The 237,242-nt window shown below is 44.2% G+C and overlaps 1 protein-coding gene and 1 non-coding gene across 2 annotated transcripts; one reads left to right on the top strand and one right to left on the bottom strand.

Annotated features, from left to right (window-relative positions):
- Positions 1–92,835: 92,835 nt before the first annotated feature.
- LOC121293307 (thyrotropin-releasing hormone-degrading ectoenzyme-like) lies at positions 92,836–228,086 on the bottom strand. Its single transcript, XM_041216220.1, has 20 exons — positions 228,069–228,086; positions 224,554–225,242; positions 194,086–194,359; positions 186,674–186,800; positions 152,995–153,149; positions 152,749–152,862; positions 149,712–149,849; positions 148,323–148,388; positions 142,013–142,078; positions 138,729–138,916; positions 136,401–136,489; positions 132,827–132,960; positions 132,671–132,726; positions 118,171–118,318; positions 115,657–115,754; positions 113,107–113,214; positions 107,899–108,066; positions 107,662–107,802; positions 107,448–107,529; positions 92,836–93,191 (listed from the first exon to the last, which is right to left on the bottom strand). Exons 2-20 carry the CDS (start codon positions 225,240–225,242, stop codon positions 93,048–93,050), a joined length of 2,985 nt encoding a protein of 994 aa, XP_041072154.1. The 5' UTR covers positions 228,069–228,086; the 3' UTR covers positions 92,836–93,047.
- On the top strand, positions 171,215–171,357 carry LOC121293450. Its single transcript, XR_005946529.1, has one exon. It is a non-coding gene; the product is annotated as a U4 spliceosomal RNA (small nuclear RNA).
- Positions 228,087–237,242: the final 9,156 nt, after the last annotated feature.

Raw genomic sequence — 237,242 nt, forward strand, 5'->3', positions numbered from 1 at the left:
CAGTGGGGGGAGGAGGAGCAATATGGCAAGATGGCCAAAAATTGGTTTCACGCCATCGTGAGAACAGTTTGTGGTCATCCATTCCACCCGTCAATAGCAGGCCACATTTCCCAACGTTGCACATTGGAAACCTAATTTCAATACTTTAGCATCTCATTATAAGCCCAGCTCGCTGGAATCAATCCCCCACTCTGGATCATCTGGGCACACCAATGTGATTGCACGCTAACGTCTTTCATAACTGTACATAAGTGACATGCACCTGGTAAGTGTCACTTTGCTCGGGACTTCGAGGTTTGTTTGCCCACTCTGTTTTGGGCAGACTCTCGTTCATCAGTGCCAGGTTTCACAGGCAGCACCACATCATTTTTAGTGGGAGGCTCACAGGCAGGTCTCTACCAACCAGACCCGCCATAAGGCAGGCAAGGCTTTTCAATGGCCGCAGGACAAGGGCTTGCTTGGTGAAGGGGTAGAAGTGGCCTCGGTCAAGGGAAGAGAATACAGGGCTTGAGCTGCACTGGGGAAGGGGGATATCCCAGGGTGTGTGTGGGGCACATGTTGATCTGTGCAAGTGGTCTCAAGATGGTGAGGGCTGAGGAGGCAATCTCCAGAGGAGATGAGGCCAGATGGAGATGTGAGGGTGTGTGTGGGAGAGTGAGTGGCGATGTCCCTTGAGCTGGCAGTGAGTGAGATTCCAGTGAATGTGTGATGGCCTTGTGAGTGTGTGAGCTTAGAGTGATGAGATGGTTGCCTTACCCTGGTGGCACAGATGAGATTATCCATCCTTTTTCTGCACTGGATGGCTGACCTCTTGTGTGCAGCATTGGCACTGACCACCACTGCCCCTGCCTCCCAAGCCACAGTGCTGAGGCTGATGGGCCTCCTGTGGCCAGGGGTAGAGGACATCACGGCGGGTCTCCAAGATGTGCAGGGATGGGTCACTGAGTCAGTGGGCTGCACTCTTTTTGGCTTTGGGGGCCATGTCTTCACTGGTGCCCTCCTGGGCTGCAAGCATTGAGAAGTGTGCATGTAGCTGCAGTTTAAATATGGCGCCCTGCGTGAGAAAGTGATGAGGTAATGGCGTGGTGGGCCACCCGCCAGTGAGACGGTGAGTTTCCTGTGGCTGCTTAATTAATGAGGCGGGAATGGGACGATACGGCACAAAAACCCACCGTTGCGTCCGGTGGGAGAAATTACGCTTTTCCCGCCTGCTACCGTACTTTGTGTAAATCTGAGATGATTCCTCTCAAAGTGCTGCTTACCTAATAGAGTTAGGAATCCATTTTCACAATTTTTTTTTTTAAGATGTGAGCACTAATGAAGTAGCTGGCGATAAATTATTCATTATACTCGCCTCACAAACCATCATCACCTGCACTGAACTTGTGCTTGTTAACGTTAATTATTCAGCTGGAATATTTCTTTTCTCGGGCATACATATATCCTACCTGAAATTGGGCAAGGTTACAGCAGAGAATGAAGGGAAATGTGAACTATGTTTCACTGTCCGGCCTGCATTTCCTCCCACCCACACAACAACCGTCTCCTCAAGGACATCCAGCGGCCTCCCATTCCACTCATATAAATGGCAGTGTTGTTGGGGGGAGGGCTAGGTATGATGGAGAGTGAGACCTGGCACCCAGAGAGCTTTTCGAACATCCAGCTATGTTACCACCATTTCCTGGAGCTGCACAGGGAAAGTCCAGGGGAAAGTAATTAAAGTTCTGAGGGAGAAAGCCTTAGAGGGCCGTCTCCTTCCTCAAGACTGTCCTCCATTTCTAGTTTAGGCTTCATTCCCTGTCGAGGCCTAGGAAACAGAGCTGAATCTTCCAACATTGGAAATGGAGGCATACAGGGGCAGGGCCTGAAAATTGGGAGGCTGGCCAATGTGCCACCTTCCCAACCCTGTTCCTGACATGAACCATTGTCACCAAGATGGGTGCAAGGTAACTGGGAAAGCTGTTCATTCCACATGGCAGGCAGTCAATTATAATTGTTATGGGCTAATTAAGCATGGATTAAGGGAGCTGAGTGGGATTTTTCAGTCTGCCTGCAGTTTCCTAATGTGATGGGGGGGTTGGGTGGGGATCAGATACCTGGAGTGGGCACTCAGCAGGAGACCAGCACTCCAGCTAGGCAGGCCCACAGATTTTTTAAATTATTCATCCATGGGATGAGGGTGTCGCTGGTTGGGCCAGCATTTATTGCCCATCCCATATTGCCTTTGAGAAGGTGGTAGTGAGCTGCCTTCTTGAATCACAGCAGTCCATGTGGTGTAGGTACACCCACAGTGCTGTTAGAGAGGGAGTTCCAGGATTTTGACCCAGCGACAGTGAAGGAACGGTTATATATTTCCAGATCAGGATGGTGAGTGACTTGGAGGAGAACTTCCAGGTGGCGGTGTTCCCATGTGTTTGCTGCCCTTGTCCTTCTAGATGGTAGTGGTCATGAGTTTGAAAGGTGCTTTCTAGGGAGCCTTGGTGAAGTCCTGCAGTGAATCTAGTAGATGGTACACACTGCTGCCACTGTGCATCGGTGGTGGAGCGAGTGAATATTTATGGAAGAGATGCCAATCAAGCGGGTTGCTTTGTCCTGGATGGTGTCAAGCTTCTTGAGTGTTGTTGGAGCTGCACTCATTCAGGCAAGCAGGGAGTATTCCATCACACTCCTGACCTGTGCCTTGTAGATGGTGGACAGTCTTTGGGGAGTCAGGAGGTGAGTTACTCACCGCAGGATTCCTAGCCTCTGACCTGCTCTTGTAGCCACAGTGCTTATGTGGCTAGTCTAGTTCAGTTTCTGGTCAGTGGCAACTCCCAGGATGTTTGTAATGGGGGATTCAGCGATGCTAATGCCATTGAATGTCAAGGGGTGATGGTTAGGTTCTCTCTTGTTGGAGATGGTTATTGCCTGGCACTTGTGTGGCACGAATGTTACTTGACAATTGTCAGCCCAAGCCTGGATATTGTCCAGGTCTTGCTGCATTTGGACATGGACTGCTTCAGTATCTGAGGAGTCGCGAAAGGTGCTGAACATTGTGCAATCATCAGTGAACATCCCCACTTCTGACCTTATGATGGAAGGAAGGTCACTGATGAAGCAGATGAAGATGGTTGTGCTTCGGACACTACCCTGAGGAACTCCTGCAGTGATATCCTGGAACTGAGATCATTGACCTCCAGCAACCACAACCATCTTCCTTTGTGCTAGGTATGACTCCAACCAGCAGATTCCTTTTGACTCCAGTTTTGCTAAGGCTCCTTGATGCCGCATTTGGTTAAATGCTGCCTTGATATCAAGGATAGTTCCTCTCATCTCACCTCTGTAGTTCAGCTCTTTTGTCCATGTTTGAACCAAGGCTGAAATGAGGTCAGGAGCTGGGTGGAACTGGCAGAACCCAAACTGTCCATCAGTGACCAGGTTATTGCCCAGCAAGTGTTGCTTGATAGCACTGTCAATGACCCCTTTCATCATTTTACTGATGATCGAGAGCAGAGTGATGGGGCAGTAATTGGCCAGGTTGGATTTTTCCTGCTTTTGTGTACAGGACATCCCTGGGCAATTTTCCACATATCCAGGTAGATGCCAGTGTTGAAGCTGTACTGGAACAGCTTGTCTAGGGGCGCAGCCAGTTCTGGAACACAAGTCTTCAGTACTATTGCTGAGATATTGTCAGGGTCAATAACCTTTGCTGTATCCAGTGCCTTCAGCAGTTTCTTGATATCACATGGAGTGAATCAAATTGTCTGAAGAGTGGCATCTGTGATGGTAGGGACCTCTGGATCATCCACTTGGCACTTCTGGCTGAAGATGGTTGCAAATGCTTCAGCCTTAACTTTTGCACTGATGTGCTGGACTCCCCATCATTGAGGATGGGGATATTTGTGGGGCCTGCTCTCCAGTAAGTTGTTTAAGCGCCCACTACCATTCACAACTGGATGTGGCAGGACTGCAGAGCTTAGATCTGATCCATTGGCTGTGGAATTGCTTAGTTCTGTCTATCGTTTGCTGCTTATGCTGTTTGGCATGCAAGTAGTCCTGTGTTGTAGCTTCACCAGGTTGACACCTCATTTTTAGGTATGCCTGGTGCTGCTCCTGGCATGCCCTCCTGCATTCTTCATTGAACTGTGGTTGATTCCTTGGTTTGATGGTAATGGTAGAGTGGTGGATATGCTGGGCTGTGAGGTTACAGTTTATAGTTGATGGTGCAATTCTTTGCCTGTCTGGGTGGGGAGCAACCAAAGGCAACCCTCTGAGGACACACTGGTGGCCTGGGTGCTTTTTGTGCTTTGTAATTAAGGTTTTGAAAAAGTGGCTGAGAGGGCACCTGCTGGTGAGGTGCCCTCCCAGTTACATACCTTGCCCTGCAGCCAGATGCTTCACTGAAATTACTGATTGGCACTTCGGATTCAAGACCCCACCAGCCACCCCTATAATTAGACAGGGAGCCTGTCTCCATGCCAATTAGAGGTGTTTGCCAGTGAAAATTCCAGGTCAGTGACTATTTCCCCCTCTTGGGGCGGGTTCAGGCCCCAGAAACAGTTTCAGCCCCTGTTTCCTGTGCCAGTGGTGAAAATTCAGTTCCTAATCTTCAGATCTTCAAGCGGGTGCTTCAGGACCCCTTTTACTGGCCGGTCATCTCTTCTGCTGCTACATCAATGCTTCTGCGGAGACACCATGGCAACTTCACAGCCAGACTATTTACGGACTGTTGGTCCGCTCCGCTGGAACACCTAACTAGGAAGATCTTATAAATCTTCAAAGTTCAGGTGGAGACCTTTCGGCTCATTGAGCAGTGCGAGCTCCTTAATTGGAGTCATCCACGCTAAACAACTCTTACTGCTGAGTACGGAAATATCACCAACAAGAGGAATTGAGTTTTTTGATCCACAAATGAGGTAGGAATCCAACAGGCTTCAGAAATGAAGAAGGGAAAGGAATTAAATTATATTTTAAATTACGTGATAGCTTTACTTGAGCTATTCACTAGCTATTCTTATAATAACTTCAGTCAAATCTGTTTATAATCGGGGTTGTGTGAAAGGAAATAACTCTGCTAAAATGATAGTGATTCATTAGTGGCAAATACCTTTGAAATCTGGAATTGATTGGGAAGATAATGACCTGGAGGTACAATAAAAAATGATCGAATAAAACGCGTTGATGTGTGAGTTAACACCGCAAAGATTTGTAGGTAATGAACTGTGCTCTACCTTGCTCGATCATCTGCACAAAACAATTACTTGATGGTAGACAAGTGAATAATGAATGTAAAAATTGAGAGAGATTTAATATGGGGTGCGAACTCTCATTAGTGCTTGTTTTACATTGGCCTGAATCTTTGGAGCAGCAGTCACTGTCAGATTGCTACTCCGCTCCTACTTCTCTGCACCACGCCAGAACTCCGCATTTCTGGCCGGAACTTCCAGTCCCGGCTTCTTCAGGAATGCGGAGCTTATCTGAAATAGAACTGCTTCTTTGTAGCCCTGGATCGTCAGGGGAAGACAAACCAGGCCCACTTTTTACAGCACTAGCTGCCGTATTCTGGTAAGTAAAGAGTTTAAACGTCCCAAAAGCTAACAGAGGGAAGGTAAGTGTGGAAGGGGAGGGGAGGGGGGGGGCGGGGGGTGGTGGAGGGGGGTAGAGTGGCAGGGTGGCAAGTGGGTAGGGTGAAGGTGAGTAGGATGGTGAGTGGATAGCCGAGTCAGGTAGAGTTGTCAGGTCGGGTCGGTGTTTGGTGGGCAGTTGGGGGGGGTGGGGGGTGGTGGTGTCGAGTGATGGGGTCATTTCAGGTTGGGTTGGGGGGGGAGCTGTCCGTTGGTGGAGTCTAGTCAGGTCAGGTCAGGGGGGTGGGGAGGTGAGGTCAAGGAATGAGTCAGATGGTGAGCCAGGTTGAGTTGGGCTGGAAGCCAGGTGGTGGGGGCTAGTCAGATCTGGTTGGGGGCGAGTTGGGGGTTCAGCAGCGGAGTTGCGTGATGGGAGGCTAGTCAAGTCTGGTCAGGGGAAAGCTAGTGGGTCATGGGTGTGGTTGGGGGTGTCAGGGGGGAGTCAGATGAGCCAATTCTATTGTTACCCAGGAGATAGACTAGGATTTTTCTGTCTAACATTTCTTGGCCAACTATTCAGGTTCATCAATCAGAACTGTCCAAAGCCTCCGACTCTAACAATTCCCACCGAGTCAGGGTGTTGTGACTTCTAAGGGATCTCGTAGCTCATCATCCAGGGTACGAGCTGTCTCGGACTATCCAGAGACTGGAAGATCTGGGCTAGAATTGCAGAAAGTTGGGGTTTACCCCAAATTCTGAAATCCTTACAATTCTTTTAAGGAAGTTCCTCGGTGCCCCTATTTGATATGAAAAACATACACTTTGAAGATTTTACCTTAACTCACCAAACCATGTACTATTGATCCAGGAAATGATTCTCAACTCTAGGATTTTCAGATCTTCCTAGTTTCTTGGCTCCTGACAAAAATTGGAAAACACAGCTCTGCATTTTTAATCCATATGTATTGGCATTTCAAATAAGCTGTTCTAGCCATCAAATAGCAACATGATTGGATTCTGAAAACAAGCATCTGCCTCACTGCCATAAATAGATCATCTATTTTGAAATTTTGTGAGGAGGAACAGCTTCCATTTTAAATCATTATCTTTGATGGGCTGAAAATAAAAGCAGAAATTTAGGTTTCCGTCACAATCACATCTTAATTAGATTTAACTGTTGCCAACAGAATGTGATTCAGTTGCATTAATTTGTTTGAGTGGAAAGACAATAAAGGTTTTTAACCAAGAGCGAAAGAAAGATTTGCATTTATATAGCACCCCTCACAATCTCAGAACACTCCAAAGCACTTTACAGCCAATTAAACACTTTTGAAATGTAGTTACTGTTGTAATGTAGGAAATGTGCAGCAAGATTCCACAAACAGCATTGTGATAATATCCAGATAAACTATTTTTAATAATGTTGGTTGAGAGATAAAAATTCGTCAGGATATCAGGGGAAGCTCCCTGCTCTTAGTAATAGTGCCATAGATACTTTTTATACCCACCCTGAGAGGGCAAAAAAGGCCTTGGTTTAATGTCTCATCTGAAAAACAGCACATCTAACAGTGAAGCACTCCCTCAGTACTGCACAGGGTTGTCAGCCAAGATTATGTGCTCACGTCTCTGAAGTGGAACTTGAACCCACAACCATCTGACTCAGAGGTGACACTGAGTCACAGCTGACACAAGCGATCTTTATACCAAGCATAAATACAGCTTGCAAACAGGAGATCTGAGTGTGGGAATGTACAGGATGGGGAATGATGTTCCGCTGCCTGGACCTAAGACTTGAAAATCATTATACAGTATTCTATCACATACCTCTCAATCTCTTGGCCTACCAACTTCAAGCTGGTTTTCCCATGTGTTTTCCATGCCATGCTACCTAACTTCCCAGGTTGCCTGATCACCCCTTTGTAAAATAATGAAATCTGTGGAGCAAAGGAGAATATAACATCCTCAAATGTAAAAGATGCACTTACAATTACATACATAGAGCCACATGGAAGTTACAGCAAAGAAACAGCCCAAGTTTATGTCTATACTGGTAGAAAATCTCCACTCAAGCCTCCTCCATGCTAATTACCTCTTTCCTCCCTACTCTTGTATCCTCCTATTCACATATCCTCAAATGTACATCAAACCTCTCCTTAACAATGGATCAATTCTATCTGCTTCGACCATTCCAGGTAGCAGCGAGTTCCACATCCCAACACTCCCTCAAGATTTTCATTTGATCTTTTAATAACTGTCTTATATTTATGCCTCCCTTGTTCTAGGAGGGGAATATGTAGAAACCATTTCCCCACACTCAATCTGTTGACCCCTTCATGATTTTAAACTCCTCCATCAGGATGCCTCTTAGACTTTTCCTTCCCAGAGAGGAAAGAGCCTCAGCCTTCTCAATCTTTCTAGTTAGTCTCACCTCTTAATTTTGACAACATATTTGCAAATCTTTTCAGAATCGCAGAATTTTAACGGCCCATTGAGTCTGTGCCGACTGTACATTCTCCAGTGCTTCAATGGCCTAGATCTTTCTGCCAAAATAATGATGAGGCTAACGGTACCTTTAATTATTTATACGCAAATGGTTCAGCAACATCAGCAAAGGGGTAAATGAGTGGTTAACCACAAAGGATCAGAAGTTGCTGTTCAGCCAGTAGCTTTAAAAAAGGCATGTCACTAGATTACCACTGAGTTAGTTGAATGGTGTGAAGTAACGGTATTTACACACTATATATCCCTACAGGATATCACCTTGTGCCAGTCCAAGAAACATCCCTTGATTTCTACCCTGTGTTTTCTGTTTCTTAACCAGTTTTCAATCTATTCTACTACCAGTACTCTGATACCATTCACACGCTCACCTTTATCACAAAACTCTTATGTGGCACCTGATTGAAGGTCTTCTGAAAGCCGTGTAAGCATAATCACTGTATTGCATTGTCTACTCTTTCTGTTTAAAGAATTCAACCACAGAATCACAGAATTGTTACAGCGCAGAAGGCCATTTGGCCCATCATGTCTACATCAGGTTAACTAATCAGGTTAGCTAAACATGAAACAAAAACAGAAAATGCTGGAAAAACTCAGCAATTCTAACAGCATCCATGGAGAGAAAGACAGAGTTAACATTTCAAGTCCATATGACTCTTCTTCAGAGTTTAGTTAAACATGACCTTTTCAGAAAACAATGTTATTTCTTGGTTGCATTTTTTTTAATCTTTAAAAAAAAAAGATTTGAGTATCTTTCCTATGATTGTAGTTAAGCTACACCTATCCTTGCTGCTGAAGGTAATTCTGAATTGAGCTCATATAATGGGGACAGAGCCTTAGCAGACACCATTTTACAACAATTAATGGAGTAGAAAATAGAAGTAGGCTCTGAAAGTGGGTGTAGTGTAACCTTAACAACTTAAAACAGGAATTTAATAAGGTGCCTCTATTTTCAAGACAGATAAGATAGCAGTCTAGCATCTGTATGAACATATATTCTTACATTATTTTGTTAAATTGGAAGCTACTGGGGTACAGTCAGATCTACAAGAATCTCACCTCAAGCTACTCTAAGACAGATCAAATTATTTTACCAACGCAGAAATAAGGCTAGCTTGGTACTGTACACCATGTGAACATAAGAGTGGCCTCTCAGGACTTGTTATCTTGGCATCTCATTTGAAGTAAATGTTACATTTTCATGGGTCTTAACTTAAACACCCATCTCAACAGAAGGATCATGATGTTGAGGACATTAATGGTCAACTGAAGGTCATGCCAGGTTCTAACTGAAACCATAAATGGAAATTGCAAGTATAATGAAGCATGGCCCTTGTGAGTTGCTGAAATTTACAGACGGGGAAAGTCCCAGATTTTATTTCTTGCTCTTTGCTGAATGAGGAGCAAGCTGATCTCAGCTAGGACAGTGTTTGACTTCTTACAACTCCTATGTATAATCACCTTATAAAATGATAAGAAATGTATTGAATATTGTAGACTTCTTATGTAGAAAGCTTCCATAGCATCTTGTTAGCTGAAAAACACAGCTCAGACCTCTTATCCCTAGCAGCAAAGACATATCACAGACATTCCTGATAAGGTTGGATCTCATGACCCATAAGTAAACCAGCTGTCTGAGAAAAAGGTTAAAAACAGGCTCTCAAGAGGGGAAATAAAATCACTTTGGGCAGGAATAAAGTTTTTCGAACTGATCCCTGCTGGTCAGTCTTCTTCAGATGAGGGAAGACTGGGAGAGGGAGCTTCCTAGCATCTCGGTTAGCTCAAGAGGAAAGAGAACAAAAGAGAAGATGGCCACGAACAGAGAAGACAAGAGGCTGCCAACCCACTCCCAGCTACAAAAATCAGCTTCATCCGTCTGCTCGCCCTACAGGACCAGTAAACCGTCTTCATTGGTTGCATGCTTTTCCTATCTATTTAGCTTATGCATCAACTGTTGCTCCATAATAAACTATTGAATGAACTCGGTGGAGATGGTGAGCTACCCTAAAGTCACTTAAGAGCTTGACCTTTTTTGGGTTATCTGTAACTCCCGACTGTAAATCTTACTGGTACTACCCACTACAATGCAAACATACTACATTGATGGACAGGAAGGGACAGGCTGGTTAATCAAGCCCGCCCCCAGCATGATGGCGGAACACTTCTTCCCTCCCCATCTCTTCCCATTCCAATGCGCCACACCAACAAATTGGATTCAGTGTCCCTGGGTCAGTGATAGGGAAATACACCAATGCTCCTGCTCCTGATCATTATCCAGCAAGTAGTGCTAGAAACGCATGAGTGTGGACGTTAGGTGAAACTGAAAGTGCAGTCATTTAAAATATATTATAACATTATGTTATGACTCAACTTCAAAGTTTAAACAATGGACAGTATTCATTTGATTGATTGGGGTCAGAGGAATCATACCTCAATGAGATTACCAATGAAGTGACAAAGAGAGACAAAAATATCCGTGGAAAAAGAAAATTGATAAAGGTCAGGATAATTGGGATGTACTGATTTACAAATCTCAAGATTCAACAACTGAGTTTGCCTTTATTCCCATATACCAAGATGCACGGTGGGGTTTTCCAGTCCTGCCAGCAGTACGCATCGTTGCGGGCGGAACGGGAAAATTTGGAGAGCGGCCAAATGTGACTTCCTAAAGATTGTTGCCAACGCTTAATTCCTTTCTTTTCCTCTGGTTCCATCATCATTGAAGGTGATGTTGTTCATGGACCCTCCTTTTCCTGGTAGCTTCTTTAATTGCCCACAGCCATTCACGACGACATGCGGCGGAGTTGGAGAGCTTGGACCTGGTGCGGCAGTTGTGGGGTCTTTAGCAGTTGTTGCAATGTAGAAATACTACAAACCTCAAGCAGATTACATCAAACTCTCATTAGTCTAGTGGATTCCTCCATAGTATTATCGTTCACGTCTACTGCACAACTAGATCCACCTCGTTGCTGCAACTTGTCTAAGAGCAACTCCTCAATAAACCAGGCCTTCTTCCAGGACGAGAAGTTTAAAAGCATTTCATTTGGTGGGATTCTTTTCAAGGTATTTGTCTGAGTATACTCGTGACATTTAACAATTTGGTCACATTTTGTCATGCATCAGAGACTTTGAACTAGACATTTTTTTACGATTTCAGAAACATGCTTGCATTGCAACAACAATGGAAGTTGCAAACAAACGAATATAATTAAGTTAATATAAAATACTGCTAATGATGAGAGACTAAAGAGAGACTTGGATTGATAGACTGCTTTTCACAACCATCGGATGTCTCAAAACACTTTACAGCCAATGAAGTGCTTTTGAAATGTAGCGTAAGAAATGCGCCTGTAAATATACGCAGAGCAATCCCACCAGCAGCAATGTGATAATGACAAGATAATATGCTTTTATGGTATTGATTGAGGAATAAATATTGGCCAGAAAATCAAAGATAACTCCCCTGCTCGTCTTTGAAATGACTCAGAAGGATCTCCAGCCAAACAGGCAATGGACCTCGGTTTAAGAACATAAGAGCATAAGAAATAGGAACTGGAGCAGACCATTCAGCCCCTCGAGCCTGTTCCACCATTTAATAAGATCATGATGGGTCTTCTTATGTTTCGATTTCCACGTTCCCATCTAACCCCGATAACCTTTGATTCCCTTGCCTAACAAGAATCTATCTTCAACACCTCTTTGTCCTTTTGTCTATGACATCTTTTGGCTATCTCCACCTATCACTGGCCCTCTATCCAGCTCTACCTGTCCCACCCCCACCCCCTCCAAACCAGCTTATATTTCACCTCTTTTCTATTTTTACTGAGTTCTGTTGAAGAGTCATATGAACTCAAAATGGTAACTGTGTTCCTCTCCACAGATGCTGCCAGACCTGCTGAGTTTTTCCAGGTATTTTTATTTTTGTTAAGAATCTATCTACCTCTGCCTTAAAAATATCCAATGACCCTGCTTCCACGACGTTCTAAGGCAAAGAGTTCCAAAGTCTCACAACCCTCTGAGAGAGAAAATTTCTCCTCATCTCTGTCCTAAAAGGGCGACCCCTAATTTGAAAACTGTGCCCCCTAGTTCTGGACTCACCCACAAGAGGAAACATCCTTTCGACATCCACCTTGTCAAGGCCATTCAGGATCTTATATACTTCAATCAAGTCACCCCTTACTATTCTAAACTCCAGTGGAAACAAGCCCAGTCTGTCCAACCTTTCCTCATAAGACAACCCACTCATTCCGGGTATCAATCTAGTAAACCTCCTTTGAACCGCCTCCAATGCATTTACATCCTTCCTTTACATAAGGAGGCCAAAACTGCACACAGTATTCGAGGTTTATCATCTCATCTGAAAGATGGCACCTCCAACAGTGCAGTACTCACTCGGTACTGAACTGTGGTGTCAGCTTTGATTTTTGTACTATCAAGCCCAGAAATGGAATCTTTAGACCCAGAGGTGAGGCTGCCAACTCACCCACAATTGACACTGCATAAATCAATGTAAAAGGTGTTGCATTCAGGTAACAGATCCATAAATAAATAATAGTTTCACTGATAAGAATCACTGGAACATAAAGAGTAATGTAAACACACAGGGAACCTTTGGGAGCCTTCATGCCCTGAGCTGTGACTTACTGAAAGTAATGAAAACAGCCTGCAGACGATTTTGGAGATTGAATTAAAATCAAAAATATGAAATTTTTTAAAACCGTTCATTCCACCCTGCAACCCATTACCCTGTCAGATGAAAACAATTTCTTCTTGTCGGCAAATCAATGATGAGCAGTCATCAATTGTTGCTAAATCAATTGAGAGAGATTAGGAGAGATTCCTTCACACAGGGCATGGACTACTTAGCCCAGGAAACTCTTACCGCAGAGACCATTCGACTTAAAGGAAAAACCAGATAAATATTTGAAGCAGATGAACAAATAGAATTATGTGGAGAAAGGTAGTTGGACAAATTTTCTATTGGCCTAGGAAAGCCACAGTCAGACAATGGGGGTCATTCTATGGTGTTAAGTGCCACAATTTGAAAGAAAGTGGATTCTTAAAAATGATTGGCTTAAACCAGTCATGAAAGTTATTAAACTATTGTTGAGATATCCAAAACACATCCTCAATGTCCCAAAGCACTCTAAAACCAAGCAAGTGCATCGCTGCTGTAGAAAATATGGTAGCCTATTTGAGCACAGTAAGATCCCAGAGAACAACAATGTGAATGATAACCAGGTCATCTGCTTCAATAATACTAGTTGAGGGGTAATAGCCAGGGCACCTGGAGAACATTAATTCTCTCCTTCGAAATAATGCCATGGGATCTATTACTTCCACCTGAGAGGGTAGATAGGATCTTGATTTTGCATCTCATCTGAAAGATGACAGTGCAGCAATCCTTGAGTGCTGCACTGGAGTGCCAGCCTAGATTTTGTGCGCAAACATCGGGAGAGAGACATGAAACCACAACTTCTCACTGAGAGGAAAGAGATGTGCACTCAGACACACCAACTAACAACAAAAAATTTTAAATTTTAAATCTAAATTTGCGTAAAATGTTTAAGTAAAGATAAGATGTTTTTCACCTTGTGTGTTGTTATTTTAGATTGAGGCGATTCTGCCTGCAGTGTAGGTTTATACCAGTTTCTAACAGGATTTATGAATATTACAGTTTTTGATTTATCAGAAGTCTTAATGTGATTGAAGGAGCGAGTTTGAAAAGCTAGCCAAACTTATTCTGTTCAATCAGGCTCTTTCATATAATCGCAGCATAGTATAGCACAGAAGGAGGCCATTTCATCGAGCCTGCACCGTTTCATTCATATTCTCTTGCAATGTATTTCTATGTTCTGTGATTATGGTTGGTACAGTAACTAGAATTTTGAAATAATGAAGAAGGGGCCTTTAAATTAAATTTGTAGCAGTGAGGATTGAGAGCAGTGCCTTCGAATGTCTATTTTAAAGGAATCAGGAATGATTCAATGTTGTTATTTTTCAGGGGTTTTTTTGTTTCCATTAATTTAACTTTATGATTTTGATGTAGTCGTACTTTATCTCTCCATTTAGAGTTTTCATTATGTATTTGTAGGCTGTCGAGTGTGAAATCCTGCAAATATCCCCAGCAGAGCCCTGGATAGATTCAGAGGCAAAAGAATCGAGGCAGAGGTTGCTTTGACACCACAGGCAAAGCATGGCCACCAGCTCCAGTTGGCAGTAGGTCTAGTCCTTGCAGGTTATAAATGTCTGCCACCAGCTGACGTGACAGGCTGAACCTCCTCAGGCACTGCTGTTCCAACATGTCAATGAAGCTCGTTCCGCCCTTGTAGACCCTGTGTGCCTCCCGGCTGATCCCCTCTGTCTCATGGAATTGCACTTTTTGCTGCTCTTAGAACATAAGAAACAGAAGCAGGAATAGACCATTCGGTCCATCAAGTCTTCTCCAGCATTCCGTGAGATAATGGCTGATCTGCTGATTGTGGCCTTAACTTCACTTCACTTTCCTGCCTGCCAATAGCCCTTAATTTGCTTTCCAAATAAGGCAACCCCTTCATCACAGGGATCAACTTAGTGAACCTTCTCTAACCTGCTTCCAATACAAGTGTATCACTCTATAACTAAGGATACCAAAACAGTATACAGTGCTCCAGGTGTGGTCTCAACAATGCCCTGTGCAGTTGTAGAAAGACCTCCCTGCATTTATACTGCATCCCCCTTGTTTCTCCTGGCGCTACTAGTCAACTTGGTCTTTACCTGAGGTCCAAAGTCATACAGCATAAGCAGAACCCATCTGACCTGAATTTTCTAGTGGGTATCTGGACCCCAACACTGGGACCATATGCAGGTCCCGACCCTGATGGTGTCCAAGTCCTGCGTGATCTTCCCGGAGACAACCAATCAACAGACCGCCTCCCAGAGGGGAAGGGCAGTTGGAGCACCTGTTGGCCAACAGCCTCAGCAGGCATTGACGATGTGGGTACAAGACTGCAAGGGTATCTCAAGATGGAGGTGCCCTCTGAAGACTTCTAAAATTGTTCAAACTAAGTGTGGCTCCAGCTGCCAGACCATCACTGTGGAGGAGAACTCCCTTGCTGCTCATAATGAGTTGGGGGTCAAGGGCCTCAATAAACCTTTCTAAGGAGTCAAGCCTGGAACAGCGGCAAGGCAGGAGGAAGGCCGAGGAGTACTCAAAGATTGGGGTAGGGAATGGCAAGGGCAGAGCACCTGTGAGTGGAGAATTGAAAGGAGACATGACAATAGAAGACAGGAATCTAGGAGGTGTAAATAGAAAGGAAGTTTAAAAAAAAAGCCAAGGTGCACATAGAGTGATGGGCTTGGGTTTGCAGCCAGCAGCAGCCAAAATGTACAAGCGAATGGACTCGGGGAAAATTCAATTACAGGCGCCTGGTTACATAGAAATTTCCATGAAGAAAAACCTGACCGTAAACAAGAAATGTAAAATAGATAGGAGATGGTAGGAAGGAGTCCCGAGACAAGAGGCAGAATCGTCTGTGCCCGCTGGTGTTGGGCATGCTCGGTGGCGTGAGTGGACAATATGGTGAGAAGGCCCGAATTCGGCTCCACGACATCATGAAGCCAGCTTGCGATCATCCACTCAGCTCGCCGATGGTGGGCTGTGTTCCCTGCCATCAGTGTAATACATCTGCATGTCAGCCGCCGCTGCCAGACACCAGACACCAGAATTACCCCGCCCCCCACTGGATTGTCCGCCCGCATCGGCTTGGAACATGTCTTGACAAGTGTGATGTGCAGAGGTCGGGGCTTACCACCAGGGCCTTGTTCACATCGTGGACATCTGAGGAGCAGAAGATGCTGGAGCCCAACACCAACACCAACACCAACAGAGGAACATCCATGGCATGCTGGGTGGATTCTCATGGACATGGCTCCAAAACGAAGCAGCGCACGGAAGTTGGATAGTCACCGTTCATGATCACAATGAGTGATTGTCGAGGGGATGGGGAGGAAGGTCCAGCTGTGTTTGGGAGAGGAAGATGTACCAGGGGGTGGGAGAGGAAGGTCTAGGGTCAATTGGGAGAGGAGGAGGAGGTGTCAGGGTGGGGTGAGGTTGGGATGGGGGTAATGAAGGTATCGGTGGGGAGGTTGGGAGGGGGTAAGGAGTACAGGAGAGGAGGGGGTAATGGGGAGAAGACAGCAATTGGGGGGCTAGGTGTACGAGGGGTCGAAGGTGTAAGGAAAGGAGTTCAGAGAGGGAAAGGAATGTGGAGATGGGAGGGAGTCCGTGGGCAGGGAGGGGTGGGGAGAGGGGAGGGAGTAAAGCTGGAGGAAGAAGGAAGGTGGAGGAAAGGGGAAGGACTAAGGGTGGAGGAAGAAGAAAGGCTGGAGGGAAAATGTCGGGGCGGGGAGAAGGACTAAGGGTGGCACAATTAGTAAGGAGTCCAGAAGGGGAAAGGACTAAATGGGGGTGGAGTCCGGGGAGGTGGGGGGTGGCAGGTGTGTGTGTTGGGCTGGGGGGGTGGGGGTGGGGGTGGTGGCGGGAGGACCAAGTGGTGGGGAGTCCAGCGAGGGGAAGTGTTTCCAGGGGGTGAAGGGGTTCCAAGGGGAGAAGGGGTCCAGAGAGGAGAAGAGATCCAAAGGGGAGGATATCCAGGTGAACTTGCAAGGGAGGGCTCTGATGGGTCCATGACTGCCTCCTGGGGAGTAAGCTGACGTTGGGCGTGCTATGAGGGAATGGTGAGAATGACCGAGAGCAGAGTGAGGCTAGGGTGGGAGAGTGAGGGTTCAACAGTAGCAGTAGAAAGGATGACGAAGGTGGTTGGTGGGGATTCAGAGACATACACGGACCCTGGGGATGGGAAGGAGGGTGTCGGGGAGGTGAATGTGGATGAGGGTGGGATTTTCAGGAAGGAAGGGTATGTACACATTCACCTGGACATTCCCGAAGGAAAAGGGTTAGTAGGTCATGGCGGGGAGGTGGAAGGTGATGCCGGGGGGGGTGGGGGTGAACAGTGATGGGGGAAAGGCAATGGATGACTGGAGAGGGGAAAAGATGGGGGAGGGCACAAGAAAGTGAAAAAAGACCATGGGCCCAAATCGAAAGTGAAGTGACAGTCGTGGTGAGCGAGATCAGGTGCTGCATGGGAGTGTGATCATTGGGCGGGTGGAGATACAGGTCAGCTCAGACAACTGAAAGCAAACCCCAGCAGCCAGCATTCAAATGCTCAGAGCATTGAGGTGAGTATGATACATGAAGGATCCACTTGTGTGCGAGAGTGCTCGGCATGAGGCTCTGAAAGGCCCTGCCACATACACACTTCTCCCTTCAGAATCACTCATTGGCCAGCTGCTCCATCTGCGATGACAGAGGATGAGGTTGAGGGGCTCACAGACAAAAGGGACTCGGAGGGAGAGGACAGCCGTTGAGATTCCTGAGTGAATGACCCAGCGGTGTCCAGATGCCGCTCCTCCTCCCTTCGGGTGCCCCAGCCTGACTCCTTGAGGGGAAGGAACACCTGGAGGGACGTTGAGGTGCCAGGTTTCCCTCTCACGTTCCCACTGCAGGAACTCACCCCTGGCTCCCACGATGGACTGCAGGCCGACACACATCTCAGCATTCTGCTGGACTGGCGTCTCCATGCCATTCTCCCCTTACACGTACATGTGGGCACCACTTCATCAGAGAGCAGGTGGACGCACCCCTCCGACTCACGTGCCACTCTGCTGAGGGCTTCCAACAGTTCTGCGTGATGTTTCCCCGCCTTCTGCCGACTCTCCACGATGAGTTGGAAGGCCAAGTCCAGAGGTTCATCATCTGACTTGGACCTCACAGATGCCTGTCCTCCAGCAGTCCTCCAAGTGCCAGGGAGCTCCGCTGACACTGCCTCCTCCAGCTGCGGACTTGTATCCACGCGGTGACCTCCAGATTGTGAGCCTGAGCCTGCTCTGGATCTAGGTTCGCCCAAGGTGTGTGTCTCTGCACTGGTGCAGGGTGTGGGTAAGTGCTGCGCTGAGCCTTCCAGGCTGCTCAATTCCAGATCTTCAGTGGAGGAGGTGACCCCTTGGCAGGAGGTGAGGACCTGGAAGGAGCTGAGGGATTGGCTGGCTGAGGGTGTCGGTCACTTGGCAGAGCTCCCCGTGAACCAAAGTAGAGATAATTAGTGTGTAACAGCAGGGTCAAAAGCAGGAGAGAGAGCACCCACGGTTGCCTTGAGAGAGGGATGATGTGGTGCAGGATCTTCATGAGGGTGTTCATCCCGACCTCAGCGTCACCGCAGGCACAGTCCACGTCCTCACCAGTCAGCACGATGGCATACTCACCAAAGTGAGTGAGGGGCCTACTATGGGACACTCCATCCCTGGTCTGGGACCTCTTCCTGCTGATGTGAGCCAGCTTCTCCAGTGTGGAAACAGATGGAGAGAGTGTGAGCAGGACACATGGCACTGCGTGGAATGTTTGTGTGGTGAGCGGAGCGATGGACAGGATGAGGACACGAGCTCAAGAGGTTATGAGCCCGATCGAAATATGATGGTGAGTGTGATATTTAGTGGTGATGTCCCTTGAGGTGTGAGATCCCTTTGGATGTGTGATGCATTTGTGAGTGTGTGATTTGAGAGTGATGAGAAGAGTGAGTTACCCTGGTGGAACGGATGGGAACCATTCATCCTATAGCGGCTGTCGTCTTTTGCAGGGCATTGGCGCTGACCACGACTGCCATCGCAGGGTGATGCAGCTGCCCATCCTGCAGCCATGGCCAGCGTAGAGGACATCACGGTGGACCTCCACGGCATTCAAAAGGTACTCGAGACAAGCGTCACTGAGGCGGGGGGGGCTACAGCATTTTTGCCTCTCGGGGCCATCCTGCCTTACGTGCGGCAGTCGTGGGCTGGAAGCACTGGGAGATGCGTGCATGCGCTACACTTTAAATGTCGCGCCCAGTGTGATGAATTGGCGAGGTGATGGCATGGCAGGCGAATAAGAGCACTCACTCCGCCCTGGAAGCTGCGTGTTTCCCGGGAATGCATAATTAAAGCAGCAGGTTTGGAACAATGCTGCGTGAGAAGCAGTCATTGTGGCCAGCCACCCGCTACTGTACTTAGTGCAAATCTAGAACGATTCTCCCCCCCAAGTTCAGAGGAGCCATGCTGGGATAACAATGACTTAGGTCATTTTTATAACGTCATATAACTCACAACTTTATAAATGTTGAGGATAAGGATAAGAGGAACTTGTTATGCCCCGGGGGGGGGGAGAACTGAGGATCCACATTATCTACACAGTACATTCCCAGAATTGAAAAAACCTTCCACGAAGTCTGTCCACTTGGATTCTAAAATATCTTAGCCTTTTATCCAATAAAGTCCCAGTGGTGATATCAGAATAATTAGGAAAGATGTAAATTTGTTCGCTCAGTGTCTTTGTGAGTGTTTATGCAGGATGAAATTATGAAAGATGTGATCGAGTACGCTTCGTGCTTTAAATATTTGATAAATGTTTTGTTATCACAATGGAAATAAGACGAGAATTTCTTTCTCTCTTGCAATTCGTTGCAATGCATGTAATTTCTAATCATTGCATTCAACAATATAAGGAGATTAAATCTTATAATTTTGACCATTTTGGCATAGCTCTCGTGACCTGTGTTTGAAAAATGAGTTTCTATACTCTGTGGCTGAATTTGCAATGGATTACAATCCTGGCAAAATGTAAATATATCAATCCAAATATTCTGAATTCATTCTTATTCTGGCCTATCGATTAACGTAGCCCACTGAAGTAACAGCCTCTTTATATAACATGTATTTTTTAAGTTTCTACAGCGACATGAAAGAAGATTGGTGATGCGGTCAAAATCCATGTGATTGTAGGGATTATTTCTGCATTGTTGCCATTTTTACTGCTCATTTAATGCTGATCAGAAAATAGCACTTTAGTTGGTAAGGTACCTTTAGCAGTACAGTCACATTCTGTTTTTTCCAAATGAGTTCAATAATGTGGTGAATCCTAAAACAAGCAAGCTAAAAGCACCAAAAACAGAATTACCTGGAAAAACTCAGCAGGTCTGGCAGCATCGGCGGAGAAGAAAATAGTTGACGTTTCGAGTCCTCATGACCCTTCAACAGAACTTGAGTTCGAGTCCAAGAAAGATGTGAAATATAAGCTGGTTTATGATTTAAGCTTAAACCAGCTTATATTTCAACTCTTTCTTGGACTCGAACTCAAGTTCTGTTGAAGGGTCATGAGGACTCGAAACGTCAACTCTTTTCTTCTCTGCCGATGCTGCCAGACCTGCTGAGTTTTTCCAGGTAATTCTGTTTTTGTTTTTGTTTTGGATTTCCAGCATCCGCAGTTTTTTTGTTTTTAAGCTAAAAGCACCAACTATTTACAAGATAGATCACGTTTATTTTAGTTACTCCGATATTTTAAATCCGTTTAATCCTTTAAACCATCAGCCCTGTAGATGAGGCCACACCATTAGGAGCAGAAGAAATGCTTTAGCCAAATGAAAAGTAAATTCAAATCATGTATTGGAATAAACAGATTTGCTCAATGGTGATAATTATTTCTAAAAATATAGAATATGTATAACATATCAGGATATAGATTCAAATTAAATGGAGGCATTAAAGAAAATCAATCGGGTGCATGCCTTGGGGAGGTGAGTGTGAGAGGAATGAGTTTCAATGGACCGCATGGTCTTTTATCATTGTTTCACCTTTTCATGTTTTCTGATATTTATTATGTAGTTACAAATATGTGTGATGTCAGCAGCAACTTAATGTACCCAATTTGCATTTGGGGATGCCGCGTCCATGCTCAAGCTGGGCTGTAGCTCAGCATCCCTATTGACGTGATTACTCTGAACGTTTTGCAGGACAATTTCAACAACCAGAAGAAAACAAACATCCCTACAGCAACAGAATGAAAAATGGCTGTTGCAAACCAACTTTAGCCCACATTAATAACTCAAACAACAAGCATAGAACAGATTTAAATCCCGTCAAAGGGGTGGAGCGGAACGCAGCTAGTTAAGATTGCAAGTTGGAGTTGCATTGATTTTTCATTGGCCATGAACATATGAAAAGAATTCTTTCGGCTACTCATGCATGAGAATGTTTCAGGGAATGTGGGAAAAGACATATTTATAGAATAGTTAGTGTTCTTACAGGTAGGGACTTCCTGCGGTCCCAGAAGGTGTTGATATAATTGTGAGGAGTGAGATTGATCTCCACGAAACAGACTTGTAGTGAATAGGTAGTCAACCTTTTATTGCACCTGATCATCTTTTGACTGAAGTCACTGATCGAGAGTTCAAACTTTTTGGACATTCATTTCCTAGTTTCATTGTAACTCTTACTTTGTTTGCAATTAAAAATCTTGGCAATATTTCCAAGTCAATGGAAGGTAAAACCTGGCATAGTGAAAAATCACCTGCCAATTTGTTACAGGCCCATCTCACGCTGCTGGTGTGGGCCAATTTCACTCAACAAGTCTTTCTTTTTTCTTCTGATGCTGGGGGGAATCGTGCACTGAATCTATGATTCATCAGATCCAGATATTGCCGCAGAGTAATATGTACAGCAAATATCTCAGTCCTCTGCAGAGAGGACACAAAACTAATAAAGCTTATTGCCAATGGATTATGAAGCGGAATATAATGAATGCATAGAAAAAATTCATTTCATCGAGCTGTCTGCCAGTTTTGTGATGGATTGGAATTTTACAGCTGTAGTTTTCTTCAGCAATTTGGTTTTTGTCTCACAAGGTGTAAAATGTAATAAAATATCCCACAAAATTTCCAAAGCAAAGCTCTGATGATTGCAAATTTAATAATAGGGCTCCTTGAGCCTTATATTTTATCATTCCCACCACAACCTGCAGTATCAATGTAGAAGTTAGTAACAATGAATAAAGTCATTCACAGTTCCAATATCAGCCCCAACTGCATTGTCACCTTTCTCCCTGCTCCTCTGCGGTACCTTCCTTTAAGCACAATTCCTTCTTCAGGTTTATATATTCAGGACTTGCTACCTGTAAATATGAATTGAAACAACTAACCAACCAACCTAATATTTTGCATATAACTCGAAATCAAACTACCTTAAATATCTTAACATGTTGGTTTTAGAGCGGGCGTTTGTGGGGTAAAGAATAATTCTTCATTAATAACAATGCAGCCCATCATATCACTAAGTGCATGGGGTAGTTCTTGACTTTGAGTGCTTGTGTGAAGTGGACGATAGCGAATTGGGTGCCATTTTACGCCTCATCTGATTATTATTTCCTTTACCAAAATGGGTTTCTGAGTCACCTGTTTAATACTATCCTGAAGTCCAGACCTATTCTTTTGGTTTTTTTTAATGGTAAAGCTTTGAAAACCAAGATGTGTATTAGAAATCTGTTATATATTTGATCATAAAGTATGATTGGAGGAGCCATGGCCTGCCCCTTTAACAACTAAGTTGTCACTGATCAGTTGGTCTTATTTTTTTTCAAACTGCAATTAGCGTTGTTTCTGTCAAACTAGCGCGACTTTGTTTAATTTCTAGCCTCCCAGTATCCACGATGCAGTAAAAATAACAACCATATAATTTATTTCACTAAAATTGCTAGTAATTTGGAGAAAATTGCTTATTAGTTGCAGTGTGTTGATTGACAGGTTATTCAGTTCATGATTTGCAAATTTAGTATCATTGTTTATTCAGACTGCCCAAGTAATGTCACAATTAAAAAGTACATTTATCTAGTAATAATGCAGTTCAACTCAAAATTATCTCACTTAGAAGTCTGAACAGTAATCATACGAGACCACGTTGTACACAAATCCCAGGAGGGATAAATCATAGTGTAATATTTTAACAGGCATAGTATGAAACTTTTAGCATAATTGAAAGCAAAGTTCTCCAAATGTAGCTTAAAATGTAATTATCATTCATTGAATTTCCTTATAGAGAAGTTTGAGATTTCTCACTTCCTGCTGTGAGTTTCAATTTTAACTGCCATTTCTCGCCACTATTTTTAACAGATTCCTACAAATGTGCAAAACACCGATTGTAAAATTAACAAGTACAATGTAGCCTCTCAAGTGCTTGTAATAATTATGCAGCAAGTTAGAATTTCTATTGCGGTTCATTCCATCTGCTGCCGGAGCTTCAGTAGGTAAATGGGATGGGGGATGCCCCAGGAAAAGTTAGGCCAGAAAATCAGGGGCGCTCACGTGGAAGATCTACCCCAGATCATGGCAGGGGTGTTCAAACAAATGCCTGTGAACCTCTATTGGCTCACAAGCTCAGGGAACTTACCTTCAAGTTCAGAATATTTCCTTTTTCATTACCAGTCACTAATGTGTGCTGTTTGAATTTGATAGGCTAGCACTTGGCATCCCCATATTTTGGGCAAGAGGACCACAATTCACGGCATTCCTGCACCAGTTTAGAGTGTCGTGGGCAGCACACAAGGTTAGTGCACCCACCTCATTTCCACAATTAGGTAAGAACACATGGGTAAAGTTTTTAGCTCGGCGGGCGGGTGTGCGCCCGACCCAGCCAAGCGTAAAATGACGTGCAATGATATCGGGCGTGCATACTGACATCATCGCGCACTCACGCAATATTTCAGTCAGCAGGCGCGCGCCAGAGTCAGCAGTGCGCCTGCTGCCAATTCAAAGGCCCATCATCGAAGCCTTTAAAAAGCTAAATAAAATATATTTTTCGTTGCCTGTCCAACCTTATGGGTTGGGATGAGGTTTCCAAAAGGAAACAAAAATCAAATAAAAAACAGAGTCACATGAGCGGGGACATGTTCCACAACATATATAAAATCTTCAAATTTTTTTTAAATCAGTTCATCTCCCTAAGGCAAACTCTCTGCCTCTGGGAGATTATGTAGCGTGCACTCTCGTGCATATGCGAAGGTTGTGCTCACCCAGCTCGCCGCCCTCCGCCCACCCACTCAGACAGCGCTCAGCGCCGCCGCTGGCGTTTCACGCTGGGCAGGCCTGAATTGGTTCACCAGCGTGAAATTGCCTTCCCGGTCTGATCACGGGTGGCAGTCGGCTTCCTGATCCCATGCAACCACCCTGCCACCCCCCTCCCCGCCCCAGCCAAGCCAGCACGCCAAGGATTCTGCCCCGTGAACAGGAATCAGATTAGGTATTTGGCCCTTCGAGTAGGCTCTGCCATTCAATAAGGTCATGGTTGATCTTCCACCTTAACTCCACCTTATTCATTATCTGCACACCCCTTAGCACCCCAAAAATCTGTCAACCTCTGACTTGAATGTACTTAGCGTGAGCATCCACAGCACTCTGGGGTAGAGAACTACAACAATTCACAACCTAAATTTCTCTTCACCTCAGACTTCTTTTGTGAATTGTAGCTTCCTCGGGAACTTCTCTTGGCTGGTGACTAGTAGGTGTGGTGCTCCCATAACACCTTTATTGGGTAGGGCCTTCAGTGGAGATCTCTCTTTTTCCCCTCCTCCTTATGTTGCGGAGAAAATGGTACAGCCCCATATCTATGAAAGACAATGTCATTTCCTCCCTTCCTGTGCTCAGCAAAACCACCAAATTACTCCAGCGACTTCATCACAGTGCTTCACAAAATTTCCCTGAGTGCAGGTAAGCCAAAAGTACCTTAGCATCAAAATTTGCTGAGTGGCTTTTTAATTAGCCCCAGAACAGGGCATCTTGCTTCATAATGCTCGTTTTTATTTTTGGAGTGATTAACCAGGAGGTTGCCTGCACATATTAGCAAAATTCGGTGTCCTGCCTTTGCATTCAGGTCACGTTCATGATATCATACATGCAATGTCTTCAGGCCCAGGCAGGAGGTGCAGCTGTGTGCACCATTGTACTTTATAAACACTAGAAGGGTCAAGCTGGAAGCAACCAGTGCCACATCACACACATAGGGCAGAAATTTCCCCACCCAGTCGGGGAGGAGGTTTAGGAGCAGGCGTGTGGAGGCACCCCCGAATGGTGGCACGCCGCCATTGAATGTGAGCGGGCCAATTAAGGCCCACCCAGTGTGACACCCACAAGGAAGCGCTATGCGCTCCCTGTGCAGGTAGGGGGGGGTGGAATCCCTAAGCCAAGAGTGCACTCTTTTGCGCCCGCGCCGAAACAGGCTAAGTGCTGCCTCAGGGAGATTGGAGGCAAATTTTAAAATGTTAACAATAGAAAAAAAAATTCCCCTCACATGTCCTCTCATATGACACTGTCACATGAGTTGCGACATGTCCATCGCTTTCATTAACACTTTTATTAAGAATTTTAAAACCTACATGAAAACTCATCCTGCCCTTGGATGGGGTTTCATGCTTTTTCCAATGGGCTCCCAGCCTGCCCGCCAACCTTAAGGCTGGATGGGCAGGTCCATTAAGTGCTTTAATTGCTTTGTCAATGGCCTCAATCCATCCTAATCCAAAGGCAATAAGCTTTATTAGTTTTGTGTCCTCTCTGCAGAGGACTGAGATATTTGCTGTACATATTACTCTGCAGCAATATCTGGGTCTGATGAATCATAGATTCGGTGCACGATTCCCTCCAGCATCAGAAGAAAAAAGAAAGACTTGTTGGGTGAAATTGGCCCACACCAGCAGCGTGAGATGGGCCTGTAACAAATTGGCAGGTGATTTTTTCACTATGCCAGGTTTTACCTTCCATTGACTTGGAAATATTGCCAAGATTTTTAATTGCAAACAAAGTAAAAGTTACAATGAAACTAGGAAACGAATGTTCAAAAAGTTTGAACTCTCAATCAGTGACTTCAGTCAAAAGATGATCAGGTGCAATAAAAGGTTAACTACCTATTCACTACAAGTCTGTTTCACGGAGATCAATCCCACCCCCTCAAACTTATATCAACACCTTCCGGGACCGCAGGAAGTCTCTACCTGTGAGAACACTAACTATTCTACAAATATGTCTTTTCCCACATTCCCTGAAACATTCTCATGCATGAGTAGCCGAGAGAATTCTTTTCATATGTTCGTGGCCAATGAAAAATCAATGCAACTTCAACTTGCAATCTTAACTAGCTGCAGTCCATTCCACCCCTTTCACAGGGACTTAAATCCGTTCCATGCTTCTTGTTTGAGTTATTAATGTGGGGTAAAGTTGGTTCGCAAAAGACATTTTTCATTCTGTTGCTGTAGGGATGTTTGTTTTCTTCTGCTTGTTGAAATTGTCCTGCAAAACGTTCAGATTAATCACATCAATAGGGATGCTGAGCTATAGCCCAGCTTGAGCATGGACACGGTATCCCCAAATGCAAATTGGGCACATTAAGTTGCTGCTGACATCACACATACTTGTGACTACATAATAAATATCAGAAAACATGAAAAGGTGAAATGATGATAAAAGACCATGCGGTCCATTGAAACTCATTCCTCTAGTACTCACTTCCCCAAGGCATGCACCCGATTGATTTTCTTTAATGCCGCCATTTAATTTGAATCTATATCCTGATATATTATACATATTCTATATTTTTAGAAATAATTATCACCATTGAGCAAAAATGTTTATTTCCAATACCTGATTTGAATTTACTTTTCATTTGGCTAAAGCATTTCTTCTCCTCCTAATGGTGTGGCCTCATCTACAGGGCTGATGGTTTAAAGGATTTAAAGGATTTAAAATATCAGAGTAACTAAAATAAACATGATCTATCTTGTAAATAGTTGGTGCTTTTAGCTTGCTTGTTTTAGGATTTACCACATTATTAAACTCATTTGGAAAAAACAGAATGTGACTGTACTGCTAAAGGTACCTTCCCAACTAAAGTGCTATTTTCTGATCAGCATTAAATGAGCAGTAAAAATGGCAACAATGCAGAAATAATCCCCATAATCACATGATTTTGACCCCATCACCAATCGTCTTTCATGTCGCTGCAGAAACTTAAAAAATACATGTTATATAAAGAGGCTGTTACTTCAGTGGGTTACGTTAATCGATAGGGCAGAATAAGAATAAAGTCAGAATATTTGGATAGATATATTTACATTTTGCCAGGATTGTAATCCATTGCAAATTCAGCCACAGGTCACTAGAGCTATACCAAAATGGTCAAAATTATAAGATTTAATTTCCTTTCTTGTTGAATGCAATGATTAGAAATTACATGCATTGCCACGAATTGCAAGAGAGAAAGAAATTCTCTTCTTATTTCCATTGTGATAACAAAACATTTATCAAATATTTAAAGCACAAAGTGTACTCGATCACATTGTTCATAATTTCATCCTGCATAAGCGTTCATAAAGAGTCTGAGTGAGCGAATTTACATCTTTCCTAATTATTCTGATATCACCATTGGGAATTTATTGGTTAAAAGGCTAAGATATTTTAGAATCCAAGTGGACAGACTTCATGGAAGGTTTTTCCATATTCTGGGAATGTACTGTATAGATAATGTGGATCCTCAGTTCTCCCCCCGCCCCCCGGGCATAACAAGTTCCTCTTATCCATGTCCTCAACATTTATAAAGTTGTGAGTTGTATGATGTTATAAAAATGACCTAAGTCATTGTTATCTCAGCACAGTGCCTCTGATTTTGGGGGGGGAAATCGTTCTAGATTTGCACTAAGTACGGTAGCAGGTGGGTAAAACGACGTTTTACCCTCTGGCCGCAATGACGGCTTCTCACGCAGCATCATCCCAAATCTGCTGCTTTAAATATGCATTCCCGGGAAACCCTTGTGGGAAGGGTGCTCTCATTCACCTGCCATGCCATCACCTCGCCACTTCATCACACTGGCGCGACATTTAAAGTGCAGTGCAAGCGTGAAAGAGCGAACTCTGACAGTTGGGGAACCCTCCCGTCCCTCCCCTGTTCCCCCCCCCCCCCCACCACCACCCCTGCACAGGAAGCACATAGCATTTCCCATCGGGCAGCCCGTTGGGCGAGTCTTAATTGGCCCGCCCACTTAAAATGGCGGCGAGGCCCGTTTCGGCGGCGGTGATCAGCTGCCCGCTCGAGCAATGGATGGGGCCCGCCTGCCCATCAAGGGCAAAATTCTGCCCTAAGTGTTCCAAGTTGGCCTGAGCATTAACATAAAAGCAAAATACTGTGGATGCTCGAAATCTGAAACAAAGACAGAAAGTGCCAGAAATACTCAGCAGGCCTTACATCATCTGTGGAGGGAAAAGGACCAGAGTTAACATTTCGAGTCCATATGACTCCTCTTCAGAGCTCTGAGGAAGAGTAATACAGAGTCGAAATGTTAACTCTGTTTTTTTTCTTCCACCGATGCTATTAGACCTTCTGAGCTTTTCCAGCATTTTCTGTTTTGTTTGGCCCGAGTATTACTTGCAAATGGAAACTTAAATGCATATACTCTTTGTTAGATTTGTTAAATGTTTCTTTCCCAAATAAGGGTATCTCAAAGCAGCAAAACATCAACCGGTCAATTTTCAGCAATTGGCAGCATTTGCAACACATGGGGTTGAATGTTCGGCTCGGTGAGCAGGGCCAGGGTCCACTCACCGAGGTGTAAAATGACGCGGGGCGATGTCGGGCATTTGTCCTGACGTCACCACCCGTCAATGAGATTTTCAGTCGGTGGGCAGGCAGCCCAGTCACCCCACCGCTGTTAAGGCCAATAATGAACTAATTAAGGGCGGGATGAGGTTTCATGAGGGGTTTATAAATTAAATAAATTTTTTCATTAATGTTCATTGACACGTCCCAGCTGATGTGACGCTGTCACATGAGGGGACATGCCTTAAATTTTTTTTCCTTATTAAATTTTTTGGAACTTAACTAATCCTTCTGAGGCAGCTCTGCGCTACAGGCCCCAACTCAGGGAATGCCTCCCCCCACCCCCCCACCCCACCACCAGCCCACATAGGCTTCCAGGCACGCGTCACGCTGGGTGGGCCTGCCCACGTAAAACGGGGGAAAAATTCTACCCCTACGTCCTGCTGTACATTTTGGTTCCATCCAGATTACCCACATTGCAAATTGAAGCACACACACATAATACCTGAACCCTTTCTGCAAATGATCTCAGCAACAAGTGATCAATAAATGGGTTTGAATCACTCACACAGTCGTAATTCCTCTCTTTTAGCATTGGGCCATCAAGGTACACAGAATATATTTGCATTTGCTGCAGGATTCCCTTGTGGCGCATTTTTAATTTCACAGGAGTTAATAAATCTGGCTGTCGGCTCCTAGAACAGGGTTTCGGCAAGAGTGAGCCAAGGGTGAAACTTGTAAGTGAAATAGTAACCTGAGGAAAAACTGGGCATTTTAATCATCTTATTGCTATAACCAAAGATGTCTGTTCATAATTGCGCTTCAGTAAACATACATATAATTGGCACGTAATTAATATTAGCCTGCGGATCCCACTACTTGGAATGAAAGTTGATTTTTTCACATGGCTGCAAGTCAGGTTCTTCTACCCTTGGTGCATGTGAATCAGGAGAAACTATTATTTCTCTTGACTGTTCTTTTGCTCTCTTACATTTAAATTCCCTCCTCATAATCCACCTCATATTGACCCTGATTCCTATTATGTGGGTATGGGAACAGCAGCTTCATTCAAGTGAACAACATGTGTGTAAACACCAGCAGATTTCTCCTTGTAATTGTTTTTTTGGCAATGTTGGTAATGCACTCCCATGACATTGTTGCTCTTGTCCTTTTCAATGTCGCATACTTACAAAGTAAGAAATAGGAGCAAGATTAGGCCACATGGCCTCTTGAGCCTGCTGCACCATTCCATAAGATCATGGCACATCTTCTGCCTCAGCTCCATTTTCCCACCACAATCACCATATACTTTTATTCCCTTATGGTCCAAAAATCTATTGATCTCTGGCTTGAATATATTCAAATATATACAGCGCTCTGGGTAGAGGTTTCAATGAAGAAATTTCTCCTCATCCCAGTCCTAAATGGCCAACCCCTTACCTTGAAACTGTGATCCTTAGTTCAAGACACTCTACTTCTGGTATTTCCAGTGCCTGTACCAGTTTAGAACAAGGTGGGCAGCACACACCTCGAGCAGAATTTTGCCCTTGGCGGGTGGGCTCAGCAGGGGGCGGGTGGAGGCGGTCGGTAAGCAGACTGCCCCCCCCACAACAGGCACTGGGCTGCGATTTCACACTGATGGGCCAATTAAGGCCCCGCCCAGCGTGAAAAGCGAGCGGTAGCGCTGAGCGCTGCCTGCGCAGGGGGGAGGGGGAGGAGAACAAGCGGGCCGAGCACGAATTTTATGCACAGAGCTGCCTCAGGAAGATGAAGCACTATCAAAGAAAGAAAATGAAGAAAATAAAAATGTAATGAAACAAGTCCCCTCATGTAACTCTGTCAAATGAGCAGGGACATGTTATTAAATCAATTTTAAAAGTTTTATTTTATAATATTTGCTTTTGGAAACCTCATTCCACCCATGGATGAGGTTTCCAAAAAAAATGCAAAGACCGCTTGGCCTTTGCGCCTGCCCGACAACTGTTTGGTTGGACGGGCAGCGAAAAATTTAAGTTAACTGATTACTTAATGGCCTTAACAGGCCTTTTAATTGTCGGCGGGCAGGCTGCCGAATCTGGCAAGCACCCACCAACCGAACTATCGCCCGACTGCGCATTGACGTCGGCATGCTCGGCTGACGTCAATGAACATCATTTCACGCTCGAGCGGGTCAGGCGCATGCCCGCCTGCTGAGTGAAAATTTCTGCCCCTCATTTCCATAATTACATGAGAACACCATACAAAGGAATTGGAATAGGCCATTTGGCTCTTCAAGCTTGCTCTGCCATTCAATAAGATCTTCAACTCCACTTTCCTCCATTATCCCCTTAGTCCCTAATTCCCTTGGTATCTAAAAACCTGTCAAGCACTTTCCCCTGGATATGCTCAATGCAAACATCCACAGCTTCCTGGGATAGAGAATTCCAAAGATTCACCACCCTTTCAGTGAAGAAATTTCTCTTCATCTAAGTCCTAAATGGCCAGTGTCTTACCTTAAAACTGTGACCCCCCTAGTTCTAGACTCTCTACTTCTCGTCTGCCCAGTGTACACTGGTGGTGGATATTGAGGTTACGGTAGGGTCTGGAATCCTATGTGGTGTCAAATCTCTTGATCATTGTTCTGGTTGCATCCATCAAGGCAAGAGGTGAATATACCATCACACTCTTGACTTAAGCCTTGTTGATGATTTTGATGGGGATCAAGAGATTCATTGCAGAATAGTGACTCTCTTGCCTGCTCTTGTAGCCACAATGTTAATATAACTGGTCAAATTCAGATGCTGGTCAATGGTGACCCTAAAGGTGTTAGTTATGCAGGATTCAATGATTGTGGGGCTACTAAAGATCAGGAAGAACTGTCTACACTTTCACTTGCTTAAGTTGATCACCTGACATTATTATGTGGCACAAATGTTGCATGTCATTTATAAGCTGCAGTCTGGATATTGCCCAAGTCCTGCTGTAAGCTGGTATGGGATGCTTCAATGTCAGACGATTTGTGAATGAAACTGAAAGGCATACAATGAACAGCCTCAGTCCTGAAATGGAGGTAAGCACTTTGATGAAGCATGCAGTTTAAGATGGCTGGCCAAAGATACTACCCTGGGGAATGCCTGCCGCAATGACCTGCAGCTATGATGATTGGTCTCTAACAACCACAACTGTTTTACTTTGTATGGTCAATGATTCCAGCCACTCAAAGCCCCTTGATCCCCATTGACCTCAATTTTACTCAAACATTAATGCAGCGGTTATATGATCCATGACCAGCGACTCTCCTCTCCACAAGTATTCCATGTTGGCACCCAGGTATGAATAAAAGCTGTATGTGGGTTTGTAGCTGAGCGGCTTTGATAAGATTCAGGCTCAGCATCAGTCAGCAGATTATTGGTAAGTAGGTGTTGCTGGTTGGAACTAAGGATGAGTCCTTCCATCACCTTCCTAATTATTAGGAAAAAAAGAGATAAATCAGTAATTGGCTGGGTTAAACAAATGTTGACAGCTTACCTGAGCAATCTTCCACATTATCAGAGAGCCTGGCTAGGAGAATGGCTAGCTCTGGTACATTGTTGTCCAATACTACAGTCAGGATGTTTTCAATGCCTGTAATGCTTTTGCTGTGCCTGGTGCACTCAGCTGCTTCTTAGTATCAGGTGAACTGAACTTGGCTGGACAGAAGCCTCAGGAGGAAGCCAATTAGGATCATCGCTTTGTAGTTTTGGCTGAGGCTTAAAAACGCTCCAGGCTCGGATGGCACCATCAGAGACCATTGCAGAACCTGAGGCTTGAGCAGTGGTGGCTTCCTCATTAGGCCACAGTTGTTGGGAAGTGGATCATGGATCAGCAGAGGCACAGAAAGATAAGTTTTCTTATTATATTAAGTTTCATTATGGGCTAAGCAGAGCATGTGTGTTCCTCCATGCCCCATAGGGAATTCCCCTAGTCGCCCGGAATGAAAAAAACAGTAAAAACTGGGAAATAAGAATACTGGTCCAACTGGTCTTGTATACTTTAAAATGGAACACTAGCTAAAACTGCGAAATAAAAGGGTACTGGTCTGAACTGTTTTTGCCTTCTGGACCAGGTTTCTTTCCCATTCCCCCCCACCACCCCTGCTGCAATTCCTGTCATAAACCCTTCCTCAAGACATATTTTAATAATAGGGAACTTAACATCCAGTGTTCTGTGGTGGCCACCTGCTTCCTGTCAATTCTTCCAGTCCATTTGGTCAAGAAGTCAGCCAGTGGCATTTGCTTTGCTGTTGCTGTTTGGATTGGCTGGGGCCTCTTGGTGCCACGCCCAGACAGGCTGACTGCTCGCTAGGCCACATTCCCTCCAAGGACTTAAAATTCACCACATTGACCTCCTACTCATCGTTTACAGCGTAAACTGGAATGCATGTATTACCTTCATAGAGTTTATGAAATGGCTATAGGGACATAAGGAGATGTAACTGAAATGCAGGAAAGTCAGGTTGCTGAAAGACTGTTTTTAAACTTGCATTCAGGAGGCAGGCAACACTGACAGGACTTCATTTAATGCAACTGCCTGGTCATTCCGATACGATGATTGTGGGCTGTCTTCTTGAACATGTGCCCTTCAGTCAATTCTGCTCCCATCGTTGTGTTATGTAGAGAATTCCAGGAGTACGACTAAGCTACAATGAAGAAATTGTGATACATGTCCAAGTCAGGACATGTGACTCAGAGCAGAAAATAGTCTCATGAAAAGTGGATCTTTTGAAACACAATGTCCCTAATTAACAACTTGTAGACTAAAGTATCAAAAATTTCATGACACTTTACATTTAGTGGATGCCAAATTACTTCATTGTGAGTTTTGTTACCAACTTATAATTTTGGGTCACTCAAGTGACTCAAAGGAAAGCCAGCAAGAAATGAAAATTGCTTTCGGAAGTCAGAGCCGTAATAAAAAGCAGCATAGTAGTTATGTTATTGGACCTGTAATCCAGAGGCCTAGTCTAATGAGCTAGTGACAAGGGTTCAAATCCCACCATGGCAACTTAATTAATAAAGTTAGTTAATTAAATAAATCTGGAGTAAATATTTAGTCTCTGTAATGATGACCACAAAACTATTGGACTGTTGCAAAAACCAATCTTGTTCACTAATGTCCTTTGGGAAAGAAAATCTGCTGTCCTTACCTACTCTGGCTTACATGTGACTCCAGACCTGCAGCAATGTGTTTGACTCTTTACCCTCTGAAATGGCCTAGCAAGCCACTCAGTTGCATTCAAGAAGGCGGCGCACTAATTCATTCTCAAGGGTAATTAAGGATGGGAAGAAATGCCAGCCTTGTCAGCAATGTTCACATCCGAAGAATGAATTTTTAAAAAATCAGGAGTTAGTCCATGCCCCAAATCTATTCTCATCCCTGCTACCGAGATAAAATAATGGCTTGCACACTGATCCAATTAACAATGTTGGGATGTTACTAATCCATTCACGACCAAGATAAAATTTGATTCTCTTTTCAATGCTGCACAGTTTCAGCTGAGAATTCTAAAAGCACATTATGAGCTGAAAAATGTAATCTACCAGCTCTCGTGAAGGAACAGTCAACAGGTAACAATTATCAACCCATTTATGAATACTGAATGGATCTTACCAGCATAACAACTCATGTCAAGTACAGCTGTGTATATGATACTCTATCATATGAATGTATGGCTTAGTAAAAAGAGGTTTCTGGTCAGTCAGCTGCCATTCATGGGAAAATCTGTCAGAGTAGCTGCGCTGAATAAAAATGTTGGCAAAAGGGTATTCACTTAAGTGGGCTCCACTGTACTGACAGATCAGGCCAACTATGTTTGGTTCATTGCCCTTGAATTCAGTTAAGTTCCTTTGAGTTAGTGCCAAAACCCATGCTGGTGACACTGGCTCACAAAGCTTGGGTCTAAACACAGAAATGTGCAGCTTGAAAGTAAATCTATTGACATCACTGGCATGGTGCAATAACAATTCACCCATAAAGTACTTGGCTGGGAAAGACCAGGCTGGTTTCACACCTCGTATTTTCTCAGCTGTGGTCCTCTCACCTATGATCATCCATGGTCTGGCACATGGTACAGTTTTACAGTAAAATCCAATTTCAGTGCTTAACATTTGCAGCAATCATGTGATCTCCAAAACCCACTTACATTGAAACTAATTGACACAAGTGAGTTATGCTACTCAGTTTACACAATTCACAGGTTGCACCTTGTTACCTCAATTCTTCTGTCATTAGCCGCACCTAATCGGTACAATATTCACACCATGAAAGAAAGGAGACATGTTCAATGTTGTCAAATTGCAAGATGTGCAGATTTGAATAGCTGAGAATGAATACCCCGAAGGAGTCACAGGGACCTATGCTTAAAATAAAAAGCTGAGTCAGCCACCAACAGTAAAGAATTTAGGGAGAACTCTTTAAACACAGGCGAGGTGGGAATGTGGAACTTGCTGCCATGTGGATTGTTGGTTGAAGTAGAAGGCTGGAGGTATATACGAGTTGGAATAAGGAAATTGAGAAATATGGGGATTAGGTAGGAAGAAATAATTTGAGTTGGAGGAGTGTTGTAAAGAGTGTAAACAGTGTTTTTTTATTCTTTCATGGGATGTCACCATCACTGGCAAGGCCAGCATTTGTTGTCCATCTCTAATTACCCCTCAGAAGCCACCTTCTTGAAGCTCTGCAGTCCATCTGGTGTGTGTACTCCCATAGTGCTGTTAGGAAGGGAGTTCTAGGATTTTGACCCAGTGAAGAAATAGCAATATAATTCCAAGTGTTAGCCATAACTGTCAAATGACCCCTTTCTGTGCTGCAAACTCTATGTAGCTCCTTCAGTCGCCATGAGCAAGTCTAGCCCTATAGCTCAGTAACAAAAACCCAAACAGAAAAGGGGACAACATGGTAAAGATTCAAATGTGTTCTGACTGCTGCACTGAGCAGTGTATGGGTTGGTACCCTTTACTTGGACCAAAAAAGGCAGCTTATCTCACATCTGCAATGAGAAAATCAGAATTTACAACAATGGATTCCTGGGCTAGTCACTGGAAAAGCGAGGAGTAACATGCTTTTCAAAATGGTTCATGATAAGCCAACTATCCTGAAGCATTGGAAAAGCTGCTACAGGATTTATCCCAATGGCAGACCTGTAAATGTAATGAAATGGGTCAGTTTTAGAAGGTATTTGAAAATGACACAGCAGAAATAGGTATGTATTTCGGCCTTTTCATGGATCTGAAACGCACACCAAAAGAATCATACTTCGCAACAAGTTATCCCATGCCAGAATGGTCCAAGAAATGAAAACGAAGCCAGATTTATTAAAGTTTTTTTTTAAGAAATGGCAGCTGTCTGATATCTTGCTGCTGGCTGCGAGCAGAATCTGTCCCTCTTCCTGCCAACCTCCTCCACCAATACCTCGGGGGAGGTAGGGGGCGGTGGTATTTGCAGTTTCTTCTCTGTGTGCAATTATTAGCAAGATCAAGCACAGCTATCTTCAGCAAAAGTGCACCACCCCTTCAAGAGATGCAGGCTGCCTTTAACTGGCACTAGTAACATCCATGTCAAGATGGTGTGTGGCTTGGAGCTGAATTTGCAGGTGATGGTGTTCCCATGAAGGCCAAGATGGATCATCCACTTGCACTTCTGCCTGAAGATGGTTGCAAATGCTTCAGCCTTATCTTTTGCACTGATGTGCTGGGTTCCCCCATCATTGAGGATGGGGATATTTGTAGAGCCTGCTCCTCAGTAAGTTGTTTAATTGTCCACCACCATTCTGGATGTGGCAGGGCTGCAGAGCTTAGATCTGATCCATTGGTGGCTTTGTTAATGAATGATGGTACTAATGCTTAAGAGAGGGATGACCTAAGTTCAGGAAGCCAGGATGTAGAAACGGTTTGGGTTGAGATGAAGAATGATAAAGGTAAAAAGTCACTTGTGGGAGAGGTGTACAGGCCCTCTAATTGTAACTATATGGTAGGACAGAGCGTAAAAGAAGATATAATGGAAGTTGATGGGAATCATGATGCTAGCCTTAGAACTAAGGACATCCAGATTGCCTTCCAGGTTGCTATAATTTTGAGTGTGGTTCCCAAAGGTGATAAAATAATGCTCATCTGGATGAAACCCCTCTAGTGTATGTAGGAACATAGGATCAAGAGTAGGCCATTTAGCCCTTTGAGCCTATTCTACTAGTCAGTGAGATCATAGCCGATCAGCAACCTAACTTCATATACCCACCTTTATCTGATATCCATTATTACATCTGGTTAAGAAAAATCTATCAATCTCAGTTTTAAAATTTACAATTGCTAGTATCAACTGACATTTAAAGAAGAGAGTTCTAAACTTCCTTTCCGTGTAAAACTGTTTTCTAATTTCATTCCCAAAAGTCTGGCTTTAAATTTCAGACTGTAGAACCTAATCTTTGTCTCTCTAACCAGAAGAAATAGTTTCTTTCCATCCCCTTTGTCTGTTCCCTTTAATATCTTGAAAACTTTGATCAGATCATCCCTTAACTTTCTAAATTCCAGGGAGTACAATCCTAGTTTGTATATTATCTCCTCGTAACTGAACCCTTGTAGTTCAAATATCATTCTGCAAAATCTACACTGCACTCCCTCCAGTATATCCTTCCAAAGGTGTGGTGCCCAGAAATGCTCATAGTAACCCCAGGTGTGATCTAACCAGGGTTTTATATAGCTGAAACATGACTTCAAACCACTTGCATCATCAGTCTTGGAAGGGTGAAACTTGTTTGGCTCTGAGCAACTATTGTTCTCATGCATGTCTTCCACTCTTTCATTTTCTAAACCATCATATTTTATTCTCATTGGTTTAAATTTAGAAACAACACTTCAACCATTGTTTTAATTCAGCCAAGCAGAGAGTAGGGGTAAATGGGTCTATTTCGGGTTGACAAGCTGTAACAAGTGAAGTGCCACAGGGATCAGTCAGTACTGGAGACTCAACTACTTACAATCTACATCAATGATTTGGTTGAAGGGACTGAAAGTATGGTAGTTAAATTTCCCGATGACACCAAGATAGGTAGGAAATTAAGTTGCCAAGAGGAGATAGAGAGTCTGTAAAGAGATATAGAGTTAAGTGAGTGGGCAAAAATTTGGCAGATAGAGTATAATGTGGGAAAATGTGAACTTGTTCACTTTGGTAGGAAGAATAGAAAAGCAGCATACTATTTAAATGGAGAGAAATTGCAGAATCCGGTGGTAGAAAGGGATTTGGGTGTTCTGGTATATGAATCATAAAAACTTAGTCTGCAGGTACAGCAAGTGATCAGGAAGGTAAATGTAATGTTGGCATTTATTGCAAGGGAAATGGAATATAAAAGTAGGGAAGTTTTACAGCAGCTGTATAGGCATTGATGAAACCACATCTGGAATACTGTGTACAGTTTTGGTCTCCTTATTTGAAAAAAATATATAAAATAGAAGCAGTTCAGAGATGATTCACTCAACTCATTCCTGGGGTGAGGGGCTTATCTTATGAAGAAAGGTTGAACAGGTTGGGTCTACGTCTATTGGAGTTTAGAAAAATGAGAGGTAATCTTATCGAAACTATAAGACCCAGAGAGGATTTGATAGGAAAGGTACTGGGAGGATATTTCTACTTGTGGGAAAGACCAGAACCAGGGGGCACAGTTTAAGAATAAGAGGAGTACCATTTAAGGTAGAAATGAGGAGAAGTGTTTTCTCTTAAAGGGTCATTAGTATGTGGAATTCTCTTAGCCAGACAGCAGTGGAGGCTGGGTCTTTGAATATATGCAAGGCAGAATTAGACAGATTTTTGATAGACAAGGGAGTTGAGGGCTATGGGGGGCAGACGGCAAAGCGGACACAACCAGATAAGCCATGACCTTATTGAATGGTGGAGCAGGCTTAAAGAGCTGAATGGTCTATCCCCGCTCCTTAGTCCTATGTTCCTATGTTGTTCCTAGCTCTTTCTTGCACAAAGTCAAAATGTATACATCCCACATTTCCTTATAAACTCATCAAATGAGTCAACAATTGCACATGGTGCAACATTATCATTCTAAAAGTCATATTCCTTATTCAGATCTCTTCACAGCTTCTGCTTCATAAAGATGAGAACGTCTCCCACTCGTCCTCCTTCGCAGAAACATCATGACTCAACTGCAACATGGCAAATATCAATCCCTGTTTAGGTCTTTTTACCATCCTTTTTATATCTTATGTTCAAACTCAATAGGATGGTGATGCCATTTTTGTTCGGCTATATGTGCTGATGTATTGAAAATGTTTGAGGTAGTTTCTGTGACAACCACTTGCATTTATATAGCATCTTTAATGTAGTAAACATCCTAAGCTGCTGCAAAATAAAAATAATCATACAAAATTTGATATTTAGCCACATAAGGACCTAACTCTTACACCAAGCTCCTTATGTGGCTCAGTTTGTTTGGTAAGGTCTCTGTGGTGAGCCTTTTACTGCTTTAATGATGCTTTACATATGGAAGTTGTTGTTTTTGACCTAGCTTCCAGATAATGCTATAATGAGGGCAGTGATTGGGAGGAGGTTTCATCATGGACTTGGAAGGAACAGAAGTGCTTACATGCAGTAAGTTACTTACCTCTTTTCTTCAGATGAATCAAGGCCTGGTTTCCCTGAGTGCAGAGAAATGATGGCCATTTGCAAAGGGCCTCGCACCCTATTCAGGCGTGGGTATAGGATGCCTCATGTTTGTCCTTACAAAAAAAAGGTGATGCACTGCCCACCATCTGGGGGACAGCGTAAAATGCTTAGCCTCTGAAAAGGGGTACAAAGTAGCCCAGTTTCTAGGCCACTGTGGTTTACATGGTGTTCACCAGATGATTTCACAAAAATACAATTACAAAAAATTCAAACTTCCACCCTGTGGACAAAAGTTGGGATATTCCTAAAGATAAAAGAAGCAGCACATGCACAAAACAACTGAGAACTCCCAAGCATGGAGTAAAGGATAACTCTAACACTATAACCATCGCTACTGAGCATGTGCATAAGGAGTCATGAAATAGTGATGTCACATAGAAGAGAATGAGGGGAATCTGAGAGAGGAGCAGTGGCTTTGTCCAAGTGCTTTATAACCCTGAACATAGTTGCTTATGTAAATAAAGGTTACTTTGAAAAAGGATCTTTGCCTGTAGCCAGGTCTCCTAAGAGTAAGATACCCAACATCTTCCAAGATGACCCAATTACAAGAACAGTTTGTGGGCAACTTTGGCTCAAATAACAACAGCAACAGATCAAATGTGAAAAGGCTAGACACTCCATTCAAAAATAAAATACAAAAATATAACCAGCTCCCCACTTCCTTCTAATTAGGAGACTGCCGCCATGGCTGCCATCCCTATTAGAGGATTGGGCCCGTCCCCCTCAAGAGCTGTCAGCCAATCAGGGGATGCACTTGGAGGACAAGGATGCATCAAAGCCCTTCAAGACAGGTATGTGGGGTCTGGGGACGCCAGGTCAGTCAGGCAAGCGCCAGTGAGGGGGTGGGAGGAGCAGATGCTCCATTGTCACGAGGGTCGCCATTTCTGCTGGGCGTGCCTTCTCTTGGCCATGGCTTGCCCAGAAAGGGGTCCTTCCCCTGTCTCCTGCTTGAAGGCTGCCAGGGAGACCTGCTGGTTTCCCCACTTGGAGGCAGGTTCCCTGGGTCTGGAGGTGAAAAGTGGCCCTCAATTAGTCATCTGGCAGTTGGCACATCTGCCTCTGCTTTCCCTCCATTGACAAAATAGCAAGGGGGGAAGACATCAGACACCACTCGTGCCTTCCCGTGCTATTTTGCCAGCCTTTTCACCTCCCAGCTATTGCCAATGGGCCTAGAAATTTCCAGCCCAGAATTCTGAATTCGCAATTTGCCAATCATTTTATCAGGGACAGGCCAGGTTTCTAACAATAATTATTATTAAACTGCAATAAAGCCAGCACCCAGTATGAATTGTTGAATCAATTTCAAAGCACCAAGTTTCAAAGAGATGATTTGAAACTACCAAATTGTTCAAAATGGTTTTTCCCAGTGTCATCACTCAGGAGATAATGGAGATGCCCTGGAAATAAAGTAGATACGTAGAACCTCCCTTGCAGGAGGTTGAATCTTCCTTAATAAATGTGTTACAATTCCCCAAATTACACACCTAAAAGAAATTGATAATTGGGAGTACTCATTGATCATGAACCAGGAATATAAAATTGCGCAAACCACTTGGTACTGCACTTCAATGGTATTTAAAATTTGCAGAGACTTCACAACATTAGATTTCATACAAAAGTGAGTCACAAATGACCTTGAAACAACACTAATGATTTTAAAAAATGGCTCTATATTCCACACCAACAACCTCACAAGAGTGATAGCTCACTGCGTTAGTGGTGACATTTAGATTTGCCCACACCTCCCACCTTTATGCCCTCACAAAGTGAACCAATCCATTTATAACCAGCTTTGTGTTGCCAGTTGGGCAGCTGTTCAGTAAGTGCATTGAAACAGTCCATACGTTCCTTACCTGAAGATGTTGAACAGAGGATAAAAGCATTTTCTCCAATATTAGGGCAAAGATGATGTGCTTATCCCACTGATTTATCCAATTCCTTAATTTAACCCCTTTACAGTCACACAGCATTGCAGTATACAACAGCATTTAACTCAGAGATAAAAAACAAAAAAACTGCGGATGCTGGAAATCCAAAACAAAAACAGAATTACCTGGAAAAACTCAGCAGGTCTGGCAGCATCGGCGGAGAAGAAAAGAGTTGATGTTTCGAGTCCTCATGACCCTTCAACAGAACTAGATGAATCCAAGGAAGGGGTGAAATATAAGCTGGTTTAAGGTGTGTGGTGGGGGGGGGGGGGGGGGCGGGGTTTAGGTGGGGGGAGAGAAGTGGAGGGGGGTGGTGTGGTTGTAGGGACAAACAAGCAGTGATAGAAGCAGATCATCAAAAGATGTCACAGACAACTGAACAAAAGAACACATAGGTGTTGAAGTTGGTGATATTATCTAAACGAATGTGCTAATTAAGAATGGATGCTAGGGCACTCAAGGTATAGCTCTAGTGGGGGTGGGGGGAGCATAAAAGATTTAAAAATATTATAAAATAATGGAAATAGGTGGGAAAAGAAAAATCTATATAATTTATTGGAAAAAACAAAAGGAAGGGGAAAGAAACAGAAAGGGGGTAGGGATGGAGGAGGGAGCTCAAGACCTAAAGTTGTTGAATTCAATATTGAGTCTGGAAGGCTGTAAAGTGCCTAGTCGGAAGATGAGGTGTTGTTCCTCCAATTTGCATTGGGCTTCACTGGAACAATGCAGCAAGCCAAGGACAGACATGTGGGCAAGAAAGCAGGGTGGAGTGTTAAGCTGCCAGACCTGCTGAGTTTTTCCAGGTAATTCTGTTTTTGTTTTGGATTTCCAGCATCCACAGTTTCTTTGTTTTTATCTCTGTGTTTAATTGACTGCCACTGCTCTTCAAGAAATGCCTTCCTTGAAGAAGTTCTGTTCGTCTCTGTGACAAGATTTCCTTATCTCTCTTTTGCCTTGCTCACCTTCATTGCTTTCCATTTCTCTCCTGGTGCTTGACAAGGTGTTTTCTAAAACCCGCTTTCACAGCCATATCTCCTTTCTCAGTGACTGTCTCCGTCTCCGACTTACCCCACGTGGATTTCAACTGAAATTCCACCCCTCATGTTTCGAACCCACCCAGGATTACAGGTATCTCCGGGACATAAAATGTTTCTCGGACTGCTGTTCCCATCACATTCTGAGATCCACACTCAGTGCCATGCGCCACCATATGAACACACTCGACCTCTCCCTCCAGCAGCACCACCGTACCCTTTTTCAAAGCTGCGCGTGCCCCCAGTTTCATTTTATTCTTCGTCTCATCCGACGCTTCAAAAAGAAACTTTACCTCTTTCTCTCAAGTGCTAAGAAACGCAAGCTCCAACAACTCATCGACGCCAACACCCATCTAGGACCCTCCACCCCTGCCTGTCCCTCCGTCCCCACCCCATCTTCCAATCCCAGCCACAGCTGTGTATTCACTATACCCCCTGACCTTCCCCTCTCTGATGCTGAACATTCAGTGCTCAGCAAAGGACTTAGTTTCATACCATTACGCCCTCACCTCAATGAATGTCGGGCTCGGCACGATGCTGAACTCTTCTTCCGCCGTCTTCGTCTCCAGGCTCACTACTTTGGGCAGGAGTCCTCTCCCCGTTCAATGGATCCTTTCACCCACCTCCAATATTCTCCCTCCACCTGGACCCCTCCCTCTGGATTCTTACCTTCTCTTGATCTTTTCATTGAGAACTGTCGGCGCGACATTAGTCGTCTCAATTTCTCTGCTCCTCTCACCCATTCTAATCTCTCTCTCTCTGAACTTACTGCATTCCATTCTCTCAGGTCCAACCCTGACATTGTCATCAAACTCGCTGACAAGGATGGTGCTGTTGTCTGGCGCACTGACCTCTACCTCGCGGAGGCTGAGCGTCAAATCGCAGACACTTCCTCCTACCTCTCCCTGGACCATGACCCCACCACTGAACATCAAGCCATTGTTTCCAGGACTGTCATTGACTTCATCTCCTCTGGGGATCTTCCTCCCACAGCTTCCAACCTGATAGTCACCCAACCTCAGACGGCCCGCTTCTACCTCCTACCCAAAATCCACAAACAGAACTGTCCCGGTAGACCGATCAGCTTGCTCCTGCCCCACAGAACTCATTTCTCGTTATCTTGACTCCCTTCTCTCTCCCCTTGTCCAGTCCCTTCCCACCTACATCTGTGATTCCTCTGACACCTTACATCACATCAACAATTTCCAGTTCCCTAGCCCTAACTGCTTCCTCTTCACCATGGACATCCAATCCCTCTACACCTCCATCCCCACCAGGATGGTCTGAGGGCCCTTAGCTTCTTCCTCGAACAGAGGCCCGAACAATCCCCATCCACCACTACTCTCCTCCGTCTGGCTGAACTTGTTCTCACACTGAACAATTTCTCCTTCAACTCCTCTCACTTCCTCCAAATAAAAGGTGTGGCTATGGGTACCCGCATGGGCCCCAGCTATGCCTGTCTCTTTATGGGGTATGTGGAACATTCCTTGTTCCAGTCCTACTCCAGCCCCCTTCCACAACTCTTTCTCCAGTACATCGATGATTACTTCGGTGCTGCTTCATGCTCTCATCGGGACTTGGAAAAATTTATTAATTTTGCTTCCAATCTCCACCCCTCCATCATTTTCACGTGGTCCTTCTCTGACACTTCCCTTCCCTTCCTTGACCTCTCTGTCTCAATCTCTGGTGATAGACTGTCCACCAATATCCATTACAAACCCACCGACTCCCACAGCTACCTCGACTACAGCTCCTCACACCCCACTTCCTGTAAGGACTCCATCCCATTCTCTCAGTTCCTTCGCCTCCGTCGCATCTGTTCCGATGATGCTACCTTCAAAAACAGTTCCTCTGACATGTCCTCCTTCTTCCTTAACCGAGGTTTTCCACCCACGGTCATTGACAGGGCCCTCAACCGTGTCCGGCCCATCTCCCGCGCATCCGCCCTCACGCATTCTCCTCCCTCCCAGAAACATGATAGGGTCCCCCTTGTCCTCACTTATCACCCCACCAGCCTCCGCATTCAAAGGATCATCCTCCGCCATTTCCGCCAACTCCAGCATGATGCCACCACCAAACACATCTTCCCTTCAACCACCCTGTCGGCATTCCATAGGGATCGTTCCCTCCGGGACACCCTGGTCCACTCCTCCATCACCCCCTACTCCTCAACCCCCTCCTATGGCACCACCCCATGCCCACCCAAAAGATGTAACACCTGCCCTTCACTTCCTCTCTCCTCACCATCCAAGGGCCCAAACACTTCTTTCAAGTGAAGCAACATTTCACTTGCATTTCCCCCAACTTAGTCTACTGCATTCGTTGCTCCCGATGCGGTCTCTTCTACATTGGAGAGACCAAACGTAAACTGGGCGACCGCTTTGCAGAACACCTGCGGTCTGTCCGCAAGAATGACCCAAACCTCCCTTGCCATTTCAACACTCCACCCTGCTCTCTTGCCCACATGTCTGTCCTTGGCTTGCTGCATTGTTCCAGTGAAGCCCAACGCAAACTGGAGGAACAACACCTCATCTTCCGACTAGACACTTTACAGCCTTCCAGACTCAATATTGAATTCAACAACTTTAGGTCTTGAGCTCCCTCCTCCATCCCACCCCCTTTTTGTTTCTTCCCCCTTCCTTTTGTTTTTTCCAATAAATTATATAGATTTTTCTTTTTCCCACCTATTTCCATTATTTTAAAATATTTTTAAATCTCTTATGCTCCCCCCACCCCCACTAGAGCTATACCTTGAGTGCCCTACCATCCATTCTTAATTAGCACATTCGTTTAGATAATATCACCAACTTCAGCACCTATGTGTTCTTCTTTTGTTCAGTTGTCTGTGACATCTTTTGATGATCTGCTTCTATCACTGCTTGTTTGTCCCTACAACCACACCACCCCCCTCCACTTCTCTCCCCCCACCCAAACCCCCCCCAACCCCAAACCCACTCCTCTCCTCCCCACCACCCCCCCCCCACCCCCACTACACACCTTAAACCAGCTTATATTTCACCCCTTCCTTGGATTCACCTAGTTCTGTTGAAGGGTCATGAGGACTCGAAACATCAAGTCTTTTCTTCTCTGCCGATGCTGCCAGACCTGCTGAGTTTTTCCAGGTAATTCTGTTTTTGTTTAGCATTTAACTCAGACTCTACACAGGTTCACAATCTTGCATAATTCTGCCATTGCATGAATAACATACAGTTACAAAAAAACCTAGACCGGAACACTCTCGTATTTTTGTTTTCAAAAGGATTCCATATTAACGTTACGGCAAGTAAAACTATTTTCTTCCGTTTCATGTACTTTAGCTTCTTCCCTTTTCCAAAAAATACAGGATCAACTTGGGTACTGTGTCTTCAATTGAGGTTCCTGCTCTCCAGGTTCCCCGCCTCTGGTGGACTGTGCCTGTGGCAATGGTGAGGTTGGCGGTGAGCATCCTCATGAGAATCCTGCACCGCATGATCCCTCTCTCAACACAACTCTCAGTGCTCTCTCTCCTGCTTCTGACTCTGCTGCCATGCACTCATTATCTCTACTTTGGTTCACAGGGAGCTCTACCAAGCAACTTGACACCCTCAGCCAGCCAGTCCCTCAGCTCCATCTAGGTCCTCACCTCCGGCCAAGAGGACACCTCCTCCATTGAAAAGCTGGAAATAAGCAGCCTGGAAGACCTGTCACAGTACTTGCCACCAGCTTTGGTGGGACCTAGATCAAGAGCAGGCTCGGGTTCACAATCTGGTAGTCACCATACGGACACATGCCTGCAGCAGGAGGAGGTAGGTTCAGCCGAGCTCCACAGCACTCGGAGGACTATTGGGGAAGAGGCACCTGTGATGTCTGAGTCAGATGACAAGACTTTGGATTTGGCCTTCCAACCCATCGTGGAAAGTCAGCAGAAGGCATGGGGACATCACGCAGAGCTGTTGGAAGCCCTCAACATAAGTTGGAAGAGTGCGTCCACCTGCTCTCTGATGAAGCAGTGCTCATGTATACGAGTATGAAGGTCTCCATAGGGAGGATGGCAGACGCCATGGAGACCATGGTCCAGCAGAACGTGGCAATGCGCGCAGACCTGCACTCCATTGCAGTAGCCATGGGTGAGGTCCTGCAGTGGCAATGCAAGGGGGTAACGGAACACCTCCACGTCCATCCAGATATTCCTTCCCCTTAAGGAGTCAGGATGGGGCCCTCGGGCACTCGAAGGGAGAAATAGCGGCAGCTGGACACCCCTGGGTCATCCACTCAGGAATCTTAGATGCTGTCCACTCCCTCCAAGTCCCCTCTGCCTGTGATCCTCTCAACCTCATCCTCTGTCACCGCAGAGGGAGCAGCTGACCCACTGGAAGATAGCCAAAGCAAGCCAGGGCCCCCAAGGCCTCGGCCCTGCAGAAGATATACACCAAAGTCATCAGAGGCAACAGGGCCAGCCATTGCCTAGGCTACCTCCACCCCTGCTGCGGTTGTCAGGGCAGCACCTGGAAGTGTTAGGCTTAGTCTTAATTAAGAAATTCTGATCATAGTGGTTGCAAGGGTGAACACATTTTGCCATGTTATAATCTGAAAATGTATTCACTTTCACTAAATGATGTGTAATGTTGTCTTTGAGCTTCATTTACAGGCTTTGTGAGTCCTCCCACTGTATCCCCCCACCCCACCCCACTAGCAGTTCAGCTGCATGCAGTCGGCCCATAAGTGATTCTGGAGGGAAATGTGTGTGTGTTGTGTGTTTGTGTTGGGGCGGGGGGGTGGGGGGGGTGGGGTGGCAGGGCCTTTGGGAGCCATGTGCAAGCACTCTCCCACACATGCAAATCCTTCCTCCATCACATTCATCTCAATGTCCCGAGTATTTTCAATGCTGCCTGCTGGGGTTCACTTTCAGTTGTCCATCTGAGCAGACCTGCACCTCTACCCACCCACTGATCACACTCCCAGGCAGCACCTGTTCCCACCCATCATAAGTCTCCTTTCACTTCCGAATTTAGAAGCATAGTGCGTGTATCGTTCATCTTTAGCTCACCTTTCCTTTCCCTTACCCTAGTCACCCATGTCCTTTGTCCCATCACTGTCGACCCTCCAGCATCACCTTCCACCTCCCCACCATCGGCAACCAAACACAACCCTTTTCTTTCAGGGATGTCCAGGTGAATGTGCACGTTCCCTATCTTCCCGAAAATCCCACCCCCATTCACATTAACATTCACGACCTCCTTCTTCCCATCCCCAGGGTCCGTGTATGCCTCTGAGTCCCCACCAACCTCTTTCTACCAATATCATCACAGCCTCAGCCTCCCACCCTACTGGCTCACTCTGTCCTCTCATTCTCACCATTCCTTCCTACCATGCCCACCCTCATTTCACCCCCACAGGAGGCAGTCATTGACTCCACAGACACCTTCACCTGGGCATCCTCCCCCTTACGTTTTCCCCCTCTGGACTCCTTCCTCCCCTCCAGACTCCTTCCTCCTCTCCAGGCTCCTTCCTCCCCCCTTACTCCTTGCCCCTTCCTTGCTCCTTCGTCCACCCCTACTCCTTCCCTCGCCCTTACTCCTTCCCGTATCCTTACTTCTTTCTCTACCCTTAGTCATTTCTCATCCCGGACTTCTTCCATCCCCCCGGAGTACATCCCCCCTCCAAACACTTTCCTCTACCTGGAGTCCTTCCTCCCGGTGGACTCCGTCCCCTCTCTGGTCTCCTTCTTCCCCCCTTACTCCTTCCCCCATTCTTACTCCTTCCTCCATGCTTTCATCTGCCTGGACTCCTTCCTCCCCCAGATTCCTTCCTCCCTTGGACTCCTTCCTCCAGTGGACTCATTCCTGCCCCCTTAATCCTTCCCCCTTCCTTACTCTCTCCTCCACCCTTATTCATTCCCCTTCCCGGACTCCTTTCCCCCTCAGGGCTCATTCCTCCCCCTGACTCCTTCTTCCCCTCCAGACTCCTTCCTCCCCCCGGACTCCTTCCTCCACCTCTACTCCTTCATTCCCTCTGGGCTCCCTCCACCCCCTGGGCTCCTTCCTCGACCCACACCCCTTCCTCCACCCTCACCCCTTCCCCCATCCTGACTCTTTGCTCCACCCTTAGCCATTCCTACCCCCGGGCTCCTTCCTCCATCCGGACTCTTTCCTCCAGCCAGACACTTTCCTCCCTCCGGACTCCTTCCCCACTCTGGGGCAGAATTTTTCGCTCAGCCTGCGGCTGCGTGCCTGACATGCTCGAGCGTGGAATAGTGCGTGATGAGGTCAGGCGAGTGTCCCAGCATCATCACGCGCTCCCACGATATTTCAATCGGCAGGCGTACGCAAGAGTCGGCAGCACACCCACCGACAATTAAGGCCATTAACATTGCAATTACCAGGGACTTTTCATTGCCCATCCAACGTTATGGTTGGCAGGAGGGTGATCGGCCAGGCAGCCTTTGCCTTTCTGATGAAACCTCATCCAAGGGCGGGATGAGGTTTCCGAGAGTAATTAAAAGAAAATGCGCAGAATTTTCAGCATCCATATGTTTAGATGACTCATTCTGATGCCTGCACATATTTTTCAGCATTTTAAAATTTTATTTATGGCTTTTTGATTCTTCAGCTGCCTGAGGCAGCTCTCTGACTTCAGGCAGCTTTCTGTGTGTGCTCCCCCGCACCCAAGCTGCCTTCAGCGCCCACCCTCCTCTCACTCCCACCCCAGCAGCGCTGAGCCTTTCAGCACACGCTTCATGCTGGCTGACCGTTAATAGGCCAGCCAGCGTGAAACCACGTCGGGTATGATCGGAGGCAGTGGCCTGTTTCCCAGCCACTCCCGAGCCCACCAACCGTGTCCGCACACCAAACTCAAAATCCTACCCCTGCACCCCTTCCTCCACCCTTACTCCTTCCTCCCACCGGACACCTTCTCCCTTCCTTATTTCTTTCTCCCCTCCTTACTCCTTTCCCCTTCCTTACTCTTTCCTCCCACGGACACCTTCTCCCTTCCTTATTTCTTTCTCCCCCCCCACTTACTCCTTCCCCCTTCCTTACTCTTTCCTCCACCCTTATTACCCCTGGACTCCTGCCCTCTCAGAGCTCCTTCCACCCCCCCCCCAAACTCCTTCTTCCCTTTAGAACTCCTTCCTCCCAAGTCCTGTCTTCCTTGGAACTCCTTCCTCCTCTAAACTCCTTCCCCCCTCCAAACTCTTGCCCTTACACCTTCCTCCCCCCTTACACTTACCTCCCCCGTTGCTGTATTCTACCCCATTACCCCGTCCTCCCCTGTACTCGCACCACTCCCAACCTCAGCCCCTCCCTCGACACCTTTGTTCTGCCCCGTCCAACCTCACCCCCCGCCGATAACTTTGTTCCCCCTCCTAACTGAACACCCAGATTCCTTCATTTCCTCTCAATATCACATGCCCAAACCCTTCATTCCCCCACCCCCAACCTCACTCTCCCCAACACCTTCATTCCCCCCTCCCAATCTCAAACCCCCGACACCTTTGTTTCCCCAATCCCAACCTCACCCCATCCGACATCTTTATTCCCTCTGTCCCAACCTCACCGCCCAACTCCCCAACACACCTTCCTCTCAGAGTCAAAACTAGACTTTCCTCTCCCTCCAGTCCAATGCACCTTCCTCTCCCATCAAACCTACACCTTCCTCTCCACCGCCTCGACCATCATCCATTGCATACCATGGCCAAGACAATGAAGTCCCAAAGCAGACGCTCAATGGTGACCTTCCACCTTCTGTGAGCTACGTCACAGCGGAGCTATGTCCATGAGAATCTGCCCAGCATGCGATGAATGTTCCTCCAGGGTCCCAGCATCCTCTGCTCCTTGGACGTCTACGATGTGAGCAAGGCCTTGACGGCAAATCCCAACTTCTGCACGTCACACTTGTCAAGACAGTTTCTGCACCGGATTGTTTTCCCGCAGACCTGGGTGGTAAATTTGACATGGGGGACGGGGGGTTGGGGGGCGTGATTCCGGCGAGCTGGGCTTATAATGATGTATTACAATGAAGTTCCTGATGTGTGGCTGTGGGAAACGCAGCCCGCCAATGTCATGGAAAATTCCGCCTTCTGCTTCTGTCCATGGATCCAAACCTGCTCCTGCTCACTTGTGATGGGTGGCTCACCATGTGAAAATGTGGCTTTCCATGGAGTCTCTATCATTACACTTGTCCTGTGTCCTGACAATCCTACAATGGATCCACTCTGATACCTACTGTGGTCCATTTAAATAGAAAGCCTCTAACCATCAGGTGTGAGTCGTCATCATGCCCGCCCACTCCAATTGGTCTGGAAACCTGGAAGCAAGACGTTAATGGCATAGCTGAGTTCCAAAGCCACAGCAAAACCAGCTCCACCAACATTCAGGCTCCAGACCCACTGCCAGCCTCACCCATTGTGAGCAAGTATAAAATGTCAACATTCTTTCCATACTTTCTCTCTCTCTCTCGGTACTTTATTCCCAAAATTATTTTATATTTATCTACATTGAATTGCCACCTTTGGAATATATAAAGAATGAGAGAGAAACGTGAAAACAGAGACAGAGCCAGAGTGTGCCAGACTGAAAATGGCAGTCTAAATACCAATTCCTTCCTTAATTCCAGCTTTAAAAATTCCCATTCATGGCTGCATTCAGTTTCCTGCTTATAAGTCAATTATCTATTGAGCAACATATTTTAACCCCCACTGTGGCTTTTCAACTTAGCCTTTAAACAACTAATGTGTTAATTTATCAATAGCTTTCTGAAGATCCATTTCAGTAAAATATTCATAAAACGCTAGAAGGTTAGTTTTACATGATGTACCCTTCTCGAATCCACAAGAAGTTGAAGTTATTTTTCAGATGCATGAGACATTTTATTGCAAACATAATTTTCTGGATAACCAATAAATAAAGTTGTAAGTTTCTTCTAAGGGGCCAAATCAGTTGTTTCCTGCAATGCTTGATCAGTAACTCCACGAAAGTCAGTAAGACTCTATCAGTACCATGGAGCTTGCATCAGAGAATAAGTCTTTTTGCTATTTATGTGGACAGACAAATGTGGTGGATGTCTATTTCCATGGAAACAGGGCCACAGTAATGATTTTCTTTGCCTCCAAGCAAGCACAGCAGGTGAAATAGACAGAACAGTGTGAGAGTCATCAGAATAATGTCGTCTTTCCAACGTATGGAGACCATTGCCAACAGTGAAAACCATTTACGTCTCGCTTTTATGTGGTGTACATACATCGACTACATTGCTTTACCAATGCATTCGATGAAATGATTATTTGAGTATAAGATTTTTTTCCACTTCTGAAGGTGTTGTGCCTAAGCTAACTTGGTGGATAATTCCAAATAGTTACCATGGAATTTTTGACCAAATCGATCATAATAATCCCAATAGATGAAATTAACATCAATCTTTTTCATAATTTGTTGCTGTTTAATATCATAAACCATTAGCCCTCAACTTAGACTTTAAAAAATGAGTAAGCCATCATACTTCTATACACTGACAGAATTTCTAAGTATCTCAGGTTTTAATACGCGACCACGAGACAAAGGGCCCTAACTTAACGATCAGTAATAGAAACATTTTTGTCTAAGATTCTGAAGAATTTGTTTGTTATGAACAAGTCACAAATCAGATAGCTGTGTTCACTATAAAATATTTAAAATATTTTGTCTCTCAGCCAAGAATCATTATCCTAAAGGCATTAGTCTCACTGCTAAATTCATGAGCTCTTAAGCATCCCAGCTAGACCTTTAGCAGATGTTGGGCCCCTTCAATATAGGAATTAGGATGCAGAAGTTAGTTGATGATGATTGGGACAGAATTTGAGCCTGTTCCACTCAGGATTACTTAGCACCACCACCCTAACCCTAACCACCCGACCATCACCACCCCCCAGCCCCAACCCCACAAACCCCATGGCCATTAACAAAAGGCGTTCTTTTAAAACTGTTCCAATAGAGCTGGACTCCTCCAACTGTACAGAAGCCACAACCATTGCCTAATATTGTACTCACTCCATCCCTCCACTTCAATCCTCCCTCGTGGGGCTTACCCAATGCCCTGCTGCTTGCAAGGCAGGTGACTGGATATTGCTATCTTTGTAAGTATCTTGATGAGTTTCAATTCCGATTTCCTCTCAGTGTAGGCATGGTCATGCAGCACCTGGTGTGGGTGTCAACACAGTCCTGGGTCAATACCTACCCCCCAACATATTGCAATAATAATGCTCACCAACATGTCTGCCCATCCCAGAGATGGAATGACTCAAACATTGGTCCAGAGCCGTGGGTGCAAATCAACAAGAAAGCATTTTAAGAGCTATTGACAACCTCTTCATTAGCATTGTTTGCCATCACCCATTTTGTGTTACCCCCAAAATGAATTTTGTCCCCTCAATTCTATTCATCACTTTTCAACAAAGGAGCCTTCTCTATCAGCAAAACAAATCTCTATATGCACTTTGACTATAAATGTGGAGCGTTTAAAAGATATTAAAAAGTTAGAAAGATTAATAACTTTGTAATAAATATCTTAGGAAATTCTACAATTTTATTAAAAGTTTTAATATATTTAGATACAATGACATTATTTATGTCAGCCTGTAAATGTGATAAAAGTGACTGGGAATTCATAAAATGATTCAGAGCTAGCAGAGTTTAACCACAGACTTTAGAATATTGAGTAGTCTTGTCATTCAAAGAATTCAGAATGAAGTAATAATGATGGCCAGGAAAGAGCAGTGGAAAAAGCAATCTGGTTCACGTGGTTCTTTTACCCAATTAGAATATGTTGGATAAAAATCATATTAAGGGTTCTCACCATCATTACGGATGTGACACCGAGTGAAATTTTAATAGTGCTTAGTTGTCCACAAAAATTGCCTTACATATGTAATCGTTTCTGGCAAAAGATAAATTATGGTAATCATCCTTGCTACCCAGCAAGCTCAATACTTTCTCAGGTTAACCCAGGGGATATTGAATAGACACCCTGCCGTCACTTATACACGCATTAAAATTTAAAAGCTTGAGAAGTGCTTAACAAATCGAAGCAATATTAGCTTGTCTTTGGAAGCAATATATTGCATCTGCGGTTACTATAGAGACAGACTGCAGAGTAACATAAATAAAATTACACTTTCATAGTTAAAGCTCTCTCAGTAATATATTTGTTTTTTGCTTTAAAAAACGTATTTTGTGCTTTGAAATTTTATATATATATTAATAATATATATGGACTGAGTGGCCTCTTTCAGTGCCGTAACTTTTCTATGGTTCCATTTCCTATTCCCTCCTATAATTAACTGGGAGATAGTGCGGAATCGCCTGTGGCTGGTGGGGCTGGGCTTGTTTGGTGGCGTGAGCAGACATTATGGGGAGAAAGCCAAAAATCGGTTTTACGACATTGTGAAATCAGTTTGCAATCGTCTGCTCAGCCTGTCAATGGCAGGTTGCACTTCCTGCCATTGGACATCGGGAACCTCATTGTAATACATCAGCATATCATTATAAGGCTAGCCCGTTGGACTCAGCCTGCTCCTCCCCGCTGGATTGTCCACCCATGTGTTTCACAACGGCATATAAAAGGAGTGCACTTGGTGGACTGCACTTTGAGGGGAACTCGGAGGTGAGTGAACAGTAACATTGCACAGCGCTGGTGAGGGACCCTTGTTGAACTTCAAGGTTGAGGCGCAGTGGGATGGGGGTGGCAAAGGCTTCTCAGCAGTTGAGGTGACTTGGGGGGTGGGGGGGTAGCAAAGGCTGCCCTGCAGTTGAGGTGACTTGGGGGTGGGGGGAAAGGCTGCCCTGCATTGAATGTGCACACAAGCACATGTTGGGTGGGGCAGGCGAGGGAAGCAGCCACGCATTAAGGGCACCTTGTATAAATGACCATTCCTCTGCATCTGAGACAGTTCATATGATTGGAGTCAGGTCTCTAGCTTATCTGCCCACTCAAGCAACGCAGGGACATCAAAGTGCCTCCAAGTGCTCCAGAGAATTTCACCCCTGAGGCACGGACTGCAAAAGTATGAGCATTTTAGTGGACTGCAGAACAGTTGGGTGACTGGTTAAGATGTATAATCCCTTTGCTAAAGCTGGCCATGGAGCAGTCACTGGTGGAGGCGCTCACAGCCCCTTGCAACGTCATCACCCTGGTTTGGACCAGTCTCCCCAATGGTACAAGCTAACAGTGCAGCTTTGCAGCGCGGGTTAGGAGAATGCCTGCACCTGAGCTGAGAGCACAGCAGGCAGTCCAGTGGGCAAAGCTGGGTGGAGTAGGATGGAGGAAGGTGGGATTTTGGGCAGCCATGCAGCGCACTGATCACTGGCAATCCAAGTGGTGGCCAGCACTCTCCGGGATGAATTAAGGTGCCATCAGACTTAACCAAGAGAGGTTAGTTGTAAACCCATGCTAACCTTCACGCCTCTCTCTTTCGTCCTGCAGGAGAAGTACATCAGGATCATGGAGCCTGGTGAACTGGCTGTATGCCTCGTGGCTTACAGAGAGTGAAGACAATAGAGAAGAGAGTGATTAAGGCACCTGGTTACGCAGAGGGAGGGGCAGCACCCTCTGGAAGAAGGGCACACGCCACTGAAGAGCCACAGCGAGCCATCGCTGGTCGGCGCCAAGCTAGACCCAGGGTCTTTGACGCTGCCTTTCATTCCTGAAGATGACCGAGAGCCAGTATCACCAAAGACTACGCGTGTCTAGGGAACTGGTTGGTCACATCTGCCAGCTACTGCAGGATTTGGCGCCACATGGACATGGAGCGCATCCACTGACAGTGGCTGTGAAGGTGACAGTAGCAATCAATCTCTACACCAGTGGCTCCTTTCAGGGCTCCACAGGTGACCACTGTGAGATATCACAAGCCTCCACCCACAAGTGCATCCATGAGGTCACGGATGCCACCTTCGCAAGGGTACAGAACTTTGTACATTTTGCCCAGGACCAGGACAACCAGGATGCAAGAGTGATTGTGTTTGCCCAGATCTCGTGTTTCCCACAGGTGCAGGAAGCCATTGACTGCATTCACGTGGTGCTCAGGTCTCTGTCGCAACAAGCGGTCAACGATGTCAACCGCAATGGATTCCATTCGCTGAATGTGCAGCTGGTGTGCAATCACCACAAATGCATCCTGCAGGTCTGTGCATGGTTTCCAGGGAGTGTCCATGACTCCTACGTTCTCAGTCAGCCACAGACCCCTGACATTTTTCAGGGTCCACAGAAGCTGCAGGGATGGCTCCTCGGGGACAAGAGCTACCCGCAGAGGCAGCGGCTGATGACACCCGTGTGGCAGCCTCAGACTGCAGCAGAGCGACGCTATAATGAGACTCATGCAGCAGCTCGCAACTTGATGGAGCAGTCCGTCGGGATGTTGAAAATGAAGTTCCAATGCCTTGTCTGGTCTGGTGGAGCCCCGCAATATAGTCCACAGAGGGTATCACGCATCGTTGTCACCCTTTACAAACTGGCACTACAACAGGGAGAGGAGTTGATTGAGGAGGAGATGGAGGAGCCGGAGGACTCCTCCGATGAGGAGAACATCGATGATGATGAGGGTGAGGAGATCTTTGAAGGCGCCAATGATGGCTATAAGGCCCTCGCACTAGCCAGGCATGCTCAAGAGGCCCTCATAGCTACTAGATTTATGCAGGCATCACTCATATGTCCAGGAAGTCTGAGTCCGGACCATCACTTTGGTCTGAAGAAGCCTTGTACTGACACACCTATCTTAATCTTGTGCAGAAAAGTTTCACATCTGACTGACAAAATCACTGCTCATCAGAACAAGGAGCCAGAGGCAAGGAGACATTCTTGGAAGTTTATTGACAATAGTGAACAGTATGTACAAGTGATTAACACCCTTGCCCAAGCTGTGCAATTAAATCTTCTTAATCTTTCTAACCCTGCCGTTATGTCTTGGTGCAGACATGCACAGCAGAGGTGGAGGCAGCCATCCGACTGCTACACCCTGTCTGTGATGACCTCCAAGGACGCCCTCTTGAGGGCCCTGGCCTGCTTTAGGTAAACTACTGTGTGGCAGTTCCGCCCTCCTCGAGCTGTGGAGCTGGAGCTGCTGGGGTTACAGGAAGAGGGAATTCGGATGGGCAGGATACCCCCAGAGTTACCTGAGTGGATTGCCCCGGGTGCGCACCTCCTCCCTATGGGTCCCCAAGAGTCCCTGGCTGACTCCTTGAGGAGAAGGGGTAATTAGAGTGAGGTCGAGCTGGTCCACACCCCTCCCGATGATGGAGTTGAGCCTGCGCAACAGTGCAGGAACAAAGTCCTGGACCAAGGTCTCCATGGCGACCACCATCCTACCAATGTTAGCCTCAGTGCATTGGCTGCCAGTGCAATCACTTCAGCCTGAAGGCAGACAGACTCCTCCATCATGCCTTGCAATCTAAGGAGTGCAGCGGACATCCCTTCCTGATGTTCCGTGCTTGCCTTTGCAGCTCTAGTAAATGTGACATGACCGAACCCAGAGGCTCGTCATCTGACTCGGACTCAGCAAATTTCTGGCCTCCAGCAGTCCTCTGGATGCCGGAAACCTGAGAGGTCCCTGCTGCCACCTGCTGTGGATCAGAAAGTGTGATGTGCTCACCAGATTGTGATTCCCAAGGCTACACTAAAGCAAGGTCCCACCGAGGTGTGTGTCTCTGAGCTGGTAGAGGGTGTGGGTGAGCACTGTGATGGGACTTCAGGGACGGTGCCTTCAGATTCCTCTTCAGAGGTTTCTTCAAGGTTTGATCAGAGACCCTTGGCTTTGGCCTCTGTTGGCTGTTTGGCAGATGTGCCTGCAAAAGCAAGGAGAGATAATTAGAGTATGGCAATGGTCTGTGAAACAGGGCACATCACTCACAGCATGGTTGTCTCATGGATATAAGCAAAACCCTGCGGATGCTGGAAATCTGAAATCAAAACAAAAAATGCTGGAAAAACTCATTAGGTCTGGCAGCATCTGTGGAGAGAGAAACAGAGGTACCGTTTTGAGTCCGTTTAACTCTTCTTCAGAGTCTGATGGATGTTACACTGCTGGAAACTCACTTGGTAGAGCACTGCTGACCTCACCGTCAGCACAAAAATGATCTCAATCTTCGCCGGCCAGCTGGATGTCTCTGTTTTCAAAGTCCATGGCGTCCTTGATTTCAGACTTTCCTCCACTGATAAGCAACCTCTCCCTCTTGTTGTGTGCCAACATATCCTGCATAAATACAGATGGAGAGAGTGCAAGCAGGATGCCTGCCATTCCAGCTGATAAGTATGCCTGGCATGTGTGGGTGGTGAGTGGTCATACAGACAGGATGAGGACAATGAAGGTGTGTGTGAGAGAGTGAATGGTGATGTAACTTGAACTGGCAGTGAATGAAGACCCTGTGGATAATGTGATGGTGTGGTAAAGTGGAGTGCTATGTACCTTAAGAGAATGTAGTTAGTTGACGATGTAACTGAATTGACCAACCGCTACACAGCAGGGGCTTCTTGGGTAACTGTAAGTCCAGAGCAAGAGGTGATTAAAGAAGCACACATGGTGTTAGTGCTCTGTTCTTAGTTCCAATAAACCACCAGTGTTTGTTCCGTTAATCAGTCTCTCTCTGCCTATATTGTTTCAAGCACCAACTAATGTGTTAATATCAAGGGCACAGCTAGCGTTCACCAGACAAAGCGAACCTGATAACCGAAAAGATAAAAGATGGGTTTGTGAGTGTGTGAGTTGAGAGTGATGAGAAGAGTGAATTACTTCGGCAGAATGGGAGATCATTCATCCTCTTGCGGCTCTGGGTGGCTGTCCACTTTTGCAGGGCTTTGGCGCTGACCACTACTGCCACCACCTCCCAAGCTGGGTTAGTGAGGTTGCTGCCCATCCTGCGGCCAGAGCAGGGATGGAGGACAAGACAGCGAAACTCCACTGTGTTTGAGACACTTGAGGGGCATGTCATTGAACCTGGGAGCTGCAGTCTTTTTGCCTTTCGGGGCCATATCCTCTTTGCAGCAGTCGTGGGCTGGAAGCACCAAGAGGTGGGTGCGCGGCTGGACTTTAAATATGGCAGCCAGCATGTTGAAGCTGTGAGATGATGGCATGGTGGGTGAATGAGACCCCGCCCACCATGGAAATGGCTTGTTTCCCAGGAATGCATAATTAATGTAGCGGGTTTGGAATGGTACGATGTGAAAAGCCAACGGTTTTAATGTTGTATTACCCGCCCACTACTGCACTTAGTGCAAATCTGGGACGATTCTGCCCATAATTTAATGTGTGTAAATCCATATCATCGATAAGCAAGCAAGTAACAAAATTAAATCTGGCAACTAAAAAATTGTTTGCAACCACTGTTGGCCCAGTCCCAACTCTATCGCACTTAGCAAACAACCTGTACATTATAGTGTCAATTTCAGCTACCAATTTGCACACAACTTCATCCGAATCCCAGCTTGTGGATTTGGGATAAATTCCAAGGTCAACACCCTAGTGTAGACGTAGTGTAGCTTCTAAGAAGAGACAATGCTGGTTTGTGAGAACGGGACTGGTGGGAAACAGCAAAGTCATTTCCAATTGCTTCTCCATCCTCAGAGTAGGGAGACAAAAAAAAATCAAGACAAGCACATGCAAAAAATTATTTATTTAAATTACTTTAAAATATGACAGAAATAAACATGTGCTTTTTAATTTTGTCAAAGGCGTCATAAATCCTGCTTAATAGTAAGACCAATTGAACACTTTAGAATTAAGCACTATACTGGTAATTAGTCATAGTCGTAGAGTCATAGAGGTCTACAGCACAGAAAAAGGCCCTTCGGCCCATCGAGTCTGCATTAGTCAAACAAGTACCTAACTATTCTAATCCCATTTTCCAGCACTAGGCCCATAGCCTCATATGCCATGGCATCACAAGTGCACATCCAAATATTTCCTAAATGTTATGAGGGTTTCTGTCTCTACCACCCTTTTAGGTAGCGAGTTCCAGATTCCCACCAGCCTCTGGGTGAACAAACTCTTCCTCACATCCCCTCTAAACCTCCTGCCCTTTACCTTAAATCTATGCCTCCTGGTTATTAATCCCTCCACCAACAGGAAAAGTTCCTTTCTTTCTACCCTTCTATGCCCCTCATAATTTTATACACCTCAATCATGTCACCCCTCAATCTCCTCTGCTCCAGGGAAAATAACCCCAGTCTATCCAATCTCCCCTTATAACTAAAACTCTCCAGCCCAGGCAACATCCTGGTAAATCTCCTCTGCATTCTCTCTCTCTAGTGCAATCACATTCTTCCTATAATGCGGATTCCAGCAAGCTGTGGCAAGCAGCGGCATGTTCAAACTGTAAGTGCCATCCATGTGTGTTAATTGCCCCGTTCCAGAAAGTGGAAATTAATAAAGCCTCTCTTATACATGGAAACACCTACTCAAGGAAGTTTAGAGATTGTTAAACAGTGGTTCCATAACTGGAAGTGTTGGAGGCCAATTATTTGTTATGAGACTCAGCAGGTTCTTGAAAATGCCATCCCTGGATTGTGATGTTCTCTAACCTTAGCAACTGACCTTTTCCTCCTGGGTAGGACATGTTGTCCAAGTATAAATGTTTCCAGCACACATAATTATTGAGTATTGGTTTTTCTATTGTTAGCTGGTACTTGAAGTGGGGGTGCTGGTGATGGGTGAGCATGGAGGGAAGGGGGGCATGAGGATTGCATAATACCATGCGGGCATATTTGGAAATGTTGTTTGGTCCCTGTTAGGATAGTTTAACATTGAGGTTTGTTTTTATTGTATGTATATTGCAGGTTGAGGGAAGAAAGAAAAAAAGATTTGCACTTATATAGTGCCTTTCACAACCTCAGAATATCCTAAAGTGCTTAATGCCAATGAATCAATGGTGTTGCTCTCCAAACATATGTCGAGGCAACAAATAGGGAGAGATCCTTCCCCTGCTCTATTTTTATTTTTTTTTTTAGTGATCAAACTGCAGATTAAGCTTTAACCCTTATAATTACAGGCATTTTAACAGCCAACTCCAAACATTTTACTTTTATAAGAACAATTTCCTCACTGCTAGTCCCAAATACTTTGAAAATACACCGCTCAATTTTAGCATGTGAAAGCTTGTGTTCTTTTATCTGTCAGCCTTAAATTGAATAGTTAAACATTCGCTCACTGATACTTTCAGTGCAATTTCAAATCAACACCCTATAACTTTGTTTTTATTTGATGGAATAGCTCCCCACTTGGCTACAAGAGTAATGTCTCCAAATGGCTATGTTCTTTCTGCAACAGCTCTCCAAGAATGCATTTACACTACATGTATTGATACAAAACAAAAACAAAAATACCCGGAAAAACTCAGCAGGTCTGGCAGCATCTGTGGAGAGGAACACAGTTAACGTTTCGAGTCCGACAAGCCTGTTTTGCTTCATATAAACGTTCCAGATTCCCACCAGCCTCTGGGTGAAAAAACTCTTCCTCACTTAAATCTGACAACTAAAAAATTGTTTGCAACCACTGTTGGCCCAGTCCCACCTCTATCGCACTTAGCTAACAACCTGTACATTATAGTGTCAACTTCAGCTACCAATTTGCACACAACTTCATCCGAATGCCAGCTTGTGGATTTGGGATAAATTCCAAGGTCAACATCAGGGGAGTACACCAAGGGTGTACCTTGGAGGATGATTGAAGCCTGAATCCAGAGTCAAGGCTCAATTTAACATCAGAAATTCTTTCACCCCATTTCACACCTGCTCCTGGCTCCACATTTAGATAATTGTTTTTAAAATAAACATGCTTACCTTTTTGGTGGCAGAGTCAACAAATATCCAGGCTTTTTAACATTGAAACTTTGATCTATGTGTAGTAAACTGCTCAGAATTTGGCATGTATAAATTAAGAGACTTTGAACAATTGTATTAGTCTACATAGATTACCATGTGGGCACTTCACAGAGGGTTAAAAGCAAAGTCTGGAGAAAAGGGTGTCTTAGAGAATAATGTGTTAAATAACTTTGATAGGATTCACCTTGTTCTGTCAAAGGGTCATGAGGACTCGAAACGTCAACTCTTTTCTTCTCCGCCGATGCTGCCAGACCTGCTGAGTTTTTCCAGGTAATTCTGTTTTTGGTTTGGATTTCCAGCATCCGCAGTTTTTTGTTTTTATCTCTGTGTTTAATTGACTGCCACTGCTCTTCAAGAAATGCCTACCTCCTTGAAGAAGTTCTGTTCGTCTCTGCAACAAGATTTCCTTATCTCTCTTTTGCCTTGTTCACCTTCATTGCTTTCCATTTCTCTCCTGGTGCTTGACAAGGTGTTTACTAAAACCCGCTTTCACAGCCATATCTCCCTTCTCAGTGACTGTCTCCGTCTCCGAATTACCCCACGTGGATTTCAACCGAAATTCCACCCCTCATGTTTCGAACCCACCCAGGATTACAGGTATTTCCGGGACATAAAACGTTTCTTGGACTGCTGTTCCCGTCACATTCTGAAATCCACACTCAGTGCCATGCGCTGCCATATGAACACACTCGACCTCTCCCTCCAGCAGCACCGCCGTACCCTTTTTCAAAGCTGCGCGTGCCCCCAGTTTCATTTTATTCTTCGTCTCATCCGACGCCTCAACAAGGAACTTTTTCTCTTTCTCTCAAGTGCTAAGGAACGCAAGCTCCAACAACTCATCAACACCAACACCGATCTAGGACCCTCCACCCCTGCCTGTCCCTCCGTCCCCACCCCATCTTCCAATCCCAGCCCTAGCCGTGTATTCGCTATACCCCCTGACCTTACCATCTCCGATGCTGAATGTTCAGTGCTCAGCAAAGGACTTAGTTTCATACCCCTACACCCTCACCTTAATGAATTTCGGGCTCAGCATGATGCTGAACTCTTCTTCCACCATCTTCGTCCCCGGGCTCACTTCTTTGGGCAGGAGTCCTCTCCCCGTTCAACGGATCCTTTCACCCACCTCCAATATTCTCCCTCCACCTGGACCCCTCCCTCTGGATTCTTACCTTCTCTTGATCTTTTCATTGAGAACTGTCGGCGCGACATTAGTCGTCTCAATTTCTCTGCTCCTCTCACCCATTCCAATCTCTCTCTCGCTGAACTTACTGCATTCCATTCTCTCAGGTCCAACCCTGACATCGTCATCAAACCTGCTGACAAGGATGGTGCTGCTGTTGTCTGACGCACTGACCTCTACCTCGTGGAGGCTGAGCGTCAACTCACAGACACTTCCTCCTACCTCTCCCTGGACCATGACCCCACCACTGAACATCAAGCCATTGTTTCCAGGACTGTCACTGACCTCATCTCCTCTGGGGATCTTCCTCCCACAGCTTCCAACCTGATAGTCGCCAACCTCGGACGGCCCGCTTCTACCTCCTACCCAAAATCCACAAACAGAACTGTCCCCGTAGACCGATCGTGTCAGCTTGCTCCTGCCCCACAGAACTCCTTTCTCGTTATCTTGACTCCCTTCTCTCTCCCCTTGTCTAGTCCCTTCCCACCTACATCCGTGATTCCTCTGACACCTTACGTCACATCAACAATTTCCAGTTCCCTGGCCCCAACCGCTTCCTCTTCACCATGGACGTCCAATCCCTCTACACCTCCATCCCCCACCAGGATGGTCTGAGGGCCCTTAGCTTCTTCCTCGAACAGAGGCCCGAACAATCCCCATCCACCACTACTCTCCTCCGTCTGGCTGAACTTGTTCTCACACTGAACAATTTCTCCTTCAACTCCTCTCACTTCCTCCAAATAAAAGGTGTGGCTATGGGTACCCGCATGGGCCCCAGCTATGCCTGTCTCTTTATGGGGTATGTGGAACATTCCTTGTTCCTGTCCTACTCCAGCCCCCTTCCACAACTCTTTCTCCAGGTCATCGATGATTACTTCGGTGCTGCTTCATGCTCTCGTCGGGACTTGGAAAAATTTATTAATTTTGCTTCCAATCTCCACACCTCCATCATTTTCACGTGGTCCATCTCTGACACTTCCCTTCCCTTCCTTGACCTCCCTGTCTCAATCTCTGGTGATAGACTGTCCACCAATATCCATTACAAGCCTACCGACTCCCACAGCTACCTTGACTACAGCTCCTCACACCCCGCTTCCTGTAAGGACTCCATCCCATTCTCTCAGTTCCTTTGCCTCCGTCGCATCTGTTCCAATGATGCTACCTTCAAAAACAGTTCCTCTGACATGTCCTCCTTCTTCCTTAACCGAGGTTTTCCACCCACAGTCGTTGACAGGGCCCTCAACCGTGTCCGGCCCATCTCCCGTGCATCCGCCCTCATGCCTTCTCCTCCCTCCCAGAAACATGATAGGGTCCCCCTTGTCCTCACTTATCACCCCACCAGCCTCCGCATTCAAAGGATCATCCTCTGCCATTTCCGCCAACTCCAGCATGATGCCACTACCAAACACATCTTCCATTCACCCCCACTGTCGGCGTTCCGTAGGGATCGTTCCCTCCGGGACACCCTGGTCCACTCCTCCATCACCCCCTACTCCCCAATCCCCACCTATGGCACCACCCCATGCCCACGCAAAAGATGTAACACCTGCCCCTTCACTTCCTCTCTCCTCACCGTCCAAGGGCCCAAACACTCCTTTCAAGTGAAGCAACATTTCACTTGCATTTCCTCCAACTTAGTCTACTGCATTCGTTGCTCCCAATGCGGTCTCCTCTGCATTGGAGAGACCAAACGTAAACTGGGCGACCGCTTTGCAGAACATCTGCGGTCTGTCCGCAAGAATGACCCAAACCTCCCTGTCGCTTGCCATTTCAACACTCCACCCTGCTCTCTTGCCCATATGTCTGTCCTTGGCTTGCTGCATTGTTCCAGTGAAGCCCAACGCAAACTGAAGGAACAACACCTCATCTTCCGACTAGGCACTTTACAGCCTTCCGGACTGAATATTGAATTCAACAACTTTAGGTCTTGAGCTCCCTCTTCCATCCCCACCCCCTTTCTGTTTCTTCCCCCTTCCTTTTGTTTTTTTCCAATAAATTATATAGATTTTTCTTTTTCCCACCTATTTCCATTATTTTTAAATATTTTAAATCTTTTATGCTCCCCCCACCCCCACTAGAGCTATACCTTGAGTGCCCTACCATCCATTCTTAATTAGCACATTCATTTAGATAATATCACCAACTTCAACACCTATGTGTTCTTTTGTTCTGCTGTCTGTGACATCTTTTGATGATCTGCTTCCATCACTGCTTTTGCCTACAACCACACCACCCCCCTGCACTTCTCTCCCCCCACCCAACACCAGCAACAACCGCACCAACCCCCCCCCCCCCAACCCCCACCCCACCACCTTAAACCAGCTTATATTTCACCCCTTCCTGGCATTCACCTAGTTCTGTCGAAGGGTCATGAGGACTCGAAACGTCAACTCTTTTCTTCTCCACCGATGCTGCCAGACCTACTGAGTTTTTCCAGGTAATTCTGTTTTTGTCCTGAAAACTATGGCTGGTTGAGTTTGTCAAAAGGCAGAGATGGTAAGGTAAAATTGTGGCCACACAACAGATATATGGAAGAGGCAAATATCATGGAGTCAGTCCAATGAAAATTGATCAACAGACTTCAGCACAGCTTAATGAGCAAAAGCCATGTGTAACTGCAGATGTAATTTTAAAACAATACTTTCTTTTTGCTACATACTCACCTATGGTGTCTCTTCTGTCTGTGTAAGAATGGGTGAGGAAAAGCAAGAACTGGTTTGTGGTATACAAGAAAATACTATTGATTTTGTTATGTAAGAAGTTACAGTCCTTTACATTGACATATTTAATTATTGATGTATTTCAAAGAAAAGAAATGTCAGTTTAAGCATAAGCTAACCAATTTATGAATAGGACATAAAAGCAAAAAACTGCAGATGCTGGAAATCCTGGTGAAGAGTCATACGGACTCAAAATGTTAACTCTGTCTTCCTCTCCACAGATGCTGTCAGACCTGTTGAGTTTTTCCAGCTATTTTTGTTGTTGTTATGAATAGGAGAGGTGTGCATTTTAGTAAATGACAAAATATATCAAAAAATCAAATCCGTACAAAAATTAGATCTCAAGGAGGTTGAAACATCATGGCCAGAATTTTAAGTCACGCGGCCAACCCAAACGGATGTGAAATAGCTCGAGATGACATCGGGCGAGCGTCCCGACATCATCCTGCACGCGAGCAATCTCCAGGTCAGCGGGCGTGCGCAGGTGTCGGATCTGCGCCAGCCGACAATTATAGTGCCACTTAAGGCCATTAAAAAGCCAATTGTACTCGATTTTACGTTGCCCTCGTGATTTCACACTCGTCACACAGGCAGGCGGGCAGCCCACTTTTAACGAAACCTCATCCTAGGGCAAGATAAAATGCGCCTGCAGCATTGCCATTGTGAGTAGTGAGGAGTTTAGGAGATAGCTTGCTGCTGGTTGCATATTTGACATCTTCATCTCTGTTCTGAGCTTCAGTCTTAGCATCTCCAGGCTTTTGACCGTGTGGACCCTTCCAGGTATCAGACAGCCTCCTGTGACCCTGGTAATGGGGATTGTGCTCTCCACTGGTGGCACCTCCTCCAAAGAGGAAGAGAGGGCCCAGAAGGGAGAGGAGGCCAGGTGATCCAATGCAGCTTCCAGGGGACCAAACTGTGGGAGGAGAGGTGCAGACACAAGGTGCGCAGGGCCAGCAGTTAGTTCAAGGTGGAAGGGGTCTCGGAAGATGCCACTATCCTGCTGCCAGGGTTTATAGGCAGCAATGCAGCTACCTCAGCATGTCCAAGGTGTAATGCCGAAGGAGGATCCGCCTCTTCAGGGAGACTGTGGCCTCCATTTGTTAGATGATTGGGCCTGAGATCAACTGTGTGGGTGGACACCCCATGCCAGTGGTTCTGAAGGTCACAATGGCCCTCAACTTCTATGCCTCTGGCTCTTTCCAGGGCTCAGTGGAGGGCCTTTGTGGAGTGTCCCGATCAGCTGTCCACAATTCTGGCAAGCTGGTGACAGAAGCTTTGTTTAGGTGGGTAATGACATTTATTCATTTCCACATGGATGAGGCCAGCCAGGCTAAGCAAGCCAGAGGCTTTGCAGTGATAGCTGGGTTCCTCCACATCCAGGGTGATATCGGCTGCACAAGTGTAACCATCAAGGCACAGGCAGGTCAGCTAGGTGCCTTCATCAACAGGAAGATGGACATCTAGACCCAGATTCTGCAAGTCTGTACAAAGTACCCTGCGGCTCCCATGATGCTTACATCCTCAGACACTCACAGGTGCCAAGGCTGTTCACTGCTCCAGCTCAACTGGATGGATGTCTGCTGGGTGACAAGGGCACGCCCTTGAAATTGTGGCTTCTGACAACTCTCCACTACCCAAGAACAAAGACAGAGCAGCATTATAATAGGAATCATGCCTCCACAGGTCTTCTGAAGATGCACTTCCAATGCCTGGACTGTTTAGGGGAGCACCACAATACCCTCCAGAGCCCTGATAGTGGTTGCATGCTGAGCTCTCCATAATCTGGTTCTGGCAAGGGGGGAACCCACTGGAGGAAGAAGGTCTTGAGGCAGCTCCACAAGCCACAGATTATGAATCCAGTCGTGAGGCAGAAGACGAGCACGGTGAGGAGCACGGTGAGGACATGGAGGCAGACCTCGGGATCCTTCATTGGGGCAGGGACACCAGGGACACTTTGGTCCAATGGTCCTTCAGCTAGGCTGTCAAAGATCTGCTTCCACCTCATGCCAGGGGTGCTGCCTCCAATCTGAAATGACCCTTTCCTTTGAACCAAAAGTCCATTCAGTGCCTGTGCAATAAAATTTAGAGTGAATAACATCCAGCATTAGATACTGGCATGCCCTACACTTACCAAACAAGTGAAGCATACTCAGGCAATTAGAAGAAAAGCAAAATTTCTATCATGTTGGCACTCACATCAAATGAACATCACAAATTATGGTTTTAATGGTCACACCACTAAACAGATTAACAAAACATGGCAGAACAGAAGCCTCCATGCATAACATAAACAGGTGGAACCAAACTGTATATTTTATTCATCCTTAAATTTCATGGAAAAAATACCTTGAGAGTAAAGGCACTTTGGTTAGCTTTGCTTCATTAGCAAACGGCTGTATGATTAGATCAAAGATTGAATTTCACCAGAGCTTTACTACAATAAGTTAACTGAGAAATTATTCAAATTTTCTGTTCTAACAAATAGAAGCACGACTGTTCAAAAGTGATTTGTGAGGGGCATGGACAGGGTGGATAGGGAGCAGCTGTTTCCCTTAGTTGAAGGGTCAGTCACAAGGGGGCATAAGTTCAAGGTGAGGGGCAGGAGGTTTAGGGGGGATGTGAGGAAAAACTTTTTTACCCAGAGGGTGGTGACGGTCTGGAATGTGCTGCCTGGGAGGGTGGTGGAGTCGGGTTGCCTCACATCCTTTAAAAAGTATCTGGATGAGCACTTGGCACGTCATAACATTCAAGGCTATGGGCCAAGTGCTGGTAAATGGGATTAGGTAGGTAGGTCAGGTGTTTCTCACGTGTCAGTGCAGACTCGATGGGCTGAAGGGCCTCTTCTGCACTGTAATTCTGTAATGTTTTGGTGGTAAAATGGAGAACATGGCAACTAAAGAAAAGACATGAAGGAGGAGTTATTCAAAGAGAAGTAGAATTTCTGTCACATTTCCAGCAAGGGGCATAGCAGCAGAGTGAGAGCCGGGCTGAGAAACTTCTTGACCTTTGGGATTCACTGAGGGTACAGTGGCGTTTTGCTATGTTAATTGAGTAGTTATCCAGAGAAGATCAATTGACATTTCCAACCGCTGGTAAGGCCGTTGATCCAGTCTCCTGAACAGAATCCGAAGATCCTCCCCGGCAGCCTTCAGGGAGCTGTCTCTGCTGGTTTTAAAGCACCCAACAGGTCGCCATTGGACCCAGCGCCCGACAGGCTCCCACCCCGCCCGGTCCTTCCCAACCATTGAGAGTTTCATGCCGGGTGGACCTTAATCGTCCATCCAGCGTGAAATTGTGTTTGTAACACGGCCACGGCCGGGAGCAGGTCCCACGCCCGCTTCCGCCATCAAGCGTGAAACTCAGGCTCAGGTTTTGTTACATTTTAACTTTGCTATATATTTTTTTCTAAGGATTTATAATAAAGTAGTAAGTGCATCAATTTTAGTAAAATACATGTTGTTATTTATGCATTTTGCTTATGTAAATAATCAGCATATCCATCCTTCATGATTTTGAGCTGAATCGAACAATCAGAAGTCTGCATTTTGTTTGATTCTGACAGGCTTTTATAGATGTCAGGATGATTTAGAGATTTCTGGAGATTTGTGCACGTAGGATGCGGCTGTCTGTTTTACTTGGGACCTAATTTTAGATGAACTGCCATAGGCAAGTATTGAATGAAATGTGCAAACAAGCAAGTAGCAGCGAAAAAATCCTTTGCATTCGTGATCAGGGTCTCTTTCCTCGATAATATCTGGAACTGAAGAGTCTTTATTAATGACAGATATAAAATGTGCTTCATTATTTTAATCTTCGCCGTAGGCATTTTGTGTATTTTTTTAACACGAGGAAGCATTATTTTATAAACGTATGATACAAGAAAGGTCGTTGGTTACAAACTTGTCCTCCCAAAAGCTGATCAGTTTCTACCACTGAATTTTAAACATGCCGCCATGTCTTCTATCAGGACACATTTCTGATTGATTTTTTAAACAATCTCAGGGGATATACATTCACTTGTCCCGCTTAATTTAATTCGCCAAATGTCATGTTACTGCCCATATTTTTTTTTAAAAAAAGCAAGGTTAAAGGGAATATTCAGGAGGAATAGATAACTCAAAGATTGCATATTCCCATATATGGATGTTGGGAAATTCAGGGAATTGGAAATGCTCATTGTCAGTTTGTGACCATTTTCACAACCCATCTAACAAGAACATTGAACAGTTTCTGGAGGGGAGCATTTTTCGAGCACATGGAGGGTACAACAAGAGTCAAAATCATCTGAAGTCACCAGAGTGAAGCCCAGTCAATTTTAACTCCGGTGCTTTGTAAGATTTTGATACAACTACTAATTTTTAGTTTGTTGTTGGTCTGTAACATCTATGTATTTTATTCTTTAACCAGTGAAGCCCAACGCAAACTGGAGGAACAACACCTCATCTTCCGACTAGGCACTTTACAGCCATCCGGACTGAATATTGAATTCAACAACTTTAGGTCGTGAGCTCCCTCCCCCATCCCCACCCCCTTTCTGTTTCCCCCTTCCTTTTCTTTTTTTTCCAATAAATTATATAGATTTTCCTTTTCCCACCTATTTCCATTATAAAGGGGAAAAAAAAAATTTTTTTTTACATCTTTTATGCTCTCCCCACCCCCACTAGAGCTATACCTTGAGTGCCCTACCATCCATTCTTAATTAGCACATTCGTTTAGATAATATCACCAACTTTAACACCTATGTGTTCTTTTGTACTATTGTTGTTGACATCTTTTGATGATCTGCTTCTATCACTGCTTGTTTGTCCCTACAACCACACCCCCACTCCACCTCTCTCTCTCTCTCTCTCTGCCCCCCACACACACACCTTAAACCAGCTTATATTTCAACTCTTTCTTGGACTCGAACTCAAGTTCTGTCGAAGGGTCATGAGGACTCAAAACGTCAACTCTTTTCTTCTCCGCCGATGCTGCCAGACCTGCTGAGTTTTTCCAGGTAATTCTGTTTTTGTTTTTGTTTTGGATTTCCAGCATCCGCAGTTTTTTTGTTTTTATATATATTTATTTTAAATGAAATAGTTCAGTTTGAGTTTCTGTTAGTGAGACAAGGCAGCTGGGATACTTTCCAGGATGGCAGCTGTTGTTTGTGAAAAACTACACTTAATGGTTTTATGACTTTGAGAGCCAGGAATCAGCAGTTCATATGTTTGAAGAAATGACTAAAAAGTGACTTGAACTTTGAATGACGCCTACCTTCAAACAAAACCCATGCATTGATTTAATTGATTAACCACATCTGTAGGGTAGAACATTTGTATTAGAGGGAAACTTTTCTTTCTTTTCTGACATTATGATAGGCAGTGTTTTTAACATTTATTCTTAAAGGTTTTCGTATTTGTGGGAATGGATTAGAGTATGTTGATGTGAATGTTTACGATAGGTACATTATTGACAAAAAGATGTGACTTTGTGACTGCTCTGGAGCTAAGGGAAATGTATCATTTGTTCACAATGGAATGTAAAGAAGGGATGGACATTTGTCTTTAGCCTACATGGTTCTACTTGCAGAAGTGGGGTGACACCAAATGATACTCTAAGCCAATGGCAGAAGTGAATCTGGACTATTTCCAAATAAGGGAGGAGGAATAATGAGAAGTGGGGATAAAAGTTGGAAAATCGGAGTCTTTGTTGGCACAGTGTTACCATGGTATCTGGGTATGATTCTTCTGGAGACAGTTCAACATCACTTCAGACATAGAAGGGAAAGACATTGCCTGTGCTGGCAATGCTCAAGGAATCCTAGGAACTTGAGAGATAAGGAACTTCCATGTTATCATCACTATTTTTTGATAAGTATATGTAAAATCTAGCTTAATACATTCTACTTGATTCATAAATACTAGTTATTTGTACCTTGTTAGTTAGACACAACTGAGGACCCTAGTGTTAGAAATTAAGAATCCGGAACTTTGAGATTTTAATTAGAAGAGCTTTAAACCTCGAAACATTACAATCTTACAACCTTATTTGCATGCGTTTGCTGAGGAATTGTCTCTAGAATGGGCAGTACACTCATTTTCAAGGTGAGATTCCAACCAGGCCTCCAGGGGTGCATTTAAAGCATTACTGCGCCTCTTAAAAGAGAGGTTGCATCATTTCTAGCAAATTGGTCTCTAACATGGCTGCAAGGAAGGATTGAACTGCAAGACAGACCCCAGTTTTCTCTAATGCCTCCCCAGAGGTACTTTTGGATAAATTTTTTCTTTTCCATGAAAGGGAAGAAGGATCCAAAAATCAATGTACGATAGGGTCACAGAATTGTTACAGCGCAGAAGGAGGCCATTCAGCCCATCGAGTCTGCACCAGCTCTCCGAATGAGCAATTCACTGAGTGCCATTCTCTCGCCTTCTCCCCGTAACCCTGCATATTCTTGCTTTTCAGATAACAATCCAACTCTCTTTTGAATGCTTTGATTGAACCCAGCTCCACCACACTCTCAGGTAGTGCATTCTAGACTCTAACCATTCGATGTGTGAAAAAGTTTCCCTCATACCGCTTTTGCTTCTTTTGCCAATTATTTTAAATCTCTGCCCTCTCATTCTCGATCCTTTCATGAGTGGGAATAGTTTCTCCTTATCTACTCTGTCCAGACCCCTCATGATTTTGAATACCTCTACCAAATCTCCTCTTAGTCCCTTTTCTCCAAGGAAAGCAGTTCTAACCTCTCCAATCTAACTGCATAACTAAAGTTTCTCATTCCTGGTACTATCTCCAATGTATTTACATCCTTCCCAAAGTGCGGCGCCCAGAACTGGACACAGCTGAGGCTGAACTAGTGTCTTCATAAAAGCTGAACATAACTTCCTTGCTTTTGTACTCTATGCCCTAATTAATAAAACCTAGGATACTATATGCTTTATTAACCACTCACTCAACCTGCCCTGCCACCTTGTGTGACTTATGCACATATACACCAAAGTCCCCCTGCTCCTTCACCGCTTTAGAATTGTACCCTTTATTTTATATTGTCTCAGGCCTGGAGGGAGTTGCCAAATGTGATTAGTTTCAGGAGCATCAGATCCAGGACCTGGGTTTAATCCAGGAAATAGCTTAATGATCTGAATGGAAGCATGAAAACAGCTCTTCATGTCTCCATTTCTCTGCTTAACATCAGGAAAGTGTCCTTGTTTTATCCCCCAGGAGTCTGAATACTTCCCTCTCCTTCTCCACCAATCACAAGGCCACATTACATCATTCCTCATTCCTACCCTAAGAACACACTCACCTCTTGCTTGTTGCCTTCAGAGCAGGCATGAGTAATATTCTGCTCTCATAAGGTAACAATTATGAAGCGAGAAACTCCTTTGATGACTCCTTCCTCAGTTTGTACTCCAGCCACATTCTTTCCATCGAACACCTCTCATCCTGGTTGCAACTTGCTTCTTCTCACTCTCAAGCTTTTGCATTTCATGAAGGCAGGGCTGCACAATCTGTCTCAATAGTCACTTACTAATTCTTTCTCTCACTTTCTGTCTGCAAGAGAAAACAGCTCATGACACTTAACAACATCCAGATCCTGAACAAAATGGAGTAAGCAAGCCTGGATTTCATTCATTTAGCGACTGTGCAATGTTTCATGAAAGGTGTGGCTGGGGGTTTGGTTGAGCAGGGTGTCTGCCTAATGCTCATCCCACTTCACTTACCTCAAACAATTGTACATACAACCAGATTGACAATGTTGTGTAGCATTGTGAAGTCTAAAACAGGCGGAATGTTCCATGCCCACATGCTTGGCGACATGAACAGGCAATATGGTGAGAAGGCCAGAAATTGGTTTCACAACCTCTTGAAACCAGATTGTGATCATCCGCTCAGCCTGTTGATGGCGGTCCATGTTTCCCACCATCAGACGTCAGGAACCTCATTGTAATACATCTACATATCATTATAAGCCAGCCTGCTGGAATCATTCCCCCACCACTGCACACCCACCACCCCCCCCACCCCCACCCCGCTCACTGGATTGTCTGTCCACATTGGCACGATTGCATGCCAACGTGTTTCACAACAGCATATATAAGGCGTGCACTTGGTGGGCTACACTTTGAGGGGAACACAGGGGTGAGTACACAGTAACATTGTGCAGCACCCGCCCAGATGGCCTTCTGTTAGACTTAAAGCTCAAGGCGCGTTGGAGGGGTGGGGGCAAAGGCTGCCCTGCAGTTGAAGGCAGTGCACAAGCACTTGTGGGGTAAGGGGGAGGGAAGTGGCCATGCATTAGAGAAACCTTGTAAAACGTGACCCTTCCTCTGCAGCTGAGACAGTTCAGACACAGCCACATTGACATGCGTAGAGTCGGATCTCTAGCTTATCTGCCCACTCAAGCAATGCAGAGGCATGAAAGTGCTACCAAATGCTCCAAAGCTTTTCACCCCATAAGCACAGATTACAAACTAATGAACATTTTAGTGGCTTGCTGAACACTTGGATGACTGGGCACATTGTACAATCCCCTTGCTAAAGCTGGTCATGGAGCGTCATTGGTGGAGGCGCTCATAGCCCTTTGCAATGTCATCACCTTGGTTTGGACCAGTCTCCCCCATGGTTCAAGCTAACAGTGCAGCCTTGCAGTGCAGGTTAGGAGAATGTCTGCGCCTGAGCTGAGAGCACAGCATGCAGTCCAATGGGCAAGGCTGCCACCAATCGGTCAGGTGAAGTGGCATGGAGGAAGTTGGGGTTTCAGTTAGCCAAGCAGTGCACTAATCTCCGGCCATCCAAGTGGTGGATGCATTAAGGGGCCTACAGACTTAACCAAGAGAGGTTCTTAGTGTACCAAGCTAACTCCTGCATCTCTCTCTTTCTTCCTGCAGGAGGAGTACATCAGGAGCATGGAGCCTAGTGAACTAGCTGTATGCATCGTGGCTACAGAGAATGGAAGCAATGGAGAAGAGAGCGACGGATGTGCCTGGCTGCATAGAGGGAGGAACAGCACCCAGGAAGAAGGGACAGCGGGATCTCCGACACACACACTGCTGGAGAGCCACAGCGAACCATCACTGGTCGGCACCTAGGTGGACTCAGGCGCTATAGATGCCACCTTTCATTCCTGCTGATGACCGCTAACCATTGTCACCGAAGACTGTGCATGCCTAGGGAATTGGTCAGCCACACCTGCCAGCTACTGCAGGATTTGGTGCCTCATGGACATGGAAGGTATCCACTGCCAGTGGCCGTCAAAGCGACTGCGGTGCTCAATTTTTATGCCAGTGGTTCTTTACAGGACTCCAGAGGTGACGTCTGTGGGGTATCACAAGCCTCCACCTACAAATGCATCCATGAGGTCACAGATGCCATCTTCGTGAAGGCACACAACTATATGCATTTTGACCAGGACCAAGAAAGCCAAGATGTAAAGCAATTGGATTTGCCCAGATCTCGGGTTTCCCACAGGTGCAGGGTGCCATCGACTACACTGACATGGCGCTCAGATCTCTGTTGCAACAAGGGGTCAACTATGTCAAGCCCACAAGGGCTACCATTCACTGAATGAGCAGCTGCTGTACAACCACCACAAACATAACCTGCAGGTCTGCGCACGGTTTCCAGGGAGTGTCCATGAGTCCTAAATTCCCAGTCGGTCACAGATCCCTGGCATCTTCCAGGGTCCACAAAGGCTGCGGGGTTGGCTCCTTGAGGACAAGGGCTACCCACATAGGACATGGCTGATGACACCATGCAGCAGCCTCAGACTGCAGCAGAGCTAAGGTATAACAAGTCTCGTGCTGCAACTTGCAACTTGGTGGAACAGACCATCAGTTTACTGAAAATGAGGTTCCAGTGCCTGGACTGGTCTGGTGGAGCCCTGCAATATAGTCCACAGAAGGTTTCACACATTATCGTCACCGGCTGCACCTTTTACAACCTGGTGCCACAACAGGGAGAGGAGCTGGCTGAGGAGGAGTTGCAGGAGCTGGAGGTCTCCTCCGATGAGGAGGACTTCGATGGTGATGAGGGTGAGGAGGTCCAGAAGGTGAAGATGAGGGCCTCGCATTGTCCAGGTGAAGCAGGTGCACTTGGGATGCCCTCATAGCTGCTAGATTTATGGAGGATGATTACAACATGCAGTGAGGAAACATCATGGATCCTCACACTACATCTACGAACGTTTGATTCCTGTCTTGCTTATGGCAGTGCGAATACCCTCTGTGAGAATGCTCCCATCATGGAGGTGGAGTGGAGGCCCTAATAGTCGCTTGATTGTAGGAGGATGGTGATGACATGCAGTGAGGACACTGCATAAATCTTCACATAACCTCTGAGAATGTCTGACTCTTGTCTGTCCAAGGGCAGCTCGCTTGTGCTCTGTGATCAGGGTCATATCATGAAGATGCAGCCATGAAACTTTAGAGGCATCTGATCCTTTGTCCGCCTTCAGCACCTGACTCCTTCAGGAACACAGCATCACTGGTCACAGGTGCTGAAGTGATGGGGACCAGCCCCACCTTAAAGGTGCTGAGAGCACACAGAGAGAATGATGGAACTCTGTGAGGACCTTGATGTCAGGCATTCCTCTACTGATAAGTGACCTCTCCTGGTTGTTGTGCACCAACCTGTCCTGCATGAATAGAGATGGAGAGAGTGTAAGTGGGACACCTGCCAGGCCAGATGATAATTGTGCCTGGCATATGTGGGTGGTGACTGGTCCCAGGGATGGGATGAGGATAAAGAAGGTGTGTGTGAGAGAGTGAATGGTGATGCCCCTGGAACTGCAGTGGTTGAGGGCTCTGGGGATGTGTGATGGGTTTGTGAGCTGAGAGTGATGAGAAGAGTGAGTTATCCTGGTGGCCAGAGGACATCACGGGGTGCAAAAGGTGCTCAAGAGACACATCACAAAATCAGAGGGCTATGGTCTTTTTGCCTTTCGGGGCCAACCTGTCTCCATGCAGCAATCCTGGGCTGGAAGCACTGAGAGGTGTGAACGTGGCTACACTTCAATTGTGCCACCCGGGGAAGTGATGGCATGGCAGGTGAATGAGACCCCACCCACCATGGAAACGCCACCTTTCCCAGGAATGCATAATTAATGCGGCGGGTTTGGTACGATATGGCTTGAGAAGCTGCCATTGCGGCCAGTATGTAAAATGCATTTTTCCCACCTGCTACCAGACTTAGTGCAAACCTGGGACGCCGTCTACTATTGTCTGGCATGCTTGTGTCACGCTAACAGTTTTACATTTCTCTGGATTCTGCTCAGCACCTAGACCATGAGGAGGACGATTTGGAGGAAGACCATCCTCTGAAAGGTGTATAGTCATCTATTCCATCCCTGCCATGCACCAGCAGAGATTAGCACCCCAGGTGGGTTAGGCAGAGAGTTAGAAAAGTCTGCACATGGTGAACCACCATACATATGAGCACGAGCTAGTGGAAAGGACAGCATAGGCAACAGCTCACCAGAGAGAAGGTTCATCTCCAAATTCTGCCTGAGAAAGACAAAGATGATGACATCAGGGGCCCAGCCTTTAAAAGAAATCACCTTTCAACAACACTTATGGTGTGTTAGAAAGCCTGCCAAGGAGTTGCTGTACCACATCTGAAAGTTTGATGGAATCAGCCTTTGGCTTGTGTGACATATTTCCTGAAAGCATCAACACACATAGGATTTCTAAATCGGAAAAGGACTAATTTTAATGCAATGGGAAGGGATGTAGCCAGAGACTGACCGGAAAACCTGTAATGGAACAATGGGTGATCTTAAAGGAAGAGATGCTTCAGGTACAGGCTAGGTACATTCCAACATTATTATAGTATTTGGGTCTGGGCTACTCCTCAGTGTACTCCCCCAGCATTAAATAATTTTTAAGGGTTAATTTTTTATAAGGACAAATGCAGTTCACAATGCCTAACTATACATCCTGGCAAGTATTGACTCTTTCACAGCAATGAGAATCTCTGATAAGAAAGACACACACCTAAACACGGCGTACCAGCACATTTTGTTGCACACTGTCAGGAAGGACAACAAATGTAGGATCTAATAAAATGAGCTCATACTGAGAATCCTAGATCACATTCAACTGGGAAGTTCTACAACCTAGAACCATGTTGTAACTTTAAAACAGATTCCTGACTAATGAAAAAATTGACCATCAAGATGAACAAAAATTGACCAATGACTTCAATTGGCAAATCAAGAATGGCCTTGGTTATTAAATCTACAATATGTTGGAACAAATTATCACAAAGGCATTGTAGCTGTTTTGAGTACAAACACGTTTCCATCTGTTCCTATTCAGATGAAGTTATATTGTTTCATAGTTTGCCATTGTGAGATTTGAATTCTTGATACCTCGTTCAAGTACAAACCCGTTTCCATCTGTTTCAGATGAAGTTACATTGTTTCATAGTTTGCCATTGTGAGATTTGAACTCTTGATCTTGGGGTTATAAGCCCAGTACCATAACCACTTGGCTATTTAGGCCAAGCCCCAAAGACAATTTTAATCTAAGTTGCAGTATACCCAAGTGAATTAGGTACGATAGAGTGGCCAAAACTGTTTACTGGTATTGAGTTCTAGCCATTGTTTTATACATGTTTATCATTACTTTCTTGTGTGTGTACTCAATTTTCTTATTCACAAAACCCCAAATGCTGATGGCTTTTTATGGCTTTATCTACCAACACTCACATTTTCAATTCAATATGTTGTTGAAGCCCCTTTGCCCCTCTTTCTATCCATAAACTTTAGTGTTTTTCCACTGAATGTATACTTTCTTCTCATTTGAATGATGTGTTAATTCAACCCACTTAAAATAGAGAAGTGTCATTGTGCATACTTGAAGCCTTAATCTGCTTTTCACCAACACTAATTGCAGCCTATAATGCTCAATTGGCTGTCAGACATGTTTCAATCATTACATACTACAATCATTAAAACAAAAATAAAATGTTTTCCAGAAAGAAACGCGAGAGCTGAATTTTGTGTTCTCACAAAATTGCTTCTAGGCTGAGATTGATGCCCTATTATACTCCTACAGGTTAATGTCAGTCTTCAAATTTCCCCAACAGATTTCTCTAAAATAAACAGTGTGGCTCTTTCTAATTACTTCAGAGCACATCCCTTGAGTAGAGATCTAATTGAGGCATTTAAGAGAACTAAAATAATTAATTGTTTCTCTCTATCTACCCTATTTCCTATGTTGGGGTGGGGGGTCCAGAACAAGGGGGAATTAGCCTTAAAATTAGAGCAAGATCATTCAGGAGCGATGTCACATAAAGAGGAGCAGACAACTGGATCTCTCTTCTCTCAAAAAGCTCTTGAGACTAAGTCAATTGAAAATTTCATAACTGTAATTGATAGATCTTGGTTAGGCAAGGGCTATGGCACCATAGTGGACAGATTAAGTTGAGATGCATATCAGCAATGACCCTCTTGAATGATAGAACAGGCTGGAGGGGTGGAAGACCTACTCCTATCCCCTGATGCCTACTAACAAAGAGGCATAGACTCACAAACAAACTGAAAACCACATTCAGAGTTACTGAGCATAACCTTACAAAATCAATGAGTAGTCCACAGATCTGATAACAGATATGCTGCATTAAATATGGAAATCTCAACGTCAGTTTTAGCATTAAGTCAAACTCTGCAACATTCCAGCTCCACTCCCCTGGTTTAGTTCCCAAACCCTGATACTTACAAAAAAAATGCAGTGACAAGAATGCTCAAATAAAACTGGTTAATATATATAAATATATATATATATTCAAAAAAGGCTGCAACCAACCTCGAAGAGAACAAACATTCACATAGGACAACATCTGGGCATCTCCCCAAAAGTTCCTTGGCAGAAAATAAGATATATTTTTAAAGTAACATTTCAGCAGTTTATTTATTGTTTCCAACTTCTTGGAAAACAAACAAGAAGTAAAAGTACCAATTGTCACAAACTATCAGCTCACCTTCTAACTTTTCTGTATTATATTTATGTGTTAGTAACAGTTGGAGAAAGTAATATCTGATGGATTGGTTCTGACAGCCTCAAGTGCCACGTCCAACCAACCTAATTAACTGATAGCCTTCAATCACAGTGAAAAAGTTGACTTTTCTTTTAAAATACTAAGATATTGGCACCAGTTGAAAGGCTGCTTGCTTAAAAATGTTGATGCTCAACGTACACGTGACTGCTGTCAGCAATCTCCTGGGGGATTCTCCCAATTGATTGCCATAACTTCAGAGGATGATCAATGCTAACACCCAGATAAACTATGTAAACAGGAATTTCCACCAACTGTCTGCTGATTGGAAGAACTACCTCCCAGATCCCAAGCCAATTCATTCCCTGGAGCTCGTTTTTCCTGACAGTAGATTTGCCAACCCTCACGCTTTTGGCAGGAGTCCCCTGAAATTTACTTGTCCTCCCCCAAGCACATCGGCTAGCAACTCAAGCAAAAGGTTTGTTGTATCACCAGTCAATGCTGCAGTCTGTCCCTTCACAGGGTGAATGCACTGTGAGGCATGGCTCCAGCTCCCCTTCAGTTTGCACTCACGCGTCAGTTGCATTAGGCTCCACTGTATGGTGCTATTTCCCACCTCTAGCCCCAGTCGTGTCATCTCACCATTGTGGGGTGAGTGGGGGCAGGGGGGTGTTGTGGGGCTGGGGTGTTGGGGGGCTGGGGTGATGGTGGTGGTGGTGCGTGATGTCCAAGAAGGGAACAGTTCTCAGTTCAGAGCTGTCACCTTCCCATAGGCCTGAACCTTGCGCTCGTCAGGCATACGCCATCAGTGGACCCAGAACCAGGCGTGAAATGTGCTTCCGGCTGCGATTGGCTCCCCAACACAATTTCACGCTGGCTGGCCAATTAACAGGCAGCCAGTGTGAAGCGCGCGCTGAGAAAGGCTCGGCAATGCTGGGGGCGGGGTTGGTGGGAAGAGGGCGGGCACCAAGAAAAGTGAGGGTGCGGGTGGGCGCGTCTAGCGAGCTCCCTGAAGGCAGACAGCTGCTGTGGAGCTGCCTCAGGGAACTGCAGACCCGGGCAGATTAGATCAGAAGAAAATAATGCAGCAAACTGTGTCGATGCAGCACATTCAGGCACCTGACAGCAGGATTCAAAATACCTCAGTCACCAGGCATCGTGTTTTAATATATTTCACCCCGGACATTTCATCTCGCCCGGGATCGAAGTGGAAACAGAAAGGTGAAGCCCACCAGACCATCCGCCAACCATAAAAGTGGATGGGTAATGTAAAATCGCGGTCAATAGGCTTTTTGATGATCTTAAATGTCAGCAGGCGCAGCTCCAACTCCCGAGCATGCCCGCCGACCTCAACATTGGACACGTTTGCGATGACAGCGGAACGCACGCCCAACGTCATTTCGCGCAATTTTACATGTGTTCGGCCGACCTCAGAACACAAAATTCAGGCCATAAAACTCAAATCCAAACCTGAGACGATAAGGAGAGAGATGAGGGTTTGTTAAACGGGACATCGATTGGGGAGCCAGGACTCAGGTTGTGCAGCAAAGGGACACCCTTTCTGAAGTTTCAGGGCGAGAATCAGCCAGTTATAGGATCACTAGTAGTACGAATTAGGATATTGGGGTGTTACATTTATTACTGCCAGTTACCTATAGATTATCAATGAGTTATTGGTTTACTGTTGATTGTGAGGGAAATCTGAGCATTAACCTCAATATTACTAGCAGTCTCGGTGCAATTTCAGTGATAGGTGGAAACAAGGTTTCTGCCCATCCCTGGTTTCCCATTGCAAGTCACTTCCACCACTCTTGGTTGCCCCTCTTTCCCTGTTCACAGATGGCCTCCTGTCTCTTGGAATTTCTCATACAGTATGAAACCACGAGCTAAGATGCTCAGCTACAAGGGGTTTATTAAGTTTTATTAGCCAATGCAGTAATATTTGAAGATCTCAGTGAATCAGATGGCATGTAATCAGACCCCAGAAGGGAAAAACAGTAAAAATTGGGAAGTAAGAATACTGGTCCAAACTGGTTTTGTATACCTTAAAATGGAACACCATTAAAACTGGTCTGAATTGTTTTTACCTTCTGGGATGTCACATGTGGCTATGCAGAATATCTCCAGCAAGGCCTCAAAACTAGGCAGCCCTACCTGATAGTTAATAGTCAATTACGTTTATAGTTACAGTTGATCATTTCTTTTATTGAAATACCTCATTTTATTGTCTCTTCTATTTTACAGGGCTGCACTGATTGATTTACTGATTATTGTCTCTTCTATTTTACAGGGCTGTGCTGATTGATTTACTGATTATTGTCTCTTCTATTTTACAGGGCTGCGCTTATTGATTTACTGATTATTGTCTCTTCTATTTTACAGGGCTGTGCTGATTGATTTACTGATTATTGTCTCTTCTATTTTACAGGGCTGCGCTGAATGATTTATTGATTATTGTCTCTTCTATTTTACAGGACTGTGCTGATTGATTTATTGATTATTGTCTCTTCTATTTTACAGGGCTGCGCTGAATGATTTATTGATTATTGTCTCTTCTATTTTACAGGACTGCGCTGAATGATTTATTGATCATTGTCTCTTCTATTTTACAGGGCTGCGCTGATTGATTTATTGATTATTGTCTCTTCTATTTTACAGGGCTGCGCTGATTGATTTATTGATTATTGTCTCTTCTATTTTACAGGGCTGCGCTGATTGATTTATTGATTATTGTCTCTTCTATTTTGCAGGGCTGCGCTGATTGATTTATTGATTATTGTCTCTTCTATTTTGCAGGGCTGTGCTGATTGATTTATTGATTATTGTCTCTTCTATTTTGCAGGACTGAGCTGATTGATTTATTGATTATTGTCTTCTATTTTGCAGGGCTGTGCTGATTGATTTATTGATTATTGTCTCTTCTATTTTACAGGGCTGTGCTGATTGATTTATTGATTATTGTCTCTTCTATTTTGCAGGACTGAGCTGATTGATTTATTGATAATTGTCTCTTCTATTTTACAGGACTTGCTGGTTGATTTATTGATTATTGTCTCTTCTATTTTACAGGGCTGTGCTGATTGATTTATTGATTATTGTCTCTTCTATTTTACAGGGCTGTGCTGATTGATTTATCTATGCTGAAGTGCCAAGTACAAGACCCGCTTTGCCAAGGTACTGGTTAAAAATATAAAATAAAGTCTGCCTCTGCAAACTCCTTCCAACATGAAACAGATGGAATTCAGTTGGTGTAGCATCCCCTCTCGGGTGGTATTTTGGCATTTTCTGTTCAATTTGGAATTGTCCCAATTGTATTAGATGGACAATGTGCAGCAAGATTTATTTTATTTGCAAATAGATATGGCATTGCTGTCAAACTCAGATCCATGTTCCAGTACAAAACTGTATCTCAGCTCAAAATACGTGCACTTCAGTTCTTGAAGGGATTGGATGGTGCATTGGTTCTCCCCTGGTGTCTGAGTTTGAATCCTATCCAGAATGATGACATAAAAGCAAATGTGCTTGTTGGCTGTCAGGAAGCTATGTAACATTAATTCTGTCACAAAACATCACCTACAAAGCCCACCGCACAAAACTGCCACAAATGCAATTCTAACTGGCATCCTCAGTCAAAGAGGCTGCAAATTGGCCATTGTGGAAAGATAAATGCTGGACTAGGAGGGTTACTCCTCTTGGTTTTATACTTCACTTTCTGATTGTAAATTTTCTGATCATAAATATAAACGCTTAATGCGCACTTGTGTTATGTTTCTCTGTGTTATTTTCAGGATGGCATTTTGTTAAAATAGTTAATGCTTATCTAAAAATAGAATGCAGTGGAAGGTAGAATGAGGAAACATCATTGTGCATTGGTGACTCAAGAACAGCTTAATGCTGGCATTTGGGGCTGAGTTTTCAGGTCCCAGCAAAGGGGGGAAAGGAGACACTTCTCGAACCGAAGCAGGGATTGTTTAACTGCCTGGAGGCCGGCATCCAGCAGCAGGCCAGTGGGGCCAAAGCACCGGGCAGCCAGGAGGCTATCCCTGCCTGCCTGGGTGTTAGTGCAGTCAAAGGCCACCCTGTAGAGGGATTCCTATTACCCGACTGTTGAGACAAATAAGAAGGGACACTTGGACCACACATGAGAGTTGGTGAAGGTGGGGTGAGAGATGTTGGAGTGGGGCAGAGGGGATGAGGGAACAGGGTAGGGATGGTTAGGGGGGATATGGGAGTGGGGAAGGGTTACTTACCCTCCTACCATCTGCTGGTCCTCTGAAGCTGGAAGGCCTCTGACTGGTCCTCCAGCTTTGAGAACCCGCACACTTCCCTTAACAGGACATGGAACTGGCTCGATGCCAGTTAAGGGAGTGCCTTCTTTTTTGTCCATTCACGGGATGTGGACTTCGCAGGTTGGCCAGCATTTATTTCCCATCCCTAATTGCCCTTGAGAAGGTGGTGGTGAGCTGCCTTCTTGAGCTGCTGCAGTTCATGTGCTGTAGGTACACCCACAGTGCTGTTTGGAAGGGAGTTCCAGGATTTTGACCCAGCGACTGTGAAGGAACGGCAATATATTTCCAAGTCAGGATGGTGTGACTTGGAGGGGAACTTCCAGGTGGTGGTGTTCCCATCTATCTGCTGCCTTTGTCCTTCTAGATGGTAATGGTCGTGGGTTTGGAAGATGCTGTCTAAGGCACCTTGGTGAATTCCTGCAGTGAATCCACACTGCTGCTACTGTGCGTTGGTGGTGGAGGTAGTGAATGTTTGTGGAGATGGTGCCAATAAAGCGGACTGCTTTGTCCTGGATGGTATCAGGCTTCTTGAGTGTTGTGGGAGCTGCACTCATCCAGGCAAGTGGGGAGTATTCCATCACATTCCTGACTTGTGCCTTGTAGATGGTGGACAGGCTTTGGGGAGTCAGGAAGTGCATTACTTGCCGCAGGATTCCTAGCCTTTGACCTGCTCTTGTAGCCACAGTATTTATATGGCTAGTCCAGTTCAGTTTCTGATCAATGGTAACCCCCAGGATGTTGATAGTGGAGGATTCAGTGATGGTACTGCCATTGAACATCAAGGAGCGATGGTTGGATTCTCTCTTTTTTGGGTTGGTTATTGCCTGGGATCTGTGTGGCATGAATATTAGTTGCCCCTTGTCAGCCCAGGCCTGGATATTGTCCAGGTCTTGCAGCATTTGGACATGAAACTCGCAAAGAATGACAATTTCCCACAGAAGCGCAAAACAAGCCAAACTTCTGCTTCACAAACCCAACACTAAAATCCAGCCCTTGGTGTTTGAAACAGGAAAGTCCCAATGCTATTGGATATCATAGAAACAAAGTTCCCCATTTTTTAAAGCATATACAAGCTATAATTAATATTGGAAAACCATCTGGGAACAAATTAGAATTTTGAACACACTGCTTATAGTAATAAGAGTGGATTTAACATGTAGTTCCAAAAGTTGAAGCATTTCAACTGGGAACATTTTTTTAAAGGAATTTATTTCTCCAGATCTTCCCCAAATGAGAAGACCGAAAGTATAGTAGAAGACCAAATATTGAATGATTCAGAGCCAAATATTAATGGAGGAGCTATATGACTGAAATTCACTTGTCACATTCATCTTTCAAACTCCTGTAGAAATTATCTTTATAGTGTATAATTAAAGCTGCATTGATGCCTTGGATTGCTTTGGTATCTTTACATAAGATACACAGAACAGCTAAATTTTGTGAGGCTCAATTTTGCTGTGCAACCTCATTTAAAGGGAACACAGATCAGAGTCAGCCCTGGGGCTGCATATTATGGGGATGTGGATGGCTCACCCCTCCACTGCTCCCAAGCTCAACTGACCCTTGATTATTTATATAAATATGGTGGGTGGGATGCCGATTTCAGCACCCATCCACCTACCATGTTTGGGGGTGAGTTCTGAGGTGGGTGGAAAGGGCTAGGCCACTGCCCTATTTTTACATGCGCTGCACCAGTGAAAACACACCCGGTGACGGCACGTAAAATCAGCCCCTGTCACTATCACCTCTGCCCTCCAATTCCTTGCTCCAATTGAGCGAGGGTCCCCACCATTTCTCTCTTACTGAGAGCAAGGAGTAAAAGTTACCATCAGAGGCAGCCCAATAAACTTTATTTTCTTTTGGCAGCTTGTAAGGCTGAAAGGCATTTTCTTATGTTCCTCGATCTGAGGGTTGGGGAAAAGGGCTTAAGGAAGGAAAGACACCATTCTACATCAAATATCTTCTGTTGGATGGTTGCGAGATTATTGCTTTGTTGGGTTGGAGTAATTTCAATAAATTTTCAAAGACTACTGGCTGCAAAACACTAACTTTATTGTAATGTATGTACAGTCATTATGGTAATGTCATTGGACTGGTAATCCTGAAGCCCAAGCTAATGTTCTGGGGACATGGGTTCAAATCCAACCACGGTAGCTGGTGGAATTTGAACTGAGTTAATAAAGCTGGAATATAGAGCCAGCCTCAGTTATGGTGGCCATGGAAATATCATCGATTGTCATAAAGACCCATCTGGTTCACTGATGTAGGGAAGGAACCTGCCATCCTGACCCTTGTCTTACAGACTCACAGCAATGTGATTCTTAACTGTCCTCTGAAATGTTCAGTTCAAGGACATGTAGTAAGGGCACCAAATGCTGGCTTTGCCAGTGATGCCCACATCCCTTGAAAGAATAAAAAATAGAGCACCCTAGACTTGCTTCTGCCCATGCTTACTCTCCTCAAGTCCCACATCACGTAAGTCTATGTCATTTCCTCCCATGATATCACAGACTGTTACAGCTAACCCTTAATGGGATTTAGTCTCACATACTCCATTATACTACAGTTGCAATCAAAAGTAAATCATGATAGCTTGCAAGAAATAGCATTTTGAAAAAAATGTATCACTGTAAACGAATGATGTCAGCCATAGTTCCGCTGGTATGCTCTAGAGTCTGAGTCAGAAGTTAGTGGACTCAAGATCCACTCCAGCAACTTGAGCACAAAATCTGGGGTGACACTCCAGTGCAGTGCCAAGAGAGTGCTGTACTGTCAGAGGTGCAATCTTTCAAATGAAAAGTTAAATCAAGGCACCAGCTGAACTCTCAGGTAGATGTAAAGTTTACATTGTAAAAGATCCCAATTGCTCTATTTTGAAGAGAAGGGGAGTTCTCCCCCATGCCCCGGCCAGTGTTTATCCCTCAACCAATATCAATGTTGCAGATTTAACTGGTCAGCATCACATTGCTGTTTGTGGGGTATTGCTCTGCACATTGCTGCCACAAATTGGTTACTGCCTTTCCTACATTTACAACAATGACTACACTTCAGCAGTGCTTCCTGGGTTGTAAAACCCTTCACGAAAGCCATTATAAAGATGTCTTTTTTTTTAAAAATGGAAGTCATGGAACATTTGTACAACAAAACAAAGGGCAGGATTTTCCCTTCGTTGGGTGGGCGCAGGCAGCGGGCCCGGAAGCGGCTGCGAAACGGACTGCCAGCCACAATCAGACCCCGAGCGCGGCTTCACGCCGGCTGGCCAATTAACGGGCAGCCAGCATGAAAGGTGCGCTGAAATGCCCAGCGCTGCCGGGGAGAGGGCGGGACGAGAGTGAGCACGGAAGTCTGCACCTGCGCGTGGGAGCGCGCGTCATTCGCTCCCCAAGGGCACAGAGCTGCCTCAGGGAGCTGAGGAATTGGACAAAGGAAAATAAAGCTTCAGTAAATGATATAAACCTGTCCCCACATGTGACTCTGTCACATGAAGAGGGACGTATGTAAAGTTAAGTGGAATTTTTTTTTTTAACGTTTTTTCTAACTTACCGTTGGAAACTGCATCCCTTCCGTGAATGAGGCTTCGTAAAAAATGCAAAGGTCGCCTGGCTTGTTCGCCCACCTGCCAACTGAACGGTTGAGCGAGCAGTGAAAAATGCAACTTCATTGATCATTAAGGTCTTTAACAAGCCTCTAAACGGTCGGCGGGCGCGCTGCTGACTCTGGCGCACGCCTGCCGACCGAAAGATCGTGAGAGTGCACTCTCCAGGGCGCTCGTCCGATATCATCGCGTGTGATTTTACACTCGATCGGGTCAGGCGCACACGACAAACATCAAATCCTGCCCACAGAGATGCTTTCGAGCAAAATAAATTTGCATGAACACCACACATTTTATGTACATTCAATAGAAGTAAATGCAAAACAAGGAAGGATCTGTACAGAGTATGACATTTAATTTGGAGTTTGAAGTCAGAAAACCTTGCAAGCTTAATATTAATATCGTTGTCTGCTCAATTTGTGGTTTCCTTGAATACACATTCAAACTTGTTTTCTTGCAGAGCAGAAATGTCTCACGTTTAACATAAAGGAAATCTTTCAATATCAGATGAATCCTGGATTTGTTACCTATAGACAGGTCTGACATCTGACGGGGAAGAGAAACGGGGTTAAGGAAAGGATTTTTAAAAAATCATCCTGAGCTATGTTGTTCCAAGCATTGTTATGGCCTCAATGGCTAGGATTTTTCACTGAGTGGGTTGGCGCACACCCAATACACTCAAGCGCAAAATGATGCGCGATGATGTCAGGTGAGCAATGTCATCACGCACTCGAGCGATATTTCAGTCGGAGGGCGCGCCTGGGAGTTGGCAGCGTGCCCGCCGACAATTAAAAGGCCTATTAAGGCCATTAACAATCAAATTGATTAAAACTTTTCATTGCCCGTCCAACCTTACGGATGGCAGGCAGGTGAAAAAGCCAGACGGCCCTTGCATTTTTTGCGAAACCTCATCCACGGGTGGGATGAGGTTTTGATCCGTCATTAAAAAATTTTTTTAAAATTAAAATTTCATCCTAATTTACGACATGTCTCTGCTCCCGTGACAGAGGCAGCTCTGTGCCTCGGAGAGCTTTTCTAGTGCGCACCCACGCGCACACGTGAACTTGTGGTCTCGTCCTCCTCCCCCCATCACACAGGCAGCGCTGCAGCGCGCGTTTCACACTGGGCGGGCTTCAACTGACCCGCCAGCGTGAAACCGCGGTCCGACCCCAATTGTGGCCACTGACCACCCCCACCTGGCCCCGCTGAGCTCTACTGACGAAGGAAAAATCCTCCCCAATGCTTATCATAGTGATAAAGTTATTGCGATCACAACAAGTGAAATCCTATGTTGAACTCTCTCATTTTTTTTTGCTAGAATTAGTGAAGACAGGATTTGCACCCTTTTAAAGCATACTTGGAAATATTTAATCAAGCAGGCCCATAAACGAAACAGATCAACCTGGAGGCATTAGCTGTTATTCAAGGTGGGAAGTTAAAAGCAAGCAACATATTACTGCTCACGTCCCAGCCATTTCTGACTGTGATGCTAACTACAGGATTTTGCAGGCTGATGGAGTGCCACCTAAAACAGATGGGAGCCTTCTGATTTTATAGAAATCAGGGTCCTATTTTGTGGTGGGACCCTGTTGCAGTTTTAACCAAAGCCTGATTAGGGAGGCTGTAGCTTTCCCTCTGGGTAGAAGCAGGTCTGCAGCCGGCCTAACGGCAGAAGAGGCCTTTCCTCCAAGTCTGAAACGTTCCCCTATAAGGCCAGGATCAGCAGGAGTGTTCGTCCAATCCCCATAAGGAAAGTCACAGCTTCACAAACTCCACCTCTTCCCTCCCGCAAGACCCTCCTGAAACATCTGGAAAAACCAGTTCAAAATTTTCAAATCCCAGTAAAAATCAGTAATACTGAAGCTCCATTTTAAGGTGTACAAGACCAGTTCAGACAAGCTTTACTGATGCCCTTCATTTCCCAGTTTTACTGGTTTTTCCCTTTGGGTGAGGGGTGTATGATCTTTATCTGTCGGCAACAGCTCCTAACCCTGGTCAGGCCCATTCGAGGTGGGAGGTGGGATCTAAATGAGACCTGGCTGTTACACTCATTTTAGTCAAGTGAGAAATCAACTTAGAGCGATTTCCCACCAGAAACCAATTCTGAATTAAAACCTGTTGCTTGGTCTTGACTCTCCATGTGCCACAGAACATTACCCAGTAATATATTAAAAATCCGATGTCTGTCTGCACCTCTGTGGCAACTTTTCCCATTATAAATTGCAATGCATACATTTAAAATGGGCATTCATCTTACTGTAATTAGGCCTCAATTTGTGTCTCCAACTGCATCGGTTCTACAGCAGTTCTGCTTCTTAAACTGCTACAAGTTTTAATATTTTGTAATAAACTAAACTGTTTCTTATCTTTCAAGTCAATTCAAGATCAAAATGTTCCATCAAAACGTATGATTTAAGAATGGGGACTAAATTACATCTACCTTGGTCTGATTATTCCTCTTCCCCCAACTCCGCTTCATATGGAGACTAAATCTGTCTAAGCTCCAACCCCACCCCCACCGCTTCCCTAGCACCCCCTTCCACCCACACCCCCTCCCCACCCAATGTAACGCCACAGAAGATTATACATACCTTTCTCAGGATTCAGGTGTATGCGGTGCTCAGAACAATTAAGCTGGAATTAAATTGAATATCCTCAAACTTGTTTCCTCACCTTGATCTTCAAGGTTGAAATTGGGATTCAAACTGGACAGGAAAACATTGGCTGCCTGTTATACACCCACCACACTACCCCAACAATTGTAGTCAAAATATGTTTAATTTAAAATGCAAATTTTTATGTCTTTTTATCATCTCCTTCAAGGCAACTTTGAAGGCCACCTAAGGTCAATGTTCCTCCTAAGATATTTGCTTTTCAACTGTTTTTGTGCATTTGTAACTGATTAGGATACCCTTTAGTCCATAATATTGACCATGGCATAATAGATAGAGAGCAATACAATGCTGGGAATTCACAGCAACATAGCAATTAAAATGTTCATTTGCTCTTTATTTCACAGCTCCCAGGTCACCAGTTGTTTAGCTTATTAATCAACAGATTGTTTACATTCTTTGTGCAATATTGATCTAGATTTAAACTATATGATGGTAAGTATGGCTTTACCAGTACCTTCAAATACCAAGTGGCATCAGAACCTAGCGAATGATTGCTGCTGAAGTTAAATTCAATCTTAAGTTTATTTAATTTATTTGATTTATTTATTATCCCTATAAATGAATAAAGCACAGGAAGTTTCATACTGTCTTGTGTGTTGAGAAAACAATCAAAAGATATTGGGTTGAATTTCCCAGCGGGTGTCAGGACCTTGACGTCGGGACATACTGGAGGTTTCGACTCCAGTAATGTCCGAGTCCCACCCACCTGCACCATTTTCCCGGAGATGGTCAATTAACAGGCTGGCTCCCAGGGCCCTGTCCAACTGGGGGCCGTGGACAGGCTGTATGGACAAAAAGACCAGTTAGAGCTCCCAAGACCCTGGGAGGCTGGTACACCCACCGGGAAAGATTGGCGATGCCTCAAGATGGAGATTTGTTTTTATTAATTTACGGGATGTGGGCAACACGGGCAAGGCACATCCCTAATTGCCCTTGAGAAGGTGGTGATGAGTTGCCTTCTTGAACCGCTGCAGTGCCTGTGGTGTAGGTACACCCACAGTGCTGTTAGGGAGAGAGTTCCAGGATTCTGACCCAGCGACAGTGAAGGAACGGCGATATATTTCCAAGTCAGGGTGGTGAGTGGTTTTGAGGGGAGCTTCCAGGTGGCGTTCCCATGTATCTGCTGCCCTTGTCCTTAAAGAGATGCCCTCTTTAAGCGTCTAAAATTGTTTAAAGTAAATATGACCACAGCGGCCAGGCTATCACTGTGGAGGTGGGAACCCAGTCCACATGATGGGCTGCCGCCATGGTGGTGGTTCAATAATCACCGTGGTTCCAGGAGAGGGGGATTTAAAGGAAAATCAATGGCCTCCCCTCCATCCTGCTGCCAGGATGCTGCCACCAATGACCTATCAGCCTCCACATACAGAGGTTTGGGGTGGGGGGGTAACGAGGTAGTGGGGGTGGGGGCGTCGCTGCTCTGGTGTTGGCAAAACACCAGAGCTGGATTGCAAAATGGTTCCAAGTGAATTGCCCCTAATTGGCCATGTGCCTCTGTGGAGTAGGCAGCGAAGCGTGCATGGCCCTAGACCACTCCAGGGAAAGACCGCTCCCGGAGGTGGGAATTTGTCCAGAAGCCATCCCACACAGTAACCACCACCCCCCATCTCCAATCTTGTCTTAATGGGGCAGAAAAATTCAGCCCATTATTTCTGTTTTTCAAAAGAAATAACCGAGAAAAATGTCAAAATGAATTGACAACTCATTTTCTCCGTATTAAATTATCTAGGGGGTTCTCAATTGTTTTTCCTCTTCACATTCAAAGTGGTGCATGAAGTTGAATAATATCAATCGTTACAAAAGAAACACAATTTGCTCGTTTTCCACTGCTCTCTGCTGCCAGAAAATGAATCTAATTCGACAATATTACATTGCTCTTGCCACACATTCATCTTTCATCAAAATGTCACTTTAGTTCGGTCAGTATAATATGTAACCAAAGCTTCAGCAAATTTATTCAGTGAGTTTCACAGGCCAGAATGGCTCAATAGTTTGGGGTGGTAATTTGCTTGGGCCTGTTTTCAGGTCCGTTCTTGGTGCTGCACAGGCCTGAGGCAGGTTTGAAGTTAGGCCAGGGGCCTGATTAGCATGCTCTGCATGAGCTGTCACTGCCTTGTGCATCCACAGGGAGCTCATGGATTGAAGATGCCAATCGTCGGGCCACTTGCCTCGCTGGCAGTTAAGCCCCAGGAGAGAAGCTGGAGCAGGCGATAGTGAGCGATGGGGTAGGGGGTAAGATGAGCTTGATGACTGTAGAGCCATTTGTTTCCCCTAGCTACACAGGAAGGTTTAAAAAAAAAACCTATCTTACTGAGTGGGTCGTGTTGCCTGACAAAACATAGCAACTGCAAACACATGCACAGATCTGGAGAGAGCTGGCTCACTCTTAAATTTGTTAGCATTGCACACACATCACACCCAATAAATGAGCAGTATCTACCTGTTGGTAGTAGCTGAGCTAACTGATATTAAGCCTGGTGAATTATTTCAGCATCCCTTGCTTCAGCAAGACAACTGGCAAGGAACTTCACTGTCTGTGTTTTAATGAAAGGTTTACACCCAAAATGTTATGTTAGCTTGTCCTTTCTCTCTCTAGATGCTGACAGACTTGCTGTATTTTTCTAACACTTTGCTTTCCCCCCTTCAGATTTGCAGCATTTTTAGCTATTTTTTTTATTCCCACCCCAGCTTACATTCCAATAATTCTATCTAGGAGTTTACAGGTACAAACATTGAGCAAAAACATGATTGGCCTGAGGCTAGAATGGGGTCAATAATATGTTTATGCTCATTGTCAGTGTTTACACATAAGTAATGGTGAATTGCGAGAAGCCGTGAAGGCAGGCATTATTGTGTGGAAACTTAAACCAGCATGAAGGGCGATGCAGTGGGAAAAAGCATCTTAAATAAACTTAAAACCGTCATGTGTTAGGTTACTGTACAAAATTTTATTTGACTCAAAATGCCGTAGTTTTATTTAAAATACATATGCTATAGGTTTTCATTTAGAAAATCTACAATATTAATAACATGAAATGGGCTAAATTAAAATTATTTCTGTTTGTCAGCGTTCTGTGGAATGCTTCTCGAATTGTACTTATGTTTGAAAGAAAAATTGGGTTGAACTTCCAATTATCATGGTCTTAAGCACGTGTGTATTTCTGTAGGTTGAAAAAATTGATTCCAGTGTCCAATTTTCCACATTGATTGTCCATAACAGTCATTGTGCTTTAAAACATTTGCATAAGATTACCATTTGTCGGTACAAGAGCATTTGCAAATACACAAAATTTAAAATTTTGAAAGCTAGCATGCTGGAATACAGAAGGGATAAAATAACCATGCATAGAATACATCTCAATTCATATCTTTTTTCACTGACTGTTAATAACATGCACTAGTTGTAAAAACATTCTTTGTCCCATGAAGCCATGTCTAATTTTTAAAGCAGATTTTTTTTTCCAATCTTTCCCCCGCCACTAGGAAGGAATGGTATAATCTGCAGAAAAAGAACCAGTACAAAATCTGCAGTGCGGGTCTTCTTCCCCTTTCTCGCAAAAGTAGAGAATTTTTAAATAATACAAATGCATCAAAGTACTTCATGCTTTCAATATTTAGAAGTGTTACAAACTAACTGTTCAGGGATTTCCTGAGCCATTGAAACAGCTCGTCTTCAAGGAGACCGTGCCATCGAACATTTGCTTCCACAATTTCAATGGCTTGTGCGAACGAGGCATCTGTTCCCTCTCCGACTTTCTTTATAAACGCCTTCAGCTGTAAAATAGAAAGTGTTTTATAAGTAGATTGAAATTGGAAAATGCTTGCTGTGCAGTAGAATAGCCCAGCTTGCGATGATGTCTTTTATGGATTGGCACATTAAACAAAATGTACCTGTCATCTTACCTGCCACTTTGTTTGTATCTTGCAAAGTTATTTTGAGCTGGATTTATCCGAGTTATGGGCTGGGGTTTTTAGATTAGCGCGGGTTCCAGGTTGGAGGCAGGTGGACGGGCAGCTTTGCACCGCTGGCCCCCTGTGCTCATTCGCCACCATGATTCCTACCCCCAGCCAATTTCAATGAGGGCGATAGGGGGTCAGATCAGCTGCCCGCCATTCCCCAGTGGGAATTCTGGCCAATTACTGCTCCCACTGGGATTTGGAGTTGGCAACGCGAGCGGCACACATCGGCCTAGATCATTTTAGGTCAACATGATGGGAAGTAAGGTTGGGGGAGAGGAGGCCCCATGAATCACACAAGAGAACACCCCTCATGTACCCCAAAACAGCTGCTGGGTCACTGGCCATCCCTGGAAAGGCTGCCTCTCGAGATTCATGGTCAGGCAGCTGTGGCCATTTTAAAACATTGAATCACCTGGCCTTCTCCCTCTCGCCATCTTCAGATCGGTAGCTCCCACCTTGGCTGGTGGGGCTGCCAATCTTTTGAGTGCCAGAGGGCCTTCCATTGCCTTGGCAGCATCAGGAGCCTGCCTGCTGAGCCTGATTGGACAGCTAGCCCACTCGCCCGCCTTTAATTGACTGCAAATTGAAGGTCCCAGGGGGCATGTCTGAAACACACCAAACAGGGTTGGGACCCAGAACCAGGCCCCATTTTCAGTTCCCAATGCCTGATTGAAAATCCAGCCTGTGAATAACTGTAAAACAAAACAGAAGTGGGGGGGGGGTGGGGGGGGGGGAGGAGGTTTAAACCTCTACCTGAAATGGGCACAGAGCTGGCAGGAGTGGCTGTGCTGTTTGCCCAAAGCTAGCATTGGGCACCTCGCACCACTTTCAGGTTCGGGACTCATTTGTATGCAGGTTGCGAATGGGTGGTCCCTCTGCAGCCTTTGCTTAAGCAATCCTTTTAAGGGCTATGGTTAGTCTGCTCACCACCTGGTACAAATAACATGGCACACTCTGTCCATCTGTATCTGAAAACTGCAAATGCTGTCTTGCAACTTATGTAGGACCTCAATATGTATTTGTAGACAGTACTGCCCCCACCCCCCCCACCACCCCCAGGGCATGTGGGCTTGCTGGCTACCTATTTCCAGGCTTGCTTCAGAACTGTACCAAAGAGGCAGGTGAGATGCCCTGATTATCAACTACAGATGAGGCAGTTAGCTGGTGGCAACTGAAAATGACCCCCCTTTGGTGTTTCTGGAGTTGGGGCTGAAGCATTGCAATAAACGGTTGCTTTCTGTTGTAATGCCAATTAAGAATAGTTTTTATGTCATGCATATTAGAAGCAAGTCCTATCCATAACTTTTAAGACATGAACTGTAGTCAATTTGGAATCTTCTGGAACTAACTTTTCTTTTAAAAATGGACATAAGAATGCTGCAAAAGATGTCCGCTGACAGACACCGGACTTGGTCTGTGGATTTAAACGACACACTGTCTCAAAAGGACAAATGGACACCCTTCCAGAGTAATAAGTGTCAATACCCATATCCTGAGTTCATCCGGAAGAGGTTTCCTGACCTGAAAGGGTCTTTTTCAGACCCCAGGGTGAAAGCCTGCACACTGTCAAGAGACTTATCAGCACCGGGAACTCCAAGTCCCATCAGGCCTCGAGAGCTTCAATGCATGCGTGGACCGGGAGGTGGTGTCACACCCAATTTGTGAAACTGCCCATTTCATGAAATGGCCAGTCAAATTGCTCATTTCTACCTGCACAGTTCATGAAACTGGCAGTTTGACCATCCAGTTTATGAAATGGGCATTGGAAAACTTGTCCAGTTCATGAAATGGCCGACCGTTATGAATGAAAAATAAAATTTAATTCATAAATGTATAATATGCTTAACTCTGTTTACTGTCCTCTTAGTTTCAACCAACAGTATATCCAAACCATTCAGATGTATTCATCAATTATTACAAAACAGCAAAGACAAGTAAAGAAACAATTCATACATGCACAATGTGCCTTTATTCAATGTACATTTCAGATTCATTGTGACATCCAAACATTTCAAATGCATTGGTTTATGTTCTGTTATATTTCATTCAGGATCACACCCAAACCATTCAGATAGCTTATACAGCAATGTTTACAAAAACAGCATAAATACAACTCATACATATTTAATATGCTAGCAGTGTCAGCACTGGTCAATGTTCTCACATGACTTGTGGCTGTGACAGGCACTGCAGAGACCTGCTTTCAAGCAGGAACATCGTCTTGATAATCAGTTATTCCTGCAGTAACATCTCTGGAAGTCTTGTCCACCACAAACACTTTGAGCACATACAATCTCACCAAGGCTGGGTTATTCTGGTGGAATGTCTTCTGCACTCAGTCCGCTGTACTGCACAAATTCAAACTGATACCTGACAAGTTTTCCTTTCACAATCCCCTTAGCTGTTCCATGGTGTAGCCCGTCCCATTGCTGCTAGTACCACACCTAGAACATTTGGTGAGTCACCTTTGCTGCTGTCAAATGCTGACACTGGGACAGCCACATTGTCTCCAACACTAACAGCCTGAAGTGACCCAGTGCTGCGTGCCACCATCTGCTTGGCTTCTGTGTAATGCCTGGTGTGTCACCTTCCTTGCACGTCGGGCAGAATTAAGTTCTTCATCAGAATTAGGGTCATCTGTAGTAGATGATGCAAAGGCCTGCTCAGGGTCATTCATGTGGGATGGTCCTGGGGCTGTCTCAGGAAAGACCATGTTGAATGATTCGTGGGCTGGCTCAGGATTGTTCACATTGAGTGGTCCGGAGCCAACTCAGGATCATTTACGGTGGATGGTTCTGGGACTCACTCAGGATCTTTCATGTTGGATGGTCCAGTGGCTGTCTCGGAATCGTCTATGGTGGATGATTCTGGGGCCAGCTCAGGGTTGTCCAAGGAGGATGGTCCAGGGATCAGTTCAGGATCAGGATTTTCCATGTTCTCCTCAAGATGTCTTTCCCATTCTTCTTCCTCACTGGCTGTCAAGATTCTGTTGAGGAACTCATCTGGCAACTTTGATCTTACATATTAAATTTTACACCTTCCACCAACCACCATTTGTGCCTTTGTTGACAAACTTGCTTTCACAAATTTACAATGTTCATGCTGTTATTGAACAAGTTAATACATGATGTTAAACTTGTACATTCAACAGGCTTGGGCAACAATTCCATAAATTAGATTTTAAAACTCGTACATAGCACTGGTCATTTCATGAAATGAGCAGTCAAACTGCCTTCTTCATGATCCAAGCAATGGGTTTGCCCAGTTCATTGTTGTTTTATTCAGTGCTGGAATGTGGGTGTCGCTGACTTGACCAGCATGTGTTGCCCATCCCTATTCACCTTTGAGAAGATCTATTAAGGATGGGCAATAAATGCTGGCCTAGTCAGCCAAGTCCACATCCCATCAATGAATTTAATAAAAAACTGTCCATTTCATTTCACAAATTGAGTGTAACATGCGCGCAATCCGGCGTTTTGAAGATCTTTGAGCCAAGGGCAAGTCCAGTGCACCTGCATAAATAAAATGGCACAAAAGCCCCAATTATGTGACCTGGGAGCAGAGCGCTGTAACATAACATAATAACACAATGTTCACCACTGTAAATAAACTCCCAAGAATGTTTCCTTCCTTATGGCTCCTTCTTATGATGATCAGTGCTCGTGTCACTCAGATGTGAAACCCTGGTTCCTGCACAAGATAAAGGCAGGTGTCTCACAGTACATGACCTCTTCCATGTGCAGTGTGTAACCTTCAGATCAAAGTGTTGGTCCAGCTGCACACTCACTGGACACATTCGCGATGCCTACATCTTGATGGTGCTGGTCATCGCTGCCAGAATGTCATGGGCAGGTGTCACAGAGTTCCTCATTCTGTGTGCTCTCAGCACCTTTGAGGTGGGGCTGGCCCCCCATCTCTTCAGCACCTGTGTCCAGTGACGGTGTGGTCCTGAAGGGGACAGGTACTAACAGTTGACAAAGGATTAGGTACATTTAAAGGTTCATGGCTACGTCTCCATGATATGACCCTGATCACAGAGCGCAAACGAGTTGCCCTCAGCCAGACAGGAGTCAGACATTCACAGAGGCTATGTGAAGACCTATGGAGTGTCCTCACTCCACATCATCATCATCCTCCTGGAATCTAGTGACTATTAGGGCCTCCGCTGCGTCTCCATATGAGCCTGAGTAGTGAGGCCTAGTACGCTGCCATCAACCACACAGGAGTCAAACATTCACAGATGCAAGGTGAGGATGTCAGGACTGTCCTCACTCCATCTCGTCATCATCCTCAACAAATCTTGCAGCTTTGAGGGCATCCCGAGTGCAGGTCACGGCTTCAGCCTCGTTATGCTGTCACTCTGCTGCAGTCTGAGGCTGCCACATCAGTGTCATCAGCCATGTCCTCTGTGGGTAGCCCTTGTCCCCGAGGAGCCATTCCTGCAGTCTCTGTGGACCTTGGAAGATGTCAGGGATCCGAGACCTGTTAAGGGTGTGGGAGTTGTGGTCACTCCCTGGGAACTGTGCACAGACCTGTAGGATGCATTTGCGGTGGTCGCAGACCAGCTGAACATCCAGCGAGTTGAAGCCCTTTCAGTTGATGTAGTTGACTGCTTGTTGCCACGGAGATCTAAGTGCCACATGAGTGCAGTCAATGGCACCCTGCAGCTGTGGAAAACCTGAGATCTGCGCAAGCCGCAATGCTCTTGCTTCCAGGTTTTCTTGACACCAGTTGAAATGCACAAAGTTCTGTGCCTTCGTGAAGATGGTGCCCGTGACCTCCTGGACACACTTGTGTGTGGAGGCTTGTGAAATCCCACACAGGTCACCTGTGGAACCCTGGAAGAAGCCATTGGCATTAAAATTCAGCGCTGCTGTCACTTTCACGGCCACTAGCAGTCGATGCCCTCCATGTTCCCGTGGTGCCAAATCCTGCAGCACGTGGCATATGTGACCAACCAGTTCCCTACACAAGTGCAGTCTTTGGTGACACTGATTCTCAGTCGTCTGCAGGACTGACAGGCGCCGTCTACAGACCCTGGGTAAGCGAAGTGCCTACGAGCAGCAGCTCTCTGTGGATCTTCAACTGCGAGGAACTGTGTGGAACAGGCCCTGCCGTCCCTTCATCTTGAGGGAGATGCTCCTCTCTTTGCCGAGCCAGGTGCCTGCGCTGCTCTCTTCTTCTTCTTCCTGTAAGCCATGAGGCATACTGCTAAATCACCAGGCTCCATGATCCTGATGTTCCCCTCCTACAGGATCAAAGAGAGAGAGACACAGGGTTAGCATAGGTGTCCTAAGAACCTCTCTTGGTTAAGACTGAAAGCCCTTTAACGCATTGCCTGAGAGTGCAAGCCACCACTCGGATGGCTAGTGTGTAGTGTGCTTCATGACCGTCCAAAACGCCAACCACCTCCGTCCCACTCCATTTGACTGATTGGCAGCAGCTTTGCCGACTGGACTGTATGCTGTGCTCTCAGCTCAGGCACAGGCATTCTCCTAACCCACGCTGCAAGGCTGCACTGTTAGCTTGAACATTGAGGGATACTGGCCCAAATCTTAATATAGACAATGCAAAGGGCTGTGAGTGCCTCCACCAGTGACTGCGCCATGGCCGCCTTTTGCAAAGTTATTCTAAACTTGCCCAGTCAACCAATTGTTCTGCACCCCCCCTAAAATGCAATTAATTTGCAGACTGCGCCCAAGGGGTGATGAGTTCTGGAGTGCTTGGTGGCACATTCATGCTTTTGCGTTGCTTGAGTGGCAGAAAAGCTTCAGAGGCCCAACTCCAAGCATGTCAATGGAGCTACAGCTGAATGGCCTCAGCTGCGGAAGAATGCTCACTTGCGTCTCCTTGCTATGGAAGGTTAGACTGTGTGGTGCCTAATGTGATGTAGGCAGGATATGGCCAAGGATGGGGATGGAGGGGTGCGGGACAGGCCTGGCATCTTTGTGTGGGTGTTCAGCAGCAGTGGAGTGAGGAGGCACTGGAGCCCTGCAATGTCCCACTCTGATTGGGGTGGGCCGTCCGCAAAGAGAATCCAGGTACAAGTAGCACTAATCAATGCTCATCTCTCCTTTTCAGGAGAAGAATGCACATAATGCCACCGAGCGGGTGAGGGCTGGTAGAGGGCTGGCCCAGGTGGCGATGTTTAGCCAGTTCGAACAGGAGGCCCAAGATCAGGAGAGGCGCCATGCGCCCAGGTCCACCTGTGTCGGTGAGGCCAGGATGCTACAGCCAGGTATGTTTGCCCAGCACTGAGGTCACCATTGTTCTCCCAAAAATCATGACATTGCTGAATGTTCAGTGATTGAAGTTTGCAACATGGCATGACCATTGCTTATGGAAGGATGAGCACATAATATTCTGGGGGACAGGGATACACATTGATATTGTCTCCTTGTTAACTAATCAAATGCCCTTGTTCTTCTTTCAGCATCAGCGGAGCACGGCCAAGAGGAGGAGCAGCAGAGGCCCCCTCTCACACCTGAGGGCCCTAAAGTCTCGGACTCACCAGCATCAAACCATCTCTGCCAGGCAGGCACCAGCGCAGATACTAGCACCTCGGTGGGAATTAGAACATCAGCAAGTGTCCCAGAGCACAGTGGTGAGGGCACTTCACAGTTGCTGGAGGAGCTGACAGAGACAGAGAGTGCCCATGGCGCCAGCAGTCGGAGGACTGCAGGGGACCAGGCATATGCTCAGTTGGTGCCTGATGATGTGCCTCTGGAGTCATCCACAACGCAGCAAACGTAGAAACTACGGCTGGGTGTGCAGGAGCATCTACTGGAGATACATGAGGCTATGCTTGGCTTGGCGTCCATGGTGGAGGAGTCTACGCGGACGATCGCCAATGCAATGAGCCACATGTCCAAGCGTCATGCATCCTCAATGGAGAGAGTGGCGACTCTTGTGGGGAGACTCTTCCAGTAGACCAATAGGGCTTCCTGGGGATGCACTCGGAAAAGCAAGTCCTCATATCGGCATTGACCTCAACTGGTCAGTGCTAGTGTGGGGGGGAGATGGTGTGGGCACCAAGTTTCCCAGCTCGGTGCCCATCCATCCACGATGAGCAGGGAGGTCCAAAGCGACCTCACATCGGCGCAGCAGCTGCCTGTCGTCTCTGCAGGCACCTCTCAGGGTGCTCTGGATGAGGGCGGTAGCTCCTCCGCCCCTCTCCCAGTGACCGTTGCATCCGGTGAGGCTGCAACAACTGGGGAGATGCCAGCTGTGGAATTGGCAGCTCCCTCCCAGGCGGGGCCAGCACAGGCTCCACGGGCCAGAGGGCATCCGCCAAGGTCATCGAGGCCAACAGGACAGCAGAGTCAGCAGGCTGGCTCACAAGCCACTCCCAGCAATGGGGCAGCACCAAGACGCAGCACCTGGAAACGTAAACATAAGGCACCTTAGGTACACTAGGGGTTTATCACCGATGCTTTTGTGTTGGCCTGCAAATAGGTCTTTATGAACTGTTGTGATGTTTAACACCTTTGTCAGTTTGTTTTCTTAAGTTTCTTTAGTTGTAATATTAAATTCAGACCTGTCACCATGGGCAGAGGGTGCCTCTTTTCTTCTGCAGGTGGATGGTTACTAATAATGTTATGAGTTGTGGGACTTTCAGCTTTATTGACAATGCCCTTAGTTACTGTTCCTATCAAGGCAGATTTTGCACTCAGGCATCAAGTATAAAGCCTGCAGTCCAGGCTCGTCCTGGAGGTCCCTACATGGTGTGCTAGCTGAAGGTTCATTGGATTAAAGCATCCCGGGTGTCCCTGCCTCCCTGCAATATGCCCAAGTCAGCATCTACCCCCTCAGCATTTCTCTGTGTTTGCTCATCCTGGGACTCACTGCTGTGAGGGCTCTCCGTGTGAAGCCACAGCCACTGCGTCGACGTCTTCATCGTCCACTGCGCCCCCTCCCCCCCCTTTCCAGCGTAAGATTGTGGAGAGACCAGCATGTAACCACTATCAGCGACACACAATCTGGGGGGTACTGGATTGCGCCCCCTGAGCAGTCCAGGCATCGGAAGCGCATCTTGAGAAGACCAATGGTTCTCTCCACCACAGCCCTTGTGGTGCCGTGGCTCCTATTGTACCACTGCTCAGCTTCTGTTCTTGGATGGTGGAGAGGCATCATGAGCCACCTTCTGAGGGGATAGCCCTTGTCACCCAGCAGCCATCCATCCAGCCGGGCTGGAGCACTGAAGAGCTTCGGAACCTGGGAGTGTCTGAGGATGTAGGCGTAGTGGGAGCTGCCTGGGTACCTTGCACAGACTTGTAGAATCAGCATCCTGCGATCACACACTATCTGCACGTTCATGGAGTGGAAGCCCTTCCTGTTGAAGAAGACACCGGGCTCACCTCCTGGCGCCTTGATGGCCACATGTGTACAGTCTATTGCACCCTGGACACGGGGGAAGCCAGCAATGGCCGTGAAGCCTCTGACTCGCTGTGTCTGGCTTGCCTAGTCCCAACGGGAGTGGATGAAGGTCAATGCACGGCTGAACAGAGCATCTGTAACCTGCTTGACACAAGTGTGGACAGCTGATTGGGAGACACCGCAAAGATCACCCACTGACCCCTGGAAGGTGCCAGATGCATAGAAGTTGAGAGTAGCTGTGACTTTAGAGCCACTGGCATGGGGTGTCCATCCACACAGTTAGGGGAGATCTCAGGCTCAATCATCTGACAGATATAGTTGACTGTCTCCCTTGAGAGGCAGAGCCTCCTTCGGCACTGCACCTCAGACATATTGAGGTAGCTGCTTCGCTGCCTGTATACCCTGGCAGCAGGAGAGTGGCGTCTTCTTCAGCACCTTCTGCCTTGGACTACCTCATGGCCTTGCATCCCTTGTGCCTGCGCCTGTCCTCCCAAAGGTAGCTCCTCTGGAGACTAAATGTGCACTCCTGGCCTCCTCCCCCTTCTAGCTCTCCCTTCCTCCTCAGAGGAGGTGCCTCCAGTGGAGAGTTCCACACCCATTCCCAGGTTGGGGAAAGGCTTCCTGAAACCTGCAGGCCCAAAAAAGATTCTTCACTGCAGAGTGCTGACCTGAAGGTGGTGAGTCCAGTCCAAGCATCTGGGATGCTTTTTGAAGTGCTGCAGATCACACAGGCAAGTATCAGTAACTTTGAAAAATAAATATTTGACAGAGCACACTCGCGACCCCACTGAACCCTCTTATCCTGCCCGTGGATCAGGTTTATAGAAGTGTGTCCTACCCGCCCGTTGCGCTCGTGTGACAACCTGAAGATTGCAAGGACGCTGGAAAATCACCGTCAATTAACGCCTCAAGGGCCTTAAGTGACTGGTTAATTAACGGCAGGCACGCATCGAATATCATCGCGCACCCGCCCAACGAAATATCACGATGGCGCGCGGTGACAGTGGGACGTTCCCCTAATGTCATCGCGCATCATTTTACACGTCGGCGTGTAGGTCCCGCCCCCGAACAGCGACGGGAAAATTCTGCCCAATGTAAGATGACCACGCCTGTTCCTTTTCAAGTCCACCTGTACAGAGAAGTGACCTCCAGGTAATGAGACTACAGCTGGGATTTTCCCCTCCCGTTTGCAGAAAAATATCGGGAGATCGCAAAAAATCGGTTTCATGTCATCGTAAAACCAGTTTGCGATCGCCTACTCCACCCGTCAATGGCGGGTCACATTTCCCGCCACCACACATCAGGAACCTAATTTCAATATTTTAGCATCTCATTATAAACCCTGCTCACTAGAATCATCCCCCCATACCAGATCATGAGCTCATGTCGGTGTGACTGCAATCCAAAGTGTTTCATAATTGTACATAAGCGACATGTAGCTGGCAACCTGCCCTTCGCTTGGGACTCCGAGGTTTGTTTGTCTACCTTGCTTTGGGCAGCAGTCGCAGTCATCAGCGCCAGGCTTCGCAGCAGCACCACGTCACTTTTAGGGGAGCTCACGGGCAGGTCTCTACCAACCAGAATAGCGGTAAGGCAGGGGTGGCTTTTCAATGCCTGCAGAGCTGGCCTTGCTTGGAGAAGGGGTGTAACCCAGGGTATGTGTGGGGGCACATGTTGATCTGTGCAAGTGGCCTCAAGATGGTGAGGGATGAGGAGGCAGTCTCCAGAGGAGATGAGGCTAGATGTTGATGTGAGGGTGTGTGTGAGAGAGTGAGTGGTGATGTCCCTTGAGCTGGCAGTGAGTGAGATTCCAGTGAATGTCTGATGGGCTTGTAAGTGCGTGAGTTTAGAGTGATGAGATGGTTGCCTTACCCTGGCAGCACGGATGAGATCATTTATCCTCTTTCTGCACTGGATAGCCGACCTCTTCTGTGCATCGTTGGTACTGACCACCACTGCCAACCCACATCCCAAGCCAGAGTGGTGAGATTGCTGGACCTCCTACAGCCAGAGCAGGGATACAGAAAAGCATTCTAGTGTCAGGTCGCTGAACTCTTCTTGGCTTTCAGGGCCATGTCTTCACTGCAGCAGCCCTGGGCTGTAAGCATTGAGAACTGTGTGCGCGGCTGCAGTTTGAATATGGCACCTGAGTGAGGAAATGGTGAGGTAACAGCATGGCAGGTGATTCAGAGGCCACTCACCAGTGATACAGCGTATTTCCTGTGGCTGAATAATTAGTGAGATAGGAAGCAGATGATACAGTGCAAAAATCCACCCTTGCAGCCGGTGGAAAAAAAGAGTCTTTTATCACACCCACCACCGCATTTAGTGCAATTCAGGGAAAATTTCACCTTACAGATAACTAACTTCATGGCTTGCTGAAAATCCATCTCTTCAAGGGAATCCTGCAACAGTTCTGATATACAACTCTGGCTATTGAATCCACTTAGACTAGCTTTCAGGAATGAAAATACCTTCTTCTCTGGGCCTGTAATGCATGCTTTTTCCTCAAAATGAGTCAAACACATCAATTATGAACTATTCTTCTGTTTATAATTTGCAGAGGTGCATTATTCTCTTTAACCGCATTTTTCCTCGAGCGTGCGTGTGTGTATGAGAGTAATATAATATTTATACTTTCAGGGCGAAGGGATAAATAAATAATCCTCTTCGTTTGAACCCACAAAAAGCTTGCTGCTGGTCGTTCAAATTGTCAGCACTTTCAGGGGTCAAGAAACACACACATCTGCCTTTTAAAAAAACACACTGATTACAGGCAGTATGGGAAGGGAACAGGAATTTCAGTAGTTCTCTCATCCCTGTCCATAAACGTCACCACGAGGTAATTTCGATCGACTGGTGTGGCTGCTTCTTAATTCAATTTGTTTTAACTGTTTGGAATGTTGTCAAATTGATATGCTCCATCGAATAAGAAGCAACAATGGATCAATTGCATGAAATATCTGAATTACATTAATCATTCTGAACGACCTCTGCTCCAACTTGATCAAATTTACATGGTGGGCACATTACGCGGTCACATTTATCATGAAAGAACAGATCAACAAAAACAAATGGCAGATTACGGTTAAAGCAAATGAAATATTTAAAAACTGTTAAGTTCCCCATAGAATTTCTAAGCTTTTATTTTGTTAAGTGCCTCAGTTTCTTTTGGTAAAAGGACCATTTTTTGGTATCATTTGCCAGATGGCCTTTTACTGGTTACACATTATTAAAGGTAAAAAGTTTTCATGTGCATCAGTCTAAATAAACGTACATAATACAATACACTTCAAAGCTTTCATAGGCCAAGGAGCGGATTCCAAAATCTTACACAATTCAAGATGGATTTTAAAAATTCTTCTTAAATAGCTGAATCTTAAAATTGTGCAGCTTTTTTGTGGTAGTGCTGCTTCACAATATAATTTTGCTAAGATTGATTCTGAAAATAAGTCAAAACTTTTAAGTTTTAATGAGTCAATAACTGCCTTCTGTTTAATTAAATGTTGAGGTGGAACCCCTGGGATTTTAATCACAATAAGGGAGTTATTTATTGCTGAAGACTCTGCTGTTGGTAAGGGAATATTGCTACTTTACTTTGACATTTCAAAAGGTGTTACACTACTAAATCTGCTATAAATCATTGTAGTATTTTTGACCAACCAGGAACTCCATTTAACGTTTCAGAGGGCCTCAGGAGACTAAGAGTTGCCCAGAATATACAACCTCCAATATGATGCCTCACATGGTTATAACAATCAATCTCACAGAATGTTTAAGTTTGTCACTCTTTGGCCAATAATTGGTAACGCTAGAATAGTGATACATGCAATTCTTTCCTGTGTATTCCATGTGAAGCCTTGGCAGAAAATAAAATTTGAGGAGAAAATATTGTTTATTCACAAAATATATGTCATTTTAAGCTTGAAATTATTGGTGGTAATTATGTTATTATTACAATGTGTTCTTGACAAATCTTTTTAACTACAGATCTGCCTTGATCTTGCAAATCCAAAAGTTAAATTCGTAATTAGGAATTGTTTGAAGAAGTCAACAGGGCAGAAATCGGATCTTGTCCGCCCATTTAATGGGACCAGAAGGCTCAGTTTCAAGGCCCAAAGTCCTGAACCCAAAGTACACATAAAAGAACTCTCCCTTGATATTGGTTCAGGCCATAATTTAGGAGCTCCTGTTAGCTCCCCAAAGCTTGCAACAACCGCGTTATGTTAAGGAAATTGAATAGAGGTGCACAGAGGCTGGTGCTGGGCCTGCTAACAATTCCTCAGGGATAGATAGGTTTTTTGTCAGATGTGATAACTGTTGCTGTGAAGCAAGAAAAATCCCCATAGGGGAAGGTGGTAATGGTGGTGTAGTGGTATTGTCACTAGACTAGCACTTCAGAGGCCCAAGGACTGGGGAACTGGGTTCAAATCCCACCACAGCAGATGGTGGGATTTGCATTTAATAAATGTCTGGAATTTAGAGCTGAATTCTCTGCTCAGCAAGCCCACTCACCAACACCTAAAATGACACATGATGATGTCAGGCAGGCATCCTGATATCACCACACATCATTTAGATTTCCTGTTAAGAACTAATTAAAGCACTCAAACGAGCTGCCCGTCCAACCTTAAAGGCAGGATGGGGTTTCATGAAGGGTATTAAAATTCAATAAAAATTATTAAAAATAATTCTTTGACATGTCCCAGTTCATGTGACACATGAGGGGACATGTTTTAAAAGTTTTTTAATTATTTTATTTCAAGGTTTTAAATGTCAAACTGATCTCCCTGAGGCACCTCTGTGCGCCAGGGAGATTTCTGCACTCTTTCGCCCGCATGTTGGACGGGCCTTAATTGGCCCGCCCACGTAAAATGGCAGCGCGGCCCCAGTCGGGGGCGCTGATCGAGTTCACTCCCGCCCCCGCACAACCCCCCCCCCCACCCCAACAGGGGGAAAGTTTTTCCCTAAGAGTCTAATGATGACCATGAAACCATTGTCAATTGTTGTAAAAACCCATCTGGTTCACTAATATCTTTTAGGGAAGGAAATCTGCTGTTCTTACCTGGTCTGGCCTACATGTGACTCCAAACCCACATCAATGTGTTTGATTCTTAAAAGTGCTGTAAGAGCAAGGGCAATTAGGGATGGGCAATAAATGCTCTGCCTAGCCAGCGACGCTCACATCCCGTGAACGAATGAAAGAAATCTCCATAGTATCCCATTCACCCCATTTTTACCACCACCTTTCCTCCCCTTTACCACTGCACCTCCTCTGCTGGGACTTTGATCCGGCCACAACTTCCCCTCACCCCGCAGATTGCCCGTGCTTAGGTTTCCCTGATCAGAGCCTTAACAGAACATCACGTGACCTCCTGATAGACTGCATGAGGGGCTCTACCCTCAGTCACCACACCACTTAGGCTCAAAAAATGGCCCAAATGAATTTCAGCCCCAACTTCTTTGTTTGAAAGATTTTCCTCCTCTGGTGTATTGTATGAATTGCTCTAAAATAAATGACATGAGGCAATTTATTGCTGAAGCTTGGGATCAATAGAAATAGTGTAAAGGTGAGCTTTTAATGTCAGCTTATTTTTTAAGGGCATTTTCTTTTTTTGAATGTTATAATTCTTAAGAGTGATAACTTGAATCACGTCCTAACAGGTAAAACCTCATGTGCGTTGGAACATTTACCTCCTTTAGTTCAGCTTCGGTGCTCAGGAACTCTGTCACACCTTTGATGAGTCTGGAGTTCATAAACAAAGCTTCACCATACCTGTTAAAAACATTATAAAGCATTCTTAATAATGTATGTTCACTTCCTAAACCTGGCATTTTTATTTCAACTCCATTTTCAAAACAAGATGATATATTTGCTCATTCCATTGAAAAGTGTTTTTTTGTTTACCTCGAATTAAAAACGGCCCATTTATCCCGGAAAAATTTCCAGGCTAAATCACGTCCATTTGGATATTTAACCACATGAATAATAACATCTATGGTATTCTGGTCAGGAACCAATTGGGAGTTCAGTGACAGATTAAGAAGCCTGAAAGGAAAAATCAGTTCTATTGGTACTTAAAATATTTTCATTTTTTAAAAAGATAAAAGACCTTTTTGTTTAACGGTTTAGTGGCTGATTAACCTGTTCAGCAAAAATGTATTTTTGCTGCATGCTAAAGCCTCCAGTAGAATTTTCTTCTCCGAAACCGCAGTTGAGGATTGGTATTTGCTGAAGATGAATTCCCAGACATTGTCATCCATGAGGGAAATCCCAGTGCAATAGGCAATGTCTCTAACATTTGGTGGTATTCTGAAATGCATAAACACAAAGTATTGGTATTTTACGGTATCATGTTCAATGTAATGGCCCAAAACTTCCATTCAGGGTCAGAATCCCTATTTCCTACCCCGAATAGACAAAAAAATACATGCTTAGCTTCCTCCAATTCTCAGGGCAATCTTCTAATGGAGGATCCTGCAAAACTCAGCCAGCGCAGGAAACTTCAGAGAGAGCAGTGGAAGGAATCTGCGTCCCCTGTTTAAGGCACTAGCTGCCGTATTCTAGTACGCAAAGAGTTTAAATGTCCCATGGCTTCTTTGAAAACCTACAGAGAGAAGGTAAGTGTGTAAGGGTAGGTAAGGGGAGTAAGGTGGTTAATGGAGCGTGGTGGGTGGGGGGAGTACAGTGGGTGAAGGGGTATGGTGGATAAGTGGGTAGGGTGATGGATGGGTTTGGGTCAGGGAAAGTCGCCTGGTGAGAGAGGGAGATCAGGAGGAAATCAGGGATTATGAGGGAGGTCGGGGGCGAGACAGGTCGGGTCTTGCAGGGGAGGGAAAGTCAGGGGCTAGTCAGGTCGGGTCAGCTGGGGGTGTCAGGAGGTCGGTCAGTGGTATAGTTGTCCAGGTGTTAGACGAGGATTTAATCTGTCTAACATTTCCTGGGTAACTATCCAGGTAAGTTCGTTGAAACTGTCCTAGTCTCCGACTCCAACTCAGAGTTGGAGACTTTTTCAGAGGGTGCTGTAGAGAAGGGAAATTACCCATTGGAAGTTCAAACTTCCCAGGCAATTCCAAGAGTCAGCGTGTTAGGACTTTCAAGGGGCCCAATAGCACATCTTGGGGGGTATGTCCGGCGTCCGATTATCAAGAGGTCAAAGATCCCAGCCAATATCTCGAGCCACATTTCTGCACTAACTTCATATTCCTTGATTCCAGTCCAAAGCCAATTACAATGTTCCTACCACTGTCCCAATGAGATCAATCTGAGATGGCTGCACATTGCAGAAACTTGAAGCAAACGATAGCAGTGATGCAGTTTGTAAGACACGGACATTATACTCCCCACAATATTAGGGTTACAGAAATCAAAACAAAATAAAGATAAAAGTCAGCTGCTTCTTTGTTGCTTCAAAAAAGTATTTCTAATTAGAACAATGCCAAAAGCTTGCCTACACATGTCCTACCCAGAGGGTTATTTCTTAATGATTTTCTGTTCAAAACGATGGAAAGTTATTGGGCAAAAAATTGCTGACAGAGGCACTGGAGGACAATTGAGTGAAAGTAAATTTGACTGAAACCCTGTATGAGCAACAATATCCAATGCGACTCTCACAAATGCTTTGGTCAACATAAGGTAATGTTGATTTCAAAACATGTTTTTATGTAATTGGTTTAAATTTTATTGAATCTACTCTACCAATGAAGAAACCAATGACAGGCATACACTGGTGACAATTTCTTGACCATTTATTTTAATGGTGCTAACTTTTTGGGCAGAACATATCTGAATTTCCAATTTACACTGTTGAAAGGCACGCTCCTCTTTTGGTGTCAAGTGCTTATAGTTTCAGCTACTGATATTTTAAAGGTCTGGGTGATTTTTTTTAAAGTTATGAATGGCTTTTCTTTAAAGCTTTTCCATGCGTGCCCTTGTTACCATAGGATTCATTTTTTCTGTACAGAGTGTATATTGGGTGCATGGAAGTGATATGAGTTGGCATGGAGGGTATAAGGGGCCACTGGAAGTGGGTGGGGAATATAAGGGCCACTGGGAGTGGGTGGGAGTATGAGGGGCCACTGGGAGTGGGCCATTTTTAAAGGCTTGTGGCATCTCCATGACTCCACGAAAATCCAGCCCAATGTCTTTAACATCCTTCAACCAGTTTCTAGCATATTTCCTGGCATCAATAAGTCCTGCATAATTAATAATGGACAGTTCACATAATCTTTACAGTGCACAAGGAGGCTATTTGGCCCATTGAATCTGCACTGGCTCTCTGAAAGCATATTCTATCTAATCCCATTCCCCTGCCTTATTGCCATAACCTTGCACATTCTTTCTTTTCAGATAGCCATCCAATTCCTTTTTGAACACTTCAATCAAACCTGCTTCCACCACCCTCTCAAAACATTCATTCCAGACTCCAATCACCCTCTGGGTGAAAAAATTTTTCCTCACATCACTTTTACTCCTTTTGCCAATTATTTTGAATCTATGGCCTCTAGATCTTGATGCTCCTTTGGGTGGTAACAGTTTCTCACTACTTACCCTGTCCTCAGGACCTTGAATACCTCTATCAAGTTTCCTCTCAGCCTTCTTTTCTCCAAGGAAAACAGTCCCAACCTCTCCAATCTATCCTCATAGCTCTACAGTTCTTTATCCCTGGAATCATTCTTGAGAATCTTCTCCGTAATCTCTCCAGTGCCTTCACATCCTTCCTCAAGTATGGCACCCAGGATTGGGCATATTACTCCAAATGAGGCCTAACTGGTGTCTTACACGAGTTCAACATGACCTCCTTACTCTTGTACTCAATACCTCTATTAATAAAGCCTAAGATACTGTATACTTTATTAACTGCTCTCTCAACATGCCCTGCCATCTTCAATGACTTATGTACATATACACCAAAGTCCCTCTGTTTCTGCACCTCCTTTAGAGTTTCTCCCTTTATTTTGTACTATCTCTCCATATTCTTCCTGCCAAAATGAATCACCTCACACTTCTCCACATTGAACTTCATCTGTCACTTGTCTGCTCAATCCATCAACATGTCTATGTCCTTTTGAAGTTCAAGATTATCTTCATCACAGTTGACAATGTTTCCAATCTTTGTATCATCTCCAAATTTTGAAATCATGCCCTGAACACCACAGTCTAGGTCATTAATATATATCAGGAAGAGCAAGGGTCCCAACACTCACCCCTGGGGAACTCTACTACAAACCTTTCTCCAATCTGAAAAACAACCATTTATCACTACTCTGTTTCCTGTCACTCAGCCAATTTCTTACCCAGGTGCCTACTTTCCCATTCATTCCATGACCTAGAATTTTGCTTACAAGTCTGTTGTGTGGCACTGTACCAAATGCCTTTTGAAAATCCATATTCACCACATCAACAGCTTTGCCCTTATCAACCTTCTCTGTTACCTCCTCAAAAAACACCAGCAAGTCAGTTAAACATGGTTTTCCATTAATGGATCCATGCTGGCTTACACTTATCCTACATTTGGTTAAGTGAGTACTGATTTTGTCCCGAAGATAGTTTCCAAGTTTCCCTACCACTGAGGCTTTAACTTTGCACCCCTTTTTGAACAAGGGTGTAACATTTGCTATTCTCCAGTCCTCCGGCACCACCCCTGTGTCTAAGGAAGACTGGAAGATTATCACTAGTGCCTTTGCAATTTCCACTCTCACTTCCCTCAGTATCCTTGGATGCAGCTCATCCGGTCCTGGTACCTTATCAATTTTAAGTAAAGATAGCCTTTCTAAAACCTCTTCCTTCTAAATTGTAAATTCTTCTCGTGTACCAATTACCTCCTCTCTCACCTCAGCCTGGGTAGCATTTTCATCCTTTGTAAAGACAGGTGCAAAATATTTATTTAATACCTCCATTATTTGTCCTGCCTCCACATGCAAATCCCCTTTTTTAAATCCCTGATTGGTCCTACTCTTTCATTTACCACCTTTTTATTATTTACATACTTATAGAAGACCTAGGGATTCCCTTTTATATTAGCTGCCAGTCTCTTTTCATGCTCTCTCCTTGCTTTTACTAGGTTTTTTCACTTGTCCTCTGGTCCTTCTATATTGAGCCTGACTCTCCATTGTATTTTCTATCTGACATCAGTCGTACGCGCACTTCTTCCTTTTCATCTTCATCTCTATCTCTCTCGTCATCCAGGGTGCTCTGGATCTAGTTGTCCTACCTTTCCCCTTCAAGGGAATATACCTTTGAGACTGCCTGCAATACTTTTTCTTTGAAGTTAGCTCATCGTTCCAAAAAGTGACTGAAACATGGAGTGCAGAAAGCCACTTCGAGCAAAAGTAAAGCAGGGGCTGGATTTTACAGGGGTGTGCACTGATCAGACCACCCTCCACCCCCAGAAGTAAAGTGTGTTCCAACTGTCCCACATTAATAATGCCCCCCCCTCCCCCGCAGTGATAACACGCTGCTGACAGGGTAAACAAGCTGAGGGTCAGGCTTCCACCCCTCAAAAGTAAGAAGTCCCGCCCACGAGAGCCCTGCCAGCACAATCTGATTGGCCAGCGGTCCTAGCAGTGCCAGTACTCTAAGTGGGCACTGCTGGGACAGCAAGAAGTTCCCAGGAAGAAGATCATGGCGACCAGACCCAGGTAAGTTCCAGGCCTTTAAGGCTGGGGAGGGGGATTGGGCACCCTAGGGAGAGGGTGGGATGGAAGGTTTTGGAGACCAGACAGGGAGGCACAAAGTGGGTGGGTAACATCTTGGGGCTGGGGGTGCCCTTGCTGCACACAGAGCACCCTGAATGATGTGCCCCCCACCACTCCTTCCCACCTTTAAAATAAAGTTGTTTAAGAAATGGCCTCTCACTGGCCTTCCACTGCCCAGCGTATTATGGTAGTGAAGGCAGTTTGAGGGCCTTAAGTGGGCAATAATTGGCCACTTAAGGCCCGCAATAGGCCTAAGGGCAAAAGAGTTAGTGGATGCCTTACCCATTCCCCCGTATTTTGGGGACTGGGTCAGGGCTGGCCAGGAAGGTTTTGGGCTAGCCACCTGACATAGTTTACATGCTCCCCACCCCACCAATTGAAAACAAGCCCGGCGGGGGTGGGGGGTTTGTGTAAAATCCAGCCCATGGAGTTATCATGATCTAATTGAATGAGTGAGTTCGAAGGGCCGAATGGCCTACTCTTGCCCGTACTTCTCTTGTTCTTATGCAATTATAATTTCAATGATATTTTCTGCTGAAACAGAAGTGCTTTTTGATTGGCCATGTCATACTTTACAAGAGTAAGCATTCCGTGCAAGCGCATTCGTAGATTTGTTTAAACCGAAGGTGATAATCCCAATTTTTAAGATGTGCACCTGTTATGATCGCTTGCCATCCATTCTGAAAGAAGCAACACAGCCTTCTCATGGCAGAGGGCAATGCCAAATTTACAAGCCAAGATAATAACCTTTCGACGCAGCTCCCTGTTTGAGAAGAAAACAACTAGTCAATGAAAAAGTTTTCCTCCGCTGCAAATTGCTGATTAATTTTCAATGGATCGTCTGATAACTGAGCCTCACATTAGTCAGAGATCTTGAAGTTTTAACCAACGGTAAAACGGCTTTTAACACGGCGGCGTCTATTCCTGCTGCCAAACATATTCAGGCAATACCTTTATTGCAAAGCTCCTGCTGTCATCAGCACACTGCACATGACACGGCTACTTACTTTAAGGTGAAATATGAATGCTGTCAGCAATTCTACTCGTTCTATTTTTTAATGAAGTTGCAATGAGATGGTTCATGCAAACCACAGCTGAAATGTAAGTTTTTTGTTTTCTTTAAATTGATGAGGGCAATTGAATAGTTGTAGCCCCTAATAGAATAATACATCATCACAGTAGCTCATGTTACTCTTACAGAAACATTACTGAGCCTAAATAGGTGTAAAAACACCATCAAGGAAAAATACTAAGCTGACCACAACCATTAATCTGGTCATCCAGGTAGGTTCTAAAAACTGTCAGAATCTTTTTGTGGTGTGAAGAACTATTTTAAGAGATTGAGGTAGGTTTTCACACTCTGTTGGGTGGAATGAGCCTACGGGTCTCCCAATGGAGTCGATCTAACACCTGACTAATTTTCACCATTGAGCTGCTCAGTTTTTGATTTGGGGGGGGTCCCCAATAATCCAGTGCCATCAGTCTGGAGTATACCTGCTTAGTGCAGCTTAGATAAAGTGGGAGAGGAATTGGGGTGACTAAGGTCAGGCTACACAGAGATCAATTTTTGTGGGGCCGGGAGGAGCATTAAATGGAGGTGCTCACCTGCTTTCTGAAAGCGCTCCAATAAGCAATTAGCAAGGAACCCACCAAGATAACTGCATTACTGACTCATTATGCTACTACCACATTGCAACTGCAAATAGGTTCAGTAATAAGTCCCAATGTTAACTATGTTGTATTATTCACCAATAGTTAGCCAGCTTGCTATAAAATCTTATTTCCAAAATTGCATTTGATTTTCAATTAGGTCTTTTTTACACTCTGACCATTCCTCAGATAAGATCAAAGCTTCCACAATTTGGAGTGCATTCACAGCACCTTTCCTTACCGTGACTACATGCAAATATATCTGAATCAGATCATGAGATTTGTACTCTAGAGATTACATGCAACTTCAAAGTCAAATTTAGCAAAACAATCTGGTATTGCAAAGGCTACAATTGGGAAAGATGAATAGCAATGTAATACCAAAGCACCATCAAGTAGGAATGAGCATTTGTTTATTCAAGCTTTCCCTTCAGCCTTGGCAGAGAGACTTGATACTGGGTCCTTTGGGAAGGCCAGACCTGTGGCTGTATTATATATCGATAACCACAGACTGGACACATTCTCAATATGCCTTTAGAGAACATAAACACATACCAACTCTGTTGACAAGAATTTGACAGGCACCTCTGATATCAACATGTAATCTGGTATTTGACTGTCACTATTTTGATGTCCACTCTGCCATCAGATAGACAAGGACAAGGTGTACATTTTTGCCATTAACCAGACAAGGGTTTACTGTGTAATCTACATTGAGGGTGTCCCCAGGTTTTTGCAGTCCGAAACAAACAGCCAGGGTTGAGAGAACACCTTCAACCCCTTTAAAGCATTACAAGTATTAAAACCAAAATCATCTTATTCTAAGGTGGGGATAACAATAACCTTATATTTGACTTCACGCTTTACATATTTGCAATTATAGATGTTGAGGAACTTATGCTCGATGAGGACAAGGCTACCACTGCAAACATATCCAAACCCAAAGTGTTTCTCATTGAATAAACTAAAATCACTGCAAGTAAACACAAAAGGCTTCATTTCAGATTAAGTACAAAGTGAACCCTTTCCCAAAAGCAATACTGGTCTGAAAGTGTTACCATTTGCAAAAATTCACTCTCATGATTAGCAACTGGTCACTTAATTTCATATTTAGTAATTCCAGGGAGTTATTTAGTGATTGACAAATGGTACTAGACAAATTGTTAGCACAATAAACCCAAGACAAAACTAATTTAGGAACTGAGCAGTAATGTGCAACCAACCTGTTAAAATTAAATTATGTAATTCAACTTCAGTTGCAGACTCAACCACAAAAAGTAAAAACTTCTCAGACATTGACTATTAGAGTTCAACAGTGACATGTGTAATTAATGTCCTTTCAACAGCATTGAAAAATGATGAACTAGCATGGCACTGTTGACTTTTTCTTTTGTTCACGGGATGCGGACATCGCTGGCTAGGCTAGTAATTATTGCCCATCTCTAATTGCCCACCATGAGACCCTGTTCGTATCATGCCCCAATATATATCAATTGCTGAAAAGCCAGTGTATCTATAATCAGTTTTTAAAACTTGATAAAGTAAATGATTTAACTCAGTCTGGTATGGTGCTTGAACAATAGAGCTGTTTGCTGCATCCTCTGGCCATCCTAGTAGGTTGTACGCAGGTGCAACTTGCTGCAGAATATATTGCTAAAGGAAGAAAAACAAGACAAGAAGGCTTGTCAGACTTTGTCAACATAATTTCACAATTAATCTAATATTAGTAATTTGTTGTTAGGAATACTGTTGTACTAACTTTTAACAATGGCATACCCCTTAGGACTATAAAGCAGATCTTGACAAGTCCACTTGTTTGGCATTCAATTCCTACACCCTGAAATTGTTTACTAAATGAATATCTAATTGCAGCAAATACTTAGGACCTGAAATTCTCAACAAGGCCAAGGCACAAAAGCCAGCAGAACTCCTGGATGGGGGTTGGAATTTGGAGCTAAAGCTCACCCTGCCAGAATTCAGCCCAGCATCTTACAGTGAGCAACTGGTCAGAGGGGGAGGGAGGCATGTCCAAATCTTCTATCAATTAGAAGTGTGCAAGTGGGTTCCTCAGCTGCCCTGGGAACTCTGCCCAGGATGCACACATACATCCTCAGTGTAATAGCTAAGGCCAGAATTTTCCCGCCGGTGAGTTGGGGGCGGGGCCCGCTCGCCGACCGGAAAATGCTGCGGGATGATGTGGGGAGGAGCCCCCGATGTCATCCCGATCCATTTAAATATCGAGGAAGGCGGGCAGACAGCGAAATCAGCTGTCCGCCCGCCAACCTGTCAATGGCCAATTGAGGCTATTGACAGGATAATTAAGCCAATTACAGGCCCTGCCCGTCCAAGCTTAAGGCTGGCGGGCAGGCCAGGAGCCCCAGGGGGGAGTAGAAAAAACATAAAACCTCATCCACTGGCGGGATGAGGTTTCATGTCCGTTTTAAAAATGTTTAATAAACTTTATGTCCTTTTTATTAACATGTCCCATCTCGTGTGACAACGACACATGAGGGGGACATGTTCATAAATTTTTTTTTGTCTATTCTTGATGTTTAAAAAACTTTCAGTGATCTCTCTGAGACAGCAATTAGTCTCAGGGGAATGTGTGCTCTTTTGCGCGCATGCATGAAAGAGCGCACTTTGACAGTAGGGGAATCCCTCCCCCCCACTCCACACACAGGAAGCGCTTAGCGCTTCCCGGTGGGTGGCCCACTGGGTGGGCCTTAATTGTCCCGCCCACTTAAAATGGCGGCAGGGCCCACTTCGGCAGCGGGGGTCGGCTGTCCAACCGCCGCTGAGCTGGTGAAGCCCGCCCGCTCACCAAGGGCAAAATTCTGCCCTGAGAGTTTGTGTGCACCCCAATAAGGCCCCAGGAAAAGCCCAAACCCTCACTTTAAGTAGAAGCCAGATTAGCCAATCTGTCTCATTGTCATCCATGGACCAGCACTCTGCCGCTCTGAATTTCTGGGCATCCACTGGGATTCTGAGCACTGCTGATGTCACCTAAAAGCTATGGACCACCCATCCTGAGGATGCAATTAATCTTCTCCTTAGGGGGCTCTCTAACAGTAATAATGTGGCCTATTTCATTATTTTCTTTGCTGCAAGGTGTGACACAGAACCAACTCATGTAGCGCAGAGAGGATGATGGTTACTGCAAAATAATTCTGCTCACATGACAACTGCAATTTACACAAAACTAGTTTGTGAATCAGCATTTGGCCTCATCCACTCAGCCTGCTTTTCGAAGGATTAGAGATTTGCACAAGGGAGCATTTGAATGACACAACATCCATTTGAGGTCATAGGATGCTCCCATTGTTATGCCTTTCCAAGTTACACTCTCATATGATTGGCATTGAGTAGGATGGGCCCATTCTTGAACATAAGATGCAAGCACCAGTGCTTGCTGAAGCCAAGGGAATAGGTAAAGAAGTCTTGAAATTTGTAACATGTCACTGCATGTCACTGTCAGTTGATTAGTTCCTATTGTGTGTGACTAATCTTTTAGAAAAGGGGAGATGTATTTACTCAGTTGCTAAAAGTTTGGCTAAACTACGGAGAAATGTGACAGGCAAGTGGATTTATGGAGCACAGTACAAGAGCAAAAATTATTAAAAATTAAATCTTCAATTATTGGCATAATTTCTCAAATATCATAAAGATTGTAGGACAGATGGATATCATTTGACTCATCATGCCCAATTCTGCTTGAAAGTGGTCAACACTAATCCAATTGCCCACTATCATTCAGTGTTTAATTTTTTTCTTCAAATATACAATTCATTCTCTCTTTCATATCAAGATGGACTCAGCTATTTGTGGCAATGTATTCCATATCCTAATAACCTGTTAAAACAAAAGTTCATTCTATATGTACATTTTCCAATTAGGTTTATTAATGACTTAGCTAACAAAAAATTTAGTCCAAATTATAATTCTTTAACGTCACTTTTTGGCATTATCTCACAGTGCTAGCACTGATAATAGTCTATCTTTCAAACAACATTGCAGGTTTATTTCTATGCAGTGCATGAATCTTTCTTAGAATTGAACATTAAACACTTACACTAAAAATGTTGTACTCCTTGTTCCGATCCACCAACTTGTCTAGGTAAAGCAGTACGTTACTTGCAGCATGCCATGGAAGGAACTCTTTCTCTTTATAAAGGTATCTTATAATCTCCAGGGGAATATTCTGTGGTAAATAACCAGCTCTAAGGCAAACACAGAAGATCAGTCACAGGCAAATATGAAAGTGCTAATGAAAATCTGAGCAATTCTATTTCTAAGTATAGTATTCTATTAAGCCACTTTAAGTTTCAAAAGTCCTCATGCAGAAAAGGTAGGTAAACAACAATCTAATCAAATTAGGAAACACAATTAGTCTCTAATTCCTTCAACCTTTAATGTCATCCAGTGTACCTTTCGCCTCTCTGCCTCCCTCGCCCACACACACTCTAACTTTACCTGCCCTCACACTAATACGTAGGCTGGAATCTTGTTGTAGTGTCAAGTGCGCCAACGGCAGGTCTGGAAGTGTGCAAGGCTTCCACTATGTGGCAACGGGCCAACTAGATATTCATGGATGAGGTGCCCAGCCAATTGTGTGGCAGGGGCAGGCAGGAAGTCATCGACCCTGCCGTTACCTCATGGGGTCAAAGGCCACATTATTTAAAGGGCACCTGAACAGGCCTTCGTTCCCCTGCAATCCAGAAGCATCAGTCTGGCTGTGTGAGTGGATGCCTTGAGACTACAACCGTTTCTAGAACCTTCTGATCTTTGCCCACCTGAATAACCTCAACTGTTGCTACCATCTGCTCACCTTCCCCCCTCCCCCAGCCCCTGTTGTAAGATCTTGGGTCCAGTTCAGTAGGTCTTATTAAGGTATCCCTAGTCTTAGGTCGTATTAAGTATTTATTAACTGCTAGAAATTATATACATAGGTACAGTAAAAAGGCCAAGCTAGGAGTTGCCTCGATGCTTGCTTCGACAGACACTCTATCCAACACAATGTTGACCTCTGGGTGTGGATCATGTGTTCTCTTACAGCACTGTGTGGGCGCTACTGTACTCAGTCCCACATTAACTCTTTATGTGCCAGACCCTTATATTATAACACCCACCCTAGACAATTATAACTGCAGCTATCACCTGCTATTCTGAGCGATGACTCAGAGCAAACAAGTGGCCCCACGGTTTAGCAATGCCTACCTGCAGGCTCTCCTCCAGACCAAGGTGGAATGGCAGGAGGCCCTGTTTCCCAGCAGGAGACTCCCCCGCCTGACCAAAGCAGCCTGGACTGAGGTCGCGGTGGAGATTCACAGCAGTGGGGCCAACAAGCAAAACTGAGTGCAGTGCAGAAAAAGAGTCAATGACTTCTTGTGCTCCACAATGGTAAGCATCATGGTGTATTCACTACCAAGTGGTACTCCTAAGGGTATCACTCACCAAACTCTCCGCTGGTTGAAGTCATACCTAGCACAAAGGAAAATGGTTGTAGTTGCTGGAGGTCAATCCAAGTTCCAAGACATCACTGCAGGAGTTCCTCAGGGAAGTGTCCTCAACCCAACCATCTTCAGCAACTTCATCAATGACTTTCCTTCCATCATAAGGTCAGAAGTGGGAACGTTCACTGATGATTGCACAATATTCGGCACCATTCACGACTCCTCAGATAGTGAAGCAGTCCATGACCAAATGCAACAAGACCTGGATAATATCCAGGCTTGGACTGACAAGTGGCAAGAAACATTTGCGCCACACAAGTGTCAGGCAATGACCATCTCCAACAAGAGAGAATGTAACCATCGCCCCTTGACATTCAATGGCAGTACCATCACTGAATCTTTCACTATCAACATCCTGGGGGTTACCATTGACCAGAAACAGAACTGGACTAGCCATATAAATATTGTGGCTATGAGAGCAGGTCAGAGGCTAGGAATCCTGCGGCAGATAACTCACCTCCTGACTCCCCAAAGCCTGTCCACCATCTACAAGGCACAGGTCAGGAGTGTGATGGAATGCTCTCCACTTGTCTGGATGAGTGCAGCTCCAACAACACTCAAGAAGCTTGACACCAAACAGGGCAAAAAGCAGCCTGCTTGATTGGCAGCCATTCCACAAACATTCACTCCCTTCACCACCGATGCACAGTGACAGCAGTGTGTGCCATCTAAAAGATGCACTTCAGGAACTCAGCAAGCCTCCTTAGACTGCACCTTCCAAACCCATGACTACTATCATACAGAAGGACAAGGGCAGCAGACACATGGGAACACCACCACCTAGAAGTTCCCCTCTAAGCCACTGACCATCCTGACTTGAAAATATATTGCCAATACTTCACTGTCACTGGGTTAAAATCCTGGAACCTCCTCCCTAACAGCACTGTGGGTGTACCTACACCACATGAACTGCAGCAGTTGAAGAAGTCAACACACCACCACCTTCTCAAGGGCAATTAGGGTCGGCAATAAATGCTGACCTAGTCAGCGATGCCTACATCCCATGAATGAACATAAAAAAGCAATGTAAATATGCGAGTGGAGAGAGATGCTGCACCAGATGGAATGTGTGGAAACCAGTTCATGCTGTAAAAGTTATACCAGTTGCAGGAGTGTAGTGTGTGGGAGCACACTAAAATGACACGGAACCTTTCTTTCAGTCTGCAGGACAAAATAAGTGCATAACTCCAGGGAGCAGGCAAAGACTAGGGGTTGGTGGGGGTGGAGGTGTCCCAGAAATTACTCCAGAGAAAAGCAGGCAGTAGAACCAGTAGGGAAGGACAGTGGCTGATTCTGTGCTGATGGAGAGACTGGAGTTTCAGTGCATCAGAGTGAGGATGTCTCCAGTCTGGTGTTCGGAACTGGGCATTAAGGATACAGACATGGCCCATTGATGTGGAAAGGGATTGTGCATAACCGTAAGACAATTCTTTGTGCTCTCCACTTCAGGTGCTCGCAGTCATGACAAGTTGTGAAACAGCCTGCAGCAAGCCACTTCCAAGGATGATGAAACAGAGCAGTCAGAGGACGCACCATCACATCATTCCCTCATACCCTCCACCAGTGCAGAGACATTCACCTTAGTGAATATGCTTGTTCAGTTAGATTCAGGGCCACAAACTGGTGAAGGCATCACAGGCACATCCCTACAGCTGGTGAGGGGTGTGATAGCCAAGCTTCCTGGCAGTTGGAGGACTGCTGGAGACCAGCCCCATGCAAATGATGTGTCTCTGGAAACGGCCATAACAAACCTGATGGAGATGCTGAGACAGTCAGGGGAACATCTCACACATATGCAGCCTTGAGTGAAAGATGGAGGAGTCCATCCAAGTCCTGAGTTCTCTTGTGGCTCTGGCATGTGAGTGGATGGTTTCCTCCTGCAGAGGTTGGTGACGCCATGGAGAGGCAGGTACAGCAGAACACGCAGCAGCTGCCAGATATGCACTCAGACCTCCATCATTCTGACCATGTACTCTATACATTATGTGAGAGGGGGACAAGGCACCTCGATTTTCCTCCAGGTGCCCCTCATCACCTGGAGTCAGGGAGATCCCATCGCACACCAACAGGGGGCAGGAGCACCTGAAAACTGCCCAGGGGGACGTCACCTCATAGTGCTCCAAGGGTGCAGTGCTGTTCCTCCTTCCCTCTGCCAGTGACCCCCACCTCCTCCCATAGGTGAGGCCAAAGTTGGTGCAACTGCACATGTGCGGGCCACTCTTAGCAGGCTAGAGCCGTCTAGGCCTTGGACCATCAGAAGGTAGCAGCCAAGGCCATCTCAGGCAACAGGGTAGAGCACTCAGTTGGCTGCCTCAACTGCAGATGGTGGAGCTGAACCACGGCATTGTGTCAGGAAGTATCAGGAAAGAATTCTAATGTCACAAAGGTGGAACTGGTATCTATTCATTCTATGGATGTCACGGGTAAATATACGGTTTGGATCACTATATTCGTGTGTGTCAAATGGTCATTATGTTGGGAGTTTTACAAACTAGTGGGTGCATTTAAGGGTGTGGCACATTTTTATTGGTTCATGGGATGTGAGTGTCGCTGGCTGGACCAGCATTTATTGTCCATCTCTAATTGCCCTTGAGGGCTGAGGCAGAGGGCATTTAAGAGTCAACCACATTGCTGTGGGTCTGGACTCACATGTAGGCCAGTTAAGGATGGCAGATTTCCTTCCCTAAGGGGAAGGACATTGATGAACCAGATGGGTTTTTACAACAATCGACCATGGTTTCATGGTCGTCATTTCAGATGTTTTATTGAATTCAAATTTCACCATCTGCCATGGTGGGATTCGAACCTGGGTCCCCAGAGCATTACCCTGGAGTACTAGTCCAGTGACAATACCACAACGTCACCACCTCGCCATTGACTATCAATGATTGAGTGATGTGGGGCTATGGAAACACCATTTACTGTGTGGCTTCGGAAGTAGTGACGTGTGCAAGTTTCTATTTTAGGAAACCTTAGTAAGGTCAGGTGTTTGGAACTTCGCTGGCAAGCCAGCGTGTGGCACTCACCCCTTTATCATTCATCAGAAGCTGTTGCCCAAAGAGCAGCTGCAGCTGAGGCAATCCATATATTGCAAATGAACATCGAGGTCTTAGCAAGGCGTTGCAAGCTTTTGGCGCGTGTGTCATGTGCAACTTCTAACTCAAGGGGAACAGTGGATGTGGTGTATTTATATTTTCAGGAGGCTTTGACAGGTTAGTAAGCAACAGTAGAGTACATGGGATTAGCGGTGATACACTGGCATGGATTGAGAACTGGTTAACGGACAGAAATCAGAGTAGGGATAAACGGATCAGTCTCAGGTTGGCAGGCTGTTACTAGTGAGATACCGCAATGGGCCCTGGCTGTTCAAAATCTATGTCAATGATTTGGATGTGGGGACCAAATGTAATATTTCCAACTTTGCTGATGACACAAAAACTTGGTGGGAATGTAGTTGTGAGGAGGATGCAAAGAGGCTTCAATGGGACTTAGACAGGCTAAGTGAGCAGGTAAGAACATGGTAGATGGAAAATGCAGAAAAATGTGAAATTATCCGCTTTAATAGGAAAAATAGAAATTCAGAGTATTTCTTAAATGGGGAGAGCTTGGGAAATGTTGGTGTCCAAAGGGACCTGGTTGTCCTTGTTTGTAAGTCATTGAAAGCTGCAGGTGCAGCAAGCAGTTAGGAAGGCAAATGGGTTGATGGCCTTTATCACCAGACAATTTGAGTACAGGAGTAAAGACATTGTCCTGCAATCATATCGAGCCTTGGTGAGATTGCAACTGGAGTATGTGTACCTTGTGTTCTGCAGTCTCCTTACCTAAGGAAGGATAAACTTGCCATTGAGGGAGTGCAACAAGGTTGACCAGACTAATCCCTGGGATGGCGGGATTGTCCTCTGGACGAGACATTGAGGAGTCTGGGCTTATGTCCTGTAGAATTTAGAAAAATGAGAGGCGATCTCATTAAAGCATTCAAAATTCTTAGAGGGCTCAACAGAGTAGATGCAGAAAGGATGTTCCCCTGGCTGGGGGATCTAGAACCAGGGGACACAGTCTCAGAATAAGAGGTAGATCATTTAGGACTGAGATGAGGAGGAATTCCTTCACTCAGTAGGTGGTGAATCTTTGGAATTCTCTACCTCAGAGGGCTGAGGAGGCTCAGTCATTGAGTATGTTCATGACAGAAATCACTAGGTTTCTAGATATTAAAGATATTAAGGGACATGGGGATAGTGGAGGAAAATGACATTGAGGTAGAAGATCAGCCATGATCAGGTTGAATGGCAGAGCAGACTTGAGGGGCCAAATGACCTACTCCTGCTCCTATTTCCTTTGTCCCTATGTTCTTTCCAAGTCACAATTGTGCGTGACTTTGAAGTAACCATGCAAATGGGTTGCTTGTGCCAAGTGCCTGCAGCAATTCTCCTTCTAGGTGCCAGAGGTCACAGCAATGTAGGTTCGTCAGGAAGTAACGTGTCAGACCTGCTGGCACTTCCACCACAACATTTATTGAGGAGGAGAACAAGAGATCTTGTTGGGCTCGGGTTTCAATGAGGATGTTACGGGTATGTCTGGTGTGTCACTCTATAGCCCTGACATCTGCAGCTGTAACCACACTATGTACTCCCTCATGAACACCAGCTGAGGAGGGATCTGGCTCCTCCATCTCTCTGTCTGTCAATTCCTCACCCTTTTGCTGTATGAGTTTATGTACAGACCACAATGATCTGAGAGACTCTCTGTGGCACGTACTGCAACGCTCCACCTGAACGATCCAGACAGCAGAACCTCATCTTCAGCAGTCCAATGGTCTGTTCTATTGTTACCCTTGTTGATGAATGGGCTGGAATATACCTCTCCTCTGCTGGGCTTGTGAGTTCTGTACAGGTGTCATGAGACAGGTCTTCTGAGGACATCCCCTGTCCTCCAGAGTTACCCCTGCAATTGCTGAGGGGGAGCAAACAATTGTGGCACCTCACCTGAGTGAGGATGTTAAGAGTCATGAGAGCTCACTGGGAAGTGAACAGACAGATGAAGGATTCATTTGTGGTCTTCACAGACCAGCAGCACATTGAGAGAGTGAAATGTCTACTGGGTTTATGAAGGCCGCTGGATGATCCTAGGGAGCTCGTAGTCCAACATACATGCAATCAATTGCCCTTTGTACCTGTGGAAATCCTGCAATGACACTGAATACCACAGCTCTGGCTCTTCCGAACAGGGCATTGGTGACCTCCCTGATACACTTGCGAGTTGCTGACTGGGAGATGCCACATATGTCCCCTGTAGGGCCCTGACAAAGTAGAAATTCAATGCTGCAGTGACTTTTAAAGCTACTGACATTGGATTGCCTCCCAGTCAATGGGAACTTAGGTCATCCTGAAGCAGCTGACATAGATGAGTGACAGAACCCCTTAACATCCTTATTGTCTCTGACCCTGCCTCTCCGACATTTACAGGGCATTACTCCACCTGTGGTATATTCAATTACACACCAATGCTCGATATCACACTGGACACTGGCTGCCGCGTTCCTGAGCTACCTGACCCTCTGCTGGTGCCCCTTGTTGACGTTCTGGCCATTACTGTGCCTAGCCCTGGACCACACTCGCCAGTTCCTCTCCAGATGTGCCAGAGCTAACAGAAGAACTGGGTGCGCTTGACCCAGCTTGTCTGCCTGAAATGAACTCCGGACACAGGGCAGGCAAAGATCTGGTCAGCACAGTCTTTCTGGCTCTCCTCCCTGACCTGAGAACTTTTGACTGATGGGGAGTGTCATGTTATTATAATGATGTAATAGCTTGGGCTTATTTACTATACAAGGCACAAGGCACAAGGCACCAATCACTTATCAAGGATTGGGTAAACATGTTATGGGTTCACTTATTAAGGCTAGTTACATGAAAGCAGTTACACATAGATATAAAGCTTGAAGACATTAGAGCTGTGCATGTGTGCTCTGCTCAAATCAAAAGTGGAATGAAGACAGGAGCACATGACACATTTCCCTTCTAGTGATGTCATGCTGCTATCCCTTAAAGGCATATTACAACAGGGAGTTCTGCATTTGGCACCAGCCATACCCAACCCCCATTCTCAACCTGTACTTCAGAGACTTCATTCGTGTTGTCACAGCTATATCCCCTATGTTCCACATTGACCCTGGAGCTAGAAGCCATCACACTGCACCCTCCCTCAGTCACCCCTGACCTTCCCTTGATCACCTATGCCCTGCGTTTGTTGACCCTTGGGCCATCTACCATCACCTTTGCTCAACTTCCATTCATCCTAGTGCTGCCTCCCTGTTACCATTGATCTGCCCCCTACCCACTGGCAGCCTGGACTTGACCTGCAATCTCTCATCATTGAAACTCCCTCCATCACCCTACACCTGCCGTCTGTTAGCCTTGACTCTCATGGCCTCACCATGACCTATAACCCTGGATCTCCTCACATTCATGCTTTACCTCCCATCTGTAGACATTGACCTTCCTTGTGTAGTTCAGCTTCCTGTCTCTATCCCCCACGAGCCCTCATAGATCCACCATGACCTGCCCTCCCTCCCTCCCGCGATCAGCCATGTTCCTATTCCCTTGCACTGCCGCCACCCAATCTCAATGCATCAATGCCTCTGGATTACTGTGTGCCATTTTGGTCTCCATATTTAAGGAAGGATATACTTGCATTGGAGGCGGTACAATGAAGGTTCACTAAATTGGTCCCTGAGATGAGGGGATCGCCCTATGGTGAGAGGGTCAGCAAATTGCTAGATTGATCTAATTGAAACACACACTGATTTTGAAGGGGTTTGATAGGGTAGATGCTGAGAGATTGTTTCCACTGGTCAGGGGATCTAAAATTTGTGGGCATAAGACTCAGCATAGGAGGTCAACCATTTAGGACTGGGGTGAGGAGAAATTACTTCATTCAAGCAGTTGTGAGTCTTTGGAAATCTCTACCCCAGAGGGTTGTGGATGGTCCATCACTGAACACATTTAAGGCTGGGATAGACAGATTATTGGTCTCTCAGGAATTAAGGGAAGTGGGAAGTGGACGAGCAAGTGGAGTTAAAGCCCAAGATCAGCCATGATGCCTACTGAGTGATGGAGCAGGCTTGATGGACAATATGGTCTACCCCTGTTCCTATTTCTTATGTTCTTGGGCCTCCTCTCCCGTGGTCCAACAAAGCTCTCCACGAAAAGCAGTTCCTACCCAGACCAAGTCCTCCAGGAGGGCTGCTTCGTCTGCTGCACACCACCCTTAACCAATCCTGAATCTGAAGGCATATGTTTCTCATTTGCTGTAGGGTTAATTGCAAAGGTACCACTTCATCTGGCAAAATGGTGTTTTAATGTGTATGCATAACATGCAAATGCATTGAAAATAGCCTCCTGCTGCTTGCCACCAGAAGCTTAATCCAATGATCCTTCAGTCCGTCACAGCCTAATTCCCTACTTTCATCCTGCCATCAGGAACCCGACATCTCACCTCCAACAAAATTAAATGTGTCCGCCTGCCTCATTTCCCGGTACTGCCGGTAGCAGCGCAAGATTCCAGCTGAACGTTTCAAATTTACTGTTTGGGCAACAAGCTTCACTTAATCAGAGGGCTGAGAGGAAAATCCAATTACTAATTTCTCGCCTGAAAAACAGACAAACAACAGCAGAAAATCTATTGTGCACCTGTTTTTTCTGCCAGCATCTGTTTTCAGGCAAAACTTTGAATGGGCACCCAGCACTCTTAGCCAAAATAGGCGGGGGCTCTTTAAATATTCAAATCAGGTCCTGTCCCTATTATAAACCCCCTTTCTCTAGGCACTGAGAGGCCTAATAGCCAAGTCTTAATGGGACTGCTGAAGACCTGACCAAAAAGGTGCAGCCTTTTAATTAAATGAGATTTTTGTAGGACCAGGAAGAGCATATCCTGACCCATCCTTGTTTCCCCACTGGCATCTCCTCTCTCCCTGTCACATGCGCTGTGTAAGATCCCACTGTGCTATGGCCAGGTGATTGTCTGACCCAGGTATCTGGTAAGCTGCAGTGCAGCGCTTACTGAACATCCATAGCTCACTGAAAGCATGTTAATGAGACCGAAACTTGAAACCAGTTTGGGTCTACCGAATGCCACACTAAGTGGGCACTATGGGCACATTGCCAATACTGTGCCTAATGGTGCCCAAGCAGAACATCTCCTCCTTGAACCCCTGTTTTCCCAAGCTCTGGCCAAAATTTTCCACCTCCTCACACCGGTGGGATCTTCCAGTCCCGCTGATGTGAACGGAGATTTCAATGGCTCACCGACCCACTGCTGTGGTGGTGGAGGGGGGGGGGGGGGGGGGGGGGTGGGGGGGGCGGTGGAAAATGGAAAATTCCGGCCTCTATCCCTTCCAGTGCGTACACAAGGCAAATCTATTATTATACCTAATAGATAATAGAAGAACTCTCAATTTCTGTAGCCAAATATTGCAATCCACACAGCATTAGACATACAATACCATGAATTAATTCCTGTCAGATTGATCATAAGCAAGTCTTGAGGGCATATGTAAAAATAAAACAAGAGATGTAACATAAATCCACAGAGACTACAACTAACTATCAAAGCTAAGTGATGATACTTGTCTTCCTATAAAGGCCCCTGACTAGAAGTTCACACAGACTCGAAACATCAACTTTGTTCTTCTCCGCCGATGCTGCCAGACCTGCTGAGTTTTTCCACGTATTCCTGTTTTTGTTTTAGAAGCTCACACATACTGATTGCAAAAGTGAACTAACAAGATGCCACCAGCCTAAGCCACTAAATCCTTCCTCTAGGGACAGTGATTGGATACTACTTACTAAACCTATAGTAAACTCCTTTCATCATATCTCTTATATATTGGTATTAAACTCTGCAATTTTTAAAGAGGAGTGGGTGCGCACCACAAAATTCAAAGTGAAAAAGTCATGACCATGGGCAGAATTTCACAGCCCCGTCGATGCCGGGGGGGGGGGGCGTAAAATACGGCGAGCCATCCAAGAGTCCACTGACTTCGGCTTGACCGGAATATCCCACCAGTGGGAGGAGCCGTAAAATTCCGCCCTATTTTCTTGACAAAGGCTGGTATTTTTTGGCCCCACCACGGAGGAAGAAGTTTTTCACCCAGAGGGTGGTGGGAATCTGGACCTCACTGCCTGAAAGGGCGGTAGAGGCAGAAACCCTCATAACATTTAGGAAATATTTGGATGTGCACTTGCGATGAAATGGCATACAAGGCTATGGGCCTAGTACTGGAAAATGGGAATAGTATAATCAGGTACTCGCTTGACTGGCACAGACTCGATGGGCCGAAGGGCCTTTTCCTGCGCTGTAGACCTCTATGACTCTATGGCGGGACCTGCCTCAGGGGATGGGGTGGGCCAGCCAAAATTCCATTCACTTTCGACAGGATCGGAAGATCCCAGCAGAGGGCAGGGCTGGAAAATCCCGACCAATGTCTTGGCCAGGTTGCTGCTTTGTAAACGAACAGTGGCAATTCAAAGAAGTCATGAAATTAGACCATGGGACAGTCAACACCGCCAAACGAAACAGAAACAAAAAATGCTGGAAAAACTCAGCAGGTCTGACGCCATCTGTAGAGAGAGAGACAGAGTTAACGTTTCGAGTCCGTATGACTTCTTCGGAGCTAAAGGGAATTGGAAATGTGATGAAATTTATACCGTTTAAGGGGGGTAGAAAAGGTGAAGCTGGATAGAAGGCCAGCGATAGGTGGAGGCAAAGGAGAGATTGCAAAAGGGATGTCATAAACAAAAGGTCAAAGGGTTGTTAATAGTGGTGGGACTGGCTAAAGGAGGTGCTAATGGTGACATTATGAGTAGAAAGTAGAATGTGACAATGGCCGGACCAGGGTAAGCACTCTGGAAAGTGACAAATGGGGTGGGGGGAGGGGCGCTGGTGGGAAAAAAGATCAAAAATAGGCTAAAAGCTGGGGATGAAACAATGATGTGTTTGTGGTGGCATCATGCTGGAGTTGGTGGATAAGGTAGAGGATGATCTTTTGAATGCGGAGGCTGGTGGGGTGAAAAGTGAAGACAAGGGGGACCCTATTGTGGTTTTGGGAGGGAGGGAGAACTGAGTCAAGATAGGAGTCAAGAGGGTCACTTTCCCCTTGTCCAGTCTCTTCCCACCTACATCCGTGATTCTTCTGAAACCCTACATCATATCAGCAATTTTCAGTTCCCTGGCCCTAACCGCCTCCTCTTCACCATGGACGTCCAATCCCTCTACATTTCCATCCCCTATCAGGATGGACTGAGGGCTCTCCTCTTCTTCCTTGAACAGAGGCCCGAACAATCCCCAACCACCACCACTCTCCTCCGTCTGGCTGAACTTGTTCTCCCACTGAACAATTTCTCCTTAAACTTGTCTCACAAGTGAAAAGGTGTGACTATGGGTATCCGCATGAGCCCCAGTTATGCCTGTCTCTTTTTGGGTTATGTGGAACATTCCTTGTTCTGGTCCTACTCAGGCCCCCTCCCACAAATCTTTTCTCAGTACATCGATGACCGTTTTGGTACTACTTCATGCTCTCGTCTGGACCTGGAAAAACTTATCAATTTTGCTTCCAATTTCCACCCCTCCATCACTTTCCCATGTCCATCTCCGACACTTCCCTTCCCTTCCTTGACCTGTCTCAATTTCTGGTGATAGACTGTCCACCAATATTCATTACAAGCCCACCTTCTCCCACAGCTACCTCGACTACAGCTCCTCAAACCCTGCTTCCTGTAAGGACTCCATCCCATTCTCTCAGTTCCTTCGCCTCCATCACATCTGTTCTGATGATGTCACTTTCCAAAACACTGCTTCTGACATGTCTTCCTTCATCCTCAACCACCCACAGTGGTTGACAGGGCCCTCAACCATGTCTGACCCATTTTCCGTGCCTCTGCCTTTACACCTTCCTCTCCCTCCCAGAACCACGATAGGGTCCCCCTTATCATCACTTTTCACCCCATCAGCCTCTGCATTCAAAGGATCATCCTCCGCCATTTCTGCCAACTCCAGCATGACGCCACCACCAAACACATCTTTCCTTCACCTCTCCTGTCAGCATTCGATAGGGACCATCCCCTCCGGGACACGCTGATCCACTCCTCCATTATGCCCAGCACCTCAACCCCCTCCCATGGCACCTTCCCATGCAACCGCAGAAGGTGCAACATCTGCCCCTTTACTTCCCTCTCCTCACTGTCCAAGGGCCCAAATATTCCTTTCAAGTGAAGCAGCACTTCACTTGCACTTCCCTTAATTTGGTCCACTGCATTCGCTGCTCCCAATGCGATCTCCTCTACATTGGAGAGACCAAATGCAGACAGGGTGACTGCTTTGCAGAACACCTTCGGTCCGTCCACAAGCATGACCCAGACCTTCCTGTCGCTTGCCATTTCAACATACCATCCTGCTCTCATGCCCACATGTCCGTCCTTGCCTGTAATGTTCCAGAGAAGCTCAACGCAAACTGGAGGAACAGCACCTCATCTTCCGATTAGGCACCTTACAGCCTTCTGGACTTAACATCGAGTTCAACAGCTTCAGACCATGAACTCTCTCTCCATCCCCTCCCCCTTTTCATCCCCTTTTTGCTATATTCATTTTTATTTTTTTTCCACTTATTTTCATTATTATTATTTTTAAAATTTATTTCCATTTTTATTCATTGTTTTATCCCCAGCTTTTAGGCTATTTTTGATATTTTTTCCCAACACTGTCCCCTCCCCCATCCCCACTAGGGCCATCTTTTGCTTTCCAGAGTGCTTACCCTGGTACGGCCACTATCACATTCTGCTTTCCACTCTTAATGTCACCATTAGCACCTCCTTTAGCCAGTACCACCACTATTAACAATCCTTTGACCTTTTGTTTATGACATCTTTTGCAATCTCTCCTTTGCCTCCATCTATCGCTGGCCTTCTATCCAGCTTCATCTGTTTCGCCCCCCCATCCCCCCTCCTTAAACAGTAAATATTTCACCACATTTCTACTTCCCTTTAGCTCTGAAGAAGAGTTATACAGACTCGAAACTTTAACTGTCTCTCTCTGCAGATGCTGTCAGACCTGCTGAGCTTTTCCGGCATTTTATGTTTTTGTTTCAGATTTCCAGCATCCGCAGTATTTTTGCCTTTACCGGCAAATGAAATTGGGTTAACACTTAAACAGTAAAGAGAAACTTCAGACGAATACATTAAGTATTCCTATATCACATGGCATGATTTCTGGATTGCATTGCGAATTATAGAAAAATGCAGAAACAATAAAATGGTTAAACTGTAGTCTTCTGATTTGTGACTATGTGATAACAGTTTTCCAAGTTTTATTACTGAACGATGCTTATTTGTAATATAATCCATTATTAGTTTAATTTACTACTTGAATCTTTAAAGAGTAGCCTACTAAGTATCATTCCAGCAAACCTTTGGCTGACTAATTGTTCAGTCGCATGAAAAGAAACAGTAATGGCAGAACAAGCCCTTCTGATGAATGATTGAGATACTACACAAAACACATGACCAAATAAGTACACCTGTATTTCTTGGACAAGCGTGTTCCAAATATCCCATAGCCTTAATAAGCCACAGGACTCCAGTGATCCATGCAAGACCAGAATTGTTCACCTAATTAGTCAATAAAGGCTGCAAGTATCTAAAGCATTGAACAAACTACCTAAAGCAATAATGAGTCAGGATATCTGAAACTGAGTTTTATATGGCAGGAAGAGCAAAGGCTTCTCTCACTTTAAATAACAGCAGCACTTAATACTCAAACAAATACAGTACACAATATTTACAACAAAACCATAATTCAGTTTGAATTAATTCATAGAACAGTTGGACACTAACAACCTATGCTATTGAGCACATAAACAACACCAGTGCAATTAATATTACACTGGTAAGCTGTTTCGTGACCCCCATTGCCAGTCTCATTTTTTTTCTATATTCATGTGGAGTATTAGGTTGGTGTCTATTGTTGCAAAGTTCACTGCGTTTGTAGTTTTACGTTAAATACAAAAGATACCTGGCTAGATTGAAAGCATCATCGATCAGACCTGCACGGTTACCAACTGAGATCACCTGTCAGGATCAACCAAATAAAGAAACTATTTAGCACTAAAAAACACACCAGATGTTTGTGGTTAAAATATAACAAACACCCAAAATGCACATTATTTACCTCAGGATTGGTCATGAGCTGCTCAATTAACAACCTCCAGTTCCTCAAATCATAGTTAACCCTAAAGTAGCCAGTCTGATTAAGGTTTCCTAAAAGCCAACTACTGTTATCCAAGAAGTTGATTTTGTGATGCTCTGTTGAATACAAAGGAGACTAAAGGTTAATTAATTCAAAATTAGCATTCAGCTATCTTCCATTTGCTATAGAATGGTTTCTGTGATCCTGGTACTTATATGAATAAAAGGAAACAAGAAAACAAACTTTTGAAGTGTGGTCATTGTGGTAATTTAGGAAATGCAGGAGCCAGTTTGTGCACAGCAAGGTCCCTCAAACAACAAAATGAAAATGATGAGATCATCTATTTTTAGTGATATTGGTTGAGGGATAAATATTTCCCAGGACGCCAGGGAAAACTCCCCTACTCTTCTTCAAAATAATGTCAGGGGATCTTTTACGTCCACCTAAGAAGGCAAACAGGGCTTTGATTTAACATCTCATCTGAAATACTGAACTTCTGACAGTGCAGTGCTGCGCTAAAATATCTGCCTCTGATTTTTTTTTTGTGCTCAAGTCTGTGAAGTGGGTCTTCAACAAACAACCTCTAACTCAGAGTGCTACCACCAAGCCACAATTGACATGTAGGGAGTCAAGACAGAACATGTAGTTAGTTATTCATTATTGCGTTTAGGACCTGGAGCTAATTAAAAGTTTGGCCCTGGAACTACATCAGTTAAAGGTTTGAAAGAACATAACTTAAAAATTCATCACTGAGTAGAGTCTAAATTTCAATTGCTGTAATGCATTGGCACAATGAACATATTGATTTGAATATTCTTCTTCACTGATCTTCATCTGTACTTTTGGACTGAAATACAGATATTGATTTTGAATTAAAATTTTAAACATCTCTGAACAGTTTTCATCAATGGGATGTTACTCAATGGACTTCAGTTATCACAACATTTTCACTTGAACCCAAATGAGAGGAATTTCAATATAATGGCAAAGAGTATAATGGGATGGGAGGCTGAACAGAGATCACACAATCATAAGATAAAAAGAATTAATTCCATAAACTGTTAGAAGATTATCAACCAGTTTGAGTAGCCAATAGCCAGGAGGGAAGGTATAACCAGATATAAATAAGTCTTTGCATATTGAAATATTGGGGTCACTTTTAACTGGGTTGTGCTCGAGGTGGGCAGGAACATGGGGTGTTCAGCGTGAGACCGTGATAATTTTAATACCCGAGCCTCACTTAAATAAAACAGGATATGCACTGACCTCAAACCATCAGCACTGATGTCGAGAGAACATTAATCGGGTTGAGAGCCCAAGGACACTGGGCACCCAAGAAATGGCCCTGTCATAATGTCAGCTCAAGGGAGGAGGCTTGGAAGCTGATAATGCAGTTGAGAAGGCGAGACAAGGCTGGGCTTGTGCAGGCTCAAGGACTCCTTGCAGGGCCCAGGAGAGTAGTCCTACTCTTCTTGGCCTCCAAGGATTCCACAGAATAGTCACATTTTTGAAAACTCATTGCTACCTCTTCTGACAACTCTGGTCTGCAACACCTGCCACGGTTTGACTGTTGGGGTTGACCCCATGCAAGCCACAACTTTTCATAGTAAGACAGGATGTCCACTGCTCCTTCAAGATTTCACCTCCTAGATCAAGGTTTCCATGCAACTCACCTCACCATCATAACAACACAGCCCGCCTACACCATTTCGGGTGGGGCAAGGATTAAAATCTGCTCCGTCATCTATCTTTCTGTCAAAAGGAATTATCAAATTATCTCTTTAACAATTGACTATAGCAGTTCATCATCAATAATAGGGTCAGTTTAACTCCAGGGACTAAATAAACACTTCAAAATGTCAGCAGGTCTGGTAGCACCTGTGGAGAGAAAAACAGAGTTAACGTTTTGAGTCCTGTATGACTTACGTCAGAACATGAGAACTAGGAGCAGGAGTAGGCAATTCAGCCCCTCGAGCCTGCCCCGCCATTCATTACAATCATGGCTGATCTCATTTCAGCCTCAGCTCCAATTTCCCGCCCTCTCCCCATAACCGTTCAACCCATTACTAATTAAAAATCTGTCTATCTCCTCCTTAAATTTATTCAGACTTTTCTTAAGGTTTCAAAGGCTAATCATATTGGACTCGAAACATTGGGCAGAATTTTGCCGTCGGCAAGCAGGGGAGGCGGGGCCCGCTCGCCGACGCCTAAAATGATGGGGGTGACGTTGGGCGGAACCCCCGACATCAGCCCGCCCCATTTAAATTTTCAGGAAGGTGGGGGCGCAGCAAAATCAGCTGCGGACCCGCCGACCTGTCAATGGCCACTTAACCAATTAAAGGACCTGCCCGTCCAACCTTCAGATTGGCGGGTCGGCCAGGAGCCCAGGGGCGGGATGAGGTTTCATGCAGGGTTTTAAAAATTGTAATAAAGTTGTTCTGTAAATTATGAACATGACCCAGCTCATGTGACATTGTCACATGAGGGGACATGTAAGGGATTTTTCTTTTCTCTATTTTTAATAGTTTTAAAAATTGAAGTGATCTCCCTGAGGCTGCACTTAGCCTCAGGAAGATGTGCGCTCTTTCATGCGCATGTGCAAAAGAGCGCACTCTCACTTTTAGGGATTCCTTCCCCTGCCCACAAAGGGAGCGCATAGCGCTTTCTGCCAGACGTCACACTGGGCGGACCTTAAGTGGCCCACCCACGTAAAATGGCGGTGCGGCCCGCTTCGCTGGTGGCAATCGGCTCCACGCCCACCAGAGATTGGGTCAGGCCCGCCCGACCGACAGGCAGAAAATTCTGCCCATTAACTCTGTTCCTCTCTCCACAGATGCTGCCAGACCTGCTGAGTTTTTCCAGCACTTTCTGTTTTTATTTCAGATCTCCAACATTAACAGTATTTTGCTTTTACTTTTAAATGTTATCTGCTTTCAACACAAAGTTAATCAGTTCAAGTATTAAATTGTTTTGATTTCAGGATCATGTTAAATATACACAACTGATCACAGTCTGACATGATTATATTCACAATAAAGCTACTTAGATTCACAGTGCCAGAGAAATACAATGAGGGAAACAGGGGACAATGTTTTATTGGCACCATTACAACAAGTAAAATACATAATTTCAGCATCAAAATTCCTTAGTAACAGTTTACAAGATGTGAGCCTGAAGTTTTGTAAATTCAAAAACCTGACTTGCAAGTACAGAACCCCGTATCTGGCCTCCCAAAATCCAGAAGGGCTTGCAAACCGTGTCCTGCCCTGGAATCTACAATCCCCATCAGGCCTTGCTGATCGGGTCGTGGCCTGCTGATCTGCTGCTCTTTGGGCCCAGAATTAACAGTGAAAGCCGGCCTGGTCCACGCCCCCCTCCTTCCTTTTCCTGTCCCGACAAGGTCCAGCTCGGTGGAGAAGGCATTAAATTGTCCTCCTACCCACCCCAGAATCCGGAAAATCTCCGCGTCCGGTACACTTCCGGCCCCGAGCTTTCCAGATACGGGGTTCGGTACCTGTATATAGTTGAACAATATATTAATAAATTGTAGCAGTACCTGTTTTGTTATTAATCCATATCATTGCCTCTGATAAGATGTGGCTTAAGTTTCCCACAGCAACAGTTAGAGGGATTTCCCACAAATAGCTAGGAAAACAAAACACAAGAGGGTAGAAATTACTGTCAGGAATATCATTACACAAACTCTTAACCCACTCACCTAATTCCTATCTCCGCTATGTACAGAGTCATTATCCTGCTCACACAGTAACAGCACTGACAATTTCTGCCCTAAGATCTGTTATATAAATAGGGTGTGCGGAGCAAACAGAAGAGATACTTCCAGACATCAATCAGATAAATTGTGGTTAATTTGATTACACTTTTCAAATGAGGCATATTGTGCCTGAGTATTGCCTGTGTATCCAAAATCAATTGGAGATGCTGCAGCTTAATTCATGATATCCCCATGTGGTAAATCCATGTGTATTCTCAGTCCTGGCTGTCCTAGCTTTGGTTAACTTGTTTCAAATTTGATTAATGTCTGAATTTTACTTTCTAATGCAAACCTAAGAGCCTATATAATTTGGAATACCATACAATAGTCACTAGAAAGGTGAGGCATGAGGTGTCTTTAATAGTATTTTGGCTTTTGTTTTTAATTCAATTTGGTATCATGTGTTTGATTCTTACTGGGAATCCAGGGATAACACACACTATCCCAAACTCCAAAATGCCAACTGTATAATTCCAATTAACTTTTCAATTCCAAAACTACACAAGGCAATTTGTGATCTTGCTCTGGATTTTAGAAAACACATGCACACAGCAAAAGCAACAAATAAATCTACTCGTAAAACTGAAAATAATAACTGAGCTGTAAGTGCAAATGATTGTTTTCTGAAACAGAATGCATATCCTCTTGAATACTTTTCAAACATTAAAGAGAGCACAGGCTGAATTCAAGGCTAATGAATAATATTTTTTCTTGCTTTATCTCTGTGTCAAATCTTGCGCATTGTGGTGTGAATTAAACATGCTGGATTCCCACTATATCAGAAAAGCTAATATCCAACAGCAGGACAAATTGGTCATGGAAATGTCAATATTCATTTGTCCTTCAAATACAGGAATTTTATAGGTTGTCAATGGATCGGAAAAAATTATTATAGGTTATACATTTAATCTGTTCTGTTTTGCCCTTGTGTGGAACTGAGATAAACATTGCATGAGTACAGCATCCACATAATAAACATATTGGGACAAATTTTCCCAGTATCTTGGAGGTGGGTTTGCAGTGTTTAGGCTGGGAAGATGGCAAAAAAATGTGTCTGGCTGAGTCCCTGTCATGTCCTCATCTCCTCGCACTTTTACAGGAGGTGATGTCAGAGTAGTGATGGCGACCTGCCCAACAAAAGCCAGTTAAAGTTATTATGGAGGCAATTAGCGACTATTTTTTAGAAGGTTGAAGAATTTTGCGGGGGTGCATAGGACCCCTGCTATGTCCTCGCTCCCCTACACACAGGAGGCGAGAGCAGAGCGGGAGGTCAGAGCTCATAGAGACTATTCAGTGGTCTCTATGACAATCTTCAGGTCACCTGCAGGCAGATGTCAGCAATTAATAACTTGTCACCTGCTGGGCATGAGGAATTGGCTGCCAGACCCATCAGCTGTAAGGTGTCTTCATCTTGTGCCACCCTCCACTTTGCCATTCATCTCTGCAGGGCACAAGCATTCACAGTGGGTCTGCCAGCCACCCTTTACTTCAGGCACTCTGATTAGCCCTCCCAGGTCCTCAGGCCATCTGCTGTCCCTAATTGGTCAGCGTTCCTGGAGGCAGTTTCTTAACTGGCCAGCTCTAGGAAGATTGCAACCGATGTCTGTTAACAGGATCCAAGCCAGTTGGTGAAGCCGAAACCAAGACACTCTCGTTATTGAGAGAGCTTATTAACTTGTTCAATCTCACATCTCTCCTCCCACTCTACCCAGTGACCTAGCTATCCCCTATTTATAGTCCTCTGAGATAAAAACATCTCAATAAATTAAAGAAAACTCAATAAATGAGGAGGGGTAAACAGCCCCTGATGGGGCACTGTAACTAAAATCCACTATTTATTCGTGCTCAAAGACAATTAACACCTAATGCCTGTTTCTCATAATCGTAACAATGTAATTGGCATTAACAAACCTTGATAAGACATTGACAAAGTCCCACCATGCACACATCAGGCTGTGAGTCGAAGGGGAAAATTTGGCCCCTTATCTCATCTCCCAGCAACAACTAAGTATTGTTTATTTTGTACAAATATCAATAACTGCTATAACACCATGTGTCCTGTTTTCTTTCTACTTCTCAGCACATGTAAAATGAAACTAAAACTGTTACCTTTTATTTGAAAAAGCTGGATTAACAGATTTTGTAGTGAGATCATAGATGAAGTGTTCTTGGCTGATTGTTAAAATATCAACACTGCTCTCATTCCTAACAATGGTGACAACAGGATACCCCATCTGTAATGTCCAATCGTCCATAACTTCTTTGATGTTTATGTTTTTCCCAATTTTCTGCAATGTCTATAAAAAGGCAAAAATACTGGCATCTGAAGCATCAGAGATGGTTTCAGCTAAAAGAAATCTGAACAGCAATAGGTCACTCAATCCCCATTATTTTCGGGCTTGTACAATTACTAAATTTTCCACTTGGATGACCATAGTGAAATAATGAATCTCCCATATTATACTGAAGCTCTCATCAACCAAAAAAAATATGCATTGTCAGTGAGAAGTTATGACTGGACTATATTTAAATAGGTTTTACCTGGTGTACAACAACAACTACTACATGTATTTATATAGCACCTTTAACACAATGAAACATCACAAGGTGCTTCACTGCAGCATAATGAAGCATAATTGGACACCAAGCCACATTAAGGATATTAGGGTAGATGGATAAAATCTTAGCCAAAGAAGTAGTTTTTAAGAAGCATCTTAAAGGAGCAGAGAGAGGAAGAGAGGCAGGGAAGTTTAGGGAGGGAATTCCAGATTTTAGGGCCCAGGCAGCTGGTGGAGCAATTATAATTGGGAATGTTCAAGAGATCAGGATCAGATGAGTGCAAAAATCCCAGAGGGTTGTGGGGTTGGAGGAGATCAAAGAGGTAAGGATGTGTGAAAACAAGAATGAGAATTTTAAAATTGAGATATTGCTTAATTAAGGGAACCAATGTAGGTCAATGAGCACAGGGATGATGAATGAATGGGACTTGGTGAAAGTAATAGCGTGGACAGCAACATTTTAGATTACCTCAAATGGAGAGGAGAATGTGGGAGACCAGCCAGGAGTGTGTTTAAATAGTCAAGTCTATAACGAGCAAAGGCATCGATGAGTCTTTCAGCAGCAGATGAGCGGAGGCAGGAATAAAGTCAGGCAATATTGCAGAGATGGAAATAGGCAGTTTTAGTGATGATGCGGATATGTGGCCAGAAGCTCATTTCAGGGTTAAGGTGAACACCAAGGTTGTGAACAGTCTGGTTCAGCCTCAGTTTGTTGTCAAGGAGAGGGAAGGAGTTGGTAGCCAGGGAACGGAGTTTGTAGTGGGGACCAAAGACAATAGCTTCAGTCTTCCCAATGACCGATTGGAGGAAATTTCTGCTCATCCAGAACTGGATGTCACACAAGCAGTCTGATAATTTAGCAACAGTGGAGAAATCAAGAGAGGTGGTAGTGAGGTAGGTCTGGGTGTTGTCAGGGTGCAAATGAAATCCAACAATGTTTTTGGATGATGTTGCCAAGGAGCAGCATGTAGGTGAGAAATAGGAGGGGGCCAAGGATAGATCCTTGGTAGACAAGAGGCAACAGTACAGGAGCAGGAATTAAAGCCATTGCAAGTGAGACTCTGGCTAGGATTAATGGAACCAGATGATTGCAGTCCCAGCCAGGTGGATGTGGAGCTGGGTGTAGCACATAATCATTGTACAAATATAGTTCCAAAGTCACTAAGCACTCATTATGTGAGATTTCATTTTCATCTCAATAACTTGAACTTTTCACTTGCCTGAGATTAACACTTGAAGTTGAACCAAACCATTAAAATCAAAGTAATGAAATATTTCCAATAGGGAAGGGAAAGGAGCAGGAAAGTGTCAAAGAATCAGGTCATGGAGCACATACAAAATAAAGTGATGGAAGTCCACATAGAGAGCAGGGTGCAGTCTATTAATATTGACCAAGAAAATTAGTTCCTTTAATTTCACATCACTGAAGTGCATCTCTAGCAAATTGGTGAATAAACTTGAGGACCAATTTCCCAATTGGTCATTCCCAGCTTAGGGAAGCATGGGTCAGGAAGCTGTGTTCCCACAAGCTGTGATTCTCCTTTGAAAATCAAGGACTGTAGGCCCATGACGTTTCAACCATGAGAACTCAGAATTCTGAAAGCCCTAAGCTAAATTCTCACCAATTCCTCTCTTGTCACTTTGAATGTCCTCTTACTGCCCTATCCTTTTAAAGTGCATTTTAGCAAATGCAAATATTTTTCCACTATTTCATGTATATATTGTTAATATAAAATAGTAAGGAACAGCGAGATAGGGTTTCCTATGAATACTTTATTAAAAAAGACAAACAATGACTTTAAAAACTTTAGTACAAATGTAATCAGGAATAAAACAAATAATTAAACATCATAATTTGTGACTATTTAGTTTGACTATGCATGGAGATAACTGAATTCTACTTTTTACCAAGACACACAGCTAATAGCTCAGTACTATTAGTCATGCAGCATGTTTTGCCTTTTTTACAGCAATAATAGTCTATTAGTCTCACATCACTGCTACCTTTGCACATTCTATGCTCCCTCTCTATCCTGAATTCTCATCAATTCCTCTCTTGTCACTTTGAATGTCTTCTTACTGCCCTATCCTTCTCATTTCTGCATCATTAGGCCCTTTAACTTAATTAAGTAACAATGTTAACCATAATACCTATTGCTAAATTCCCCTAAATGTGTATTATGCAGCAAATGAACACATAAAAAGGGGCTAACACTGCAACAATATCCAACCCCATCATGTAGCCAAAATGAGAGTTAATTCAAAAACCATCCAACCACCACACAAACATATGAGGCGAACATATTTTAATATTTAGAAATAATGAATAAATGTCTGCAAAACTAAAGTTACATGAATCACAATATACATATCAGGATTGTGCTGGAACTTGCAAAACAACTTGTCATTATGTAACTCATTACACATTTGGAATCATGCAAATCTAAGATGTGAACAGATTTTGCAATCCATCATGGCCCAAATCACTGGAAAAAACCTCTACTAAAATGATAAATAGCTGTTCAATGCAAATATAATTTATATTGTATACGTTATGCAGAATGACCAAAGTTGATTCAAAGGCTAATTGCATAGCAGGGCTGACATGCTGTTAATGAAGTGCTTGAGCCTTTTGATGTATCGCTACACTGCAACACATGCTAGGCTATGTATTCCAATAAACAATACCAAAGGAGCCTGTGGCCTTTACTACCAATGTTTCCACGTTAACATACATAGAAGGATATAACATATGTAAAACTAAATACAATGTTGCCACGAATGCTTTAGTTCTGATTATTCCCACAAACCACAACACTTTAAAAAAAGGGTTACCTCTGTAAGTTTGTTCCACAGGTCATTTCTTCCTGCATTACCATACATGTGTTCAGTTAAAAAGTCCTAGATTAGACAAAGAAACACCTGAGTTGAGAAGAGCCTTGATCCATGGCTGAGCAAATAACACACCCTCCCAAAAAACTGCAATTGCACCAAGTTGAGCGCCATTGGGACTTCAGTTTACTTATGGCCACAAATACCTGAAAACTATTAAGTCAAATAATCATATTTCCTGACACTGAAACACTTTCACATGAAATCTTGCAACAGGAGCAATATTTACCAACATTGTCCTAAAAGTTAACAGTGGAGATCTGGTCAATCCTAAATTACCAGGAATCCTGGGCAGTTTCACATCTCTCGTGTCTTCAGACCTAATTAAATGATTCATGCAGCAACTTCAAAGGGAGACTGTGGAGAATTCTGCAAAATATATGACACAGCTGAGCCAAAGATAAACCCATTCCACTCTTTCAGAATTAGTTGGTGTGATTGAAGTGTACATTGTTCTTTCCAAATCCACGATGGTTGCCAGAACAAAGGCAGCAGTGTACTCTGCAATAGGTTACGGCCAGGGTGAACTCTCTAACCCCAATTTTAACTGGGGCAAGAGGTGAGTGTGGAGCCACCGAGGCAACTGTCAAGCTCAGGCCATTTTAACTCCTGGGCCTTATTTCAATACTGTCAGGTCTGACTTTCAACACCAACCTCCATAGGTGTTGGCAGCAGGAAACAGCCCAGTCGGTTTCTCTTAAATGACTGGGAAAAATTTCTACCATTTCCCTTCAGCTATCACTGCTTGCAGGAATAATGCAATCAGCAAGTCTACCCTTACCTAAGAATTATTAGACTGTTAACTAATTATTAACATTGAAGACCCATTCATAAGCATGTCAGTGATATTGCTATAAATACCAATTTGGTGAAATCTTCTCAAATGGATTTTGAAGGTCATCGCACTTACTTCTCTAACTATGTCAGTTAGCCCTGAATGTGAAATTGTGACGTTAGCTAATTTGATAATAACTTTAACAGTATAATGGGTTGTAAATGGCAGATAATGATGAAATATTAATCTTTAAAAAACATAAGAGTGGCAGAACACATGAACTTGTTGCCGCCTGCTAAGTTGCATGCTGGCTGCATGCAGCAAGTGTTAAATGCACAGCTGTCTACTCTGCATACTTCTGACAGATGCTCCCTGCACACGCGCTTGTACCCTCACTGAAATGGCATCCAGCACAGCTAGCACCAGAAGCAGGTGCATGTTCAACGGACACCATTTTGGCACCCATAGCAACATAAAAAGCAGGTGCTAGGGAACGGAATTTCACAGTCAACGGTGCTAACAACACCTAGGAAACTTGGTCTGCTTCTAGGAAATGTCTGTTTGCCTCAATCATGAGTTATCATGCAGGAAGAAAGGCCAAACTGTAACAATGTGTTGTCACAGTTCCTTAATTTTACTTGACACTCATTTTATTATGTATATAATATACTCATTAATGCATTTTAATTAACAACTCAGAAGTTCCATGAGCGTTTGATCTTAAGCTGAGGCACACTGTTAATTTTTTTTAAAACAATCCCTTCAGGGCTTGGAGAAAAAACAAATTTATGTCCCTATTATACTTACACTGTAGGTGAGCAGCAATTTACTTCTACAGATTATTACGCATTAGGGAAAGATTAACAATTCATAAGTTATGCACTGAATGGATTAGACAGATCAACGTTAAGCATTGTGTGCTAACAACAGCATTAATCAGCCTAGAATTTTCAATAAGAATAACGGTGAGGTTATTAGCACTTTCCATTATAATGGATGAAATCTGACCAGCAACTTCCAGTGTTCCCACAAATGCAGAAATCCAGATGTTGCTATGAGAGATACCTTGCTCCTCCATAGGATGCACTGTTGCAGATCTCGCCAATAGACTACGCTCTGAAATAACTGCAACACTATGAACTTGTTGTACTTGTACGCTAGTTCCAGAATAAATATGGCTGTACAAGCTAAGGCTGGTACATTCAGGAGCAAGTGAATTTTTAAATGGTGTAGTGAGTGATAATTACTGCTGAACAACCTCTCTAGCCCTGAAGATTTAAATTTACAACTGTGGAGTCTCATTCACTCAGAAGAAATTAGTTTTGGAGATTTTAGAAAAAAATTTTTTACTTTGTTTATCTCTCTCCCTTAATTACCCCTCTTTTCAATTTTTATTTTGCTTTCTATACATCATTTAAATCTAATTTATATTGCCTGTTTATACTTCCTAGTCATGTCTCAGTAAAGATTCTTCAATCTGGCTAGTTACTGAACCTCATTGTTATTTTCCTTGCTCACACCAGAGACCCCCTGAAGAGGTGAAAATACATCAGATTAGATGAGATCTCCTCTGATAAGCCCACAAAAGTCCATTGTCAGCTGTCAGCGAGGTGAACACAATGTTGATCCTTCATCACTGAGAGCAAAACCCATCAGTTTTTAGTTTCTAAATATAAAATATCTTATTGATTCCAAATATCTGTAAAACAGTAATTCAGTGTCTAGTATAAATGGGTTCAGATTACAAAATTTATAAGTAGAAATGATAGCTCTAAACACATTACTTAAATACTTGATTTAGCCAGAGCATCACTCAAGGACAATGTTTATTGAATGGCCCTTGAACATTATAAATTACGAAAGCATTGTCAATATTCTAAATTCTATCTCTTTTCCCACTCCTTTCCCAGCTAAATCAAGTATTTTAGAGTGAGATTAAGTAACCAGATTAACAGAGAAAGATTGTTATGTGGACTGTGCTTAGTTAATGTTCACGTAAAGTGGAAAATATCATTTTATGCTTCCATCGCCTTTGGGGCTCGACTTAGAAATCCTCCTTCACCAAATTATTACCACAACCATCAGCACAATTTTTAACTGCCTACGCCTGTACACCAGCAGTGTAATTTAACCTTAGCATCAAAAGAACATTTTTGTGCAAAAGATAATTTTTCAATTTCACACATCAAATATCCTGATGGCTTCTGAAGAAGCTTCTACCTTAGTGACCATGTCAAAGGGTTTACAATTGGACATTGCCTAGGATCATTTCACCCTACCAGCCTGGGATAGATACAAGCATAGGTCACAGATGCAAAAGGGATTGTGCTGATCCAATAAATCAGGCAGTACCCATAGCTGGCAGTAAGCATTAGCTGGTATTGATGTCTTATGAAAATATGTTGATATATCTCAAGTTTGAGAAGAAGATAACTAGCATTTTTTTGAAGAGCTGAATTGTCTTCGTCCTTGAGTTGACTCCAAGATGACATGTCAAACAATGGTAAAGTGGAAATAAGTCAACAATCTGTAGCAAACTTGCCAGTCCTGATCTGAGCCAGGCAGGTGTGTGGTGTTCCAAGACATTTAAGAGTAACTAGCCAACCAGCTTATTGGCACAATGGACCTGTCACTGGGCAGGGGCATCCTCTTTATTTAGCTCCAAATAACCTTACAAGCATTGGGATGCTCACCAATACATTGTGCTGGTAAGCAACAAGGTATTAGCTATTTCATCTGCAGCAGTTGTACTACATCCATTTGGGGATCCCTAATTTGAAGCTGTTCTCAACCTCAGACTAAGTTTTCTTGGCTTAATTAAGTGCATTGTATGCCTGTGGCAGAGTGTGCATTTCATAGCAAACAACTGAAGAGTGCATACCTCAGCCACACTGTGTTAACTCCAAATTATTACAATTATGCAGTGCTTCCTTCAGGCATTTTCCTGAAAAAAGATCTTTTTATTACAAGCTTCCATCTCACTAAGGAGGCTTCGGGACAATCCGCTTCCAATGACCTGCTCTGAAAATTCTGCTCATATTTTGACAGCTGTGACAAATTCCACCACATCAGCTGAGACAATCCACAACATTCTAAAACAATCAACATTCTAAAACAAAAAGTCAATCTGTCCTATCTCCCAATTTTAACAGATCCTTTAAAAAATTGCAGGATCCAGATATGGATCTGCATCGTCACCAAAATCTATTCAGCTCTTCCTTAAGCCATTACCTAACTGTGTGCCAAGTTTCACTGAAAGCCGTCTATTAATCTTCGAGATCTATTGTTTACAGACTAACAAGGGCAAAGACATTACTCAGCTCACCTTCAGTGGAGGAGGTAAAAATGGAAATGCTAATAGCTTCCTCAGTAATTTGGTCTGAGATTCTTAAAAATGGTGCTGGGCTTCCAGGTATATCAGAAACATGGCTGACTAAAATAAATTATAATACAATAAAGCTTTTGGCTAGCATTTCTACGTAGATACAGTATGTCTCTCAAAATATGAATGGCATTACCCAAGAAACTGTAAGACTGTGTGAAAATAGTACCACAAGTATAAATGTCTCTTTATTTTTTCATAAGCTTTAAAACGTCATTATGAAACATACAGGCATTGAGTGCCGTTTGAACACATAACTTCAGCATCCCCAGACTCAAACCAGGATTTTTTGTTACACCAAGGGTCTCAGCGACGGGTCCAGAAGTTGGGGGCAAGCCCACCTTGGACATGTGTGGGACCTCCAGCAACATTTTTCAGCTATTCGGCAACAGATTAGTCACTGTCAATTTAAAGGATGAGTGACTGCCCCCAAATACTTCCAGCCAATCAGAGAGACAGCAGCTCAGGAGTCTCAGGAATGGCGGCCACTGTTGGGACTGTGCCTAGCAGAAAGGGCACCAAAGGAGCAGGCCGCTGTCCTGACTTAGTAAGTGGGGCCCTGGTGCTGCCGGGGACAGTCAGATAGATTAATGAAGTTGGTATGAAGGTGGGGGCGGGAATGGGGGGTAGGGGGGTGGCAGGGGGGCCACTGCTGCCGAGGACCCCTCTGTGGCCACAGAATACCCAATTAGGAGGGCCTCCACGTCCCCTTGTGCCTGCAGGGAGACTCCCCAAGATTCACCAAGCAGTTTCCCCATGCAGCAGAGGGACAACCCCACCACTGATAAAATGCCAATGGCGATGAAAAGAGCCCCTTAATGGCCATTTACACGCAACAATTGTGCTCTGGACAGGAGATTAGTCCTCCACCTACCCTGCCCCTGGCATGATGGTGGAAAGGTGACAGGCACACCACTCCTAACATCCCTCACCACTTCATGGGTTCCCTGTCTCCCAGCCCGTCCCTAGAGGGCTGGTAAAATCCAGCCCTAAGTGTGAGATTCCAGCTGTATCCAAGAGCATAGGTCCTTTCTCTTTGAAGACTGGGAAAGACAAGCATTGGCCCAATTTCCAATGGATTGATTATGGCAGTAAGCCTGCTGACTAACCTCAGAAATGTTTTAGTTGGTCAGTCAACTTTCTGATCCACTCAGAAATCCTCTTTCACCAAATTATCACCACAACAATTATCACCACCGCCAAATTATCAACACAAGTTCGCACACATTTTTCCAGTACATAGCTGTTATTATCTGGGATCTTCAGGCTCAGCTCACAGATTTGTACTCCTCATGGAACTAGGGGTTGCTGAAGTGTGTCTCTCCCACTCTGGTACCTTCCAGCCACCTGCTATGACCCGTGTGAATCCGCTGATCCATCAAGACAGCCAGTGGAGTCTTATAAAATTACTTGCTGTTTCCTCTCCACCCTGCTACCTCACACATCTTTCTCTACAATTGATTGATGCCTGCTTAACAAAAGAGGCACTCAGGGTGGCTGCAGAGCACTGTTTTTTAACAAATAAAAATCATCTGTTATCTTGTGTATAATTAGAGTTCACAGGGTAAAAATCTAAAAATACAAAGCTGGAGTGTCTTTATTCGGTGGGGGAGAAACCCTATACAAACATCTCCGCTTAGATTATAAATTAAGTTATATTCTGTTGTTCACCACACAGCCTCAAATATATTACCTCAAGTTAAGAAATGGCAACTTGCCAAATGCACAACGTACTTCAATAGAATGTGCTACTGTGTATATTATTTATTGTATCTCTCTTCCTGACAGGTTTTACCGGTGAATAGGAAAAATATATTTGATGATATTACATGCAATAAATTTACATCATGTACAACCACTGTACATAAACCCACCTTAAATGCTGAATACTTAATTTAACCTGCAAAAGTCACAGAAGTTAAAACGATTGCAAACACACTCCAAACCTAGGTTATTTGCACTCTTGGGATTTTATTGTGCTTTCATTGCGAGACATGCATTACACACACACCTACATCAGAAAAGCATGCACAGCACTGTAAGATGATCACCCATAACCAGAAATAAAATAATCCCTTTTCAAGACTTTTACCCACCTGTAAGCCTATTTGAAATATATGCTGTCCCATAAAGTTAGCCACCATTCGAATCAATGCAGCACCCTTGGAATTGAAATCAAAGAGTATTTTAATTAAAATAAATGACCAGACAGCAAGGCTCCAAACCGCAATTCTGTTTTTATGCCTGTGTTCTTTAAATGGAAAACAACTGCTAGCCACTTGATAAACATGTACGCACTTTAATATTTTCTTCTGTCGTCTTCTAATGTAAATTTCCATTTGCTCTTGGACCACCCACTGATTTTGTTTTATGACCCAGAACAGACAAGACTATATATGTTCAATCTGTTACCCTGTATCTGTGGGAATCCAGTAAAGCCAACAAGTCCCAGTGCTCAATCTTCCTGCTTATCAGCCTCTGTGGAGAAGCTAATAAACTGAAACCTGCATGAGTGCAAGGGTGACCTGCCAGATCATTATGCATGCAGCAAATTGATTGATGTTCGGGCTGTCAACAGAAGCAGTTAATGAGTCAGAGACATAGAAGTTTGGGGCCATTTGGTCACCTTCATTATCTCATTATCAACAAGCATGCCTCTAACTCTCATTCCAACAGCCGGCACAGGCAAGTGGTTATCTCTCTGTTGAAGTGCAGCTGCCTTAGGCGCTGGGAGGTTGAGATATGATGTTCTATGTCTGAAGACCCACATTTTGTAAGGCCTCCTTTCTCCACTTCTATTTTGCAGCCTATTATTTGCTGCCTTCCTTGATGCTGCAGTTGCTCCTGATTATCCTGCCTTGAGGATAAGCCCAACAGCATCCCCATGTTCAGCAGCTTCATAGCCAATTGCATTTTCGGGAAGAGCCAAAAACCCAGAAGCACCCTGAAGAACTAATGACCACATAAGGCCCTCACCCGTCCCTGCTAGCGTCCCTGAAGGGAGGGGGGACTATGCCATGCGGGAAGCCTGGTAGCTTTAGCTGCACAGGCTGGTGTCGGGTAAGGGGAGGGGAACCTCTTTTGTGGGCCTTCTTGGCCCATTGGAGACACTCCCTCTCTAAGGTCATCTCCCCCTTTAACCCTCCCCCATGACCTCTTGAGCCTGCCCCCTCACCTTCCTCAATCCCCTCACTGAGACTCCTCAGTCTTGGTGGTGGGGGGGGGGTTGCAGAATTGGACACAATACCGCAGCTGGAACCAAACCTGTGCCCTATATATGTTCAGCACAATTTCCTGGCCCCTGTCCTCTATGCCTCCATCTGTGAAACCCATTAGACAGAAACTTAAACAGTACATATTAGTGTAACGCTAAGTTTGAACAGCTAGAAACGATAATTCCAGCTCCGTGTGAGATATTAATCTCTGATTTCTTAGAAAACGCTTCAATATTCTCCTGCTGCTCAAACAGCTGTTAGCCACTGCACCTTCTTATATGCAATCCAGTCAAAAACTCTGTCAATGTCTGTTGCTTGCAGGACCTCCTGGGATATTGGGTGAGAGCTTGCCAGGCCATCAAGTAGCATCACTTCATGAAGGTCATCTGTCAGGAATCGCTGTTTCTCCTGAAATATTCACACAAATAGAAGATCAAATCTCTGTGGATTCACAGTCAATTGAACAAGACTTATCAGCTATTAAAAACACATGAAGGTCCTTGTCAAAATTACTTAAATAGCTGAAGTAAAAACAGCAATGCTTACAAAGCTGGCAACAAATATTCCTATTGAATTGCAAGTGCATTAGGTTGTTACTCTAATCTCAAAGCTCATCATCAAGCCAGTATTTTCGTTGACACAGATTTTTTTCTTTATTCTTTCATGGGATGTGGGTGTCATTGGCAAGGCCAGCATTTGTTGCCCATCCCTAACTGCCCTTGAACTGGGTGGCTTGCTAAGCCATTTCAGAGGGTAGTTAAGAGTCAACCACATTGCTGTGGGTCTGGAATCACATGTAGGCCAGACCAGGTAAGGACAGCAGATTTCCTTCCCTAAAGTACATTAGTGAACCAGATGGGTTTTTACAACAATCAATGATAGTTTCGTGGTCACCATTTCTGAGACTAGCTTTCAATTCCAGATTTTTAATGAATGGAATGTAAAAGCCATCAGCTGCAGTGGTATTTAAATTCTTAATTCATAATAAGACATAAGACATAGGAGCAGAAATTAGGCCATTCGGCCCATCGAGTTTGCTCCGCCATTCAATCATGGCTGATAAGTTTCTCAACCCATTGTCCCGCCTTCTCCCCGTAACCCTTGATCCCCTTACCAATCAAGAACCTATCTATCTCGGCCTTAAATACACTCAATGACCTGGCCTCCACAGCCTTCTGTGGCAATGAATTCCATAGATTCACCACTCTCTGGCTAAAGAAGTTTCTCCTTATCTCTGTTCTAAAAGGTCTTCCCTTTACTCTGAGGCTGTGCCCTCGGGTCCCAGTCTCTCCTACTAATAGAAACATCTTCCCCACGTCCACTCTATCCAGGCCTTTCAGTATTCTGTAAGTTTCAATCAGATCCCCCCTCATCCTTCTAAACTCCATTGAGTATAGACCCAGAGTCCTCAAACATTCCTCATATGTTAAGCCTTTCATTCCTGGATCGTTCTCCTGAACCTCCTCTGTCCCTCTCCAGGGCCAGAACATCCTTCCTGAGATATGGGACCCAAAATTGCTCACAATATTCTAAATGTGGTCTGACCAGAGCCTTATAAAGTCTCAGCAGCATATCCCTGCTTTTATATTCCAGTCCTCTCGAAATAAATGCCAACATTACATTTGCCTTCCTAACTACCGACCCAACCTGTAAGGTAACCTTAAGAAAAGTAATAAGTTGCTCTCCATTTTTATAGGGTACAAAAGCAAAATTCAAAATGCTTTGAATGAGCAGGAAATGCTTTTAACACTGAGTGGAAGATTCCAAATCTTATTGCAGAAATGTGACAAAAGGTGCATGGATTTAGTTCAAGTGTAAGCTTCAACAAACCAACAACATATATTAGAGATAAAAACAAAAAACTGCGGATGCTGGAAATCCAAAACAAAAACAGAATTACTTGGAAAAACTCAGCAGGTCTGGCAGCATCGGCGGAGAAGAAAAGAGTTGACATTTCGAGTCCTCATGGCCCTTCGACAGTGTTCTGTCGAAGGGTCATGAGGACTCGAAACGTCAACTCTTTTCTTCTCCGCCGATGCTGCCAGAGCTGCTGAGTTTTTCCAGATAATTCTGTTTTTGTTCAACAACATATTGTCTATAACACAAAAATATGTTGGAAATACTTTGCAGGTCCAGCAGCATCTCTAGAGAGAGAAACAGAGTTAAACATGTCAGGTCAGTGATCTTTCGTCAGAACTGGAAAAAGCGGAAGTAAAAACAGGGAATTTTAAAAGCCAACAACAAATGCCACAGAAGAATATTTAAGCATTTTCTATGAAACTAGAGATTAATTTAGAGCTGAAATTACCTATTCTACTCACTTTTTTTATCACAAATGCTAATTTTTCCTGTTCTGAAACGTTAGCTGTTTCTCTTTCCCCACGGATGCTATCAGACGTGTTGAGCATTTCCAGCATTTTTTGTTTTATGCCAGATTTCCAGCATCCACAGTATTTTTGCTTTTGTAACATATATTGCCTGATGTTCTTGGGTGGAAGTCCATTGAAATCAAACTGGGCAGTTCCCTACAACCACACCACCCCCCTCCACTTCTCTCCCCCCACACAACACCCGCGCCCACACCCCCCCAACCCCCCACAGCCCCCCCCCCCCCCCCCCCCCCCCCCCACCCCACCCCACCCCACCCCACCCCCCACCACACCTTAAACCAGCTTATATTTCACCCCTCTCCTTGGATTCACCCAGTTCTGTTGAAGGGTCATGAGGACTCGAAACATCAACTCTTTTCTTCTCCGCCGATGCTGCCAGGCCTGCTGAGTTTTTCCAGGTAATTCTGTTTTTGTTTTGGATTTCCAGCATCTGCAGCTTTTTGTTTTTATATTTTTTAGTTCCTATAATGTGTGGCTGATCCGCAGATTTACATCAGGATATCTTGTTGGGGATCTATCGCAAATATTACAAACCTATCCTATCAAATATTTATCTAAAGCATGAAAAGACAACACATTTTTTAAAACTTTCAACAGTAAGCTGGAAATACAGGTCCTTATGATAAACGCTAGTGCTGAAATTTGTTTTGGGAATTAGAAACTTAATAATGCATCCTTTGAACATCATATTCTCTTCCAACAAAAAAGCACATTAATGGAATGTCTTTCTGAACAAATTTCACACTTAATGGTTCAAGTAATTATAGTATAATAGGTAGTAACACTTACATGCATAGTAGATTATACCTTGAAGCATTGTTATAAATAGAGTGCCACTGATCCTGGTGGAAATATAGCTAGTTAGTGAGGTGCATAATGAACTGTAGAGTGTGCAAACATATGGGCTATAAACTTACCATGTTAAAGTCTGGGTAAAGGTAATCAGTACCAACATATTCAAAATAGTGAGCAAATCCCTCCTTTAACCACACGTCTTCCCACCAAATCGGAGTCACAAGGTCACCGAACCACTGAGAATAAATAAAAGGCATTTAAAAGCAGAGCAACAGGGATGCTCTAAAATCTCCATAAGGTTGGAAAAAGAGCTCAAATCTGTGATTACAAAGTGGTAAACTGTCCTTACTTCCACCCGGCTTTTATACCTGATGGCAGATTTCATGTACAACAACCATGGTGACGTCCAGTAAATAGGGTATGGAAGAAACTCCGGGATCCAGCAAAATCCTTTGTTCTACAAACACACTCAGTCCCCAGTTTTCCATAGCAGCATATGGATATTTAGGAACTGCTAACAGATCTGTCACAAAAAAAATACAAGCAATTTAGTTTCTCCTTTCTCAGCTGGACTACTTTTCGTCAAAGAATATTTATGTCTGTTTTCTTAAAAGCTGTTTCCAGTGCTTTGCTATGCACTACATTAATATACATCATATATTAATATAGGTTGGACTTAAGGTAATACCAGTACCTTTCCCAGGAGTTAGCTTGGCTGCAAGCTGAGATGGACGATCTCTGATGATGCATCATCCAGTGGTTAGGGTGAGGACCAATGGGCCTGAGTGTATTTTCTCCCCCTTCTTGTCAAATGTCACTGCCCATTTACTACAGCAAATGTCTTTGTTTTGAAGATTCCCCTCTTCTAAGGTTATTTCCTTCTCTTTGCCTTCCTTGAGTTTATCTGCCATCTCTGCCTAACAGGGGGGCAAACACACTCCCACCCCTCCATCACTTCTATCGCAAAACCATTTACTGGGAGCTGCACGAGAATTGTCAATTATTTTTAGAAATCAGTGTAGGTGGTACGATATAATATTGGACTGCGTAGAAAATCAACATTCAACCTGATCCTGTGAACTTCCCACCCATCAAGTTCAGTTAAAGTATCCCTCATCAACTCATCAGGCTTGAGAGTAATTAAATGAGAAGGGACCTCACGACGGGATATGAGATGTTGATTAAAATAGAAAACGTTAATCCTGAGCACGATTACAAGTTTACCTCCCATTATGGGAAGGCAGTGGCATAGTGGCATTGTCACTGGACTGATAATCTAAGGTCCCAGAGTAATGCTCTGGGGAGCTGGGTTTGAATCCCACCATGGCAGATGGTGGAATTTGAATTCAGTAAAAAAACTGGAATTAAAAAATCTAATGATGACCATGAAACCACTGTCACCTGTTGTAAAAACCCACTTGGTTCACTAATGTCTTTTTAGGGAAGGAAATCTGCCGTCCTTACCTGGTCTAGGCCTATATATGGCTCCAGACGGCAATATGGGGTTGGCTCTTAACTCTGAACAAGCCCAATCCAAATTAGGGATGGAACAATAATGCTGGCCCAGCCAGTGACATGAAGCAATAATTTAAAAACGACCAATGGATATAGATATAGTAACGGATCAGGGTCAGGGAGAATGTCTTCACATAATGAGCGACCAACAACAATAGTAGACAACACTGGAAGACATAAATACATTGGGGGCAGAATTTTGCCCTCAGTGGGCAGGGGCAGTTGGGAAGCTGACCACCGCCCGCAATCGGCACCAAAACGCTGAGCGCTGCCTGTGCAGGTGGTGAGGCGGAGTGCGAGCTGGGCGAGCACGACCTTCGCAAGTGCGCACTTCATGATCAGAACTGCCTCAGGGGGATGAAGAGATATGAAACACAATGATAAAAAAAATTAAAATGTAATGAAATATGTCCCCTCATGTGACCCTATCACATGAGCAGGGACATGTTCTTAAATCAATTTTAAAACTTTATTTTATTTTATTTTTACTTGCCTTTTGAAAACCTCAACCTGACCATGGATAGGGTTTCCAAAAAACACAAAGGGTGCTTGGCCTTTTCGCCTGCCCGCCAACCGTTCAGTTCACCCCTCCTAACCTGGTCATAACAACAGATGCATCAATAAACCTCTGCTTCACATCACCAAAGTGAAAACTTGCCTTGAGAAATTATTACCAGTCATTCATAGTGAACATAAGGGCCTGAATCTTCTGGTCGGTGTGCGGGGGCAGGCCCCTCTCGCCGACCTGTAAAATGATGCGCGGTGACATCGGGCATGCATCCCGACACCACCACCCGTCATTCTGATCCTCAGTTCGGCGGGCGCGAAGCCATTAATTCACTAATTAAACTGATTCTCAGGGCTGCCCGTCCAACCTTAAGGTTGGGGGGGGCAGGCAAAAAGCCCAGGCGGCCGTGGCATTTATCATGAAACCTCATCCACAGGCGGGATGAGGTTTCATGAAGTGTTTATTAATTAAATAACATTTTTTATTCAAATTCATCGACACTGCCACATGAGGGGACATGTCTGAATAATTTTTTCGAATTTTTTTTTTGAAGTTTCCATAAAGAAAATAATCTCCCTGAGGCAGCTCCGTGCCTCAGGGAGATTTCTGCGCTCTTTCGGGCACAAGAGTGAAAGAGCGCAGGCCCCAACTCTCCCTCCTCCCACCCACCCACCCCCCCCCCCCCTACATAGGGAGTGCTCAGCGCTTCCAGGTGCGCATCACACTGGGCGGGCCTTAATTGGCCTGCCCACGCAAAATGGCGGCACGCAGCCAATCGCGGGCAGCAATCAGCTGCATGCCCAGCCCATCCGATGGGGAGAAAATTTTCCACAAGAAATAGGAGCAGGAGTAGGACCATTCAGCTCCTCAAGCCTGCCCCACCTTCAATAATTTTATGGTTGATCTACCCCAGGCCTCAACTCCTCTTTCGTGCCAGCTCCTCATAGCCCTCAACTCCTCCATTTTTCAAAAATCTATCTACCTCCTCTTCAAATATTTTCAGTGATCTAACCTCCACAACTCTCTGGGGTAGAGATTCCAGACATTCACTACACTCTGAGAGAAGAAACTCCTTTGCATCTCAGTTTTAAATGAGTGTCCCCTTATTCTGTAACTATATCCCCTGGTTCAAGATTCCCCCACTAGTGGAAACATCTTCTCAACAACTACCCTGTCAAGCCCCCTCAGAATCTTGTACGTTTTAATAAGATCACTCCTCATTCTTCTAAACTCTAATGAATAAAGGCCTAACCTGTTTAGCTGTTCTTGATAAGACAACCCCTTCATCCCAGGAATCAGCCTAGTGAATCTCTTTTGAACTGACTCCAAAGCCAGTAAATCCTTTCTTAAATATGGGGGACCAAATCTGTACACAGTACTCCAGATGTAGTCTCACCAACACCTGTACAGTTGTAACAAGACTTTCCTATTTTAAAACCCCAATCCCCTAGCAATACAGGCCAAAATTCCATTTGCCTCCTTAATTACTTGCTGCACTTGCATGCTAACTTTCTGTGTTCCATGCACAACACCACCCAGATCCCTCTGTGCTGCACTTTTTTTGGAGTCTCTCTCCATTTAAATAATAGTCTGCCTTTTGATTCTTCCTACCAAAGTGCATGACTTCACACTTTACTAGATTAAATTCCATCTGCCAAGTTTTTGCCCCCTTGCCCAACCTATCTATATCCTCTTGTAGGTTCCTTATGTCCTCATCACAACATGCCCTCCCACCTATTTTTGTATCACCAGCAAATGTGGATACGTTACACTTTGCCCCCTCCTCCAAGTCATTAATGTGGATAAATAATTGAGTAAATTAATGAGGCCCTAGGACACAGCAAACTCTATTTTGTCAATACAAAGAGCACAGCAACAAAAATACCCTGCATGACTTGTGAAGGTATGATATTGTAAATTGCTAATTCATTGTTGGAACTCTTTCATAAGTGCATGAAACCCTATAAATTATAAACACCACAGCCGTATGCTCCTGCAGTTTCATTAGCCGGTCTCACTCTCCTATTTTTCAGAACAAAAAAAGGAATTTTAAGCCCATATGCTATGTGGGTGCCTTCTAGATGCACTTTGTTTCAGCAAGTATTCTAATTGCTAAGGCAGAGGGTAGATAATTTGCCAATCCACCCACATACTCCAGTATAATCCCAGTACACCTCAGTGCTGATGTCAAAGATAAATTAAAAATGCAATTCAGTTTACATGACAGTTATTAAAATGTCACAAAATGATACTTGAAAAATATTAGGAAAGGAAAGATGCTATTTCTTATCTACAGACCTATCAATTGCTTGCCATTTTTTCTCAAAATTCCATAAAGAACTTTTGTAGATTTTTTAAAATATATATATACAGCTCATTCAGTGTACAGGTCTTTTGAATCATAGGAGCAAGCCATTCAGATCGGTAAGTCTGTTCCATCATTCAAGGAGATCATGATAGATCTATATCTTAACGCCAGCTGCCCACCTTGGCTCCATAACCCTTAATAACCTTGCCTAACAAAAGTCTATCAATTTCAATTTTGACATTTTTAATTGACCTAGCCTTTTTGGGGGAAAGAGATCCAAATTTCCACGTTATGTTAATGACCACAGGTGGACGCAATCGATAAGTAACTGAAAACTGCTGAATAGGTGGGGTTTTCTTGGCTCTTGTGGGCACGGATGTCACTGTTTCTCTGTAAAGTGGTGTTGAGTCTGTTGTCTCAAGGTACTCAACCACCAATGTTTTTATGAGGGTACTTCAGCTTAGGCTTTAGTCCACTTCCATTGCGAGAGAAAGGCTGATGGAAACTGCTTCCCTGAGACAAGAGAAATCTGAGGCTTCAATGCTCCAAGGGTATCATGCCAGTCACCCACCACTCATCTCTTTCTCTCATAGGAGTAACAGATTAAGAATCAGAGTAAGAATATTTGTTGGCACAAAGGGCAGTCACAGTGTTAAGTTGAAGAAAAGGAGAATGAAATTTAGAAGCAATTTGTGGTAAATAATGCTGTTTAAAATAAAGATAGCTTGACCACAAAGACTTGTCATCGACCTAAAACATTAACTGGTTCTCTCTCAGCAGATGATGCCAGACCTACCGAATATTTCCAACATTTTAGGCTTATATTTCGGAGTTCCAGCATCCATTATATTTTGCTTTGGCATTGTTAATCCCAAAGAGTTCCGAATGGTATCTTGCCAGCTTTATACTGATATGATTATCAACATAAAAGAGTGATAATGAGAGGAAATAGGCCAATGTTCTCATTGTCCCCCTGTAATGAGGAGAGACAATTTTTTTCAGGTACTGACATGGCCAGGGGAGCAGATGTAGAATCAAGGCTTAGAGAAATAAACTGCCCCTGAAATTTATTTGTGGGATAGAATACATGAACCTTTTTGCATTCCTCTGAAATTTCTGTTTTTTTATGTAGATAAATTAAATCACTCCATTTAAGCGGGCTAATGCCACCACCCCACCCTCCCCTCTCCCTCCAGCTAAAATAGCACAGAGAGGGATTTCAGATGAATGTGCTAAGTGTTTGTATGCCAGTATTATCTGGCATGTTTACAGAGCCATTGTGTATTTCAGCATTAAGTTAAATCAAGAACAGCCAAGCAGACATGCTGCTTTCCAGAAAGTACAGTGATCAGCGGAACTTGCAAATTTGACGCTAACGGATTGGCCTGATTTTCCATTACCTTTCGGTCAAACAGTCACATCGTATAACTGACAGGCAATCTGATGGTACCCATTTTACACCCTGGACAAAGTTGAAAGTTCTGCCTGACATCTTTACAGATCACTGAAATGAAAGGGGACATTTTACCAGCTTGCATTTGTGTCACAGAGCCTCACTGGACTGGAATCCTACATCAGGGTCAAAAACACTAGGGGGTTGATTATGCTGCCTATGCACCATCTTGCAAGGCTCCTCCTCAGAAACACAGGTTTACAAAATTACTCCAATAATGAATTCAAAGACTCCTACAGTTATATACGTAACATTTGACATAAAGTGATTTGTGGATTTGGTGTTCTGGCTGAAATAGTTGAAGTGGTAAACCTATATTGCTATAAGTCAGCCCTTAACAAACTGGCAGCTAAGTATAGATGAATCGATGAATGCTGCAATGGTTGCCATGTCAACTAGAAAGTAAACTGAAAGGTCATCATTTAGCAGTAAGCCGCAACTCAGTAGAAAACATCCTTAAGTATACAGTGTGCAGCTGCAATGTGTTTAAGTGTTAATATTTGCCTGCAAAGTTTGAGTATGGCAAACTCTCAAGAAGCTGTCATTTCAGAAAACAGCCTAAAGGTATCTTATGAAAAGCAAATGGAATAGCATTCATATAGAACAGCCACTGGCTCTTTGGATGGACTACAGCATAATGCTGGCTGAGCACCATGAGTCCTCAATGCATTTGCTACTTATTAAAATTTATTTTATTATTTTGCAGTGACACAAGATTTATTTTCATAATTTCAACGATTCAAATATTGCTTCATAGACTTGACAACTCTTTTTTAAAATTTAGCAAAGTCAGTATCTCCGTCCAGAACACCAGAGATGGGTGCTGACAGCAAAGTCAGGTTCAATGTCTATTCTCCAACCCAACCATCCACCTCCTGTCCATCACCACCACCTCACCAACATTTTAATCTTTTGTTTAGCAAACTGGAAAGACAGTGTGTGCAAAATAAAATGATTTAAAATCACAGAAGCAATAGACAACTTAGTGTTGTACGTCTATTGTGTATCAGAGGTACAGCTCTGTGCTGTAATTTGCACAGTGCTCAATGTTAATATCAGGGCTTCCAGCCCACAAATCCTAATATCAACAGTGAGCACCAGAATGGATTCTAGCTTTACTGCTACCGTTTTTGCTAATGTTAAAGCTATTGATATTCAGTGCATCACAGCTACAAAGTCTATCAGGTAACATATTGAACTCCATTGATCTACTGTATGTGTAGGAGGATATATATGCATGTGGTGGCGTAGTGGTAATGTCACTGGGCTAATAATTCAGAGATAATCCTGGGTTCCCACCATGGCAGCTGGTGGAATTTAAAATTCAATTAATAAAATCTGGAATTGAAAGCTAGTCACCACAAAGCTATCACTGATTGTCGTTACAAACCCATCTGGTTCATTAATGCCCCTTCAGGGAAGGAAATCTTCCATCCTTACCTGGTCTGACCTGCATGTGACTCCAGACCCACAGCAGTGTGGTGGACTCTTGAGTGCCCACTAAAATGGCCGAACAAGTCACTCGGTTCAAGAGCACTTAGGGATAGGCAACAAATGCTGGCCTTGCCAGTGATGCCCACATCCCGTGAAAGAATTTAAAAAATACAGCTGGGGCAAAGACTTGGGGTAGGGGGGGGAGATGTAAAGGGTTAACATCAGGGCACCTGATATAACTGTGATGCAATGTCACCTGATTAAGTAACTGAAATCTGGTTGGACCCAGTACAACCTTGTGTAGAGTACTGAGATGTACATAGATTTGTCAATGAAGAAGAATTGTTCTAATGAATAACAGTCTATGGTAGCATTCCTAGGGTAACAGACAAACCCTAAATAAACCCCATCTTGAACCTGAACTGAAGACAAAATAGTATGTATGGATACGCTGCCTGCATTTCTGTTTGATGCTATGTAAAGCAATCTGCATCTATTACATTGAAAACCATTTGCTTACGGATTTCACAAAAATGTTGACATTTTGAATTTTGAAAAATGAGCCACTCAGATGTTATTTCCATCCTTGAAGGATTTTCACAGAACCTTCCAGTGCAGGATGAGGCCATTCAGCTCGTCATGCCTGTGCCAGTTTTATGAAAGAGCGCTCCTCCCACACTTTTCCCCTGCGTCCTGCAATTTCTTTCATTTTTCAAATCAAGTTCTGTTGTTCCAACATTTCAGAGAGCTCTCTGCAATGTGCTCCATTTCTCCCCCAAAATTAAGTGACTCATGCTACAGTCTTTTAAAAATTTATTCTTTTACGGGTTTGTGGGCGCCACTGGCAAGCAAGGGATGTTGCCCATCCGTTCAACTGAGTGGCTTGTTAGGCCATTTCAGAGGATCAACCACATTACTGAGGGTCTGGAGTCACATGTAGGCCAGACCAGATAAGGATGGCAGCTATCTTTCCTTAAAGGGTATTAATGTACCAGGTGGGTTTTTACAACAGTCAATGATAACTTCATCAGCACCATTACTGAGATTAGCTTTCAATTCCAGATTTTATTAATTGGATTTAAATTCCTACAGCTGCCATGAAGGGATTTGAATCCATATCCACAGAGCATTTGCCTGGGCCTCTGGATAACTAGCCCAGTGACATTACCACTACGCCACCATTTATCCAATGGGTGAAGTAACTTTCCAATACAACATCATGAACAATAACTTGCATTTTATCCAGTGGCTTTAATGCAATAAAACATCCCAAGACACTTCCCAGGAGCATTATGAAACAGAATTTGGTGCCAATCCACACAAGACAATATAACGACAGACAACCAAAAGCCTGGTCAAAAAAGTAGGTTTGAAGGAGTTTCCTAAAGGAGGAAAGAGGAAGAGATGTAGAGAATTTTAAGGAGGGGATTCTGACCTTAAGTCCCAAGACCTGAAGGCATGGCCGCAAATAGTAGTGCATTTAAAATCAGGGAATAGTGAGAGGCTAGAGTTAAATTATCATTCTTAACCATAGCCAGTGAGTTTGGTCAGCCTGTTCAACCATGGGGAGTGACAACATGATACTCCTCTGCTTCTACAATTTTGAGCTTCATGCCAACACTGTGCATTTTCCATCAGGAATTCGCTTGACGAGATTTGGACTCAGACCATAAACAGCACCTCCCCACCACTTCCCATTAGTCGCTCAGCACAGATCAGGAATACATTCAGGTTCGTGGCTTTCAAGTCCCAGTACCACCACACTGAATTCCTTTCCTAAGCTCATAAGGGATTGCACAAGAATTTTCCTTTTGACTATTTGAAGACAAAGCTTCAGCCTCTGAATACTTACCACCTCCCCTCCTCTACCCCACAGTAATATTCCCATTTAGTGTTTTTAGGCACAAAATATAGTTTCCAAAAATCACATTCTAATGAATACAGCACTACTCACAGATGAATCAGTTGTTTTGACTCCAACACAAAATGTCAAACCACTTAACCGCTGTAACCAACATTAACCCAAATTTATTTGTTCAGCCGTCAGTTGGAAAATAAATCCCGGTGATAAAACTGAAGCTATAATGCCTGACCTTTGCTGGTGCTTGTGTTAATGATGTTTATTAAATAACAATCTAGTCATTCTTTCCACTGAAATGCCACTCCATAACCATCCTGAATACCTAATTAGGGCAACACTCGCTTTCTGAGTCCACGAGACAGCATTCTTCAATTAAAATAAATGCTGCTCGCTGTGGAATGGGTAGAATTAATTGATTTGCAACTCTATATACATTAATGCAATCGCTGTTTAGAGTTTGACGAACAATTTAAAGGGTATACGTGGAAATGTTATTCTGATCAGAGCTGACATGGGAAACATCAAGGATATGTTTGGAAATGAACTGCCTTTCCATGAGGTACGAGCAGCATTAATGGTTTCAACTACCACAGGTGGGCCAAGAGATGATCCTTCATTTTGGTGCCAAACATATTAATGACTGTTGGTGTCAGCAATGTTTCACAAATATTTTCACCAGGCATTTCTTTCAAACATCTGTCCATCACAATAAACAGTTCCAAACTTTCATCCATGCATATAGACAACTGCAATGCTGCTGTCCTCTGGCCAATTCTACAAAAGCCCTTCCTGTGTTCTGATGCATAAAACTGCTGAGTAAGTAGATACCTCACTCAGCGTTCAGGGGAAGTTATGGCTAAAACTTAAGTAAAAGCCAATTAATAAGAAAAATAAACACTTACATAGGAAACCAGTCAGCGGATGTTGTAATATACAGAAATTACCAGGCTAAATAAAATGCTGGCCTGAAAGGAATACTATAAATTTGGAACATATAGATTATCCTGACTTCTGATTATGCTGGAGTTTAGGGAGACTCCAGGTTATTCAGCTATAACATGCTGAGCACAAAGCACGTTTATCCAGATGGACACCACTCTAATCAGCAGGAATAGTAAATTAGCCATAATTACTTTAAACAATGTTCCAGAATCTTCTTTGGAGACCAACAAAGTTCAACATCAAAAATCAATTAGTTATGTTAAATATTAAATTATGAAATTTGTTTTCAGCATTTTTGCCAATAGATGTTCAGAACAAAAGGTAGAACAACATTGCCTTTTTTTTATAACTCTTTTAAGTTTGTGTACTTCCAGTAAACAAATTCGTCATAGTCAGCTAACAGCTTCACCAGAAAAGTTGCAAAACCCCTATCGCATCTTAATACCACATTAAACAACAAAAAAGAAAAAGGGAAACAAAAAGAGTGAAATGAGGAAAAGGAGAGATAGAAGGAAAAGACAACAAAAAAATTATTTACAAGCTTTGTAGTCAATGTCATGACAAAAGAGCTACTTATTTTACTGTAAATGAGAACCGATCATTTTCTAGGGACAGCTGGAACACATGTTATTATGCTTTAGTGATTTTTTTTATATTATATGTGTACTGATTAAGGGTGGCAGATCTGGAGATGGAAGTACAGTCCCACTTGACAGCAAGTGACATCAACTAGCAAATGTACCTCACCCTATAATCTCCGTGGCAGAATGTCACTACATTCATGACATTTTTTATTGTCCAGCTTCTGAGGTAGTCTGCATGCCATTACACTACACCGTCTATGAATATAGTGTGGTAACGGCTTGAAGAGGACAAAATGAGAGAGATTGGGTAGAATTTTCAGGTCAGTGAGCGATCAAGATCAGCGGGCCTGGGAGCAGCCAGAGAACGGACTGCAGACCACGATCGGCGCCCGACCACGATTTCACGCTGGCTGGCCAATTAAATGCCAGCCAGCGTGAAGCGCTGCTAGGGTGGGGGGCAGGAGGAGGGCGAGTGCTGAAGCCTGCGTGGGTGCAGGAGAGTGCGAAATGAAAGCTCCCTGAAGGCAGAGAGCAGAATCAGGGACCTGAAGGGTCTAAAACCAAGAAATAAAGATTTGAAGCTGCAGGAAAAAATATCCTCACATCGGATTCACTCACATGAAAATATAGATCATGAAAATTCCGTCCAAACATTTTTATTTTTTTTAAATTTAGTAGCGGAAGCCTCGTCCTATCCTCGAATGAAGTTTCATCAAAAAGTCAAAGTCCGTCTGGCAGATTCGCCCGCTCACCAACCTTAATGTTGGACGGGCAGCAAAAAACCACAGTCAATTGCTACTTTATATGCCCCCTAATTGTTGGCAGGCACGCTGCCAACTCTCGCGCATGCCCAAAATATCACCCGACGTCATGACACGCTATTTCACGCTTGAGTGTGTTGGGGATGCGCCTGCGCACTGAGCGGAATATTCCACCCATTGAAATAAAAACAGAAATGCTGGAAGTACTTGGCAGGTCAGGTAACATCTGAATAACCTGGAGTCTATCTAAACTGCAGCATAATCAGGAGTCAGCATAAGCTACACATTCCAGCACTTGTGGAGAGAAACAGAGTTAGAGGTTTCAGGTCGATGACTTTTCATCAGAACTATTGAAACTTTGGAGGAATTGTCCCAGATTTGCAAAAAAAAAGCGACAGCAGACTGGGAAAAAGTCATTTTACCTGCCGGCTGCAATGGCAGGTTTTCACGCTGTATCGCCCCATTTCCACCTCATTAATTATGCAGCCACAGGGAACGCTCCGTCTCGTTGGCAGGCAGCCTCTGATTTGCTCGTCACGCCGGTACCTCGCCGCCTGCTCACGCCGGGCACCATATTTAAGCTGCAGCCACACGCACACTTCTCAATGCTTGCAGCCCAGGACTGCTCCGGTGAAGACATGGCCCCAATGGCCAAGACGAGTGTAGCACCCCACCGATGCAGTGACTCATCCCTGGATGCAATGGAGACCCGCCATGATGTCCACTATCCCCGCTCTGGCCACAGGAGGCCCATCAGTCTCTCCGCTCAGACTTAGGAGGCGGTGGCAGAGGTGGTCAGTGCCAATGCTGCACACAAGAGGTCGGCCAACCAGTGCAGAAAGAGGATGAACGATCTCATCCCTGCTGCCAGAGTAAGACAATCATCTTATCACTTTAAACTCACACACTCACAAGGTCATCATACATTCACTGGCATCTCACTCGCTGCCAACTCAAGGGTCATCACCGCTCACTCTCTCACACACATACCCTCACATCACCATCTGGATTTCATCTCCTCTGGAGACTGCGTCCTCAGCCCTCACCATCTTGAGGCCACTTGCACTGAACATGTACCCCCCCCGACACACACATCCTGGAATAGCCCCCTTCCCCAGTACAGCCCCCGCCCTGCAGCTTCCTCCCTTGCCTGAGGCCTCTTCTCCCACGTTCCCAAACAAGCCCTAGCCCTGCAGCCACTGAAAAGCCACCCCTGCCCTAGGGCTTGGGGTCTGGTAGGTAGAGACCTGCCTGTGAGCCCATCTGAAAGTGATGTGGTGCTGCCTGAGAAGTCTGGCGCTGATGACCGTGAGTGCTGCTCAAAGCAAGGTCAGCAAACAAACGTCGCTTATGTGCAGTTGAGAAACACGTCGACGTGATTACCCGAATGATCCAGCGTGGGGCGATGTTTCTGGCAAGCAGGGTTTATAATGACATGCTGCCACATTGAAGTTAGGTTCCCGATTTGCAACGGGGGCAAACGTGGCCCACCATTGACGGGTGGAGTGGACGATCGCAGACTGGTTTCACTACAGCATGGAGCCGGATTTTGGCCTTCTCGCCAAATTGCTCCCCCCCACCTTCCCTGCCCGCCATAGCACCCAACACCAGTGGGGCCAGAAAATTCTGGCCATTAACTCTGTTTTTCTCTCTATTGATGCTACCAGAGTTTTTTTCCAGCATTTTCTGTTTTTATTTCAGATTTCCAGCATCTACCATATGTTGCTTTCGTAGGAGAGAGATTGTCCCTTTATTGTGTTAAGGAAATCAGGAAAACTATAAATTGGGGGCCATTGCGCCTACTTCACAGGTGGAAAATAATTGTAACAAGGACCGATTTCAGGGATTAACATTCTGCATCCCAAGGGCGCCTAGTCCAATATTGGATCAGGCCATTTTTGAGGTATTCGGGCAGCCACATAAAACAGACTTCAGGCCCTTTACCAATGCTAATGAAGATCCTAACGCTGTTCTAGAGTCCTTCAGGGAAAGTGGGATGTCCTGAGTGGAGCAGGCATCGAACCTGCCGCTCATGCCAAGTGTCCAGCACCAAAAGGGTGATGTGGAGCCAGGAGGAACAGGACTACTCCTCCTCCTCCAGAGGAGTTCCTCCTGGATCCGCAGCACTTCCAAGGGCCACGCCTGACCTAGGATCATCGCCCTCCCTTCCTCTTCCTTGACTCCAAGGCCTACACCTTCACCCCTGCTGCCAGTGTGGGAAACTGCCCCACATACTTACAAAATGGAAGAGCCGCATGTGAAGCCGGCAGCTCTCCGAAATGATGCTAGTCAAGCCCGAGGCCCAATTTTTGGCCAGCCTCACACAGTCTTGTGGGGTTCAGCACTCCATGCTTCGCACCCATTTCAAATGGCTCATTGCATCTTTCATCCATTGGCCAAGTGAAAGCGGCCTGGAATAGCTCCTATTGCAAAAGTTGGCACAGTGATATGACAGCTGAGAGTCTAGTTAGAAATAATCAATCAAATGAGCAGCCATTCTGATTAATACGCTTGGCAAGGAAGGAGAGGTGTCCTTAGCCTTTGCATGAGGCCTTTTGGGACAAAATACATAACATGCACTAAACTTGTCTTTCAATTACTTTCTCTAGTTCAGTCTCAGTTAACCCCTAACCACCAAGGCCTCTGAGATTATGAATCAGTCTCTGGTAAAAGCGTGCCCACGTAACGAATGGAGCCTTTTCACCTACTCTGCAGGGTCTGGGGTGGGTATGCTCATTGCGATTTCCTTGATTTTGTCTGCCGGAAGAAGAGGAAAAATAGCAAGGCTGAATTGCAGCATCAGTAAACACCAGTTGGACAGGCTGGGGAATGGTGATACTGCACAAGGAAAGGATGGGTAATGGGAGGTGTGAAACCAGAGGTGGCATGGAACTGCAACTTTACAGGGGGCTGACTATAGACACCACACAGTAAACATTTTAGGACAAGTCACCATAAAGTCTCAACCAGGAAATATTATATAAGGATATGGGCTCAGCTCGCGGGCATGCGCCCAACCCGCTGGAGTGTGAAATAGCTCCCGATGACATTGGGCGATGATCCTGATGTCATCGCGCACCGCGCAATATTTCAGTTGGCGGGCCTGCGCAAGAGTCAGAAGCGCGCGTACCAACAATTAAGAGGCCTATTAAGGCCATTAAAGTAGTAATTAACTGAGATTTTTCATTGCCCGTCCAACCCTTACGGTTGGTAGGAGGGCGAATCAGCCAGGCGGCCTTTGCATTTTTTCAGGAAACCTCATCCAAAGACGGGCTGAGGTTTCCGATATTAATTAAAAAAAAAACATTTGGACAGAATTTTCATCATCCATATGCCCCGGTGACTGTTTCTGATGCGTGGGCATTTCTCCCCAGTTTTTAAAATCTTTATTTACTGCACTTCAATCCTTCAGCTCCCTGATGCAGCTCTGTGCCTTCAGAGAGCTTTCTGTGAGCGCTCCCCTGCACCCGCGCTGACTTCAGCACCCGCCCACCCCCCTCCCCCCCAACAGCAGCACTAAGCCTTTCAGCACACCTTTCACGCTGGCTGGTCATTAAACGGCCAGCCAGTGTGAAATTGTGGTCGAGGGCCGAACGCGGTCAGGGGTCCATTCCCCAGCCGCTCCCACTCCCACCACCGATAGTGGGCACTCGCTGAACTAAAAATCCTGCCCGTGGCCTTAGCTCTCCTGCTGGCGAAAACACTCGTCAGCATGTGAATCATCAGCACACACTTTAATATAGCAGAATAGAGATCCTTCAGGAAAATACAGTTATTAGTTACGCACAAACCGACAGCATAAATTCACATATGTAAGAGCTGCAGTATTATTCTTTCATATTCTGCTCAGAAGCAGTATCAGATTTCATAAGGTCAAATTGCACTTCTGGCATTTCTAACAAAGCTGCAGCATAGCAGCATTTTACAGCCAGCGATCAGTAAAATTAACTCTCTTGCGATTTATACTCTGACTCCGATGAACGCCTCTGTAAAGGAATTTTACCGAGGCTGTACTAATTATCCACTTGAACTTCATCATCCGCATTTCTGCAGCATCCTTGAGCTGGATAATTTACAGTAAAGGTCAAAATTCGTGCAACCGACTTCATGACCTTAAAATGAATGGAATAGCGACAAGAACAGCTTCAGGGAATTCACTGTTAGATATAATAATTTTACAAATATGAATAATGAATGACTTAGTGAACTACATGAACTACAAAAGGCCGCATTTTCTGAGGACTGGCAATCGCCGTCAGATTGCCACTCCGCTCCTTTTCTTCAAACACCAAAATGAAGCTCCGCGGGCAATTAGGGAGGGGCAATAAATGCTGGCCCAGCCAGCGACGCTCACATCCCATGAACAAAAAAAATTACAATTTCTGGCCCAGACTTGCGCACTGGGCCTCTTCAGATATGCAGAGCATATCTGTTCTGCTAAGCCCTCTTTTTATGGTGCGAGCTGCCATATTTTGGTTAGTCTCCATTCACTAACACAGCAAAAAGCTTTGGGACATTTGAAGAGCTTTTCATTGTGTGAGTGAATGAGTGTGAGTGAGGTAAGTGGGTAGGATGATGAGGTGGCAGGGTGGTTGGGTGCCAGCTAGGTAGGATGGCAAGGTAGTAAGTGCCTGGGTGGTAAGTGCCAGGGAGGTACGTGGCAGCATGGGTAGGATACAAGGGTGTTGGTTGGCAGTGTGGGCAGGGTGATGAAGTTGAGTCAGGTCGAGTGGGGGGGGGGTGGTTTGAGGAGGTGGTGGTAGAGTTGGAGGCTTGTTGGGGGAGCCAGAGGGTTGGTGGAAGAGTCAGGAGATCCAAGGAGGGGTGGATAATCAGAGGGGAATTGGAGGATCGAGGGGTCGGCGGGTCAGAGGGGGAAGTTTGGGGGGATGGGGGTCAGAGGGGAGTTGGAGGGTTGGGAGGGGAGCCAGAGTTGGGGGTGGTGGGAGGGTAAGGAGGGGAGTCAGGGAGGCAATGAGGAGATGGGGGCAGATGCAGGTCAGTTACCCAGAAGTTAGATATGTTTTTTTTTCTCCTGGGTAACTAACCAGATAAGTGAGTTGGAACCTTCCGAAGTCTCCAACTCTAATTCAGAGTTTGAGATCATATCAGAGGGTGCCAGATGCAGGGGAATTGCCTAGCAGAAATTGAAATTTCTTGGGCAATTGCTGCAGAGTCCTCGCATTGGGACTTCCGAGGGCACATCTTCTGGGGTACGATCATCCAAAGAGTGGAAGAACTGGGCCATAGTGAATGATTGGTAATGTTCGGCTGTATTGAATGGAGGCACTCCATAATGCCAATCAGGTACTTAACTGGGCAGCCGTGGATCAAAGACCCCACAGGCGTAAGTCCCACCTGCCAAGTGCTGCCAGCCAATCAGAGGCCAGAAGCCCTTTATTGCAAGGCAGTTGCACTGGAGAGGTGACGCTGCTGGCAGTATTACCACCCCCCCACCCTCCCCCCCACACTGAGGCCTATAGTTGCCATGGACCCAGGCACAAGTGAGTGATGGCAGGAGGGGTGTCGTGGGTTAAGAGTCAGGGGGAGGGATGAAGTGGGGATCAGCAGCAAGGACAGGGGTGTGGTTCTTGGTGCCCCTCCCACCTTCCCGATGCCGGGTCTCTCGATTAGGCATGGAGTGCCTGATAATGAGGGACCTCGGCCATCCCCATTCCGCCCATCCACCTCCCAATCTGGAAGCCCATAAGCAAACATGCCAGGGTTTATTCTTTGGGCTTCCCTTATGGCAAAGCCCCCACTCATCACCGGGCAGGATGAGGCCCTTCAGTGGGCATTTTTTTATTCATTCATGGGATGTGGGCGATGCTGGCCAGGCCAGTAATTGTTGCCCATCCCTAATTGCCCTTGAGAAGGTGGTGGTGAGCTGCCTTCTTCAACCGCTACAGTACATGTGATGCTGAAATACCCACAGTGCTGTTAGGAAGGGGCTTCCAGGATTTTGACAATGTACTGGAGCAGCTTGGCCAGGGACACAGCTAGTTCTGGAGCACAAGTCTTCAGGACTATTACCGGAATGTTGTCAGGGTTCATAGCCTTTGCAATGGTCAGTGCCTTCAGTCGTTTCTTGATATCACGTGGAGTGAATCAAAATGACTGAACACTGGTGTCTGTGATACTGGGGACCTCAGAGGAGGCCGAGATGGATTATCTCTACCCAATTAGGGCCTTAATTGGCAGCAGGCGGGAAGGCCCCCACCATGGACTTAATCGGGGCAGTGGTGTAAAGGTGGGAGGTTCCCATTCGCCACCCTCCCGTCTGATTAAATGCCCCCCCACCACTGAACTCACCATGGCGGAGATTATTAAATTTGGCCTGCTCCCTACAGTCTATTTAAAGGGGCTAAAAGTATCACCTAAGACATTTTACCATGGTTATAAAGAGAGGGCTACCCAAAGATAAAGCGTAATGTGATCACATTGCTATATCACCAATCCTATCTTAAGCTACCTATTTAACTCCTGGAAAAAAAAACAAAGATGAAAATACTAGAATTAATAATGCAGGTTGCTCAGCACTAAATGTAGTCTGTACTGTAAAATCTCTTCTTCTTTAACAGCAGATTGTTCCTGGATGTCCTGAACATACTGGCCTTAACACAGCTGAGATGACAATATCCTTTTGTTACCTGCTCCAGAGTGAAATATGTTGACTGTTAGTGCAATTATTACTGAATATCTTTACATAAGAACATAAGAAATAGGAACAGGAATAGATGATTCGGCCCCTCGAGCCTGCTCAGCCATTCAGTAAGATCATGGCTGATCTTCTTGTGCTTTATTTCAACATTGCCATCTAACCTCAATAACCTTTGATTCCCTTGCCTAACAAGAATCTATCTACCTCTGTTTTAAAAATGTCCAATGAACCCACTTCCACCATCTTCTGAGGCAGAGAGTTCCAAAATCTCACAACCCTCTGAGAGAAAAAAATTCTCCTCATCTCTGTCCTGATAGGGCAACCCCTAATTTTAAAACAGTTCCCCCTAGTTCTGGGCTCACCCACAAGATGAAACATCCTTTCGGTGTCCACTTTGTCAAGGCCATTCAGGATCTTGTACACTTCAATCAAATCACCCCTCACTCTTCTAAACCCCAGTGGAAACAAGCCCAGTCTGTCCAATCTTTCTTCATGAGACAGCCCACTCATTCCAGGCACCAATCTAGTAAACCTCCTTTGAACCGTCTCCAATGCATTTACATCGCAGTGGCAGTATCGTAGCCGATGAGGTTTAACCGAGGCGCGATTATTGCTTATTGAAAACTTTTCCCAATACCCCGCTTTGACGACTTGAAATATAGTCGGCAATGGCAATTTTTTTTAGCTTGGCCTAAATAGCCAAGTGGTTATGGTACTGCGTTTGTAACCCCAAGATCAAGAGTTCAAATCTCACAATGGCAAAACTATGAAACAATGTAACTTCATCTGAAACAGATGGAAACAGGTTTGTACTTGAAAGAGTTACATCCTTCCTTTCAAAAAGGAGACCAAAACTGCACACGGTGTTCGAGATGCAGTTTCACCAATGCCCTATATAACTGAAGCATAACATCCTTACTTTTATGTTCAATCCCTCTCCTCCCTTTAGTCACCTATATATATTACAAGTTCTCACGTCAATTTGTACATATTGTGATAAGTCTTTTTTTTTATTCATTCATGGGATGTGGGCATCACTGGCTGGGCCAGAATTTATTCCTAATTGCCCTTGAGAAAATGGCGGTGAGCTGCCTTCTTAAACTGCTGCAGTCCATGTGGTGTAGGTATACCCACAGTGCTGTTGGGCAGGGAGTTCCAGGATTTCGACCCAACGACAGTAAACGAACGGCGATATATTTCCAAGTCAGGATGGTGAGTGGCTTAGAGGGAAACTTCCAGGTGGTGGTGTTCTAAAATAATTTAATTTACTATCTGCTCATGTACAGATGGGTATATTTTCCCCTAATCAATAATGCAGCAAAAATGTCTTCGAAAAGATAAAATGTGGAGTTTAGTTTAAACTACAGCTTAATTTAGTCAACAGTCATCTCTATATCTCTTATTGCTCCAGAGCAGTAGAATGCTTTTAATTATTCAATAATTAATAGAAAACCAACTGAGAGACAATCTATGTAATAACACTCTGTGCTCTCAAGTTTATTGATTTGCTTTGGAAGTACATTTTCCCCTAGAGGGTAACTTCACCTAGAGCAGGAATGCTATTAAAAATGTAAACAAGCCTGCATAAAATATCCCATGGAGCCTACAGATTACACTGCAGATTGGAAACAGATCTCTATAACTCACAAGGGCTCGAGGCACACAAGACTCTCATTAATCTATATCATGAGAGTGATAATCAACACTGTGCTCTGTGGGACATCCAAATCATAATGCAGAGAATAAAATAAAAACTAATGCAGTTTGTTATGAACCATTCTAGTTACAAAGACAATGCAAATTTGTGCTCAAAGCTTGCTTTGAGTTAAAACAGATAATCAAAGTGTAACACACTGACATCAGAAACAAAACAGAGCTATTTCTCAGCATGGCTTATTTTATTTATAGAACAATGGAGGCGTATTTGAGAGTAAATTAGCAACTATTTATTGATCTCCTACAATGTTGCACCTGGTAAATCTGGGAATAAGATCACTCTCTTACGAGTCTCTGATGAATTTGTGCTGCTGTTTGCCTCACCGTTCCTGTTTCATGTCTATCATTCTCTTCTCCTGGGCTTCTTTCCCTTTATATATTCTCCATCATGTTTTTCTCTCATATTTGGTGGGGTGGTACAGCATGGTGCAGCAGGAAAAGGTGCCACTAATGCTGTAGGGTGCATTAAGAATAGTGTTGTGTTCAAAATGTGGCAGCCCACTTCCCTCTCCCAATAACTTGTGTTAGTCCCACCCCTCTCTCCCATCATATCCATTACTCCTGCACCTTTCCACCATCTCCTTTTGCTAAACTCCCCTCACCCTACCCAACTCTACCCCCAAAAGCAAAAGCAAAATGCTGCTCATGCTAGAAATCTGAAAGCAATAATAAAGGTTGGAAATTTTCAGGCAGCAATTATAGAGAAGCAAAAGTCAATCAATCAACAAGCCAGAATTCTAAGACCCCCTTCCACAGCACTTTGTTTCAATGAACTATAAATGAGGCAGGTTCCAACAAACCTTGCAAATACCCCTCACTAAAATACTGCTGAACAGTAAAGACTAAATCATCCCCTTTGAGTCCCTGCTCAAGCTTCTGGGAAAGGTAAAGACCTTCAAGCAGTATTGTTAATGAATGGATCAAAAGATACAAAAGACAATTTAGTGGGTGAATTTGATCATGTATTGTAAAATGCTTATTTTTTTAATACTCTTTGTAAGACCTTGTTTAAACACTTACTTTGAATATTAGAAATTTCACTTGCTGAGCAAAAAATGGCAGTTGCAAAGAAAATTCTAAAAGCACTTTGAGAAGCTGTTTTGGAACCCAGCAGTCACATTGTGCAATGGGTATGAATTTCACTATGAATTGCATGGAAAGTTAAGAACTGTTTAAATAGCTAAGTTTGGAACTAAGTTTTACAAATTTGCATCTTTATATTAATGCCAACTTCTTTTTAAGCTTAAGGATTTGGCATGGGGTTGACTGTGAGTTAAAGCGGCAGACAGATGTTTTGCTCCACCAGACTTCCACTACCTTAAATAGATTCACATAATTTGCTTGCTAATGCACTTATATTGAAGGTATCAAGAAGATCTACCCCAGAACTCATCAACCAAAAAGAGCAAAATGCAGATATTCAAACCTGAAATAACTTCCCTATTTCACTAGCTGCTCCAATATATTTGTTAAAAAGTGTATATTGTTTATAAACCAAGTTTTTCCTGTGTCTTCATTTTCATCATATCTGCCCTGCTTCATAAACACTTTGGGGAGGGTTTATTATGTTAAAGGTGCTATATAAATACAAGTTATTGGTGTTATTGTTGTTTTAGATGGTAAGAAGGGGAAACTGAGCAGGAAAATCTCTGTTACAAACATTGATGCTATCCCATATAAGAGAGCTCACTGTGGACGAGATTATGAGGGTATATGGGTACATGGTGACTTGATGGCATTACAAGTGCACCAGAATTGAGCATCAGGGGGTAATAAGGCATAATCATATTATTAGAATCTTTGGTCCATTTACTCTTGATTAAATCTTCTCATGTTACATAGTTTGATTTGTCTAGCGGGGAGTTTGATTGGTCTAGCGGGGAGTTTGATTTGTCTAGCAGATTGGTCTGGTTCAGAATAAGCTTGGGAAGAAAATCGCACCCAATTCATTTCATTTTGTCAAGGACAGCAAATTCTCATTTCATCAATCTAGGCCGGATTGGAGCTCAGATCTTAGAGATGAAAAATGACAGCAGGGATGCTCAGATGTTTTGTCTTTATGGGCCCCTGAGATGCCTACCATTGAGCATCTTAGTCCACACTTAAATCGTAACTGAATGTTGCCATCAACTTGCAAGTACACCAACTAACAAATTTTGATGACCAGATTTAGAATTTATGCATTAATGAGGCTGAAAGCAAACCTTCCCAAGACTCCTATAAAAGTCAACCAGGAGAAACCTGCAAATCCCAAATTAAATTCCCAAATAGAAACTGGGCTGCCAATGTTTTGTGGGCCAAATGTGGCTTGTGGTCTCACCTGGCCCATGAACCATAATTTGGGCACCAACTATTTAGAATTATGCTCTATGCGCTCAGGTTAACACAAAAAGGCTACTTATATCATAGATTTAGTTTCAAAATGTAGGCTAATAAAGTTGCGAGTTTATATAGTGTTCAGCAGAACAATGGCATTATCCATGACATGCCACAGTGTTTTGCTGCATAGAATTATAGGGCGCAAAGGCCTGTCAAGTGATTTCTTACTTGGTGAGGACCATGTCATTCACTGAACAAAAGTCAGATATTTTCTATAAGGGAGGGAGAATCTGAGTGACCATTTAGTACTCATGTATACTTTTAATAAAGAAATTCAAAAACAACATTGGCAGAAAGCCTTGCCACCAAGGAACAGGCAACCCACAAACGAGGATGGGGATATGGAAAAAAGCAAACAAATTGAGGGGCAATTCAGGTAAGAAAATGTGTCCAATTATTTGTGCTGCAAAGCTCATTTTGATATCATCATTTACTGAGGTTGCAGTTTTCATATTTTGGTTCCCAGTCAATGATATTCTTATTGATATGTCATGATACAAAAGACAACTGCTTTATAACAGAAATCATCTGGGGAAGTTAATAAGTTGCTGCTTATTAAGATACTTGAAACTGACAGTCTTGTCAAGTGACATGAATTTTATCAATTGGCCAGTAGGGACTTATAGCTGAAATATTATCATATTTAAATTTTCAATCCATCCAAAAGAATTAGGCCAAGGCGTCTACACTTGGACAACAAGCTCCAGCATTTTCTTTCTCCCACAGGGAGATATGCAAGATGTAATTTCTCCAATATATGATGTTCAAAATCTAATTTTACACTGACAGAATGATATGCATTAATAAACTTCTTCAGTAATGAACAATAAGGCATTGAAACAGCAGGTAAAAGAAACAGATGTCATCCGTGAGAGAAAGGTGATTTATAGGGCAAGGAAATTGTTCCAAACGTGAGACAAAAGCGTTCTGAACTCCCAAAACGTCCAATGTTAATATCCAGTATTGTTTACATCAGGAAAAAATTTCCACTGTCCTGTGCTTTTGGAAAATGGCAAACACGGGCACAGTTTTCCAAATGCAATCCTTCTTTCTGAAACAGAGGGACAATTAACAGGTTTGGGACCTATTGACAGCTGGAGCAGGCTTCCCCGAGGCTCTTTAACCATACCATAGCACAAGCTTCCCACCTCCAGGCTCCCCAACCAATCAGCAAGGGTGGTGGGATGGTGCGCCGAGTCTGTCAATTAAAGGGATGATGATGTGGGTTAGAATGGGTCAACTGGACATGGGTTTTTGAGGTTGCAGCGCCCACAAGGATGGAGAGGACACCTAAGAAGGCAGTCCCCCAGGTCTCTCATTCCTGGAAGTATCTGCTGTGGGCTCTGAGGGACTGCAATGAGCTGAAATGGAGGGACTATTAGCAGGTTTGGAACCTATTGACAGCTGGAGTGGGCTTTCCTGAGGCTCTTTAACCAAGGTACCCACTGTGGGCTCTGAGGAACTGCAGTGCGCTGGTCTTTTCCAAGGAAAAAAGGAACTAGACAGCTTCTCCAACCAAGCATGTGTGCACGCAAGTGGCTGAGCAAGTAAGCATCAGTAGTGTGGTCCCTCCAACTTGGAGATAGTGCACCAGAGCCTCCGGATGGTGGGAAAGGTGAGTGGCCTAACACTTGCAGATGCCAAGCCCCACACTCTGTTTCCCAGCATTCTCCTGCGCAGCACTCCTCAGAACAACACAATTTGCAGTTCCACTCATACCTTTCTCTCCAGACACCTCACATTCCCATCTGAACAGCCAACACTCACACTCACCCTCATCCTATTGTCCTCTCACACCCATGCCTCACAGTACCCTCCACAAATATTGTCCTTCCCTGCTGCCCACCTCACTCCAGTTCCTTAGATCCCATATCAGGACCTCCAGGTAAGACTGAGGGAGCTGGAGAGCACCCTTCCCAAGGTCTCCTCTTCATTCCTGTGGTTACTGCTGACTCAAAAATCCATGTCCTCCTGAGCTGTTTCCAACACTCATAGCTCTCTGCTTTCTCTCATTGCAGAGGAAGAGAGCACACAACCTCAGGGATAGGCAGAGATCCAGGACTTGATCTCCCAGTGACAGACACCTTGAAGGCCATAGGCAATGCATGGCCATCTGATTCAGTGGGAAGGAGGTCTTGTTCCAGGAAGCTGCAACTGTCAGCCACAATCTGAGCCTCCTAAGGCACTGGGGCTCAGACATGTCAAGACCTGATCCTCTTCCAGTAAACCCTGTGCTGGGGGTCTCACCTCTTGGAGCTGGATCTCTGTGTCCATCTCCCCTGTGGAACGGCATAGGGATGAGAAAATGCAGCAGTGGCTGCTTTTGCTCGTCCTACTGCCGCCGATGTTGGTGTCGCTGCCCTTCTTGCTCTTCGTCAGAGGTACAAGATAGAATTGTATAAGCTGCTCCCATACCGAGGTGAAGGCTGTCAGCAGGGAAGTGCAAGACAGGTGAAGTGACTTCCAAGAATTTGGTAATCACTGAAAACACTCCCTGAGAAGGAGTGCTCTGAGCAACAGCCTCGTAGCTGGCCATGGTGGCAGCCTTTCAGTTTCACTGCTCAAAGGCTTCCCAGCCTGTCTTATTCATTGAGGAGGCAGTCACAGCTGTACACGCGCTACAGTGACCCTGATGAGTTGTTGGCAGCTCAGGGAACAGGTCTGTCTGTTAAAGCCAGAGCAGTTGTTTAAAACACAACTTAGTAAGTTTGTCAATATTTTAATTAATTACTCGACAGCTATAGCTATACAGGTCATGCTCACCTTCAAAGCTGTCCAGGAAGCTCACCACCACCTTCTCAAGGGCAACTAGGAACGGGCAATAAGTGCTGGTCCAGCCAGCGGAGCCCACATCCCATGAATGAATCAAAAAAAAGGTGAAACCCGGAAGATGGGATGATGTCGGGATCCTCGCCCACCCTAACTTTTAGGAGATTTAACTCCACATGCACAGCCAAACCAGCCTCCCCTTGCCTGGAAAATCCCCCACTATTACTTATTCATACATTTAGGATGTTGTTATACATGTGCAGGAACTTGTGCTCTTGGAAGTTCTTTTTCACGCAACATCCTTTAGCTCAAAAAGTTGAGAAAGATGAATATAACTGTTGAATATTTTTCAGAAGACACCATTTCATATTTATAGCAGTCAATATTTGATGGCATTAACTACTGACTTTACTACACCTTGTTCTTTCCACCACACAACAGATCTGTTTTTAGCCTATTATGCAAGATAATATTAACATGTTTTTCAAAGCTTCCAACATAAATACATTTTAATCAAATGTTCACACTTTACCAGCCAATATGATGGAATCCATGGTACAGATTGTTTCTATCTGTTCCAAGGACTGTGTGTGCAGCAAAGAAAAATCATCCAAACAGATGACAATGTAGTTAACTGGCATGCACAATGGCCTTGGAATTTGTTATAATTATGTTATGTCCCAGACTATTAAATAATCTAAACAAATGAAGAAGAATTACTGCCTTTGCAAGAAACAGAATACAAAGGAAGGCTATATGTCTATTTGTAGTGCATAATCATATCCATGAAGATTCAAATATTTGACCAGTTTTTAACCACCTGAACACTACTGCACAATGTCACTTACAAATGAGGAGTGTGGTTGAGTCAAAAATTCCTATCAGCTTACCTAAGTATTTTTTTTAACAACCATGTTTGTATAGACCAAGAACAATATCAAAATCCCACTATCTAGTTATTTTTCTTATATTTTCCCAACAGGAAATAATTTAGCAGTTTCCGCACATCTTGCTTCAACTGTTAGCATTTCATTAAAATATTAGGGCTAACATCTTAATGATGCACTTCAATACTTAGAACAATGCTGTGATATTGTTATATTATTTGTAAGGAGCTAGGAACTAATTGTTATGAGAATGTACATCCAGGGTGCCACATTTTACTGCTGCACTGCAGTCAGGTGCTGAGCAACAATGTATCATCCACCAGCCACATAGAGAGCAGCAAGAAACATGCTCCATGAAGCTCCAGCAGTTTGAGTCTAAAAGTGTGAGCATTTCAAGCTTCTGGAAACTAAAAGACATAACATGGTGGCAGCAGGTGTCTGTGGATAAGGGTCAAATATTTTACATGGATTTAGTGTTGAATTAGATTGAGAAAAATCAGCACAAATTAATGCTGGAGGGAGAGAGAAAAAACTGAGTGAATTGTGTGAAATCGAAATTACTGCCACATCAGTAATAAATGCACAGTTCCTGCCCATGATAAACTGGGAGACTGATAATGTTGTAGAGGCATTTGAGAAGTTTAAATCAAAGTGCAGACTGACATTCCATAACTTTCTAAAAGGTACTAGTGAAGAGAAAAGGGTTAGCTACATCCTTTTGAGGAGAGAAGGGGTTAAATTTGTTCAATAACTGGGAAAGGAGTGAGGATGACGGTAAAATCCCAGGCAAAATTTTTGAGAAATTCAGCACAAATCTCCAGCTAATGTCAAATCATCGGATCCACCAATATAAATTTCAAAGCTTGAGGCAGGAATCAAGTAAGCCTGTTGATAATTGCTTAACAAGATTGAAAAATGCAGCCCAGTAAATGTAAATTCAAGGACACAGATGAAAGGCTGATAGATCTACTCATGTGTGGCCCTATACACCCTAGAGTACAAAAGGAATTGATTGGAAACGACAAGCTCACAATATTGCAGGCTGTAGACACTGCCAGAGCACATGAAGCCACGTGTAGACAGATGAAGACGCTGACTACCCAAACAACCAGCCGTCAGCTAAGGCAAAAGAAAGTCAGCAGTGTTGATGCAGTGAAACAGCAACAAAAGAATGCACACCAGACAGAAAGAAAGATGTGCAGGAGTTGTGGACAACCACGAGCACACAGACAGAAAGAAATCTACTCCATATGGATCAAACTGTAGAGCTTGTGGAAAGCTCAAATACTGGGAAAAGATGCGCAGCAGAAGGAAAGAAGATGGTAGATGAGTTATCAGGCAGAGCAATCAGGCAAATGAGAAGAAAAACAAACCAAACCATCCATGTCCTGGAAGATGACAATGAGTTTGAGAACACAATAGGCATAGGAAACATACAAATCCATGAAATGGCTAACACGACTGTTTCAGATCAAGAAGAGAGTGAAAAATAAGTCAGCAATGATATATTTGAAGCTGAAGACTGATACCGGAGCACAGGTTAACACCATCGTGCTCGGACTATACCTGAAGATCTTCAATGAAAATTTGAAAGAAAATGGCTACCCAAGGAAAAAAACTAAGCAATGTCACGCTAACGACATATGAGGGAACTAAGATTCAACAAGCTAAAAGCAACCCAAATCTGAGGGACACAAGAAGGAAAGGATGTTAATCGAATCACTAAATTACAGAGTTGTTACAGCGCAGAAGGAGGTTATACGGCCCATTGTGTCTGCACCAGTTCTCGGCTAAGAAATTCACTTAGTGCCATTCTCCCACCTCCTCCTCATAAGTCTGTACATTCTTCCTTTTCAGATAACACTCTAATTCCCTTTTGAATGCTTCGATTGAACCTGACTCCACCACACTCTCAGGCAGTGCATTCCTGACCTTAACCACTCACTGCATAAAAAAGTTTCTTGGTATCATTTTTGCTTCTTTTGCCAATTATTTTAAACCTGTGCCCTCTTGTTTTCAACCCTTTCATGAATGGAAACAGTTTCTCCCTACCTACTCTGTCCAGACTCCTCATGATTTTGAATACCTCTATCAAATCTCCTCTCAGCCTTCCTTTCTCGAAAGGAAAACAGTCTCAACTTCTTCAATCAATCTTCATTGCTGAAATTCCTCATCCCTGGAACCATTCTCGTGAATATTTTCTGAATTCTCTCCAATGCATTCACATCCTTACTGAAGTGCAAAACTGGATGCAATATTCCAGCTGAGGCCAAACTAGTGTCTTATACAAAAGCTCAACACAACCTCCTTGCTCTTGTACTCTATACCCCTTTTAATAAAGCCTAGGATGCTGTATACTCTAATAACCACTCTCTCAACCTGTCCTGCCACCTTCAATGACTAATGTGCATATTGTCTCTCCATTTTCTTCCTACAAAGATGATTAACTTCACATTTCTCCGCATTGAACTTCATCCGTCACCAGTCTGCCCATTTGACGAACTTGTCTATGTCCATTTGAAGTTCTACACTTCCTCTGCACAGTTCCCAAGTTTTGTATCATCTGCAAATTTTGAAATTGTGCCCTGTCCACCAAGGTCTAGGTCATTAATATATATCGGGAAAAGCAAGAGTCACAACAATGACCCCTAGGAGCTCAACTACAAACCTTTTGCCAGCCTGAAAAACGCCAATGACCACTACTCTCTGTTTCCTGTCACTCAGCCAATTTTGTATTCATGTTGCTACTGTCCCTTTTATTCCATGAGCTACAACTTTTCTCACAAGTCTGTTGTGCAGCACTGTATAAAATGCCTTTTGGAAGCCCATGTACACCACATCAACAGCACTGCCCTCATCAATCCTCTCTGTTACCTCTTCAAAAAAAGCCAGCAAGTTAGTTAAGTGTGATTTTCCCTTAAGAAATCCATGCTGAATTTTCTTAATTAACTCACATTTGTCCATGTGACTATTCATTTCGTCCCAAATTATTGTTTCTAGAAGTTTTCCCACTTGCTGGGCTTGGGCAAAATCTTCTGCTCTTGCTGATGGCGAGCTTGGAAATGGGAAAGCATATAATGAAGCAGGGTGGTGGTGTATCGGAACCTTGCTGCCTTCCTGTCTCCACCAGAATTAAGGACTGGGCAACAAGGCCCATGGTCAACCTTTCCACCCCACGCCTATTGAAGCCCTTAAGTGGCCAATTAATAGCCACGTAAGGGCCTCATCCCAGTGCCATTGGTATTAACCCAATGGCCTGTTGCCATCCGACCCGCACAACAGGTAAAACTGTGCGGCCATCTTGTCGCCTCCAGGTTGGGGTCATTGGGGGGGGTGAAGAGTCCCTCAATCAAAGGGACTCAGTGCCTGATCAAAGGACTCAGCGTCGGGAAGGGAGGGGGGTTCCCACTGAGAGCCTCCCCTGCCCTTGCTGCCGACCCCCCTACACCTCTCTCCCTGTGATCCTGTAGTAATCTGATGTGCAATATACTTGAAGACAAGTGTTATGAAAAAGATCACATGATCTTAACACCCAATAGCAGAGTGGTGCGGGCTACCTCTGTGTGACAGAGTCTTGAGTTAGACACTGAAGAGTGAAGACAGAGTTTTGAGTTGTGAGCACATAAGTATAGTTGCTGAGTTTTGTTTGTAAATACAACATGTGTTTATTCTAACAGCGATCTCCTGATGTTCTCTGTCTCCATACCAATTCGGTCACCCCAAAACAAGCGTGTAACCAGGATCCTTTAGCCCCAAGGAACCAAGGGCATTGGATCCAACAAGCTGGCAACATGAGTAAAAGTATGAAAAACCACGAAAAAAATTAGGTAATAAGCAAGGAAGAACAAAGGAAATCAGAACAACTGAAATTGGACAGTACCTCATATGGTAGGTGTAAGCAAAAAAAAAAGGAAAATTCTCTTCTTGATCATCGAAGTAATCCCCTCAGAACATGCTGCAATTTGGAAGAGCGGAGCCTTTCGATCCCACCTTGGACAACTGGTCTCAGTATGTTGAACGCGTTCTCCTTCCAGGTGAATGACATTGCGGGGAAGGAGAAGAGGCACACGATCCTTCTGTCCACATGTGGGAGTAAGACATATAGACTAATTCAAAATCTGTTGGTGCCCAGTGCCCCAGGCTCAAAAGGTTTTGATGACTTGGTGAACCTTGTAAAGAGTCATTACCAGCACCAGCCATCAGTGACGATGCAACGGTTTAAATTTAACTTAAGAAATAGAGCCGTGGAGGAGACAATTGCTTGTTATGTGGCAAGTCTGAAGCAATTAACTGAATATTGCGAGTTTGGTACATCCATCAATGATATGCTTAGCGATCATTTGGCGTGCAGTATAAACAAAAATGCGATTCAGGAGAGATCACTGGCTGAAACAAATTTAGATTTTCAGAAGGCATTGGAAATCGCTCTGGCAATGGAAGGTGCAATGCGAGACTCAGAACCATACGAGGAGCACAAAATGGCGCCATCCCCTATGTTTGGCAGGGAGCCTCAACCAAAAAGAGCACAAAAGTAAAGAGCTTTACTCAGAAGTGGGAAGTAGCCACCGCTAGCAGACAAATTAAAAGGGATAACTTAGCAGCAAAAACATGGCATAATAGTAACAGAGATGGAAGCAGACAATCTTGTAGTGAACCACAGTTTTTAAAAAATCGAATGCTTCTTCTGGCATCAATATTGGCAGCTCATGCGACATTGTAAAGATAGAATCAGGCAGGCTTTCAGACAAAAGCAAAAACCTAGTGAGATAAACAGCGTTGAAAAGCCTGAAGTAATAGATTCTGATATCTATTTTTTTATTATATAATTTAATGTTAGGAAGAATAGAGCCTACCTATGTAACCATGAGAGTGAATGAGAAGCCTATCAAAATGGAGGTGGATACTGGTGTAGCCACAACGTTGAAAGGTGAGCATATTTTTAAATACCTGAATCAGGGAGAACATAAGCTGAATTTAGAAGAAACTGATGACAAATTAAAAACTTACACAGAAGAAGACATAGAAGTCAAGGGCATATGTAAAGTCACAGTACACTATAGAGCGCAAATAGTGAAATTACCCTTGATGGTAGTAGCGGGCGAGGGACTGAACCTCATCAGATGAAACTGGCTGAAAGAAATTAAATTGGAATGGCCTGAAATCTTCCAACGGAGATCCAATGGGCTATCAGAGCTACTATAAAAATATGTCTCCGTTTTCAAGGAAGAACTTGGAAAGATTGAGGGGCCACAAGCAAAAATTCATGTAGATCCAGAGGCAACACCAAGATTCATGAAGGCAAGACCTGTACCTTATGAAATGAGGGATAAGGTAGACACCAAACTGGACAGATTAGAAAAACTGGGAGTGATACAAATGCAGAAGTGACCTACATCAGCCCCGTTACACCCCTGGGAGTGGCCAGAAAGGCCATGGATACGTGTACACATCGACTATGTGGGGTTTTTTATGGGAACAATGTTTCTCTTTATCATAGATGCTTATTCAAAATGGATGGACATATACGAAGTAGACAAACTGCAACAAAGTTTCACAATTAATGGACTACCTAAAGTGCTAGTATCAGATAATGGAACAGTGTTGACGAGTGCTGAATTTAACTGATTTACAAGCCTCAACGGGATCGTTCATGTGAAAACATCTCCTTACCACCCTTCTTCAAATGGACTCATCGAGAGAGCAGTTAAGATGTTCAACTCTGTATGAAGAAATTGTCTGGAGATTCAACAGCGACTAAGTTAGCATGTTTTCTTTTCCATTATAGAACCACCTCTCATACAACAACAGGTGTCACACCTGCAGAAATGTTGATGAAGTGCCGGGTCCGATCGAGACTGAGCCTAATTATGCCAAACTTAGGCGGAAAGGTAGAAAGAAGGCAGGAAAGTCAGAAAATGGGACATGATTATCACAGTCAGGACAGAACATTTAATGTAGGAGCATAGTTGTTCAGTGAAATAAGTGCAGTAACAGGACCTGTTTCCTACCATGAGAAAGTCAAAAATTGAGTAATTAGGAGACATGTGGATCACATAAGAGGAGAAACCAAGTACCCAGAAATGATTCCACCAGTGTTCGAGACTGAATCAACATCTGTTCCCCAGTACAGCCCTTGCCCTGCAGCTTCTTCCTTTGCCTGAGGCCACTTCTCCCCCTTCCCCAAGCAAGACCTTGCCCTGCAGCCATTGATAAGCCACCCACATATGGCTGATCTGGTAGGTAGAGACTTGCCTGTGAACCCCCTAAAAGTGATGTGGTGCTGTCTGTGAAGCCTGGCGCTGATGACTGTGAGTATTGACCAAAGCAAGATAGGCAAACAAACTTTGAAATCCCGAGTGAAGTGCAGCCTGCCAAGTGCATGCCTTATATATGCTGCTGCGAAACACATCAGCGTATTTTTCTGCCAACTTGGGCAGATGATCCAGCGGGAGGAGACGATTCCGGCGGGCTGGCCTAATAATGATATGCAGATGTAACACAATGAGGTTCCCGACGTCCGAAGGCGGGAAATTTGACCCGACATCGGCGGGCTGAGCAGATTGCAAACTGTTTTCACACCTTTGTGAAACCAATCACGCCATTTTGTCCACTCATACCACCGAACGTGCCCGATGCCAGTGGGCAGGGAAAACCCCAGTCCATGCCAACAGTGGCAGAAAATAAATGTTTCCGTCAGCTTGATGCCAGAAATGGCTACTGGAATATGAAGCTCGATGAGGAATTTTCACTGTTGACAACAATCAACACCCTCTGGCCGTTTCAAATTCCTGCGTCTACCTTTTGGCCTTAAAGTGTGTTTAACAACAGGATGTGTGCCAGCAGAAAATAGACGAGACATACAGAGGAGCAGTCAGCATAGCTGATGATATCCAGATCTATGGCGTAAATGGAAAAGATTGTGATCATCATCGACATGAAGCCACGGAGAACTCAGGAAAGCTGGGATCAAGTTAAACACAGAAAAATGCATGGTGAAGATAACAGAATGCTGGTTCCTCAGAATGTTGATTCAAGCCGAGTTGCGAGAAAGTCACAGCTATTTCTGAAATAGAAGCTCCAAGAGACAAGAAAGAGTTGAGAAGTTTCCTTTGCTTTATCCAGTGCATGGGTTCTTTCATACCTCACATATCAAAGCCTGAGAGATGTTGAGTATCAGCGGTCAGAGTCACAAGAGACAAATTTCAACAAACTCAAAGAAGTAGTTGGCAAGGAGACAAATCTGTCATACTACAATGAAGCTCCAGCATTTTGAGTCTAAAAGTGTGATTTTTTGACCTTCTTGGAACTACAAGACATAACAAATGCCTCACAATTCAAAAGTTCTTCTTTAGCTGCAAAGCACTTTGGGACATTCTGCGATCTTGAAAGTTGCTTTCTAAATACAATTTCTTTTTATCTTCTTTCTAGATGATTCACCTCTGTTTCTAAGTCCTACTTCCTTAATTCTCGTCTCTTCAACTTCTGGCTTATCTTCGCTCCGCTGCTCACTATTTTCCGCTTTGCACGTCTTGCTCTTTTATTGCTCTCATTCACTTCTCACTCTTCCGCTACTCCTCACTTTTCTTCAAATCTCACCGTTCTTTTTATTTCTGAATCTCTTCATTTTTTTGTGCCCTTTTTCCCTTTTTATTTTCCTCATTCACTTCTCAATCCCTGATACTCCTTCATTTCTTTCTCCCCCTTTTCAATCCTTGATCTCTTGGCATCTTTTTCCACTCTCTCTTGCCCTTTTCTTTCACTTCTCTCACAAATAATGGAAGACAAGTATGTATATCTTATGTATTATAGCACAATGTGATATCCCAAAACAAATAACAGTATAACAATTCTCCCCAGCTTCCAAAGGCAAAAAATGAAGGTTAGAAAGAAGTAACATGTTACAAAAGAGACAAGCATTAAAGATCCCCACTGCTTAAATACATGAATTTCCCAGAACAAATATAAGAGGCCAATAACCTATAGATAAGGTCTGCCAGAGCATAAATTGTTGGAGCTTCGACTGCTGTTAAAGGAAGCCTATTCTGGGCACTTGAAAAGACAGGAGATTTGCACATCATCACAATGACACAGTGCATAAGCACTGTCATAACATTTGTGTGATAGAATTATACGTTTCAGTCAGACTTGCATCGCCAAAGATGAAAAAATATTTACTGGGGGCTTTTACCAGAAGACAGAGAGGCTTTTAAAAGACATACAGTATATTCAACTAACTCTAGTATTATAAATGTTTAATTGTGCAACTCACCTAATTTTGGTAGAGAGTAGCTGACATTAAAGTAATCTTCATAAAATTCCAGCAGCCTCTTTGTTATATTTAAAGCATAGTCTCCAGATCCTCGTTGAATAGCATCTGGCCTGGCATACAACCTCACCTTAAGAGAAGAATATCAGTCAGTAAACTTACTCAGAACCGAAAGAATATTTAACTAAAGGTTAATGCACATGAAACCATTCCTTATCCATCCATACATAAACGGTAAAACAGACATAGATAGATAGGATGTTTTACATGAATTATTGAGATAACAGGTACAGGATACAAAATTGCATTGACTATTGACAGAGCTGATTGTTTCAGGTCCAATGCAAGATTGCTGTTGTCCTATTTAAACTTTTAATCAATTCCTCACCTATATGTTTTCACCAGTGCAAAGCTAGTTAGCAGGGGTTTAGTTTTCTCCAATCAGTTTAGAGTACATTGTTTAAATTGAACTTGAAGCACTGGATGATAACCAGAACCAGTTAACCAGACATTGGACAGACTTGGAATGCATCACTAGCCATGTAAATACTGTGGCTACAAGTTTTGCATTGAACTAATACTCTGTAGAAGTGTAGGTCACATAGAACCATTCAGCAATATAAAACGAGAAAAATGTTGTAACTGAGAGTGAAATTATTTCAAATGCAAAACTAAACATTTTTGTGCCGTACCCAGTGTCACCTCCAGTGCCAGAGATAGGGAGGTAGCACAATCCATAGAGGGACAGCAGTGGTGCAAAAAAACGGTGAGTGAGCATCAGGAAAACTGTTTATCTCCACTTGTTGGTGTCAGGGCAGAAGGTAGAAATAAAACCAGAATAAACCTGTCTTTTCTCCTCAGATTGGAAACTTTTACATATATATATGTGTGTGTGCGTGTGTGTGTGTGTGTGTGTGTGTGTGTTTGTAGATAGATAGATTGTTTTCCACAGCAAGACAGGATTCTAAATACAGTCATGTTGATTATTTTTTCAAAAAGGTAAAGCATTTGCCAAACCCATGTTGCCTCAAGAAGTACAAGTGTATCCCGTGGGAAAAAAAGGTAATCTAAAATGGGGTTTGCTTGCGCAGCAAGATAATAAAATTTATGAGGGTACACCATCTTTACTGAGCTTAACAACACAACTGCTCATAGTATCAGAAAGAGGAGCAGAGCTTATCCAAAGCTTCATATCTTCACTAGAATAGATCAAGTGCACAGGGCTTTCAATCGTTCCATCATTACTATTTCAGTGTGGGGTCTACTGAAAGCATTGCCACTAAAGGGAAATATCGGATGCTTTTGCTAAAGTGCAGCTCCTGCCATGAGTCATAGTTTCCACTGCCCAATCTGTTTCTCTAATTAGCACATCGAAATGAGCTCCAATTTTCAGTGAAACTGAGGTGCAAAATCTTATGATGGTTTTTGTAGATTTTCAATAAACTACCACATTGTGATTGAGCCACACTGTGACACTTCCATTTTTTATTTTAAATGTATTGTGCATTACTCTCAGTGTCAATTCAAATTCCCAGCACGAAAAGGCTCAAATTGAGATGTCTGCTGCTCTGCCTGTGTTTCTCTGTCAAGTTGATGCCTGCGCAATAACATGACAAAATCAAGAACCAATTCCCCAGACAGGGTGTGCTATTTCGCTACAACTACTGCACTCCAAGCAAATCTTTCCCTTGGTGACTTTCCAACTTCAGCTGTGACACTGCAGGTGCACTGAATGCTTGTTGCTGGGCATTTCTCCCGCTAAGACGGGAGCTTGGAGAGATTCTTAGCCCAGTTGGTTCATATGCAGCTTCTACTGGTCAGTTACTGAAAGACATAGGGACAAAAATTAAGAAGGGAAGAAAATGTCAAAAAAAATTGTTCCCATTCAGGTTCCCGGGTGTTTCTATCTTTTATTTTCATTACTTGCCTGTCCTATAGAAAATTGAAATTTATATTCCTGCGTAGTTGATCTATATAACCTTATGCCATGTTTTAAGCAAGTTGTTACAACACTCCATCCAACTAAACTTAATTTTTTTTTCACTCATGGGATTTAGGCTTTGCTGGCTAGGCCAGCACTTATTGCCCATCACTAATTGCACTTGAGAAGGTGGTGGTGAGCTGCCTTCTTAAACCACTTCAGTCCATGTGGTGTAGATACATCTACAGTGCTGTTAGGAAGGGAGTTCCAGGATTTTGACCCAGCGACATTGAAGGAACGATGATATATTTCCAAGTCAGGATGGTGAGTGACATGGAGGGCAACTTCCAGGTGATGGTGTTCCCATCTATCTGCTGCCCTTGTCCTTCTAGATAACCCCTAGATGGGTTTGGAAGGTGCTGTCTAAGGAGGCTTGGTGAGTTCCTGCAGTGCATCTTGTAGATGGTGCACACTGCTGCCACTGTGCATCGGTGGTGGAGGTAGTGAATGTTTGTGGATGGGAGCCAATCAAGTGGGCTGCTTTGTCCTGGATGGTGTTAAGCTTCTTGAGTGTTGTGGGAGCTGCACTCACCCATGCAAGTGGGGAGTATTCCATCATATTCCTGACCTGTGCCTTGCAGATGGTGAACAGGCTTTGCGGGGTCAGGAGGTGAGTCATCACAAAATTCCGAGCCTCTGACCTGCACTTGAAGCCACAGTATTTATATGGCTAATCCAGTTCAGTTTCTGGTCAATGGTAACCCCCAGGATGTTGATCGTGGAGGATTCAGTGAAGATAATACCATTGAACATCAAGGGGCGATGATTAGATTCTCTCTTGTTGTAGATGGTCATTGCCTGCCAGTGCCAGGCGATTGTGTGGTAATCAGCAGAAGGTTTCCTTGCCCATGTTTGACCTGATGCCATGACATTTCACAGAGTCCGGAGTCGATGTTAAGGACTCCCAGTGCAAATCCCTGCATACCACTGTGCTAGATTGACCCTGCTGGTGGGACAAGACATACCCAGGGATGGTGATGTCTGTGACATTATCTGTCAGCTATGATTCTTTAAGGTATGATTCCAAGAGCATGACTACGTCAGGCTGTTGCATGACTAGCCCGTCAGACAGCTCTGTCTGACTAGCCCCCAGATGTTAATAAGAAGGACTTTGCAGGGTCAAGTTTGCTGTCGTCATTGCCGTGCCTAGGTCAATGCCATGCTTCATTCCTTCTTGAACATCAAGTGAGTTAATACAACTGACCACTCCAGAGGGCAGTTAAGAGTGTCTGGAATCATATCTAGGCCAGACATAAAGGGCATTTGTGAACCAGATGGTTACTTACAACAATGGTTTCATGGTTATCATTAGACTTTTAATTCCAGATTTTTATTCCACCGTTTGCTGTGGTGGGATTTGAACCTAGGTCCTCAGAGCATTACCCTGGGTCCCTGATCCAGTGAGAATACCATGACACCACTGCCTCCCCAGTCTAATAACTGTGTTTCAGGCTTGGAATTCTGTGATGAGTAACTCAGGAGGGCCCCAGCATCACAGATGCCAGTCTTCCACGTGTTATAAAGAAACGGCTGAAGGCATTGGATACTGCAAAGGCTATGGGCCCTGACAATATTCCAGCAATAGTACTGAAGACTTGTGCTCCAGAACTTTCCGCGCCCCTGGCCAAGTTGTTCCAGTACAGCTACAACACTGGCATCTACCCGACAATGTGGAAAGTTGTCCAAGTATGTCCTGTACACAAAAAGCAGGACAAATCCAACCCGGCCAATTACCGCCTCATAGTATATTCTCAATCATCAGTAAAGTAATGGAAGGGGTCATCAACAGTGCAATCAAATGGCACTTGGTTATCAATAACCTGCTCACTGATGCCCAGTTTGGTTTCCACCAGGGCCACTCAACTCCTGACCTCATGACAGCCTTGGTTCAAACATGGACAAAAGAGCTGAACTCCCGAGGTGAGGTGAGGGCGACTGCCCTTCACATCAAAGCCTCATTTGACTAAGTGTAGCATCAAGGAGCCCTTGCAAAACTGGGTCAGTGGGAATCAGAGGGAAAACTCTTCGCTTGTTGGAGCCATACCTAACACAAAGAAAGATGACTGTGATTGTTGGAGGTCAGTCATCTCAGCTCCAGGACATCACTGCAGGAGTTCCTCAGGGTAGTGTCCTCAGCCCAACCATCTTCGGCTGCTTCATCAATGACCTTCCTTCAAAGAAAAGGTCAGGTGGGGATGCTCGCTGATGATTGCACAATGTTCAACATCATTTGCGACTCCTCAGATACTGAAGCAGTCCACGTCCAAATGCAGCAAGACCTGGACAATATCCAGGCTTGGGCTGACAAGTAGCAAATAACATTCACGCCACACAAGTGTCAGGCAATAACCATCTCTTACAAGAGAGAATCTAACCATCGCCCCTTGATGTTCACCGAATCCCCCACTGTCAACATCCTCGGGCTTACCATTGACCAGAAACTGAACTGAACTGGACTAGCGATATAAATACTGTGGCTAGAAGAGCAGGTCAGAGGCTAGGAATCATGCGACAAGTAACCCATCTCCTGACTTCCCAAACCTTGTCCACCATCTACAAGGCACAAGTCAGGAGTGTGATGGAATACTCCCCACTTTCTTGAATGAGTGCAGCTCCCACTCAAGGAGCTTGATATTGTCCAGGACAAAGCAGCTGCTTAATTGTCACTGCATCCTGTAACATTCACTCCCTCCATCACCGACGCACAGTAGCAGCAGTGTCTACAATCTACAAGATGCACTGCAGGAATTCACTGAGGCTCTTTCAACAGCACAATCCAAACCCACGACCAGTACCATCTAGAAGGACAAGGACAGCAGATAGATGGGAAAACACAAGCTGGAGGATCCCCTCCAAGTCACTCACCATCCTGACTTGGAAATATATCGCCATTCCTTCACTGTCGCTGGGTCATCAAAATCCTGGAACTCTCTCCCAAACAGCACTGTGTGTGTCCCTGCACCACATGGACCACAGCAGTTCAAGAAGGCAGCTCACCACCACCTTCTCAAGAGCAACTAAAGATGGGCAAAGCCTACATCCCATGAACAAATAAATTAAAACTTTAGAATTCCGTGGAGGCCTCGCTGCTCTTGTGATTAAAAAGCAATAGCTTTTTTTCTTTAATCATTCTATGGACTGAGCTGATGAAAGAAAAGTCAGTGAAAGGCAGTTTGAAAAAGATAATTTGGCTGATTTTATTGACCCATTTTGTGGAAACTGCTCATTACAGAACTTGAACTTAGAAATAAAACGTGAGTTATTTGATTGGGAGATTGTAAGGTGCTTCATCATTGCTGATTGGTAGTTTTTCCTATAGACGAGTGTTTGGAAGTGCTTTACTATTACCTTACATTAAGGCAATGGAACATTTCAGCCAACCAATATTAGTAATTTACAAGTGCTTGTTTCTGCCATTTCTCGTTTTTTTAACTTAAGTATACCAACACTGAAGTGTGAAATCTTTGAGCAATGATGACAATGTTGAAATATAATGTTTCACAGGCACATACCTAACACAAGGCACTTGTATAGATAGATGCATAGTCGGCCCGTTGAGCTCCATGGCAGATTCCTGGAAAAGCTTAAAAAAAGAGTCCCAACATAGAAAGAAAATCTATGGGACCTGGAAACTTTGGGAATCCACTGGCACAGAGACTCCACATTCATGCCATGACATGGAGCAAGCAGAACTTCCATCAACCCCAAGCAAGGGCCTTAATGTCAAGGGGGACAGGGCTGAAAGGAAGCCGGGCTGGGCTGGGGTGGGCTTTGCCTTTGTCCTGGCCTTTGTATTGCTGAGCTTGCAGGTCAGCCAAGAGGCAGAAGTGGGGCCCACTGGCATTTTGAGGCTGGAAGACCCTGGATATTCCAGGCTGAATTTTCACTTTGGGTTCAGGAACCAGGAGCCAGGTCCCGGGTCCCAAGCCTACCCCCAACGGGCAACAGTAATTCATTGGGATTTTGACTGGGGTACTGCCATAATTGGATTGGAGACAGGTTCAATGTCCAAGTAAGGGCGGCAGGTGGGCTCTCAAAGCTGGGGGGCTAATTTGAGGCCTTCCTGCTTGAGATGTACAACAGCCTGCACAGGGTAAATGACTGAGAGAGAACTTCAACATTAGTGTGCCCACTTAACAACTTCTTTAAAAAGAAATCAAATAAAAAAATTTAAAAGCAGCCAGGCCAACTCTATGGAGGAGTGAAATCCCTCTACAGTGTGGCCTTTTGCTGCAGCCCCATCCAGGCAGTAGGGACAGCCTGGAAAACCCCAAGCAGCCTCATTTAAGTGCTGTTAGCAAGGCACTCAATGGGCCTCCTCTCATTTCTGTCCCCACTGACATTAAGGCCCATGCTCGGGGTTGATGGAAGTTGTGCCTGCTCCAGGTCGTGGCTATAGGAAAAGCTCCAGTGGCCAGGCTCTGAACCAACCTCCCCCAAAATGGCCACCACCGGGAAGGGTATTAGGAAAACCAATACGTCAGCCAGCTCCAGTATTTTTGGGCCCCATCCACCTCATTTCCCAACCTCAGCAAGGCCCAATAAAGCCCTGCCTTCTGTGTCTATCTGCTCACATCGATCCTCCTATAAAGGCGCCTGAACTGCTGGTCCATTGGTGCTTGTTGGTGGAGCTCATCATCAAGCCCAAGCAGCCATTTCACCTCCAATGCACCAATACTGGCAGTGGTACCTGTCCACCGTATATTGATGTGTTGATCCTGCACTGACCCTGAATGCTCTGGCAGGCCCAGCAGCAGATCTCAGCATCACTCACTCTGCCACACTTACACTGAATGAGCAGGTCCAAGAAATTTCATTGCCAATATAACTCCCAACAGTTAAAACGTAAGAGAAAGGATACTAAAAAAGAAAACTAAAATTAGATCAAAGCCAGTCAAAAGGTTCACAGTGCAAAGTCGGATTTTTTTCTTTCCAAGTAACTGGAATAGATAACTAATTAATAACAGTAAATTAAATCTAAAAGACAGTCACACATAGAAATGCATTGCAGATTCATCAACAGCTGGAAATAGAATAATTAAGTCAATGGTTTGAATGGAAACCCTGGGTCAGAACTCAACTCACAGTCATATAAACCTTTCTCCTTTTCTACTGCGTCAGTTATTCTGGATACTTTTAGCATTTCTGTTTTTATTACAGATTTTCAGCATGTTGTTCGAACAGATAACAACTCAAGGCACGACTCATAAATATGAAGGAGGTATTACAGCGAAACACATCGCCACTCCTGATGTAGTATCCTGGTGTGACCCACCTTGATGCACAATTATGGTTGTTGCTCTATACCCAGCCATATGAAAGAAGAAGAAGAAGCATTTTGTTTTATTTTTCATTTTATGTCTAAATACCAATGCATGTTGTGCCATTTTATAATGATGCAAATTCTTTGGTTAATTTACAAATGTCAACTTACAGTAATGCCACTTTCAGTAACGGTGTTCTTAAAGGTGAAGTTGCAAATTGCCCAGGCCAGATAATAAGTGGACATTCGAGGTGTTTCTGCAAACTGCTTTGTGACCCATCCTTCTTCCTCGTGAATTATGCCACTGACTGGCATGTTAGATAGTGCCAAGTAAGGCTCTTGGTGCTTGATGGCAATTTTAAATGTTGCTTTGTATACCGGCTCATCAAAGCATGGGAAGGTCTTGCGGGCGTGTGTAGGAGAAAACTGTGTCACTGCAAGGTAGCTGGAAGAAAGTGGAAGAAGTTTATTAGGTACCTTCCTATGGGATACAAAAGCCCCACCTTCCTATGGGAAACAAAAGCCCCACCTTCCTATGGGAAACAAAAGCCCCACTGAGCTGAGAAATTGACAGATTTTCAAAGGTTCTAAAGTCAAGAGATCACAAACTGATTTACATGGTATGAAAAAAAATATGCACTTGAAATGAAGCTGATTTAGCGCTTCCATCAGAGCTCTGGGAGTCCTGATATACTGAAACTCAAAGCCTATCAAAATTAAATAATTAAGAATAGACCATTTCCAAATCCTGTAAATTTCAATAATCTTTGACTATCTGCATCAAGTAAAGTTATGGTGCATTGCAATACTATCATATGCCTAGATTGTCCCATGAACAGTCACGTTGTTTAGTTTTTTTTTTATTCTGTTATGTTCAGGTTACTGATTACATTATTGGGAACATGCCATCCTGGTGACAGGACACAGAGGAGACTAAACTGGCTGGCCCCTGAGAATGGGCGAGGGAATCACAATGCACGATTAACCTGCGCCTGCTAATTGAAATGCAGGACAGTTTTGTGCTGCCTGCTCAATTAGTCCAGCCAGCACTAACCCGTGTTGTTCATGGGCTGGAAGCAATAGCAGGAGACCAATACTGGAAGTGACTAGCAAAAGGTCCTTCAGCACCTGCCACATCAGTCCCTGTAAAATTTTGCAACTTGGAGCAAGTATAGAAAGCACTAAACTTGTGTAGAATCAAAGCAACAGCCAGAAGAAACCAACCAGCAACTAATCCGTTAATAAGTTTGATACCTTTAAATAGAATTGGTCAGGGACCTTCTGGCAATTGAATGCTTGCTCAGCTGTGCAAGATTAAGAGAGGGTACTGACTGAAGCTTTAAGCTCCAAATTGGCATTTCTGGTATCAAATCAGCATTGTGCACTGACTGATTTTAGGATCTGTCTGCTCTGCACACTTCTGGTGCACGTTCACGGTGTGCACACTAATTCCTGCATCATGGCATCTGGTGTGATTCGCCACTTAAGTGTGCCAGAGCACTGCGAACACCATTTTGGAATACTGAAGGCATTCCTAGCCCCCAGGTAACAGATGCTAATAAGCCCAATTCGTCACCCCTCCAGACCCCTTTAAGACCTCCTTACAACCTTGGGATTGAAATGGAAGTGTCCGTATCAATCACAAATTCTCAAGTCTATTAAGTTAAATATAAAACTCAATAAATATGAAACTCAGTAAACTTTGAGTTATCTGGTACTTACCAACCAAAATTCTCCACTAACTGGAATTTCTTCCGTCCCCCTAATACAATTTATCACTTTACCAACCAGAAGCAATGACAAAGTTATCCGGAACCTGTACACAGCATTACATTATACTTATTTATGTTTTAATTTCTGTTGGAGATCAGAAGTAAAAAGAATACTGTTCTTTACTTCCTGAGTACTTGCATATTTGTTCATGCTACAAGAATTGCACAGTATTCCAATGGTAATGGAATTCTCCGTTAACCAGCATTTTTGATTCTTCGCGCATGTCAGATATTAACGATTTTACTGTCGTTATTTCCTAACTTCACAGACATTACCCTAGACATTACCCTAGTAATTTCAACTTCCAAGTAATTGTTCATTTGTATGAGTGTTGAGTTTCTCTCTTCCACTATTCACAGCAAACATTGTACATTCTGGGAATTTTAATTGCTCTTTGCTAGCCACTGCCCTCATCTACCTTGCATTACAACCTCCAATTCTATCATCCATACTAAATAAGTACCTATGTTTTCAACACAAAGGTAGCTTCCATAAACAGGCCAAGTGTCTTTATACACGCCACTAAGTTTAGCATCCTGTACTATTGATCACAAGAAAATATGCCATCACTTTCTCCTGGCTGGAGTTTGGGGAGAAGGCCAAAGATTGGTTTTATGCCATTGTGAAACCAGTTTGGGATCGTCCGCTCCACCTATCAATGGCGGGCCATGTTTCCAGCCACCACACATCGGGAACCTAATTTCAATCATTTAGATTCTCATTAAAGGCCCTGCTCACCGGAATCATCCCTCCCCCGCTGGATCATTCAGGCACGTCGACGTGTTTCACAACTGTGCATAAGCGACATGCACCTGGCGAGCTGCATTTCGCTCGGGACTTCGAGGTTTGTTTGCTTACCTTGCTTCCGCCAGCACTCACGGTCACCAGCACCAGGCTTCACAGACAACACCACATCACTTTTAGGGGGGCTCATGGGCAGGTCTCTACCTAACAGACCAGCCGAAAGGTGGGGGTGGGTTTTCAATGGCTGCAGGGCTAGGGCATGCTTCAGGTAACAGGAGAAGTGGCCTCAGGCAAGGGAAGAGGCTGCAGGGTGAGGGCTGTACTGAGGAAGGGAGGTATCCCAGGGTGTGTGTGGGATCACATGTTGATCTATGAAAGTGAGCTCAAGATGGTGAGGGCTGAGGAGGCAGTCTCCAGAGGAGATGAGGCCAGGTGGAGATGTGAGGGTGTCTGTGAGAGAGTGAGTGCTAATGTCCCTTGAGCTGGCAGCGAGTGAGATGCCAACGAATGTGTGATGGGCTTGTGAGTGTGTGTGTGAGTTTAGAGTGAGACTGTAGTTGCCTTACCCTGGTGGCAGGATGAGACAATTCATCCTCTTTCTGCACTGGATGGCCGACCTCTTGTGTGCAGCACTGACTCTGACCACCACTGCCTCCGCCTCCCAAGCCAGAGTGCTGAGACTGATGGGTCTCCTGCTGCCAGAGCGGGGATAGAGGACATCACGGAGGGCCTCCACTGCGTCCAGAAGGCGTCCCAAGGATGAGTCACTAAATTGACGGGGGAGGAAGCCTCTTCTTGGCTTTTAGGGCCATGTCTTCACCGGAGCAGTCCTGGACTGCAAGCATTGAGAAGTGTGTGTGCAGCTGCAGTTTAAATATGGCGCCCTGTGAGGGGAAGCGGCGAGGTAATGGCGCGGCAGGCAAATCGAAGGCCTCCGGCCAGCGAGACAGTGTGTTTCCTGCGGCTACATAATTAAGGAGGCAGGAATGAGAATGATACAGCGCAAAAATCCGGCATCACAGCCGGCGGGTAAAACATCTTTTTTCCCATCCACTGCAGCACTTAGTGCAAATCTGGGACGATTCCACTCCCTGTCTCTTCCACAGAAACAAAATGAATAAGCTGTCAGACCAACATGTGTACAGTACGCTAAAACTACTTGGACAGATTTATTCACGTGTTAAACAATACACAGGAACGGGGAAAAAAACCCAAGATATTTCAAATAGACAAGTCTGATTTAAACAATACATTGTTCCAAATCGAATAAAAAGGTCTGAATCTTTGTCATCCTGTTCAGAAGCGTCTGAATAACAGTTTCTGATGGAAGTTGTGCAGGATAATACCTTGATCAAGATCACTTTAGCACCCGGCCATCTCCCACCCCCACCCCCCATCCACCTCCACACACACACACCACCTCCCCCCCCCCGCCCCCAAACTCTGGTTAAGGCTAACTGGAACTCCATGAGGCTGGTCCTGAATTATATATGGATGTTCTTTCTTTGATGTAAAGTAGAACCATTTGACAATTAAATGGTTTCCTCTAAATACACGAGGCCTTATAATGTTAACTATTTTTATCTACTTCATCAGTGTGAATGGACATTTCCCAGCCATCTTGAGGTCAAAGTGTTTGTTTTTGATTCCTGACTGTAGCCTGTCTGGTTGGTGGAAATGGGAATCAGAGCAAAAGGTTACCAAGTATTGGCTCTGACAAACCGTTGGTGGATACAATCCAAGGAATCACCTGGACTGCATCTTAAACTTTAAAATGACATATGTATCATTTTCTGATGATCGATATTATAATCCTGGAGTATGGAACTCAGTTGTGATGTTAAGCTGCTGGCCTGGCTTCGTTCCTTATCACTTCTTATATAATCCCTGTGGGAAATCAGTCTTGGCCTCTTTATCTAAAGTTCCAACTCATTTTCTTGGATGGTTGCCCACCCATCATCCCACCTCAGTTAAAGCCAGAGGTGGGCGAGTTGGAGGTGAGTTTAGATCAGGGATTGGCTGTAGCTCCAACCCTCTGACCCAACACAAACACAGCCTTTTTCTGTTGTTAAAATTCTCCCCTTACTGTCCTCTGAAAATAGTCAAACTCCAGGACTACTAGGGAGATACAATAAATGCAACATTGGTGTCAGTCAAAATGAAGTCTGTCTGCAATTCAACTATGCATTTTCCAACTGAACATCGACATAATGAATTCTCAGAGTAATAACTACAGCTCCTTACAGCTGAAGTGACTCTGTGTAAGTGACTCTCATTGCAAACAGTGCTAACGATAAGTTTGTTTCATCTGGATCTAGCTGAGAGTGGTAAAACTACCACAAATCTCTTCTCAATTAATCAGCTCAGTAAGGAAATATCTCGAGTCCCCCACAATAAACAAAACACCTTCAGAATCTATCCCATCCTTTCACTTTAATGTGTAAAGCGAAAAAAGGAAGAGGAAGAATGAGCTATACAGCACTTTTCATGACCCCGGAACATCCCAAAAATCTTTTGAAACGTAGAAACTGTTTTAACATAGGAAGCATGAGAGCCAATTTGTACACAGCGAGATCCCACAAGCAGCAATGTAATCGTGACCATAGGATTTTTTAAAGTGAATGTTGGCTAAATGATAAACATCAGCCACAAGACCAAGGAGAATTGTCCTGATCTTCTTTCAGGTAATGCCATGCACTGTATTATTTCCATTCAAGGGGGGAGACTGGCCTTGGTCTTAACATCTCATCTGAAAGACAGCACCACTCACAGGGCAGCACTCCTTCAGTGCTGCACTAGGGAATCAGCCAAGCTTATACGCTCACATTTCTTAAATGGGTTAGGAATCCACAACTTTTTGACTAAGAGGTGAGAGTGCTACCACTCACCTGAAGTCAATGAAAATTAAAATCAGGACTGACATAAAAAATTCAACTGAATCAATATTGCCCATTCTAAACTATCACTCAAAGCCTTAATCTCTCTGTACCAAAGCCTGACAAGAAGACAATTTGGGACAATATAGATCATTTTCCTGTCAGACTTCCTTTCCAAATTATTTTAATGAACGGTGAGCACTATATATATATAGAATTCACACAATTATCAAAAAGCCCTTAATTGAGATGACCAAGTAGCCTGATTTAACCTTAACAATCCCTGTGTTAACATACCTTTATTAGTGTCCTGAATGGATGTCTCAACATTACCTAATACACCAATTATGACTGAGGGAGATAAAAAGGGCTGAATTTTCCCAGTCCAGAGGACTTGGAGGTGGTTGGGGAGATAATAGGATAATAGCAGGGAGCTGTGTGGGTATAGCTCTCTGATGCATTCCCGCTGCCAGGAAACTTTCCCGGGGTAAGATGGGAAGTAGTTTTGCTTCCCACTCCATGGAGGTGGGCAGCCAATTTGCGTAGTTAAGGACCCAGTCGGGACAATTTTGCAGCCTCTCCACTGCATGTGGAGGCCTCAGTGGAGGCAGCCTCTATGCGGCAGGCCAGGAAACATCGGAGCCAGAGGCTCCATGGCCCAAAGAGGTGAGTGAACTGATGAAAGGCTGCAATCGAGTGGAGGGGTTCCTCTTCCACAACAAAGCACCTACCAGTCTATATCACAGCTTTTTAAGTACTAATGTGCGGGCCAGCAAGAGCACCTCCATGTTGAAGCACCCTGGCAATCCCCGGCCTGCATTAACTGTGCCCACCTCTCTTCGTGTGGGGGCGGCCATGTCCTCTGACTGAGCCAGCAGCATCGAGCTCCCACCTGCTGTCCTTATTAAGAAAGTGAGCTCAGAGGCAGCCAATTAGGAGTCAGTCTCCTGCAAAATTGTGACGCCAGCCTTGCTTCCGTCAACTGCATCCTTGGGACTCTCACTTAGCGCCGGCATTTGGGGTCCTGGAGCCTGTGGGAAAATTCTGCCCAAAGAGACAAAAAAAACTGGGAAGCGAACAAAGAAACATTGGCTGAAATGAGCACAAGGAGAAGGAAATATCTAATTTCCAAGTCAGGAACAGAAAATGTTCGCGATGCTAATTGGGCAACTAATCTGCTGAGTTTATCTGTGATTAATTATCAAAACAACGCTGGGAATTTTGACAAAGATTTAAAAAGCAAAAAAACACGTTACAAATATCGTGTTTTCTGAGCGACTAAGGATTAAGAACGGTGAAGAAGGAAAGGGATTTAGGTGTCTAAGTACACAGGTCATTTAAAGCTAGTGCACTGGTACGAAATATAATTAAAAGTGGCTAATGGAATATTGGCCTTTATCTCAATGGGGCTGGGAGACAACGGAGAGGAAGTTTGGCTTCAGTTGTACAGAACCTTAGTAAGACCCCATCCGGAGTACTGTATTCAGTTCCGGGCATCGCATCTCGGGGTAGAAGTTCAAAATATTCAAAGCTCAGGTCACCCAATAAAAAGCATGTCAATACATATCATGAATAAACACAGTTCTGCAATGAAAACACTGCCAGTCGCTCAGATCAAAGATCATAGCCCTAAAGAACAAAACTCCACCTAAAGTCTGACATGAGATTACAGACTTGATACTGCTTCCTGGTACCTGCTTTTATTCTGTTACCCTTTGCAGGCAACTGTGCTCCACCTCATCGAAACATTAAGGCACCTGCAAAGGAAGATTGATGGCCATAACATAATTCCTGCAAGATTATCAAATCATTTTCAGCTAACTTGGCCAGTATGTATCATAACCTGATAAAGTCTGATCATTATTCATTTTGGAGCCAACATATTTTTGGTTGGAAAATTACAGACTGCAAGCAAATTGTTTCGATTTTAATGGTCTATTGAAGTAAAAAAAAAATTGCCACAAGTTAAGTCATGAAAATGCGGCTTTGTTAAAGCAGCATATTATTCTGGGAGGGGGATTAACTAGCAATACAAATTAAATCTCTCCCGAAATCGGCGAGAAATTGGCCAGTAATGAGCTCTGCAACAGTAGTGAGGAAAAAAACACACCAGGAATTTTGGCACCTTGAAATAAAAGCAGAAAATGCTTGAAGTACGCAGCCAAATTATCAGCATTCAGAAGGGAAACAGAAAATGCTTGATATCAATCCTTTCTACATGCTGATGGTTCAATGCTTCTCTTACCATTATGGTGCCAAGATCAGAATTTAAAACTGGGAAGAACAGTCAGACCCATAGACTGTAGCAATCAGTTGAAAGTGGGCCCACACAGCAGATTATCTGATCAAGGGCAGGAAGTTCCCTGGAGCTACTACTGCTCCACCAGAAGTGTGGCTGAAAGCAAGCTCACATGCATAAATGGATTTCTGCCACACTTACACTGAAGATACAGTGATAGAGCAGGAACAGCTCCAGGGAACTTCCTGGCTCAATTCTCCTCCAGTTAACATGAACTCTTTTTAATTTATTCTTTCACGGGATGTGGGCATTGCTGGCAAGGCCAGCATTAGTTGCCCATCCCTGATAGCCCTTGAACTGAATGGCCTGCCACACCATTTCAGAGGGCAGTTAAGAGTCAACCACGGGTCTGGAGTCACATGTAGGCCAGACCAGGTAAGGACAGCAGATTTCCTTCCCTAAAGGACATTAGTGAACCAAATGGGTTTTTACAATAATCAACAACAGTTTCGTGGTCATGCTTACTGACACTAGCTTTATAATTGCAGTTTTATTGAAATGGTTGGACTTCATATAGATGCTTTTTGTTAGTATCAGCTGTGGCTCAGTTGGTTGCACTCTTACTTCAGTCACAAAGTCTTGGGTTCAAGTCCCACTCCAGGGCTTGAGCACAAAAGTCAAGGTTGACACTCTAGTGCAGTACTGAGGGTGCGCTACACTGTAAAAGATGCTGCCTTTCAGGTGAGGTGTTAAACCGGGGCCCAATCTATCTGTTAAGGTGGACATAAAAGATCTCATGGCACTATTTGGAAGACAGCAAAGGACTTATTCCTGGTGTCCTGGCCAATATTTATGCCTCAATCAACATCACAGAAACAGATTACCTGGTCATTATCGTACTGCTGTTTGTGGGAGTTTGTTGAGTATAAATTGGCTGCCGTGCTTCCTAGATTACAAAAGGGACTACACTTCAAAAGTGCTTCATTGCTGTAAAGTGCTTTGCGATGTCCGGTTGTCATGAAAAGTGCTACTTAAATGCAAGTCTTTCTTTCTTTGACAGGCACCAGTCAGAGTATCACCTCTCACACTGTTGTTCTGAGAAACAATCCACATTTCCACTAAAGAAACATTCCCCTTTAAGTAATCATTTAAACTTTCCTACAACATAGTTTGTTCATACAGTTTTTAAGGATACAGTAGACTTCTCATAATTGTACAACTAAACATCCATTTGCACCTAAGACATACAGGGTGTGAGAATGATGTGTGCTCTCACAATTAAATCTACATTATATTTAAAACAATAGAAGTTTCAGCCAAATTAAAGAAGTTAGGGCAGGAGTTTTAAAGCTTTATATAGGGAAGACTGAATTAATTTGACCAAAAATGGGGATAGCAAGGATAGAACATTCGGCTAAAAATTCCTCAAGAAACTCTGGTGTAGCACCATTGCAAATGCACTGAGGGAAATTTCTTTTGAAACACAGGAACATAGGAATTGCTAGAAATAGAGAGGCCAAAGTAAATACATCCCCTTTTTATTCTTTCATGGAATGTGGGCATCAAAGGCCAGCATTTGTTGCTCATCCCTAATTGCCCTTGAACTGACCTTGCTAGGTCATTTCAGAGGGCAGTTAAGAGTCAACCACATTGCTGTGGATCTGGAGTCACATGTAGGCCAGGCCAGATAAGGGCAGCAGATTTCCTTCCCTAAAGGACATCTAGTTGCCTTTCTACCATCCTGGTAGTTGCATTTTACAATGACGTCAGAGTTAAAGACTAATTAGGACAGTTGAACTCTATCAATTATTCGACAACAGATTCAGGCTCAACAAGAGGTAAACCCAGCTGCCAATAGTGAAAAGCTTTCAGAACCATGTAAGACACCTGATACGCGTACCATATTTCAGGTCTCAAATACCACATCCAAAAATAATATCTTCTGAAGGAAATCTATCTAATGTGTATACTTACCTAACAATTATCCACCACCATTCAGTGTGAACTGTGCAGTCTATTTCTTTCAGTTTGAAATTCTGATATCACACAGCACATCCTAGTGCAGCTTCTAGATTTTTGTCCACTCACCTCGAGTGGTGCTTTATCTCCCCTCATGGTGATTGTTGAGAATGATGAGTCACACAATGAGGTGCTACAGATCAGCCCTTGCTCCCTATCCAGAAAATGGTGGGATATCACTGTATCTTTGACATGACAAGCCCTGTTGGGGTTGCTCATTGTTGGTTAACATGCTTTAACATGCTTTCTTCTATGGTAAGGAGTGGTAATTTTTAAACTGACCAAGGTGACAGCTCCCCTATCCAAACAGTATTGCTGTTTCCATATTGTTGAAATCCATCTTTTTCACGCATGTCGCATTTTAGTTGATAACCAATATGCAGTAACCAAAGAAGTGAAACACATACAACAATTAAAAAGTCACTCGGCTTTGTCTTATCATTTTACCAAATGCACAAAAAGATTGAAGTAGGCACACGTAGCCATGCGAATGTGAGTACTGAGATCATGGGTCCAATGATGTTTTCTATTACTGACCTTTTATTTACTAGTCAGAAAGGCAACTGCCACATTTGGATTCCCAATGAGCAATCTAATGGCTGATGTACAGGGCAATATTCTAAGTGTGACACATGAATTGTGATGCCAAACTGTGGCCCAGGAAGTGTAATGCTCACAAGAGTGTCCAGTTGACACATTTGTAACTAAACATGCATCCATCACAGCAATATCATCCAGTGCGCAAAACATCATGTTTAGTTGTAAATAACTTGCTCAATCCAGGATTTTAATCATACCAGTTAATGGGTCTATAAAAAATGACCCAGGTTTTGCTTCTATAATGACACTTTGCCAATTCAATTCACTCCACATGATATCAAGAAATAGATTAAGGCACTGGATACCGCAAAGGCTATGGGCCCTGACAACATTCCGGCAATAGTGCTGAAGACTTGTGCTCCAGAACTTGCCACGCCATTAGCCAAGCTGTTCCAGTACAGCTACAACCTCGGCGTCTATCCGGCTATGTGGAAAATTGCCCTGGTATATCCTGTACACAAAAAGCGGACAAATCCAATTCGGCCAATTACCACCCCATCAGTCTACTCTTGATCATCAGTAGGGTAATGGAAGGGGTCATCAACAGTGCTATCAAGTGGCAATAACCTGCTCACTGATGCCCAGTTTGGGTTCCGCCAGGGCCACTCAGCTCCTGACCTCATTGCAGCCTTGGTTCAAACATGGACAAAAGAGCTGAACTCACGAGGTAAGGTGAGATTGACTGCCCTTGACATCAAGGCAGCATTTGACCGAGTGTGGCATCAAGGACCCCTAGCAAAACTGGAGTCAATGGGAATCAGGGGGAAACTCCCCACTGGTCGGAGTCATACCTAGCACAAAGGAAGATGGTTGTGGTTGTGGGAGGTCAATCATCTCAGCTCCAGGCCATCACTTCAGGAGTTCCTCAGGGTAGTGTCCTCGGCCCAACCATCTTCAGCTGCTTCATCAATGACCTTCCTTCCATCATAAAGGTCAGAAGTGCGGATGTTCGCTAATCATTGCACAATGTTCAGCACCATTTGTGACTCCTCAGATACTGAAGCAGTCCATGACCAAATGCAGCAAGACCTGGACAATATCCAAGTTTGGGCTCACAAAGTGACCAGTAACATTCACGTCACACAAGTATCATGCAATGACCATCTCCAACAAGAGAGAATCCAACCATTACCCCTTGACATTCAATGGCATTACCTTCACTGGATCCCCCACTATCAACATCCTGGGGGTTAGCATTGACCAGAAACTGAACTGGACTAGCCATATAAATACTGTGGCTATAAGAACAGGTCAGAGGTTAGGAATCCTGCGATGAGTAACTCGTCTCCTGACTCCCCAAAGCCTGTCCAGTATCTACAAGGCACAAGTCAGGAATGTGGTGGAAAACTCCCCACTTGCCTGGATGAGTGCAGCTCCCACAACAGTGAAGAAGCTGGACACCATCCAGGACAAAGCAGTCCGCTTGATTGGCACCACATCCACAAACATTCACTCCCTCCACCACCGACTCATAGTAGCAGCAGTATGTACCATCTACAAGGTACACTGCAGGAATTCACCAAGGCTCCTTAGACAGCACCTTCCAAACCCACGACCGCTACCACCTAGAAGGACAAGGGCAGCAGATAGATGGGAACACCACCACCTGGAAGTTGCCCTACAAGCCACTCACCATCCTGACTTGGAAATAAATCATCTGTCTTCACTGTCGCTGGGTCAAAATCCTGGAACTCCCATCCTAACGGCACATGGACTGCAGCGGTTCAAGAAGGCAGCTCACTACCACCTTCTCAAGGGCAACTATGATGGGCAATAAATGCTGGCCCAGCCAGCGAAGCCCACATCCCATGAATGAATTAAAAAAAAGTAGAGGCTAATGGCGCTTACCTCTATCTACGCGTAAATGTTACAGCAACTTCAGGCTCGGGGCAGGTGCATGGTTAAATATAAATATCCAAATATTACTGTATTTGCACAATAGATACAAACTAAATTCACCAGAGAAAGTTAAGTCTTTTTTGTCATAAATTCAAGTACTCTGGGCCAGGTTTTCACTACCAAGGCAGGTAGTTCAAGTCGGCAAATTGGCAGACCCACCTCAGTTTAAAGGGCCTTGAATTAAGTGACTTTCACTCCAGGGAGGCAGGTGCAGGATGGTGTCAAGCCCACTGACCCTGGAAGCAGATCCTCCATGGCCAATGGGGCGGGTGAGTGCTGAGTCAGACTGGTTAGAACACACACCTCTGTTCTCCAGGACTTTTGTCCCAGCTGTAATAAAAGCAGTTAGGTCCTTTAGCCCACACCCCTCACATTCCCTCATCACCCCCCCCACCCACTTCCCATGACCCTATGACCCCTATGCCAACTCAATGCTAACTTATGAACCCGCCCGCCCCCTCACCACCACCCCCCCCACCCCCCGTCCTTGCCAGCCACTCCTTTGAACTCTCTATGTTAACTCAATGCCAACTCATGGCCTTTCATGTCCATTTACCCAGTATGTACCTTGTATATTAACAAAAAGCCACATAATAACAATGGCAAAAGTGGAACTGCTGAGAAAAAACACCCATTCAGAAATGTTATTTGAAAAAAAAGCTGTTGCTGCTACAACCCTACAAAAGTATCAATCAGACAGACCATTACAGTAGCAAAACAGAGGCTTTAAATGCTTCACACCTCTTAATCTTGATAAACTTAAACACTGAGACATTGGAGATCACGGAATGAACTACTTACTATAACCACTTAACAATGTCAATCATGCAAAGTCAACAATGCATTTCACCTGTCCAAACATAATTTCTGCTGTGCTTATGCTTTACTGGTCTGAGTTCTCAGCCAAACATGCATAATGAGGACAGGTGAAAATCTGGGAAACTCCAGTCAGGATCAGAACATTGACCTTAATTCTCCCTTTAGTTGTCTTAATGCTGGTGGCAAACTGTAAATGAACCTCAAAACAGAAATTAAAGGGGAAAAAAAGAAAAATAGGTATAAGCATGGACATTCTTAACAGTTATTGCATTACTATCAGTTGACATGGTTCACACTAAGACTGATCATGAAAGTGCCTCCAACATGTTTATGTGTCTGAAATAAGTTGACAAGATGTCTGACTGCTACAAAAACCATAGCAAAGAAATAAAAATTTAAAACTGAGAACGAGTGAATATTCAAAATAACTCAGATCTTCTAGCCTGCCATGGAGACAAAATGCTGCTATGGATTCTAATGTCCATAGGTTCAGCTGGATCACAGTGTGAATTCCAGGGTATTTCTTTACTGTGTAACTGGTAGCCATGTCCCAGCTGAGAAAGATAAGCAGATAGATACATTTCTGAGCTGATTGTGTGAATTCTGTTAGTATTGTGGGGCCATATGTGATTACTTCAGTTGGCTTGGAAATGGACTCTGGGATTAACAGGCCTTTGAGTGGAGTGGTTTGATATTGTGCAGAGTGTTTCTTATATGCTTTAAAGAAAGGCCTCCACTAAATATGACTAGATATACAACAAGCAGGTGTGGTGGAAGGGCGTAAATGATATCGAAGCTGTCAGATGAATGTGGCTATCAGTAAAAACATGTGGAAAATGGTTCCAGTTGAGATTCTGTCCCACATGAATAATAAATGTTATACAATGCGTAATATGTCTGATAAAATGCCATGAAAGTATGCAGAGCTCAAGACTGAGAACAAACAGTTCAAAATATTGCTTTGAAAGAACTCAGCAGTATAAATCAGTTACTTTCTCTAATCTAAAAATGAAGTGAAAAATGGAAAAACAACTGGCAGAATTTTTCTGAGGGTGGAACCAAAAATGGAAGGGCCAGAAAATGGGCATCGGAGAGTAAGATGGCAGTTTGCCATCATGTTCCCAACTTCGGGCCATTTTGATACAGGCAGGTTTGGCGGGGTGATGGCTACCCACCAGCAAAATTTCTTTAACGATCCCTTCACCCTAGTCAGAGCTTGCATCTTTCCGATCTCCTCTCATACCCTCTCCGAGCTCACCTTGCCCATGAGACCCGCCTCCTGCTCCTTCAAACTGATTCTCCACTAAACAGCTGATCACCCAAATTCCACGCCTGGTCCCCATGATAGCTGATATTGTAAACGGTTCTCTCTCTTCAGACCTTCTCCTGTTCTCTTTTCAATCTGCTGTCATCGCCCCCTATCCCACCGTCCTTGCACTCTATTGTCCCACCTCCAACATCCCTTTCCTCTCCAAAGTCTTTGAACATGTTGGGCAGAATTTTACGTCCCCGCAGGCTGGTGCGCGTCTGAACCGATCGGGCACAAAATAGCGCGCGATGTCGGGCAAGCATCCCAACGTCATCGCACTATCTTTCGGTCGGAGGGCACGCGGGAGAGTCGGCAGCGCGCCAGCTGACAATTAAGAGGCCTATTAAGGCCATTAATCAATTAACTAAAAGCAATTTTTCACTGCCCATCCAACTGTACAGTTGGCGGGTGAATCGGCCAGGCGGCCTTTGGATTTTTTAGGACAGCTCATCCAGAGGCGGGATGAGGTTTCCAACGGTAATTTTAAAAAAATTAAAATTTTCAGACATAATATTTATTATGTTTCTGCTATTGTTACTGAGTTCTATGTTGGGACATGTATTTTTAACATTTTTTAAATCTTTCCTTTTGATTGTACAATTCTTCAGCTCCCTGCCTCTGGGGAGCTCTCATTGCGCGTTCCCCTGTGCATGCGCAGACTTTTGCGCTCGTGCTCCTCCCACCCCCACCCCAGCAGCGCTAAGCTTCTCAACGTGCCTTTCATGCTGGCTGGCTGTTAATTGGCCAACCAGCGTGAAATCGCGGTCGGGGGACTGATCGCAGGACGCGGACTGTTTCCCAGCTGCTCCCGGGTCCACCCGCCCAAAGATCAGAAAATCCCTGCCCGTTGTCACCTGCCAAGTCCATTCCCAGTTTTCAAGAAATTCCACGGGCTGAATTTTACTGGAAGTCATGGTTTCCACACCCCTCTCCCCTGCTAAAAAGTCAGGGGTCCGCCCCTCAAGGGCAATAACTCTCGCCTCATGGAGCTGTGGCCAATCAGAGGCCAGTGGTTCTTCAGTACTGAGCTTGGGTGATGAGGAGGCTCCAATGGTTGGATCATGTTATGAGTGTCTGGGTGGACTCGTCGGATGCCAATCTGGCAGGCCCTGACAATTTGGGGTGCAGGTCCAGGATTTAAGAGGCCATGGGGCCGGGGCATGATCACCGTGGGGGCAGTCCTCCAATGGGCCCAGGGGCCCCATCAAGGAGGGACCCTCCCCCATGCCAATCAGTACACAGGGAAATTTACCAGGCCGCCCAGTTAAGGGCCTCAATTGGCCCACTGGCAGGCGAGCCACCCAATGCCACCTCCACTGGTAAAACTGCAGAGGGGGCAGGTGCGGGTGGGCAGGCAGCAGTCAGACCACCTGCTGGATTTAACCATCCCACTCCCCCACCATAAAACCCAAATACAGCCTCATGTTTGAATCCCTCCTATCAGGTTTCCGTCCCTGCCACAGGATCAAAACAGCTCTTAGCAAAGTTGCAAATGACGCCCTTTGTGACTATGACAAAGATAAATATCTCCTCCTCCCTGCAGCCTATGACATGATTGACCACACCATCCCCCTCCATGTCTCTCCACTGTCGTCCAGCTGGGTGGGACTGCTCTTAGCCCTGGTTCCATTTTTATCTGTCTAATCGTAACCAGAGTATCACTTGCAAAATCTCCTTCTCCTGCTCCCGCACTGTTACCTCTGGTGCCCCCAAGGCCCTATCCTTGGCCTCCTTTTATTTCTCAACTGTATACTGTCCCTCAGCAACACCCGCTGCAAACAAAGCATTAGCTTTCTCATGCATGCTGATGACAGCCAACTCTACCTCACCACCACATCCCTCAACTCCTCAACTGATGCTAAATTATCAGACTGTTTATCCAACATCCTGTACTGCATGAGCAGAAATTTCCTCCAATTAAATTTGGGAAGCATAAAGCAGTGATTTTCCATCCCCACTCCAAACTCTGTTCCCTAGCTACTAATTCCATCCCTGGCAACAGAGAGATTAAGCTAGCTTGTTCACAACCTTACTGTCATGTTTGACCCTGAGATGGAGCTTCCAACCTCATACTTGTGCCACCACTAAGTCCACCTATTTCCACCTTCATAGTATCTCCCAACTTCATCCCAACCTCAACTCATCTACTGTTGAAACCCTACTTCAAGACTCTGTTAACTCCAGAGTTGACTATTCCAACCCACTCCTGACTGGTATCCCACATTCTTCCCTCTGTAAATCATCCAAAACTCTGCTACCAATGTCTTAACTTGCACCACCTATGTAATTGCTGACCACATTGATTCCCAGTCAAGAAACATCTTGATTTTAAGATTCTCATCCTTTTTTTTTCAAATCCCTCCATGGCTTCACCCCTCCCTATCTCTGGAATTTCCTCCAGCCCCAGAATCCTCTGAGATGTTTGCGCTCCTCCAATTCTGGACTCTTGAGCACACTAATTTTAATTGCTCCACCATTAGTAGCCGCGCCTTTAGTCTAGCCCCTAAGGTCTGGAATTCCCTCCCTAAACCTCTCCTTTGAGAACCTGCTTAAAATCTACCTCTTCAACCAAGCTTTTGGTCATCTCACCTAAGGAGGCAGTAGCATAATGGTATTGTCACTGGACTAGTATTCCAGAACAATGTTCTGGGGCCCCAGGTTTGAATCTCACCATGGCAGATGATGAAATTTGAATCCAATAAAAAATCTAGAGCTAAAGGTCTGATGATGATCACAAAACTTGCAACCTCATAAAGGCCCATCTGGTTCACTAATGTCCTTTAGGGAAGGAAATCTGCTGTCCTGGTCTAGCTTACATGTGAGTCCAGACCCACAGCAATGTGATAGACTCTTAAATGGGCAACAAATGCTGACCTAGCCAGTGACTCCCAGGAATGAATAAAAAAAAAACTATATCACCTCTTATTTTGTCTTATAATGCTCCTGTGAAGCATCATGGGACATTTTATTATATTAAAGGTGCTACATAAATATAAGTTGTTGTAGTTGGCATTAGGATTGCTGGGTCAGGTCTGGCATGCATTAAACACACTGTTCAATTTAAATTAGTCAGTTTTATGCTCTGATAATAAGCTGAAAATCACCCCCATTGTGATCTTACATTTATACGATTAGAGGACAGGAAAAGCAGAAAAGTGCTTTTTAAAATTAAGTAGGGGTGCACTTTAATGCTGAAATTTTCCTGAGAGGTATTATTCCCTCTCTACCGTGAATTTTCACCAGACATAGAGCAGGAGCCCTGTTTAGATGTTAAACCGAGGTATTTGCTGCACTCCAGTTAAAGTTGCATTTTCAGAGCCGGAGTAGCACCGAGGAAACTCCCAGCCATTGATTTCACAGAGCACAGTCCTGGAACGGCAGCGGTTAGAACAAGAAGCAAAGGCACATTTCAAAACTTAAATGCAATGACTTACAAATTAATGTTACATGCTGTATAAATAGATGACAAGTGCGTAACAGTTAAATCTGTTTTGTTCCACCTGTTTAGGTGATCTAAATGAACACAGACACTTGGATTAACCAAGTCTTGAAATGAAAAATGTCGATCTGTAAATGACATGGAAAGGAGTTATAATGCGCATTCAGTTTGTTCAAAAGGGGATCTAATTAGAAATGTCTAGTATGTGCTCCTCCTGTTATACAGGTTTGCTTTGTTGTCATTAACATCAAATAATTGATTCTTTTCTGACACGCTTATCTGTTAGTACCTGTGCTCACAATGTTGTTGGAACCTCTATTCCCATTGCATTACACCATAAGCACGGGTAATATGTATATATTCATCTGTTACAAATTCAGGGCTTGCCTCCACAGGTGTACTCTTGAGCTCATTGTCATCCATTATTCCTGTAATTAGATCCCATGTCACACATGCATAATCCAATTAAACAATAACGTTACTCACGCATGAACAATAGATCCCCTGGTGATCATATCTTTTGCAAATGTACTTATTCAATCTTTTCAAAGGTTAATTGATAAACTATTTGGTATGATGGGGCCAGATGTGAATCATTAAGCTGTTTTATTTCATAGCAAATGAACATCTAGCTATGACCACACTCACTTACTCAGTACAGCTTGTCTTTGCATAATAATACAAAATAATGAGCATACCACGCTTCCCCCTAGCAATAGGTCAAACTACTCAACTTGAACAAAGTTAACTCTTAAATGGCCTCCTACATTCTCCATCTGAGCCTGACCATCAGTTGCCCTCGCAGCTTTCTGTATTGAAAACTTTACTGACTGCCGATATTTCCCGTTTCTGATTTTTCATACCCAGAAATGGTAGAATCAGAGCAGCCTAACAGACTGGGTCTAAAGGTGTTTTTTGATTGATTGCTAACACAGGCTAACAAATTGCTTTTTGTTTTGTATATCCTGTGGGGAAAATAACATCAAAGCTTCGCTTGTTAACCACCCACTCTCTCAATGCTTTGTTTTAAACTTGCATGAGTGTCATCATCTTGACATGCTAATTCTGTTTCTCTCTGAGTATTTCCAGCATTTTCTGTTTTTATTTTATATCAGGGCAGGTTCATATATTGATCTTTGATAAAATTAATAATTTCATGATAATGTTTAACACCATTTGTGAAACAGTAGGACTGTTATTACTGTTAGTGAATCAATCTAAAGCCATAATATTTTCCATTGCAGTGAACGGAACAGTGCTGAATTGAGTGACTTCCTTAATAGTTCATTTAAGTACTTTAGTTACAACAAATGCAACTACCGATTTAAATGTTTGCCTGGAGTGTAAATGGGACTGTTCAATTGATGACCTATGGGGATTATTTTCCACCTCAGCATCTGTGGATGAAGAATAAAGTGTATGGCTTCTTCAGAAATGCCTGCTGTGGTATATGTGAACAAAATCAGTTTAGCACAACACATAGTGTACACTATTCTAATGTGGAATGGTGTAGGATTACTGAGCTGGATTTTCAAATCGGGATCGGAAACCCACTCTCACGATGCTATTTAAATGCTAATGCCCTAATTGGCCAGGAGGCGAGCTTCGCACCCTATTAATTAGTAGCGCCAAGTGTCTCCAGGAGGAAGAGCAGCCTGCCTGGTGTCACCAGCAAAGGCAGGCAGCAGCCATGTTGGAGCCTGCCACTGTCTTGCCAGACAGAGTAGGCAGCTTCTCAGAGGGCCAGAAACTGGAACACGGAGGAAAGTGACCATACTAACAAAATAAAGGCGCAGAATGCGACCTGGTGCAAGTTGGCCCATCAAAATTCAGTCTTCCAAAAATTTAAATAAACCTTCCAATGTCCCTGCCATGAACCTGACAGCTGGGCACTAACATACACCAGACTGTTCAGGTTCAGGCTGAAATAGACATTAAAAATCGCATTTTTATTTCAGATTTCCAGCATCCCCAATATTTTGCTTTTACTTTAGTGTTTAATTCAGTGCCACTTTTCTTGTGAAGATGTTCCGCTCTTCTCTTCAACAGGATTTCCATTTGTCTTTCACCATCTTCGCCTTCATTGCTTTCCATTTCCCTCCTGGTGCTTGATAAGGTGTTTTCCAGAACTCACTTTCACAGCCACATCTCCATCTTCTGCAGTTGTCTCTGACACCGATTTATCCCACTTGCTGCATTCTGTTCTCTCAGGTCTAACCCAGTCTTTGTTATTGAACCTGCTGACAATGGGGGTGCTGTTGTTGTCTGGCGCACTGACCTCTACTTTGCAGAGGCTGAGCTCCAACTCTCAGACACTTCCTTCCTCCCCCTGGATCATATGACCCCCGCCACTGAACATCAAGGTATCACTTCCAGGATTGTCACTGACCTCCACTCCTCCGGAGAGCTTCCCTCCACAGCTTTCCACCTCAGAGTCTCCCAATCCTGAAAAGCCCACTTCTACCTCCTTCCCAAAATCCACAAACAGGATTATCCTAGTAGATCCATCATTTCTGCCCGTTCCTGCCCCACTGAACTTATTTCTTCTTATCTTGACTTTTATTTTTTCTCTCCTATCCAGTTTGTTCCCACCTACATCTGTGAATCTTCTCATGCCACACATCATTTCAACAATTTCCAGTTTCCTGGCCTTAACTGCCTCCTCCTCTTCACTATAAACATCCGATCTCCATCCCTCACCAGGACTCTCTACTTCTTTCTTCAACAGAGGCACAAACAGTCCCCAGCCACCACCCTAACCCTCCTCCAACTGGTTCAGCCTGTTCTCTCACTGAACAAGTTCTCCTTTAACTTGTCTCACTTCCTCCAAATAAAAGGTGTGGCTATGGGTAATCGCGTGGGCCCTGGTTATGCCTGTCTTTTTGTGGGGTATGTGGAACATTACTTGTTCCAGCCCCACTCAGTCCCCCTCCCACAACTCTTTCCATTACATCAATGACTGTATTGGTGCCGCTTCTTGCTTTTGTCCAGAGCGGGGAAACTTGATCAACTTTGCTTCCAATTTCCAGCCTTCTCTCATGTTCACATTGTCCATCTCCAACACTTCCCTTCCTTTCCTTGATTTCTCTGTCTCCACTGTTGGGATAAGCTGTCTACTAATATTCATAATAAGCCCATCACCTCCCACATCTATCTCGACTACACTGCCTCATACCCTGCTTCCAGTAAGGACTCCATTCCATTCTCCCAGTTTCTCTGTCCCTGTCACATCTGTTCTGATGATCAACCGTCAACAACAGCACTTCTGATATGTCTTCGCTTTCCCTCAACTGAGGATTCCCCCGTTCCTCGCACCACCAGCCCCCCTTGCACTCCACCCACTGTAAGGTCCTCAACCGCTTCCGACCCAATTTAGGCATTTGTTCTCTCACCCCTTTCGCCTCCCTCCCAGTACTGCAATAGGGATCCCCTTGTCCTCACTTTTCACCCACCAGCCTCCATATTCAAAGGATCATCCTCCACCTCCAGTGTGATGCCACCAACAAACAAAATCCCCTCCGAAAGGATCGTTTCCCCTCCCCGTGACACTCTGGTCCACTTCTCGATCACTCCCCACCACCTCGGCCCTTCCCACAGCACCTTCCCATGCAATCACAGAAGGTGTAACACCTGCCCTTTTACCTCCACTCTCCTCACCACCTAAGGCCCCAAACAATCCTTCCAGGTGAAACAGTGATTTCTTGTACTTCTTTCAATTTAACCTAATGTATTCACTGTTCACAATGCACTCTGCGGAGACCAAATGCAGGTTGGGTGATCACTTTGCAGAACACCTCCGCTCAGTTCACAAGCATGATCCCGGAATTCCGGTCACTTGCCATTTTGATTCACCACCTTCCTCTCATGGTCACAGTTCTGTCCTCGGCCTACTTCCAGTGAAGCTCAACACAAGCTTGGGGATTGGGGAACAGTACCTCTTCTTCTGACCAGGTACCTTACAGCCTTCTGGACTCAACGTTGAGTTCAACAACTTCAGACCATGAACTCTGTCCCTCATTTTAATTCTGTTTTATTGTCATGTGCCTGCAGCTGGTTTTTCATGTTTTTTGTTTTTGGACAGAGCTGTTCATTATTCTGCCATTCACGCTCACTCTGGACAAATGCTTTGTTTCTTTACGACAACCATTACCACTCCCTTTGCCTTTTGTTCCATGACATCTTTGTTATTTAATCGTTTATGCTGCTACCATATCCCAGTTCCGCTCTTATGTTCTTCCTTCCCCTCCCCCCTTTCAACAGCTAATAACCCATCGCATTTCTATTATCCACCAGTTCAGAAGAAATCATATTCAACTCAAAATGTTAGCTCTGTTTCTCTCTCCACAGATGCTGCCAGATCTGCTGAGTATTTCCAGCGCTTTCTGTGTTTACTAAAAAGCACATTTACACAGGCCCCTTAGCAAGCTCCTTAAGGAGCGTAAGGGGACATTAATTGGCGATGAACAAGTTTCCCAGTCCCGCCCTGCCACCGGCCCTTCGAAAATTTCAAACTGACCCAGAGGCACCGGGATCCTGAGACAACTTCAGGGATCATGATTTTCAAATCATGCCTGCATCTGGTCCTGACCCTGCAGGCATTTAAAAATAAGGCCGATTTATCTTTTGTATTCCCCAGCAACTTTGGAACTGTGCTAACAAAAAGCAGTAGACAAAATTGAGGATGTCCTTCAAGTTATTTCCTTTTCTTCCATTCGGTTGTATTTTTGTTATATTAACTTGCCAGTTGACTACCAATCAGAGTCCACGTGCCAACCAATCAACACTCTCTTCACACACAGTATAAATTGTTGTTTTCCTTCTTATATTGGTATTCTTGCGAGTGTCCTGATGAGTGCAAGACGAAAAGCTTTGACATGTCTCTTTCTTCAGCAATACTCAAGTTCTGCACTACCAAACCATATATTTTTTAAATAGTCGTTAACAGCCAATCCTCTTAGCCCATAGGGCTAGAAGTCAATTTTCACCTTTTGAAAATGCTCTTCAGGCTACATGGAGATAAGATTGATCAGAAATACATACATGGCTGGTAATGTGATCCCTTCTGCACAGCACCAGAACTCTTCCTCCAGGCTCGTTCTATTACCCCTAAATGAGTAAATGTTACCCCTTAATCAAAGATCCGCTCCCCACTATCAACATCCAGAGACTGAACTGGACTAGCTATATAAATACTGCGCCTACAAGAGCAGGTCAGAGGCTAAGAATCATGTGACAAGTAACTCACCTCCTGACCCCCCCAAAGCCTGTTCACCATCTACAAGGCATAAGTCAGGAGTGTGATGGAATACTCCCCACTTGCCTGGATGAGTGCAGCTCCCACAACACTCAAGAAGCTTGACACCATCCAGGACAAAGCAGCCCACTTGATTGGCACCATATCCACAAACATTCACTCCCTCCAACACCAATGCATAGTAGCAGCAGTGTGTACCATGTACAAGATGCATTGCAGGAATTCACCAAGGTTCCTTTGACAGCACCCTCCAAGCCCACGACAACTACCAACTAGAAGGTCAAGGGCAGCAGATAGATGGAAATATCAACACCTGGAAGTTCCCCTCTGAGTCACTCACAATCCTGACTGTAAAATATATCGCCTTTCCTTCATTGTCGCTGGGTCAAAATCCTTGAACTCCCTTCTTAACAGCACTGTGGGTGTGACTACACTACATGGACTGCAGTGGTTCAAGAAGGCAGCTCACCACCACCTTCTCAAGGGTAACTAGGGATGGGCAATAAATGCTGGCCCAGCCAGCGAAGCCCACATCCCGTGAATGAATAAAAAAAAGCTCATTCTTTATGCTTATATTTTGCTCTCAGCTCATTGGAAAGTACACGCTGGAAGAAAATCAATGTCACAAGGATGGAACTTCCAGAGCCAACAGCTCATAAAGGGCTGCTAGTGCTTTGTCAAGATGGGGTTGAGGGGGCGGATGAACAGCAGTTGTGGTGGTGACATCAAAACATTGTCCTTTGAGGACGAAATCAACAAATGCAAAAAACAAGCTCGTCCTTGTGGAAGATCACTCAGGAAGAAATAACTATTCTTATGTTGGGTCCCACTTTGGTGCCCTATTAGAATAGATGCTGTGTATTTGAAATGCATGTAATTCCTCCTTCCTTTCAGCTTCTCCCACGTAACATGGGATTGAAAAAGTGCTGGTCGGTCACCCTTCATATCATTTTTCTTTGGATTTGGTGGGCGGTTCTACAGCTGGATGCCCTTCCAGCCACTAACCACAACACCCCGCCCCCCTAGCATTTATACGGACAGGGACCAGTGCTAATACACGCTGGCTTGCCTGCAGAGTGGCTGGGTTCTGAAATGCATATAATATGATTGAGCCTTACACAGACTATGAAAGCACCATAGGCTGACTGGATGCATTGGGTGTGCACAGCACCTCAGGCAGATCAAAAGTCTTGGATGTCTGTGTCCAATAATAAAGGGTTACTATATGATGTTGTATAATCAGCCCTACAGAATCTGCCCACTGCATGAGACAAAAATAACATGGGTTAAAAAATAAAGAAACCCAGTGCACACTATTTATGTATCATTAGTGCACCAAGGTAAAATAAGGAGTGGAAATTAAGACATGCTGTAAGAACATGGACATTGGTTAATTTGTACTTACAAATGAAGTGAGACTAGAATTTTTCCCAAAAAGCTATTTTGCCTTTGCTTGCATATAAATATTTTCCCACAGACTACAATAACGTTGTAAATTTGCTTTCCAGCGCTAACACAAATTCAAACATGAGTAAATACATCACCATAGCACCATGTGAGAAAGGAACTATTTTTTTTCATTACTAACCAATGCCTATGCTTTTTTATCCTATGCCTATGTATTACAGAAAATGAGGCACAGAAAGCGTTGCCTTGCACAAAACCGATCTGCTTAAAAACACAAGGGTTCCTCAGCTTTTGTGTTAAAGGAAGTTTAACTATTTACTCACAGCAGATCTGTAAGTAATGCTGAGGATAAGCAAGATGCCAAAGCTTAAACAATTGGTGCAGAGTGACAGACCTATGGAAGATGCTGCAGTGCAGTCACATCTCTATTGATCTTCTGTCCCCTATTGTAAATGTCAGTGGAACCTAAACCGAACCTCACTGTCACTGAAGATCCCACTCGGTCTTTGCTGTCATCACTGACTCCAAACAAAGCTATCAACCCAACCCCAAAGCCTCATCATTGCGGCAGTTCACACTCAGAAATGGATGAAGTCATACCTAAAAGAACAGGATTAAAAGGTATTCTGAAATAAAAACAGGAAATGCTGGAAATACTCAGCAGGTCAGGCAGCATCTGTAGAAAGGGAACAGAGTTAGCCTTTCTGAACTATTGAATGGCTATCGACCTGAAATGTTAACCCTGTTCCTCTCTCCACAGATGCTGTCTGACCTGTTGAGTATTTCCAGCAATTAATGTTTTTAGTTCAGATTTCCAGCGTCTGCAGTATTCTGCATTTAATTCATTTGACTGTGCCATTTGTTTTGCAATCACTGTTTTAAAAATCAAATACTTCTTACTTAACCTTCCTCAAATGACCACCTATCGCCATACTGCACTTCGCACATTCTATACTGCAGCTCAGCCATCAGGTGTTGTGCGTGACACAAACAGATTCACAAAAAACTCTAACTCACCTAATTGACACTTTGCCAGCTTAACAAGAATGAGCTTTATTATTATAGACGAGTGTTCTTGTTCACTGGCCAATTTAGAAAAATCCAACAGAATCAGAGCAGAGTGCCATTTTCACTCCATCAGTGCATTTCATTATTACTAACTTACACCACATGGACTGCAACAGTTCAAGAAGACAGCTCAGCATCGCCTTCTCAAGGGCAACAAGGGATGGGCAATAAATGCTGGCCCAGCCAGCGACGCCCACATCCCATGAATGAATGAATAAAAATAAACTTTGAAGGTATGGATCAATCACTCATTCTGTGACAAAGAGGAAAATAGGGGCAAATACTGCGCACCTGAAAGAAAGAACTTCCATTTATATGGTGAATTTGTCTTCCTCAGAACTTCAAAACCAAAGAGTTGGTTTTTGAAATATGGTCACTGGCATTTTATAGGCAGATGCTGCAGCCAATTCGTATACAGCAGGATCCCATAAACTGTAAATGAGATGAATGATCAGTTAATCTTTTTGGTGGTGTTGACAGTGGGATTAATGTTGGCCAGTACAATTTTTTTTGAAATTCATTCATGTGTGCATCACTGGCTAGGCCAGCATTTATTCCCCATCCCTAATTGCCCTTGAGAAGGTGGTGGTGAGCTGCCTTCTTGAACTTCTGCAGTCCATGTGGTGTAGGTACACACACAGTGCTGTTAGGGAGGGAGTTCCAGGATTTTGACTCAGCGACAGCGAAAGAGGTGATATTTTCCAAGTCAGGATGGTGAGTGGCTTGAAGGGGAACTTCCAGGTGGTGGTGTTCCCATGTGTCTGCTCCCTTGTCCTTGATGGTAGTGGTCATGGGTTTGGAAGGTGCTGTCTAAAGAGCCTTGGTGAGTTCCTGCAGTGCATCTTTTAGATGGTACACACTGCTGCCACTGTGTGTCGGTGATGGAGGGAGTGAACATTTGTGAATGGGGTGTCAATCAAGCATGCTACTTTGTCCTGGATGGTATCAAGCTTTCTGGGTGTTGTTAGAGCTGCACTCATCCAGGCAAGTGAAGAGTATTCCATCACACTCCATCCAATAATGCCATTGAATGTCAAGGGGCAAAGGTTAGATTCTCTCTTACTGGAGATGGTCATTGCCTGGAACGTATGTGGTGCGAATGTTACTTGCCGCTTGTCAGCCCAAGCCTGGGTATTGTCCAGGCCTTGCTGCATATGAACATGGACTGCTTCAGTATCTGAGGAGTCGCAAAAGGTGCTGAGCATTGTACAATCATCAGCGAACATCCCAACTTCTGACCTTATGATGAAGCAGCTGAAGATGGTTGGACCTAGGACACTACCCTGGGGAACTCCTGCAGTGACGTGCTGGAACAGAGATGATTGACCTCCAACAACCATTACCATCTTCCTTTGTACTATATATGAGTCCAACCAATGGAGAGTTTTCCCCGATTCCCATTGACTCCGGTTTTGCTAGGGCTCCTTGATGCCACACTCAATCAAATGCAGCCTTGATGTCAAGGGCAGTCACTCTCATTTCACCTCTGGAATTCAGCTCTTTTGTCCATGTTTGAACCAAGGCTGTAATGAGGTTAGGAGCTGAGTGGCCCTGGCAGAACCCAAATTTAGTGTCAGTGAGCAGGTTATTGCTAAGCAAGTGCCATTTCAAGACTTTACTGATGATCGAGAGTAGACTGATGGGGCCAGGTTGGATTTGTCCTTCTTTTTATGTACAGCACATACCTGGGCAATTTTCCATATTGCCGGGTAGATGCCAGTCCTGAGACAGCTTGGCTAGGGGAGCGGCAAGTTCTGGAGCACAAGTCTTCAATACTATTGCCAGAATATTGTCAGGGATACTGCTTTTGCAGTGGAATGAATTGAATTGGCTGAAGACTGGCATCTGTGATGCTGGGGACCTCCGGAGGAGGTCGAGATGGATCATCCACTCAGCACTTCTGGCTGAAGATTGTTGCAAATGCTTCAACCTTATCATTTGCACTGATGTGCTAGGCTCCTCCATCATTGAGGATGGGGGTATTTGTGGAGCCTCCTCCTCCAGTGAGTTGTTTAATTGCTCACCACCATTCACGATTGGATATGCCAAGACTGCAGAGCTTAGATCTGATCCACTGGTTGTGGAATCGCTTAGCTCTGTCTATCACCTGCTGCTTACGCTGTTTGATATGCAAGTAGTACTGTGATGTAGCTTGACCAGGTTGACACCTCATGTTAGATAAACCTGGTGCTGCTCCTGGCATGCCCTCCTCACTCTTCATTGAACCAGGGGTTGATCTCCTGGCTTGGTGGTAATGGTAGAGTGGGGGGTATGCCAGACCATGAGGTTACAGCTTGTGGTTGAGTACAAAACTGCCATTGCTGATGGCCTACAGCACTTCACGGTTGCCCAGTCTTTAGTTGCTAGATCTGTTCCAAATCTATTCTATTTAGCATGGTGATTGTGCCACACAACACGATGGAGGGATCCTCAATGTGAAGGGAGGATTTTGTCTCCATAAGGACTGGGTGATGGTAACTCCTACTGATACTGTCATGGACAGATGCATCTGTGGCAAGCAGATTGGTGAGGATGAGGTCAAATATATTTTCCCTCTTGTTGATTCCATCACCACCTGCCACAGACCCAGTCAAGCAGCTATGTCTTTTAGGACTCGGCCAGCTCGGTCTGTAGTTACTGAACCAGTTTTGGTGATGGACATTGATGTCCCCCATCCAGAGTACATCCTGTGCCCTTGCCACCCTCAGTGCTTTCTCCAAGTGGTGTTCAACATGGGGGAGCACTGATTCATCAGCTGAAGGTGTCAGGGGTTGGGGTGCGGTGAATGGGTGGTGGCAGTATGTGATAATCAGCAGGATGTTTGACCTCGTGCCATGAGACTTCATGGGGCCTGGGTTCAACGTACTGCCAACTCTGCTGAGTCTGGTGCTGGTGGTGTCTGGCACATTACCTGTAAGTTATGATTCTGTGAGTATGACCGTGTCAGGCTGTTGCTTGACTAGCCTGTGAGACAGCTCTCCCAATTTTGGCACTAGCTCCCAGATGTTAGTAAGGAGAACTTTGCAGGGTCGACAGAGCTGAGTTTGCCACTGTTCCTTCCAGTGCCTAGGTCGATTCCTTAATGACTTTTTAGCAGTTTGATACAACTGAGTGGCTTGCTGGCCATTGCAGAGGGTATTTAAGTGAACCACATGAGCAGAACTGTTCAGTTTTCTACAAAAAAGTAGGATCTCTTAGATATCCTCACATAAATGAATAGGAAATTGAACATCTTTTCAATTTTCGGCATATCCTATGCATACTACCGACTCCTGGGTCAGATGCACCATAATCAGATATATAGTAAAATTCCCTTAATTCTCCTCACCCTTAAAAAGTATTGTATCTTCTAAAGTGTTTCATAAAACTATCATAAGACTATTCATTAAAGCACAACTACATATTAGCTGTGAGTTGTGTGCGTTCCAGCATCAATCTCCAACCAACTATCTATGAAAGTGAGTCCTTCTTATTCAAACTAAAACACTGAAGTGTCAGTATGATTTTTTTTAAGTTACCTCAACAGCCTATCAGAGTTAGAAGGTGATATTTTTGATGCTAATTAGTGTCGAATTCCGGACAATTTTATGGTATGAATCAACATCCACAGTGAGGTGGGTTGAGATTGTCAAAACCTATTCCAAAAATAAACTCACTGCCAACGAAGAATTGAGAATTTAATTCTATCGAGCTAAACAGGAATTAAATTCTGAACAATCTTTGCAATAGAATTTAGCACAACTAAGCTCCGCCTGTAATTTTCGCTTCCCCTCCTTAACATAAAATCGCTGGTGAAATTTTCTGGAATGGACAGATAATTTATTCACCAAAACCTGCACATAACCAGAATGACTGTTCTGTGCTTGCAGCTACAGAACAAATTGGAACTTGGCAACTATTCACATTTGTAACATTTGAATGGAATCTAACCTGATAACTCAGCAACTTTTTATGTAACCACTAGCCTGCCAGTGAACTTTCTGCGCTTACAGTTTGCTGTACAGTACTGCTGGATTTGAAGCAGCAAGAGCAGATTTTATATCTGTATATCAGATGCCAATAATTTTAACCATGTCTTCTATTAATACTGCTTGAAAGTTATAATGGTTCTGTGATTCACTCCTGAATCTAGTTGCAAATGGGCGTCAGACAGTACAATGCATCACACCAACACTAATGTCAAATGTGCAGTATAGTACTGCTGTTTTTTTGTAGAAATCAGAATCTGGCGTCAATAGCAGGACCATCTGGAGAAGCTGCTGTTGTCACATTTGTGCATCACTCCACAGCCAGTACATAGCATAAATCCATTACCGTAAAAAGTTTTTTTTTAAATATATCATGGTTCAATTTCTGATGACTGAAAAGAGCCAACTATCCCATTAATTCTTTTGAATCATTCGAAATATTACCAAGGGGCTGAGCCTCATAACCAGAGCTCTGTGAGTCTGTGGAGTTTGGTTTCCCCACACTATGTGATATAAGCAGACATGATAACAGCAGCCCCTAGTGGCAATATGTTAACAAACTATAGAGAGGTACATAGGAATGAAATACTGGCCATAAAAAGACCAATATCTAGTTTGCCTTTTCCCAATCTGACAGTCGGATGATTCAATGATAATGGGGTTGTTGCCTACCCATAGCCATCCTCTCTATTGATTAATCCGCAACAGAGCCACACATGACCTAATTGGTAAAGCACCACTAATGCACAATAAATCTGCATTTGGGAGGTTTACCACACAGTGCCCAGAGACTTAGGGAAAGAGCTGACAGCCTGTTTCCAGCAGTTAATAAAGAATATCAAATCACACTTCCTATTGATAATAGTCATTCAAAATTAAAGTAACTTTTAAATAGTTTAAAGATAATAGTTAAACATCCAATGTAGTGCTTCTTAGGGTAATCAATAAATCTACAATTCCCCTTCAAAGCTTGAACTCGCTAATGACTCTGAGCAAATGCATTATCCCAAAGATTTATTTTAGATTAAACAATATATCACAATGCTGTGTGTGATTCTGTCTATATATTCCATCTGGTCTTTTGAGTTTTCTGTGATTTTTCAATTGTCTGTTACTTTTTTATATAAGCTAAAGTGCAATGAAATTGCTCAACAGTTCAATTCACAATTTGGTCATGTTTACTATTCCCAGAATGCCCGAACTACCTAACTTCTGGTAAACTTACCTGCTCTCTCCACTTGTCACATAGGAGCTCCGAAAGAAGCCGAGCAGCTCGTCTGCTATATTGGCATTGTATTTTATTTTTAAAGTGTAACGTTTCAGTGCTTTCAGCTCCCTGGTCAACATAATCACTAAAACTTGGTTCTGCGGATATAAGAAATATTTTCTAATTCCGAGGCGGTCAGAGCTGTTTGCCGTAGTGACCTCTGCCCCTTCAACTGGCAGCTTGTCTGCATGCAGCACTATGTACTTGGTTGAGTTCACACAGTGCATCCAAATGCTGACTTCTCCAGAGAAAGTAAAGTTGTCCATGAAAGCTGTAATGTTCAGGTCGTAATGATAGGGTTTTACTGAACTGGGCAGCCTCAGCTGTGTCCATGGTTTTCCAGCCGTTTTGCTATGATTGGGGTTGCTGAGGCTCTCTCTAGTCTGGTTCAACTTGGCCCCGGTATACACAGTGGCATTCGCTACCCTGTTGCTGCCGTCATTGGCACACTCCTCAAACTTAACACTCAGAAGCACTGCTATAATTGTGACTATGATGAGACCCAGGATGGAAATGGCAAAACCCAGTACCAGTCTCCTGTGCACGGTGATGTGTCTTTCCGTTGTCCTGGGTCGAACCACCACAGAGTCTGCCCACTGATCAGACAGTCCCCTTCCATTCCGCATGGAGTCTTCTTCAATCACCATCTGCGTGAAAGACATGCTTTTGTCTCGTTTATCCTCTAAAGCCATCACACTTGTCACTGCTAGTCTTTAAAATGCTGCAGGTTACAAGAAAGAAAATAGAGGAAAATGTGCTTCCTTGGCTGCCAGTCTAATTCAGATGTTCTGAAGGAGAGAAGATCTTCGCATCGATTGAGAAAAAACTCCAACCTTCCGTCATTAGAAGTTTTCTTTAATTGCCTTGAACATTGGTCTGAAAACCTATAATGTAAAAGGGACTGTATTCTCTCTTTAAATAGATACTGTTTGTCAGGCAGCAAATCACATTCCGCCTCTCACCTTCTCCTGCAAGTCCATGTTTGCTGATATTTTTACGTCTCAGTATTTTAAAAGAAATATTCTTTCAATGAAAGATCTCTCTGTTGCCGTGGGTGGTGGTGATGACTGTTGGCGGTGGCGAATCACCATTTCCACTGGCTTAGCATCTTTTGTGGTCGGAAAAATTCAGAGCTAAACGATCAAAATATCCTAGTCCTCCAGAGTCCTGGACAGCACTCCTGAGAAAAGTGCAGGCCGCCAAAGCAACAGCTCTCACTTCTCTCCGACCTGTCAGAGAAAAGAGATTCAGTTAAGTTAATAGAGTGGCAAAAGACCCTGATAATTGAGGGAGATCACAACAGGAGAGTGTGGCAAACTATAAGGCAGCCTTGGGATCAACACTATCTTTGGTAACGCCCATATTTAATATTAAATCAGCGATTCTCACTTTAACTTCAAACAGCTCAGGCTCAACTCCAAAAAAAATCCTAAAGGAAAATAGTAACTGGTTGATGCATAGTAACGACTTGCAATTCTGTAAACAGAACCGAGCCGGCTAATTACCACCTCAATGGTAACATGGCTTGCTGTTATCTGCTTAAAATGTGCACATAAATATAATCCATAAACATTATCATAAAAATAAATCGTAATAATAAAATTATTGAAAACCTGGTTGCTGCTATTGAGCTGTCACATTGGTTAAACACATTGGTTCAGTCAGACTCGGTCTCTTTCTCCCCAGGCAGCCAAGACGAATCAAAGCAAGAGATATTGTCCCAAATAACGTCTTTGTGTTGACGGGGGTCCCGAAGTCTGATTCTCGTCCTACGTGACTAACGTCTCTTTCTTAATTTTTCATTTGTTTAGCAGAAAATACATTTAAGCAGTCTTGTGCAAAAATCCATCTGTATAATAATACTTGCACGTGGAACATAGATGTTATTTTAAAAAGTCTCAAACAAAACCGTTCACCATTGCTGCCTTGGGGATCTCTGCAGAACTGATAATAAAACAGCGAGCTGTGTCTTTGGCGGTTGGCACTGTAAGAGCAGGTTGAAGTGGGGAAGTTCCCCGATTGCTCGCAGAGCCGGCTCGCTGCCCTCAGCCTCTTTATTCCTATGGTCTGGAGTTGGCTCCGATGTCCCTCTCTGCAGCGCTGCCCAGGGTGATCGACAAGGGATCGAAGCGCCCGCCAGAGTCACTTTGCCTGCCTGCACCTCCCCAAGGCAGCCAGCCTCCCACATCGATCCAGGGCGATTAGCACAACACTTCCCCCACCCCCAAACATCGATCCAGGGTGATTGGTACCAACCCACCACCCCCCAAAACACCCAGTCACCAATCTCACTCCACCATCCAATCACAAATCCGCTGCACTTGTGCATATTCATATTTCTCCCCCACCCCCACGCCAGAAATCATTCAGATTAAAGCATCGGTAATAAATGAGTTTTTCAACTTGCAAAAGAAGCTGCAAACGCTGCTTAATTTATTTGGCGCGCTTGTCATTCGTCCCCACATCATAAAATATTTGCCATCTATTTAGACAGGATTGAGCCGTTGGCTCAGACACACTTGGAACATGTTGGCAGCTGAGTCAGCTTTCAATCGGGATTTGTAAAATGCCCCTTTTATTGGTGCTTCTATAGTTTCCCCACAGTTGATGCGTTGATGTTGCGCAACACGGATATTTAAGAGTTTAATTTTGTCTACCTTATGCATGAGGCAGTTCACAGCACTGCTCTCTAATCCCATTGCTGTCCTGACAGTGGTTCGGGAGTGAGTGCTGTCCCTGTAAAGCATCAATGCCCCACCTGGCGGTACTGAGTGTCACTGAACAGCGAGCTCTACAAGGGTGGGAGCTTGGGAAAAAATCAAAGCTGCTTAATAATGAGGGAAGAGAGTATGTATAAAGTGTTAAACTGTGTTAAGGTGGCAGCAAGAGTTTTGTAAAATTTAGCATATTCTGCTCCCACTCATTAAAAGATCCAGGGGGGAAAGTCTTTATCCGTGCAAGTTTTTTTAAAAATTCGTTTGGTGATGCCAGCATTTGTTGCCTTTCCCTAATTGCCCTTGAGAAGGTGGTGCTGTGAACGGCTTTCTTGCATCACTGCAGTCCATGTGGTGGTAAGTACTCCCACAGAGCTGTTGAAGGGTCATGAGGACTCGAAACGTCAACTCTTTTCTTCTCTGCCGATGCTGCCAGACCTGCTGAGTTTTTCCAGGTAATTATGTTTTTGTTTTGGATTTCCAGCATCGCAGTTTTTTGTTTTTATCTCCCACAGAGCTATTGGGCATGGGGAGTTCCAGGATTTTGGCCCAGCGACCGTGAAAGAATGGCAATATAATTCCAAGTCAGGATAGTGTGTGGCTTGGAGGGGAACATGAAGGTGGTGGTGTTCCCATGCATCTACAGCCCTTGCTCTTCTAGATGGTAATGGTCACAAGTTCAGGAAGTGTTGTCGACAAAGCCTTGGTGAGTCGCTGCAGTTCATCATGTAAATGGTACATGCTGCCGCCATAGCTCACTGGTGATGGAGGGAGTGAATGTTTAAGATGATGGACCAGGTGCTAATCAAGCCAGCTGCTTTGTCCTGGATGGTGTTGAGCTTGTTGAATGTCATTGGAGCTGCACTCATTCAGGCAAGTGTAGATATTCCATCAAACCTCTGATTTGTGCCTTGTAGATGGTGGAAATGTACAGGAGAGTCAGGAAGTGTGTGAGGGCAACTTGTCATATTCTTCCGGCAAATACTCAACTCCACCCAGGACAAAATAGTTGGATTGATTAGCACCTGATCCACCACCTTCAGCATTCACTCCCTCCATCACCAGTGAGCTAAAGCAGCTGTGTACCATCTACAAGATGAACTGCAGTAACTAACCATGGCTTTGTCAGCAGCAGTTCCCAAACCTTCGACCTCCACTGCCTGAAGGACAAGGGCAGCAAATGCAAGGCAACACCACCACCTGCAAGTTCCTCTCCAAGTCATGCACCATCCAGTCTTGTCAGGATTCCCATTGCTACCTTGTATTTTAAAAGCCAAGGCTATGAGGAAAGAGAAGGGTGATGGGACTAATTGGATGGCTCTTTCAAAGTGGCAATACAAACATGATGGACTGAAAAGCCTCCTTCAATGCTGCATAATTCTAAGATGACTAAATTAGTCAGCTGATATGACTGCTAGGTTTGCTTCGTCTTTTCTGCAGGCCTTGGCCTTCACCTATGTTTCACAATAGAGAAATGATAAAAGAGTCCAGATGATGACATTATGGCTATGAGAATGAAACCTGAATTAGTAGACATTATTTGACCTCATGATTTCACTCACAGACCTCAGAAGTGTATTATACAAATAATTAGCAACAGACCACTTAAAACATTTATATGAATTTTCTTTACCTACTTTGTAACAGAAGTATTAGCCTATTTAAATAAAAAGCTTGTTAACTTGTTAAACTATTTCCTAAAAAGTTTGTTAACTTGTTAACCAATTACCACTAGAGTCAGAAAAGAACATTCATTTAAGTGAAATAATGTCAATGGAGGGAAGTGCCATGAAAAAGATTCAAAGCATGGACCATGATACTTTTACCTTCACAGTAACACACGAGCTCAGATTAGCCCTTTGAATTTTTGGATATAATTTTCTCTTTCAGAAACATTAACTTTATTTGATTGTGCTATCTAACAAAAAGTGCCATCACATTCACATAATGTCATTTCAAGGCCACAGTCTTGAAAATCTCTCTGGTCTCGTATAAATCACATGAATTCCATTCCATTATGCAGCTTTATTCAGTGACAGGTCTGCTGTGTGTATGTTTTACTTATCAGGGCAGAAGGTGAATAGAGTATTTTGTGTCATTGTTATCTGGTAATACCATCAAAGAAGGATGAATGATTGTGATGTAACAACTCCTAATTTATTGAGAAATGAGTAACAGCTGACTATGAGGAAATATTGCCTGTTATATAGAGAATTACAGGAGATTGGCAGTGTGTGTAAGTGTGGCACACTAGATTTTCTTGACTTTGTTTCATTGTTGTGTATTAACTAGCAGATCTAGGATGAGGTAAAGCTAACATATAATGGCATGAAATATGAGATCATTGCAGTATGAATTAAAATGTTAACTGGAATCATAAGGTATGTCACATCATTTAGCACACACAACCGTTTATATATATTTTCCTTGGGATATGAACAAAATTGGCAAGGCAGGATTTACTTTACTGAATTCACTTTACAACTTGATATGGGTTGTTAGTGTAGTACCAGAACTATTAGGCTACCGTACTGCTCAGCATTCATCAAAATAAACTTTCTGACTCCAACTATTGATCATGTTTTAAAACTTTAAAATAGTCCCCCAGCTCTTTTATCAATCAATAGAGTCTAATATTAGTGCCTAAGTATTTTCATCAAAAAAGTCACATTTAACAGAGACTAAAAGTGGGGTTTAAGAAAAACTATCACAATGGAAACTGAACATCAAATATTAATGGAAATTAATCAAAAGTCTATCAAAAATGCAAATTTAGTTAAAGACCAAGAAGGATTATTAAAATAATGTTAAAAATGAAACAGGCAAGAGTAAGGAATGTGTGATATTTATAATCATTCTTACACAGTCAGAGGAGACAGGAGAGTTTTTATTCACCAGATGCAAACATGTAGAATCCTACAAGCAACTTGTGAGGTGAAAGAACTGAAAAGCTTATTTGTATGTCAGAATCTCTTTACAACTTTAATAATAGAATTGTGCACTCCATACAGAAAGGAATTCTGCACTAAAACTTTTTAACAAGTTCACCATATACCAGAGCCCTTGATGGGGGAGGCCAAGTTAAACAAAATCTTAGAGACTAATGTACAAGATGAGCATTAGAGGATTAGTTGAGAGGAGATGTTGGCAAGCATATATGGGTAAAGAATTCACATTTATTGCCCATCCCTAGTTGCCTTTGAGAAAGTGGTGGTGAGCTGCCTTCTTGAACTGCTGCTGTCCATGTGGTGTAGGTACATCCACAGTGCTGTTAGGAAGGGAGTTCCAGGATTTTGACCCAATGACAGTGAAGGAAGGGCGATATATTTCCAAGTCAGGATGATGAGTGGCCAGGAGGTGGTATTCCCATCTATCTGCTGCCCTTGTCCTTCTAGATGGTAGTGGTTGTGGGTTTGGAAGGTGCTGTCGAAGGAGATTTGGTGAATTCCTGCTACAACAATTTCTACCGATTGGGAGCTGGGACCTTTAGTTGTGACTATAGCTACAACAACAACTTATATTTATATAGTGCCTTCAATGTGATGACAAAATTAAGATACATCACAGGAGCATTATAAAATGCCAAGCTAGGTAAGAAGATATTAGGCTAGGTGACCAAAAGCTTGGTCAAAGAAGTAGGTTTTAAGGAATGTCTGAAGAGGAAAGAGAAGCGGAGAGGTGCAGGGAGGATATTCTTGTCTTGGGGCCTTGGCAATTGAAGCCATGGCCACCACATGTGGGGAAATTATAATCAGAAATACACAAGAGGCAAGAATTAGAGGAACACAGATATCTCAGAGGATTGTGGGACTGGGGGGGATCACAGAGATAGGGAGGGGCAAGGCCACGGAGAGATACTAAAACAAGGATGAGAATTTGAAAATCAAGACCTTGCTTGACTAGGAGCCAATGTATGTCGGCGAGCACAAGGTTGAAAGGGAAACCGAGCTTAGTGCGAGTTAAGACATGGGGATCAATGTTTTGGATGCCGTCAAGTTTACAGAGAGTAGACTGTGGGAGACCAGCCAGGACTGAGTTGGAATATTCAAGTCAAGAGGTAATAAAGGCATAAATAAGGGTTTCAGCAGTAGATGAGCTGAGACGGGGCAAAGTCGGGAGGTGGAAATAGGCAGCCTTAGTGATGGTGCAAATATGAGGCCGGAAGCTCATCTCGGGATTAAGTGTGACACCAAGGTTACAAACAGACTGACTTAATCCCAAATTGTGTCAGTGGGAGCGAGCAGCCTTTTAAGAGCTCAAGGTGAATTGTATGTTCTGTGATCCCTGCATGCTTCCAACACATCATGGACTGTGCACCGGGAGCCAGGTTAAATTATGTGACTGAACTGGCCTCAGAAGAGGCCTGCATAAAGCAGTGCAAGCTCAGTCAGTGACCTAGGAACAGCCACCAAACCATTATAGTGTCAGAATAGAATTATTGAACCTTCGAAATAATGAAGAGGAGAAATGCATTGAACCAGTACTGGTGTAATATTTGAAAAAAATATTGTGGATAGACATCCAAAGTAACCAAAGACTGAATACTAAGAAATAGAGGACAGATTTAAGATACAAGGTTTGAAACAGGACAGTACCTGGATCCCTTTGAATGTTACTTAAAGACATGGAAATGTTGAGCAGAACAATTGATTTCACTGAATGGTTATTAAAATAATAAATACAAGAGGGATTTAGCCTGAAAAACTGTTTTTTACTCTTTCATGGGATGTGAGCGTTGCTGGCAAGGTCAACATTTACTGTCCATCCCTAGTTGCCCTTAACAAGGTGATGATGAGCTGTCTTCTGCAGACCGTGTAAGTGCACCTACAGTGCTTTTAGGGAGTTCCAGGGTTTTGATCCAGCGATAGTGAAGGAACAGTGATATAGTTCCAAGTCAGGGTGGTGTGTGACTTTGAGGGGATCTTGCAGGTGGTAGTGTTCCCATGCATCTGCTACCCTTGTTCTTCTAGGTGGCAGTGTTCATGGGTTTAGAAGGTGCTGTTGAAGGAGTCTTGGTGAGTTGCTGCAGTGTATCATTGCTGCCACTGTGCGCTGGTAGTGGAGGGAATAAATGTTTAAGATGGTGGTGGGATGTCAATCAAGCAGGCTGCTTTGTCTTGGATGGTGAAAAGCTTCTTGAGTGTTGTTGGAGCTGCACTCATCCAGGCAAGTGGGGATTATTCCATTACACTCCTGACTTGACCTTGTAGATGGTGGACAGGCTTTGGGGAGTCAAGAGGTGAGTTATTCACCATAGAATTCCAAATATCTGACCTATTCTTGTAGTCACATATTTTTGTAGCTAGTCCAGTTAAGCTTCTGGTCAATGGTAACCCCCAGGATGTTGCTAAAGTTGAACTTTAAAAGAAGCAAAACCTGCACATGACCAGATGGCAAACCAATCTGTTGGCTCAAAGCATGAATACAGTAATTGGGATGTAATTCTTGTGAACAAAATTTGGCAAGAAAAGGTGCTAAGAAATTAACATTAATAAATACAAATTAATAAATGCTTATTGCTGCTGAGAGGTTAGAAAAATATTAAAACAAAAAAAAATACTTTGGATCCTAGAAATCTGAAATGATAATGGAAAACACTGTAAATATTCAGCAGGTCAGGCAATATCTGTGAAGAGAGAAACAGGTTGATGGCTTTTCATTAGAATTGGAAAAAGTTGGAAATGTAATAGGTTTTAAGCAAGTACAGGGGCTGGGAAGGCAAGAGGACAGGAAAGAACAAAAGTGAAGGTCTGTGATAGGATGGAAAACAGCAGAGATTGAATGGAGATAGTGAGAGCACAAATAAAAATCAAAACACCTAAATAAGGTACGAATGGGATTGGCAGAATCATCATCAGCTGCTACCTGAAAGAATGGGGGCTGAGGTTATGACTGGAATTGCTGAACTCAGTGTTAGGTCTGGAAGGCTGTAAAGCGCTTAATCTAAAGGCGAGATGCTGTTCCTCAAACTTACACAGAGGTTCATTGGAGCAATTTAGGAAGCCGAGAACAGGGAGGGGGTCAGAATGGTTTAGGTCCGATAATTAAAGTGACATCAGTAGGAAGCTTAAGGTCATGCTTGCAGATTGAATTGAGATGTTCCACAAAAAGGTAATCAAATCTACCTTTGACTTTCCCATTGTAAAGGCAACTGCAACGTGAACAGTGAATATAGTATATTAAATTGAAAAAAGTACAAGTAAATTGTAGATTCACCTGGGAGGAGAGTTTGGGGCCCTGGACATTGAGAAGGGAGGAGGTAAATGAGCAGGTGCTGCTCAGAGGTGACTCTTCCCTTCCCTTCCTCAACTTCTCTGTCCCCACTTCTAGGGATGGGCTACCAACCAATATTCACACAGGCCCACTGACTCCATAGCTACCTCAACTACACTTCCTCACACCAAGCTTCCTGTAAGGGCTCTATACCATTCTCCCAATCCATCCAGTCATTGGCCCACTCCCACTCTGACCTCCCTATCATTGGCCTGATTTGCTGTTTCACCAAAGCTCAAAGTACCTCATCTTTTGATTAGGCACATTACAGCCTTCCAGACCCGACACCAAGTTCAATAGGTTCAGACCACAACCTTTGCTCCTATTTTCTTCAGACAGCAGCTGGTGGGGATGGTTCTCCTTTTCCCATTTCCACCTCCTTCAGGCCCATCTTATTTTTCTTTCCTTATCCTATTACCATCTCCTTTTGCCTTGCACCATCATCCCTTTGGTCATTTAATATCTCCTGCCTTCCATGCTATCACTGATCTTCCCTTTTGTTCTTCGCTCCATCACCTTTCCCAGCCTCTACATTTGCTTATAATCTATTATATCACTAACTTTTTCCAGTTCTGACAAAAGGTGGTTGACCTGAGACGTTAACTCTGTTTCCCTCTCCACAGATGCTACTCGACCTGTTGACCATTTCCAGCATTTTTCGTTTTCAGAAAAAGGATGTTGTTCAAGATTAAAAGGCAAGTACAAATAAAGATATTTTTTAAAGGATCGAGTGGATAAGCAGATGCTGAAGAAGTTCAAAGGCATTTACACAAGCATAGTGTAATAATCCATCCAGCAAAGGTGTTTATACTATTAGCATCACCGAATACAGCTTAATTGAAGAATGACCAAGAGATGATGCTAAGTGGATTGGCAAGTGTATTTAGCATGGATATCTATCTAGTCATGAAAGCATTATTGATCAGGGATTTCAGAAAAAAAGTGAAACTGATGACAGAACGAGAAGCCGCAGACAAATACTACTTAAAGTAAAAAGTAATATTGGTAGGTCTAACCTAACCTGGAACTGGCAGCTGCCATTGACTACCAGTTCACAGTTAACAAGTAGATACATGCTATTTAGGCATGGAATTGTAGCACAGGGACTACGGGAGATTTTAATATCTGAAAGGAAAAAAAAAATTCAAGCTGCCAGCATGTAGAACTCACACTTCAGATAATTTGTCATCTCAATATTAAGCCAGGAACATGCAGTTTCCTCAACATACCTGAATAGAAGCTAACCACAATAATTTTGCAGTTCACTGACTCCCAATGTAATCAAAATCTACATAATGTAAAGTAAATCTTGAAATTGTGCACTGCCTATGTGTATTATATAGTGATTGTTTTGATAAAATGTTAATATCACAAGCTGATGTAGACCAATGGTGTTCCATATTTCAAGTTTGCCAAAAAATCTCAAAATACATCTGTCCAGATGGAAACTGAATGCAACTTGGTTTATATACTCTTCACAGCATTTTTTAATTCATTTACGGGATATGGGCTTCGCTGGCTGGGCCAGCATTTATTGCCCATTCCTAGTTGCCCTTGAGAAGGTGGTGGTGAGCTGCCTTCTTGAACCGCTGCAGTCCAGTATGAACTGGGGCAGATTGACATAACTTGCTCAAAGCTACAATAGCTGTGACAATTGAGTTCTGCCCTGAGATAAAGTGCACTAACCTCTTTTCTGTCAAGTATCATCAAATACATCACTTTACATAAATAGGGGGTAGAGCAGGGAAATGGGACTGACGTTCTACAGAGAGCCAGCATCTACTCAATGGGCCAAATGGTCTTCTTCAGTGCCGTAATGACTATGACTCTACATATTGTTAAAAAATTCTTTTGAATGTGCTCAAAAGAGTGAAGAACCATATAAAATCCTCAGCCAAGAAAATTGATCGCACTGCACCTCTTTTACAGGTGTCAAATTGGCACCTAAAGGTCCAAGATGACAGGTGACATGCACGCATTCATTCTGTGGTGAAACTGCACCACCTGCCATATTGGTAACAATTCCTTCATTAGATATGCAGGGTGCATGCCTGAAACAAACATTAGACCCTTTGCACATGTAAATGTGGAGGCCTAGTGTCTGTCTGAGACACCCTTTGCAAAATTGGATTTCACCTGACCACAGCATGTGCCCTGCACGCTGTGGTCAATTTGTTCAGGCACTTGGCAGCCAATCTGGCAGACCTGACAGGGAGACTTCCACTGGAAAGGTAGTTTGATTTTGTATGCTTATTTTAGAGCCAGGTGGTAAAGGAGTACTCCTCCTCACCCCACTTCAAGACAGTGGGCCATTGCCAGCTGCATTTGACCCAATCCCATTCCCCCACAGGCACACAACTCCCACCCCACCACCCCCAACAACCTTGCTTACCTTGGTCAGGGGCTGGCAAGCTGTCACTGGGGATGCAATTGGCACCAGCAGTTTACCATTAAGAAGCCAATGAGGCTGGCAATCCAATTTGTGGTGGTCCTGCTGTCCTCAAGATTCATTCAATTTCTAGGCTTTCAAGTTTTGAGACATCCTGCTATGAAGAAATCTAGTTGGCAACTGTGCTTTGTCAAAAGCAATGGTCAATTCCTTTATATCACAATTTATTCTAAACTGAATGATTACTGTAGCCAGTACGCTGTCTAGCTTTTCTACTGGACTTACAGAATTTAAAACATTGTTTGTGGAGTAAATTATGTAGAGAATCCTCCAATGGTATTCACTATGCATGCTGGACCATCTCCTTCCTTGTTGGAAGTGGAAGATATGAATAAACCGTTGCAAGCCATCATTTTAATAAGCTCTTCTCATGTGTGCCATTAGTTCTTAAACTGAACGATGTTGCCTTCAAAGTCTCAAATCTAATCTGATCCAAATGAAACAATAGCATGGAAAAGCAGGCGAGTTTCTGCTGTTTGTATTATGAACCATTTCATCATTGAGGATCATCTCAATATATAAATATAAAGACTGTCACCATATTTGTTTCTAGGCATCCTCAGGTTGTATTATCATGAACTAAGAAGGGTTTTTATTTACAAAAAAGAGAGACTTGACTGCACAAGGCACTGAACAGGGTATGATACGTTCTTTTATTTCAACACTTCTAAGTTTTATACTGAGCTACTAAAGTTATACTTTAGATGTTAACATATTGCAAAAATAAAATACTGATTATCACAGAAAGGACAGAAGCACATCCTGTCAGCAGTTTGATTACTTGGGTTCCTGCCACAATTAAGCAAACAGTTTGAAGCAGACAGTGTCAGTCGTGCAAGATGTTGAAATACAAGCATGTGAGCAATGAGGAGAGACATTAACACTGCGACTGGAAAGAGCTTATGGAATAGAGAACCCAAGTCATAGTGATTTCTGCACATTCGGAAGTATCATAAGTTTTGTACGTTTTGATCGTTTGGGTGTCAAGATTTATGTGGATACTTTTGATTTATGGTGTAGGTATCACTGTTTATAACATATTGTTTAATGTTATTCAATCAAGAATGTGCTGTTCAATGACTCCATATTGTTTGATAAATCAGATAACCTCATAACTCAAGTAAAGTTGCACCAAACCTCAGTTCTGAGGGCCTGAATTTGAATTCTCATTCTCAAACATCATTCAAATTTGGTTGCTTCCTTTGAGCCAA

This window comes from Carcharodon carcharias, chromosome 21 (genome assembly GCF_017639515.1).
Source record: "Carcharodon carcharias isolate sCarCar2 chromosome 21, sCarCar2.pri, whole genome shotgun sequence".
Classification (NCBI taxonomy): Eukaryota; Metazoa; Chordata; class Chondrichthyes; order Lamniformes; family Lamnidae; genus Carcharodon; species Carcharodon carcharias.

Bases quoted from the DNA above. Each gene is read 5' to 3' on its own strand.
- LOC121293307 (XM_041216220.1), bottom strand. From the start codon at position 225,242: ATGGTGATTGAAGAAGACTCCATGCGGAATGGAAGGGGACTGTCTGAT. The intron at 142,079-148,322 runs GTGGGTAAAAGT...TGTCTAATCTAG, and splicing joins TATTTCAAATAGGCTTACAG to GACTTTTTAACTGAACACAT. The intron at 108,067-113,106 runs GTGCACATCTTA...TATGCATTTCAG, and splicing joins ATGGCAAGCGATCATAACAG to AATACCACCAAATGTTAGAG.